Below are 288358 nucleotides of genomic sequence, written 5' to 3'. Positions count from 1 at the left end.
TTTGGGTGCCAGTTTTTGGGGTTTTTTTTGTGTGGTTCATCAAATGCAGCCTGGATTTCCCTTTACTTTTTGTTTTTAAACTTGGACTAGCCAATTGATTTTTTACCCCATTTTCTCCCCAATTTGAAATTCCAAATTTTAAGCCTGGCTCACAGCTGCAACCCCCTCGCTGACTTGGGAAAGACAAAGACGAACACACATGTCCTCTGAAACGTGTGTCATCAGTCGTCTGCTTCTTTTCACTCGGCAGGCTCGCCATGTAGCTGCCTCAGAGCTACAGCGTCAGACCTCGCAGCTCTGGGCCACTTGCAGGCAGGCCCGCAGGTGCCCGGCCAGTCTATAGGGGTCGCTAGTGCACGGTGAGCCGAGGACACCCTAGCAGACCAAAGCCCTCCCCACCCTGGGTGTCGCTCGGCCAATTGTGCGCCGCTCCCTGGGAACTCCTGTCTATGGCTATAGGAGGCATGCTATACAGGTGCTTAAGGTGGCTTCCTAAATTACATGAAGGATGTGGAATGATATTCCAGCATTTCACCCAGAACTGGCAGACATCCAGAGGTAGCAGACTAAGCCTCTGGCCTGGCACCAGGGTTTCCATGACAACAGTCACAGAAAACCGACAGGAATCCATAGCACTGTTTTCTCATGTTTTTTTTTTCCTTCCAATGTTCATACCATGAAACAAAGTGTGATTGAAAAAAGCCAGAAGCTGCTGCCTTGCGTATTGATCAGATGGTTTCCTTGCCCATATTATTCTCTATTAAAGAAATCCCAAACACATTAACTGGACAAGAGAAAGCTGTATAAATTGTACTAACATTTTTTTTCTTTAAAATGGTGACTGATTAATTTGTATAAAGAGTTTATCGTGTTCAGGGGATCCTAAAAAAGTGTCTATAGCCTCAGTACTTCATAACAAATATACCAGCTCTGTTCTTGTAAATACAGCTTGTTCAAGGCTTGCATTCAATGACTGGGTGTCACACCTCTACACCCATGCCTTCCCCTATCAGTGGGCAGACGTTTTCTTCTGGGGTCTTTTGGGTTACTAAGAGGAGCATTCTGATTGCAGTTTCAGTCTGGGATTCAGATTTAAATGGTTTGGTGGCCACTATCAGCTTCACTTGATCTCTGGTGAATCTTTGCTACACATGTTATGGTCAGCTAACTAGCACTCAGCTACTGAATGTCTTATATCTTGCAAGCAAGGGTCAGCACTGTTTCTGGTCCATGTATAATTAAACATGTCTAATTGAAGCCAGTGAAAAGAAAATACAACAACCCAGCTTTAATTAAGTGTCTGGGTTTCAGCGAGGCCGAGTTTTTAATAATTGTTTTCCTATTTTTACCTACTGTGAAGTTTCAGATGATAAGACAGTCAGTCTCTGAGCTACCTTTGAATACACACAGAGAGAGTGGGCCTGGTTGCCTTGGAATAGCAAGAATTCTTGGAAAATGTGGCTGTTCGTGATTAGACGTCTCTCCCAAATCCTCACCTGACACACACATACAAATACACTTACATTAATCACATCAACTTAAAATTCCTTCTGAATTTTTACATCAGATTGACATGATGGGCACTTGACATTCTGGAAGCAAGCTGTAGATAAACGGCTGGAATTCACTTATGCTTCCAAGACCCAGACAATACATATATACATATCATCAGTAGAGCATTATTTTATTCCTGCCTCAACAATCTGAAAGGCTGATGACGACGGAATACAGCAGCGAAATCACCTGTTATACCTAAAATTACAATTTAATCAAAGCAAACCATTTCCTTTGATCACGATCACAAGGAACACTTGGTATTGTGGTAAACATACCACACTAGTGAGGCTTATTAAACTGCTGTGTAATGCAGCTATGAAAACCAGCATCTCTAACAGTGCATGGAAGTCTCTTTTTGTGTTTCTCATGTTTTTTTAACCATGTAAACCACCTAAGAAGGATGGGTTGTTGTAAATGTGCTGTTGTCTCTCAGCACAATTGAAATACGGTAGGCATGTGTGAAGTGTTTTGTGATTATGGCACCACAATTCCCATGTAGATATTAGAGATCTAATTTACTGGTCTAAACAATGCATGATGTTTTTACTGCTGCCTTTAATTACAGTTTATATAATTCTACCGGATTAGTTTAAGACAATGAGCTATGGATTCTTTGAAGAAACGGTGTATTTGTGGACTGTTTTAAAATGTTTTTATTTTAATCATGTAATGTCTGGGGGTGCACAATGGCAACACTGGAGAGAAAAGGGGTTTCTGGGGGTATGGGGGATGGCTTTCCTGCTCGGACATCGTCGTCACCTGATACTCCTTCTGCTCATTTAAAAACTGATTATGTGCTAATTGAAGAGGATTTAACTTTAAGTCTCTCCTTGAAGCTTTTGAAGGCTGCTTTGAAACCAAGAAAACTCTCTGCTAAGTGGGGAGGCTTTTCTCTTATCACTGTAACCCCCCTCCTCCCCCCTTAGCGCCTCTTTCTAAATAGATTTTTGTTTTTTAAAGAAAAAAATGAAGATTACTTTTCAGTTTCAACTAAATCCAGGTTCTCCCGGAAACATTGGTCTAAGTGTCTGATAATAACCTGCAAACAAACCAAATGGTTCCCAGTATTCCAGACGCAGCGGAACAGACGAGAACAGGAAAGCCTGCTTTGAAAAACTAACAATCAGTGGATCTTATGTCAAAAGGTTTCAAGGCAGTAAAGTCTCTATATTCTTAGGCCTCCGCACAGCTTTGTAAAAGTAAGATGCCTCTGCAGCCGTATGTAAAGCCTCTATAATAGAGTCAGTGATTATATTTATACTTTAAGGGCAAGCTTCTAAAGAAAGCGCAACTAGATATTTGTAGAGGAACTTAGATAGAACCCCTATAAACTCTATTGTTTGTTTTTCCTTCAGATGTGTGTTTAGTGTAACCCATCTACTTTAATGAAAATAAATAAAGAATATTGTTTCACTGGAGCGAATGCTTACAATATGACAATAGAGCCTGTTTATGGAGTGTGCAGTAATTTGCTTTATTTTCATTGTCAGAAATGTACTGGAAAACAAACTCTTACTAGTTTCAAAACTTTACTGTTTTTTTACTGTAAAAAAGTTGGAAAAGTTGCAATGTTAAAACGGTTAAATATTTTAATTTTATTTTCTGAGAACATAAAAGTTACTTTCGGTCTAAATGAATACAAAGATTTTTAAGAATGTTTTTGAAAGGTTTTTTTTGACAGTATTAAAAGCCAACAGTTTCAGAAATACCACACTGTGTTTATTCATAAAAATAACTTATAAAGCTCTGTGAATCAGGTGCCTAATCTGTATCAGTTGTAAACAAATGGTCGAATATCTAAATTGAAAGTCAATATCCCTGTAGAGGCTCGTGGTACCATTAAATTTTTCCATATTGATCTGCGTTTAAGGATTATTAGATAAACAAGGCTTTGTACATTTCTTTACAGGTTTCCTTATCGTCAGATTGTTTTTCTTTATGGCATATGTTTCAAATACAAAACTATAGATTTCAGACATTTAAACCACTGCTTCCTTCCTGTGCTGTCTCACTCACATGACCTGAGCCTCTCTCATAGATCAGAGCAACTTTCTTAACCTATAGTGTTGTATATTATAGAAAGGAAAATGCAAAGGGGCTGTGTTAGCAATTCAGTGACAGTATTAGAAGATTCACTATAAATAACTTTTTTTTTTTTTATCTTTGCCGCGGATTATACAACAAAGTTCTTCAAAGTCCCTGCATAATTGCATACCCTAAAAATGTGAAGTAAGTTGAAATGCTGCTAAGACAAGATCTGCGCTTCATTGAGATGCATGCAGCACAGCACCCTGTCCCCTTCATCAAGGCTAGATTCGCTACGGAAGATTATATCACTTTTATTAGCTGCTTGTAACAGAAATCCACACGAGGGTACACTATAAGTTATTGTAAAACCGCAGGCTCTGAGAATTGTTTGCTTGTCAAATATAACACGCAGTTTAACCCTGGCCGGGTCAATAGTGCACCTTTAAAAGCAAGTGAGCCCTGTGTTTTTCCAAGCAGAGCTGCTGAGGAGGCTGCCGTAGCTCGATGGTCTGTAGTTGTGGGCCCCTCTGTTTACGTTTTCCCGGTCCAGACCTGTGTGTATTAAATTCCATTAGGAGCTCCTAATTCAACATAACCCCTCACGTCAAAACTCAGCTTCCTTAATCCTACTGAATAGGGTTCTCATTCGATGGAAATACTTAAGCAACAACACATGAAGACAGAGGACTTAAAATACTCAAACCAATTGGCTCGGCTTGATTTAGGTTGTTAGGTTTATACGGTAGCTTGCTAAGCCTCTAGCCTCTATGGCTTTAACTACTGTATAACTTTGAACTATTAGTGACAGTTTTGAATCAAAGGCAATAAATCCTTTCACTGTTCCACTCAGCCTTTTCTTTTCAGGAAAGTATGCATTAGCTTATGTATTTGTTAGCTGTGAGAAAGCTGGTAAAGTTATCTCATAGTGCTCAGATTGTACCAAAAGATGCCCGTGGGTTGTTTTGATCATTGCTAGCCTTGGGAAAAGCCTCTTTATTGTTGCTTATCTAACATGGCAGGGTTTCCCCATTGCTGCCTTTAGAGGCATAACATGAAAAAGGGATAAGATATTTTTTTCCTGGAGACTACGGTTCTTAATACACTGGCTAGCCAGCCAAGCAGTTTTTAGTCTAAAATTAAATACAAAACTCAATAACTGTACTTAAAGTAACCTGAACTGTTTATTTAAACTTATATACATGACAAAAACAAACTAAAATAATTGTTTTAACCATAAGTGATAATGGTCTCTGTTCTTTGAAAGTAAAAGCAATCCTAACTATTAAAAGTCTGTGTATTTTAAAAGGGGGTTCTAGTTTTTTTTTTTATAACATCCCCCCCACCTGTATTTCACACCCAGACATTAATGCTGCAATATAAATGAATAACAATCTTTTTTTTTTTTCAAAATGTTGTACAAATGCAATTTTGTTTTTCTCTCTCGCTTTTTTGGGGGTTTCTCTTCAGCCTGAAGTTCCGATTCTACTCTCTGTGACCTTTCTGGATACTGGGACCCTCCTGACAAATAATTGCATTACGTCTTAACACCATGCAAATGGAACCTTTTGTTGAGCAGGTTTTTGAGCTGGAGGGGAGCAGTGGTCTGTGGAGAAGGAGGAGGTGGAGGAGGAGGAGGAGAGGAGGAGGGGAGGAGGAGAGGTGGAGGGGTGGATGCAAGTGTGGGTTGCACGGGGGGGGGGGGGAATAAGAGCAAAGAGCTTCTTTTTTTCTTTATTCTTTAATGCATAGCCTTGCACACAAAGACCACTGAGGTAATTTAGGGAGTGAGGAAAAAAGAACAGATACACACACAGACAGGAACACAGAAATCGTTTTTTAAATGTGCACACAGGCACGCAGGGCACCTACTACTAAAGGTGCTAGATCAATGAGCTTGCTTGGTTTTAACTGGAGAGCAAGGTTGTGACTTTAATTGTGGGAAACTCAGATTCAGCAATGTTTCAGACATAAACCACATTTTTATCCCTGATTCTCATCTGGGTAAAAATACAGTGGATGTACTGGTCTCTCTGTTAAATCATATTTTTATTTTGTTGCTGAAAGTTTGTTTAAAGAAGTAAGTCACTGTGGTTTTATTCAAGTGCTGTTTTGTATTTTGACCCTCATTCTTGAATAGTTTTTGTTTTGAATGTTGATTTGTATTGGTCAACATTGAAAAAAGTGGTGCTTGTAAGGAAAAAAGTGTTTTCAGTAAATCAAACAGTAAATCTGTTACAATGTAATTGAATTACCTATTTAGACCCAGGATTACTGAAACCATTGTCCTCTCTTCTAGGAACACACGTTTTTGATGGCATGTCTCCCCTTATATCTAACTTTCCTATGTGTTACAGCCCTTAATTTTTAATCAAAATGCACTGCTTGTGACAACAAACCCTACAAATCATAAATGGTGGACTAATACTTTCTCTAAACAGAGACCATATTGGTTGTTCACAAAAGTCTAATTCTGAAATGTCCTCTATCGATATAGAGCAGCTTATGGTGTTTATTTTTGTATGTTTGTGAGAATTTCTCAGCACTTAGAACAGTGTCTGGTTATTTGCAACAGCCCGCTTGAACTAGTTTTCATTATTGAGTGGAATATTCAATATTTAATGACACAGTATTTTATCGTGCACACAATGTATGTGTTTGTAAACCTTTTCTTTTTTTAAGCTGATGTAGCGTAGAATGGTGCAATTTTTAAACTGTGCAACCTCTACTATAACTGACAACATTTGGTAGATTCAAGTCAACAGCAGAGTGTCTTTGAATGTTGCTGCCATGCATCTTCAGCAGGTCCCAACAGGGTTCTCCAACAATAAAACTGTAAATCACAGTCACTGTGTAAATCCTATAGTTGCAATAAATGTGCCAATTACTGCCATTCATATGTTGACTCTGTGACCAGCATTCTACTAGAAACTGAGTTGCACCGAATACAATTCATTTTGGCCTCCCTTTCCGAGTCAGCAAAGGCACCCAGTGTCAATTGTCCACTGTTGCCTGTTGTACTTTAACCCAAGCCTCTGTCAGTGAAAGGCTTGTGTATAAACCCACTTCACCGCCTAGCTCCCTGCATTTTTGACTTCTTAACTGAAACATTCACGAGTGGCTTGACTGTGTTCCAGGTGGGTGTTTTGAAGTTAGAATTGGACATTTGGACTGGTCCCTTTTCCTGGGGACGATCTTCCCCTTTAACACCCGAGGGTCAGATATAGGAAGACTCTGGGAACTAGAGAAGATGGAAATCACAAAGCAATCATGAGATACACAAGCTTTTGATGTCAATTTCAATTACGCGTCTAAAAACTGACAGCTAGCGACGTGCTGGATTTGGATTTTATTGAGACTTTTAAAGTGTGGCATCCTTTTTTCTTCCACCACATGACTTAAGAAAACAGGAAAGTGTCCTGCGATCAGCAGAGCGGGCTTGTTGTTTTATTTTTTCTATTTCCTCAGATTTTTCAGGAGGTCGATGGTGCATTTTGAGAGGCAGAGAACTGAACGACAGGGGTTACACACACAGATAGTGAACGTATTTTCCCACAGGTCAGGGCAGTAACAGAGGATTGTTAGCTACTTTGACTCTTATGGCCTTTTCGCGTAGGATTTGAACCAAACGTATGCCTGCAAATTGTGCCGAACCTTACCTGTATTCAGCAATAAATGTGCAAAACACACTATGGGTTTATTATTCTAATTTTCCAAAGAACTGTTTAACCCTAAGAGATTTTCCTCACAGTTGTGTGAACAGATCCCCATACATGAACTGCCCCTTACTGTAACTGCAACATATTTCTGTCTGGTGCCTGATTCTATTACGGCACACAGGAGCAGTCATATTAATAAAAAAACAATCTAGGTTATTATTTCACAAAGTAACACACTGCTTCAACTGAGCAGGGATGTCACTATGAATCTGTTTGGCATCTGTGGAATCGAGACAAGGGATAACAGTGTTTTAAGAAGGAGATTCAACGCTCATTTTTATATATCATTATTTTTGTGACAAGAACTAGTCGCTCAAGGCCTGATTTGTTTTCCAATGAAGGCTACCTTCATCTATTGGGATAGGAGGTGCCAGTAAACTATCTGAATTGGTTGGCTTTTGATGAGTCCTACTATAAGTGTAATCTTGTATAACCATCATTACCCTCAATCAACAGCTTTTGACACAACTGCAGGCAGGAAGCAAACCACAAAGGTGGATTTTGACAATAAAGGAAACTACATGTAGTTTGACATTTGCTGGTCCCAGAAAGCATATTTAGTATGCACAACACAGACACACAATACATAGATGGTGTAAGGCAGGTTTGATGAATCGTAACATTCAAATACTGATCTATGTTCACCTCTCAGCAGCTGTCAGAGTGGCTAGTTTTGTGTTTCGGGAGTTTGGCTGGAGTTTAATGAACGCTGTGTGAATTTGGTTGCATGCAAACTGATTCCACCTAAAATCTTTGCTCTGTGTCCCGGTGCTAATAACATTTAATAAAACTAGCCCGGTCACTTGTAAGGTTAACTAAGCTCACACAAATGCATTTTATCTTTTGCATTTAATGTGCTGTTGACTCCCTGTGGCAGGGTACCCCCACCCCTATGTATATTTTGTATTATTTTGTTGTATTATTATTTAAATGTTCAGTTTTGTGTTTATTTAGGAAAAAAAAAAAGTTTTATTGTTGTTATTGTTTTACAGCCTGGATGAGGTTAAGATGCCCCATGCAGATAAAATCGTGAGAATGTGTGGTGGCAGCGAGTGATTATTGACAAAGTGGCTGTGGACCACGTGTATGAGAAACTCCGTGCTGAATGTGGTCGAGGGATAAACTAGGTCATTGATAGCCAGTTAAACCCTCGGCCACAATATAAAAACAAGCAGCTTTGCTGAACGGGGTGGTTGGATGGGAGTGGAGAAAGAAACTGTGATGGTGTTTTGAGAGATCTATGAATGAAATACAGAGAGCAACTGCTACCTACCAGATCGCTGTACCAGCACGGCATTTGTTTTGTATTCTGTTTCTAGTGTTTCTTTATTTTGGCCCCAAGTGCCATTGTGTTTGTTTAGTTATTGAAAGTGTGTATTATTTAAATTAAGAAAACCCACATAAGCGCAATAGCATCTCATTCCCCCCAGTACTTGTGTTCATATCCACTCATCATGGTCTGACGTCACCTGCAAGCCATTCCTCTTCATGTAATTATATATTTTTGTTGGTTTTGTTTCCTGCAATGTACTGATAGCAGGAAGTGACTTAATTGAGTGACATCATGAACAGGTGTGCCATTCTTTTATATAAATGTATAAATAATATATTGATTTATTTATCCTGGGTTAGTACCTCGTTCACACAGATATAGATCAGCAGCACAAACATACTCTAACTTGCAAGACAAGCACAATGCAAACAGAAACCAAAAAGGTGAACAACAGTGATAAAATTTAAAAACAATGGCAAACAAGGCTGTATTGAGAAGGGCTTGTTAAAGACTCAAGTGTGTCTTTAGGTTGGGAGCACAATTCTTTCTAGGCAAATGAATGTTTACCAAAGTCCTTTTTCTTTTTTTTTTTTTTTGGCAGGCAATGTAAGGAAACAATGCTTAACATCTGACTCTTTAAACAATGCAGACCAACATAGGCCTAGTTAAGACAAATCAGAAAAACTGAGACAACTAAGGCAGAACTGTGAAGCCCAATTAAATTGTTTCTTACATGTTTTTTAACATTTTGTATTTTTTGGTGCAAATCACAGCCTCTAATAAAAAGGCATGTAACATTTTTTTCATCAGATCAATCTCTTTTTGGTTTTCATTTGACTTTTAGTCAGTGCTTTACACTAACCACGAAATACTTACTTACAGCCCCCACAGCCCAGCACAGTTCTTCTTTGCTGTGGTAACTGATACCGGGACTAGTATGCATGGGGCAGATCTTCTATTGAATCTGCCACACTGAAATGGAAACATACGAAAGTTCCCTGCACGTTCAGGGTATTTGATGCTGAGGAGTGTTTTGTGCTATTTTCAGAACCCAACCTGAACTACTTCAACTTGAATGTAGAATGCGCTGCAAGCGGCAAACCCTGTTTACAAGGGTACACTGCTGGCAGCATAACGGATATGCACACATTGTTAGAATGAACTCAAAGTAGCTCACAGATATTGCATCAACTGGGCAGTGTGGCCATCTCTGTTTTTACGGTTGTGTGTGAATGTTGCGTTTATAAGCCTTTTGGCACACTTGCTATAAAACAATTGGCAGGCTCAATGTGTTCAATACATCCCATCTCACATATTGATTTATTTAACGCATAGCAACCTGAATTTATTTGCTATGTGGTGGTCCCCATCCAGATATTTGTTATCAGAGACAAAGTTTGATACTTTTATTTGGTTTAGTTTACTGAGTTTTTCATCCTCTTGTTTCCGTGAACTGGACTGCCACACTTTGATGTTTAATTCTTATCAACAGAGGGATCCAGGCAGTTAATCCTCAAAAAAGCGGCAGCTGTATTTCCCAATCCCAACTCAAACAGGCGCGTGGGTGTTTTCCATCATTTCTCCTTGGCGCTCTGGTATGCAGGACTGTTGTTTATCTACCTTGTCTCAGCACCACCAGTTGAAAGTTGCAGAAATGGACCAAAAACATCAGAGGAGCAATTTAATAAATCTCCTCAAAACAAGTTTTCAAAGAAGTCGTATTTAAATAAACAAACAAAAAAAAGGGCTCCTGTAGGCTCTTGGAGTTACCTTTATAGAGCTTAAACAGGGCTGAGAGAGGGAGGAATCAGTGGGAAGATAATGAAAATTAAGCAGAAAGATAGTGAACAAAGAGCAAAGCCTGAGCAGGGATGATAAGATAAGAAGGAATGTTTGCAGTGTGGAGACTATCTTCCTCTCAGTTTAACTCCCAACCTCAGGCCTGGTGGGGCCAAGCTGAAGAAGGCCCAGCTCTATTCTTGTGGATTAGACTTTGGAACCATGATTATATCATAACACTCCCTCCATTAGTCAAATTCGCTGTCAATAACAGGCTACTGTGTTGTTAAGTTTTACTAAATTCATTTTTATGGGCCTCTTTTCTTACAAACAATGGTCGTAAATCTTTAAAGTGAGTTTCAAAATAGCGTCTTTACTTCAAAAGGTACCCTGACATCTAAGACTTGTATTTGGTCAGGGTTTCTGCACACTATTCTTGATCTTAGAAGTTTTAAATTAATTAATTTCAACTGAAGGCTTACTGGTTACTTACTCAAGATGAACCTTTTTGATGTTGCCAGGTAACCAGTAATGGTAACTTCCTACAAGCTGTAAGTTGACACAAAGATAAGACATTTGGCCTCCTGTAGATTGTTCTTTGCTTTAATTAAACATCAAATATCTGTTACTACTAAAGGGGATTATTTTTGTGGATGCATCTTTTTTTAAGTGAGATTGTAAATCACTAGACAAACATGATTAAATTCCACAGATAATCATGTATATTCTGGCTTTTTGTTGCATATCCTTCTAAATCATCTCTTAATGCATACTGTGGCTAATTCTACCCCTCATTGCTTGACTTACAAAACGACACAAGATTTAAGACACACGGAGATAATGCTTTTTATTTTATTAAAATTGTGGAACAGTTACTTGTTCTGTTACTTCTTACTTGTTAAAGAATATATGTGTTCTGATACCTCTCAGCCCATGTGTGGAGCTCTTAAAATGGTGAATGGGATAAACTGTCGCGTCTTTAAGGGAGAACGCCAGCTTGAGGTTGAGCATAAAACATGTATTTTCTCTGGAAATACCTGAATAGAAGAAAAACTAAAATAATGCAATCGAATATATCGAAACCCTGTTGTGCATATTGGATGTGCATAGGAGTATAGGGAACATTCAAATATTGCAATGTACATAAATATTACAAATTTAAATGGACTGATGTTTTCCTCGGGTATTCGACATCATGTTTGCATGCCTCTTTGTAAAGTAAACATCCTTTGATATCCTTTGGGATCCGGGTACACCTTGGATATTGAGTGCTGTTTTCTGCTTTCTTTTAAATCCTGTATAGAAAGATATTGTTTGAGAGGTTGGGGGCATCAGAAATGTATTGTTTTTAAGATTGGGGGCGTCATAATGGAAAAAGCATGGGGGAAAACATTATTTGAACCTGAACCACAATCTAAACAATGAAGCAATGTAACTGTCTGATCAATGCAAAACAAACACAGACTATTAAAGTCGAAGCTGACCGATTTCCAAATTCCTACTTTTTGTTTTTGACTGGTGCACCCTGGGCAATGTAGTCCACAATGTGAGTGGTTTCTGAGTGGTGTATCCGGTAAAGGTGCTCCGCGTGGAGTGCAGGATGTAGTCCAGGCTATTCCACTGCCGACCGTGGGTGGGAGCTCCCAGGGGGCGGTGCACAATTGGCCAAGCACCGCCCGGTGGGGGTGGGGGTGGGGTTAGGTTGACAAGAAACCTGAGTAAAAATAATTATTTTCATTGCAATCTTTATCCCAAGATGTTCAAATATATGAATAACCAAGAACAGTGACTCAAGTGCAGCTTTGGTGAATAGGTGCACAAACTGCCAAACATATTTAAGGTAGAGATCCCAAATAAAGATTAGGTGACATTTCCATATGTTTATAAAACAGTAATGCAATTGTGCCATTTTCAGTAAAGAAGCCCGTTGTGACATTGATCAGTATAGCTTTAGCTAGAGTGTGCAAATACTGTTATATTGAAAATGGCAATGGATTTCTAAAATATATACCAATGACACCATCCTTATCTTCATTGTGGACCTCTCTTTGCCAGTAGTTGCTGACAGTTAAGGTTAGGTCTACAATATGAAAGCTCTTCAAGGATGGATCACTGGTCCCAGGGTATCTATATAAACAGTTGCTGTAGTTGTATAAAGCTGTCTAGTGGCTTGTTGACCACACAAACTGGGGATTTCTTCTGAACCAATGGAGCTCAATTTCCCAATAGAGCTGTGCTCTGCTGCTTTGTAGCGCACTGGGTTTGTCACCACAGAGAAGGGCCATTGTTCCCAAGCATAACCATGCACTCCGATACCATCAAGCACTGTGGAAATGCAATCAAGGGCCTTAATTAAATGGAAAATAAAAACAATTTGGAATATCACACCTATCTGCCCAAAGAAAAATAATGGAATTTTAGGGTTTCAGTCATTTAAGTGAGCAAAAGAAAGGACTGAACTCATTCTTACACCCATTAACACCTCATTCAGGCCAGTTAGCATGATAAGATCTCATGGCACCCTGTGGCATGGTGGGATAGGTGTAACAATGCCCTCCTGCGGAACTGTATTTGGGAAGCACATTGGCTTGTGAAAAAATCTTAATCCTTGTTATTGGGTCATATATTGCATACATGCCTTGAAATCCAAATGGGAATAAATGTGTCAAAACAGAACTGAATCATGAAGGGCAGAGTTAGACATGGGGATAGCTTGGCAGTATTTATTCAAAGGAAGTAGTCATGTTACTTACTATTTACTTAACTATTTAAAAATATCTTTTGCGATTTTAATTTAGTATTTTAAACAGACATACTTAATAATAAACCTGAGTCCAATTCTGGACATGGATTTTCTGAAGCCATGTATACTTTTATTATTAGCTTTTATTTAATTTCACTGGCAGGTCTCTAAAGAAGACCAATGCCCTTACATATCACGTTCTTATTGTTCTTATTTAAAGGCATACTGTAATTTGAGGGGGTTTGCGTTCTAAGTGTAGTTAAATATTTATCCCCATAAATATGTTTATATCTACTAATGTCACGGACTGCAAAGCAAGTGAGGTGATGATGGCTAGCAATTCTGGCTCTGTGCTGTAATTTTGGAGCAATCTGTAGAATTCCTTTTAACAATATGTACATATCTGAGGTAATATTATCTGCATAGTAGCAATGAAATGTTTGTCAATTCAGTGGCTATATAGCTCTTTTATAGAACTGAAATAAGGAATGCAGGTTAGTAATGGCTTGCCATTCATATTCCTATGGAGAGGGGAAAGGAGCCAGGGGGGTGTTGCAGTTCAAGTTTATTGTGGTTGAATTGACTGTTGTTTTCAATTACTAACTACATTACAGATTTCAGGCCACCTGAAATACCAATGACTGACTCTCTTTATTTGGGGGATATGACTAATTTCAATAGGAGATCTCAACACAATGATAATGCTGTAACATCATGTGTATGATAGGGTTTCGTTTTAATAAATAATTTCCTGTTCTTAATTCAACAGATATGCTTGTTTATCTGATATTTTTGTTAGTAGTCATGGGACGCTGTGCATAATTATTGTCTATTTACTCCAAATGGAATGCTTGCTACATAATGTACTTCATGGTTGCACGCTCCGTGTTCGCATTTCAAAAAACTGAAAATCTAAACGCTTAAAGGTGCGTCAAAAGATGCAAGCAGCAATATCCCCCTGGAAATGATAGCTGAGCAAGTTTCACTTTGTTTGCAGACTCTCTAAATCATGTAAATGAAAAGGAAAGAGAAAAATCCCATTTGAAATGCTGACAACCCGTTAGAAAACCGAAAAATGCAAAGGCATCACTTTTCAGTTTATTAGAACTATTATAAACCTTTCTTTTCTTTACAACACTTTTAAGATTGATCCTTTCTAGATATCTCACTGCCTAGCAATGTTTTGAACAGTGATGCAACAACATTAGAACAGGTCTCACAGAGTTTTGCCAGGGGGAAAGAGACTCTTTTGTCTGCCCCCTTCCCCCCCACCACTCCTCCCCTTTTCAATTTAGCACTCTTTATTTCTTAGCATTTACTTGCAGTAATATATTCCTCCCCCTTCAAACCCACCTTGCATGAGAAAACAGCAACTCAGCACAAAAACAGAACTGTTCCAAATTCATAAATATTAATCAGTCAACACCCCTTTCCATTTTGAACCAGAGACTGATACTAAATTCCCCCCTTTTTTCAAAACCCAGACAGTCCCTCACGAGAAAACAGCAAAGCCCTGGGAACCCTATAAATTGAGCCTGCAGCCAGGGAGACCATGCAAGGCCGTGACCTCTGGAACAGCTGGGGTCATAGGTGACAGGGCAAAACTTTGGCTCAATTGTATATTGCTTTGAAAGAAAAGTTATTTTTTCCCTGCTTTTTTGGCCAAATTTTGAAAGTATTTAGGTTCTGAAACAAATGACTTGTTTCCTTTGTTGCTTCCCAGCTTACAGCCTCTGTGGGTTTAATGGACCTCCTTTGTTTTCAACGCATTTAGCTTTGCTTCTTTTGAAAGAGAAAATACCCCTTTAGTTTATGTGCAGGCCATAATTTGTTCTAAAAAACACACACACACACATATGTGTGTATATATATATATATATATATATATATATATATTATATATTATATATATATTTTATATATTAACAATTCGTACCATATCTTTTTACAGAGTTTAAAAATTCGTCATGTACAATGAGTTATTCGGTGTACTCATATGCACAGCCAGTACATAATACATTTATGATTACAAAAGAAGCTTTAAAAAATAACTAATAAAATATAATCAATTCATTATAAACAAATAAGCTGAAAATACTGAAAGCTTTATACCCTTCTGCATGTAGCACTCATATACAGTAATATAACACTTAAGTTAAACCTTAAATGAGAGAGAGTTTTGTTTCACGATATGATAAAAAAAAGGGGGGCTGTTAAACAAAATGTGTATGAAGAAAATAACTGTGCTATGAACAAATGTTACAAAAAGGTCCAAGGCTGAAATACCCCTCTGTTTTTTAATGTACTAGGCACTACTATTAACAAAATGATTTGGCCGTTTCAATCGTTGTATTATGACCATTGTATTCTCTGAAATCCTCTCTGTACTTTCCAAACCCTGGGTGCTCACCTACAATAGGACCTGGCCATGCTACATTGATAGTCTTGGAGTAGAACATATATCCTTGTTATTTATTTACTTATTTATTACTGATTACTTATCCTACAATATATTCTGTGTGCTTCTCTGTTGTGTTTCTGTGTAGGTGAATTATACCATAATTTATTCAAGAAAAAGATGAGTATATCTCAGATAGAAACAATATAAAAGTAGACAAATAACAAAAACACATAACAAATTGACAAATTACACATTTTTATAAAGTAATATCATTACTCATTTATGTATGCCTTTACATGCAAATGCAAACTCAAATTTAACTCAAATAAACTGTAGAAAAGGGGACATTGTACAAAGAAACAACATCTCATCTCATTTTCATTTACAATCCTCACAACAGAAAATACTAAGCTCACAACAAAACAAAACTTTGATCGCTGTGCTTAACATTTATCTTTCAAGTCGGGCAGGTGTTTGGAAAGTGTAAAAGCACACATGCTTCTGTATCCCGATTCTGAGTGGCTTGCCAAATCTGAAACTGCACTTTACTTTGTTGATCCTGTTTTTTTATGTTGATCCTGTTTTTTTATGTTGATCCCTACTGTCCCACACATCACTTTTGCTTTTTATAAATTTTCGCGCAAATTCTGGCAAGGAAATCAGTGCAAGACAAAACACGGTGTGATAATTATTATTAGTATTTATGAAGTGTGTAATCCATGGCTGACACTAACGTGAATTTTTGCCTTCAGATTCATGTGCAGCAATGGTCGTTCGAATATTCAGATAGTTTCTCCAAACTTAAGAAAATAATAATTACTCCATGCCACTGTTTTCATGTCTCACTGCTAAAGTCTTCTCTCGTTGATCAACGAATGAGTACTGACACAAAGCGAAATGAGCAGAGATTTGTGACGCATGCCAAAATGAAATCTAATCAAAATGAAAGCTTGGCCAATCAACATGCAGTAATTACACTGACTTTAATGGTGGCCAATAGCAACTAAGAGACAGAAGCAATATTAGGAAACAGAACGCAAGCAGCATGAACTGTGCTACGGTACCCACTACCGGCATTAAAATAAGACCCGGTACGGAGTACTGGCAGAATTTCACCCCTAGGTTTAAAGTATCACAGTCTATTGAAATGACCAAAACAGCAGCAGATCTAAATCTATATTATTCCTGCAAGTGGTTTTTTTTTTTCTCCAGGGGTGATTAAATGACCCTGTTATTAACATCACAAATATAATAAAAATATGATGGAAATGTCTATGGGCAGGTGTATTAACATTTATCTCTGTTCCTTAAGAAGAAAAAAACAAACAAACAAACAAACAAACACTCAGAAACCTATCCAAGTACAGACCAGAACACCGCAGCTGTTTGGCAGTGTTCCTTCAAGCTCCCAGTTGAGGAGTCAGCAGATTCTTTCTTCTAATCTCGGCTCACACACCTCTGCAGCCCCAGGCAGGTCATTTCTGACTTTCTGCACAGCAGTAAAACTGTATGCTCCCAAGAAGGACCCCACTTGGAGCAAGATGTGGCGTCCCAGTTCAGTTGCCTTGGGGGGGGGAATCATTTCTTAGAACAAGGCCTCTTCTTTGATTCTTTCTCTCACGGGTCTCTTCACTCTGCAAATCCAGGTAACCTACTACTGGACTTCATCCATAGCTTCCAGCTTCCTCAGAAAGCCTTGAGGAAAAGTAAAACACCTTTCAGCTTTACTTTTTCAGTATTCATGTTGGCAGACTAAAGTTCATTTGTGGGTAGATTCAATACGTAAGAAGTGATTAACTTTATGAATACGGTTAAATTGCTTTTATAAGTAGCCTGTTGCTTGTTAATATTTTTAGTGGAAGTGGGTTAAATTGGTTGCTCTGTGCTTGTTGTCCAGAAAGTTTTTTTTGTTTATTTTTTTAACCCTGGAAATAGGCTCATGGTACTTACTGGTTGGTCGGTGATGTGTCAATCTAGAGTAAATTAATCCAAACATACACTCTAAACTTCCAAATAACAGACCATGCTTCAGTAAGCACGCTGTCTATTATTAGCAGCCTATTAGAAATTTTACGGGTTACTTGTAAAAAAAGACAGCAACAATATATCCCCGCTGTGTTTCAAATAAAATTGTACAGATTTTGAAGGTGATTTGTTAAGGAGCAGGCAGCATCACAGCTGCAGCTTGTTAACACATTTAAAACTACAGGACTTTTACAAAAGTGTAAACCATCACTTGTTTTAGATCTTAGTACTGTTAGCTAAAAATGTGTAAATCTGTTTTCATGTCAAACTCATTTTGCTGTATCTTTATATTTTATATTCAGTAGGGTCAATCAATCACCACTGGTGGAAAACACAGGATTAATATAGAGTTAAAGGACAACCTATCGGATCTATCGGGTTTAGAATTGTACACTTGCAGTTACCCCACCCCCCACCATGTTACTTAAACACTTAAATTCTCCACATACAGCCTTCACCTCAGTGTAGATTACAAATATTACAAACCTGCATAATGTGTGTGGTTTATAATACTCTGTATTATTGGACCATTTAGACTACTTTGCAATTGACTAGAGCATACAAAACACAATGTCTAAAGCCTAAAATGTTATTGACACTAAAGACTCCGTGTTGTGCACTGTACAGTGTGGGAGTCCTCCAGAACAAGGAAAGGAGTACATTTTGATGACGGGCAACTCAGGTACTTAACACATGCATTGAATACAAGCAATGCGGGCTGTACTAATTCAGTGTACTCGTAGGGGTGTTCATTTTTATGAGTAGAACAGTTTGCTGATTGAGTCTGCTTGTTATTGCACGTGTGTATTTTAATAGTTTTTTTTTTTTTTTTTTTTTATGAATTTCTTGATCTGCGCCACAAGCCTGTTCACTGAGGGGCACAGCCATGTGTCAGACATTTGGTTCTAACTGTACTTCATCTTGGAGCATAGAAAGCCAGATGGGCTTATTCTGCAAATGAGTATATAGATAGATACATGAGTATATAGACATTTGATATAAAACAATATGTATCTGTTTCATATATGCAAACTATTCTATCTGATATGACATTCCCCTTATATTATGACCCCGGGTAAGCTTTGTTTTTGTTTACAAAAAGTCAAATTCGTAATTGAGTTTCTGATTGACTTACAGATGAACAAAAGCCTGTTTACATCATGCATAAACAAGATATGAAAACCTCCTAAGTGAATTTTCTTAAAATTTTTTTTCCATGAATAACTAAATACAAATCTCTTGATTTCACTAGAGTCCTGGGGGGTGGGACGTACACTGCAGAGATACAAAGCTTACATTCACACTGTAACAATACAGCCACTGAATCAAGACAGAGGAAGGCATGCAAAGGTTATCGCCTAAAGTGCTGTAGAAAACGTACTGAGTCAAGACATTGGTCTCCACAGTGATTGACGCTGGAGGTAGGACCTTGCCACACCGTGCTTCCAAAGACAGAACATGTGCAGCTAAAATAAATACAGTGAAGACACAGCTGGGAAAGAAAAGTGGCCTTCGGGCACTAAGTTTATATGAGGTCACTAGAATGGGATCCTTGTTTCCCCTGATACCAGCCTGCCCACCCCTTAATGGTAATCACTGTCTTTTCAGAGGAATGCACTTTTCAGTTTAATACCTGTCAATGGGCAGAACTGTTTTCCAGACAGCCCAGGAATCAATGAGCTGCCCACCAACACACTGTTTTGCTAAAGCTGTGTGTGACGCTGTCCAACTCCCCCCCCCCCATGCTCGTCAATGTCGACATGACACCTCAGGAATGTGAAAGAATGAAGGAAGGTAGACCGTTGTGAGTATCATTAACTGAGGCCCAAATTAGCTAGGAGACTGCTGGCCAAGGCTAACGACTGGGTGGGTCAGTGGGTTAGGTTCCTTCTCATAAAGAGCATTCCTTAATTATACCTTTACCATCTGGGACCTGGTTTCCTTGCTATCCCATCATCCAGAGACTGTTCTTGCTTACGTGGGGAATAGCAGAAGGGATTCTAGGTGAAGCTCATTTCTGTGTTGGATACAGTATCTCTATGCAATTCTTAATATGCAAATACACTGTATAAACCCTAACAAAAAGCATCCTGAAGTCAATGTAATGCACTGCTGGTTTTTAATGTGCCCCAAAATAATATCTCTCTCGTACTAAGATAGGGTTCCTTTATGTCATTTCCATTTTCCTAATCTTTAGTCTTACACGTTTTGTATATCCTATTCTATTCTGTCTGATTCATTGTTTTTGCTTATATCATTTTTTAACTAACCAAGGTTTTACAAACTGTACAATAACATAGCATTGGTTTATATGTTATACATCCTGTATCTACAAGCATATTAATACTAAAAATAGGCAGAGAGTTTAAAGGTACCAAAGAACAAGGCCAGAGACATAAGGGGTTACCTCAGATAAGCTGTGGACACAGTTTTGCAACCACTGGCAACATGTCCTTTGGCGTTTCTGTCTTCAAAAGGTTATGTATATTGTAAAGGTAGTGTTGTCATATGTCATTTTAATATATATATATATATATATATATATATATATATATATATATATATATATATATATATATATATATATATATATATATATACACATATAAATAATCAGGCTTCTGCATCAAACCATTCCTTACTGTTCAATTCAGTGATGTTCCTACTTTTGTCAAGATCTCTCGTATAACCTTCTATATTTACAAGAAAAAAAAAAAGTTTCTGTCCATGTTAAAATTTGAATATCAGATACACAACTGCACACACCGATGTATCTAGATCTATATATATATCTAGATATAGATATATATATATATCTATCTATATATATATAATATATATATATATCTATATTATTATATATATAGATATAGATATATATATATATACACATTATAGGTCACCCGTAGAGCAAAGTCAGAGATCTCTAGTTTCTGCCTCCACAGAGCCTTCCACTTGATTCGCTTGATTACCCAGGGGACTCTGCTATTGAAGATTTTCCCACCAGCCTGGTTGATTGGAATATAAAGTTTCTCCTTTCTGTGGCCCTCTTTAATGATCTCCTTCCAGCTGCACAGTCTCATAAATACAAATCTTATATGAGAATGCAATACATTTTGATCCAGAATTTGTTTTCAGACTTCATGTTGCAGGATAATCCCGTTTGTCTTGCTAGTTTGGAAACTATAAATGTACACATTTATTCACAGTGCTGTTGTTGAACCATTAAGAAAGTTTACTGGGGTGAATTTGCATCTTTCACCATGTGAATTTAGCTGACCTTTCTATGGTTTTAGCACGGTTTTACCATACTTAAGAATGGCTTTAGCATTTCTATTGATCTTGAAAACGATTTACTTTGCTTTCTTTCTATTAATGCAGTAATCTTTTTAAAAGCTGTTTTGAATACCATCATAACCAAATCAACAACATACTTTTATATATTTTGATGCTATAGACTTACCCTTATACTAGTTTACATCCTGTGAACACCAAGGACAGGTGGTTGATACAATCCAGGGTGAATCGTCAGTGCTGTTAAATGCTCTAAAACCCCATTTGTAACTTATCCCGGCAGGCTAGGTTGATCAAATCAATGTCTTAGTCCTTTAAAGGTATCCGGAAAACATGAATAAGAGGCTGGTATGTGTTGTAGGCCACTGGAGAGCAGGCTTACAGTGATTAACAGAATGGATTCAGGAGTCAGTCCAGTTTAACATCTCAAGATAACTTTGAAGCTAAACAACCAAATGTAATGAGGTTTGCTTGTGGCTCCATATTTCTTTTCTAAAACAAACCAACCTAGTAAGAAAAAAAAAAAGATTGCGTTGTTCATACAAGTTACTACCAGTGTGTGTTTTGGTGAAATGTGCTATCTTTTAGCAAATTTATATTGTTTTAGTCACTTCAGTTGATTGAAAGTGGCTGTGGCGAGCAAGAAAACAAAGACCCCATAGTGAATTTGTTCAAAGGAGACCCCACAAAAATATGATCTTCGAAGTATTTGTGAAGCCTCTGAAAATGTATGACACTAAGACTGAACAACTTTGTTAGAGGAACGAGTAGTTAAATCATTGCACAGACTTGTGTCTTGATCGGTTTATGATGTTAATATTATAGTTTTTTAGTCTCTGACAATTTGCTTTTGCACTCAGAAGAGTCTCCAATGAGTTGTTTAGATATATAGATTACTACTGTTTTTTCCCCCTACAGGCAAATTACAAGGAAAATGAGCCTTCTGTAGAAAATGCATTACTTGGGAAATGTGTCTTGCTTTGCTTTCCATCCACAAAAAAGTGTCACAAAAATGTTTGTATTGACTTTTATCTAGAAGTGTTGTTTTATTGTATTTGATCTGTCTACATGTTTTAGTTCACACCAAAACACCATACCAGTAGTTAGCCATTAATTAATACTTTATACCACAAATGTATATCAATTTAGGAGTCATGTTACACATGCCTTAGTTTTTAAAGAAAGTTTACTGTATATTCTATACATGTAAGGATGCTGAAATTACCACTTCAATTATAGGTCTGTGGTTCTACCTTTATATTTTTTCAAAATCATAACCCAGCTCTGAAAACCTTCTGGATTGTTGACAAGAACAGGCTTGAATGATTGTTGGCTGGTAAAGTCCAGCTTTCTAATTATTATCCCATTAGTGGTCAGTTATCAGATGATTTGCAAACAAGGGGCAATAAATTCTCCTTTCAGAGTGCTAACTGGTTGTGGCATTTTCTTGAGCTATTTATAGAGTAAAGCTATATTATGAGGTGTTTCACATGTTTGTACATATGCTTTCACTTTGATAAAAATTGTTATGCTTGAAAAGGTCACAACCACTTGACCTGTCACATGATCAACTATGCAATTTATAAGACTGAGAGCAGTTAGTTAGTTAGCAGTAAAATATTAAAAAATGCATCTGAGTTTTACAGTAAATGCCTGACTAGCTTGAACATCTGCAGCTGGCATATCAAGCCTCACTGCATCTACATGCAGTCTGGTTATCAGGGTCTCTTTGTTGATAAGGTGGCAAAGGTAAAGAATGACCCCCTTTCAATTTCTTACAAAACTGTTAACAATTGAAATTGAAAAATACAATTCTATTTAAAGTGCAGGTATTTGCGTAGCTGCTAAAACCAAGTTCCGCTCATGTCTGTGGTGACATTCTGTCCCTTATCACTTTAAAATGGAAGCATGCAAAAACCTATTCCTGCATTCCCATATCTTTGAGCATCTCTGTTCTGCAGACAGCGGCATTGCATCAGATTCCAACAGATTTCAACAAGGTTAGATTAAACAAACACCCAGTCAAGAAATGATCGGATACCATGCAGCCAATCAGTTTTAGTTCCAGTAATATTGGATCAGTCCAATTTGAAATTAGTTCGTTGAATTAACACTTTCTAAGTTAATTAGTTAATTATAAGTTCTGCAATATAGAGGATACTTTGAAAAAATATCATGTTTATTTTTTTAAAGCTGTATTAAAGTAGAAAAATTGTAGTTTTGTAAAATAATAATAATAAAAAAAAAAATTATATATATATATATATATTATACACACACATATATATATATATATATATATATATATATATATATATATATATATATATATATATATATATATATATGTGTGTGTGTGTGTGTGTGTGTGATTTCTATTTGATTCCTGAATGGTGCTGTATTAGCTAACTAGTGTTCGTTGAATATCTTTCACTTCTTAAAGAGCCTTCAAAAAAGTGTTAGTTTTTCCACTGATAATGATAAACACATGCATTTATAAGATACCTGATTATGACAGGCATTAGGGCAATTTGCAAACTGGTAATAGAGCTAGCCAGGCAGAGAGATACGTCAACACAGCTCCATTACTAGGACAGACATTAGATATAACTAGATCCACCTTGGATGGGGAAACACGCACACACACACACACACACACACACACACACACACACACACACACACACACACACAATTGAGCCCAGGAGATAGATTCAAAAGAAATAACCCTGATGTGGGTCTAATGTTATTTATTTATTTTATTTTAACATTCAGTTGCAGGTGACTCATAAAAAGAGGAGGAGGGTCACAGGTACTCTTAATCTTCAGTTCATGCAGCTGCAATAGCAAGACCACACTGAAACAAACTTATTGCACCCCAGTTGTGCTATCCTGACTAAACAACTGCCTCTGTTAATCCCCCACGGATTTAGAACCTGTGTGCTTACAAACGTCTCACTTTAAAGTTTTAATTAGATCTAGAAAACCACTTACCCAAATGTGATTAAATATGGTTACAATATCTATTACCAAAACCTTGGTAGATACTGAGGAACCCAGTACATCCTTATATACATACAATAAATGTGGGTGTACTTGTTTTACTCTTTGAAATTGCTGGTGCTCATGATTGCTAGCACTGGAGTATGACATCTCATTTAATTATTGGCAAAGCATCGGCATATTGGCAGAGTTGAGTCTGTCAAACTAATTTTACTAGTAACCTAAGGATTCCAGAGGTGTAAGGTTAGTTTATTACCCCAATGCCAAACCGACTTATGGAAACATCTTTTTCAGAGTCAATGTTAAAGGAGTAGTTTCTTTTTAATCAACTAAATTATCCAAATGTTTGCAGCAATCTGAAAACTAAACTGCTCAATTGTTTAGACACCTTAGTTGATTTACCTTGGTGGTCTACTGTACTATTTGAATCCAATAAACATTGGCTGCCTAGTGTTTAGGTGGGACTGAATTTACTGTATTTTCCTGTATGCATTCTGTTCCCTTCTCGCACCAGGTAGCCAGTGTGTAAACGAGGACTCGGTCTCAGTGGGGTCCCTGTTGGTCAATAAATAAAACATACAGGCTTGGACTAAATGAAAATAAGCTCCCTCAGGAGTTAGGAAGCCCAGCTGTTGAGGGGTGAGCTTTTGTATCCGACACCGATGGCCCCTTTTAATTCTCAGCAATGAGACCCATTACCTTTGTGAATACAGTGAAGTATAAGACCAGAGAGAGTCATAGATTTAAATGGAGAGCCTATTAAAGGCCTGGCGAGGCCTGCTTTGTACTGTGGCCTCACCCAATCTCAATTAGAATGGGGCTGAGGCAGGTGGTCTGCTGGTGGGCTATCAATAGATGTCATTATCCTAATGTGAAAGGGAAGCGGGAAGAAGCAGTTTATATGAATGTACCAGAAAAAAAAAGAATAACAGAGTGTATTTCATTAGAAGCTTAAAAAAAGGGTTGATAAACACCTGTCTGACTTCAGGAGCTGTGGCTTTGATACAGAAATAGTCTGTTAACCCTTTAAAGACCGGCCTTTGTTTTTACCAGCCTTTTGTCTTAAACAAATTGAGACATCTTTTGTGGCAAAACTGCTAGAGTTCAAGTTGTTGTTGCTTCCTGGTACATAATAATTTACTGCAGTTAAGCTGCAACCGGCCCATGTGACAGGATGTGATTAGTACCAAAAATAAGTAGTTTATTGTTTTGCTCTAGAGTGGTGGATTTGAATCATTAGAGCTAAAGAAAACAAAACAACAATAACATTGCAATGAAAGAGGAATCATTGATAAGGTTGCAAATTCATTTTAAAGGCTTGGTTATCACTCCTTTAAGCTTGTTATCTAAAAGATACACATCACAGTCCCAGGGTGTTTCTAAGAAAAGATAGGGTTAAAGTCAGTCACACTGTAACTTAGTCAACTGCGGTACCATAAAGAATATGAGGACAGTATCTCGACAGCCAGGCACCCTTTCTACGCTTCTAATGATTATACACATATCTTGGTAGAACACCCAGCCCATGTGACTGTATGGAAAGCTGTGTACTGTAAATAAAGAGAGACTCCCACAACTGTTGGGATTATTGAGAGACCCGGTGTGTTCTGGGGTGAGAAGAAGTCAAAATATGATTGGAGCTAACAAAGTACACTGGTGGGAGATAGGGAGTGAGTTTACTGGGGTTTCTGTGGTTTCTTTCTTCCTATATGACTATACAAGAGTTTGACAAATCATTTTAAACAACTGTCATAGCGTACTGCTGTCGTTTGGGTACAGGACTGATAACTGACCAGCCCTCTAGTTGGGGTTGGAAATCTACATTGAAAAATCAGTCAACTAATAAATGGGTTACTCTTGGGTTTTACAAAGTAAAATTTCAATGCTTGTGTCTTTTTTATATTTATTTTCATACCAATAAAACAGCAATGTTTTCAAGGCTTCCTGATGAAAAGTTTTCCAAATAAATGTACTTGCCCCTTAGCATTCCTATAGATTATTTTTTATTATATATGATTCTTATTTACGTTCTTGTAAAAAAAATACTAACATTACTATGAAACTGATTTGATAATTTGAATTCCTGTTTCACTTGTATTTTGACTAATGAAATTAATGTGGTGGTTTGAACTGTATTATTTAAATGTAGACAACACAGACAAATGCAGTATCTTGGCCCCATTTCCTGCAGTGAAAATGCAAATACCAGGAGCTCTGTAATTAAACTACATTGCTATTCAGTGTTTCACATTTAGAAAGCAGTAAGCAATATACTGAAAGTAACTATGCAAGTAATACGAAAGCCAATAAATAACTTAATCAATGCATTGAGTGGCTTTGGTCTCTGAGGACATGGCTCAACAATTGTGTAAATGAAACTGAAATGTGCACATGTGCTTGTATTGCAGATACAGTGAAATACAAAATTGTTCTACTGCCTGTCTCCATATCACATGGTGCGCTCTCTTCTGCCGACTCCCAGTAAACTTTGTGAGGCTGCGACTGTGCATGTTTTGGGCGTAACCCTTTTAAGCAGGGACTGTGAGAGGCTGCTGAGAGATTCATGGTGCAGAACTCCCAGTCTCCTCTGTTCAAATTGGGAGCCTTTCTCCACTTTCTGACCTCACCTCTCTTTCCCAGTTTAGTTTTGTGAAGCCTCACTGCTAACAAATAAAATTAAAAGGCAACCCTGTCTAAGTGGCACTAAACATTCCACAGATTAGCGTCTCAAAAGGCCCAGTGTATTAAGTCACCATTAGCTCCTGAACACATGATGTTTTTATCCTTAAAAACAGGGGAACTGGTTTCCCACATTCCTCTCTGTTCCAGCTGAACAAACTCAGGGCTTAGAGGGGCTTCCTTATGTGCTTTTAGCTCAGCTTAAGTAACGGGCCTGCAATAAAATACCCCCAAAGCATGCTGGTTTTAGTTTTTACAAGGCTTCTGCTCCCTTCCTTTTTTTATGGCTGCAAAAGTGTAGGGCTTCTAAATCTGTTTGAGCCAAAAAACTGGTCTAAAAATGGCACTCACATATTCTTAACGATCCCCAGTTCCTGTCCCTTTTGTTTGGCTCCTGCCCTGTCCTGCCCTGCCGGTAGTATATATATTATATATATATATATATATATATATATATATATATATATATATATATATATATCAGCTATAAACGTTTATCTGAAAAAATTCAAAGTTTTAAAAATGAAAGCTACTAAGTTAAGTTAAAATTGAAATAAATAAATAGAAGAGGTATTAGGGGGATGATAACTATTCTGTATTTGCAGACTTAATTAAAAGTCCAGATGTGAAGATCCAGCCTCGGGAACTTCTGTTTAATTGTTAAGTTCAGGCCCTCCCTTAGGCTTCACATGCTTTTACAGACATAAATAAAGTAAAGAGATGTGTGTCAAAACAAATGTACAAAGGAAGGCTCTATTCTAATGGTCTAAAAAGTGGCGTTATTTTGATACACCACCATTTAAATAATTAAGGTTGGACCTTTACTGTAAATGAAAATGATTTCTGTGGCGACATCTATAGAGACATGTTATTTAACTGCACCATAGTGCTGCTATATCTCTAGCTTTATTTAGTTAGATGAAAATTAGATAGATTCACAACCCTTTAATTCAAATTGCTAAAACCTTTATATTAAACTAAAATTCTAAAGAAGAAACATCTTTTGGATTGCTTATCAGCCGGTAAATTGAATGTCTGGGTTGACTGCTAATAGTGTGGTTACTTTATTGGGTGCTTTTTCCTTAATAAATACATTTGTGTTTAAGCACAGTACTAAACTAAAGAGTATTGATGACTTCTGATCTTTCTCTAGCCTCTTTATTCTGTCTATGAACCCGTTTGCTGCTCCTATATAGAAAACTAATATTTAACTAATATTTAAATGATGACAACACATTCAAAAATATGTGTAGTCTATTGATTGTTTGTATTATTAATGTAAAATGGAGGAATTTAAAGCATACCTTCTGTAGTTGTAGTTATACGTTCTGTGATTGGGCAGATTTATAATTGATGTGTGTTTGTGAATCACTCGTTCAGTCCCAGCAGAGAGACGAGTGCTGTTTATTTTGTAAGCCCCGTTAACTATCTCATTTACAGCCAAGCTACAGCACAGAGGAGGCTGGACATACAGCTTTATGTCACCACATAACGTCCGTGTGCCATGTGTAACTCAGAAGTATCTACACTATAATGTGCAAGTGCTGCTCATTTCATTCAAGTGTCTAGCCTTATGTAAATAAATACTGCACCTCCAGACTGTTACATGTGTACATAGTGACAGTACATAGACATCTGGAAAATATATTTTAAAAGGTACCTGTTGGCTAAAGGACTGAAGAATATGAAGGAACTGTATTTTCATGCAAAAGATTATCCTTGCTTGATAATCAATAATTGTTGGTTACAAAAAAATCAAACTTCTTGTATATGGGTAAGAATGAGTATATATAAAAAATGCACCTTTTGTTTTCAGAAATCCACTGAAAATCCCCTACCCGGCAATGTATTCTGTGTGCTCACTTCTGAAGTGTAATAGGAACCATAAGACCTAAGTAATGTGTATTGTGTGCAACTATCCAGCAACAATAATGGGAAGGGAAAAGAGTCTCCATGTCTGGGATGATAGTGACTGCATCTACCAATGCGTCTCCATTAAGACAGTCTCCCCGGTGTCCCTGGATCATGGTGATACTGGTGGAAGATTTAATATGGGTGCGTACTGTAATGAGCTTCATAAAGTTGGTACTAGGTTTTTAATTTTTTTCTTCATGTGTTAAACGGAATGGTAATACAGTCAGTTGTCAACTTAGTGCTGCTGTTGTAGAGCAGCAAGACTTTGCATGTGGAGGCAACAAATGATGGACAGCAATATTCGGGTCATAAAGATCCCTGTAGCTCACACCTAAGTGTTTTTGCATTTACTGCAATATGGGTACCATTTATCTCAAGGAAGGGTTTTAATGACCAACACTGGAAGGCATTAAGTATTGCTCTAAAATACATTATTACTGTAACTATAATTATAATCCCTGTGACTAGACACAGATTATTCCACTATCTAAAACTGGTGTTTGTACAGCAAAGAGCAATTCATTTTTTATGTTTTGCCAAGACTGCCAATATAAACTGCTGAACTAACTTAGCATATTAACTGATGATTTCAGCTGTATGTTTAAAGTGATGAAAACATAAATCCACAGACATAAGCTTTCAATGTGGGTACAGTTATGTACAATCCCTTGATCAGGTTACTATGCATTAGGCAGGGTAAGTTCATGATACTTGGGTATTATAAAATACAATAACTAGGAACTGACATGTGAAGCATTTAAACAGAAGGATAATTTTGATGGTTGGTTCAACAGATATGCTCTTTTTGTGATGAGATGCAACAATGGTAATAGCTTTTCAGGAACGAATCTTATCTTGATTCTAACCCGGCAACATAAGCCTCCATTATAACTCCTCAGATAGCGATGTGTTTATTTGACTCCCAGGGTGTTGCTCGTGTTTTCCCACACAAGCTTGAAGGGTTCTGCTTGGGTGCTCACCACAGCTGGACAAACAATCCCAAACTGTGGGCAACTCAGCTACCCAGCTGGGGGGTTTCGTGTAGCCTCCATCACCTCCAATTGCCCCCCCCCCCCCGCAGTTTAGACCTTGCCTGGGTTTCTGTTCTGTCTCCCTGAGGGTGATGGCCTAACTGCTGTCTATTGTGTGCCGCCTTTTTCATTTCCCAGAATTCTTCAGTAAGCTGTAGAATTACTGGTAGCAGGCGTCTGCCTTTCCACAGTTGGCACTTCACAAAATGTTACTAATTTTATTACAATTAAAGCAATGGTTTCTTTGGGTATTGGCTTTTTAGTTACATTTATTTTCAATAGGAGATGACTGTTGTACTTTATCACTTCATAAAAAATAGATCTCTCAATCTCAATAATAATGAATAGCAAACAAACAAACAAACAAAAACATGTTAGTTCATAAACTTTATTTTGTACATTTCAATGAAACCAGGATGCAGAGGTTAAGGGCTAAGGATTGGGGCCCCTCTCTGGTTTATTTGAAACCATCTACTTCGATTCAAACTTTTTTTTAAATGTGATTTGTGGAATAGTAGGTGTGATACACTTTTTCCATTTAATACTCTTTTGTAAACAGTAAATAGATTTCCCTTCTTACTAAACGTATCCTAGAGAGAAAAAAAAAAAGATTAATAATTGTTGATTTGATGGACACAGTACCTTTACGTTAAACCACCCAGGTTTCTTCATGGTGACATCCTCACTTCACACAGACAGGAGACTGTCTCAAACAAACATTTTGGCTCCTTCATTATAATTTGGAGCCAGGTGAATCCCATCCTGGTTCCCTCTGATGGCATTCTGGGGGATGTAGTTTGTTAGCCCCTCCTGAACTACACGTATTTCTCTTCCTCTCCCTAGTCTATCATAATATATATAATGCATTATATTGCTGTGTACATGGGTTTAAACTGTGAAAAAAGTTTCAGCCCCTTTTGCAGTGACACTTAGATGTGCTGCTTTGGTGTGGATGCACACAGCAAATTTCACCAACAAAGTCTGGTCAAATTGGACCATCATAAACAAGTTAAACCACAGATTGGGTGTTAAAGTAGTTTCCATTTTTTTTCTTTTCCTGGGGTTCATCCGCTAGGGAGAGGACCTCTTCATGGAAGCTCTGAAGGGATATAGTTACCAGCTGAAGACCCTTGTGAAACTGTCTCTATCAAAAGAGATTAACAATACCAGCAAGACAACACTTTCAATTTCTTATTGTTAGTATTTGGAAAATGTTGGGTTTTCTTGATCTGAACAACAGTATTTGCCTTAAAAAATATAATTAAGCTCTAGTCAGCGAAAGAGGGGTACTAGTCTTACAATATCTCTTCTGAAGCAAATTTGAGCTAAAAAAAGTTGAGATGGCACACCTTGTTTACAGTGGTATTCTCAAAGCTGGAAGACTATAAATCTCTCTTTTTCACCAGCTCACGAATTTGTTACAGACTCCACATTTTCAGTGTTGAAATTGCTTCTGCTATGGCAAAATGGCTTCACATTTGCCCACCGTTGAATAAAATCGTACTGTGCCCACAGTTTTTTCCACCTGTGTCTTTCACCTTTTCTGAATATACATTTTACATTTTACTTCATGTTTCAATCACAAACCATTCAATCAGAGGTATCATTCTCCTTATCCTTTGCCCCCGGGTATGCATTATTTTTGTTACAAGAGTCTCTTTGATTGTGCTATACTTTTGTTTAAATTACTCTAGTTTCCACTTTTAACTTGAGAGTAAATTAAAATAAGTGTTATGTGTTCGAAGAGGTATAAGACTCTTGTTACTTTCAAAGAACAGTAATTATTATTATTGTTATTATCATATACATTGTTTTAACTGTCTAGTTATTGAGGATTATGCTATAACTTTTCTTGATTGGCTGTTGGAAATATGTGCAGTTACATCACACTATGTGTTTAATACATACCGGTAATAGTTATCCAAATTGCATAGTACCAGAAGTAATCAAAGTAATAAGCACACAAAAGCAAAATGCTAAAAGGCGGTTTAAAAAACAAACAAAAAAGTTTTCCCCTTGAGCTTGCTTTAATTATAACCTGCAGCCTTCCACCATTCCCACCTTGCTTTCGTTTTACCATGACAGCAGTCTGCCTGAGGATTCTTCAATCCAGGAGTATTAAGCTTCTCACTTCAGGTATTTTATTTTTCAGTTGTCTTTGTGAGGATTTCCTCCACAAGGATAATAAGTCTAGCAAACTTGACATGAGGCAAGGCCTTAAGGAGCGTTATTCAAACCCCCTGTCGTAATGGAGCCACTCACTCTAATTCAATGTCCCCTGCAGGAGCTAAACCTGTATTTAATCAATATCCATTTCAATAGCAGCACACTGAAGAAGCGTTGCATGTCAACACACCCGTATCATTTCAGATAACAAATGTAAATTCATTAAAATGGGAGAAGAATTTGATTTCTGTTTACCAAAGACAATACAATTTAATGTATTTCTATATCACATAATTGAAGGGTGTTCAATATTTTTGCTAACTGAAATCCCACCTGTTATGGCAGCTACAAACAGTTTGCAGGCTATGAGGCTAAAGGTAAGAAGCACTCATTGGGACTGAGCATACCCTCCAAACCTTCCTTATCTTTAACTGTGAACACAAGAGTCGGCACCTAATTCACCTTCTGTCCTGGTTAGCCACTTCCAGTATGGTAAAGGCACTTGTTTACGACTGTCCTCAGAAATTTAGAGATACTGGCCTGTTCAGCAACATTACAACCACTTTTTTTCTATTTTCTTTTAGATTCTAATTTCGGAGTCCCTTGCTGGTCTAGATTTGAATGGTTCATTCTGTGTGCTGCTATTGTCTTACCACATGGCCCCACTATAGATAAGCTGGTGGTTAGGATGGGTATGGGACATCAGAGATGCTTCTAATCTCTTCTAAACAAAGACATTCATGAAACAATCTCCAGAGCACAGCAGTCTGAATCCTTCCCGAAGCCTGCAGGCTCACTGCACTGTCACAGTTGCTGTAGTCTTGCTACGAGAGAGGGTCTTGTGGTCAGTTTCACACCAAATTGGCTTACGAATTGTCTCATGCTTTGTCATCTGGTAGCCATTTACTACAGGGTTATCTATGGAGCAAGTAACTTGGCGGGGGGGGGTTACTGTAATCTATAGTAGGGCATTATATAATTAGGGAACAGATTTAAATTGAGTTTATTCTTTAACCAGAATAAATACAACTATTAACAGCCCATACTATAAATGAAGCAAGACAATTAACTCTCTTGTGTCTTTTGGTATTTGGTTGTCACTAAGGGGTTAATTTAGTAAAAGCAGCTTTATGAATGGCAGTATACCTACAATGGCAACATTCAGTCAAACTTCTAGACCTACAGTAGGGATGACAAGGTTTTTCAATTTATTTTTTATACAGAATTGTGTTAGAAGCGTGTCTGAAAGTTAGATAGGATTAAGCCAGGGAAATATTGCAGATCATAAAGCTGTAGTTTATGTTTGGATTTCACATCTATTAGACTATTTCTCTAGCATACAATAATGCTTTAATTGGTTACACATGTATTCAGGCTCTCTGGAAAACATGATTGAATTTACTATAGTATAGGGAAATAACGCAGGCCATAAAGCAGCACTTAACAGCACAGTGTTTCAGTCACAGTTCATTGTCTGCTGTGTTAATAGTACAGTCGTGGAAAAGCTGTGGGGCAAAAGAGACTAATTTCCTAGCAGGGTTTCTCTCCCCTACCATCTGGACGAGGAGGACTCTTTTACCTTCTATCTGTGCTGTGTAAACCGGCCGGCCAACCCACAGACATTCTTGCTGTCTGCTCTGCCATTTGGTCACCGGGGGGGGGGGGGGGGGGGGGTATCCTGCTGTCTTTCTTTTCCAGTATTCTTCAATAGGTTATTTGCTGTGTAACAACGATGCCTTTGGGTTTAGGTGTTGTGTGTGTATGTGTGTGAGTGGTATCACTTGCAAAATGGATGCCATTAGGAAAGACATCAAATTCTATGTGTTGAATCTCTTTAGCATAATAATACATCCGGGTGTATAATTGATTAAGGGTTGCAAATTGCAAGGCGCCTGGCAGAAGTTCAGGATTTTTTCATAGAAAGCTAGCTTACCATTTCGTCACAACCTTCTGAGATGCCATTGGTTGTGTTATGCAGTGGTTGTACAAACTGACCTATAGTATGAACCAAGCTTGAATGAACTGCATAGCAGCTGTAGAAATCAAACATTAGTATTATACTTCTGTAATAAGTATGTCAAACATTTACAGCTGTCTTGAAGAAATAAAAGCTGGCATCCATACTGTGTTACCATCATCTCCTACTAGTGTGACTACCCTGGATTCACCATGGTCCCTTTATACAGAGCCATTGCATTGCCCTGGTAGTGTAACCAATGCAATGCAAAGATCATCTGTCTTTACGATAAACCACTGATCCAGAATGACAGTATCAAAAGTATTTCAGTATTGTGAAAAATACAATAATTAACACATTAACCCCGCCACCCCCCTCTCCACCCCACTGAAATTCACAATTTAATTAAAATGTTTTGAATGCTTCAAAAAAATCTTGTGTGATATTCCAAGGAGTATATTCACATCAATTGAGTTACCAAAAATCAAACACCAGCAATAATAGCCCAATAATTTATTAGCTATTGCTATTGGACAGCTGGAAGAAATATTGACCTTAGTGTCAATGGTCAATTAGCATTGTGAGGCATGCAATAAATCTCTCTTCGCTTTTAATCAAAACCATTTCAGTTGAGAAGTCTTCTGTTTATGTGATCAGTGTTGAGATGCAGTCATCTTTGGGATACCTCTGTAGCTTGTATGCCATTTCATTACACTGAGCTAGTTAGTAGTTTTGGAAACATGCATAATGATAATGACATTTAATTGTTACTGTATGCTGTTGAAATGAATACAGACCTTCTCAGTAATAATTGTAATGGTATTACTAAATGCTTCATTGCTGGAGCTAATACAGGTTGTGTGTGTGACTGGTGTTATGTAGATTTTGTTTTTCATAGTGAACTTTGTTTTTTCACTGTGTTGAACATTAAAAACAAAAGGAATGGAATGGAATGGGCACTAGTGTTCTACTGGGCCAAGTTGGCCATGTAAGTCTTTAAATAAAGTCTTTAGATTGGCATTATTTATTTAGTTCTTTATTATTTTGCAGAATCGTCAGTATCATCAACTCTAAATACTGATCAGAGAGTGGAGAAACAAGCAGAGCTCTGGCTCGATCAGGAAGAGAGTTGAGCATTAGTTTGGGTTTGATTGGTAAATTGGAAGAAGAGGATTGGTGCAGGTCACTGTCAATGGGGTGAGGTTAAAAGCAGGTTCATTACATGGGGAGAAAAGCTTGTTGGAGATCAGTAGAAGAGAAAGGGTCAAGAATTGACAACAATATTCAAGCATGTCATGTCAAGACAGAGAAGTGAAGCCACTTTCACAAGCTGGGGCAATCTCCTAATGTAGGATCTCTAAGACTGAAGACCCTGCCAATATACTGTGTAACTTATATAGAAATGTTATATCATCTACTTTTTTATAGTACTGAATTCATACTGTTCCATATTCTTTAATGCATGTTTTCTATCATTCTTTATTGTTGTTTCTGCTTAGATCATTATTTACCACGCTTACTAACTATTCCAGCATACATTTCTAGCTCTGCTTCTAGGAATCTAAAGAATGAAACACTAAATTTCTCAATTTAACTCCTTCACCTTTGGTTTTGAAAGCTAAACTAAATGAAGAAAGAAAAAAAAAAGCCAAACAAAAAAAGTTCCAAACAAGAAGCCCTTAATCCCTTGTGCAAGCAGGGCGGCTGAATAGAGCCCCTCCAGATTTCTCGGCGGGATCTTTCAAATCCCTTCTCTTGGTCTCTGGAGGGGGCCGCACTGTGTCAAAACCACCTCATTAATATGATAATAGAGGAAACATTGGACTGCTTGTCTTGGCCAGTGGTATGCAAGGCAGAGAAGCTCTTTTCTTCCCACACCAGCTTGGCTGCCTTTCCTTTTCATTGTTGGAGGAATTAGCTCAGTGCGCATCTTAAAGGCCTCCCCCCGCTGTCTCTGAAGGAGGTCGGTGCACCTCTTAACATATTCCTCTTCTACCTTGAGGGCAAATGCATTAGCCTTGTGCACCTGCAGGAAGCTGCATGAAAAGATTCAAGAGGGAAACTCAACCTGCATGCCTGCTTGATCTCAAAAATGTCTTTATTTTTTGGAGAAAAGAAGGAAGTTTATTCTTACGCTGCATGTATGTAGTATTACTACCATAAACCCCTGTATAATGTAATGTATGCAGGGCACAGTGGGACATTTACTAATCCTTTCCCCCAGGTTAAACTTTGCACTACTTTACATGGAATAAAACACTTAATGTTTTCAAAAATAAAAATGAACAAGTGGTAGGAAAGTTATCTAAAGAGTATCTGCTGTATATGTGTCTTTCCAGTTCCAGTTTTTTAAAACATTTTTTTTAAATCTTTTTAAAAAATGTGGAGCTCTGTAAATCTGGCCCAGTAAATGTCCAGAATTCCAGACAGCAATATAAAATATATGAGTTCTAGTCTGTAGTTTCTAAAATAATAATGTTTTGTTGAAAGGCAGTAAACAATTACAGTGCAATCATGATGCATTTAAAGATTAAATGTGCCCTAAGGTAGATACATCTGCATATAAACAAACACCTCAAATTATTTTTGTATTGGGATGTTTGGGGGCAGAGGATTCTCCTGTAGCATTGGTGTCTTTTGAGTTAAGATGTGTAAAGCAGCTTAGTAAATGTGCATGAAGCCATTAAGTTTAAATTGGATACCATGGAACCTTTATTTTCAATACAAACCCTTTGCCCAAATTAACCAAGCTTTCTGTAGCACCACTGAAGATTAGATAAGGAAATATGCCTTATAATTAATTGCACACCAGTCATTGAGGTTTGGAAGGTTTGGAACACCACTTGCGTGTTAACTTTGGTTTGAAATAATATGAAGATGCTTTGTTCCCATGGTGATTTGCATACATCTTAATCACCCAGGGGTCATAGTTCCCCAGGACTAACAGCTAGCTGACTGCCACCCCGTGGTGGGGTGTTGATGGGTGGAAATGTCCAACCAAACCCTTAGGCAGGATTTAAACCGGTGACCTTACGGCCTAAAGGTGACTGACCGTGTAATCTGCTGAGCCACCAAAGAATGATATCTCCTGCATAGCTAAGGTACTGTGACATAGCAGCTCTTTCTTTAATATTACATTTCTTACCTGGTCAATATTGTGTTATGTGTTTGCTCTATTGTTCTTTCCGCTTAGTTCCTAAGTTATACACCATGCTTAAAACCTAGTCAAACAAAAATTTCCCTCAAAAGACTACTCGTGCTGAATAGAAGGTGTCATATTAGCATTGCACCGGCTTCACCGCACAAAATTAATTGAGATGCGCAAATCAATGCTTTGGGTGGTCAAGAGAAAGTTCTTCCATCTTACCATAATAGACAGGGTCAACCAAAGTTTTCATAATTCACTTTTTTGTTAAGAGACAACGCTTGTGACAAACTAAGATGTAAAGGAATGTCAGAGAACGTAGAGCTTGGAAAGGTGATAATAATTCCCTTTATTGTGTGTTCATACCTAATATATATATATATATATATATATATATATATATATATATATATATATATATATATATATATATATATATATACAGTTGTAGTGAAAAGTGTACATACCCCAATGACAATTTATAATTTCTACAAATTTCTCAAACAAATAATTATAGAAAAATCTTTTGTAGCGAAAGTTTTGCTTTTGTGGATGAAGAATTTTTTCAGCAATTTTTTTTGCAAAACTGCTAATTCAAAAGTATTCATACCCTGACAAAGAAAATTAAATTCGTGATTTTTAACCATTTTTCAGTGCAAAATTTTTCCAGTTCATTCAATTCCAAGGACTATTTTTGTGCAGAGCCTTCAACTCATACCAAAGAGCCTCAATCGGAACTTTGACTCGGCCATTCCAGAACCTTGATTTTATTCTTCTTTAACCATTTTGAAGTTGATTTTGATGTGTGCTTTGGATAGTTATGCTGGAACGTCCAGTTGTGCTTTAAACCAAGTTTTATAGTGGACGGTTTCAGATGATTGGCCAATATCTTTTGGTATGCTATGGAATCCATTTTACCATGTATTGGAACTAAATTTCCTGTCCCATTAGAGGAGCTTCATAGAAGAATATTACCACTTCCATGCTTGAAAGTAGTTATGGTGTTCTTTTCTTTGTACGCCTCACCATACTTTCTCCAAACGCAACGACTATCAGCATGACCAAATAGCTTGATTTTTATTTCATTACTCCACAAAACCTTTGACCAGACCTCATATCCATCATTCAAATGCCATTTTGCAAACTTTAAGGAATTGTCCTTGTTAAGTTTTCCTAAGAGTGGCTTTTTCTTTGGCTTGCGAACATTGAGTCCTTCACCATGCAATACTCGGCCTGTGGTTGAAATGGAAACCCCAGTCACACTTGCAGTCAATTCACTTTGAATATTTTTTGCAGTCAATCTCAGATTGTTATTCATCTTCCTCACAATTCTTAAACTTGTTCTTGGTGAAAGAACCTTCTTTCTTCCAGACCGAGGGAGCATTGTGACAGTACCATAAGTCAGGTACTTCTTCATAATAGAAACAATAGTTGAAATTGAGATACTCAAATGCTTGGAAATCTTCTTGTATCCTTCTCCAGCTTTATGACAATAAATAATGTTCTGCCTAAGGTCTTCAGATAGCTCTTACTTTTCCCATATTGACTTATTGGTAATGACATCAATCATCCTATGCCTAACCCTTTCATACTCTCTAGGAATGTTCACCTACAATCCAGCATTTTCTAGACTTTTCTAAATTTAGGTTCTGCATTATCATATTGAAATTTCTAGCACATTGTAGACAATACTATCATAGTATCAAAGAGTATGAATACTTTTGAATTAGCATTTTTGGAGTTTTGCAAGAATGCTGAAATAAATAATTGTAGACATCTATTTCTTGTAATTTTTTTACCTCATCCACAAAAGCAAAACTTCTGCTACAAAAGATTTTTCCTATAACTATTTGTTTTCGAGAAATTTCTAGAAATTATACATTTCCATTGGGGTATGTAAACTTTTGACTACAACTGATATACAGGTCAATACAGGTTAAATTTTTTTTGCAAAACACTATGAAAATGACATAGTAACTTCCATATATATATATATGAAAGTTAACATGTAATTTTCATACTGTGCTTTGCAAATTTCTTTTAACCAGTATTGAGCTTTTGAAGGTATCGCAGGCTGGCTATTTACAGTAGGTCGGCTATTCTATATGCTGTGGATGAAGCCCATGCTAACTTAGTTATATCTTGGCTATATCTTGGGAACAACTTCTGTGATTCTGACGAATCCGTGCATGGACATTTGTAATAGGGTTCTATTCCACATGATTTTGGTGTATGTCATGGGAATCTGCAATATACATACAGTATTTATCTTTGGCCATAGTATCTGAATGCACAAGCATAGGGGCTGGACACTTTATTAGGAAGTAAGAGAAAATAGAACTGCAATCAATTTGAACCAGTTGCCATGTGTCATTAACGACACAGCACATAAGACCCAGCGTAGTTAATCTGTTGACCATAAAATGAGCAGGAGCAAAGAAGCTGTAGAAGTGTGACTTTTAGAAGCGGCAGATGTTCTATGTTTTTGTCCAACCTCTTACAGTAGTTAACTATTAATATAGGTACAGCAGCTGGCTGTTTTCTGACAGACAGGCTGTAAGAATTTATCAGAGTTCATGCCAGTGAAGAAGCTGTACTTACTAGTTTGCTGGTTTGCTAAAGCTTTCTTCAAAAGCCAACCTAATTAGCTCGAGCGAGGGTAGCTGGAGTACCTGGTGGATTTGTCTGGTTGTCTCTCAAGCTCTTAATATGAAACATTAATTAAAGGATCAAATGTAATATTGAAGATCCGCAGTGGGACTTCTCTCCACTAATGAAATTCTGTAGGAGAGCAAAGAGTCTGCTGGGTGAAATGAAAGCGATTTACATTTTGCTACAAGCAAATTACCCAGAAAGACTTTTTTTTTTTTATATAATAAAAGGGCCATGCTTTATTTTAAGGGCTGTTTTTGTTTTCGTTTACTAATATTGTTAATTTTTAGCTAAGGGTTAGGGTTAATAAAAACCTGATTTAATTTGCTAAACATTACTACAGTAACAATTTGAACCGATTTCAAGCACATGATCGACTGGGTACTGATCATCCATAGGGCTCTGGTGCTTGATTGAACATCCATAGGGCTCTGGTGCTTGATTGATCATCCATAGGGCTCTGGTGTTTGCAGTTTTAGCTGGCCTATTATATATTTTGTATATCTATTATATAAACATGTTTATTTAACGAGTCAGTGTGGTCCAGTGGTTAAAGTCTAAGGCTTGTAACCTAAAGGTCAGCGGTTTAAGTCCACCTCTGATACTGATTGACTCACTGTGTGACTTTGAGCAAGTCACTCAACCTCCTTGTGCTCCATCCTGCGGATGAGATGTTAAATCAATGTCCTATTGTAAGTGACTCTGCATGTAATGCACAGTTCACAGCCTACCTCTGTAAAGTGTTTTGTGATAGTGGTCCACTATGAAAGGTGCTATATAAAAATAAAGATATTATTAGCTGTTTGTTAACTAACAAAACAGCCCTTAAAATAAAGCTTGACCAATAAAAGCTTAAAGTACGATGAATATCCAGGAAGTTTTTTATCACTGTGTTTCTATCCTGGCAGTTTTATATTAAAGTACAGAATATACTTGTAATATACACTGCTGTATGATGACTGCTGAATTTGTGAAAGATCTAGAGATTTTTCCCCAGCTCCAGTCTTGTTAGCTAGTATTTTTCTGGTACCAGCTGTGAAGTATATAAGGGCTAGACCACTTAGCTGTTAGTCAGTTAACCATAAAATGGGTATAAATGAAGCTTGTATCAGAGTTTGAAAGATGCATGACTAACTGGAGTGACTGTATCTGACTTTACAATTGTGTTGCATTTCTCTATGGGTTAGTATGTAGAAGATAACTATTTATAAGTTACTAGTTACTAGTTATTACTTGCTGTGGGAAGTGCCTGGCGACTGGCAGGGAAGTACAATAACCTACACGTTGAATGCAGGCAGTGAGCAAGCCGTATTGACGAGAACAGTGCTCAGGGAGCTACACAGCATGACGTGCTCCCTTATAAGATCAAAAATCCCTTTCCAATATCCTGTATTTTCAACATGCAGGTGCAGAAGGTAGGCAACTTCTCACTCACCCATTCATCATCTGAAAAGCAATTCAGTAATACAACACCCTAACATTGGACTGCTATTGAAGTTCATTAACGCAGCTGGATATTAAACTGTTACCCAGACATCAAAGCACTTTTCCCACCACAGCTCTTTTTAGTTTCCTCTCTCAGGGCCTTATTCATTAAGCATTAGGGTGCCATTAAAGCTTGAGTCCCTAATGTTTTCAAACTCATTTCCATGTGTTAATTTTAAGACTATTTTCCTCGTTCTGAGGAATTCTGAGATACACTTACACCAGTGAATTGTACAACACACTGTGGCAACAGTGTTATCAGAACTCCCTCCGCCCCCCTTGAAAGTTTAACATGCCCCTCCTTCCCGCCCCATCTGTAGAGAACAGCTGATTTAGAACAATGTTTTTCCTGCTGTTTCCTGCAACTAAGTTGTGTCTTGTTAGTTTTGTACCATTGCAATTGTTTTATTCTTTTGAGAATGTGTGTCTTTGCAATGGCTTCAAAATAGCGCCCAAACTCTCCTCCATTACATGCCGTGCTTTAATGTTCTTCAGATACTGGATCAGATGAATGACTTAAAGACTGGGACTCCATTTGAATTATGGTACTTTTATCCTTAAAGAAGCTTTAAAGAACAAAACCGACAAACACAAACTGTGATAAAGATTGGGTTGTGGCACCGTAATTCAAATCTAATCCCAGACAAGAGTTCAGTATTTCCTCAGAAAGGGACACAGGGGGTTATGTGGCTCTGAATAAGAACCCACTGATAGAATTATCAGAAGTGTAAAGGTTCAGCCACATGGCCTCCCCTCCTGTGCTCCATCTCTATGAAGTCCCTGAGCCCCTCTATAGCTGATGGGAGCCCTAGCCCGCTGAGCTGACATGCCCCCATTGCCCACAGTTTCTTTTCTGCAGACCACTAAAATAGATCAGAATCACGCACTCACAAAACAAACAAAAAAAATCTCGTTAGCAGTCAGATTACATCGATCTTAAAGAAAAAAAAAGGAAAATAATTCCTGAAAGCCTGGTAGATACAGCTGCTTGGAGCCCTAGTTCTAGATAACGAGCTTGGCTCTTCATTGTAAAGAAGCAATTAATTACAGTGTGAGGATAAGAACCCCAATTATTCCAGCACCATCAGCCATTTAATTGGTTACCAATCATTCTTATGTTTTACAAGCCTCAGTTAAACACAGATTCTAATAGCTTCACATTCAGAGCATCATAGGGTGTAATAAGTCACTATACTTAACTATTAATACATACATTATTATACACTATACATTAACTATACATATGCTGTGTGTGTATATATATGTATACGTGTATATATGTATACACACAGTAGTCCAATGCAATATATACAGGGTGATTTAAAAGTAAGTTTACCACATCAACGCACCGTATCACTGATGTGGTAAACTTACTTTCTAATCACCCTGGATATATAGCCATAAGGAGCAGATGTAGTAGATATATATAGATACAGTGCCTATAGAAAGTCTATACCCCCTTTCAAAATTTTCATCTTTTGTTGCCTTATAGCCTGGAATTAAAATACATTATTTTTTTTTTTCATTTATCTACACATCCTACCCCACAACTTTCAAGTGAAAAAAATATTCTAGAAATTTATAGAAAATTAATTTAAAAAAAAACTGAAATTGCCTGGTTGGATAAGTGTCCACCCCCCTTGTACTAACAATCCTAAATTAGCTCAGGTGTAACCAATTGCCTTCAAAATCACAGACCAAGTTAAGTGGTCTCCACCTGTGTTAAATTGTAGTGATTCACATGATTTCAGGATAAATTCAGCAGTTCCTGTAGGTTCCCTCTGCTGGGTAGTGCATTTAAAAGCAAAGACTCAACCATGAGCACCAAGGTGCTTTCAAAAAGACTGTGGGACAAAGTTGTTGAAAGGCACAGATCAGAGGATGGGTATAAAAAATATCAAGGGCCTTAAATATCCTTTGGAGCACGGTCAAAATTATTATTAAGAAGTGGAAGGTGTATGGAACCACCAAGACCATGCATAGATCAGGCTGTACCTCCAAACTGGATGACTGAGCAAGAAGGAGACTGATCAGAGACGCTACCAAGAGACCAATGCCAACTTTGCAAGAGCTACAGGCTTTTATGGCCAAGACTGGTCAAAGTGTGCATGTGACAACAATATCCCAAGCGCTCCACAGATCTGGACTATATGGTAGGGTGGCAAGAAGGAAGCCATTACTCAAGAAATCCCACCTTGAATCCTGTTTGAAGTATGCAAAAAAACACTCAGGAGATTCTGGAGTCATGTGGTAAAAAGTTTTGTGGTCTGACGTAACTAAAATGGAACTTTTTGGCCTAAATGCAAAGTGTTATGTTTGGCGCAAAACCCAACACAGCACATCACCCAAAGAACACCATCCCTACTGTGAAGCATGGTGGTGGCAGCATCATGTTATGGGGATGTTTCTTTGATCTTTCAGTTTTGTATTTTTAATATATAATATAAAAAAGTTCAAGGGGGTGTAGGCTTTCTATAGGCACTGTATATATATATACATATATATATATTTTAGGGATCAAATCTATACAGTGGGGGTGTTCATAAGTATTGACACGAGGCCTGTATATTTTCTTATCACAACAGGAAACAATCATTTAATTGGTGGAGCATAAACAAGCTTTTTGGCACAAATCTTATGGGAAATATTTTGCCAATCTTCTGTATTTGTCAACTGCAAAAAGACTTTCAATTATTCTCCCCTTGCACTTTGATCTGTTACAATGGAGTGCGTCAAGATTTCGAACGTGAGACTGATTGAATTAAAATCAACATTTATCGCATGGTACTTCCTGAAATAATATTTTCACTTTCACTTACACTGAAGAACGCATTACCTTTCAAAATGATCGTTAAATATGTAGAGGGTCTCAAGTTTAACCGGGTTGCTGTATGTGGGAGCGTTGTAGGAGGATCATTTCGTCTTAGAAAACAAAACAATCTCCCAAACAGACATGAAAACAACACTGACCTCTGTGTTGTTGTTTTTATCACGTCACAGTTTTTTTTCTATGTTGAATTAGCCTGTGTGTTTTATTTCTACTATTACTAAAGAGTTTGTGTACTATTTTATTATTGGTTTTAGTTTTTAATTATAATTGTTCACTTGTGTTTATATTTTTGTTTTGAACTTTGTGTTTTTCTGTGTTTTAATAAATATATTTCTTGCTATTGCATATAACTTTATTAACAACTATGTTTAGCCATCTGTAAACCTATCTGTTGTCAATAAAGTTAACCCTTGAAAGGTGCTTGAACCATAAAGGGGATCAGTGCAAGTAGTGACTGGGTGTTATATGTCTAATTTAGGTTTCCCTGGGCTTTGTAATGTTAAAATAAACTACACCATACAGTGCATAAAGTCCATACCTACAAGATGACATATGGTCCAGCATTCCTCTCTAGATGATCAGGAGCTAGAGGAAATACAAGCAAGCTTGCCCATGCATCTCCAATAAAAAGGGTCTTTGGTTTAATCCAGGCTGTCACACGTTCAAGCAGAAATCCTTGAATAGAGGCTTTTGGGCTTTAAAAGCATTCCTGAGAGGTTCAGTTTTCCAAGGCATTGGGGTGTGAGAGATGGAATGCTCTTCCACCTTCAAAGGAAGCACCGTCTTGCTGTTATGCAGATGGCGGCTGTTCGAAAGATTTCAGTATGCCACTATGAGCTAAACAGTGGGTTTAGATCGCTAAAACAGACCCCACCATACCAGAAAACAAACGAAGGCTGCAAAATTGAGAAAAAAGAGTAAGAGAAGGGTATTTATTGAATTAGGAGTAGGCTACGGCCTACTAAACCAAATGGGCGATCTCTCCCAATTAAAAAGCTGACTGAATAAAGCTTTGGGTTGAGTTCTAGTTCCTTTGAGCACTCCAGGCTTTCTCTCTCAGGTACAGTAGCAACCCTTACCATGTACCATGTAAGAGGGTGGGTTTACTGTTATCCCCAGTACGGTTGCCAACTGTCGTGGTTTTCCCTGGGTCATCCCAGTTTTGAGGCAGGTGTCTCAGGATTGGTTGAATGATGTTTGGAGAACACTAATCTCTTCAGGCAAGAGCACGAAGTGGCAGTGGAGAGTAGGCCACTGTCTTATAGAGCTGATTTATGGAATTTTCTGCACCACACTGTCAAAAACTCAGGAGGTCTTTTCCTCAGATTTTAGTATTTTTTTAAGCTGCTGTGTTTTGAATTAGCTCCTCTAATAGAGTACATTTTTGTTTTAGTGAACATCCAATTCAGGAGTTTAATTAATTGTAGCTAAAGAAATAGTTCCCTACATTTTCCATGTAGGTCTCAGACGTGTAGTAAGCAAACGTGTATTTTCATTGGAATACATTATACCTGGTACTATACTAGGGTAAGGAAATCTCTGTTTGCAAGCCATGATTTTAGATGTTCTTACACTTCCTGGTTCATTTCACCTGGAGGGTGAAATTATCCAGCCACTTCGTTGGCTTCCTTTCTCTTTATAGTAACACGTCTGTTTTAAAACGAAAATACATGTTAGTTATAACATGTGTTTCTTTAAAAACTGCACACCTGAGACCAGAGTAGCAAATGGAAGTGCAAAGGATAAGATTTATTTAAGTATTTTGTTGCCTGTAATTACTTTTAAAAAGCATTGGCCGGTATATGTAGTCAAGGTTATATGGAAACCTTTAAACATTGATATTTTACCAGAAAATATTACTTCTATAACTAGGAATATGAAGACAAGCTGTCTTCAAATGATTCTTTTTGAAGTTTTTAGTCCTTTAATCATGGCTCACAAATTAATCTGTGCATACACCTTCAGTAGAAAAAATATAGTACACTAGAAATCTTGCAAAAACACACGCACACATACCTTAAAAACAAACAAAATGCCTGGTCTACTACACTCTAAGTTTTAGCCAATTAGCTTGATCAGGGACTTGACCATCCATTAATGAATCTGCCTGTCACTGCCATTGAAGGCATTACAAAGCAGTCGACTAACACGGCCTCTGACATGATTTGCTGTTATGTAACTACAAGCTCCCACGACTTCCAAAGGGGGACTTTCTTTGTTCAGAACGAGGAAAGTGTTAAAAGGGTTTTAAAAAATGAAAACAAAGAGAACCAGGAAGGCCTTTCATCTCAGTATTACAGCCATCTTCTCTAAAGCAGGGGTGATTTTTCTCATTGCAAATACAGAAATCCACTGGACTACAATCCAACAGTGTTGGAAAATAATCCAACTTAAATTTTTAAGATCTCCAGTTATCTTCATGAGATTACGATTTATACCCCAATTATGGCTTGAGGAAATAGTCTCCCTTTAATCCATTTAACTGGGCAAGTCACTTTTTTCAGCCACACTTCCAGTGAAAATGATGACATTCTCATGATGGAACAAATCCATTGGCCCAATGGCACAATGTCACCAAATCTGAGCCATTTTGTGGATTTCTACCTTTTGGAGTTTGAAGCCCAATCTAAACCCTGTCTTGAGTTTTATGAAAAATAGCAGTTAATTGGGCTAACTCCCCTCTGCCTTATCCCATCCCTATAGATTGCCGCTACCGTAGATTTTTGCCTCAAAGGAAATAAATAAATAAATACATACATATGTGAACAGCTGAACAGCTTCTCCACTGTATGTTTAATTCCAGAGTGGGCTGTTTACAACAAAAATAATATGCCAACCAGGGCACCTCTCACAACTTATGTAATGCTTGTCTTTTTGACACTCATTTTTAACAGGCCATCTAAGTAGGTCTGTAATCTCCTTTCTGTGGATTTCACAACTTGGCAACTCCCAGCCGGAGTAAGGAGGATTTGTAGATCAGGAGGAAAACAGGCCATAGAGAGCTTGGCACAGCGAGAGCATGGAACCATTGCTAATCTCTTCAGGCATGAGAAGGCTCATATTAAACAAAACATATACCCAGATAAATCAGTTAGATATTATTGGTATTCAAAAAAATATTAGAAATGTATCAATATAAACTATAAATATAAACTGTGGACATACTTTTGCAGTTAAAACCATTAACTATAGTAAGGTGAAAGTATGAGAAACTAAGTAAAGTAGGCAAACATGCTGGTGAGTGCATTACTTAATTTTCTTGACTTAGTTTTTTATAGTTTTTGATTATTTTGAAGTTATGGAAAATACTAATGTTATAAACACAGTGAGCAAATGTTTCATCTATTGCCTTAATTAGTGTTGTGATGATTAGCACTGCAGAAGGCCTTAGCTACTTGAAATTCTACATACGAAATGCTGTAAGAAGTACACATTTCTGTCTCTTCCAAAACCAAGAACTGAATGCAGTACTAGGTCTTAGGTGGAGCCATTTCTGTGGAATGCATTGCCCTCTGATATTTGTCTCCAACCTTAATAGATTTAAATATAATCAGTTTAGATTGACATATCTTCTGTAAACTGGTGCTTCTTTGTAATGTGTTTAGTTATGTAGGTTGTAACTTGACTCTGTGTGCTCCGGGACATGAATGAAGATTATACTTTCTAGACTCCAGAACTACACCCTGATGTCAATGAATAAATAAATCCTCCAGGCCACCCCTTCACACATTCACCCCTTATAGCAATATCCATGTTTATTTCTTTGACGTCTCAATATAGTCTAGACAATTTCTGACAGGTATTTATATTTATAGTATCCATCTCACAGTAAATTTTTTTGTTTCAACCCAGGACCTAAATATTTATTTGAAATGCGCACTGCATTTCCATGCACATAAAACAATACTTCAGATAGACTGTGGCAATTAATCAGTGTTCATCATTAGACTACAATACAAAACTGTTAGTGTAGTTAACTGAGTAAGGGACGTTAGTTCAGTATTTTTCAATGGCCAATATTCATGTTGTAAACTTACTAAACATTTTTAATACCAATGATAAGAACAAGATGAATGCTTAGGAGAAACATATGCTCCAGCACAGCAATAGGAAGGAGACCAGGGATAGTTCACTCTTATCACTCGTATGTCTATCTTTAAAACAATGACCACAATCAGATCATTACAGTGGACATATGATTACCAGGTATTCTATGAAAATTAATATTTCAGAATTTTATTTCATATCCTTGTTATATAATGTCCCAACTTGGAACAATTTCACAGTTGGGTTTATATGGCCTTGAATTAGTCTAAAGGTCAAAGGTCAATGTCACGTGTCATTACAGTGAAAGACATTGACTGGAGTTGACAACTTGACGCAACTAGAAACAAATGGTAAAATAAGGCTTTCATTAATATATTGGGGTAAGCTTTGATAAAACTTTCAATTTGCTCTACAAGTATGTAACAGTATTTAATTATAATGGCCCATTTTTTGTGTGGAGGGAGACTTGAGATGAATACCAATCCTGGTTCTTGTAACCCGAAATATGACTCCAGCTCGTTAAATGACATAAATCCCACAGCTGGGGAGATAGACGCTATACTTTGTCAAATGTCTCTAAGGCTGAATTGGAGTGTAAACAGAGATTGATTTTAAAGATATGCTTTTCTATATAGAGGCATTCAATATTTGCAATTCATGAGAAAGCGAAGAAAAAAAAAACCTGTTAGTGCTCCCATACATTATGCCCTGTCAGAGAATGTGGGCAAACTCCTTTAGAATACGTAGTTCAGATCCTCAATCAGAGCCTTGCAGAAACTTTTGAAAAATATCATTAGAACACCACTAGGATTGCCCTATTAGAAACCCTAACAGAACTATTAGCAGAGCACAACACAACTGGTTTGGAACAAATACTGCACCCATATTTGTGCTGATATAGGACCAATGGTACTGTGTATTGGTTCAAAGCATTCATTGTGATAGCATTGGTATGTTCAAATCTGAAAATATAAATATTATGGTACCATTCTACCAATGGTTCATACTTCTGTAGCTGAACCTGAACTGTTGTAGTACCACTGTAAATTATAATGTGCCATGGTAGTAGTCAGCAAAAGTCAAACTATATTGAATTAATCAAAACAGACTTTAAAAATAATTCTCTAAATACTGTAACACTTGTTAGCTCTGAGAACTGTGGTCCACAATTTAATATTTTTGTTTAATATCACTTATTGAGGCTCACTTGTGGATTCTTATTATGTGTTGTCATTTTGACCTCACATTTTATAGTCGAGCTCGGGAGTTTTGGGATTGCTTCAGTTATCCAGACTTTTCGGTCAGTAAAGTTCCCAGGCTTTGACCTGCAAACAATAGTTTTGACACAAAAAAAACATGGTGGCCATGATAGTGTTCACCTTTGTCTCATCGCATTTCAGGTGTTCTCGAAGAATGCATTGCTTACAGCTTCTCTGTATATTGCTGCAATGTTTTCCTCAAACAGGTGATTCTGGTTACATGGGCGAGTCCCACTGGTGCACATCACAATGGCTCTGTTCAGGAGCTGACACCATGTGCTCCTGTATATCTGCTGAGGCTGACTGGTAAGAGCTTTACTGGATTCTTCAGATTTTTGTAGCCATGCAGCCCCCTGACAGACGATCCAAAATCAAGTCCTTGATGCAAGTTGCAGATTCGTCTAACGCCAGTAACATCCACTCCTCCAGGAGCACATAACCCTAAAGCTGAACTTCAGTCACAACATTACCCCAGAGCACTGTCAGATTTCAAAATTGCTATTTCTTAGGAGGATTTAAATGTTATTTCTCTATGCAGTAGAATCTGTTCAATGTTTTTCTCAGAGCATTTAGGATTGGACCAACCAACAACCTGCATCTCAGCATCTGTAGGCACCAATCTGCATGTGTTAGTGCAAAAATAACAATTTTAACATTTATTATTATTATTATTATTATTATTATTATTATTATTATTATTATTATTATTATTATTAGTCGTAGTAGCAAGCATTTTAAAATTCTATTTACAGTAGGTAATAAAGTATATGAAACAATATTAATAGCTGCTGTTATTTATCCTGAGTATTATAATAACGTAACATTTTTTGTTAGTGGATTTAATAAACAGCTCCCCAATAGGGAATAGCTTAATTTACAGTTGCCCCCCCCCCAAAAAATGTTCAGGGCTTTAATGGTGGGTTAAAAATGTCAACTAATACAGTAGATACCTGTAGTGTGTTGAGTAATCAATATGGGTTTAACAAAATTAATTTAAAAATAAATAAATAAATAAAATTTAAAAAAAAAAATTAAAAAAATTAATTTATATATATATATATATATATATATATATATATATATATATATATATATATATATATATATATATATAAATTTCAACTCTCAAGTGTTCTGTTAATGTAATATTTGTTAGAGGATTAAGATGAGTTATACAATGACAAAGATTATCTTTAGGTTTGTGGGAATTCATTCAGTTTGCTTTTTCTTTAAACATTTAATTTAAGATGAAGCCTGCATCACTCATCCTTAATCCTGAGGATTGACCTTTTTGTAATTCTATATACTAGTAGCTTTGAACAAATGCAATGTGTGACCAGGATGTGAGTGGTGAAATGAATGACTGTCCAAACAGCATTTTGGTTCCCAACAAAAACATTGGTGTTTATTTAATAATAACAAAATAATAAAGTTACCCTTTACCAACGATGGTATTGGGAGCGAAACACAGCGTGTTTTCAATCCTGAAATGATATGCACAACAATATCACAGTCCAGTTCTTTGTGCATGGAAAGTGCTTAGGTTTTCAAGTGAAGTACTGTGCTGTAGATTAGCGTTCTAAGTGGCTGTGCATGTTCATGGCTGCAGCTTCCTGGTTCCTAATCCTCTGCAATATATAATAACAAAAAAACAGTGCTCCGGCTTGTTAGTTAATCCATCATCAAGTTTAGGGGTAGGTATTCAAGGTTAGGTTAGGTTAGGTGGCTGGGGTTGCTTAAGGTTAGGGTTGGGGTTGGGTTAGGCAGGGTGGGTTGATTTCATAAAGTTGCCGAGCTCTGGAAGTGAAAGGTTGGAGTGCTTGGCAAATGCCCTTGATTCATCTGACGCCCTCATGACACTTTCTAGTGGATATTCCTTTATGTTGATCGCATGGGAATAGTTCTGCGTACTCACAGCTACATGCTTCCTCTAAGATAGCCTACTTCCTGTTTCTACCCACTGTCAAGCCGACCCGTCTATGGGTAAGTGTACCACCAACCTTACACAGCGCCTTTTGTGGTCGGGAGGGAGATTTACAGCTCTGATTCTTTCTCTCTTTATCACAAATGCTATCGACTGAGGAGATTGTTGCTTGCATAATTCATGTTTGGCAGACTAAAGTTTAGTTTCAAAAACATTGGCTTCAGTTTACAAATGCTACCATTCGACAAATAAAAATAATTATAATTAATTATAATTATATTAATAATAATAATAATTTTTTTTTTTTCTTTAATATGGGTGTCGACAATCACTGAAGAAAAAGTCTTCAAATAATTTATTTAGAACAGCACTACAGGAAAGGCTTATCTGTGGGATTTTTTTGTACAAGTGAAATGTTAGTACAAGTTTGCTGGTATGAAGATAATGTTTTCTTCTTTCTGTTTTAGGTTTCTGGAAAACTGCTGGGAGAACTGACTGTACACATTGTTTCTCTGATTGTTACAAAAACACGAGGAGAAAATACTCAAGTAAAGGCCTAAAAAATATTTGGGTAGGGGGTTAAAGTAATGGCGTTGCTGCAAACCAGTCAGATTTTTATTCTGAACTAAATTTATAAAAAAAAAAAAAAAAAAAAAAAAAGATTATTTCTATTGTATTTAAAATTGAATTCTCAGTCTTAAAAAATTGGAAAAGAGGATTTAACATCATTATTAAGTTTTTTAAGTACAATTATTACATATGTACATATGGTAAACATTGTTTGTTGAGGCATACACTTATTGTACTGTGAATGCATTCATCATGTCTTTGAAGACTACCCCTTTAGTTTTTATTGAAATGTCATGATCCTTTGTTTTCTGGGTCCTGTCATTCAGTCTTCTGTGGTGTACCTAATTTACGCACTCCAGGTCCTTGTCACAAAATCCTAGTTTTTGTAGAAATGGCAAATTTGTACACAAATTGGGGGTGTTTTCCCCACGAGACTTGCTCAATCATCCCTTTTCTAGGGGCTATCAATCTTTTCCAGCAATGGGAGTGCTTTACTTCCAATGAATCTGATTTCCCTTTGAATCTGACGAATCTGATGTGTTTGGACCACTGTGTTTATTTGAGGGATAGTCAAAACTAGGATAGTTGAAAATATGTAGTTATTATTTATACTTTTAGAGAATCCTGCACTCTCAGAACAAACAGATGAAAGGCTGTTAAAGAGGAACACAGTTTAAACGTTTATTTTTGTTTGTTTGCAATGTCTTATATTTGTTAAAGCTTCTTTACTTGTGACTCTCAACAAGCAACCTGTTTCCAGCTGCTCTACCTCTTCCTGCTAGGCATAACTTGAAGAAGAGTCACACTGTAGGTAGGTCCTGTAAGTCAGTGGCTGAACAATGATTTAAACCCCACAGTCTCCCAGTCCTCTTCTCCGACTAGTTGGCTGTAAAGCTGTGTTGCTTGTCCAGCTACTGTATCTGATTAAATCTGCTGCCGTTTGAAACTAGATCTTAAGTTAAGAGAGAAACACGCTCAAGTTTGAAACAACTCAATAATGCTGAATGCAGGGAATGTGCTAACTGTGTGTTGCTAGTGTGTTGAGTGGATTGATGGGCTAACATTGAGGTACTGTACAGTTTGGATTGGTTGAACTGGAAATGTGGGAAGATTCATGGAGTGAAGAAGTATTTAATACATGGCAGGCAATGTAACATATCCAAAGTGTGAGGCACAGCCAGGCCTGTGTCAATTCTAAACCCCAATTACATTCTACAGATCAATACAGCAAAATAGATTAATAGATTGTTAAGATTCCTAAGAACAATCTTATATATGAGTGATATTTCTTCTTCTTCTTCTTCTTCTTCTTCTTCTTCTTCTTGCTGTTGTTGTTGTTGTTTATTTCTTAGCAGATGCCTTATCTGGGGCGACTTACAGTTGTTACAAAGTATCACATTACACAATATCACCTTACAGAAAAGAGCAGTTATAAAGTAAAGTAAAATCAGTAGAAAATAAGATCAAATTCAAATAAGGGCAAATGAGAGTAAATAATTACATTTAAGAGTGAATTTGACTAAAGATATTTGCTTACATTCATTAAAAGCACGTAGTAAGTACGATAAATGGATAAGAGAGATTTGAAATAAAATCCAAAAAACATGGATATGGATATCTTTAACAGTAAAATCAACTTCAAGATACAGAAAATGGTTATAATTAAGATCAGTAGTAGAATACAGCAAACTGTGGGGCAGTTCAGTACAGGAAGATGCATGTTAGAGCAGAGTTTTTCTTAAATCAGTGCTACTGAACTCACAGGCATAATTGTTCTTAACTTTAGTTTAGGCCCTTAAAGATGCTCATAAATAATGAAGCTGCATTCGGTCTTTCTGAAAAATGGGCTGAATCTAAAGCTGTGTTTCAGAAATAAAAGGCAAGTGCAGTGTCAGGGGACAAATCCGTTGCACTAGTCAGCCCTCCAGGAGCTGGGTGTTGAGAGATTTGAAGGAGCTTTGGTAACAGCCCTTGATGGCCTACTCAGTCTATGAATGGCCCTGGTAATTAACACAGCAATGAGAAAGAGTACTTGTTAATTTCCATTTGAAATCAACTGAATGGATCGTATTTAAAAACACAATTGAGTGAAGGGGGGTGGGGGTGGGGGGTTACATTTCATTCATATTTATTGCCTTCACACCTAATAAAAAATCTGGCTGTTTAGTTTTAAATACGGGAGATGTACAAAAAGAGAGAATAAAAGATTTGGAATAATTAAAAAGCTTATTGCTTTCATTTTGAAAGATTTTTAGAATGAGAATCTTTCTTCTGAGGGTTGGATTTTTTTTTTTCAGTCAACAACGATTACTACTTAAAGCACATTAGCTGCTAAAACTATATTATTTTCATTTTATTTATCCAAGCTTGCTTCTGTTTGAGTCCTGTTTGTACCCATTTGTGCAGCTCAGTGAGACTGAAGCACAAAGAGGTCAGGTGACTTGTCTCAAGGTTTTCACATTGAGCACCAATGGCTATGCTAATATTTACAACTAATGTCCTGGCTCCCAGTCTTTATCTGTAACCAATAAGCAGAATAGACCACTGGGCTTAAACATAATGGAAATCTAAGATGCAGTGTCCCATTTGATATTCAATTTTACTCTGAAATATTGTTTACCACTCTTCCAAACTAAATATAATAATCATAGTATGCCATTCTATATGAAATGGCTGTTATTCAACCCTCACTGCTTTATCAAGGTACATAAAACAACTCAGGTGCTGTTCCTCATTAGTTCAAAGGCTTAAGAAAAAAAAAAAAAACCTTAGGAATGACTGATAACAGCCTGTGAGTGATTACATGAATAATTACAGGCTAATTGAAATGCACAGTGGCCACCTAAGCCCATACTGCAACAAACAAAAAAGAAATATGAATGGGTTGCTTATGTTTTTAGTTTTTTTGGCAGCCTGGATTTCTGTCACTGGAAGTCTTAAGACTCCACATCACAGTACACGCTGTTTAACCCTTGCCAGTCCAGGTGTGTTAAACCTTGTAAGTACCCCTAGAAACTGTTTGACACATCACCTTTAGATACTGCAACCGCATTAGAGCACTTTAAGATTCCTCTGGTATAATTTCATCTATGGTTGTGTAGCTGTCTGAACAATGGCATGGCATTTCTAAATATAATAGTTTATTTTTCAATCTAAATATTGTTCCCACTTATTGCAATGCATTGAACGTGCAACTTTCCAAGTTAAAAGTCAATTGTAATTGGATTTGTTATTGATTGTTTTTTTATTATATATATTCTTAAAACAACTTTGCAAAAAGTGAATCTCAGAGGAAGATTTTGATCATAAGTGCAGACTCAGATTTGAGTCAGATTATTTGATTATAGATTATAGTGAACTGCTACATCCTTTCAAAGTCCCCTGAAATGTGTAATATTAAAATATTAACCAAAACCATTCAGTGTTTGTATCAAGTGTTTTGAGTTGGTGGAACTGTGTTATGTTTGTTGTTCTTCTGCAGTTCAATGTATTTCTAAAGGCACTTTGTTGAAACAGCCACACTTTTTTAAACGTAAAAACAAGAAACAGCTCAAAACAATAATTGAACTGATTCAACCATGTTGCTGTTTCACAGTTTAAGAATGATTCTTCTTCTTCTTTTTTTTTTTGCATTTCATTCACTTCAAAATATGAGGACATGTTCTTTCTACTGGTCCTGGGAAATGATAAAGTGGGGATATTTCATCACATAACCCTCCCTTCAAGCACCCAGGCATCTAGCCATATGTCAGTGCTGGCAACTAAGTGTGTCATCTGGCCAGCCATTTACTTTTATTTTTGTGACACCCTACACACACACACACAAACACACACAAACACCAAAAAGAAGTCTTCACTTTGCTTAGGGTAAGCATTCCTTGATATTAAATAGATTTACTGAATATCAGCTTGTAAATGTCAAGGAGCAGAAGGTTCTACTTTACCTGCCCCTGGCTCAACATTCTCCCACATGTATTTACCCCTCCTTTTTTATAACAAAACATAGATCTTAAAGAGGAAGGGGGAATAAAACCACCACATCATATGATGATAAAACAATTTTACATTCCACCCGAAGAGCTGGAAACCAAGACATTTTTACATGGCCTCTATATACAAAATAGAAAAAACACTATTTTGTCCTGTGTGGTCTCACAAGCAGCTTATTTTCTTTATTTCTCTGTTTATTTAAATGTGTTTATTTACTGGCTAAGCAGATGCTCTCTGCATCTGTTGCGGTGACTTTTAGCATATAAGCCTCTATTTGAAATGGAGAGGCACTAGGCCCTGCACCCTGGGGCTTGAGTTTGAAACTCCCTGGGATGTCATGCAAATGTTTGGGTATTTCTCGAATTTCACCGAGCGGTCCTCCCACATTTCTCCCATCTGCTGAGGGTTTTAAGGAATGTTAGGGTGTGAAAGAAAAACAAAACACATTTAAGAAATAATCCAATTTCCTCCTAGTCTTTCTTAAACCAAAGTTAGATCCATATCAAAAGAATCCTTACAGGTTTAATTAAGTGCTTTGGATTTTTCTGCATAGTCACAAACAGGTGGGGTTTTCTCCATTACCACCCACAAAGTGCCTATGATATGTAGATTTAAAACAATAATGGTTTTTTTAATTAACCTTTTCTTCCCCCTGAATCTCCATCAAGATAAAATTGCCCACATTGGTGTAGTTTACATGACAATATGTGAAACCAAGTCATATTAATTATATAATAGCAATTAATGTAATTATTTTAAGAGCTATAATGTCAGTATTAAGGCACTATAAAATTCAATAGTTATTGGAAAAGTTTACCTATTGAAGGGGCTCTTTTATATGAAGATACACACCCATTAAGAAAATAATCTAATGTCCAAATCAAATTGAAAATGTCTGAAATCAAATTGGTTCATCCATAACATTAAACAAATTCAATCATAAGATACAACAGAGCAGTACTACCAAAAATAAACCCAATTATTCCCTTATCACTTTCTTTATATGCTACAACATAACAAAGCCATTGAAAAATGTATTTCAGTTTAAATATATTTCTGTTCGGGTTAAGTCCTGCTGAAATATAAATTGAACAAAGAGCCATTTAAAGCCAATTGCAAGCACGGTTACTCATCAAAATTGCCATGCTCTCTCTTTCTAGCCTGACCTCTCCAGATTCCATTCTAATCTTCCTATCAGTCACAGGTCCTAGCACCCCTCCTTCCTCTGATTCCAGTGCTCTATCTCCCCTCTACATTGTGTTCTCTGTGTTCATCTGTTTTCAGCTTGTCCTTTTGGTCATTTCTCTATGACAAGCCCCATCCATCACCGTGTCTGTTTTACTTCTAAGGTGTCTGGCCTATTTCCGTATGTCTCACTGTTCAACCATCCATATTTCTTTGGTACCCGCTGATTAAAATATCTCCTTCTGCAATTTGATGAGCTGTTTGTAGTTCTTTTCTTTTCTTGTGGTCAGTAGAAAACGTCAGTAGAAAGTTTTTAATTACTGTAACTTTATTCTATTTTAATAATAAACCAAGCTCATTAAGCCTTAGCGCTTTCTAAATGTTTCGCCCTTGTACACCATAGTGTAATAAAGTAGTATAGTGAAGTATGCCAAAGCATTCCCTCCAGACTCCTATTGCATAGCGGTTTAACCCATTCCAGGTTTTAATACAAGCTTGATTAGCCACAGTGTGTATGTAACAAACTGATGTGTGTCTCATTAAACTCATAGTAAAACTATGATGGATCAAACTACTATGCAATGGGAGTCTTATTTCCATCACTGGCACATCATAGTAATGCATTGTAAGTACCATAGTAATCTATCTATAAGCACCGGTATAAGCATGTAAGAAACAATTTAGATCTACTGAATTAACATTTAGCAGTCTAGCAATCTACTTTAGCAGTTTAACTGTGGGTTTATCTTTTTAAGAAATGTAATTCCTCTTTATCTCAGTGTTCATGTGTTTTAAACTAACCCTTTTTTTCTCATATTCTTGAAACAAATTCCTAAAGCTCTCCTTTGAAGATTATTTTACAGGGTCTAAAATTGCTGCAGGCTTTCTGTAATATCTTGAAATTCATATCCCCAGCAGCCCCTCCACCAGAGGCATTCAGATATTAACTGGGCTCCTGACATTTTACTCTTCCTAGCCAGAATGCCTCTGTGATTCCCTAAAAAAAAAAAAAATACCTCTAATACCCAGCACACTGTGTACAACAATGTATCTGTTTTTAAATTGTGAACTCTGCAAAAAAAGGACGTTTTTATGCTTTGAAACAAGCATTGGCTTCATCTTCTAATTGAATATATGACATGTTTCCATCTGAAACCAGTCTGTAAATCTCAATCTCATCTCATTCCAGTATCAAACTAAGGCTGCTACAGGTTACCTCTAAGGTAGATGATATAATTTGGGATCAATTTGAAGTCGCCATCAACTGAATCCCAGTGGCAGATGAAAACAAGAAACGACACAGTGCCTAGTCTCTCAAATCAAACACGCAAACAGCAAATTTAAGAATTGTTACTTTCCTATTTTTTAATGGTTTAACCTTTACAGGAGAACAGTGTCTTAAACTATGTGATCTATTCAATTGACCTAAAAGAATGACTGATCTTAATACCAACACCTTTAAAATCAATAAAAAAGCTACTCCTTGAAGTTGTATTTTACGAGAGAAAGAAATGCTCTAAAGAAGCTCACTTGCACTGTTAGATTTGAGGGTTTTTTTATTTTTAGATTTCATTATTGACAGTATTAAGATTCATCACTGTTTAGGTCAATTAATATGTGTATTTAGCAACAGTTATTTTCGAACTTATTTCAGACTATAAATCAAGTTTCAGCTTAATAACGCACTTTAAATAAATTGAATGTTGTTCATTCAACTGATTATACATCAAGTAAAATAGTCTAATCAGTCAGTAAGAAATGATTGAGAAAACATTAAAAAGACACCTGCATGTAAAAGTGTTAAAAAAAGGCATGTGATAAGAACCATCTGTCTGCGAGTCGCTGTGGTGCTGCCCCCTTTTTCAGTAACGTGAAAGAAAGGATGTTTGTGTCTCCTTTGCGCCGTAAACCCTGCGGAGAGTGTCAGTCTGCTGCACCAGCACAGCCTCTCACTGTGTACTGTTGTTTCAGGAGTGGGGGAAGTGACAAGGTGTAGGACATATGGTTGCCAGTTTTCTCACAATCCTGCGATCTCACAATTCATGTGATCTCCAGTTCAAGTTCAGATAGCAAACTACCTCCCCTCTCCAACCCCTTTTTTTCCCCTTGCTGGGACACCAGTTGATGCAGGCTGCATAAACATGGTGTATTTAGAGCTCATGTGCTTGCTGAGCAAACAAGTGGAATGTACAGCTCTGCCATCTGCAGAAGGCACCAGCATGGCCCTGGGGGCTCCCATTGTAGACTTCTACTAGTGTTGTACTCCAGGGTTCAGAAATAGAACAATGAATGTGCATTGGTCGACAACTTTATGCATAGAACAATATATAGGAGGTGAAGTGTCTTTGGGGAGTGGAAGCAAAACAAAGTTTAAAACTCATAAAGAAAAAAGAAGTAGACAAGCATGTAGGCTATAGTGCTTTCATTAGGGTAATGGTATTATCAGTGATACAGTAGATAATTCATCAGTAATTTCAAACACACCCATTCGTTAATTCTAATGTAAAAGAGATTTAAGTCAAGAGGACAACTGCCTTGGCTAGTGCCCTGATCAGCGTATCTGTTTTAGTCCGAACGGATTCCTTGTTAAAGACTGTGCTGAGTTTTGCTATATGCATGGATAGAACTGAGACTTATATGCATGCATAGGCCTAGTACATGATGCACTGTATCATTTGGTTTTCTGTCATGGCTAAATTAATTCTAATGTAAAAAAGAAAGGTAATTTACACCCTTGCAAATGTTCAGCTGTTTACTTTCAGAGAATTGGGGCGGGTGTTGGCCCTCGCACCTCACGTGGGTTCAGTGTGGTGTTAAGGACGGCAGGAGGCGAGTAGCACTTCAGTGCTCTTTAGTACATGCAGTACATAAATGTTTTGACTTTGGGGGCTGGGAGATGTGCCATGAGATCTGGTTTCAAATATGGGGATGGATTGGAGAGCAAGGCTCTGTCAGACAGCATGCTGTTTGTTTGTTTGTCTTACTTATTTATACAGGAAATATACCAGCTGAGACACAACAGCTGGAGCTTAGTTATACACACATACATCACACAGAACTAGAATATACAATCTTGACTTAACATGATCTGCACACCCCTCCATGCTTTATATATATTGAATGGGATTGAATTCACTGACTAGTAACTGTGATATACGGTTCCATACAAGTACAGTATAGTGTGGTATAACATAGTGAAATGGCATTGTAACTCTAAGGAACAAATACTCATATTAAAGCATGTTTAGGGAAAAGAGCTCACCTTATATGAAGTACAAAGCAACTAAATAATTGCCAAATCATTTAAATGTCATAGGGTTTTTGTCTAATACTGCTGCAGTGCTTATTTTATATCTTACAATTGTCTTTTCACTACTAGTCATAGAAGGTTGTGTTCTAAATTCTCATTCATGTGGGACCCTGAACTCAACCTCCTGAACATTATTAACATTGTAAAAATGAACAGCTATGCCATAGTGCCTGTCGCAGGTGTGAAATACGAAGATGTTCGATCTGCTGGTTCATGTACTGCAAACCCTGCAGAGGACAGGTCTCTTCGATTGTAGTTCTATTTTATTTCTTACATGGAAAGAAAGGTGTCCAAGTTAGCAGGCTTCCTGGTCACTACCTCACATCCTGGGTTTATGACGTCATGCTGTCACCACGTTGCCCCGGTCTGTGCTTTCTATGGACGGGCCTACGCAAAAATATTGTGAGTATGTTGAAAGTTCAACTGCCAAGGCATTAGACTCACTCACAGTAGCTAATGTCAATTGTGGGATTGTGGGAGTGTTCCTGTGCTGCCTCATTTGGAGATGACTGCAGGGCCACTGTAGCCTTCCATCTATCAACCACCCTCCATCAATACAATGTTCAAATGCTTGCTCTTTTGGTGTGGAAGGACTGATCTAACCTACAGCATTTAAGCAATGCATTCTCTGTTTAGTTATCTTTGAATGTTGTGTACAGTATATGTGTATTGCACACGACGGTTCACTGCTGTAAAAAGTCAAGATTGCCAGTCCAGTAGTTGAACAACTTAGCTTGTACAACTGTAAATATGATCTTGTAGTGTTTATGCATTACAAATTGGCTACATGCTGCACACTGTAATTGCATTGCTCATTTAGAGAGCAGCAGACTTGAAAGACAAAATGTAAAACACTGCCACTCAAATTGGTTAAAGACCATGTTGTGCGATATAGACTTAGTCTGGTATTATTAAGCACTGCACATTAAATAGGAACTGAAACCCCTTGGGAAGGATGTGAACATTAATGCGAAATATGTTTTAAGTAGAAAATCAATGGAACAGAGGTCCTAAGCCTTTCATACCCAGCTCAAGTGAACTGAGCACGGTGGACTGGTGAAACATCAGCCCTTTATATATCGCAGTATTCAAAACTCTTGTGACCTGAGCTGGATTTGAACCCAGGCCTCCAGAGGTGAGAACAGTAAAATTAACCTTCAGCGCCACCTAGCCCCTCTGAACTTTAATTCCATGTGCTGCCACCTCTTATGCACACAACTCGGGTTTTCCAAGGACCAGATCGACATGTTCTTTGTGACATCAATGTTCTTTGTCAAATCACTGAGTTGACTGGGCACATGTGTCACATCTGTAAAGCAGTGCAGCAAGACAATATTTAATACCTCACGTTAGCTGATTAAAAGCCTATTTACTTGATATGCCATTTCTTGTATGTTTCTTATTCGTCATATTGACTCACCTGACTTGATCTGCTTGCTTTAGCCGAGGGAAAAAAAAAAGCAGAATTAATTAATCAGCGGATAACAAATAGAATCCTCCATATCCATGCTAATTAGTGTTTAAATAGCTTGATTAGGTTTAAACGGCTTCTCGCTGTTGGAGAGAGAACTCGCTGGGTTGATGGAGACCCCTGCTGTGGAAATAATGAAGCTTTTTCACGTGACCATGCACTGAGGCGCTTTTATCTTTCCATACTGATCAAGCCCTGGAATGACACCCACCTGTCAATTAACTTTACTGGCCCAAACTGAGATCGCTCCTGCTAACCAAGCTGGCCAACAGAGGTAGAGAGACAGGAATGAAGCAGGTAAACACTGGCCTCCAGGGGTGACTGGCAATCCAGTACAGTAGATGCAGTCAACAGAAATCCTAAATGCTGGCCTATATAAGGCTAAAAAACAGCACACACTGAAAAGACTAAAAAGACTGAAAAGACCTGTTTTTGTGGGGGGGGGTGGGGGGGGGGGGGGGCTATACTGTATTTTACTGTTGAACTGCTGCTAATTTGATAAAAATTTTCACTCTAACTGGGACACCCCATGCTGCCTTCTTCATAGCAGCCTTCACAGTCTGATATTGCATTAGTGCACTGACTGTATGTCATTTTCCATGTCTTGTACACTACAGCATGTTATTTACAACCATACCTAAGAGATGCGGTTACCAACTACAGTTGAAGGTCTAATAACACAACTACGGAGTTTCCCTTAAAAAGCATAATAAATAAATAATTTATAATAGTTCTGTATTGTATATGTAGTTTTCTTGTTGTTTTTATGTTTTATTTCTATTTACTTTCCAACAGCTTGTCCTTTTTCATGTATTGAAGCCATGTAGAATAACATACATCATTTTGCACTATACTGTATTGCCATATATTTTGCACAATGTACATATATTTTGCACTATATCTGCAGATATCTGATAGTATATAGCCTAACAGTATCTGATTGTCATTGTATATATCTATATATATTATATATATATATATATATATATATATATAATATATATATATATATACACACACACACACATATACATACACAGTGGTTTGTAAAAGTATTCACCCCCCTGCAAAGTTTTCACATTCTGTTGGCATCTGAGCGTACTCCACAACGCTTCAAATTAGACTTTACATGTAGAATCTACACAAACTACTCCACATTGCTACAGTTAAAAAATGCATATAGAATATAAATAAATAAGATTTACAGAGAAAAACTGATCAATTTCAGTTGCATAAATATTCAACAAAACTGGCCTGCATGGACTGGTGGCAAGAAAGAAGCCATTATTCAAAAAGTCTCGTCTTAAAGCACGTAGATGATACTGCAGACATGTGGAAAAAGGTTTTGTGGTCACATGAGACAAAAATTGAACTTTTCGGTCTAAGTTCCAAGCTCAAGCCCAACACTGCACATCACCCAGTCAACACCATCCCAACTATCAAGCATGGTGGTGGCAGAATCATGTTATGGGGATGCTTCTCTTAAGTAGGGTCTGTGAAGCTTGTCAGGATAGATGGGCGAATAGATTGTGCAAAGTACGGATCCTTGAGGAAAACTTGTTTGAGTCAGCCAAGACTCTGAAACTAGGGAGGAAATACCGGATGTGACACTCGGGAGCCTATTGGATCCTATTTTGAGCACAGAAACCAGGCAAATTCCTCTGAGTGGTATAAAACATTTGTAACAGTATGCAGCTGTCACGAACTATGTTGATAATAATAATGATAATAATAATAATAATAATCTTGTGATACTCAATAGTAACATGATGGGATGAGTGACCACAAGACTAAGACACTTCTCATTAAAATATTTGATTCATTGTATCACAAATTTTTCTTTTTAATATTACCAAATAATAATGAAAATAAAAATAATGACAAGCTCTAACATTCAAGAACCCCACCGGTTTAGGCTTTCAAGCAATGTAATATATAATACAATACATCAGGGAAATGTTAGTTAAATTGCTATTACTGTATTTTCTGGTCATGTAATGCCTAATAAAAGTTTACCACAGTATTTCTGCAGTTTTCCCATGCTTTTCCCATGGTTATGGTGCAATGCTCACCTATTGTTTACTGTGCTTTCAGTGCGCTTTAATACAGTTTGCTATGCTTTTACAATCCTTTTTTCAGAGATGCGCAATGTCTTCACAAAAGGCTGTTTTTAAATTTACACTTCAAATCATTTCAATGATTTAAAGTTCCTCTGCTGGCTTCTCAATGCTGGAACAGTGCTGTTCCGAACCCTATGGGGACATCAAGGAGAGCAAACTCAAAGCTTCATAACCACAGTAAGAAAGAGTACAGCAGCAGTGCCCACAGTTTTGAATATATCTGTGGTGCTAAAAACACACACAGTATACAATATGGTATTTTGGCACTGGATCGCTGGGCATTTACATAGATTTCTTTATTTTCTTTTTAAGTTATATAGGATTTTGATTCCATAGCACATAATGCCACCCAGTGGGCAAATTATGTAATTACAGTTTCTTTCATGGTATTTTGTTTGCGTAGCATGCAGTGCCATCACTTGGACTAGTGTTGTTGCGTCATAAATGTTTGTTTGTCAGGTACAATCATTCAAAAAATTATTTAACCAGGTAGCTTGTGATTGAACAGGTTTGAAAGTGTTTTACTTTCAGTTCAAGTTGCATTAGTCACACTGTTTTGATTTATTCATTTACAATATTAAGCAAATACACTGTTCTATCTACTGGCAAACATGTGCAAAATGAAAGCCAAAAAATTAGTAACCCACTTGTCATTTTCAATTCTAATTATTCCATTATTTGATACATGTATTCTATATATAGTACACGGATTAGCCTCCTTGTTATCTAAAACAGGCCTTTGGCATGGAGTGCAGAGGTTCAGTTTTGCTCCCCCATTCTTCCTACAGTTTGTCTTTTAAGTCTGAAACTGATGTTGGGCGCCTCTTGTTAACTTTATCTGTAAGATCATTCCATAGACACTCAATGGTGTTGAGGTCTGGTGACTGGGGTGGCCATTCATGCACTTTGATGTTTCACTTTTTTGAAGCACCTTTGACATACAGTACATGGAATATGAGGAAATGATTACCCTGTCTGTAGGATCTGTTCCAGTGCTGCAGTGCTAGAAATTCTATACTGACACTTTAAGACACACTACAAAGGTGGTTAGTGGATCACATAGAGCAGGCCACTTTGTTACAATCTATTTTACTATACAGTGCTGTATTTAACTTATTTCCTTATAAACATTTCCATAGTAAAGGCATGGCAAAGTGTAATGAAGCGTGGTAAAGTATATGTTAGCAATGGGAAGCATATTTTTTAAAAAATGGCAACCATTATAAATTATGGTTTATGCATAGTATAACCACAGGGAAAGCATGGGAAACCTACAAAATGTCTCTGCCAATTTAATGGGATAACATTCTATAAGGGATAGTTCCCTGTCTCTGACAAGTCCCATGAGTTAGGTTAGATGGGTCATAGACTGTAGAGCTTCGCAAACAAACTACTTCTGTTGGTAGCCTCAGTTCTTTTCAACAATGACTTGATCCATTTGGTTGCATGTAGTAATTGTTATATTGCTGGGCTCTTCTCTTTAGTTTTACTCTTATTGGATAAGATCCTGGCCAGCATTTCTGTAGCAGACACTGCACTATGCAACAGAAAAGCAGAATATTCCACCCAGTAGGTGGCGCTAAAGACGATGTCCTTCTAAAAGGCACAGGAAGCATTTTGGTAGTGGATCATTACACAGGATCAGACATCAGCTGTCGTAGTTTTAACTCTTAATATTTTGGAAAGAAATATAAAAGCAGGAGTACAAGCACATGTCAAGGTAGCATTGAAAAATAGGACCTTTTGTGCAGAGAGTTGTGCAGTTTGACTGGCAATTTAAACTTTGCATATGTGCACCATTACCAAAATTCAGAGTGTGCAATTACACACTGGGGTGGTGTGTGAAACCCTTGCAGCTGTGGCTCTGCTCTGGTATTCGTGGACAATCCTTGTACAATGTCAGCTGTTCCAGGGTGTTCATTCTATAGTAACCTTTCAAACGGAGAGGCACTTGTAATCCAAGAATATGAATTCCATTCAGAACCCCAAAAGTAAGATCAGATATAATGACTGTTTTCTTGTCTAACATTTGTGGAATTTTCTCCTTTCAAAAAAAAGGAAAAGAAGAACTTAATTAAAGACTGGAGCATTGCGATTTTCACTGAGCTATCAGTTTCCACAGAGCGACAAGATCGGCTGTGTTGGTTCTACAAACACAATATAGTATAAGAAAAAAACAACACCCAACTGTAGATAATAAGGTTACAATTCCATCAGGGAGCTCTGATGATCAATAACGCATGAGATGCAGTGGTGTATCTTGCTCATTTGAATGTTGTATTATATTTGGTATAATATAATGAAAAGTTACATATGCAGTGGTAGTCTGTCTGGGAAGCCTCAGATCTGAGTTAGAAGCAGGAAGAGTTGGATTCAGAACATGCGTTAAAAAAAAAAAAAAAAAAAACTGGCTTTGAGAATACTGACAGTGTGCCCCACCCCTGTGTGTATTTGATGTTTTATGTTGCATGTGGTGTGTTAATGTTGGTGTATAAGTATTGGTGCATGGAATATAATTGGGCTATGGAGCACGAGTGATTTAAAATATATAGTTGCATTTATGCACAGGGATTGCACAATCACTTCACCTGCAGATAAAATGTGTATTAATAAGTGAGCACGGGGAGTGCACAGATTAGTTCACGTGCTGGGATTCAAGTGAATAATTAATTAGCAATTGAATCCCGGCACAATCGTGTATATAGATACACGAAACACTCATTTGGGGTTGAGTGTTCGGTGAGTGGAGAACGAGAGAGAGAGAGAGAGAGAGAGAGAGAGAGAGAGAGAGAGAGAGAGAGAGAGAGAGAGAATTGCTACGTGTGCTGGAGCACCAGCACGATACTTGTTTGTTTAATGCTCATCCACTGTGTGTTTGTCTGTTCATTTGGTCACCACGCTGTTTGTTTGTTCAGTCAGTGTTTGTTCTGTTTTGTTCAACCTTTTTATTTTGAAATAAACCGGCTCAACAGCACAATCCACCATATCACCGTGCAGTACTGTGTACACCGTAATTCGGAACAATTTGATTCACCTACTTTTTTGAATGAATGCAAGGTAAATTCCAGACTGAGATCTGTCACAAAAAAAGTAAGTGCAGTAGTCAAATGGAGCAGTTTTTATACACACAGTGATATTGTTAAATACAGCTGTGCATTTACATTTTGTCCACATTTTTATTTTAAATTTGATGTTTCTGTTATATACACAATTCACGTAGTCTGCCTACATCTAAAAACCTAAAAACAACAATCTAATTTAACTGGAAATTTTGATCTAGTTTGGAAAACAAACTGAAATCAAATAGAAGCAATTTCTTCTGCTGGTGGTACAATTGCGCATTCCACTAGTCAACTGTCAGAATGGCAGATGGCTCTGCAACTTAGAAACCTATGTTAGAAATGATTCCCAAAAAATGTTGCAGAGAATTGTCAGGCACTGCCAGATGGTGGAAGACAGTCACAAGTGAATGTTGCTGTCTGGTATTTTGCCACATCTGTCACTGCCGTTAAGGCCAGCAATACAAAGCATGTGAGCAACATTCCCCTAAGTATATTCTCGCTATGCTTTGAAGCTGGAGGATGTATGCGTCTTGAGTCTTTAAGTGTGTTCTTATCCTGGCATTGCCAGATTAAGGTGTGCTCTCTCCTTCTGTTAGCATTCCCTTTCCTCAGCTTTACTCAATCAGCAGTGCAGGTCAAGCAAGCAGCCCTTTCAGCTTTAAGTGGAACAACATACCGACTGTCAGCAAGCTTGCACTGCTAGAAGAGTCTCGTCTTGCTTCCAGCGGGAGGATTGAGGTGGAGGAGGGTTGAAAGGATTATTGTGTTTCTATTCCTTTGCCTTGTGGAAAAACAAACAGTGCACATTTACACTGCAGATGTGGAAAATAGATACAGTATATGTTTCCTTACAGTATAAGATCAAAGTGGAAGTTGCTTTTGCGTGTGAACTCAGCAAAGAGACAGCAGAGGCAGACAGATTCACTTGCAAATGTCATGGCTGGAGTGAGGTTGCTTTTGTAATGCATCACATATTTTTGTGATAACAATCAAGCCCACAGTTTATAATTTGTATTGTATGGCTGCTGTATCTATCCAGCAACAATAAACATATTTTCTAGAAATACACATAAACAAACTGTTATTGATCTTCAGAGAAGGTGCTATCATTCGATACATGCCGTGTACAACAGTAGTTTAACTGCTGCACTGTAGCTGAAGGTTAAATGTTGTTATACTGGCCAGAAACTGCAGACATCAGGGTGGGGTGCATGAAAGTTGCTGAGGGAAATGGGGAAGGTTTACTTGTTGAATTAGATGAGGTCTGCATGCTGAAAATAAATTAAACTGTTGAGTTTAACTACCTTCTACATAGTGTCTACGTGGACACAAAAGGTGCTTGAGAGATTGTGATACATAGATGAAAAATATATTAATACATTAACATGTGTTAATGTATTCATATGTCACATTCTATCAAATTTACTGTGGGGTAATACATTTTACTGCAGGGTTTTTTGACACCCATAGTCAGCCTTGGGCAATTGTGCTCACGGCTGGTTATTGTACCAGTTGATTTCCATTAGCTTTTCAAATAGGTTACTTTGCACTACAGACTGCTGTTTATTATTCTATTTAAAAATTGTGACTGCATTTCAGTAAAGGGAATACAGTAATGTATATTGTGTTGTTTATCTTTTTTTTCCCAAAAGTTCCCAAGAGATGTCAGGGCCGTCTTTACGATTGAAACCCCACAAAAGCGGTTTGTGTTGGGAGTGAAAGGGCTATTTTGTCTGGTTTAGAAGTGGCTCATGCTATTAAGTTGCCTCTGTTCAGCTGAGAAGTTCCTGCAGTTACTGGTCACTTCATCCTCCGCTGTGTTCAGCTGTGCCAGACCAGATGTCTCCTTTCTAACACCCATAATCCTTTTAGTGATGCCCTCTCCTCCTGCTGTGGTGAACAGAGCTGGGGGTCAGTAGGGAGGTTTGGAAGTGGTAAGGATGTTACAATGGTGCCAGCTCCTCTCTGATAAAGGCAGAACAACTTATGAACGCTGCAAATCAAATTTACTGTACTGTGCTGTTGTGGTGCAGTGACGAGGACATTGGATTTGAATTGACTGCAAAACAGAGCTGGACTTCATTGCAGTGAGCTAGCACTGTCTTACAGCCTAACTGCTGAGTTACTGTATGTGCTTGCACACCAGTTCCCCCTATTGGACTCATTGGCCCATAGTTGTCTTGTCTTGACCTTCCCAACATGGTCAACTACCAGATGGTAATGCCTGCTATATGGGGTTCTATTGCTGCCTTCAATACCACAAAGAGTCTTGTCTGCATAAAAGTACACCTCTTCCCCCCTTCCCTAAGCTAAACATTTAGAACATATCATAAGTAGGTTTCCTATATCTGTGCTACTTATGGTCATAAATCATTTCTGCTGACAAAGGGAACAAAGTGTTTCCTATATATGGACACCATTTCTGTATAACAAAAGACAGGCAATGTACACAAGGAAATGTTAAAAAGGGCTGAGGAACCTATAGAGACAAGGGTCCTGGTGGGTCTGTGTATTTTCAGCCTTATCTCGCTGCAAAATCACAAACTGCCCCAAATGGCTCTGTAGTCCAGTTGTTCATACATCAAAGCCTGGCTGCATTAAGCAAATAAAGAAAGCATGCATTTCGTTGTTGGTAATGTAAACTTTACCAATGTAAACTAACAACACTACATGGGTAGTTGAGGTCCTTGATTATGTTTGGGTCTCAACTTTAAAATTTGTGATTCAGATTGTAAAGAAATGATATCCAAATTTCAGGGTTGTCCATTAAAAACATATCTGCACCATGAAAAGCTCTCATAGCAATTGCCCTTAACAAAAACAAAAAACAACATATAGATTCTTGTAGGGTCTGTTTTATTCATATTGTTTTTTTCAACCATGTAGAGCTATTTACTTTTAGCGCCTGTTACTTCTATCTATACGTTTTCATAAAAATGAATGTGAGTCTGTCATTGATTATATAGTACAGTAACAATGAAGGAAATGAGGAAAAGCTTCCAAGTAAATGCCAGAAGAACTCTGGCTCAGTGCTTGCTGCCCCTGTTAAGTTCTAGTAGTTTGCAGGAAAACATAAAACTTCAAGCAGCTGATTTTCAGTAGTTTCTTTCTACTATTTACTACTACAAAAACTGACATTTTTTACCTACTGCATATAAACGAGTTAAATAAATGACAACACAATGGCACTCCCAAAAAGGGGTAACAACCAAAGCTGTTAAATCAGTTTTTATAGCTGCCTTATTATTTTTCTGTTAATCTTTTTTTCTTTCTAGTATTTATTTTCACTCAGGTGAAGACCACTTTTCCTGCTTTAGCACTATAAGTTCACTCCCCCAGCTGAGCCATTATACTTTGTTCAGCCCGTGAGAAGCTACAGTATGTGATGTCACGTGGGATCCTGTTACCTGTAAACTAAAGAAACAAAGTATGGTAAACTAAAAGTTCAGCAGCAAAACTTGTGAGAAATGGGAGGTGATTTGAAAGCCTTACTACAATTGCTATTATAAAGAAAAAACAATAGCAATTACAACTGAAAAAAAAACTAATAAGAAACAACTTGAGACTGCTTACTTGCTCCTAAATAGAGGAGCCTTTGGTTTGGTAGCTTTGCTGTGCTAACCGATATGAAAGTGTAAATTAGATAAATGCACAGTATAACAATGGGACAACTGCAAAATTACCATGTAGATTTGCTGGGATAAGGGAACAGCAATTTGGAGTAACCCACTGTGTTTATAACTTGGATTGTTTGCTTGTTTACTTTTCATCTAAATTGTATTTTTAATGATATCCGTTTTATTTCTGCTGGCACAAAAAAAAAAAAAAAAAAATACTTCTTGCCTGAAAATTAGAGTTATAGAAAAATATAATAATATGAGAAATCCGTGGAATGAGAAAAGGCCTTTTCAGATCCACTGAGACTCGTTCCTTAACAGCACGCTGCCAGCTCAAGGGCAGTCTCTAATTGTTTCCTGAATAACCTCAGAGTTGTAGCTGCTTCAGCATCACCTGGAACTTTTTAAACCCCAGATTATTTGCAATCGTAGAGCTACCTACCTAATTTCAAGATTAATTACTCTTTCATTTTTGTCTTGAATATGCAATTTCAAAGATCTATTAAATAATTATTTAGTATAAGTGACAGAACTGTGTTATATTGTATATGAAGTATGAATATGTCTGTCTCATGCTGTATTCTTAAAAACACTTTTCAGATCTTTGCAAAAGAAGAACAACAAAATAGAGAAAAACAGCAATTTGAAAACTCATTGCACTCTTAATCTCTTTCAACTGGAACCAACTGGACTAATAATCCTATTAGTTATGCTGGATTCTTTGTTCCCCCCTGAGGACAGGAGGACTCACTGGATTTAAAAAATCCCTCCTCTGTGTTGATAGATTCATTACCTGAGAGCAGGACCATGTAAATCAGTGAGAAACCTCCCCCCCGGGGGCCTTTACTAATCACCATTCTAATCCCATCCCCTGGAGTTCCATTGTTTAAGTTGCCATGGAGGATACTCAAAGGAGCAACACTAGGCCTTACTAGGCCTCAAAATAGCTCCTTGCCCCTATAACTCACTAGAAATAATTTATATGTATGGGAGAGCTTGTGGCTTTCTTCATCTCAAGAAACCCTAGCCTTTTTTTTTTTTTTTTTTTTGAAAGACATTTTTATATCTTCAGGATAAATGTTTATTTTTTAATTACATATTTATTTCATCTTTTAGAATCTGCTGCCAGAATTAGGAAAACAGCCCTATTTGGAAACCAGTTTTTTTCCCCCAGATGCATCCCAGCCAATAGTTCTCAGAAGCTATATGTGCTGAATCCATTGTAAAGCTGTCAGTCTCTGCAGTGTTTGAAGTGGGGTGATTTGTGTATTGTTAGAATTTGATTTGCTGCCAGCATTCAAAATCCATTGATCAGGGGCGAAGGGGTTAAGACCAGTGGCGTATCCAGGACTGCCATCTTTTGAAGAGGTAAAACCTGGACAGATGGTGAATATATAAAAGTGGAAGCCCTTTCTACAGTAAATGATTATTCCTGTCGCCATTTTACTTTTCAAAGCTTTTGCTTTAATGCACTATAAGTAAAAGCCAAAGTGTTGGAGAGTCTTATTTACCTTTTTTACTGTGAAATGTGTATACTATGAATAAAGTTGCTTTCCACCACATTGTATTTATTTTCGAATATTAGACATTTAAAATAAATATTTAGAAACAGATATATAAAGCTATGTAGTTTTATTTAACAATAAGTTGTTTATATAAGGGATCGAGTTTATCTTTCAATCTTTCAATGTTTTACCTTTAAGGCTATATTTGGTAGATTGGAGCAACTGTAACATTTTTATATAAACAAATAAAAAAAAGGGGGGGGGGGGCTGGGGTCACAACTGTTTATACAGGAAACATAAAACACCCTGTTCATCCCAAAAATGTATTTTTTGCTTTCAGTAATATTTTGTTTTCAGTTGGATGGTTTGTAACGATGCTTCTGGGCTGTGCAGAGTGAAGATGAAGCATGCAGTACTGAGATTTATATATGTGCGCTGCTAATTAATTGAGCATGTCTTTCGATGTCTCCAAACATCAAAAACTTCAGAAGAGTATATTCAGGGAGCATTGATAACAAAAATGACTTGGCCATTGTGATAGGGTAGTGTCACAACTCATGTTGGCTACTGGCAGGAATTAGATCCAGAGTCAGAAAGCTGCAGTGTGAAGTGCATAGGCGCATGTTTATTAACAAAATAACACATAAAACACAGAAACAAATAAACACAGCATGAGGGCCAAAACAAACGTTCAAACAAAACAATACAGGCTGGGCATTCACCTTCCCGATACATTTTTCAAAGTACTACAACACTCACTCCCTCACTCACTCACTCACTCACTCACTCACAAACAAATAAAATATTTCTGGCTCCTTTTTATACATGTGTCCACTCCCCAATTAGTACCAATGACCTAATTGGGAAATTGCTGGCAGGGGTATATTTAACCCTATCCCTGCCAACCTTACATTCCCACACACACTATTTACAGCACAGGGCTTCTGCCCTGCCACAGCCATGTCACAGGGAATGTCCAGGTACAGATACTAACAGCATCGGTATGGCTTTGGGGAATGCTCTATAAAGGTGGCAGTCTGACTTTAAATGATTCACAAACAGACATGAAATCAGATAATATTTTTACTTTGTAACTATTACTGGTCGCCTGCTGCAAACCAACAGTTGCTGATATTGCCCAACATTCTCTGTCTGTCCCTGTCTAGACAATCCATTGGTTATAATAAAGCAGCCATGACACATCTAAGGCAGGACAACAACCCCATCATTGATTTTCCAAAAGCTTGTCCTTTAACGTCGTTAACTTCAAGGTGCACTTTGGTAAAAATGTATTGCAAGATACCCAACTACTTCATTGCAGAGAGGTGAGGCATAATTTTTTTTTTTTAAGTTTCCATGATTGTATTACTTTGGGTTAGAATTACATTAGAGGGTTCTATAATAAAGATGTGACAGGTTGGACAAAAGACTCCACAGCTTAAACTCCCAGGATGTCAACTCTAGCTCATACAATGTACAGATAAAATGAAGGAAGGAAAGCACCTCTGTAATCTAATTGTAAGATAAGATCCAAAGCTGGGGATTATTTTTTGATTATCCCTTAGTTTACTGTGATGGGGAAGCATGGGTGAAAAAGGCTCTGAAAGGGTTTGGTATGGGTAGAAGGAGAAGCCAGACTGAACTAAGGACAGACGCCTGTGCTTTACAATGCAGTCTGCAGATATAAAGGAAAGAGGTCATCTTTAAAAGAATAGCATCACATGTGAGGACTTTTAATCTTGGTGTTTTCTTTAGCTCAATTAATCAGAGAATTAGATGGAGTGGATTGATTAATCACACAAGCTACAAGGCCCAGTGAGAGTTGTAGTAATATTTTTTTCACTTTGTGACTACTTCAGTGTATTTAGGGATTCTCATTTCCTTTATTTTTTTTTAAACTATTGTTTGGGTTAAAATCAGGTAAAACTTTTGTTTTAAAATGGATTTACTTGGCTAAAATAACAAATATTTGGGAATGAGAAGCGGCTGTTGGGCCCATCAAGACTCATCCCTTCCTAGCACATTATATTCATCTACCGAGAGGCTTTAATTTAATAGGGAAGAATGTAACATTGCTTGATATTCCCAGTGTTTTAGATGCCACTGCTTTACCTGCCTTTTGTCCTGAACTAACGTTTACCCAGTTTTTACTTCTACACTCTCATCCTATTCTCAGTGCTGGGTTTGAAGTAGTCTCTTGGGTTCAATTTATTTATAGCATTTAGGATTTCATAAACTTTATTCCCAATGTATCGTGTAGTTATAGCTTAAATCAATTGAAACCTGTTCATATTTTAGATAAATGTTACAAACACCAGTAAATAACAATCATTTATTTAATTTGTAGTAGTTCACATCACACATGCACTCATAAGCTTTTGCACGTCTATGAACCTGCTGATAATGTACAGATACTGGTGTTTGATAAGAAAAATACAACACTGCAATGTATGACTTGTTTCATCTGAGTAATGCATAAATAACATGATATAACATCGTATGTAAACAACAGTATCAACTCTACAAATAAAGTTTAAGATAGTTTTTTACAAAAACAGGAAATGAGGGGACATCTGGGAAAATATATGTGTGGCTACAGTATTTCCACAAGTTAAAAAAAAGAAGAAAAATATTGTGGATAATACTGAGAGCATCTTTAAGTTGACCTGTGTTAGTTGGTTCCTCTAATCTCTTCAGTGAGAGGAACGGGACCAGCAATGGTGTCCAGCAGTCTCTAGTTAACTTGAGATGGTATATTAGGCTGGTTTTCTTGAAAGAATGGGTGACATTTTTAAACAGGTTTTGCCCCTTAGTGATTGATAACAGCAGAAGATTACATACAAGTATCATGCATAAAAGATGAACTCTATCATATACAGTACCTAGCAAAATCCACACATACGGTATTGATCTGAAACCCTTTGTCTTAAATGATAAAGTAGAAAATTATTGTTGGGCTTTATGAGCTATTATATTGTCAATGGTGGTGAAACTTGCAAGTTGATTGGCTAAGAAATGACTAGTGACCTCATCACCGAATGATGGAAGTAATATCTTTATGTGCCCCAAAGAGTAAAAAATATATATTTTCAAGGAACCACTTTCCTTAAAATAAAGCAGAAATTCACATTCCCTCCACAAAGACAACTGGTTGGTAAAAGGAAAAGGTCAGTACATTTTTAGCTGTACCTGTATATAGAGGCAGGCACTGTTAAAAATGATCCCACAAATAAAGAAAGAAACATATACATTAACAGCTTCAATATTCTTCATTGGAACAGAACAGCAATACACTAATTACACTGTACAATAAATATGGTTATCAACTGTAAAAGTTAACACACGCATGACAGCTTTACTTACTGTACTTCATTCTAGCTGCCCTGACACTGCCAGTGAGACATGGCAAGTAGCAACGTGGGGAAAAGAATAGCACAGCTAGCTATGGGTGTTACAGGGGTGTGCTGCCATAGGTGCTCATTGTGTCCACAGCAGTGCTCCCTATGATCCAAGGTGTCACTACCATCCTTTTACCCAAGATCTACTGTTGATACCTAAACATGAATATGTGTTTTCTTTACTGGTATGTACTGTATATAGAGAAATGGAGTAGTGTGACTGTGACCACATTAAGGAATTGACTGTTTCTTAAAGTACCTATGCCATTCACTTGTTTTTTTTTTCCTTCCCTGGGGTTTATTACCAGCTTCAGTTGACCGCAAACGCAAGTTTTTCTGTGTTGTACTTAGACCATATGATGTCTGCATCTGAAAAGCATGTGTAATTCACTTTCATTTCAGCTGCTGCCCACCCCCTCAAAGCTTCTTATTCAAAAGTGTTTCCCTTGAAAGTCTCCTCTGGCTTTGTTTCTGAATGGATGTCTGTGTGCATGACAAAACTGGGCTTCCAATCCAGGCCTCTAGAGGTCCTCAGAGTCACCAGCGCTTGTTGAGGGGGACTGCAGTGGGGCTGCTCTTCCTGCTAGGGCTAAAAATATTTCGGACCTCAGGTTCCAGCTTCACCCCGGGAACCTTGAAGATGGAGGTAGCTGTAGATACAAAAACAATCACATTACACACTCCTAATGCTGCTGCTTATTTTTGGTGGTACATACCCATACTAAGACACTTTGACTGATTTAGCCTGTGTTACTAATGAATGTAGCTGACAACTGGCAAATTAAATGCCACCTTCTTGACCAGGTCTCTTTTTTCACATTTTCACATTTGGTTAGGGAGGTCACATTCTTGTTGCATTAGTTTGACATCATACACCAAATCTCCTTTCCCTGGAGTATCACTCTCCTACTGTAATAGTCTTTCCATCTGGAACTTGCATTCCAAAACTGTTACAATTGAACATAGCCTGTTATCTCAATAAGCAGAAATATAGCTGTTGCGATGCAAAATTTCTCTTAGTGGTCTCCCTTTCTCTCTATATACAACATTTGTATGCAAACTTCTAAAATAATTGTATTGTTTTAGTTTCTCTGAAGAAATGCACTCTATATTAAAACAATGTAATCATCTAAGGTTAATTCAGTAAGCATCCCCCCAGGACATTTGGCACTTTTCCAGAGCTCTTTATTCACAGGTGCTGAAGGGGTTTGCGGAGTGCGAAAAGATAGGATAAACTGCATATCTAGACAATGGTTAAAATGATACCGTTTCCTTTGTTATTGTAAGTTAAGTATAAACACATGACTTCACATGATTGAGAACAACTTTATAAAAGTAAAAATGTAAGACTAGTAAAACCAAGGTTTATTAGAAACCATGAAAGTTATAATGAAAACCATTGTTATAGGTGGTGTGTGCCATAGTTTATAATAGCAATAATTACAAGTAATACTGGAATAAATAGCATGTTCATTTATATGTAATTTCCTCTGTAATAACAGAATATTAATTATGTTATGTGTAGCCTAAAGGGTTAGTGTTATAAAAGGAAATGAATATAAATTGGTAATTTCTTAAAACAGTCATAATCACTGGTAATAATTATTAACATACAGTATTGCTGTGCACTAATGTGGTTCAAACATCTTTTCACAAGAAGCTTGTGGAAATATAGGCAGTAATCACTGAGAAATGGTCCCCTATCCCTCCAGAACAACTTAAACGCTTTGTAGTCGTGTCGTACATTATCAGCACCATCCTGTGGGTTTAAATGCTGCTGTTACAGTGGGAGGTTTCTATTATTTTTGACAGAACCTCTTTATATCTAGCGCTAAATGATGTGTGTGTATAATAAATGGTGAACTGACTTGAACTACACAAAATAGCAACAAGGTGCCAGAAACAGCATGAAACCTCTGAGGACACAGAGAGTTTCGCATGACAGGTACGGCAGACTTTCGCATGCCAGCTCCACTTAGATCCCTACAGCCTTTAACAAGTGCGAGAGAGAAGAAGAAAAAAAAAATCCAGCAGTCCAAAGCTAGCTGTTGCTAGACTGTTCTCGTTGAAATAAACAGCGGCTCTAATGAGGCCTCATTACTTTCTGGGTTTTTTGTTGTCTTTTTTATTATCATAATTATGCCCAAGTTTCACCTTCTGAATAATAATTAAAAAAAAAGCTGCAGTCATGCATTGGCAAAATTAAAATGAGTTTAGTCATCTTGTTTTTGTCACTGGTGAGACTTTTCATATCCTGGTCTTTTATACTTTTAAATATAATGAACTCCAGAGCCATAACAATCATTCATTATACAGATTTAATTGAGTCTCGGGCAATTGACAAGCACTGACACTGTCCTGTGACCTACTGATATGCATATAAACTGTATTTGCTACTTGATTTATCTAGCCACCGATGATGTTCTGGTTCTCAGGTTAGTTCTCTGTCAAGCATTATGAACCTCAGGTATCTTCTCAGACTCTGAGCAGAGCTGTCATTATCCCACAGGTAGATACTCTCTAAAAGTAAGCAGGACTTTAGAATCTTGAGACTTGAGGCTTAAAATGGCAACACGCATCAAAAGCAGTCAAAACACATTAAAAAAAATAAACACAGAAAACTTTTATTCAGTTTGAAAAAGTATTCAAATCCTCAACCATGTTCGTTTGGTGTAGATAACTGACTTTATCTTTCATTTAGGGTCGTTGTCTCCACAGCCATTTACAGTATCTAACAACAATGACCGATGGGTTGGACACTAATGTCTCGTATAGTTTTCCCATGTCATGGAACTATGACTTTTTAGTCCAAAGATAATGTTCCCAACGACATCACTGCATTAGCAGAAGAGTGAAATGCTTTAACATTCTCGAGGACTTAAAAAGGGAAATAGCACAGGCTCCACATCTTCCCCTGAATGAATAAAGCAAAAAACATTAAGAAGAGACTGAGGACATCAAGCCACCAGGAAACTATGTTCTGTCTTTCCTCAAGAATGGATTTATGTTTATCCTACTCGGAAATCAACACATGTGTTTTTAAACAGAACCTTGATCTTCTTAAATCTACTACAGCAGTTACAAAAAACATACTCGTTGATGCATTGCAATATTTTGACCCGAAACAGGTGAAACCTTGAGTTCAGGGTCTATTAAACCTCAATATCTAGAAGGGTTAAAAAAAAAAAGAAAAGAAAATTAATACATTAACAACCAACCAATATTCTTTTTTTTTTACCTCAAAAAATTTGGCCTAAAAACTCAAGCATGTTAAAATTGTGACTTATATAAAGATCTGAACATTCCGTAGCTATTTTTATGCAATTCATTATATTAGTTTTTGTCTCATTTTAAGATTTAGTTAGGCTGTCTGTTTGATGTACTGTAGTACTGATACAGGTTCACCAGCTGTACATCTAATATTCATCCTTCAATATAAAGAAACACGGTGGCTATAGATTCCTGGCAAATTTTATATAAAGAAAGAAATTAAAAGAAAGAGCCTTGGATAAAATCCATTATGGATCTTTTTGGCTGAGCAGATGTGAGCAGTCTAAAAAACCTTTTAGCTTCTAAGAAAATGGGCTTTTTTAACACAGATAATGCACTAGCAAAATGTTCTGCTTCCACAGGAGTTCTAATTCCGGAATTCATCAACTCCAAACTGTCACACCTCTAAACATTCTTCCATTAGCGTCTGGCTGGGATTTGCTTGATGAGAACCAAGGGGATCCTGTCTTTTCAAAGGAGTGTTGAATAACAGCCGGTGGGGATCGCCTGTTGACTTTAATCTCTGGCTTGTTTGGAAATTCGAGCCCTGGTGCCCTGGTGGAAAGCTCAAGCAGGAGCTTTGTAAGAGCTGCTCTCAGGCTTCCAGATGGGCGAGAGATCGGGAAATAAAAAACTAATATTTTGTGAATTACATTGCTCCACACACGGGAGCTGATTTTACAGGAGCTTTTAAAGGCCGTTTTTTCTGATCGAAAACTGACTATTTCAAACCGTGAATGCAGATCTGTGAACGGAAAGATGTTTCCATTAATGATCTTATGGCAGATGTATACAAAATATCTTTGTCGTACACTGATGGATTGCACTCTGAATAGTTTCCTAGCAGTATGCTACTGCTAAATTATTATTATTATTATTATTATTATTATTATTATTATTATTATTATTAAGCATACAGTACAGTGTCGTTATAGATATGCCACTAAATAAAATGATTCTTGTTGTAATAACATGGCTATAGCTATGCTATAATTGTATTCAGGCCATAAGGCTACTCAAGAATCATTTTAGCAAAGTACAGTAACAGTGTAGGAGATAGCTGTGTATTACAGCAATTTTCTTTTTTTTTTCTGAACTGCAAATTTTGGAGGTATTTTTATCCAGATAACCAATTGATGCCTCCTGAAGGAATTTTCCTCACCCACCACTCTATTTTTCAAAGGCACGGCTACATTTGTTATCCTGGAGCCTATGAACTGCACCTTGTTTTGTGGTCCCAGAGTTTCATATAACTTGTTCTGTTTAGTCTAGCTGTTCCATGTTTTACTAGCTGTAAAGAGCTCAGGAAAGCAGGGTAAAAAGAAACAGGAACCTTTGGATCATACAGTTAGTCATTTAATGGAAAGTCATATCCCAAAATAATTAACAAGAAAGAGATTATTTCCAAAAACAAGTACCTGGCTGGAGCTTAGATTTTTTGCTTATAAAAATGAACCAGCAATGATGGGAGTATTGCTTCAGTCATCCACATTGACAAGAGGTGATGCCATATATAGTGAATATCACTTGGTCAGTACATTCATGTGACTTAATGCCAAGTAATTATTGCTTGGGCCCTTTAGACAAGTTAAAACAATCTTGAAGGAGAAGGACAGGTCAATCTAGGTTCTTTCAAAGATCAAACAGCAAACATCAAAGGTGTTATCAACTAACTATCCGGTTTGCCCAAGTCAATGTGATCAAAGATGTTCAACCGTGTGCGCTTCCCCTAGCATGTATGTTGCTATGGCTCAGATTCTGTTATATTAAAATATAGATGGGCTTTGGGACTTATATTATTCACAAAAGGACTGACAAAAGTAAAGGGGGTAATGTAAGAGAATTTGCAATTGCATACAGTGTATGTTTCAATCAGACGTTTCAGAATCAGAAGAGAAAAGTATGGATGACTGTACTGAAGGAGAAAGTGCACCTAATTGCTGCCAGCAAACACTAAGCCAAATCAGGTTTGTAACTTGCGGGAAAGCAAATAAACTACTCAAGCTTGTGAAGAAACAAGATATGGCTGCAAAATGAAGTTACAATATAAATGTATATAATCATGACCTATTTAAAATTGAATAGGAAACCACAGTTAGCATCTCTGCCCAGTCTCTTTGCTGTAATCTTTCTACTTTGGGGTCTCAAGCCCCACAACTCCAATTCCCGTTCTCCTCCTTCTCTGTCCCACAGACCTACGGAGCATGAGTCACTCTACTGTATTAGACAGCCGACAGAGAGCAAAATAAATACAGACATACATACTTAAATAAATAAATCAATGAACCATCCGATACTCTGGCAGTTTTTTCTTCATGTAGTGCTCCAGCTTTCATCATCTCCCCAGAGAAGCATGCACTAACTACAGCATCCTCTTGTCATTATCTCAGGCAGCCAGTGAGGCCCCTGCTGCTTTGACAAATGTGATTTAACTGGACGGATGGTAGGTGGATTTGAGTATGAGGGGAGGATGAGTGGCAGGGAGACAGGCAGGGAATCTAGCAGGGAGGCAGGGGAACAGTACGTACTGTCAGGCAGTTGGAGCAGTGCAGGAGGCAGGCTGTTGAAATACTCATGGCGGAGGGCCTCGTCGGCAGATAGACGGTCTCGCGGGACACACTGCAGCAGCTTCTTTGCCAGGTCCTCAGCTTTATAGGGCAGCTGCCCGAGTCTGTGAAAAAAAAGGCGAGGAAAAAATGTTAAAGCGATGTTCCCAATCAATCATAAGTTTCAATTTTGCAATGTAAATGTGTAATCTTTTTTTTTTCATGTACAGTACTTATTTCCATTTTATTTTTATGATTGTGTGGATTTATTATATACACTGATGGAAATGTATGTGGTCACATTAGGTGTCACGTGATCCACTACATCTTTACATGTTGTGTGCAACTTTTCATCCTCAGTCATGGAAAAGCAGAAAGATCTCTGTTACTCTGTATTAAACGACAAGTCCATCAACAGTCTCCTGGGTCATCGGTGTGCCTAGTTTGCAGAAATCCACCACCGGAGAGCAGAACTCTGGGTTGCAAGTGGGTCACGTGTGCATCATATTGTGATAAGCTACAGAAATGCCGCAATGACCAAAACCACAGAAACCATCAACACTGGACCAGACTAACCTTCTTTTCATTTGAACAGGTACCTCTTTAAATCAGTAATGCCAGACACTGAGTAAATAAATAACCCTTTCTCCTGGGCTCTTAATTTCAGCTTCAGAAACTCACTGCAGACATCTTTTAATCATTTAAATTCCACAGCTCTCTGATGGCTGACACTTTATCTTTGCAGACATTTTTGCTTGGCGCTTACTGGTGCTAATCTTTAAGTGTTACCCCCTTAAAATTGCGTTAAGCTACAAAAATAGCATAGGATCAACAATGTATTTTTTAAGAAGTGTGGACTAGACTGTTGAATCTCAGTCATACATTTTCTTCCTCATTATGGATGCTAGCTTAAACCCAGTTATACAGTATAGAATTGGGGTAATACAGTAGTTCAGTCCTTTTATGAAGCTTCAGGATGTGCTGGCATATCCTTAATGCATTAAGTGCCATTGTCCTCATTTGAGGAAAGGCTACTTGTAATATTTTGGAGTGCTTTTCGATGACATCTACCTGTTGTTTAAATGTTCTCTTTAACTATATTGTTACAATAACTTACTCCAGTTTTATTAACCGCAAAAGTTAAGTCTGCAAATATAACTGTTCAGTGCTTTTATGATGCCTCAATATAACATACAAAACTGAAGCCTAAAAATGATCAATTTCTTGGTGTTTTCCTCCCCACAGTAATGATTAAAGTTACAATTATGTGTTGAGCTTCATACCCAGCCTGATATTTCACTGGTCTGATTACGGGCACGTCTAACTTGACTGTCCTCAAAATAGGACGCTGGGAATATATGTTGTAAACATGCCTGTCATTTTACACTTCGAAAAGGTTGAACACTTTTAGAATGTATCATATTACATAAGTACAGCTTGTGTTCTGATTTTTTCAAAGAAAAATGTGTTTGTTACTTAATGGGTTAAAAGTGTTTGTACTTTTGTATTGTGTTATTAATTTGCCAGAACTGGACTGATTTGCTAATGTTTTCACCAGTTAACAGGGATTTATAAACTAAGGCTTGTAAGCCTTTTGGAACTACGTATTGCCCTGACCTTGAAGCTCTTTACCTTGGCACGTGGCCCGAAATACACCCGTGTCGGCTTTTCATAGCTCAGAGCGCAGCTGTGACCTCGGGACGGATGATAACACTTTTGTTTTCATATATATTGTTTCTGCTTAATAAGCTTTTTTGAGCCTATGTACAAATCATAATTAAACCAATTAAACTGGTTCTGAAACCACTTATTTTTGTTCAAAGTGACATGCTACAGGTAAAGTGTAAGTAACATGTCACATAATGCCTAATAACACATTATACAAACGGAACACTATGTTTTTCCAGTTAAATTACACAAGTTCTTATTGCTTCATCAGCCATTTGTTCCTTTCCATTTTTTACCTTTAAATGGTAAAAAAAATAATTGAAACTGTAAACGTGTGATTTTTGTGTTTAATGTAAGTTTTGAATCAATGCAGGGTTAATGAACTCTTAAAATCAAGATGTACATCAAGCCTTGTTTTTAGACCTTGTCTAAATTCATAATTTTCATATCATATGAAATTGTTCTTAAGTGTAACTTCTTGTTATCTGGGTTTCTGCTGACCTCTGTGAAGTGAAGAAGAAACACAGATGTTAACTATTTTAATGTGCTTTGTCTCACATGTATCACGCTAGGGAAATAAGACCAAATTTGATCAAGGAAATTACATTCGCTAGCTGTATATCTGTGCTGTACAAAGTAATTTCTTTGCTCAGAAACTAACATCTCTGTGCCGTGCCTGCTCAGAAAAAGAACATCTCTGATGCCATGAAAGCTCAGACATAACGTCTCTGTACCAGGGCAGCTCAGAATACCATCACCTGAGGCCTGTGTGCGTGATCGCTGTTGTATCACATTTGATTTGCTTTGCTCCTGTTTGTGTTTTGATTCCTGAATATGAATAACTCATTTTGATTGACTTTATCTGAAGACGATTGATTGATTATTTTGAGAAGAAAGCAAACCTTCTAGGCTTTTACACCTCCAGATCTTTGTGGTGCGTTTGCTATCCCTGCAATTGTCTGCCCGCGGGTCTTGCATTGCAACATGAAGTATCTGATTGCTCGCTTTTAGCTATTCTGGGGCTGTCATAAGGCTTGACTGAACATCAGTACAAAGCCACCTGGCACAATACTTTAATGAAGTGACATGTGGTTAATGAGGTATAATACACTTAATGAAACAACAAAAAAGCACAGTTCAAGTGCACAATAGACTTATTATCCATAGGCAGCAGTTGTCTCACTGTTGTTTACTGAGAATGTATACAGACCCCTACCTTCATTTTGCTAAGAAACACAGGATTGATTTATGTTTGTGTAATGTATACTGTATAATGTAGAATAAAGTCAGCAACCTCCTTAAATTGGTCACTCCCATTTAAGTGAGTGCCATTGCTGGAACAGATTGCAGAAATCCATCACACTTTCTCACACATTATTATTAAAAAAAAATAAAATAATTGGCAACACTGCCACTGATTGTCATTTGCCCCACAGCCCATTTTATAGCACTGTTTTTTCCAAACTGGATTTCATTTTACCAAAACCAAAACCCTTTGTTACGTTTTTATGGGTTTATCCTGAATGTCATCTACTACTGTGATGGTGTGCGCATCTGTTAAATAGCTATTTGATACAACACTGTACGAAACGATCAGCCTTCCTAGAAACTGTAGAAAAATACCTCGGTATTGAAAAATATTAAATTAATAATTTGTTTATAGCTGTCAAAGTCATCTTCTTCTTCCTCAATTCTAGATTAAAAGTGCAATGTAGAAACCTCTCCATCTCTATCTACAGTATGTAAACACACACTGGCCACTTTATCCAGACTGCATGTCATAGACAAGATGCCAGATGGTTTTGTGCCAGATTGTGGCACGTTTCTTCAAGAGCATGGCCCGCAACTGGGTCAGTGAGGTGGATAGAGTATTGCAACTGTAGCGTTCAGCCCACTGTTCCTCAATTGGATTTAGATCAGGGGGTAAGCTCTCATTACTGAAGTCTTTCAACAGTCAGTCAAAAAAACTTTCAAATGACAAGGAGGTTTTCATTCATGACTTTTACAAATGCTATAAATCAAGCAATTTATCTGTCTGGTTGTCAATTAATCAACCCACCTTGTCTGTCTCCCTGCCATTATATTCAGATTATTATCCATCGATTTATCTTTATTGCAATTATCCCCTCTTTCCACAGCTAAGCACTCATATACATTTCCCTTCATTATACAGATTTATTTTTTGGACAAAAGCAGCATTTGGCTTTGTTGGTTTGAGAAGTTGAGATCTGCTCTCATGTGGAATTTCGAATTGCATGAGGCAGTCCCTGGAAGACAAGAATGAACCAACTGTGTTCTCTGAAGTGTTAATAAGAAACCTCAAATAGAGGACGGGCAAGGTCGGACTTCTCTTTCCTGGTGGCTCTGTCATTGAATCTCAAAAGAGAGTTAGCGAAACACTGGTTAAACAGTTTGCTGGTCCAGTAACTTAACCCAGTGCCAAATCTGCGAATGGAACGTGAGAGTTACATAGCTTTGCCAACAGAAGTAACTTTTTTTTTCTGGATGCGCTTAAAGGCGCCCCATTGTGAGGGGTTTGATGTCACTGCTATGGGCCTAAAGAACCAGCCGTTTTCACAAAGACCTCTCTGTTTCCATCTGCTTCTACTGCGGTTTGGGAGCTCTTCCGAAAACAGCGACTAAATGACAGATTTGTTCCATAGTAGGTCTGCGGTTTACCTTCTTGATCGCAGGACCTTTTAGAGTCTGTGATATCTGGGCACACAGACATGTTCTGCAAAGATGAAGTGGTTACTGATGGCTAGAAAGGCTCAATGTAAAGTACTGCAGTGTAGAGCTCCTTGCATATTTTAAAACAGTATAACAAAACACCATTGGGACAAATGGAAATCCCCTATTTGCATTTGCTTACTTTTTTGTTTTGCTTCTCTGAGTTAACGCTCTGCAGCTACAAGTAGTGGCAGGAACATGTCTGTTTAATCCCCAGAGAGACAGAGTGGCAAGAAGACTTCAAAGGAGGAAACGAGTTTAATGTAACCGCACTAAAAATTTTAACAGATTGGCAAGTCAGCAAGGTGTGGTTTATGATGAACCAGGGAGCACAGAAGGGTAATGATGTAGTAAATATCTGGTAAGGAATAATATTCTTCTATAATGCTGTACATTAGCATGGGACTCTGAGGCTTTACCCAGTATAATCCCATGCATCTACTGTATTAATAAGGTTATTGGTAATTAGTTATTGGTAAGGCTGTCTAGAACCCTGTATGCAAATGCTGGTGAGCTCTTATGGCACATGCAAATAGTTGGTTGATGATAACAATGAATCACATTATTGATTCACATTATCAAGCCTGCATTTCACATTGTTTGGGAAACACCAGGAAGAAATGAAGAATTAGAGGTGTTTTGCTGGACATACACGCACCGGGTCATTTTTATTAAATACTGTTCACCTACCTTTTCCAAACATTCCGAAGCATTCTAGGCTGACAGGGCAGAAACCATTCTAGAAAGAGAGAAAATAAAAAAAATATTTGAGACTTAAAAATGTCCAACCGGTTAGGCTGTCTGTCAGTTGCAGGTTGACACCCTATAGGCATGTCCTTCCTGACAGCAGAAGGCTGCTTTGTTACCATTTTGTCACAGAAGGAAAAAGGCGATGTCATTGAAATTCATACTTTTTAATGAAAGATAATTACTGTTTTCCATGTCTTTTTTTTTTTTTTTTTTTTTTTAATAACTTAAAGAAGCACACCTAGACTTGCTATGTTACAACGTTTCAAAGCGTAACTGTATTCCACAACGGACTTACTCATAAATGCCATGTACTGTAAATCTGTGGGCTGAAGATTGTCAAGCTCAAGCCCTGTGAAGTCTAAGTGAATTCTGGGGCTGAGTGTGAATGTTTAGATACTTGTCAAGTTGAGCTGCTACAGGTCTGGGAATGCCTCTTGGAGGTTATTTTCGCTCCAAGCCAAACAAACCAACCTTTAAAAAGGGGTCACTTCTTTAATCTAATATGGGCAATTTTATAATAAAGTCACTACAAGCCTAAACTTTTCTCTCTAATGCAGAGCATATTTGAAATGAATTATTTTCAAAGTATTTTTTTTTTTTTAGACATGGCACTCCAGTGAGGACCTCCCCATTTGATTCTTCTGACTTGTAACTAATGAAACTTCCCACCAGTGGAGGAAAACACCCTAAATTGCACCAGTATTTATGCGTGCAATGTATTTTATGACTGATAAATATGAAACTTTACAAGTTAAACAGTGTACTACATTCATGCTGTATTTAGTATATAGAACAAGAAATATATAGAGGTTGTTTAATGAATTGTCATTGTATACTGTGAATACATCCATGACTGAGCCGAGGAGATGGTATTGTGCTGCTTACGTTATTATTAAGAAAATAGCCTTGTGTGTTATACTGCCTAATTACTGACGCTGTTTTGTTCATCGACTGTTAAAATCAAGGAATAAGCCTCACAGCCTAGCAGTAAAACAAACTGGAATGATGTGATGAAACAGTTAAAAGCTGTTTTTTATTTTTTAGTTATGCCACGTTGCAGTACAGAGAATAATGCAATGTTTTTTTTAAATGGAAGAATTTCTCAATCCTGGTATAAGAAAAAGTTATTCAGTGCTAGAAATATCTACACTTGTATGATACCCTTACAAAAATGTACCATGTTTACTATTATGTATAATAGAATGATCCTGGTGACAAAAAAGGTGGTCTGCAACTTGTTGTAGGATTGTTAATGGTAGTACATGAATGGTATTTCTTGTTTTAATTATATACCATTAGAATAACACTTAGCACTTTCTTCCCATAGAAAATATACAGACCATTACTATGCCTAACTATTCAATGCTTACCATTCATGGTTCAGTGGTTTCCGTTGGAATATCTTTGTAACAGAGGAGACGGTCTCCATTAGCAGTATAAAATATACCACTTAGTTTGTGAAAAAGGTTATTGATCCCCTGTGTGGTCACTTCAGAGAAAACACCACGAGGGAATAATGTTGCATTAGCAAGGAATGTAGAGCTCCTTAGCAGAGGTGAGCCCAAATTGACTCAGGGAACACAGCAGAAACCAGAGGTAGGACTAAATACATGAGTGTAATTAAATAATCCAGTAACAACTTAGGGGTAGATTCAACCAAAAAAATACAACTCTTGCTTTATTTCAATATTCAATCAACCTTTCCACAGGCACAGTATATACTGTATGTGTTTTAAATTAAGGGCTAATCAAATATTGTTAACAAAGTGGTGTGTTCAGAGTATGTCTAGTTTTAAGTTTAATTGAACTGAGCCATGGAAACCATAGCATAGGTTAGCTTTCAGCTACACAGCACATTCTGATACAGTACATTGCCAAGCAGGCATGGTATCTTCTATTTACTACATTATAACACACGGTGAACAATCTAAGAATATAAATATATTATACAAATATAATGAATCAATGTATAATTAATAAAATATAAATAAAGCAACAACAATCTTTACACTAGAATTGCACTGTGTATAATCACTCTAAATGAAATCACTTTGATTTTACAACAAGGATCCTTCAGCGAAGTGATCCATTGGTTTAATAACTTCAGTTTTTGACATTTAATAACTAACTTTTAATAATTTCATTTTATGGATTATATATTAATTAACCAATTAAGTTATAAAGCTGGTTATTAACAGTTAATAATAAAAAAAATAATTACTGAAATTATATTTAGGGGGTGGAAATCATGTTATATCTGGTGAAACCTCTACAAATAAGAATGCCAACAAAACTATATAAACTGGGTCAATTAAATACCATATTCAATTGTAGAATTTCCAACACATTTTCCCTTAAATACTGCATGTCCTACCCTGTCCTGAAAAACCTCACTTCCATAAATTAAATCATGTTAAATATTTCAATAAAAGCACATCACGTTTAACTATGCTTTATGAAAAATGGACTGCAAGCTGTAATAGGCCCCTAAAGGCATTTGACTTGCTGAAGTGTTGATATGTAATATCAGTATTTAATTCTCTATGTTTGAGAGGATTCAGGCCCCTGTCTTCCACAGCCCTTCCACCCCCTTCATAATTATCTCACAGCATTTTTTCTCCCTAACATATTTCTGCTAGCTAGAATATTGCAGTTAAACTGCACTGTTGCACATTTCATACAGGCACTAACTAGATTCCAAAACTACAAAATGAAGGACGTTATGGACAAATCAGCCTTTAATTAACTTAATTACTAAGTCTTAAATCAGTAATGAGTGAAACTCTTGAGAATAGGGCTGGTATTGTGTTTACTACCTCGGTCTATGTGAAAGTTCTCTATTTACCCTACTGTAACCTATGCGGAATGTTCTGTTTACTGTGTTCCGTGTGGAATGTATTCTATTTATCCCACTGTGCTTTATGTGAAAGTGTTCTGTTTAGCCTACTGTCTCTGAGGAATCTCTTCTGTTTATCCCCAATACACATGACACTAGGCTCTGGTTCAATGCTTCTTTAAACAACTGCAATTTCCAAGGGAGGGCATCATTATGAAGCAGCAGCTTCTAATTGGAACGAGGTGCTAGGATTGACCCACCATGATCACTGGTTAACCCAGTGGTGGTGTCTCTGAACCTTATATTACAAACATGCACACACAAATTAATACACTGATCTGAAACATATGAAATGGATGACATCATATTATTTACAATAAAAAACTAAAGCACAGAATGTTGGCGCTAATCTAATGTTTGTGAACTTGTGAAGCACAGAGAATGTTTAGTGTTCTTTTCAAGTCCCTAAAAGTTTGGCTTTTCAAGTCAGTTTAGTCAAAGAAACAGTGACAGGATGACTACAGAACCACATCAGGCTGTACAGATAAAGCACTGTTACTACAGACTAACAGTAGAGGTATGATAACTAACCATTAACCGCTGGGATGGCTCAAAATGACCCACGCATGAGTTTAAAAAAATCTGTTATTTCCTTTTATTTTATTCCATAGATAGAGTTCTGTGCATTATTGATTCCGCTCTCTGTGATAACTTAAAAACTGCAAAATGCTTGTTTGTTACTGTTATTTACCTCATTTAACCCAGCTCTGAAGTTGAAGGTTGAATCAGTTTCATGTTGTGGTCAACCTGTTCAAGGAATATCTTAAAAAAATACTGCTATTGCACAGGAATTCATATGGGCTTTCTGGACATTATTTTTATAGTCTCAGTAACTGTAGAACTGATAACAAGCAGGACATTGCTGTTAATGAGCTGAAGAATCCCAGTTGTGCTCTTGAGGGAGTACAATTGTTACTGGATACTGTGCACTGGATTGGAGTAACTGTTTCAGCAGGTGTACACGTTTACAAAGAGGCCCGTTTCCTAGGCCTTGATCTGCTGGTTTAAGAGTTGTGACAAGCACCATCCGAGACACCCCTGCAAGCTCAGGCTATCATAATTATCCAAGTCACAACCACTTACATTATGCTTCGTATATACAGATGAAACTGGGTATTTTCAAAGAATCTAAACAGTCAGCAATGAAAACCCTGCTGTGGAATAGATCATTCAAATGGAAGCCTTTGTATTTCAAGACTCTTAACAGTCCACGGAAGTCTCTTTTGATGTGCCCGTTGCAGAAATATTCATCTCTGCTTATCTAATCATAGACAGCAGAACGTTAACTCAAGTTTCTGGCATTACGTTGTTCCTGAAGCTATCTATATGCAGGTGGATGCAGCTCATGACGATGTTGGCTCAGCCCTCATGAATTGTCTTGTCACACATTTTGTAATATTTAAACCCAGGATTTATTTTGTGCTATGGGAAGGCAGACCCCAGAACACCAACCCTGAAACAGTGCTAGCCAGGGAAGAACAGCTCCCTGTAGATGTGTCTCCATCACTGACATTCTGTATGGGGGAGCAGGAGGGAGCCCCAACTGGCAGTAAATAAACTGCATTGCTAACTGAGCAGGCTCTATGCTGGTCTGCCAGAAGTTTCTCCATTAGACGTCAAATATATAAACACCCACACACCCATATAAACAGGTGGATCACAAGCCCTGAATCTTACATCTTAAGTCCAGCAAGCCTTCACACGATGCCTGGGGTGTTAGCAGTTCTGGCATATCTAGAAATATTCTTAGTAAGATTCAGAGACCTGGGCTCTGGCCAAAGGTGACTGTATGCTACTTAAAAAGCCAAAACATTCCTTCCAAATGAGTTCTTCTCCATCTCAAAATGAGTTCCAGATTCCACTGCCCATAATGTCTCCTGTAAAAGTTACCTAAGCCCCTCTGTCACCCCCACCAAAAAAGATTTGACCACACCACACACTAAACAGTTATATAACCTTGCACATAGTATTGACCAACAGCCTGTTTTCCAAAAGTTTTGAAAATGTTACGCGCATTATTGAAAAGTGACAAAAAAAGGGTTTCTGTAACTCACACTAAAGATGATTAGTACTGTCTTTGTAGAGAGCTAATTTTGATTATAGGCCAGAATCACAAAGCTTTTGCTCCAACACAGGAAACAACTGCTTTTACATTCTAAAAAAGAAAAACAAACTGTTGGTGCTACAGACCTAAAAAAAACCCTTGTAGATTAATTAAAACATTTAACCTGCTCAACAATGGCTTGAAATAATTGTTTCTAGAGACAGTATAGGTAGTGGTGCTGTAATAGTTGCGACCCACTGGTATCGACACCTTGTATTAATTTCAATGTTATTTTCCCTTGAGTAGCACAAAACATTGTTTTGATTAAGACTGTTTGTGATGCATCACGTTCTTGGTCCATAGCCCAGAATGCTGGATCACGTTGAAGGGTTTGGTGAAAGCAGTATTGATCTAAGGGAGAGGAGGAGGCCAAAGAGTGCCAAAAGATATCCCCAGACTTACAAATGCTATGGCTTCTAGAAACTGGAGGTCATACCAAATTTTAATAAAGAAACACTGAACCATGAAATGCCCCACCCAGCCCATTCCAGACGGTTGCCATGGTGAGCCTCCAGGGAGGCCGTAAATAGGCTGATCCCTGGATCCAGCATTACTCTTCAGCCATCACTACAGGGCCAACAGCAAATCCACATTACATGGAGGAAAAGCAGTGAAGGTTCGTATATTACAGCAAAGCTACATCTCGGTGGTCCCCACCACTACTATCTAATTTTATCTTGGTGAAAGCCAAGTCCAATATCAGCATGATGTAAATTACAGCTGTTCTCATATAATAAAAATCATTAACTTTTTGTATTTACTGTATTATTGCTTATTTGTAATATAATTGAAAAAAGTATTTGTAATATAACTGAAAAAAAATTGGAAAAAAAAAAGTTTGTATTGTAGTTGAAAGCTAATTAAGTATTTAATTAGTACCAGTACATTTCGACAACTAAATGATTGATTGCGTATTTGAAACCATGGGATGCCAGTACAGGCGTTTTCAATTACGGGCTTATAGAATGTCGACATGGGAGTTTGGTAATGCAGAGGCAAGCTGTATTAATAGCACAGAGAAATAGAACAGGTCCTAACCACCACTACGTTTTTAGTTTGAATTCAACCCTTCGCTGCATGTAGGGACTCTTATCCCTCCAGTTGTGTTGTGAACTTGGCTACATCTGTCATACTGCCTCAAAACATAATGTTTGTGTACATAATCAGACCAAGGAAACACCAAACATGGCTGCATTCTGGTTGTCTGTGTTTATGTTCATGAAAAGTCCTAAAATGTCATGATGAAAAAATTATAATTAAAATATTTAGTAATAGGACCAAGTTAGTGGTTTATTTATCGCTAACACTGCACAGATGCAGAAGCTTTGTAAATTTGGCATGCACTTAAAAGATTCTAACTGAGTGTATTAAATGTGTCTGTTTCTCCCAATCAAGATATGTTTCATTTTGTTTTGTCTTGTGATGTCCAATAGAGTTTGGCAGAAACTGTACACTTTTTCCTTAAATATATTTTTCCGTCTGGATTGCAACTTGAACATCTTTATCCACAGCAATAAATTACACCATAAAGGTCATCATACAAACAGTGCAAGAATTCAGAGGGGATCTGTCTCTCTGTTGAAAACAGGCCAGGATTTCCAGAGATACTCAAAGCCTAGTTTACTTGCTTTAAGTATTCAATAGGGTGAATTAGCTGGTTTTCTTGTTTGCTGTTTTGTACTGGCAAGTCTCCTCATCTCCAGTATGTTTTGCTCAATCAGACCACCCACTCTCAACACTGAAACTGCAGTCCCAGTGCTTTCAAATGCAGGAGATTTCAAATCAGTATTCTCAGTCGACTTGAACCAGAACAAGACAGACTGCGAAACAGAACTAGTGTTGTTATGGGATGGCCCATGGCTTCCCTCTTTCCTAATTCTGACAAAACGTAACTGCTGCACATTGTTTTAAATAACCTGTCCTTCCTCCAGTCTGCACTAAACAATTTCACCCGTCACTGGAACAAGGCTAGACATGTTTTGACCTACGCTTCCCTGGACGACACATTTAATGACCTGAGCAGATTCGGAAACACCCAAAACATGTTTTTAATGACTTGTACAGACACATAACGGGCAGAGATGACAAGAGCTTCTGACATGGCAAGTCTCAGACAGTCCTAGGCAGTAAAAGTGCAGCATGACACTTCCCAGGAATAATGTGCCCGTCCTGGTCCATCTGAGGTTTGCACAGTATAATTCAGACATTAATGTGTGTTTACCACTGTTTACCCTTCTGTGTAGCGCTATGCATATAAACAATTACCAGGGCACAGTCATTCTGAAATTTTACCTCCCATGCATATACTATGTTTTTTGCCATGGCTTATCACAGTCAATTATTTTTAACAAACCATATTTCTCAGTTATTTATAACTCATTAACTATGCACAGGAATAAAACAGAAATCCCTGTGTTTTCTTTATACTGATAATATTTCATAGGAAACACATATGAACAAAAGATAATGCATTCCTTAAATATGGACTATTTGTAAACTTCGTAGGACAACACACCTTTGAGGTGACACATTGACGTTTGGATTTTATGGATATACTTACAGATACATTAACTAACTGTAGTTACACTGTATTTATTAATGTTTATTACATGTACTTCCCACACATGTGTGAGGATGGAATTCTGTATATTAACAACATGTATTTACAAAGTTATTTTCCTGATCACATAATTTTGCTGCAAGTAAATGTATTAAGTTAGGTAGTATACATTAAATAACAAAGGTGTAAGTACAGTTTAGCTACAGTGTAGTTATTGTACTTGCATTTCAAAGTGTATCAGGTTTTTTAAAATAATTATTTTGCTTTCTAAAACTAATATTTTGTTCATGACTATAATAAATATATTACATTGCTTGTTGCTGTACCAAAGACTTTTTGTATGAAGGTTCAAAGCGTACTAATAGTGTTCAGTCCAGAAAGGGTTACCAGCTTTTTCTTACACATTTAGGCTACCCTACCTTGTATGCACATCTGCATGCATAAACCTCTAAGCAGTGTTCTGGATGACATTGTTGTGTTTCATGCTATCATTTTCTGCCCTCTGCTGGCCAGAAATATAAAGCAAGGGAAATAAATTCCAAACTGCAGACAGAAGTAACTTGCACAAACGAACAGCTGTATTAAGTTTCAATTGTAAGTAAGGTACTACGACAGACATATGATGGATTATAGTCGCCCTAGGGATGTTTGCCATCCAGGCATTTGTTCATTTGTAAACTTTTGAAGTCCTGTTCAAATGAGTTCTGAAGCCTACAATTTTGTGAACTAAATTGTATGCCTTGTTTTAGACAGGTTGCATTTCCTTCTGCAAAGTGCCCTAGGGGTGAAAGGTTTTGGCCCTTCAAAATTTAGGAAAAGAAATAGGAATATTTGAATTGACATTATCAAGATTTTTTTGTGATATTTGTGTCTTACTGTGATGTAGATCTTCATTACTTCAGATCTGTTTTGTAGGATTGTATTAATGGTGGAATCCAAGGTAAGGCCATGGATGCTTTCGTTAGGAAAGCACAGATTTGCACAACAAGGTATTGTGTGATGTTTCTATACATTTTTTTGGAAGGGTGTTTGGAGGTTTCTTTCTATGACTCTCTTTCTATGACTCTTCTGAACAACTTGTTTGATTGATTTGAAAATGTATATCCACCTGAATAATGACTTTTGAGCAATTGTAGATTGCTATAACAAACCGTTCCCCCAAAACACTGTAGACAGCCATCCACTACGAGCACAGTATTTTGTAAGCGCACACTGGCATGGTTTGTGGTGTTAGGCAAACACACATAGTTTTAAAAACTGATTTTATTACATGGTGACCAAAATGGGTAACATTAATCGTCTCTAATTACTGTGTATGTACATGTAGTTACTTAGTAATTACATCTGTACTTCCACATAAAACAATGTTAGTATTCATGGTTACAATGTAGTTAATGTGTAAATCTTTTTGCAAGATACAGGTAAGTACACAATTGTATCAGAAAAGGGTTAGGGTTAGGGTTAGTACACATATATTTACTACATTACTACTATGTAAATACACAGTGGTTAGAGACCATGACAGTGCAGTTTCATTACTTGAGTCATACTTTTCTCCTCTGCATCCATGAACTGTTCAAGTGACTACAGTCTGTAAATTGATTTTATAGGTTTAAGATGGGGAAATCCAGCAAGTGTGAATGATGTTGAGAGACCTGATAAGCAGAGCTTTCCATGAACGGTCATGGAATATTCTTTTTATAGAATTTGTACAATGCATTTCAACCGAAATTAAACAGCTGAAACCGCAGAATTACTTTCCTTAGATCAGGCACTAAATCTGCTTAGCAACGCAGTGTTGTCGTGTACTGTTGGATTTTATGAATGCAAAAAGATTTAAAAAATAATCTATCAATATATTATTTAATGAACCATTGATTGAGTAAATCTACTCTAGATTACAACATACGATCCATTAAATGGAGAATTAACATTGAAAGATGGCAACAGTACCCTCATTCATCAATAGTCCACAAATCACCCCTGGCGTACACATCGAAAATAGATTCCAGAGAGTTATTTAAACGGTGTTATGCAAAAAGAGGATGCCAAAAACAGTATTTCTCGAATTTTTACAGGCAAGCCAACTGGCATTAGATGCTTTGAATAATGCTTGAAGGAGAAATATAAACTGCTATGTGAGTTTAAACTGAAGTCTCAGTGTCAAACTTTTTCTAAAAATAAAAGGCTATAACAAAACCTATACAGACTTTGCTGTAGCCAATAATGGTCTGTTACATTACAACCCACACTTCTCAGTCTCTGACCTGTTGGCAATATATTTCTAATGCAGCTTTCTGTGTTATTACTTCGCAAGTGTGATTTGCTGCAGTAGCATTCATGCTTTAAATCTATCATGTACTTTAGGAAGGACCATTTAGAGCAAGGAAATCAATGGCATTGCTAATTTTAGATGTTAGTAGAAACAGCCTCAGTGCAATTAAATCACACTTGGAACAAGGGGGCACTCAGCATATCTCAGTGGTCTTCAAAGCTGTGCCAGTGGACAACATTGCACCCTCGAAACGCATCGTAATTTACCAAACCAAAAATAAACAACTCACATATTTTGAGAAAATAGCTTTGAGGGGAGAGATTGAGAGAGAGAGAGAGAGAGAGAGAGAGAGAGAGAGAGAGAGAGAGAGAGAGAGGCGTTGGAATCAATTAATCAATTGATTGTTAAAGATTGGGGTTAGGGCCAATGGAGCAAAACTAGTCCATTTTTTTCAACACGCAATCAGTATGAAATAGAGTGACCAGTAAATGTGTGTATATTTAAAATAAAACAAAAATGAATACAAACGTAACTTTGACTGTTACACTTACTGTACAGGCCATTTGGAAAAGCAGCACACACTGCCAATGCTTGTGCTACTGACACTGATGAAGGCTTTAGCCACAGTGTTTATGTCTTATAGTTTGTCTCTTGTGCTATCCCAGCTCTAAAGAGAGAATACTTTAACCAGATCGCACTTTTCACAAGCACACAAAAAAAATGGTCACAAACAAAAACAGAGAAGAAAAAAAAATCTATGAAGTTCAGGACGAAAGGCGAAAGATTTGTCCTTGTCCCAAAGCTGATTTGTGACTATGGAAAATGCCTCCTTTGCTAATTGTCATCAGAAAAGGGGAGAACTGAATTGAAAACAGCTTGGCCATTGTGTCACAGACGCGGGGAACCCACATTTGCGTGTGAAAAGAGAGGGAGGGAGGAAGGGGGGCACCACTCTGATTCTGAATTGAAAAAGCTGCAGATTTAGCCTGGGTCAAAGACCAACACCCACATCTTTGCAGAGGCAGTTTAATATGTTCAGATAAACTGGAGCAGTCTTGTTGTACGATAGGGGATTTAATGGCCTTGTTCTCCTGTGCTGCATCCCTTCACAATATCTGATTTATTAAACATGAGACATAGACATTTGCCTTGGGGAGCTAGTTTAGTGGTTACAGACATGGATATGAGCCAGGAGACGCTGGCTTTGAATTTAAGACACCGGCTGTCACTGTGTGATATGGTCAATGACAACCTTAAGCTAAATCTGCAATATCTCTAAAACAAGGAATTTGCTGGAAATCAAATTCTGTCTTTTAAACAAACAAAATACAATGCCCATACTGTTCTCAAAAATATACATATACACGGCATTTGGTTTACTACCGTGTCAAGCTTGAAGATGTTATTATTTATAAACTCCCACTGCTGCAAGTGATAGCATTTGCCAGGTGTTCTGTTGTGTCAGAGCAACACAATAAACCTGCCCAAGATACTAATAGCTCTCATTATCTTTATTACCACTGCGGTCACTTTCTCATGACATTTGATGTGATTACTGGGAAAACATAACATATAAAATGCAGAACATTTAAAAAGGCAGGGAGTCTGATTGAATCTAGTAAAACCAGACTCGAGAGAGTCAACACCTGCAACTGAGATTTGAGAATCGTCGAAATAGAAAATTGAAAAAACTAACCCGGTTTGTAGTTTGGCAGTTGAGTAACTCCAGGCCAGGTTTCCTCAGTAGGAACCCCTAATACCTGCAGATGATAAACGCAACACTCAATTAAGATCCAGCAGACACAGTTTCTTCATATTAAATTGTTTAAATTCCTTTTTTTAAATGTAAATTTCTCAAATCCACCTTTACACTATGAGGGGACCTTGAAAGTTTATATATTAAAAAAAAAAAAAAAAAAAAAAAAAAAAAACACACACAACTTTAACTTTTTTTTTTTAAATTTCCGGACCAACGTAGCTAGCATTCCTCAGCTTCACCTGAAGGGACCGCCATTTTAGCGGATGACTCCTGTCTTTCTGAGACAGCCTGTTGATATGTCGAGCACGAATGTGCTGAACTGTGTGCTGGTTTTGTTATTCAGACAACTCTCTAGTGAGTTGCTAAGTTCAGACCACATATTTGATTAAGGTTTGAAACCATGATAATAATACAGTGTATTACTTTATTAGTTTGAGAAAACCTTTGCAGAACCATAATCTGAGCACAGCATCATCAGAATGTGTTGCACAGTGTTCCTTATACGGTAGCACACCTATATGGTACCATGGTAATGCAGTGGATTACCAGTGTATATTGCTACACATTATTGTGATGCCAGTGGAATGTCAAATTATGAAGCCACTACTGCTGTACCCGCCTACCAATTGCTTATTCTCTACATTCTGTATGACTTGTGCTTAAATGAGCCCTTACAAAACAAACCATTGCATTACCAAAGCTTGATTCAATCCCACACCTCCAGGCAAAAGTCCCACTACAGTATGTCAACACACACTGTCCTGCCTCCCACCGAAGTGGAGTCTGAGCACCCCTGTGCTCCAAAGAGCTGATTTTGACCGTCAATATAGATTAAGCAGTTACTGCAGTACAGCTTTGCTCTCTGGTTTGCAATTAGTTTTTTCAGTTGGGGGATTCGGGGGTCCCTATTTGAAATAATTTAGTGGACCTCTGTTTCTCTGTGCCCTGGAGGAATTTCCCTCCCGGGCCTCCCTGACAGGCTGCTAACAAAGGTACTCCCTACATTGGAATTGAACCAGCGACCTAGAAGTGAACAGCCTCCCCCCTGTCAATTCAATTACACTCCCAGCCTGTCCATTGTGGGTTTGGTTTTTGTTAAAGGGAAGGCTCTTTGCTAGAATTTTCAATTTAGGGGTTAGGACAACTAGACCGATAGTCTCCTCAGGGACTTGACCAACCTTGGCAGTCTTTAATAAAACTATAGGAAACACTTCAAAATGCCAGTACATTAGCAAAATGTATTTAGTTTCCACATGTATTGAGTAATGTACAGTATCCAACGCTATACTATACTGGACTATATGGCACCCAATTATACCAGTATTTGTATCAGATTGTACTTGCACTGAACTGCTCCATACCTTGCTGCATCCAACTACTACTCCTAACTACAACTACTTACTGTATCTTGTATTTGATTTTACTCCTATAGGTAACCACACACATTTTTTTGTATTTGCTCTTATTGGGAAATCATTCTCATCCATTTATCATACTGACTGCATGTTCTAACTGGACTTTACACATATAAGCAAATATTTACTCTAAGATATAACTACTCTTAGTCAAACTTACTCTAACTTATACCTTACTGTATTCTTTATTTTTCTCTTACTTAAATTTGATCTTATTGTACTTTCATATCTGCTCTTATCTGTATTATGATATTCTGTAATGTGATATTTTATCATGTGATAACTTGTAATGTGATATTTTATAAAACGATGCTTTGTACTGTCATATTTGTAACAACTTTAAGTCACCCTGGATAAGAAATAAATATTAATACTACTACTACTACTAACCCATAAGTGCAGTCACTGTACTTGTACAAACAATATTGTTTGTTCAACAATAGTTTTTTTTTATTAATTTTTTTATAGATGATGCATTGGTTAAAAATGTAAAATTAAAGCTTTGATAAATAATGTTCCATTGGGTCAGATTTTTTGTGCATTTTTATTTCCACCATTATATTTTGACAGAAAAACAACTACAACGACAACAGCAACACCATTATGTAATATATGCCTATCAAGGCAAGCCATGCTCCGACATGAGACCCATTACCAATACTGCACCTGCATCACCCCTGCCTCTGCTCATCACAAGGAAAGAGTGGGTGTACATATATTAAGAGGATGGTAAGTATGTTTAATAAAAGGCAAGGCTGTTTGTTACTATATTATAATAACCTAAAACAAGCCATATGCAATACCGCGAGACGATTTACATAGTCTTTTTATCTTTGCAGCTTTGCTTTAAAATCTAATTTGGTGGGTTTTGATACGGTAAAGATGTGTGTTCAACAGAACTCATTAGGCTGAGGATTTCTCATGGCTACTCAGGGACTGTCCAGTGCAGGATTTTTGGACGCCAACCCCTCTACCGTCTCATGGCCTGTATGCATATTATATAAAGAGGCTTTTTACATTGACATTCACTTGCTGAGATTTTGGGGGGTGTGCCAGAAATCCCCAGATCAGTATCTAGAACTGGTTTTGCTATGAAACTTCCTCTACAAGTCATCAAATACAGCCGTGCAAGTAATTAATAGTAATTAACCATTGATATAAAAAAAAGGCTAATTAATTATTAGTTAATTATAAAACAACACTGTATATACAAAATTAGTTAATTATAAAGAAAATCTAAAAATAACTAGGATGGATAGATGTACCAACCTAAGTAGTTTCTTTTTATTTATTTTTTTCTGGTTTTGTAACATGAACCATTTCCCCTTTTACAACGAGAAAAGCGAATTAACAACCTGAATACATCTTACCAAATTTTGTGTAGTTTGAACACCTATTTGAAATGGATACTGTATAGAGGTAGAGGCAAATCCTTTGAAGTCGCTTAGGGCCCACAATATGCCACACCTTTGCAGAATATTAATCAGACAATGCATGCTTTGCCACATCACAATCCCATGTCTGGGAGAACCTGTTGTTCAGCTTTTTCACTTACTGCCCAGATCTTCTGCAGTTGTTCAAAAATATCTGTGACACCAGGGAAAGCTGGGGATCCTTGTAGCATCTCGATAAATATACAGCCCACACCCCTGGGAATACAGTGACAAAGAAGATTGAAGCTGAAAAATTATATACAAAGTGATTCTGAAGAACAACTAGACAAAAATCTTACCATTCAACTAAAGAGCAAGCTCTGTAGTCGAGAGGTAAGTACGGGTCTATGCTGATGTCAGTATGGTGAACTCATTAGCTGCTAGGTGGAGATTCTTTACATTCTCCTCTTGCTTAATCAAATCTCATCCTCGATCTGAAACACAAGTGTGTGTCCACCTGGGCTCAAGGAGGGAGTTTCAATTTCAAGGTTGTAACCGTGACCACTCGCTGTCCCTAAGGATTCTGAGTGACTTTACAGAATCATGTGTGAAAACATACTACAGCTTTTAAAGAACACAGACATTTAAATACCTGTTTCAACCACAGGGGTCAACAGTGTTTCCCATAGGGCACCACTGTAATGAATTTGGCTTTTCAGCCCACTGAATTGAATGCAAAGGTTCAAAGACAAATGCCTTACCATTCAATAAAGAGCAAGTCAAGAGGTAAGTACATGTCTTCTGCTGATGTCAGAATTGTTAACTCATCAGCCGCTAACAGGAGATTCATTACAGTATGACTTGCTGACAGCGGTGGTGTACACAGCTATACCCTGCATGTGTCTCTTTCAAATTGTTTGAAGGATGGAGTGCAATGGCTCTCACCACATGTCCAGTCCGGTAGAGTAGTGTGTCGCTCCTAGTAGAACATCAGGGGGCCGGTACCACAGCGTCACCACCTTGGAGGAGTAGGTTTGACTGGGGATAGACTTGGCCCTTGCCAGACCTGCCAAAGAACAAATCGTTACAACGGAGGGCTCGCTATATTTTACTTGATTTAGAGGTTATGGGTCATTTCATTTTTAACATTTTACTCTTGTGCTAAGGTGTCTTGGTAGAAAAAACATTTTTGAAACCAAAGAAACCTTGATGGTTAATCACTTGCTCCAAACTTTCAGAGTTATTTTTGGTTCAAACTGTGCAATGAAGCAGAAGATTAAAAGTAAATGCAGTGGCTGGTTTCTGGTCCTGAAATCACCAAAATCTGCGAGCTTGAGCTCCCCCAGGTAGCTGATCAGCAGGTTCTGCGGTTTGAGGTCTCGGTGCAGAATCCTCTGGCGATGGATATACGACAGACCCCTCAGGAACTGAAACAGTAAGACCTGCGAGAGAGACATCAAGACTGTGAGTCACTTCACTTGACACACTCCTTGCTAAACACCAATTATCTGTAATGCAAGATCATATTGTGGACAACCATGTGTCATGTTTGCTATTTAACCTAACTGTGTTCCAGACTGGATATGTCATAGGTTGTATTTAATTAAGCCCCAGTGATTGGGTTATATGGAAACACTTTTAGAGTGATTGACGTTTCTGGGAATTAATTAACCTGCAATTATCGGCGATAACCAAAAAAATGCCAGTCATTTCCAATTTCCAAATTCCCACTTTCAGTTTTTACATGTGGTACTAATTTTCATACTTTTCTAATACCTTGCATTTGCTGCTAAAATGCTATCAATCAGACATTTTTTAGAAATCTGCTTTGTGATGCTGTAGTTTCCCATGCTTATACTATGCCCAACCGTGGTTACCTGTGTTATTTACCATGTACTGACTGCTCTGTGATTTACCATAGTATACCATATTGAACGTTTGATGGGAAACAGTAATATGAAACATGCAAGGGAGGCAGTTGAGAAACGTCCAGAATAGAGTAATATTTGTAACTGTTGCTGTCTCACTCAGTCAGAAAGTTAACTTTAAAGGTAGGGTCTTACTGTGACCTTTCCTCACACTTGGGATTCTCTAGACAAGGCAGATTTAGAGACTATTGATATTAACTCTGTTTTGGAGCAACACAACCATTGGGAATGATTGCAAACACAATGAGGACAATGTACTTTAACTAAAATACCAAAGAGGTATCATCACTCTCTCAGACTGAGTGCATATTATATATTCAATAACTGTTACCTTCACATTGTATGAATGCAGGCCCCCAGGGTGCTGAATCATATACTGTGCTAGATCAGTTTGCTAGAGAGAGAGAGAGAGAGGGGGGGAGGGGAGGGGGGGGAGGGGGGGGGGTGGGGATAGCATGGGGGGAGGGTGTTTACAAGAACAAGCTATTAACACATAATATACAGTGGACTCAGGGGCTTTTAACATTGCCCAATGTTATATCTGTTATTTTCCTAATGATTCCATACTGGGAGTGATAACCAAGGCTTAAGATCCAGTTTTTACTGCTATGGTATACGGTTTGTATGTGCTCCTTTCAAAACTGCACCTGTGAGACCTATATAGCGAATAGAAGTACATGACAGGTAGGAATTATGAAATTCACCTGTGAACTTTAACTCCCTTTAATCTGCAATTTTCAGTGGAGTTGTGCTTCTTAGACCTCTATACAGGCCTGCTGTGCCATGGGGTGGGAGTGGGCAAATAGTTTGTAAGCGTGGCAAACAATGATCTACACAGAACCAATGCTAGTGAACCATACATAACAACCTTACTGTTACAATAGGAATGTCAGGACAAATGTTGAACCAAGAATGGTATAACTCACCACATACTCAAAAACGAATGTCAAGGTCTCTCGTGTGTGAATGATGTCATGGAGAAGGACGATGTTGGCATGTTTCAGGCCCTTCAGCAATGAGGCTGAAATTTCATAAAAAAACTGATTGTTAAGCAACAGAACATAACCATGGTAAGAAGTCAGTTAGTAAAATTATCTCAAGATCTGAAGACTTCCCAGTTAATGTGTTATTTCCCAGAGGAAAGCAGCTAAATACCAAGCAAAATAGTTTTAGTTGGTAGCCTACTTGTCATTGGAGCAGGTTGCTGCAAGTATGGGTGAGCCACATGACCATCTCCCAGCAGCTATTGGCAAGTCTATTGCAATTGCTGTGTCTCCTAGTGCTTATGTATCCCATGCCAACAGCAGCTAGGAAACCATGCAGGCGGGAAAATCATAGTCACACCATAAGCAATTCACAAACCAGTCATTAATCATTAATTAGCTAACTGATCACTGTAATATCTAATTCATCACTGTAAAATATGCATTCATAAACTGAGGATTATAAAATATAATCTGTATATAATGTTTGAATAGTGATATTGCACTGTTTACAGTATATATATATTGAAGATACATTCAATAACAACAGTCTTCATTATCTTTATAGTGGAATACAGCCTCTAATACTTCCACAGATTTGAAATGTTTTGGTGTCACTGCATTGTTTTGCATGACTTGCCCTTTCCTCAGTTTTACAGCTTCTCTATTCAGACTTGCAGAAGAGAACTGTGTAAAAGGACCCCCTACCTTCTCTAATAGCTGTGAATGGCACTCCTTCTTCTATCTTCATCCTAATCACTTTTAAAGCAACAAGGTGTCCATTTATCCTACAATCAACCCATAAATAAAAGCATCACTGACTGAATCCATGCTCAGACAGTCTGGATTTAAGCAGGGGAATGCAATGACTGTCCAGCTGTATCATGCCCTTGCCTGAACTTCCTTAATTATTTGTAGCGCAAGCAGGGATTTTTGCTATTTCAGCTGTTAAACTTTGCCACAGTTCCACAATACAGATTAGCGTGTTTGGAAGCCTTAAATTATCAGCACTGTGACAACAGTTGTATAAAAGCTCAGCCAGAAAAAAGTCTTTATCATTTATTCATTTTGTATCACAAATTATTTGCAGTGTGGATTCCTGTTTCTGCTCAACTGTCCACACTCATATAGCATCCCAATTGTACTGCCAACTAACTAATAAGCAACCTGTTTAACTTTTAATTAAGAATAAATATACACCCTGACCTCATCCAAAGGGTGGGAGAGTCCAATTCCCCGTGGGACACACTTCCTAAAGCACTCCTCCAAGCACACACAAACACATGCACACACAGACACAGGAGTGTTTATTGTGCTGGATTGCAGGACCCAAACACCCCAGGGGCAGAGGCAAGCAAATCACCAAGATATGGTAACTTATGTTAAATTCCACGATTAAACAATTTAACCCATTATGTAACCTGCAAAATTACTGAGCAAATATACCATAGTAAACATATGCGGTATAAGGTTGATTTTGAGAAGTACTTCCCAATTTTTTTAGGTGTAAAATGTTCAGAAATCAGGGTCTGCATGCAAAGCCTACACTGACCGGCTGATTCCTTTATAAACAGTGGCGTAGGAACCCTCTCCCAGCTTCTCCAGGTTCAGGTAGGAGGTGGCTGTCCCAAACTGGAGGCTGGTTCTCTAAACACAATGATTGATTACAGTTAGCTCTGCATTTTATCAGGAAGAATAGAAAGCACCATCCAATTATGTTGTCATTATAAACTATCAATGGGAATTCACAGTGGTAGTACAGTTCCAACATTTTCAGATTTTGACATTATAATAGCAGGATATGTCAAAACACAATAGTAGTGTGCTATCATATACAGACCACAGTGCAATATTTGTTAGCGATTGTGTTTTTCATTACTGGTAATGATGATATCTGCAGTATAATAATGGTACCCCAATAGTGTTTTTTTGGGGGGGTAGATTCTTTCCTCCCTCCACCCAAATACGTGCCGGACAGAAAGCTGAATTAGTTAATAGTAGGAACTGCCTACTGCCATATATAATGTGGGCATACATCTTTGGTAGCAAACTCTGCCAATGGCTTTTTTGCTTCCTCAGCATAAATAAATATATAAATAGATGAAGCTCACATTCTCATCTTTCCTGTGGAAACAATTTCAACAGGTCCTCACCCACTGGAATCCTGCTTCAAAGCTCTTTCCTCCCAAGGGGTCACTGTTGCTCCTTGACCTTTGAACTGTCAACCTCCTGACCTGTAGGGTGTGGAACCAATGGGGCTGGATCTCCTCTGAAGGAAATGCAGAATCGGTGAGGTCAGTCAGCTGGAAAACATCAACATAGAAAAAGATGATTAAAATGACGGCAGAGTTTAGTAAGTTCATAAGTTATTTAAAACTATTCTTCTTAGTGGATTAAATTAAGTTTCATATTCATGCAATGTTTATAAACTGTTGTTGTCTTCTTTAAACTAGAGCAGGTTTTTGAGTACAACATTTTATTTAACATTTTTTTAAATGTTTTATTTTAAATATGCATGTATGCGTTGTAGGCCCAGAGGAACAGTGAGGTTTCTGTTTCTATGTATCTGTAATTATAACCACCAATACAAATAAAGATCCATGATTTCTGAACAACTGGGCTTGGGGCATTTGTTGCCAGTTTAAAAAATATTGGTATGCAAAAATCATCCCGTCTGTAAATACATACAAAATATTTAAATGAGCAATCTGTCCCATGGGCTCCTCAGTTCTCTGCAAAAAATGGGTTTGTGTCATGGTAACTGTCTTACCAGTCTCGGTAGCCAATCACCTCAGCAAAAGCACATTTTTTGGGGTTAAAATAAAGAATAAACTATGTTTCACCTGTTCCAGTATTTGTGGAATATAGTTGACTTTTAGACAAAACAACCTTCACAATATCAATTCAATTGTAAGGAAATCCCTTTGTCACCTAAGCTGGATTTGAACCTGATGTGAATGGTTGATGCGTTAATCCACCTAAACACCTAATTTCAATGATCTAGTAATGCTAGAGACTGAGGTTAGATACAGACACGGTTGTCCCACCAGTTGCAGAATTCTTGTTCCTTCAATGTGCCTCAGCTGCTGTGAATCCAGAAATTTAGTCAATCATACACAGCCTCTGAACTGCAGTGACATGAACTGTTGTGTCAAATTGTATGGCCTTTTAACAATAACAACAGTCGACAGGCCATTGATCCTGGGTCTCCACAGGACAAACCCAGGGCCTTTGACTACACTGCCAGGCAGCACCCGGACTGATGTTCTCGCTTAAACTCGTGACAGAGAGCTGGGAACAACATAACAAACTGTCTTCAGGCAATAATTAGACAGGCTGGAGAGTTCCTGGTGGAAAGGAGGGGGTAGTTCAGTACCTGTGGCATCAGAGATGTCAGCAACAAAGACTGCAGGAATACTCAGGAAGGAAAACTATAATCCTGGATGGTTGAATCAGGGCAATCATTCAAGGTTAAATCCATAATAAACATTTGTAGCAAGCAATATAGAGAGCAACCTGAGATGCTCTACATGTTTGTGCATGAAAAATAGACTATTGTATAGGGAGCTGCACAATACAAACTGATATCCAACTTTTATCTTACATAGAAACCTATTCGATATATGTTTACAAATATATAGTAAATAAGAATAATTAAATATTTTTTTTCAAAAAAAATAAAATTGTCAACTATGGTTTTTACACCAGTTTTCTCCCCAATTTGGAATACCCAATTATTATTTGTTTCCTGGTTCACTGCTGCAACCCCCTGTTGACTTGGGAAACAGAGGCTGGAACACGCATCCTCCAAAATGTGCTGCTGCCAATCCATCATTTTTCACACTGCAGATCCACAGCGAGACCACCAGACCTATACTGCAACACAGATTTGATGGCTCTATTGCAGAACCACAGGTGTTGCTGGTGCATGGTGAACTGTGGATTCTCCTGCCAACCTAAGCCCTCCCTACCCAGGTGTCACTCTGCTAATTGCGCATCACCCCCCTAGGAACTCCCTGTCATAGTCAGCAGTGATATAGCCTGGATTTGAACCTATAAGGTGCATCCTGCACTTGATGCAGAGCACCTTTCCTGGATGCGCCACTCGGCAGCCCTTTAAACAGTTATTTTAATGTGATGTCATTTCAAGCTGATAGATACTATAGGAAACAAGTCATCTAATAGAAATACTGATACAAATATATTTCAGATGGCTGAATCACATCAATATCAGTGTCTACTACATATAATATACATTACCTATAAAAAAATAAACAACAGTAATTTTGTTGTCAGAGCTTTAGAGACGAGCGATGAGATTTCTCTGTGGTCTAAACTACTACCATTTTAAAAATAGAACCCAGCTGAAAATATTAAGACCATCTCAAGAGAAGTATAGATACTTTGTAGGTGTAGCGGTCCTGGGATACTAGCTTATATCAGCACATTGTATCCCTACTTACTGTGAGTGCTCTTTTCCATTTAATCCTGTGAGAAATCACATTGGTTTGGTGACTGCTTAAGCCAAGGTTTATTGTATCACGAGTGGTCTCACAGATTATAGATGTGGCTATTAACTCAATCCCACAAAGCTGGATCTCAGAAGTAATATGTATGCTATTCCAACACACAGACAAGCAAGCAAGCAAGTCCAGTCTAAACCCAGGCGTTTCTCTACATCGATACAATACCTCCATGGCAGGGAGTTCATCTAGACTTTCGCTGTCCTCCTGAGTGCCCACCTCTGCTGTTTTATCTGGGAAACAGCAGCAGAAGCAACGTTCACAAACCTCCCTCAAAGAGCTGACACACAGGGCCCGGTCCTCCATACTCCTCGCTGTCTCTTTGTGAAACTCTTTCATTTGCTAGCAGCACAACCGAGTTTTCAAAAATGCTTCAATGCTCATATGACTTGCATGAGCCTTACTTCAAGTAAGGTCCCGTGACTTCATCTTTTTTCTATTTCTTTCCTACTGTGAAACAGGCACAGCTATTCAAACATAATGACAGTTCAAGAAATGTGGAGCTCTTGTGTTTTTTTGGTGAGAGCTGTGCTTTTGCTACTGCTCTGCTTGTAATGAGTGTTTGTTTTGCATGTCTCCAAAGAAGTTGGATTTTGTTCTGGCATTTACAGGTTACCTGTGCCTGTCTACCCTTTTTTTTAAAACAAAAAACAAAACTATTTTTCTGTCCAACTTGATATGCTCAATTTGAATTCTGCCTCAACCCAGTTACCAATCCTCAGGACTGAGGTTTCACACTTTTTTTTACCCAACAAACATAAGCAGTGTACGGTACCAAGTTAGTGAACCCTGGAGGCCTAGCCTAACCTGGGAAGTTTTCACTGGGGCTCTTTGGGTACCTGACCAGTAGGGGTCACTGAAATGTACAATATCCTGATGATTTTCATCTCTTACCACACTTAGGATTCAAACCTCACTTGTATGATACCCTTAACTCCAAGGGGCTATTCTTTTACAAGGTGAGCTACTTGGGGCACCTTCTATCCCTTTCTAAAGGTTTAATAAAATATACAGGTTCCATAATGAAAGTATGGTAAAGAACATGTTAAAAATACTAATAATACATACAATACAGTACATAGTATACACTAATGGAATATAATTCTAATATTGTCACAGTTCCCCTTGCAATATTTTACATTATTTACATGGCTCTTTCTCTCCTAAGCTCTGTGCTCACTGTGTGTCGATCTATGAACCTGCACCAGAAAAAAAAACAAAAAAAAAACAGGCCAACTGGGGGAAACTAATGAGTGATAATTTAGTGTTTTAAAAATGTAACATTGCAACCTGCTAAATTACTGTGCAAATGTACTATAAGGGAAAACAGGCTTAGAATTAGTACATGCATCAGGAAAAAAGCAAAGCTATTCTATTTCCCCTAGAACTCCAGGGAGAGATATTCGTTTTGACTTTTTTTTTGTCAGGTTAAAGCTAAAACAATAAATACTGGAATTTTAGGCTCATTTAGTTTTGTTTTTCTAAAGTAGAACATACGGATGCAACAGGATATTGAGAGTAATCTACATTCCCTGAATATTTAGTACCAATTCAATTAATTTAAGTGTTTGCTCCCCATCTGAGGTAAGTTTGCATGAGTATGTTGTGGGTAGGTACATGTTAGTTTTAAGTTCTGAATTTTGCCAGGATAACCTGCATGGGTGCCACAGAACACCTGTGGTGCAAGAGCCCACACAAAGACCTGGCCCAGCCACTAGGAGGACCCAAGTAGGTCACTTGCTCCAGTAACTCTATGACAAGTCCAATAGCAATGTTTATTGCAGTCATTCTGAATGGTAAATATTTAAACTTAGGCAAAAATGTGTTTCTGTTTGATCAACTAAATGACAATAGTTCACTTTTGCAAGGTGCAAATCTTGGGTTTGCCATGACAATATTTGTTTTTCTATTATGTTCTGACAGGACTACACTGAACTGTAAGGCTTCATTGGGTTTCACTCATAATTTACAGTATAACCCCAAAGCTCAACAATACTCCATCATGAAGATTCTATCTGCCAGCTTTTAAACAGACAGATGAATTATTTTTAGTGGGTTATACCCCAGCAGAGATTCCACAACAAAGAGAAACACTCAATGTGCTTCATGGCTTGCGGCTAATTTCCTGAACACCATTGATTTAATTGTATGCCTTTTGTTGATTTCTTTAGCTTGCAAAGCTTTTGAATTGAAATACCCTCCTCGAGCAGTCTTGCTATTAATTAATCTTTGTAACACCTAATTAAAATTCTTAACAATAGATTAAGCATATTATCAGAAAAATTCAGAAAAGCTACGTTTTGTATAAATTCTGTTTCCTTCTTAAGACCGCACTTTGAATCAGTTTAAGGAAGATCGCTACGATAAGAGGAATTCTGAGGAACAAAAAGAAATGGGTTTCTAAAGCTTTCTTCAAGGATATATGAAGCTAACACTGGTATTTTTGTAATGCCAGGCTCTCTGCATGGCGCCATTTGTTATCATCATGGCACCACATGGTGCTTGATGCACAACACAGTTTTTCAATGTGTCTGTAATCGTGCTGTATTTGAACAGCAGTTGTTTTACAGGTAACATGTGGTTAGAATAATCCCTTCTCAATCACCAGTATAGTGGTCATAATGGAACCTTTATAAAAGTTTACCACAGTATTTTTGTAGTTTTGCCATGCTTTTCCCATGATTTTCTTATGCATTTACCATAGTTTACCATGGATTGCCATGTTTATTAGTACCTCGCTAATCTTTACCATGCTGACCTAAGCTTTACCAAACCTTCACTGTGCTTTATTACACTTTGCTATTCTTTTACTAGGGTAAACTTTTATAAGGGAGAGTTGGAGGAAAATATTCAGAATCTGCACTGAAAGATACTGACCAACATTGAGTGATCTGAATGGTAAAGAGGTCTTTATATGGATCTGGTCATTTGGGATCTACTATGCTAGCGGTGACAGAAAAGAATGGTTCGTGACACACGTTATATTTGACAAAATGTTTCTGGTGAATTTGAAATATCAAACTCCTGAGAGATCACTTATCTTGTGATTTGGCATAGAAATTTAAATTAATCTCATCAGCTCGATCATGACACTGTGGTTCCACTTAAGTAAACAATTTTTTGTTTCTTCAGCCCTATAAAAACTACTTTATAATTCAATGGATACAAAGCATAAACATTTTGCTTTGTTGTGGTGTCAGCTGAAATGCTTGTGTTCCATAACTTCCTTTTATTTTATATATATATATATATATATATATATATATATATATATATATATATATATATATTGAGTTATGGCTGGATTATAAAACTGTAGAATCTGGGCAATACTTTTTCATACAGGCAGGCAGTACAATTGTGTTCACCACAAAATACTGTAACTGAAGTGTCATGCTGAGGTCCTTACCTCCTCATAGCCCACATGTCTGTGCTTTAGACCTGTTAAAAATGAAGGATGTTTACATGTTAATTCCACTGATAACACCTAGAGCCTGTAACACATGATGTCTGCTGTAATATCTCATTCTGTAATGTGCTGTTGTTACATTACACTATGTAACACAATTTTTGTTCCTGGGTAGTAAGTGTTATTTCCTAATTGCTTATGCCTCAAAAGTATACAAAATGGCTATTATTCCCCACAAACTTTGCTTTTGTGACCAGGACAGTGATATTTCAAAATATCACTATTTCCAATGGGAAAACGGGCAAATGTGTGTCTTTTCGTTCACATAAAGTCAGAAAAAAACAACATATGAATCCAAATTAACATGTATTTATACTAAAGTAATACAAAAATGACTACAAAAGATTTAGAAGTGAGTAGTTTTTCGAGATTTACGATTATACTATAAAATAAAAAATGACATAAATTATTGAAAAATGTAAAGATAAACACCAACATTTCTGTTTTATGTAATTAAAATATATCATGAATATGTATATGTGATTCTAAGGGATTGTACACATAGGCACAGAGTTATGAAGCCTTTATGAAGGTGTGATACATATCCAATTAGATTAATAATACCGAAACAGGCGTCTGTTGTACAAAGCTGTACAAAGCGGCGCTCAAAGGAGAACACCTTCCAGTTTGTTTGTGTCTGTGCAGGGGACTGTGTGCACATGAGGAATCAAACCCCACTCAAATGCTATCATTTGATCTGCTTGAATGAAGATATTCAGCCCAACCCAAAACGCTGAAAAAAATCGAACAACCTGTGCCTGTACCATGTTCAGTTATGAAAGCTGAAGTGTCCCAAAATCTTGTTAGATGAATTGCGTGTGGTAAATTTAAGTTTCCATATAACATAACTGCAATTTATCAGAGTTTTTGTTTATTATTTGGTACTTTAGGTTGCTATAATCCTAGCAGTGTCATTATTCAAATTCAATCTCAGCCAACTAAACAGGTATGCTGCTGCTATAAGGATATGGATGCCCAATGTATAGTGTAGATCAATGAAGCTAAACTAATATTAACACTGGAAAAAAAGGGTTTCAATTCACCTTAAAAGGTTCCTTGTTATGATTGTTGAATTGCAGTACAGTAAATGAATGATTTATATATGTCTTCACTGTATTATATAAACCAATGGCATTCACACAGAGTACAAGAACATTATTTTGACCAGATTTACTGTGGGATTTACAATTTTTACTGCTGTGTTTTTGGAAGCCTCAACTGTCCTCTAAAAATTCCCCAGGTTGAAACACACGTCTAAACCAGACCTCTGTAAGCATACGCACACATCCTGCCATCCTACATTATGATCTCTGATTATCATATGATAGAGCTGCATGATGAGATAATGCACTATTCATCATTACTATTAGGAATTTACAATGTATATAGTACCTCACTGATAGCAGTGCCCGTTGTGTGTTAAAATATAAGACAGTCAATGATAATCACTGTTGCATAACAATGCATCTAGGATAACAAATATTGATAACTGCCCCAGCATGTATGTAAGTATATCAGTAGCACCATGCAAAAATGCAACCACTGCAAAAAACTGCAAGACATTTACTGGTAATGGCACTTGCTGTACTACAGTACCGCCTTTGTTAAGTATTATAGCAGTCTTTCACTCACCTAAACGGTTGAAAGCCTCTGATGCAGCTTGCCTGAGGTTCTGCATTCTGTAGCTGTACAATCCTTTTTTTAACAGAGCTTGCTAGTACAGTCCTGTTGTCATGATCAGCAGTTCTGTTACATGTATTCACATAGCCAGCTGGTTAATCATTTGTACCATCTATTGAAACAGAAGCAACACATTTTCTTTAAGAATGGTTCAGCAGAGTCTTAATAATATCCTGAGCTACAAGGGGGGTGATCTTATATACTGCTGCCACTGCTGCTGCTGGAGAGCTGAAATCCAATCAGTGCTAACTGTAGGGGGCGCTGGCTGTTTCAAATGAGTTGTCCTCCAGTAGTTGGCACAGAGCGGATGTATTATGATCAAGAATGATATAATGCAAGTGGAGTCCTTTTGCTACTGTATTCAAAAACTTGCTTAGAAAATAATTGTAGTGGTTTATTTATTTATTTATTTTTGGATTTCATTAAAACACACACACGCACAAATAATTTCTCATCAATTCATTTTAGCTATATTATTAAAGTTGCCTTACAATCATGATCAATTTTATACACAAATATGATTCCCAGGTTATATTCTTCAATAGCTTAGACTTCTATGCACTCAACTTCATTAGAAACCAGACATGGATGACTTACCAGCTTGTTTACTTTTAGAACAATTTGCTTCAAATTAGTGTTTTTTACCCCCCCCCCCCCTTTACCTTTTTATCTCGTTTGCAATTATTTCAAAAAGTTTCTTATTACAATTACTTAAATATCTTTTTTTTTTTTTTTTTTTTTCTGTGTTAAGGTGACTCAGATTTGTTCTTAAGTTGCAGTTGCCTGCCATAGACAAACAGTACATAATACAGGTTGGATCAATCAAAGTGTCTTTTTATTAGTAAAGTCTGATTTATTTAGTGCTCAGAATATAACGTTTATAGTATTTTCCCTTTCCCCTTTTTTATCGCTAATGTAATATTGTTATATATATATATATATATATATATATATATATATATATGTATATAATATATATGTAAGGGAATTGATAAAATATTGGTTCCTTTTCAATTTGAAGACAACCATCAAAACATTATGTATGGGATATGCCTGCCTATTGGTAGGTATTCACTGAGCTCTCTATACCGACTACCTGTGCAGTATTGATTTAAAGGAGAGCGTGTGTACGCCTTTTCAGTCTACACTCTTGGGAGAACACAGTTCCTCCACCGGGGCTAGGCCTTGCTGCATCCCCGATGTCGGTGATTCCATCAGCTGCCGTCTGGGCAGCTGGACTGGGCTTTGCTTGTTTTGGTTGGTGCACACGGAGCCTGGTGCGAACGATGCTTGGTGCAGCCAGTGTGCACGATGGCCAACGCACATAGTGCTACTGCCTCGGTGCGCATAGCGCCCTCGTGCTCGTTACAACTGGTGCACACGGTGCAATGTGCACTCGATGCACGGTACTCGGTGCACGCGGTGCGCACAGGGTTAAACGCGCATGCGGTGCTTGGTGCACGCAGCGCTCGGTTCAGTCAGTGCACACGATACTCGGTAAACAAGATGCCTTAGGGATATCAGACGTGGTTGTGGGTACATTGCAGAACGCTAGGGCGGACTCCACTAGGTCATTGTACACCTGCAAGTGGAAGTATTTTCAGAATTGGTGTCTGACTAGAAGTCATGACCCAGTCTCTTGCCCCATGCCAGTTATCTTACAGTTTCTGCAAGAACTGCTTGATGTTGGTAGGCCATCTTCCACATTTAAAGTATATTTAGCGACTATTTCTGCATGCCATGCCCCGTAGACTCGTTTACTCCGGGTAGACATTTTTTTGGCTACCCGGTTTCTTAAAGACGCTCGTGGTTACACCCTCCCAGCAGGGCCGTTGCCCGCCTAATGGAGCCTTGATATTGTACTCCAGTCTCTCACGAAGGCCCTGTTTGAGCCCATGCACGCCATAGAGCTGAAATATGTCTATGAAGACAGCCTTCCTCTTGGTTATCACCTCCGCTAATTGGGTCAGTGAGCTATAGGCGTTGTCGGTGCACAGCTCCTGTATGTCTATTTGGGAAGATGGCAGCAAGGTGTCACTGCATACAAACCCTGCTTTCCTTCCCAAGGTGATCACAGCCTTCCACATGAATCAGTCTGTGGAACTGGAGTCATTCCATCCAACCCTGTTTTCTTCAGAGGAGCATGAGAGATTAAATTTCCTCTGCCAGGTGCGGGCATTGAAATGCTACGTGCATAGGACAGGAGCTCTGCCTCATACTGACCAGCTCTCTGTCTGTCACGGGTCTGTCACCTTCGGTTAGGTGGTTCTGACCCCATAAAGAATATAATTTTGGTCACCTAATTTACAGTTCAACTTGCTTTTGAACTTGGTGTCTCAAATACTGATAAAATATTTAAATGAATAAACATACGTGTGACAACGCAAAATAAAAGCAACACAAAGTGTGGTTGGAAAAAGTTATAGAAAGAGCTGGTTATATAATAAAGTTTATAGGTTCAACTTTGTATTGCTATTGAAGTAGGATGTCATATGTCTGTCACATGCTACCATTCCTTCTCCCTTGCAACGGCTCTGGTATACATTTCCCATACGTAACGTTTTGGTGGTCGTATTCAAATTGAAAGGGAACGTTACGTTACTTACTGTAACCCTGATTACCTGAAAGAGAAGACGAACACCAACCGCAAGGTCGCATCTCCCGCCCTCACGGGTTCTGTGCAAAAAGAGAAATGGCTTCCGTGGGGGTAACACTTTTAACCCCTCGGTAGGCGAGACCGAGGATGTCATCCAAGAAGGGACCTATCAGCAGCTGTGGTATAGAGAGCTCAGTGAATACCTAAATAGGCAGGCACATCCCATAAGTAATGGTTTGGTGGTCGTCTTCTCTTTCAGGGAACCAGAGTTACGGTAAGTACCCTAACATTAGCACTCCTTTAACTGAAAATATGTTAACAGACAGTCTTATGGTATAACCAGCAGGTGTCAGTATTTCGTTATTGAGATCGTTTGCACCAGCGTTAGACGTGTACTTATATGGCCCCTGTAAAATCAAGCTCTATATTAAGATGCAATTAAGTACTTGACTGTGCCCAATATGCAAGAAGGATCCTGATGTTTTCAATTAGTAGGAGTAGCGTAAACAATTACCAGTACTGCTTTCTTTTATTTAAAAGGAAAGCTGTTTTAGAGCGTCTCAAAATGCCATGTGATTAATAAATTAATCTTCAGTAACTGCCAGTAGGCCTAAATAAAATAGATTAATCTTTTCCATCATCATTTTTAAGCTTTAGTTTAGTTAAGGGTTGCAGAGTGTAGATTAATGACACATATTATTGTAATAATGTTATTTTATTTAATATAGTCATATTCTTTGCGTTATAATATATATGGATATCCCTTCAGTCTTCAAGTGTATAATTTAATAACACTGCTGATGTGATTGCACTGGTATTAAAATGGTCGTTAATGTTGCATTACTACCTCAGAAACCCTACCTACAGGTCAGTGGATTTAGAACAAATATTAGTCGTCTTGATAGCACGTACATAAAAGAAAACAAGAAATGCACACATTATTTTGGATTTTTTTTTTTTTTTATTAACAATAGCATGGGTCTAAAGACAGTTACAATAGACCATCAAGATAAGAGAGAGGGAAAAAAAAGCGTTTAAAAAGTCTTACGTTCAGCACTGAGTTTAGACATGAGTCGGCCCCCGTTGCCCTTCTGATCACAACAGAACTGTTTCTAGTAATATTCGTACTGTCCAGTCTTCAGTGACAGTTGATTGCAACACTGTAATGACATATTTTCAATTTCGATTCACTTTTATTCAGTTATTTTTTTCTCAAAAGCTTTTCTCATCGTTGTCAAGGGAGAAACAACCAAAGAACACAGAGATCTTGAAGAACCCGACAGCGTTAATGTAAGAAAACAGCAGGTACTGTACATTACTGCCTAAGCTACTCTTGTTGTACAATTTATATATCGAATGTGTTGCTAAAGAGATGAAATGCTGTTATTTGACATTTAGTACTATCTAACTATTTAAATGAGTTAATTATTAACGTAGTTATTTACTGTACGAAGGAAATCATATTAATTTAGATTAGTCAAGTGTAACTGTAGGTCATTGTTACTGGTATATTATTATTGCATGTTTGAATTGACATTGTGTACGGATGATGTTATTACCGCTGTCATTGTCTGACCATCGCAGTCTTTCCGCAATGAATGTCACGGTTGGCTGTTTTGCTTACACTGTATATGCTACTAGCAGTACACATTGCAATTCGATGTATTTATTGTTGGAAAGTTGTGCAACCAAATAATATTTAGACCTTATTAGACGAATGATACCGTGTGTTGGATGTTCGATTGCTTTACCTTATTTAACATCTGAAATACATATTTATCACAAACCGTAGCTTACCCCATAAACAATCAGCCGTATTATTCATGTTGTTATTTTAGGCAGAAATATTTGTTAAAAACTATGACGTTGTCAACTGGTTGGTGGTGATTTTTAAAGTTCATGCTGCAAGTACCTGGGTGTGTACAACAGTACTTAATACAAACATACAAAGTACGGTAAGATTTCTGATGATTGAATATTCCAGACACATCCCGGACCTTCACCCTAACACTTACTTATGCTGCATGCCGTTCATACGCAAAATAGCAATGTCGCCCATGCCAGCCGGCTAGCTACACAGCCAGCTACAATACCACCAGTTTGGTTTGGTTGGATTTAAGTAATTGCTCCCGTCTTGCTAGATTAGCTTAATTAATACAGTATTAGCTAGTAGATCATTTGAGTAAAGATAAAGGTGGAAACAAATACAAAAGTACAGCATTTATTTATTTGTTTTGGTCAGTTTATTTTGCCAATAGTCACCTCCTTGTTTTTGACCATGAAGTTTTAACTTTCCCTTAATCTCCACTGTGAATGCATATCCCAGGTGAAGGGGAGACAGTGCCACACATTAGAGCTTTACATATACTACAGAACCACTCCAATTGGGATGGAACTTGGTAAGGACATTCTTTACCATACCGTATGTTACTAGAATAACACATTAGCTACAAAATCATTATAACAAATTGAAACACAGCTGTACTATATATTAACAGACAACAGTAACAGTTTTATTCCTACAAAAAACCAGTATGTATAAACAAAGTGTCTATTAATTAGCACATGACATTGGTCTCGTTACAGTTTATCCCCAAATAACACGTCAGCCACCTGTCCACTGTCCAGTAAAGTCTTGTCTTTGTTTTAATAATTTGGAATCGCCAATTATTTTTTTTCTTGTTTTCTCCCTAATTTGGAAAGCCCAATTCTTTTTTTTATTTCAACCCGGCTCACCACTGCCATCCCTGCGCTGACTCGGTAGAGTCGAAGACAGACACACATGTATGGCAAGCCATTGGGGCCATAAACGTATAGAACCGATGCATAGAGATTTTGGGAACACGTTGGGAAAGTGACCAATGCCAACCGTTATCAACACGTAAAGACGATTGTGATAAGACTATGTGTCTTAAAAACAATGGTAAACGGCAAAAGGGCCACGATGTTCAAACCCAACACGTAGCATAACGAGCCAATGGGGGAATAGTATCATTTAGGGGGTGTAATGAGTCACGCTACAGCCAATCAAGGCTTGTTTTACTTTGTAGATAGATAAGGTCACAAACTCTTCTCATTTCATTGGCCTCATTCATAAAATAAGCCTAATTCACAAATTAATACATTATTGCAACCTAAGTAATATTTATTATTTAATAGCTGTGGCATAGTGGTTTGCAGTGCTCAGGTGTAGAGGTGATGTGATGGTAAAACAGAAGAATGACAACAAAGTTCACAATCCAAACAGGTTTTGTTTTTATAATCCTGGTCTGGCGACCACAAAGAGTAATCCCAGGCAATACACAGCAATGTGTATTGCACTGCTCCAAAACAATGGGTTGCAGTCCCGAAATAATAGGACAGTTTGTAAATAATAAACACAGTAGAACACATACAAAGACACATGTTCACAAGTCCAGAGTGAGTGCTATAGTGCTCGCGGTACAGTTTATCCATGTACAATGGTGCAGCGTTGTCCAGGTTTAGTGCTTGCCTTTAGCGATAGCTCTGGATCGTGTTAGCTGTCCAATAATAACAAACAAGTAGATTTTTAGACATGACAAAACAAACAAAAACTCATTGTAATTTACAGTACTGCTTCTGGTTCAGCTTAACCATACAAAGGACGAGATCACCTTGCTACAACTCCTTTTGTACTGTGAGTCATGCCCCCTTGGTTAGCGAGTGCAATTGTTTCTTCTCCAATCCATGGTTTCCACATCACTTCCCTTCTTTGTTGAAGGCTTGGTATACTGTAGCTCCACCCCCTTTCTAGATGGCCAACTTTCACCTAACCCTGGGAAGGGATTGTCAGGCCATCCAGTCTAGAGAACAGAGCCCTCAAAGGTCAGGAGGGAGATTTAAAACCAAGATTCATTCTTTCTCTGTCACAATTGCTCATTAGTGTAAATTCTGTATTTATCTGGGGTGGGGGAGTAGACACCCTAAGTGGAGATAGGAATGTACTGTAACAACACTATTTTCATAAGTGTATGTATTGTATAAACTGTATATAAATGTATATCCACTGTCGGTATTGGAATAGCCTGGACTCGAACCGGTGATCTCCTGGCATCCTGCACTCCACACGAGCACCTTTGCTGGATGTGCCACTCGGGAGCCCCCTGCTCTCTTGTTATACTATATTTCCAGTACAAACGCATACATGCTATATAGTACTGATTCCAGGCAACAGACAATGGATTACTGCAGCTCATTGAACTTTTTTTTGCCTTTGTTTTTTGGGGATTGTGGCAAAGTGGCTAGTGGAGGGGAACAGGTATAGCGGTGATGTGATGCAGGAGTGACAGGCAGACAACAGTTTCCAGTGAAAAGGTGCTTTTATTTATAATCCAGGTCTGGTGACCATTAAATAATAAATCCCCGGCTATACACAACAATGTGTAAAGCACGGGGATAGCAATAATTGGGCACAGTCCCGAACAAAACGAACACACGGTCACCAGTCCTGGGTGAGTGCAGACGTGCTTGTGGTGGGTGAAGACACTGTATTTTGTGACGGTTCCGTGCAGTGGTGATCTGGATTGTGCTGACCCTGGTCGACAGCTCCGGATAGGTGAGTTAACTGTCTGGTGGTGCAAAACGCAGACAATTACAAACAAACACAACACGTAATTCTCTGTAACAACGAGAGCTCCTCTCTCGCTCCTTCTCTCTCCGAACGTTTACCCAAACGAAGGAGAAGATCAGCGTTACCCTGGCCCCTATATGTAATCCCGCATGATATCGAGATAAACGGTTGCAGCTGCCTTATTACTTGCAGCTGCCTCTCGTTTACCTTTCAAATCAATACGGTCTTACAACAGAGTCGCGCTTCCCTCCAGGCTGACCCACTTCCCTGACCTGGAAACGAACTGTCAGGCCAGCCCTTCCAGATACTTCTCCTCCCGTTCTTTAGCGCCCTCACAGGTCGGGAGGAAGATTCATCACCAGAACCCATCTTTCCGTCACATATCCCACCGCTCAGAGTGGAGCCGAAGGAACACTCGGCTAAATCTACCTTCCCCATTACTCCCCCCTCCCGGGAAAAATAATCCGCATTTTGGTGGTGTTTCCCGGTACGGTGTACCATGTGGTACATGAAGGGCTGCAATGCCAGATACCACCGAGTTATCCGGGCATTGCTGTCCTTCATTGTGCTTAACCACTTGAGTGGGGCGTGGTCTGTGACCAGATCGAATGAGTGTCCCAGCAGGTAGTATCGTAAAGAGTGAGTAGCCCATTTAATGGCCAAACACTCTTTTTCGACTACGGAGTAGTTGCGTTCCCGAGGTAACATTTTTTTACTGAGGTATAATATCGGGTGTTCTACTCCAGCTACTTTTTGGGACAAGACTGCACCCAAACCTACATCCGATGCGTCGGTGTGGAGGATGAATCTCTTGGTGAAATCCGGTGTGATAAGAGTGGGGGCCTGGCAAAGTGTACGCTTAATAGTATCAAACGCTCCCTGACACTCAGCTGACCATTTAATTAAATTTGGAGCACTCTTTTTGGTGAGGTCGACTAACGGGTTAACCACTGTGGCGTACTCGGGGATGAAGCGGCGGTAATAACCGGCTAAGCCCAGTAGTGACCTCACCTGAGTCTTGGTTTTGGGGATCGCTGCATCAACCAAAGCCTGGATTTTGGTGACTACAGGTCTCACCCTTCCATTCCCCATTAAAAATCCCAAATATTGAGTCTCTGTTTTGGCAAACGCACATTTCCTCAAGTTAGCTGTCAGCCGGGCTGCCCTTAGAGACTGAAGAACGGCTGTAACCCTAGCCAAATGCTCTCGCCAGGTGGAGCTGTAAATCACCACATCATCAATATACGCTGCTGCATATTCATGATGTGGGCGTAAAACCTGGTCCATCAGCCTCTGAAAGGCAGCGGGCGCACCATGTAGCCCAAACGGCATGGTTTTAAAGTGGAACAGCCCTTCTGGTGTTGAAAATGCGGTTTTCTCTCTGGAGCTGCGGGTTAAAGGGATTTGCCAGTATCCCTTCGTCAGGTCCAGAGTGGAAATAAACCTCGCTTTTCCCAGTCTGTCTAAAAGTTCGTCGACCCGAGGCATAGGATATGCATCGAACTTAGCAATAGCGTTCACCTTTCTGAAATCCACACAGAAGCGGTTGGTGCCGTCTTTCTTAGCCACTATGACGATCGGACTGCACCACTCACTCCTGGAAGGCTAAATCACCCCAAGCTCGAGCATATCCCATACCTCTTTGCGAACGCCACTTCGTCGACTTTCTGGGATCCGGTACGGTCTCTCTCGCACTGTGACACCTGGTGGAGAGATAATGTCATATTCAACTAAGTTTGTCCTGCCGGGCACGTCAGAAAAAACATCGCTGAACTCCTCAATAAGCTTACGCAGCTCTCTTTGCTGATCCGGAACCAATTGTTCCCCCATAGAAATCGCTCTTGTGCTCGGGGTCTCTGGACAGGGACCCATCCTCCATATTGCCTGGGGCTATAAATAAGACCTCCCATGCCTGCCAGGGCTTTAACAAATTGACATGATAAATTTCACGTTCATTTCGGCGATCGGGCTGTCTAATTTCATAATTTACTTTCCCTATAGCCCGAATCACCTCATACGGCCCCTGCCATTTAGCACACAGTTTTCGGATGAGGGAAGTAGCAGCATTACCTTGTTCCCTGGTCGAAAGGTTCGAATCCGTACATTTTTGTTGTAATGCTGCTGTTGTCGGTGCTGAGCCGATCTGAGGTTGTCTTGGGCCAAACGACCGACCAAATCCAGCCAATCTCGTAGTAGGAGCACATACTTCACTACATTTTTAGACGAGCCTTTGTGCTCCTCCCACCCCTCTCTCAGCAGGTCGAGAATGCCGCGAGGCTGCCGGCCGTACAGGAGCTCAAAGGGGGAGAACCCCGTTGAACTCTGCGGCACTTCTCTCACCGCAAAAAGGAGGTAGGGAAGAAGCGATGCCCAATGTTTCTGCTCCTGTGTTACAAATCGCCTCAGCATCGACTTTAAGGTCTGATTAAAACGTTCAAACAAACCGTCCGATTGTGGATGATAAACGGACGTCCTGATGGGACGTATTTTTAATATTTTGTACACCTGCTGTAACGTATTGGACAAAAAATTGGTTCCGTGATCAGTCAAAATCTCCTTGGGGATCCCTACTCTAGCCATAATCTGCGCTAACTCGGTGGCTATTGCAGCTGCACTAGTGGACCTCAATGGAACTGCCTCTGGGTATCGCGTTGCATAATCCACCACTACTAATATATGCGTATACCCAGAGTCAGAAGGTAGCAAAGGGCCCACTTATGTCCATTGCAATGCGCTCAAACGGAGTGGAAATAATCGGCAGTGGGACCAAAGGGGCGGGGCGCACTCGACCTGGCGCTACTCGCTGGCAGTCTGGGCATGTGGCTACATATTTCGACACATCAGTATGAAGACCGAGCCAATAGAATCGAGCCAATATTCGCTCCCTCGTCTTCTCGGCTCCGAGGTGCCCCGCAAAAGGGATATCATGCGCCAGCCTCATGACCTCGGTCCGACAAGACGGGGGAACCAATAATTGTGTTACAGGCTGTCCTGTGCCCGCGGCTAGGTTTACCCTATATAGTAATTGCCCCTTTATACTGAAATGTGGATATACTAGCGGCCCAGCGCCATCAACATCCTTACCTTCAATGGACCGGACCTGCCCCCAAGCGTGCACCAGTGACGGGTCGTTCTTTTGGCCCCACACTAGGTCCGCGCTTGAGTACCACGGGTCCGGTATATTGAGAGGGGCTGGAATAACCTCTGCCCTAGTCGGCCCAGTAACCTCGCTCTCTCGGTCACACTGCGTTCCCACTCCCTTCGACTGGCGTTTGTTACCATTACAGCACTCTCCCACCAGACCCCAGCCTTGTCTCAAAGACGCTCCCTCCCATTTCGCGGTCCGTCTCTCCTTATTTGTTTTTCTAGGACGGAACAGAGGGGAAAACATTTCAGTATGAAAAGGAAACACATCACCAATCCGTTCCTTTTTCCCTTTTTCTGCCACGTTTACGTGTGTGGCTGAGACTGCCATTATTTGCACCAATTCTTTGAATTTTGGCCAGTCTCGGCCCAGAATAACTGGGTGCGGCAACCTTTCCGCCACCCCGACTACAAGGTGACGTTTTATCGGTCCTACCGATAAATATACTTTTAGGGTGGGGTATGCCGCCGTGTCTCCATGGATACAGGAGATGGCCACCTGACCTTGTGGCCGCCACGACATACCGCCCAAGAGAGCTGTCCTGATCAAGGTTTGCTCACACCCTGTGTCCACTAACGCGTGGGTTTTCACATTCCCTAAAACCACGTCAATCAGACAGGGCCCCTCCCAACCGTTTTCCCCCTGCTTACCCGTTCCAGGTGTCCAGTTGCATGCAGCCACGTCACACTCCATAGCAGCGGGGCATGACCTGGCCCTATGTCCTGGCTGGTTACACCTAAAACAGAGTGGAGGGACAGAGGGGGCATAGGTTAAATATCTGTCCCGCTGCTGGTAGGGCAACGGGGCAGGGGCAACACCTCTACCCCAGCTGGGGGCCATCCTCGGTCTCCATGGGGGGGAGGCAAGGGGGCCCAACGGGGTCGGCGGTCTGGGAGGTCTGGGTGCCGGGACCGAGGGTGATGGTGGTGGTGTTGGAGGAGAGGGAGGGAGAGGTTGGTTCCTGAGCAGGGCAGGGGCTGACAGGATCCCGACCCGGGCTGACGTCAAAGAGTCTTCAAAATCTTCGGCCAATTTGACCGCCTCCTCCAGGGTGTCAGGGTTGTGGCGCCGTACCCACGCCTGAGTTTCGGCGCCGACCACATGGCAGAATTGTTCCACCACAATGGCTTCCCCCATTTGTTGAGCGGTCTTCTTCTCTGGGGTCAGCCAATGGACCATGTGGTCGCACAACCGCTGTGCCACCACCCTGGGGCGTGTCTCCGGGGCTCTCCGGTACTCGCGGAACCGCGTCCGGTGGGTCTCCGCGGTGATGTTGAGACGACGGAGGATAGCCTGCTTGACTAGGTCATAGTCAGTGGCGTACTGGTCGCTCAGGGCTTGGTAAGCTGCCTGCGCTTCCCCGATCAGGCAAGGTCCTAGCTGGCTTGCCCAGAACTCCCGAGGCCATCCCGCCGCGGTTGCCAGCCGCTCGAACGCCACCAAAAATGCCTCCGGATCATCCTCCGCCGTCATTTTCATGGCCCGTGCCTTCGAGGCCGACATCAATGATGTTCCGGTAGGGGTCGCTCCTGCAGCAACGATCAGCCCTACCCGTTCAATGAGCGCCGTATAGCGCTCCTCCCTCCGTCTCTCCTCTGCATCCCGTCTGATCTCCAGTGCCTGCAGCAGCTCCGCCAGCGCGTTGCGGTCCATAGTCTCGTGTTCTGACACCACGTGTGGCAAAGTGGCTAGTGGAGGGGAACAGGTATAGCGGTGATGCGATGCAGGAGTGACAGGCAGACAACAGTTTCCAGTGAAAAGGTGCTTTTATTTATAATCCAGGTCTGGTGACCGTTAAATAATAAATCCCCGGCTATACACAACAATGTGTAAAGCACGGGGATAGCAATAATTGGGCACAGTCCCGAACAAAACGAACACACGGTCACCAGTCCTGGGTGAGTGCAGACGTGCTTGTGGTGGGTGAAGACACTGTATTTCGTGACGGTTCCGTGCAGTGGTGATCCGGATTGTGCTGACCCTGGTCGACAGCTCCGGATAGATGAGTTAACTGTCTGGTGGTGCAAAACACAGACAATTACAACAAACACAACACGTAATTCTCTGTAACAACGAGAGCTCCTCTCTCGCTCCTTCTCTCTCCGAACGTTTACCCAAACGAAGGAGAAGATCAGCGTTACCCTGGCCCCTATATGTAATCCCGCATGATATCGAGATAAACGGTTGCAGCTGCCTTATTACGTGCAGCTGCCTCTCGTTTACCTTTCAAATCAATACGGTCTTACAACAGAGTCGCGCTTCCCTCCAGGCTGACCCACTTCCCTGACCCGGAAACGAACTGTCAGGCCAGCCCTTCCAGATACTTCTCCTTCCGTTCTTTAGCGCCCTCACAGGTCGGGAGGAAGATTCATCACCAGAACTCATCTTTCCGTCACAGGGATACTCTGCTTTTAAGTGTCATCATCAATTTGACTTGGAAATTTTGTTTAGTTTTATGTCTTGTGATTTATGCAAAGCAGTACTTTTTTTGCTATGATAAAGTCAGCCTTAACTTAGACTTTTTTTTCTCAGCTTGAATTGCCTTTTAGAAGAGGGTGAAAGTGGATACTACTCTTATACAAAGAAAACATTATAATATACTTCCACAAATGCATTAATTTAAAAAGGACATTGCTTTTTGATTATTGGTAAAATACAGGAGCAACATTAATGAAAGAATCTGGTAACTCGGTTCTTCACACCAATTGGTTTACCCTAATTTTAATATTTCATTCATGGGATAGAGATTGGGTGTTATTGGGTTTAACAATAAAACACAACCCCTAATGTAAGTATATACAATTAAAATGTGAAATCGTTAAAATAAGGCCCTCCCTGGCATACAGTACTTTAAAGACACTGAATACAGTAAAGAGATTTGCCCATGCTCCGATTGTTGTTTTCACAGACCTGACTCTCTGAAGGGCATTGGCAGTATTTAGATTTAACACTGTTTACATCAGTTCAAAAGACCTCAGAATTTCAATTAAGTAAGACTACTTCCGAATGTTACTATGTTTTCAGCAGAGTCAGGTAGTTTGATATAATATTAATTGAACTGTGCATCCTCTGGTTCAGTTAACCAAATCTGTGGGTACAATTGGAGTTTTGTCTGGCAGGATGTGTGCTTATCAATGTTATAAGCAATAGAGAGCTTCATTATTTAGGTCACCACATCATGAGCCTATTGCCAGCCTACCACTATGCATTTTGAATGAATCTCTCATTCAGTGTTTTTGTTTTGTTTCCTAGAGTCCAGACTGTCAACTGACACGCTGTGGTAGTAATATGGAAAGCGCCTAATAATGGAACAACTTGAGAAGGTGTAAGTGATGAAGTACATGGACTAATTGAAACTACTTAAACTGCACACTAGTGACAGTAAAGGAGTGCTAACCAAGGTTTTACAACTCACTGCCTTACCTCTTGTCAGCACTAGTAGTATATACGGAAATGTTTACAGATCAGCTATTTATCTGCTAAATGCATTCATCGCTGACTCATAAAAAAAAAAAAAAAAGAACTACAGTAGGGGTCTATTTCATCATCTACTCATTTCCTATTTCATTATTTATTCTGTTTTATTATCTATATCTGTTTCTGTGTGACCAGTAAAAATTATGTAATAGTTGTGTCATGTTATGTTAATTTCTGATACTGATAGTACTGATCCAGTAGTATATAGGATAAAAAGCACACCATAAGATAGTTAGTTGGCATCCATGCTCTTTACACACTTAAGCAAAATTCATTATTTGATCTGCACATCTGTAAAGCTCATCTTGTTTGTTTACACACACTACTGAAGGGTCAAATTACTGTGGTAGTAATTTTAGCAGACTCAAAACGAGTTGAGTTAGTCCAGTCATCATTTGCACTTACAGACGCATTAAGGGAAGTGTGAACAGAACAGGTCGCAAGTCTTGCTTCAATACACTGGTCTAAAGAGCCAGTGTAAAAACAGTATTAGATTCCGACATGTTTGCACCCAGTTGATTGCTGAGGTTTCAAGAGGCGGTGTTGCACCTCTCTTTGCATCCATCCACTGTATGTTTCCCCCAATGGGTTCTTTTTATAAAGTAAGTCAACATAAAGTGTATAAAGTATTTTAGCACAGCATTACAGAATAATGTGCAGCATGTTTTATTTTGTTTCATGTCAGCCGCTGTTCTTACCTTCTCAAACTACAGCCACAGCATAATCTTCGGAAGTAGAGCTTTTCAAATGATTACATGTGGCACAGGAAACAATTACATGTCCTTGACGTTTATTCAAGGTTAATGGAGGTGCCTCGTACTGTACGTCTGACAGCATGGTTTTTATTATGCCCCATTATAGGTCTATCCCAGTGGCTTCCCATAAATTCACACAATAATCCAGTGGATGAGATTAATGTGAATCTTGTAGTTTCCAGGCCTCATCTCCAATCATTTGAGACATGTTGCTTCTCCCTCCCACCAATTTAGCCTTGCTTTGTCTACAGGATGGCCAAAGTGCCACCAGGTTGAGAGCATAATTCTTACACCCTACAGTGTGTGGAATGCATGAACTGCATTGCATACTGTATTCCAAACTGATACTCCTTTCTATACTATATACAGTGCCATGAAAAAGTATTTGCCCCCTGTCTGATTTTCTGCATTTGTGCACATTTTTCACATTGAATTTGGTCAAAGCTTTTTGTGGGTTGTAGTAGTATATAGAGAGAGTCTGAGAGAAAAAAATGACACCAAAGTTTGGTGCTTCTTTGATTTGTTTGGTTTGCAATCAAACATGAAATCTTCAGGTGTGAAAAAGTTATTGCCCCCCCTAGTTAACTCAACCCAATTAAAGGGATAGTTAGCGTCAGTGGTTTGAATACTTTGGTTAACAATCAGGCCTGATTTGACCAATATAATCTGCCCAATATAAATCTGACTTACTTTGGCCATTACCATCAGAGTGAAGTTTTCAGCACACAGGTTCAAGAGGCACATCATGACACGATTAAAATAAATTCCTGAAGACCTCCGGAAAAAGTTTTTGATGCCTATCAGTCTAGAAAGGGTTACAAAGCCATTTCTAAGGCTCTAGGGCTCCACCAAACCACAGTCAGAGCCATATTGTCCAAATGGAGAAAGTTTGGGACAGTAATATCTTCCCAGGAGTGGCCGTTGTGCCAAAATCTGTCCAAGAGCAAGGTGTAAAATCGTCCAGGAAGTCACAAAGAACCCTAGTACAACATCCAGGGATCTGCAGGCCTCTCTCATCTCGGCTAAGGTCAGTGTTCATGACTCCACCATCAGAAAGACACTGAGTTGAAGCAGTTCTGCATGAAGGAGTGGGCCAAAATTCTGCCGCGGCTCTGTAGGAGACTGATCAATAACTACAGGAAGCGTTTGGTTGCAGTTATTGCTGCTAAAGGTGGCTTAACCAGTTATTGAGTATAAGGGGGCGGTTACTTTTTCACACAAGGGCATTGGGTGTTGTATAACTTCCTTTAATAAATAAATGAAATAAATATTAAAATGTTGTTTTATTTGTTCACAGAGGGTCCCTTTTATCTAATATTAGATTTTGTTTCAAGATCTGATAACATTCGGTGTCATAAATATGCAAAAATGCAGAAAATCAGACAGGGGCCAAATACTTTTTCATGGCACTGTATAGTTTCATTGGCCCCTTAATACTGGAAGCAGTATACAGAGGTACTACAAATTAGAAACACTGTCAATAGGGTGTATGATTCACTGTAAAGATTATGCAAGGGATTTAAATAGTCATAGAAGGGATAAATGACCATTTCTTTGCTTACGACCATTTAATTCCTTTAGTTAAGTTACTGTAGGGTTGGTAGTCTGCGTCAGTCTAATCTTTAGAACGAATGACCTATAGAATCATCACTTTGGAGAGTGTTCACGGTGAACCATCAGTAATTGTGTAGTATGGGTACAGGAGCAGCATTTAAATTTGGTCTGTGAACAGTATTTAGCTATTGTTTTTTTTGTTTAGCTCGGTGGAGGAAGAGGGACCTGGGGAGAGAGGCTTGCTCCATACCTGGAAGGGCTACTCCTGTTCAGTAACACCACAAAGAGTGCTTGGACTTGGGTCAAAGACTGTCCTGCAAGCTGCTCTGGGTACACGACATGGAGTAATTCTTACTGAAGGTAAGGAATCTGTGGTATTATGAATTGTAGCCACTGATGACAGAGAGGCAAAATCCAGTTAGCTTGATCTTTCAAGTCCTCAAGTGTGGAGGATTTATAACACTCTAAAGCTAAGAAGAAACAATTTGTTGAGGGACAGAGCAGTTAGATTATGGGTATACAGTAAGTAGTTTCTTTATTCCTCTTTGAAATTGTAACATAACTATAAAAAGCTATTGTAAGTCAAGTTGGGCCTACTGAAACTACTGGACTAGTTTTAAATACAATAGCCCAACTGAGATTTGACAAACGCATTGATGCTTGGCTACTCTTGAGGAGTGTAAGTCTCTCGGGTAAGAGAGACTTGCCCAAAGTCATTTCATGAGTCAGTTGGTGAGCAGTGCACCTGGCTTCTAAGACCCAGACATGTATCAAAGTCGCATCATTAGAGAGCATAGAGTTGATGTTAAGAGTCATGAGGCATAATACATTGAGGCAGCAGGGCATGCTTTTTCTTCAAAGTACCAAATGTCTGGTTTTAACAGAACCTTCAAATTTGTCCAGATGGTCACATTCAGTGTCAATATTTGGGATCAGATTTACAAGTTTTTAAAATAACAGCGATGCCAGTTTTGCAAGAGCTTTGTAAATTGGGCCCTAAGGGAATTAAACCTGTTGAAAAGATTAATGAAATGTTGTTTATTATGTTAGCCATTCATTGCAGATTTTGGTGCTTTCCAAATGTAGGTAGTTACACTGCTCTGTATTGTTTGAAATTGTATTGACGCTGCACACAGGTCCCTCTGGTTTGACTAGTCCAGTGTTTGAATCACAACTGTGCTAAAAGGCCCTGTGTTCTGTAAAAGGAGTGTGGCTTTACAATGTCTGCTTAGTAATGTGTGAAAAGCCGAGCTGGTCCACATGCAAAATGAATGAACAAGCTTTCTTTGATACCTGTTTAATAGGAACTGCTAGAATATGTATACCAATATATACACTGCATACACTAGCTTTCAGGACCACACATCGTTTCTTTAGGTCAGAAGTGGATATTGAAGGCAAAGAAAATTCCTCTTGGCTAAAATATTATGTTTTCACTGAGAATGAACAACTTTGCAGTTTGTTCTGTATTTTCCTTTGTACTGCTAACCAGAAGAAATTGTTAATGCTGGACCAATCTGAAAGTTACTACACTGTATCACATAAATAGTATTGACCTGTGTAAGACTGGAACAAGTAGCTTACCAACAGACTAATTGACAATAAGTCATTATTTTTACATTTTGGGAAGAAGAACTTGGCACTAACCAAATTTCAAGATTTTTTTAAAATTAGAGATGTTTATTTTATACAAAAACTCACACCTGTAAATTAGTTTTAATTTTTTTTGTGTGTTTTTACACAGGAGGTGATGTGTACAGCTTTGGAGAGTTGCCATGGAGACAGGGTTCAGCCAATCCTGCTCCAGTTCCCATCCTGGAGCAGGCTCTGATTGGACAGCGGGTTGTTGCTGTCGCTGCTGGGAGCTTCCACAGCGGAGCAATCTCTGAAGATGGCACAGCGTATATGTGGGGTGAGAACTCCTCTGGCCAGTGCGGCGTGGCAAGTAAAAACGTGGTCCCAGACCCTATGGCGATCAGCATTGCAGACCCAGAGACAAGCCCGCCTCAACAGATCCGGATTAAACAGTTAGCATGTGGGGAGCAGCACACAATAGCTCTGTCTGTTCGCAGTGAGGTCTGGGCTTGGGGCAGTGGCTGCCAGCTAGGCCTTGTCACTAGTGTTTTCCCAGTGTCCAAGCCCCAAAAGGTGGAACATTTAGCAGGCCGGCGAGTGCTTCAAATAGCCTGTGGGGCCTTCCACAGCCTGGCACTTGTCCAGCGGCTCCCCCCACAGGAGGCCAAGCTTGTCCCAGACAAATGCAACCACTGTAATCAGCTGCTGATCACCATGACTGACAAGGAGGATCACGTCATCATCTCGGACAGCCACTACTGCCCGCTGGGCGTGGAGCTGACAGAGCAAAGACAGGGTTCTCCCGTACAGAAACTTAGACGGTCCCCCTCAGAACCTTCACTGGCATGCACTGTTACAGAGCCCAGCAGTAAAGACTCTCATACGGTGGTCCGCAGAGATGAGAAAGACCCGGGCACCACTGGACTTCCTCCTGAGGAGAAGGAGATGAGTGAACACTCAGATAGGGAGGATGTGAAAGAACCAGACCCCGAGGCCAACGGGGCAGTGGCCAACCAGCGGGTGAAGAATTCACCTTACCCTGACGAGCAGGCTGTCAAAGAGTACCTCAAGAGACTGTCAGACCATTCCCTGGCTGAGCAAACAGCCAAAAATGCGCAGGGTCTGCAGGTGAGAGGCTTCCATTTTCATCGGCCACATGTGAGGGGAGAAAAAAATAGTTTTTAAAGCTTAGAAGTTAGCTGAGATTTTGAAACGTCCACACAGCTTGGGGGTTGATTTAATCAACAAAGTTTTTGGTTTTGTCGTCAAGCTATTATCAGTAACAATATATGCTTATGTTTACTAGATACTGATACAAGAGACCACATCTCAAAATAAGGACTGCTACGCATCTTCTTCTAATAGAGTGTTATCTTACGCAGGGTGAGAGAACTGCAAAAGCAGGCTGCTGAAATTGTAAAATATTTTAGACAACTTATTAACTTACTATAAATCACAGAAATTAAGACCTTTTGAGGAATTTGTAAACATAACAAGTATGCTGCAGTGTGTGTGTGCGATAAGATTCATTGGAATTTTGATACTTATAAATTATTAATAGTCATTACCAATATCAGACTACTGGCAACAGCAGACTTTCTGATGATCAAACGTCTGTATATATTAGGAAAGACCCATTTGGAAAGACGTTAGACAAGTCATGTAACAACTGTACTGTGTAATCAGACAGAGTCAATTATTTGGCTGTTTTTCGTGCACATTTCTAGGGGAGATTTTTTTTTTCAGGCACTTTGCTTAACACATTTTTCTTCCTCAAAAAATTATTTATAGTCCTGCTTCGTATGCAATCTCTAGAATTATCTTGTGTGTGCATTTACCAAACCAATTTACTGTTAACGCAGCCTCAAAAGCTGTAAATAAATTTCTTAGAACTGTAAGTCATTGTGTGGCTTTCAAACTTAAATATTTAAAAAGATATGTAAAAAAAATCAATCAAAGTTGATAAACATTGAAAGAATTTCAAGAAAAAATAATGTCTAATGACTGTTGAGTTTGAAATGCTACCACTACCTTCTTGTTATATTAAAATAATAATTGTAGTTTTGTTTTTAACTTTATTTGACAGGCTCGGGATGAACCTGTAGATGATGACCCTGTGGCTCCACCGACTACAGTGTCCTCCACACTGAACAGTCTGGTGGTCTCATATGCCTCAGCCGTGGGGGTGAAGGTAGCCTCCACCTACGAGGCTCTGTCGCTGAAGAAGGTGATGAGCTATTACTACCCTCCCCCGGGGGGCTGCCCGGTCCCTGCAGAGGGGCTCAAGGAGACCCGCGAGGGGCAGGTCCGACTGGAGGAGTCCATGCAGGGCAAGAAGAGCTCCAGCCTCGGGGACATCCGAGAGGAGGAGGCCGAGGGGGTCAGCCGCAGACTCTCCCTGCCAGGCCTGCTTTCTCAAGGTAATCCACTTATGTTTTTTTTTTCCTGTTTTGCTTAGAGTTGTAACAGTTTAAAAGGCTGGCTGCATGACTGATAACTCTTACTGTACTCATATTCAGCTTGGTGGCTTGGATCTCATCTTTTTTTTTCTTCTTCAAATAAGCAAGAGAAGAGTTTATGCTTCTTGGCCCATTTTTCTGGGGTTTTCCATGGTTTCTCAGAAAGAGAGATGAGTTTTTTTTATAATGACTGCTTGCTGGCTCCAAATTGTTGGTCGTGTTCAGACTTGTTTCTGATTTCAGATTTATTTTAAGAATTTGATTACATATTTCACTCCAAATTGTGTTGCACATAAGTTGTTGCATTGTCCAAAGCCACAGCATTTTCTCTTCACTCACTGCCCCCTCACTCCTCACCAGCTGTTATCAAGGCAACTCAATTCAGTCAGTCCCATCAGTTAGCTTAATCCCCTAGCCCAGTATTACCGAGTCCAGTCTTTTGCCAACTTTTAAAACTGTCTCTGGTGGTATTGCAATTAAAATAAATTCGATTTTATGTCCAACAACAAGCCTGGCTGCATGATGTGCTGATTTTGGCAATGCTGCATAAGCCTCTCCTTTCAGAAATGACTAAAATTGATAAGGATGGTTAAAGTAAAGAATGTTACGTTAACGTATTGAATTGCATACCGCTGGGTAGTTTTCCATACATTTAATGAAAAACTGGCAAAAATTGAAAAATGTGACATTTCGAAATCTAATATGAAATACTGTAGTGGCTTCCGGTAGACTTTTGTGATATCATTTTGTAGTTTCTTTGATTACATGATGTTCAATAAAATATCTAAATTATATTCATTTAGTTTATTATTATTTTTGTTTTTTAAACAATGTCTCAATCCTAAAATTCTCAGTGATGCAAAACTTTTGACCACAGCTGTAGATACAGTGTTGTTTTAATGACCTCCAGTTATCCACTGTCTCAGAAGATGCTCTTATTCAAAACATCAAAATATGTGTCCCAGTATTATCGCTACTTTAGAACTTTCAGTTGTGGTAGTAGATGTATGTTACTATCACTATTATGTAAAAGTAGATCACCTTGAAATACAGTGTGATATACATACAGATGGATGGATGGATGGACAGACGTTTCCAAATATCCCTAGATTATGACACACAGAATAAAGGGCTATTCACACTATAGCGTTTATTGTCTGTGTTTGCTAGGGTAAAAAAATCAAACCTTTGGAATTGACCTTTCACAATTGAGCATAATCGCTGCGAAAAAAAAGCAAAATTCACTGTGAAAAGAAAATCGAAACAAGTTCGATTTTTGGACGAAAAACGCCGCGATCACCATCCTGTTCTGCTAAATGTGGATATAATCTGAAGGCAGTTTGGGTCGGGTGCACGCTGCTGTATGGCTGCTCCGAAGAAGAGGAGGAAGAAAGAGAAGAATGTGGATTGTCCCTATAATAATGAGCAAGGGGAAACTCTAGGGGAATACCAGCGTCTTGTGCAAGAGCTGAAATATACTGTATATATTTATATAATCTCAACGGTGTTATTGGCAACAAAATCATTGTTTAAACAAAATTAGAAGTACAGACAGGACCACCAAACAATCATTACGGTGCATCTTGATTTTGTTTTGTTTTTTTAATAAACAGTAAAGTAAACACAGGTAGATGGTACTGTCAATGCAGATGTAACGTCAGACAATGTTTTACATTATTGAGGAAAAAAATACATGTATACAAACATGTATGATCGACATAAAAACGTTTTGGATTTTGTTTTGTAGTTCAGTCTGTATTTAATAATGGGCTGCAGTATCTAATGGCATGAACTTTCTGGACCAATTGTGCTTACTTTCCGAGTTACTCATATGTTCCCATAATTTCTGTTTGTATTCTTCTTTTTTTTTTTCTTTTTTAAATTTAGTCATCGTCAATGGTTTTTACCCTGGTTTTCTTTCCAATTTGGAATGCCCAATTATTATTATTGTTATCCCAGCAATTCGGGAAACGGAGGCTGAAACCCACATCCTCCGAAACGTGTTCCTGCCAATCTGTAATTTTTTGCACTGCAGATCCACTGCGAAGCCACCTGACCCATAGTACCAGAGGACAACACAGATCTGAATGGCTCCACTGCAGACCCACAGGCGCCCTGTCAGCCACAGGGAGCGCTGGTATTAATAAAATAGTGAAATCAAGTCAAATAGTTGTTTATAAAACACCCAATATAAATGGAAACTCTGTAAACATGTTATTAAAGGCTGCTTCGGACCCTGTTGTTCTGCTATGGAATGAGTTTACTTCTCTCCTTCCCCTATTCCTACTCCCCCTGCAGTTAATTGAGCTGTAAATAATCAATATCTGCAGTCCATCTTCTTCTGACATATTGACACAGCAGCAGTCTGAGTTGTTTTTCGACAAGCAAGTATCCCGCTGCGTATATTCCTATTTATAGTCAGTGTGTGGTATCACTTTTACTACTGCTTCTGTCTAAGATTTTGCAAAAAATAAGTATTTTTATAGTCTTGTAAGCTGTCTCTTGACCAAAAACTCATTTCAGGTATATGCTAAGAGATAAAAGTTAAGATGTAGGTCACTGTTGAGGGACATTGATATACAGCTGGTGATCCAAAATACTACCTTTTTAAAAATAAGTCATATGATTTGGTAGTTAAGAAATGGCTGTAACAAGTCAGACACAAGGTCATGCGCGAAGACTAAGATGTTCTTTTAATGACAAGTCACTGCTGGAACTTCATGCATATTTTCCAGTTTCTCCAAGACTTCTTCGAAAGGCAAGCCGACCACGAATGCGGACTGTGGTACTAACCCCCCCATTTGGCAGCGAGTCTGACGCCTACCTCCCCTCCTTACAGACCGAGGTGTGGAGCTGGGGCAGAGGCAAGGAGGGGCAGCTGGGCCACGGGGACATTCTCCCCAGGTAAGGGCAGCTGGAGGTTTCTTAGAGCACATACACCGTGATAGGAACCTTGGTAGGCCCCTAGTTTTTTTTCTTTTCTTTATTACAAATTTAAAAGCCATAGCCATTAGACCTTTTCATACAAGCTGAAATATATGCATGTCAACTGTATGTGTTAAGACCACTATAGTTAAGCTTTGGTTAACGTGTTTTAAAAGGTTTGTTATATCTCATAAACCTTCTGAGAAACCTTTTATGTTCAGTGTTATTGAAACTCCTCAGGCAGAAAATAATGGTACCATTCACTTTAACCTGTGACTTACTGTAAATCCTTATAGAGACAGCAAACTGAGATATCCACTACGCTCTAACATGAGGTTGAAGAATATTTTATTCAACACAGTAACGAGCATTTTAGTGAATGTCAAACTTTTCATAAAAACATACTTTGATAGTGCCCATTGTCTTAATATTTAACACAACTATCAGCAGTATTCTACCTGTAAAACTCTATTACAGGTATTGTTATGTGCAAATTAATTATACATTGTTGAACACAAATGAGTGGTCTGAGTGGTTGTGTTGTATTGTAGGTTGCAGCCTTTGTGTATCAAGAGTTTGAGCAGCAAAGAGGTGATTCAGGTGGCTTCAGGGGCACATCATTCACTGGCTCTGACTGCCCAGTCACAGGTAGGTGGCAGTGATGTCCAGTCACTGAGATACATTTGCAATCCATTGTCTAATTAGGGTTAACAATTATTCATTCATCTATGCTTGGCTGTTATTCCGGTGTATTTGTATATATTTTGTATGTATCCGGGGAATGACTGTCCAAGAGAATTTTAGTTGCAAAGTAAATGATTCTTTCAATGACAACTGTGGCGTACTGTGTGTTTATTCCTACAGTGTTTTGATGTAACCTAGAAAAATGCTAAAACATTTTCTTTGTACTAACAGGTGTTTTCATGGGGTAGCAACAACTCTGGACAGCTTGGGCACATGGAGTTACCCAGCACAATGCCACGACTGGCCAAGGTATTTGTTTCTACAGTTCTGTCAGTATTGAGGGACAGTGTATCTAATTATGCATTGGATAGTTTGGCAAGTCTTGCAAATACATTTTACAAATACATTTTACCCCCAGAAATTGCTACAGGGGATATTACAAAGTGCAGCGACGTTATTAAGAGCATTGAGGAAATAAAATCCAATCTGAACATCTTAAGCAATTCTATGCAAAGGAGCTGAACCATGTGAAGCATAACATGCTCAGCAGTGTACTGTATAAGCCCTGGAGCAGTTAGCAAGCAGTAAAACAATTAGCAGACAAGTAAACACATCTGTATATTTCTTTCAAGAACAATATGTAAAAGGTGTAGACTTTTTATTAATATGAATTGCGGTGATCGGTCACTGTTTTATGATCAGTCTGAGTTTGTCTGGCTAAGTAGAAAGAGCTCCATTAATAGTTTACAGTGTAAAATGTGGGTGTTGGGTTCTCATGGCTGTTTCCATCCCCTCCCCCCCCTAGATGTCTGAGGGTATACGTGTGTGGGACATTGCTGCTGGACAGGAGCACACCCTCTTATTAGCAGATGGAGATTGCTTCCAGCCCATACTGTACTACAGCGGCAAGCAGGTTGCTCAGGAGGGAAGCAATCCACAGAAAAACGGGGTGTACACCCAGCAGCCTGTACTGCTGCCTTTCTGCATGAATGTGAGCACCCTTATGTATTAACCTGACCTGAAGCTTTCCCAGTCTTATGCTCACTTTCTTTCTGTGCTGCACATAAGACTGAAGGTAGGCTCCTGCTACCTGCTGCACAGGAAGAGAATGCGTAGTGTGGTATAAATCAGACCGCTCAAGATAAAGCCGTTTTAATATGCGTCTTCATTCACACACTACCCCAGGAGAAATGCATTTTTCTGGTCATCTTCCATCTACCATCTGGTGTAGCAAAGCTGTCTCAGCAAGAAAACCACAGTTGTTTTTTTATTTTTATTCTTTTTTATTGTTGGTACTGATACATGAGAGAAGTTTTGTGCTAAATATGTCAAACAATACCATATTTAGCTTATTATCCACTTTTCTGTCTTGAGAGGTAAGGGGAAAAAGTATGTTTTATGGTATGTGGGAGTAGAGTTTGAATTAGTACCCTGCCTTAAAAGAGCCCTAAACGTAAAAGAGTAACAGTTCAAAGTAGAATAAAAGAATGAAAATAACATGAATCTAAATTAAATCATGCACTTCCAAACCCCACAGAGAAAGGACATTGTTTTTCCTGTGTTGCAGCTGGGCTATGTCAGCAGTGTGTTTTCAGGGGGGCAGAGCTGCCTTGCGCTTGCAGACAGGAACGTCATGGGCTACATAGCCAGCCTTCATGAGCTGGCATCGGCAGAGAGGAAATTCTACTGCAGGCTGAGCAGCATTAAGTCTCAGATCCTGCGTCCACTGCTGGGGCTCGGTACGGTACACACTGCTTCAATAAACATTTGTGCAGGCTTGGATGCTGGACCACATTCAAATCTGATATCATGCTCCCCCTGCAACAATGCTAGTATTCTGATTTCAACTGTGTGGCTATTGTGGGAACAGAAGGAGCTTTGATCTAGATACACTAAGCTCATGTGTTGCTCTGTCTCCTGGTATATGGTCCTAGATATACTGATAATTTACACTCAGTCTCAGAAGAACTTCATTCTGATGTCTCGTCTGTTTATGCAAGACTGACATTTTATCATATCTCTTTTTAATGACTGATGTTAATGCATTTCAGTACATTCAGCATAATTAGAGCTTAAGAAAAGATAAATAACTTGAACTGAAATATATAAATAATAAATGACTTCTCTTCCTGTAAAAACAAACAAAGAGGAAATGGATCCAGACTTCATATCATAAACGATTAGTCTTTGAACTTTTGAAACACAAAAATACTAATATCATTACTTTTCCAGGCCTGTAGGAAGGGGGGGCCGAAATGTGATATTATTACACATGACTTAATTAAAAAGAATACGAGAGGTTTTTTTTTTTTTTTTTTTTTTTTTTGCTGTATTAAGCTAGGTAATTGGTAATGTATTTGAAAAGTTGTTATTATTGATTATATTAACTATAGTATATAAATGATATAGTGTAATTGATATATGTTTGTATATCATAGCTGTACAGTACTAGCATGTTTATAATCTCCTCTCCCTTATTTTTCTCCTAACAGAGAACCTGTGCACAGCTCTTGGTACCACCTCTAGCCTCCTGCTGCAGACCATGGCTGGCCGGTTCAGCAAACTCTGTTACTTGACTGGTCAGAATGTAGCCTCTCTCAACTTGTTTCTCCACAGTACCAAGGAGGTGAAGGGCCTGGGGATGCTGGAGCACTCTGTGATATTTGTGGACATTTACAAAGAGCAAGTACACAACATTGGAACCTTAGCTGGGAAGAGCTTACAAACAATGACATGGTTACATAACCGCACAGACACCTCACTCGTCACTACTACAGGATGTTTTGCGGTGGTGTCACATGTTCTAATTGAAGCCATCACTGCAAGTCCCATATTCTTAATAAATGTTAGACTTCTGTTTAAGCCACTTAAAGTCTAAGAAAAACCAAAATGCAAGTCAAATTTAAGAATAAGCATTACCTCAATACACAGGGTATTTATTATGTGCCATTCCCAGACCAATATAAAATTAAACATAATGCCATGAGGGGGAGATTTCATAAGACCGATGGTTTTATGTATTTGTTTATTCATTTATTTATTTATTGGTGAATATACTAGGATTCTAAATTATCAATAATGCTGGTTTTTCTTTTCCTTTAAGATATTTTTGTAGATGGAACTGATGGCTTCAGTTATTTTGTCTGTAGGTTTACCTTATTTTAGAAAACTTGATGAATCAATCATTCCAGAATGCCTGCTCACAGTGACAGAAATGGCATTGCATAGTAAGAAGCAGGTATTCAGAAGTGCTTACCAATATCATGCATTGGTGCCAGTGCCACAGTCGGTAATCAGTCTGAATCAACATGGCAAAGACCCGTCTTGTCGTAGAACTTATAGTACCACTCTCCGTTGCTTTGGTGGTAATCTGTCTGTTTCAAGGACTGCTCTTGCATATCTGTATATTGAAATGGATACACTGGGTGCGTTAAGTAAGTGAGCCGATCAGAGTGAGAATGCTCAGAAAGCACACTGGGCTCAGTTAAATGACTTAACGCTCTGCTCCATGTGAGAGCGCTGAGCACCATTTAAAAATGGAAAATAATAATTCTTTGCTTGTTTGTATTTCTGAGGTGATGATAGATGAAATGGCCTTGTGTGAAGTTACTGTCCTCTGCTGTACCTCACTGAGTTTGACGCTCTGTTTGGACTGAACCTCATATCTGGCTGTGTTTAATACCGACATTAATAATGAAAATTATGAATAATGTTAATGCTACAAGCCTAATAATAATACATTAATAACCGTAAAACAGCCATACACATTTTTAAAAATGAAATGAAATGATACAAATTCGAAAACAACAATTTTTACCATCTTATTTAGCCAATTAATACATAACTTCATAAATTGAAACCAGTTCATCGTTCTTGACAAACGTATCTGTCAATCCTGCCTGTCGTCTCCACTTGTTTCCTGCAGGTGGCCATTCCGTCCGCCCCCTCCAATCACTGATGAGAATTGTTCAGGAGCGGAACTGAGCAAGTCGTTAAGTAGATTCTTTTACTGAGCCACTCTGAACCGCTCACTTACTTAACACCCCCACTTATACACAGGTCATTCCTGTATCGAGTTAACGTTTTTGTTTAAATGTAGTAACCATTGTGCAATCAGTGATATGAAAGTGATCTGCAGTGCTGCTACGATTTGCTCTATGAGACTGCAGCTGCTAGCGAGTTGTTTCATTGATGGTTTTTTTCATCTGTTTCAGGTACTGGAAGACTGTGGGGGATTTTCTGGTGATGGGGGGATTCCAGGCCCTGGTTAAGCCCTCGCTGTGAGAAACAAAACAGCTTTTAACCAGCCATTCCAACTGTAGTTTTTTATTACCCCGCTGGCTTATTACCTCCACAAATTTAAATGTTTTTGTTGAGCAATTATTTAATCCTGTTTCTATGTTTACTGTTGATCTAGTATACTGGTGGAAGGTAGCGTTTACTGCAGTGGAATTTCTAATGCAATCTTAAGACGCAGCTCTACTTATGCTGAAATAGTGAGGCTCGACATTACCAAGTGGCTGCAAGTAAAAAGTCATGGACTCTGGGTTTCACATAATAGGTCTTACTTGACCTATTATGCTCCAAGTCACTTCTGATCTGCTGAGTTTAGATCTTATTAACTTTACAGAAATTCAACTGTATTATAACTAATTAAATAGTTTCTGTGTCTTTTATGGAACTGTTTGATGCTATGTCCCCCCCCCCCCCCTAGTGATTTCTTTGGCAAAAGCCCGGAACTCTTGCAGAGACTGGCAGAAACAAATGATGAAAGTGTGCCATTGTCGGACTTGCTGCTTGCCCTGTTCGACTTGCCAGTCAGACATCTGCACGAGTATGGCAAGGTGCTTCTCAAGCTGGCTACCTGCTTTGAAGTGGTAAGTTACTAAAGTGTGTATGTGCATATACAGTATCACAAGCTGAACTTGAGACCAAAATCAGATCTAAAATATTAGATCTAAAAGGTAACAGATAACACCGTTTTGAACATCATTACAACATATCTGATGCATTACAGCTCTGCACATTACATATTGTTAACCCTGAAAGTCAGTGATGGTCATATAGTCTGCCCTTGTTGACAGAAATGTGACAGTGTTTGAAATGTGTTATTCTCCAGGTCCGGAGTACAGTGATAAAAAGTGGTTTAACATTTCATCATGTCAGATGTCTATTCCAGCAGGGTTAGGGTTCTTCTAACATACCATGATTGCTGTGAAAGAGCTGAGCTGGTTTTACTTGCCTGTGAACAGGGAATCATAGACATCGCAGTATGAAAGGTCATGCTTTTGCAAAGAACCTTCATCTTTTCAAATCACTGTTTATTTTCCAGTTTCTGGTTCAGTCTACTCATATTCCTGTACCTCTCTGTGATCTAAAAGCAACACACTTTAGAAACAGCATGGTCCCTGTTTAAAAGCAGGAGAGGGGGTGAAAGGCCACACATTTGAGGAGATACGCAGTAATTTGGTGAATCCCAAAGAGAATATTTTCGGTGCACAGTCTCACTTGGGGATTAAGCATCTACACGAAAAAAGGCATTTGTGTTATCCATGGAGGACATCTTCAAATCTCACATTATTTTTCCCCCTTAGAACCACTTCTACAGACAAAGCTGTAGATTAATCATGAAGGATATATTGCCAACTATCAATTGGCACAAATCATTTGGTATGTAGCTCAATGAAGTCAATTAAACATTTGGCAGCAGTCATGTGACAGAGCCCACATTAACACCCTTTCAGCATCTTGAGTGTATAAAAAAAACTATTTGTGGTGCAGATATTTGCAAGGTTATATAAACCTCAGGTACCTAGACATGTAACCTAATAAGTGTTCCATGTTATGGTCATGTGACTGTTTGTTCTCTTGTATGTAGAAACAGTACTTTGAACTAACATTCAAATGACTCTATGCCACGGGGGAATGTTAAAACACAACTCCAGTAATTTAGTGCTTCCTTTTGTCCCAAGTCTAGTGCAGATTATCAGAAGCTTCAGGATGGCAGTTCAAAGTATGAAGCCCTTGCCATACATCTGAAGAGGAAAAGGAAAGAGGCGGAGTACACATACCACTTCTGGAAGACATTCCCTGGGAAAATGACGGTGTGTGAGTTTGTGAGAGAGAGGGAGAGATATCCTGTTTTGAATAATGATAAACTCAGTAAATTATAAATCATCGTCTCTTGGATGATTCATTTTCATCAACTTACCTCTATATTGGTTTTCATGTCTTCTAGTGCTTCAGCTATTAACTGGCAAAGATAACACTATGTAACACAATCTTTGTTCCTGGGTAGTAAGTGTTATTTCCTAATTGCTTATGCCTCAAAAGTATAGAAAATGGCTATTATTCTCCACAATATATACAGTATAATTGTAAATCTCGAAAAACTACTCGCTTCTAAATCTTTTGTAGTCATCTTTGTATTACTTTAGTATAAATACATGTTAATTTGGATTCATATGTTGTTTTTTTCTGACTTTATGTGAATGAAAAGACACACATTTTCCCATTTTCCCACTGGAAATAGTGATATTTTGAAATATCACTGTCCTGGTCACAAAAGCAAAGTTTGTGGGGAATAATAGCCATTTTCTATACTTTTGAGGCATAAGCAATTAGGAAATAACACTTACTACCCAGGAACAAAATTTTTTTTTTTTTTTGGTACACAGCATAATATAAAGAGACTTAGAATTGTTAACAAAATGATCGTTTTCTGTTTTTGTCTCTGATGATTTGTAATTATATGATAACTTGAAGTGTGCATGACGATAACAACGATTTTCCGAGTAGATAAAATTCAAAACGGTATTGTAGCGGCTCAGTACAGAGGTTGTAGAGAACGGTGTAAAATACTTTTCTTTGTTGCCATGTAAAGGATTCTTTGAGGAAGCCCTCTCGACGCCTCATCTGTGAGAGCAGTAACAAAGCACTGACACTGCAGAGCGCAGGGAGATTCTCTGTCAACTGGTTCATCCTTTTCAATGACGCTCTGGTTCACGCACAGGTAAGAATGAGACGTACATGAGAAATGTGGCTTAACAGGTCCAGAATGATGAATGGATGGAAAACAGAGAGGGGAGATGCAATAGACCTTTGATACAAGATGAAAAGAGGGAGTACACATATGCAGAGAATACTAGAGGAACCTGAAGGATTGTAATTTACAAGATTCTGCACAACTTGGTGCATAGTCAGAATGCCCCCTCAGAGAAATGCAGTGAAAATGATCTATGTGGACACAACGGTGGATCATTTGCAAGGCTGTGTAGAACTTATTTCACTGCAAGATAACCTCTAAATTATTGAAAGGTAAAGTTGGTAAAGTTAACCTAGGACCGTGGTGCACAAACTTTTTACATACATTTTGTTGCCCCCCACGCGTTAAAACGTTATTTTTCTATAAATTGTTTTTTTTTCCCCCGAATTCATGTAAATTGCATGTAAAAGCAACATTTTAAATCAGTCTAAATTTTTTTTTTTTTATTTTTTTTTTTGTACACTTAGCGACTGAACATTTAGCTGACATGTTAAATCTGTGTTTCTAATAAATAAATCTGTGAATTCAAATATTTTTTTTAATACTTGGCAAGTCAACATTTAGCTAACATTTCTAATAAATAAAAAATTTTTTTTTTTTTTTTTTTTTTTTTTTTTTTTTTTTTTTTAAACTTAGTGATTCAATCTAAAAACATAAATCTGGGTTTTCACCAATTATTTTTTTAATTTTGCCATCTAAATCTGAAGCTAAAGGGCTATGCACACTGAATGTGAACGACACGAGTACATAAAAAAAAAAAACGACAACTTTAGCTAGTCATCAGAAGTCCTTTTGCTCCTGTTGTGCTGACGAAATAAAATAAATAAAATGCTAAGAAACAGAATATGGGTACACCACACACTAAAACAAAGAAAACAGTTCGGGTAGTACCGCTGGCTTGTTAAGGAGCTAATGTGGTTATTATTGGTTAACATTATTAAAACAAACAAGCATTATTTTACAGAAATACGAAACCAGTCTGGTGCTCCCCGTCACTTTGACTACAATTAAGTTTAAATAAAGAGAGATAGACTTACCCTCAATTTCCAGTTGTTCTATTTCTTGCCATATTGCATCCTTCTTTTTATTGTCTTTATAACCACTGACACTGGCATGGTAAACAACATTGGATTTTTCGACTTTAATAATTAAATTCTCCATTTTTTTTTTTTATTTCTGGTAATCTCTGCGTGAGCGAGACAGTGTCTGACAGCCACTATCTTTGACCTTATTTCTGATTGGTCCATTGGGAGGTGAACAGCGCGTAGTGCGAATAGAAATAAAACAAATATTTCTATATTTGCTCGCTTCATTCGCGCTGCTCACTTCGCTTGCGGTGTGCATTGCTTCATTTAAATCAATAGTTTTAATAATGTTTTAATTGCTTGCCCGCTTCATTCGCGTCCGGTGTGCATAGCCCTTTAACATGCAAGCCCACGTCCATTGACGCCTTTGATTTGGCATTGTGTGGTCCAGAGCAGCGTTTGCACTCTGACTTTTAAGAATGTGTTTGTTAACATTTATGTTTTTGGCTAAATCTGGACTTTTTATTGGTTAAATTTAGGAAAAAATATGATTATGAAAAAATTAAAAAAATTAATGATTTACATTAAATCCGGTAAAAAAAGCAGCTGTTAAAACATTAGTGCTTTTTTTTTTTTACACTTGTTGCCCCATACGTGGAAGCTGCCATTTCGTCTCTTTTCACTGTAGTGTCACTGACACACTCGCCACTTAAAACATAATTTCTGCAGTTCTACAAGTCCTAGAGTGATCTATCCTTTTAAAAAAAAAAGTTTTACAGAACTGCCTCTTCGTCATAGTCGCGCCCCCCTTCCTGACTCTCCATGCCCCCTATTTTGCTCCCCAGTGGCCTAGGAGGCCATCCATTTCATTTGATTTGAATAGTTTGTTGAGGTCTGTAAGCGGAAAAAAGTTGTGTCACGTAGGCTTGTTTTTAAATGTTATTGTTTTCCCTGTCAGGGCTTGCGTCCGTTTAAGAATCTTGTAAGTATGCTCCAGTTGCAGGACAGATTCGAGCAGTAGTGCAGTGTGATGTATTTTTGCAGGGCTTGGCCTGGCACTGTCACAGGCAACGCAGTTTCTCACAGCTCATAATTTAATGTTTACCCGATAATGAAAAAAACACACTGCAGTATATCACTGTTCAGCAATAAACGTGTAATAACATAATAATGACTGGGTAGCAATGCCTCTTGTTTTTTCATGGTAAGTACTAGTGAATAAGTGTGTAGTTACATGGAAATACATTAGGCAACAAAATGTTGTTCATTTGTGTTTAAACAGCAGCAGTTACTATGTAAGAGCAGGAACCATTGGTAATTATCCAGTTATTATAATGTAATTACACTGTTATTTATGACATGTAATCTGAAGTGCTACCGAAACCTCCGTCATTGTAGAGTGAATTTACTAACGGCCATGTTCAGAAACAACACCTAAGTGTTAGTGATAACTTAAATGTGCTTTCTTATATGAACAACTGTAAACTTGGCACACTTGAGTGAGAACTAACACTTCTGTGATGTCTTTTATTCATAAAAACAGACTTAAATAACTAATTAGTTATGGCTTGCTTATCACTTAGAGGAAAAAAAAAAAAAATTCTCACTTGGGCAGTATAAGTATTTAGGTTTTTTTCAGCATATATTTTAACCATTGCACGCTATTGTGGGTGAGATTCCGGTTCTAATGATTTTCTTTTGATAAGATACCTTTATGTCTGGAATATCAGATTGACCATGACCAGATGGCTGTTTAGCACAGCATATAATGGACAGAGAAAAAAATACTTGTAGCACTGCAATAAAATAGTTTGCATTAATTTAATTGGCTCGCTGTTTGACATTCAAAGCACAACAAAGGCAAGGGCTAGAGGCAGATTGCTGCTGCTATAGAAACTCTGTGAAGAAGAGCTTGAGGGTACAGTGGCAGTACACTGAATGACATTGTAGCATAGCGACTGCCACAGCCATCCACAGCTTAATGAGCTCCACTGTTGTGACAAAACCCTTCTTTTAAGAATGGCCTCTACCAGGCCAAGCCCTACATACCCTGTTAGCGTGACGGCATGGTTTGTAACGTAAAGTTACAGTGAGTTTGTAGAACAGCTATAAATTCTACAAATTTCCAGCTTTAATTTAGTAACCCGTCTTCCCTGCAAAATGTTTGCGTTTTTTAAATTTTTTTTTTTACTTACCACTGAATGTATTTTCATCATTTTTTTTAACCCTTTATTAATACTTGTCTTCCTGATGTCTTTCTCATATATGTTCTGTTTCTAACTTTCTTTTCTTTATCCTTTTTTAAATCTGTTCTTTTCTTTATCCTGATATTCAACCAACAAAGAAGCATCCTGCACTAATAGAGTCAGTGTGGACTGAAGTGGAGTACTCTGGTCGTCTTATTCTAATGCCTGTGTTTTGTGTTTTTTTTTTTGTACTTAGTAAGAGTGGAGTAAGGTCCTGTATCACTGTGCTTGGTAGATGGCCAAGAGAAGGGGTTAGACTTCCAAAGTTAGTCAAAGCAGACAGTATTGATCCTGATAGAGATTTATTTAGAGTAATGTGTGTGCCAAATTTGCTGAGTCTTCCTATTTTTCATATCTGAATCTTTTCAAAATGGAACCTCAATGCTAAATAAAAAGTGTGAATTTTTTAAACTTGGAAAACGCCCTTCTGTGCAATCTGGCACATCCATGAACTTGTTGGGGCTATGAGGAATCACCCAGCTCCTTCTTGCATTTGAGCTGGAATTACAAAACAATTCTTCCAGTGTTTAGTTAATACATCCCCCTCATTGGCATCAGTTTGTTTTTAGAACTGTTTGTATTTTTGTATTTAATTAATAAGTGACCTAGTCCTAGCTAGCCTTTCGAATGTAATTGCATGAATGAGAAGAGTACCGACTGGCTCTGGTGTGATTTCATTAAGAGTGTCTCGATTCAGCGTGGTCTGAGGATGGGTATTTCATTCAGTTATGCTTTTTCCTTTTTTCCCCTTGCAGTTTTCAACCCACCATGTATTCCCTCTGTCCACCCTTTGGGTTGAACCCATCTCTGAAGAAACCAGTGGCGTGTGAGTATAAATTTATTTTTAATAAATGTATAAACTTTCAGTTTATCCACAGGGAATGAAAGCACAGACTGTGGCAATGTGATCCTCCCTGTGCCACAAGCCTGTCCTGGGTAGAACCTCCTCATAGGGGCTGAGGGAGTGGATTCAGTCTCCATAACCTTACAGTCCTTGGCACCCCTATCTGAGGCATTTAAAGGGTGAAATGATTCAATGTCAGCATCTGATGGTGCATTGAGAAGCTGTGCAGCTATAGGTTCTCTTTCAGTAGAACGGTTATAATCTGCTTTATTGATTCTCAAGGTCCCTTGGCAGTTGCCAGATGTCTAGAGTAGGGGAATTTGTTTAGTCATAGAAACCTTGCTTTGTGGCCCATTTGAAAGTATGCTTCTGTGTATAATACTGAAAAGTTAGGGGAAGTTTACGGGAATATGGCAGATGTGCAAGGAAATATCAATAGCTGTTTTATATGCAGTTAAAGTCATAGTGTCTTCGTGCTTTAGCAGGTGCCACACAAGTATTTGCTGAAGTCCCTTTGAACTTCCTTGTGAATTCTCCTTTGATCAATTTTAAGCCCAGGGAACTGTATTTTTACCATTTATATAAAGTAACCACAACAATCACATTATCAGATATGTCTGTGTAATATGTCATCACTTGGAACAATACCATTAATGGAAATGTTCTTAATTAATGTTTTGACTGACTGCACTAAAAAAAAAAACATTTTGCACACAAAAATGCAATCGGTACCATGTTTCTATAACCCACTATATCTGCTTGAAGTCCAAACCATGTTTCTCGATTTATGTGGAAGTGGAAGTGTGATGTACTTCAGTATGTACTGACAGACATACATGGGGACTCCATATACCCCCAGATCATGAAACTTGATCTAAAGAATGGCCTTTTCTTTTTTATCATAACTGAATAAGCAGTTAGCATCCTTATACTCCCAGATTAAGTGTGACATACAGACAGTCAATAATAAGAGACATCCTGCGCACAACGTATAATCATTTCTCCTTTGAATGATGTAGCAATTAAGTGTTTTTAGCCTTCCATCAAAGAACCTCCTTAATTTATCTTTTCAGAACTTTCAGAAGTCCACCTTTCTTGGTGGATTTATAGGTTGTTAACAGTCTTATTTTGGGTTTTTTACTTTGTCAGAAGTAATAAAAAAAAAAATGTAGATTTCAATCTCAGACAACGGCTTGTCAGTATTTGTCGACTTCAGTCACAAAAGTCAATGACTAACGGTGCATACAGTAAAGAAACGGAATATAAATGTAACTGGAACATTCAGACATCAGAGCTTCATAGGCAGACAGGCATTTCTTCTCTTCCTGTAAGAGAAAACATTTCTACATAAAAAATGTGAAGGTCAAACATCTTTTAGAATTTGATTTTCAGGGTTATTGCCCAGCTTTGACAGTCATAGCTGTGAAATGTCTGAATTTATTCAGACATGTCAAGGCTTTACATGTGATGTTGGGGTTGGCAGCAATATAATTACCTGTGTGTTTGAGTTATGAACAACAAATCCATAATTTCAACCTATTAGTTTGAGGTTGCTTTACAATCTTATTCTGAACATGACATGCTGTGTGTTCATCACTGTGAGGATGTCCAACTGCCAACACAAATCTGGGGCATTGGCATCAAGGAACATTTACTTACAGCTTGTGCTGTTTTATTTATAATGGGACATGGGTTATCTGCCATGCAACTAGATATGAAAAAATACACAACAAAAGTGCTTTTCCCAAACGTATGACAATGTTAAACAAAATATAGTATCTGTGTGTGACATAATTAACCCTTTTGATACCAGGACACTAGTGTAAGGAATCTTATTACCTATACTTTTTAGAAGCTGTTGTTTCAGAACTGTGTACCAAAACAGGATGGAGAAAATATATTACGTAATATTAGATAATAGAATATTGTATATGATGCTGTATGATGTAAGCTGATACTCACCCCTTGTGTCCTTTGCAATTTAGATAAAATAGAACCCGAGATCTATTTTGATACAGTAATTAGTATATTGGCAGTACTAGGCAATTTCACACAAAAGACGAGTCCATGAAAGTATGTTGAAAAAAGTGTAAAAGTTTCACTCTGTTTATTTATTTTCTTTCATTTCAACAGGTACGGGCTGAAAATCACCTCGCCAGAAGAACAGTTTTCTCTGTTGGCTTCGTCCCCTGTGGAAAAGGTAGGTAGCCTGCCAGCACTTCCAGTGCTTTAACAGATGGTCAAAGATGACTAAGAATAACAATGTCATGGCCACAGCTAAGGAGTCCCAAAGGGAATTGCTGTTATAACTATCTGGTATTAGCCCTTGTTATTCCAAAGTCTGCTTTTGAAGCCTGTACATGTTTTCTGAGAGAAATAAAACAAATTTAACAAGAGACTACTCATTCTGTACCTGCAACTGTCCTACTTTCCTGCTAATGTAGGCAGTTAATCATGACTTGACCCATAGTATTTTTTAACAGCTAAGCAAAATGACATTTTATAGATTGCATGGTATTGCATGTTGGGACACGAAAGACATTAAATGGGTAACAAAAGAGATGCTGTGTAGTATTCTTTACAAGAAGACTAGAGTCACCTGTGTTGATATGTTTTAATGAGTAGACTCACTTTGATCAAAACGACCCCTTTAGCAAGCAGCTCTCTAAGAAAGCATCTTCTGGCACCAACATTTTTATTATCTTCAGGCTAAGTGGCTGAGAGCAATCAACCAGGCAGTGGACCAGGATCTGAATGGTTGTCCAGATTTCCTGATGCCTGGCTCTGGGAGTGTTCAGAGACCGGAACCCCCAATCTCCAGGACAGCCAAATACACCTTTTACAAGGATAGTCGGCTCAAGGAGGCTACCTATGAAGGACGGTGGCTAGCTGGAAAGCCCAACGGGAAGTGAGTAAAAGCACTTCATTTGACAACGCGATTTTTTAAATAAAATACAATTCTTTTGTCCTTTTATGGTATAAATATGTATCCACGCTACAGGTAGCTGCTTGAACATATAGGCTGGTAACCAGGCTACAAAAGACTATACTTAAATATAAATATGCCCACCAACATTTGGAAGTATCCTAAAAAAATAGGTTAAGTAATGTTGCCATAACAACAGTTGCCATGGGAACCAATTGAATTGCGAGCAAATGTAGTGTGCTTCACACAGTGATAACTAGAAATACCACCAATGCTTCACATGCTTCTGTTAACTATTTTTGTAACTTGTGACACGTGGCAAATAATACAATTGTATATTTCTTTCTCTGAAGCATGGATTCACCGTCATAATCCCAGTCCATTACTAATGTCTACAGGGTAGTTCATGTAATAACCAGTATTTTCTCCTACTTCAGGGGTGTGCTAAAATGGCAGGATGGCAGGATGTACACTGGAACATTCAAGAATGGTTTAGAGGATGGGTAAGTGTATAACAAAATGCAGCCTTTTATAAATACAAAGAGAAAAAATATTGTATAGAGACAATAAATTTATATTATATTTAAAAAACAACAGTTTTTTTGCATGTGAGGAGGGCTGTAATAACAAATTTCTGTCCATTCGTCCTCACTTATGGAAATAATGTAGCATTCTGTATGTGTTATTTTTCAGGTTTAATAAACTACTGGACATCACTATAGTCCATACAACATTCTTTTAATATATATTTGTTTTACAGTTTTGGAGAGTATATTGTACCAAACAAGGCACTGGGTAAGGAAGATCATTACCAAGGCCACTGGAAAGAAGGAAAAATGTATGGTTATGGTACCTACAAGTAAGTGAGAGAACAGTGGAAATACACCCACCCTTCATTATATCGCCCCTCGCAATACTGCAGATTCAGGCATATCGCAGTCCTGGAGTTGGCTCCTCATTTTTACAGTCTAACAGTTTCACTAAGAATTACTGTTAATTTTATTTTGTACTGCACATGACAAACTAAAATATACAGAACAATTAAAAACAAAGCATTACTATCCTACTGTTATCATATACACACACACATTGCACAGTAACACAAAGCAAATTAAATATCTACTTGCTGAAATGTTTTTTTAAGCAATGCACAAGCAAAAGTCACAGGGCAGTGACATTGGCTCCGTAGCAACAAGCCTACTCTGTTGTGAATGAATTCTTTCAATGCAGCGGTCTGACCCTCTGATGCCGGGGATGCTTGAAAAGAAAATGGTGATGTTAGGGGCATTTCATTTACATAAAAGTGTGTGCTACATGTAACAGGAATTTATGATTTGATTATTTTACCAATCTTTTAGGTTTATTGGTGCTTTTTTTTTTTTTTTTGCACTTTGTGTGGAATGTAAAATTGTTCACTGCCAGCAGCAGGCCTTTATACAGAGAAGGGGAACTGAACTACTAAACAATAGAAAAATCTTTGACTCAAGTTCTTTTAAGTCAAGTGTTGAATTAACTTGCATTAATAATGTTTACTTTTTAGTTTGTGTGGCCTGTCTTGGCACAAATGCTTGACTGTAAGTTTGACTACGGTTTCAGTGTGGTTTGCAGTAAATCCTACTCTCCAGTAAGTGAACAAAGCGGCCTGCTGTTTATGTGTTTAGATACGCTTCAGGAGAGGTGTACGAGGGCTCGTTTCAGGACAACATGCGGCACGGCCATGGCATTCTCCGCAGTGGCAAGCTGACATCATCCTCCCCCAGCATGTTCATTGGGCAGTGGGTACAGGACAAGAAGACAGGCTACGGGGTGTTTGACGACATCACCAGGTAATAATAGTGATTTAAATGTGTAATACTATGTACTTCCTTACACAAAGTAGGCGTATGAATATCTAATTTCAACACAGTTGCCGTTCCACCCTAACTAATTCATTCATGACCTCTTCTTGCTATGGACGATTACCTGTAGTGAATCTGAATTTCAGGGGTGAGAAATACATGGGGATGTGGCAAGACGACCTCCGCCAGGGAAATGGAGTTATTGTCACCCAGTTTGGATTGTACTACGAAGGTGCCTTCAGCAGCAATAAAATGATTGTGAGTGCTGCTTTCATAATGGGTGTACTGAGTATTCCTTTGTGCATGATGTATAATTTGCATTACCTCTACCTGAATTACCATTACCAACTATGAAACACTGAATGGTAGAATATGTAGTAATACTAAAAGAAGCTTAAAAGTAAGATTAAACTATTTGTACTAAAGCTCCTTCTTTTTCCCCTTCAAATTCAATGTCCAACCAATTTACTTTCCTCACAGTGAACGGCAGACCTAACTTGGGTTTGTTCTTGATAGGGTTCTGGGATTCTCCTCTCCGAAGACGACACCCGCTACGAGGGAGAGTTTATAGATGACTGGACTCTCAACGGAAAGGTAGTAATGATGAATAATCTATGTACATCTACAGAATACATATATATAAAACTGACCAGCCTTGGGGGTATGGGTTGAGACTGTGTTTACACTATGGTAGTGTACTGTATTAGCATCCCAAGCTATCAACTGTTGCTATTATTGTGCCAGTTTCTTAGAACATTTGTAGCCTTGCATTTACAAAGCCTTGCCCCTCCAGGGAACTCTGACCATGCCCAACGGAGATTACTTTGAGGGAACCTTTAGCGGCGAGTGGGGCACGGGGCTGAAAGTGGCCGGCACTTACTTCAAGCCAAACTTGTATGATAGTGACAAGGAGAAGACAGAGACTCTGTAAGTATCTGATCTGAGGGAGAGATAGAAATTCAAACTGCATCTTAGCTTAATTTCCTGAACGGCGTGTTTACGGCAGTTCTGCTATTCTAATGCTGAGTCTGTGATTGCTGGAGCAGGAAGCTGGGTGTCCTTGCTGTGGCTCCAGATGAGAAGTGGAGGGCAGTGTTTGACGAATGCTGGAGTCACTTGGGCTGTGAGAGCCCTGGGCAGGGAGAGAACTGGAGAGCCTGGGAGAACATTGCAGTTGCCTTGACGACCAGCAGAAGACAACACAAGGACAGGTATAGCACATGTTTTTAGTTTCATTGATATTGATGTACTGCCCCTAATGTTCCAAGTGGTTATTTTAAGACTGCAGCTGTAACTAAGAAGTATTTAAGCTGCTAATGAATTGGTTGTTTTGCACTGAGCTCATGTTTGGTTCTGTACCAGGCCATCCTGGTTTTTAAAGGACATTCCAAACCACATTTAAGTTTGTCAATGCTTTAAACACTTGAAGTTGTTTAACTGTTTCTGCTCTGTTACTGACCTAATGATTCTGTGTTTAACAGCTACATGTACATGGATTCAAGAGCATGTCAGGGCCAGGGATAGCTTTTAACACTTTGATGACCCAGTACTTCTGCAATGACAGGAGAGTGCACAGATTGCAAAATGTAAACTCCATGCTAGTATTACATCAACTAAATATTACAGTTTTGTTGTAGTATAAATATGTAGTTTCTTGGCATGTGCATATGCATTAGAAAGCTAAAGTGTGCATGACTGAATGGTAGTGGAGTTCTTCTTTTAAAGCAAAATTCAAAGGGTTTATATCGAAGTTTTAATGTTGTCAACTCTATAATATTGAGATTTTGTTGCAGTCAACTCTACAAGCTATATTGGCTATATTGACAACAGCTGGGATATGTTATCAACTAACCTGATCTGTTTTGTTTTAGCCCTGAAATGATGAGTCGATCTCACAACAAAACACTGGAGAGCTTGGAAGTTATTCCTCAGCATGTTGGCCCTGTGACCCTGGAGAAATATGAAAACATCCGAAAATATTTAATAAAGGTACGTTTTTATTAATCTGATTTAACAAAGTCCAAGATCAGTGCTAATCGAGGGTCTGTGAAAGCAAATGTTGCTCTCTGACTATCTGTGGCTCTTTCAGGCTTGTGACACCCCCCTGCACCCCTTGGGGAAGCTGGTGGAGACGCTGGTGGCTGTCTACAGAATGACCTATGTGGGAGTGGGTGCCAACCGGCGCTTACTGGAGCAGGCAGTCAATGAGATCCAGTCCTACTTGAAACGGATCTTCCAGATAGTCAGGTAAGGCAATATTCTGACTCAGTTTCTCATAATTTTAAAAGGGGTCCTAGGGACACATTGTATACTCTTCCTGTTCTGCAGTTCATAATCCATTCGACCCCGTGCAATATATTACAGTGGTGATATCTTAAAGTGCAGAACAAGAGAAATCTATAGAAAGAAGACATTGCTATTGGCACTCAAGGAATATAGAGAGCAGTGAAATATGAGCATCTTTCTGTAAGAGACCACTGAGGAAAAACAAGAAAAACAAAAACATCACAGATGGGAAGACCTGTAACAACACCAGATAGTAAATTAAGCTGTTCTTGGCTTTAGGTTCCTTTTCTCAGATCTCCCAGAAGAGGGCAGTGTGATTCCAATCCCCAGTGCAGCTTCACATTGTGACGAGGAAACAGACTGCAGACCAGAATCAACACAACCTGGGTATGACTCTCTTTATAATTCTGGATAACATATCATCATTTCTGAAAGTTACTACATGTATATATTCACCACCCTTCCAAACATGCATTGGAACAGGTGAAAAAACACAGAATGTCTGGAGATGGGGATTTGTTGTTCATTTCACCCACTCGGACCCCATGATTACTAAATAGGTAATTACTAGGTAATAAGTAACCACTGAATAGGTAATCACCTCTTTTTCAACCATATGAAAAGTAGATTTTTGAGCACAGTGTCTCACAAATGCAGTGCTTCCCCAAAATGATATATATATATTTTTAAGCATTGCATGCCCCACTCAGCTCTCTTAGTATCGCCAAATCGATAATCACATTAAATGTGTTACCTGATACCAAGATATTTAAGTGAGGTGTCCGAGTCATTCTGCAAGAAGTATTTAAAAAAAAAAAAAAAGCTCAAAAACATGTTTCACAAGAAGGTTTATTAAGAGGAACTATATAACAGAAACAGACGGTATGAACATCTTGAAATATAACCGCTCAAAGAACTTATGCTTTGTATAATATTATTTGCCTGTATAAAATGTGGGAGCAGAGCCGTCTTTGTCAATTAAACTGTTCTGATCTTCTGTCGTCTTCCCCCTTAAAGCAGTGAATGGAGCATCTGATCATGTTCTTGTTAAAGAAAATAGCTATAGGCAAGAGAATGTGACCATGAATTAGAGCAAAGTCTTGAAGTAATAGATTGTTCTGCATCAGTGTAGGCTTATATAGAAGAGTAAACACAACACATAGCAATAACAAATTAGGCAGCTGAAACGTTTTTAATTTTGTTTACTGAGACATGACTATTTATTCATTGACCGATGTTACCTCTGTTTGCTGTGTTGTGTTTTTTCTGTGGAGGATCACAAATTGTATAACCACCTTTGTAAACACATCATGACAGATAGGACCCACTTGGCTGACATAGTGTCAGAATACATACAGTTAGCTGTATTCACTTAGACATCAGGAGAGGCATGTAGGGCTCTGCCAGTTTGAATCAACATTTAATGTGATACCAGTCTTGGCAGTCACTATTGTAGAAACCCATTTTGGGGATAAAATGAAGAACAAAAGTCCCACACGGTTGTTCTGCATTGGTAGTAAACGAATACCATTTAGGGGGCAACTGTGCTTGTGGAGCACCTTTCATAATAAAGTCCTTATCCTGTTCGTTGCTAAGGGAAGATTGTCCATTTAAGTATACAAAGATAGTAAGCAAGCAAAGGTAGTTTACTTTTTTGTTAGACCAGGGTAAGTACAATGTAATATTAATAGTCGTTATGAAGAATGTGATTTAAATTATATACAGGTTGTTCAGTTAAATTAGATGTTTGTTACGTTCACCCTGTGTAACTGGTGTCTCTATGCTATTCAGCCGCTTGGTGAGCAGCTCTGGCCTGCTCCTCCCGGTGCTGCTGCCCCGCCTGTACCCGCCGCTGTTCACCTTGTACGCACTGGAGAACGAGCGGGAGGAGGATGTGTACTGGGACTGCGTGCTGAGACTCAACAAGCAGCCCGACCTGGCACTGCTCAACTTCCTGGGAGTGCAACAGTATGAGCCCCTGTATTCCTGACTGTTAGCTACATTATCAACAGCACGCCTTTCATTGTGCTCAATATCTTTAGATTATTTGCTTGTTTTTTTAAAAAAAATGTAAGTAATAGTGGATATATTTCTAAATGCATCACGTCTGAACACTTCCTGTGCTGTAAGTCACATGGCCTGACTGCAGCTATTGATGAGAGCCTGATTTTACAGTGGACAGGAAGCAATTGGGTAGCAGGACTCAACAGTTTAAACATTTTGTCTATGGTGGTGTATAACAGTTTGAAAAATCTGCGGAAAGTCCTGGTTTTGGAAGTCTCGATCAAAGGGAAAATTCAGTTCTGTGGCCTCAGCAGACAGCAGTTTCCATTACAAAATTGCCACGCAATGTGGCACAATTGGCATTGGGCCTTTGTGGCAGGATGAGAGGCCAAGGACTGGATGTGCACGCACTCTATGCACTATACTAAAGATGCACAACCAAACTTTTATCACGGGCCGCATAACCAGAAAACTAGTTTAACCTAATTTATATTGGGCTGCACATTATTAAAGAATAATCTGAGTTTAACCCTTAGCTGCAATATACATAATACACATGCATACACATATAGGCAAATTCAGAATTACTGTCAATTTTAATTCGTACTGCACGATACACATCACAACCAGAAATATAGAAAACAATTAAAAACAAAGCATTAACATCGTACTGTTTTCATGTACAAACATTGCATAATAACAAAGCAAATTAAGTATCTACTTGCTGAAGTGGTTTTTATTTTGGCCAACAAGGTTGTTCAGTTGTAGCAGGCAGCAATGTAGCAAAAGGCACAGGGCAGTGATGTCGCCTCCCTAGCAACAAGCCTCCTATGTTGGGAATGGGTTCTTTCAATGCAGGGGGTTTGTGCAGTTGAGAAAGGATAGGAAAACTTGTGAAATTAGTTGGAGACCAGCTGATGAGAAGCAATTACTCTCCGCAGTACGAATTAAAATGGTGTGCTGCTTTTTATGCAAAAAATTTGAAAAAGCAAGTCAACAAAGTTAAAAATAAATATTTGCGACATATTCATAAGTGATGGAATTAATACACTGGGCCGCAGTCAGACGATAAACGGGCTGCAGGTTGCGTGTCCCTGCACTATACAGTACCTCACGCCCTAGAGGTTTGATACATAGAGTGGCAATGTGGGGGTCTATTTGCCACTGCCTGTGCAAGCAATTTTACAATGACTTAGGCCACCCAAGTCTGTAACCTTTTTTCTATCTTTTTGCAGGAAATTCTGGCCTGTTTGCATCTCTGATTTGGGAGAGAACAAAAAGGTATTGTTTTAGTTTTGTCTTTCTTTAAAGTCAGAAAATAAAAATGGATTTCTGTAACATTATTTGGCTAGAAGGACTTGGTAACATACTGCCGGTCACTGAATTAAGTATATATATATATATATATATAATATATATATATATATAGTAGTTTTTAATGTTTACAAAGGTCCAGTCATATATCATAGTATGTATTACATAATTTATTACCTAATAAAAAAAAAAAAAAAAAACATAATTAAATGCATTTCAGTGACCCAAGATCCAGAGGTTCACCAGAGCACTGGAGCAGTTACATGACTATTGGTGTCAACCGGCAATATGCCGTTTTCTATGGGTATAGAGGAGCCAGCAACAGCCACCGAAAGAAATGTCATAGGTATGGTGGGGGTGCTAATCTCAATGGATCAGCTGACTCCTCACTGCTACACACGTTCAAAAGAGCGGGTCTCATTATTAGGAGGAGGCAAGCCACTAATTTGTAAAGATTATTATTATCTTTCAACTTATCTGTTTCTATAGGTACTGCCAAGCACAAAGGACATCTGCTTTGCCTCAGCTGTGGAAAGTTTACAACAAATCAGGTAAGGTGTCTTTTGTAGGTGAGGTGGTAGTTTGTATGAATGATGCTGTTTTACTTGTTTTTTACCTCCAGAATCTCTTTAATCAAAACCTGCAATCAGCTCGCTGTTGTCTCTGTTAATTTAGGCATCACAGTGATTGCCAAGGGAAGGAAAGCTATGAGCTGGCAATTGCCTGAATACCTAGGGGAGCTATTTGTTTTTATTGCTTTGAGAGTGAACGCTAGAAGGGAACTTCAGTGTTGACCTGTGTTTTCATTCATGTAACCTCACTGTTAGTATGAGATTGATGAGAAACAGAAATAGTGTCCCTATATTGGCGTATGTTGCTTCCAGGCAATATAATATATAAACTGTAAAATGCATCAAGTTGTTTTCTGACTGCTCTCGAGAGGTGTAGCCTTGGAAATTTGTTTTTCTTCATGGACTTTGCAAGATACTAAAACATTAAAAGGAGAGCTAACCATGTATTACAGTTCATTTCTTTACTTCTAATTAAACAATCAACTTTCTTCGAACTATTATCACTAGTCCCGCTTTCTTCTGTTGAAGATCTTGCAGTTCTTTGCTTTATTTATTCGTCCTGTTATGCAGCTGAGTTTCACTTCAGTGGTTTAGCAATATATATATATATATATATATATATATATATATATATATATATATATATATATATATATATATACTGGTCCCACTTTTCTTGTGTTTAAGATTCAAGATCTTAAACACAAGAAAAGTGGGACAAGTGATAATTATGTTTCTCTTAATATTTTCTAATCCTTGGTTCTTCCTAAAGAATAAAGATACTAGTGTATGTTAAAAGTGATAAGTACTTGAACTAATGCAGTGCCGTTTCTTGTGTATTGTGCAGCACAACCTTTACCCCCACTGACAAACTGCATGTGATTCAGCAAACTTTTGAGGAGATCACGCAGGAAGTGCTTTCACTGCTGAAAAATGACTTCCTGTGGTCTATGGACGATCTGTTCCCTGTGTTCCTGTATGTGGTTCTACGAGCACGGTAAGCCACGGGATGCAGCTGAGCTCACAAATATTGACACCTGTGGATACAGAAACCTAAAACATAAATAAATAAAAGTCAATTATGTGCTGCTTCTGCTTAAATGGAATCAGTCATCCTGCGACAGGCTAGGCTGTGGATGGGAGCCTTGTTTTGTTACCGCAGAAGAAACTTCGAATCCCAATTAAAGTAAATGGCAGAGAGATTCTACATGTAGTATAAAATTGAATTAAATTACTAATTTAACTTTAAATCATAATACATTGTCCAAAATGAAAAGCAACAACAGTAGGTAGGTGTCAAAGATGGCACATGGTGTAACTGAATATCCCTTATTGATAACTTTTTTAGTTCATAACGCTCATTCATAGTAAAGGCTGGCTCTTGTGTCCTGCATTCTTTAAAACCAGAATAAGGAATCTGGGCTCCGAGGTGCACCTCATTGAAGATTTGATGGATCCCAGTGTTCAAAACGGGGAGCAGGGGATCATGTTTACAACACTAAAAGTGAGTATCAAAGTGACATTTTAGTTCTGCCACTTCATACAGTACATTGAAAAGTTCAGAAATAAAATGATATGCCTGAATACTAGAGCAATACATTGAATCAAGGCTCCTAATGGTCGTAATAAATTATTTGCTTTGGGTGGTGGGTACAACTGGATTGGATTTCAAGCATTTTGGTTACCATTGGCATTCATTACTCATGCATATGCAGCCGTATAAGAAACTGAAGCCCCATCTGATGTCCCTGCCTCCAACTGCACAGCCTGGTTTCTGGATGCAAGTCGATAATGTTAATATATGTTGTTCTTTCTCTGCAGGCTTCCTATTATCAGATTCAACATGAGAAGATCACATAAGAGACCAAGCTTCAGCCTCAGGAGGGCTATGAATCAGAGCAGTCAGATTACATGCTACCTGAAGAAACATAACAGGGTTCAGAATTGCATCGACATAAGGAAATGGGACAGTGAGACTTAACAAACGTTACCAGTGCTGTCAATGGATGCTGGATTGGTTATAAAGCTAAAATAGGAAGATGTGTTTTCAGTTACTGCAATACAAATAGAGTCTGTGTGTCTGCCAGTGCTGCACCCATGCTCAGTGACATTTTATTGACAGTTATATTCTTTACCTAAATAGGTTACCAGTTCAGTGACCCACTCAAAGAACGTTTTTAAATGTTAAATCACCAAGGCAACAGGCAGATTATGTTGTTGTACAGCAATTTGTTTGGCAATGTACAGCTCAGATTGAATAACACAGGTCATTTTCCTTTACATACTGGAGAACCCGCATGTATCTTTACAAAACACGCGTTTAGGTTTTCAAACCGACATTAAGCACGCCTGTGTTCCAGTCACGCACAGATTTTTCTAATTCCTTTCCACACTGCCTCACCTCTGCAAACAGTGTTTAATCATAACTTGAGTGGTGTGTTTGTGTTTTTTTTTTTTGTTTAATAAATTAATTACAAGTTTTCGATTTGTCTAAACATGTAAGCAGGATTTTTTTTTAAAATAAATTATCATTTAAAACCAAAAAGTACAGTGTCTAAGCATAAAATATTTCCAGAATTTAAAGTTCTTATCTGTTCAAAATTCTTCAATATTATTGCCGTACAGAGTTCAATAGACAGTGTTAAAAATGACATAATGTGGTCATCAAGAAATTCAAAAATGTGGTTAGATCAATCAAACGAAACAATTGCCTTTTACCAACCAGATATATTTGTTCCTATTAGGTGGTAGTGTTGCATTTGTGTTTTATTTTTATTGGCACAGCTTGCTAAATATATGATAGATTGAAGATACTGTAGCTAATGTCTGAGTGATTTACACACACAGTTCAAGGAGCATTTGCCGTGTGATTGGTACTGTGTACCTGATCATAAACTTGTCTTCTGTGGTGTTTCAGTTGCTATGTATATTTGTGTATAAGATCTGATGTTATTCAAACAGCTGTTAAGGTATGGTCTTACATTGTGGTGTGTTGCTGTGAGTATCAGTGAGTGTCCACTATTTAAACATTGCAATATTACACCATTATAAAGTTACTAATCACTGAATAGAACCGACATCTGATCTTTCTACAAAGCTCCCACATTAAACAGACATACTATAATAAAAGATGCCTGTTATAATCTTGAACCAGCCACTATTATTGTAAACTGTATACTATCACTTAACACTGCAGAACCTAAAAAAAATACTGTATTTAAATATGTGACCATGGTTATTTTTTTATTGAATTATTACAACAAGATCTTATATTCTTTTTTATAAATATAAGCACACATGGAAATGCATGTTTTATTGAAGAAGCTGCAAGGGATATGATAACCTTATGTGTTCAATGTCATGTCTCGGTATTGCTGGTCACAGGTCGGGTAACCCCAGAGTTATAATATTATCATTATTCCTCTGAAATTAAAACACAGATTGAATCCATCATATTATGACTCGTAAAGTAGTTAGTGTTATAAATATTTAAAAAACAAAATATTATTATGGTTATTTTAGTTGATGGCATACTGTAGCAAGCACAATTCATGGGCCGCAACAGTAGTATTAACTATTTGTACTGTTCAGATAATAGTAAATCTGTGTTCTGAGGGCTATGGTTTCCATAGTTTCCCTTTAAACAAATAAATCTGCAGTAGCCAGTGTTTTCCTATAATCGGTCAGTTTGTAAAGAAGATACAGGCAGGTTTTCTCAGTGGTCGTGTCCCACTGTTATTCCATATATATATTTTTTAAAACAGGAAATATATTAGTCTTTATAAAAAGTTGTTTTTGATCCACTGTGTTGAACAGGTTTAAATGATTTAGCTACATTGTATTGTTGATCTCATGGATTACGTTGGTTGGTTAGTTAAACATGTGTTTGCAGGGTGATCAAAAAATACTAACAAAGGAAAGTGCCATGTGAGTCAACAGAAATAATCTTCGAGTTGTGGAACACCTTTGGAATGCTAAGGTTACCACAGTAATGTAATTTGTGAGTGAGGTGAAGTCATAATGATAAAGGGTTGGTTACATTTTTTTATTCATTTTTTTTTTTTTTTTTATCAAGTCATCTTAAAAAATCAGAAATAGTCCATGGATAGCAGACATGGTTTAGTAGAGTTTTTTCAATGATGATTTTATCATTTTTAGGATGTTTAGTGGTTTTATAAAGTTCTGCAAGTTAACTGATAATTAGTTGTATGTCCCAGTGACAAGGATGATGATGATGATGAAGTATGTTTATGTAACATGTAAATGATCGGTTGTGCTAAATTAAGTATTTACATGGGATGTCTCAATACGATTTTAATGACCAGTTACTGCAAAAATATTATGCTCCAAGGCCTACACATCATTGGCAGTGCCATAAAAGAATAATGGTAACATGGTCTTTAAGAAAAATAAATAACCCTTTAAAGTGGTGTCAGTAATAAGTGCACATTAAAGACTTTTTCCTTTGTGGTTTTCAATGTATGTCTCAAAGTCTTAACTTTTTTACATTACCAGTTTACATAACTGCACTAAATCCCATTGAATTAAGCAGGCCATTTAGTCTTAACTGGTATTCAGAATTTACTTAAACGTGAAATCAAACAAGCACTGTTGTGAGTTCGTCTTTCCTCCCAGGCTTTGTGTGCTGCTTTGATTTTTGTTTAAAAGGGAGACTTGGCTACTTTTCTCAAATGTGACGATCCTGTTAACTGTTCTTACCTGAATGGTGCACTGCATTACTCTGCATACTGAAAGAAGCCCAGCTTTTTGTACAGTGTACATTGATACATGTTTTTACCCAGGTCTTCAGTGCAGGAAGTCCATCATCGATCCTGCAGGCATTCCTAATTACTGATTTAATACTGTGTTATATTGTGGCATCCTTCAAAAGCTATTAATTTATATTTTGTATTTTTTGTGGTGGAATGTGTTTTACAAGTAAAAACAATTGCCTATGGAGGAAAATGTATGTATTAAAACTAAAGTACTAACAGTCTTAATATGAACCAGGGTAAATAAATGCAATTTAAAAACAGTTGTGTTTATTATTATTATTATTATTATTATTATTATTATTATTATTATTATTAGTAGTAGTAGTAGTAGTATTACTATTATATATGTTGACATGCCACAATAGTTAAGTTTTATTTATCTTTGAAATGGTGCAAATTAATCTGATTTCATTGTGATTTTCTAAGAACTATATATTCGGTTGCTGTTGTATAATAGGGTTTATAGTGCCCAATGCACAGCAGACCATGTTGCACTGTACACAGGGCAATGCTCACGTGATGACACAATATACATACTGCAATGTATAAACTGTCCAACAAAAGCTGTCAAAAACAGAATGTATATTTTGTATCTGTGGGATACCTGTCAGAGACTGATGAATCTGAAACATCAAGACACGAAAAAGACTTCACGAAGCGAAGGGGGAGGAGGGGATTCAGAGGAGGGAGCACATAGTGACCCCTTTTTGCCTGATGTACAAAGATGTCCTAATATGGACACCATACTGTTGGGCGCTGACAGGGCGTGATCGGTTCATGTACTATACTAAATGTATTACTCATCAACAAAATGCCTCATCATGTTTCATTTCTAGGCTGGGTTTGTTAGATCTTCAGTTTTAGTGTTACCTTCAAGTGATGATATCACACACAAAGCATTTTAAAACTCATTTGTTGGAAAACAATCTGCAGTGCAAAAAATCACAACATTGTCAAATTCTTTCATTTGTTTCTTTTTTAAAAATACATATTTTATATAGTTATATTTATTAAGGAGAATATTTATATAGTGCATTAATATTATTGTAAATTGATACAAACCTACAATTACTATTAATGCAAATGAAACAGATGTTTAAGTTCACTTTGAACACAAAATCAAGCTTCCAGGTAAACATGTCTGTGTTGCACATACTCTGACAAATATCTGTCTATCTATCTATACACACTGTAACTAGATAGGTTTAAAATAAAAGGTTCATCTTTTGGGTCTTTGCTGTTTTTTTCTATTTTATTTTGAGCTACAGATCTAAAAAATCACCTTGTACCTAGTCACTTCCTGTGATGTAAATCACATGGTATGATTGCACTATGACCATTTGACAGCAAATGACTGACAGCACAGGAACTGACTAGGTACCATGATGCAACAGCAATTTCTAGTTCCATAGGGTTATATTTCAAATATCTGCATAGTGAATTACAGTATAATAAAAAAAACAAACAAACACGTGTTCAACATGAGAAAAAGCTGACCAGTAGCGAGTTGCTAGAGCTAATTTGAAAATGTAATTTAGGACCGGGTTTGTCTCGCCTTCATTAAGCCAATTACAACACTCTGGTACGCAAACTAGAAAGAGGACGCTGTGCAGCTCTGGCCTGTCAGTCGAGTGCTCTTGAGAAGAGGTTGTTAAGTGGGATGTATCAGGATTAAACTGACTGTCTGGGGCTGGAGTAAAACCACGTATGGTACTGGTGCCGGAGAAAGCCCAGCCTCTAAAAAGGAATCTCCATAATATCGAAGGAAAATTAGAGACCTTCCTTCACATTATTAAAGTAATATACCTACACTAGCTGGTGAGGTAAGAAACACTGGTTATTAGGCTTCTGTGTAAAATGAGTGAGAGAGGCTGGGACAGTATGGTCTGCCTTTTAAATGAATAAGCTGACTGACTGAGGTAGCATTGTAGTTCAGTGTAGTTCAATTCTGAAAAACTACCAACCGTTGTCAAAGGTAACTGCTGTAGACTTGTGTATTTGTTTATGTAATAATAATAATAATCTGTATAATAATAATAATAATAATAATACCACTGAGTGTGAATCACAGAATTATAATATGAGGGATTTCAGCCTGTGCACGTAACAAGAAAAATGATACTCGCTGAAAGACTGATTTAGTTTTTAGCAAAGGTAAAAAAAAAAAAAATTCAACCCCATTTTATTTCATAGATTTGACTGATAAAATAAGTAAGAAATGAAAACAACCTTTTTTGTAAGATTGAATTTAAGTAAGATGCTCAGCTCAGAACTCTGTTCCTAAGTACTGTATGGCATTCTGCCCATATAATAAGGTGACTATGCCTAATAGGACTAACTCCTGACAGATTAATCACTACACTGGAATAAACCCACCTGCACCCCCACCTCATACCATATAGATAAAGTCGTTCTGATACTGCGTTCTGCGCCATCGTGAAATGCATGTGTTAATTCCATATTCCGTAGTTTCTATTGTTGATTTTCAGCTTTTGCAGAATGGGTATTTTACTGTACAAAACTGTACCCCCCCCCCCATCTTTATTGAGTATGTGTGTGTATATGCATATATGCACAGAAAGATACATGGGCTGAAGTAAATTAGAAGAAAAACAATTACTCTGTAATTTGTTTATACAGCCACAGAAGCCCGAATTGAGATGATTTTCTTATAGTTCAGTACAAACCATTTATTGTTATTTTATTTTATACAGTACCTGGATTGTACTCTGTATGAACAAGAAAAATGATACTCGCTGAAAGACTGATATTATAGACAAATTATTACTATTTTATTTTGTGTTGTATTTTAAACATATATAATTGTTGCTTCCATCTCTCTCTCCCTCTTTCTTTTCTCTCTCCCTCTCTCTCTCTTCTCTCTCTCTCTCCCTCTCTCTCTCTCTCTCTCTCTCTCTCTCTCTCTCTCTCTCTCTCTCTCTCTCTCTCTCTCTCTCCAGGAATGACCATTCTTTATATTATTACAGACTTGGTTCCATTACAACAGCTCAACCAAAATTTATAGATCACTGCAAAGTATTGGATTTGTTTTTAAATATATTTTTTAAGTGTTCATGTATCAGTTACCATGTCTTTGCAATATTCAGAATGATACGGTCAATAGAGGTGGAGCGAACAGCACTGAATGAAAATGGTAAGGGGGCAACATCATTTCCACACCACGCTTAGTGCTCAATTAAATTAGCCTTTTAAAATTAGCTTGGAAAAAAGCTGCTATAAATAGATTATAATGTATTTGGAGGAGCTGTAATTATTTATTTATCATTGTGTTAATACAGCAAAAGTAAATATGTAGCCACATGATGTTTGTTGTTTTTTTTTTATTATTATTTTTTTTTTATTTAGTTGTCTCCAATTTTTTTAGCCCAGCTTTCTCCTGAATTTAGTGTGCCCAATTGTTGTCTGTATCCTTGGCCCACCACTAGCAACTGGTGAACGGAGGCTGGAGCACGCGTCCTCTGAAACGTGCTCCTGTAAATCTGTCATTTTTCACACTGTGGATCCACAGCAAGGCCACCAGACCTATAGTGCCAGAGGACAACACAGATCTGGAGGCTCCACTGCAGAACCACAGGCACCCTATCGGCCACAGGGGTTGCTGATGCGTGGTGAGCCGTGGATTCCCCTACTGACCTAAGCCCTCCCTACCTGGGCAGCGCTTGGCCAATTGTGGGCCACCCCCTGGGAGCTCCCAGTCACGGTTGGTTGTGACATAGCCTGGACTTGAACCTGTGATCCCCAAGCTATAGGGCACATCCACGTTGAGTGCCTTTGCTGAATGTGCCACTCGGGAGCCTGTTTATTGTTATTGTTCCAGTTAATTGAATTTGACTCTTATGTGCAAGTGTTTCTCGCCAAAGTGTGAATATAGCACTGTATTGTGTGCCTGTACTTTCCAGGTCTATCAACGATTTTGGCAATGGTGGTGGAGGAGGTCCGGTTATCGATAAGTCGGGACATAGACAGAACCTACCTGCTGTATAGCCTGCTCGATGCCCCCTGGTTACAGTCACTGCTGAAGGTAACTGAGAGATATCTCCACAAAGACAGCGGGCCCCAGTGGCTGTTCCTTGCTTAGAACTGCCTGAACAACATGGACCTTCAGGTGTGAAGAATATACTGCATTCTCTGACACCTAAAAATCACAGCTTAGGATGCTTTTCATCACAACTAATGACTTTGTTGTGTATTTTCCGAAGGAGCCTTGTTTTTCTCCTTCCACATTCTCACGTGAACATGTCACATCCCCTGGTAAACCCGATTTCAAAGCTGAGCACGATAAGATTAGCATACAGGGCTAAAGAAGAATCCAAGAGTCATTTAAATATCCCCTCCCACATTTTCATAGTGTTGTGAGAAATAACAACTGGAATATTGACATTGAACTGAACATCAACCTCATTATTATTATAAAAGTATAATAACATAGATGGTTAGCCTTTTGATCAGCAGTGAGCTACACAACCTCAGTACATTTCTGTGTTTCTCCAGGTATATTTGTGTCTGCAACAGTACCTGACAAGGACCCCCACACCTTTCCTACCTTCTGCATCTGCACTCTCACAAGAGGTACGATAGTGCAGGCAGTACCTGCTAAACATCTTTAGAATATAACCCTGAAATGACAAGGCTAAAAAGAGGTTTTATTCCAATGTAATGAATACTGTATAACTTCAAATAAATGAAATTACTGGGAGTATCTGCACAGCGCTGATTTTGATTATAATGTTCTCAAAACTAACACAAATGTAGATTAATGGTTGTAATCTTCTCCTTCACTCTCAGGTTATATCTGACCTTAGAACAGCCTCCCCGTCTCCTGAAGTGAAAGAACTCCACAGACTACTGAGAAACCCACACATGCAGGCAAGTGTCAAGTACAAGGCAAGCCTTCATTTTCCTCAATGTCGGCTTGAATGTAGAGAACTAAGAACTAAGTAATATTACCCAAGTTCTCTTCAGCACTTTTGAGGTGTTTGTTTCTCATTTAATAACATTTACATGATTTTTTTCTCTTTTTAAAAATAAGAGTTAATTAGAGACTGGAGGTAACGCTTTGAAAACATGGCCCATTATTTTTTAATGTAGGCTTTGCTTTTTGCTCATGATACAGTGGCCCAGAAGGACTATGAACCGATCCTGCTGCCCCTACCTGACAGCTTACCGGATGAGGAGGAGGCAGTGAAGATTGTGTGCCTGGTGAAGAACAAACAGATGCTGGTAAGGAGGAACACACCCTACATTCTCTTCACACCTCAGAGTACAAAGGCAATTCATTTTGTATTGTGCAGAATACTGCACTGAGGTTCTGAAGAGGATATTAAGACTCACTCTGTGATACTGGTCAAGAGGACGTGTTCCAGAGGGTTTTCACCACTCAGATCAGAAACTGCCAAAGAAGCTTCATCCCACTGTAAAATATTCAGTTAGCACTTCAGTTAGCATATCAGCAACATTATAGATTTGTCATAGTACTCAAAACTCGTAGTTTGTTTTTTGAAAAGTCCTGTTACGTCCGTTCAAAATATTTAGCTCTAATTATTTGTGTTGCTCTGCCCATTTTTTTTTTTAAATCCTTTTTTTCAGTGAGGATAAAAAATAACTTTCATATTACCATCTATAACTAGCAAGAAATAACTTATGTTCACATAAGAGCAGTTGTTTTTGGTTAGGTTTCAAATTCTAGCAAGTTTTTGTTCTGTCATTTTTGTGCATGTTTCCATATGTCACACCCCACCTACCAAGCAATTCTTATTTCCTGGTTACCGAGAGCTTGGAGTGTGAGTATGCATTATGTTACGTCAAGAAGGAAACGAGTATTGCATTGTTGTTACATGAATATAAATCTTAGGCAGGTTATAGTCCAGCTTCAGGGTAGAAGGCTTGCGCCAAATCTTCCTGCCATTATTGAATAATAGTTATTTACCTCGTGGCTGTTGGGGGGCCTGTGTTTGTCTCAGCCTGGTTCCCAATGGACAAATGTCATAATTGGTGCCAACAGGCACCTGTACAGACAGCTTCTTTGAAAGACTGAGGATTGGAGGGTATGGAGACTGCTCAGCACATGCAACTCCAAAGACAGTGGTCCCTTCAGGGCAGGGCTAAGGGACATTGCTGGGCGATGTAAGGAAGGTTGCATTGCTGCTGCCCATAGCAAACCTGCTCTGTGTATGGATAAACAGAGGACTTCATTTTAAAGAGTTAGCCATTCAGAACCATTTAAATGAAAGATTTTAATATAAGCTCAGAGGCAGACATGGGTTGGGCCTGGGGAAAACATTAATGCTGTCTCTCCTACAAAGAAAAACTTCAGGGGTATTAATAAGAGGTGGAATGACCTGAAAAGAAGGACCAAAGAGAAGATGGCCAGAAAGCAGGCAGGAAGGAGCAGCAAAGGGGCTGCATTCCTCTCCGACCCGACCATGAGCTCTCGAAGACAGGCGGCCGGATTGGGGGAGGACAGGGTGAACCTGTCAGCCCCTTTTCTTCACACTTCTGTTGTGATGGGTAAGACCTGGATTTCCCAATGCAGAATAAAGGAACATATCGACTTACAGAAAGTGTGATTGTTGCATAATTTGTTATGTCTTATCATATCAGCACACTTTATTGTTGCATAATTTGTTATGCCTCATCATATCAGCACACTTTAAAATAGAGGTTTTAGTATAGGTACGTGTCAATTGTATGTGTGTAATTTCTGAATTTCTGAATATATACATTACCATGTTGTTATTTCATGTAACTTACTGCACTACGTACATGTTAATGTTTTCTTGTCTGCTTTTCTTTTTAGATTACATAGCTGCAGCAAGTGACAGCAAAACAGAGGCAGGACCTTTCCACAGTCAACCCAGAGAGAAACTGGACATTTTGAGCTTTCCTTTCCCTTGCAGTTCCAGCCTCTTCATGCACACGGTTCTCTCAGAACACTGTCCCGACTGAGTTGCTTTACATTAGCCGACGCCCACAGTGGGTCCCTTCCAACCCTCTGCTCCATTCAAAGAGGGGTATGAAGTTGCTGGGGACTCACCGGATGCAGGCGCTATCAGACCAGGAGAGCCTTGAAGAGCTCAGGTCCACCATGAAGTATGTGGCCAGCACAGTGGACAAGACCTCGCGTGACGTTAAGCTGCATGGAGAGAAAGTCGTTGCTGCCACTGAGATGAGGTCAGAGACCATGCAGGAGAACACCCAGGCCTTGAACCTGTTGGTGGACGTGTTGGAGAGTATGCAGGGCCCCCTTTTGTCTCCGATATTGCCTCAGTCTGCAAGCTCCAACCTGTCTGCTAGGTCTTCTGCCACTGGTTCGTTCAGTGAATTCATGGAAGGGGTCTCGAGTCACCCAACAGCGCCACATCCCTCCTCATTGGTGGACCAGGTTGAGCAATGCTGTTCGGCAGTGGCTGGGACCACTTGTCCCAGCGGAACGCAGAGGTCTGCTGCAGAGCAGAGGAGGGCTGGCTTATTAGTAAAAAAAAAGTTCTTCCACAGGCAGACAGAATCATCAGCCTCTCTATTCAAACAGGTGGGGGCGTTGATCAACGTGATGGGCAATTTATTTTATTTATTTTTTTTTTTATACTATACAGTGCGTCCTCATTTTTTCACTGTTTTATCTTGAAGGCAGTGAATTAGTTAAGGGGCCTTATTCAGCACAGTACATATACAATTTACTTTCAACATAGCCCAACCAACATTTTTCCAAATTGGTGATTTTCTTTGAATCAGGGGAAAAAAAAGAGGAAGCACTGTCTCTACTGCCTTAATTTTTTAATTCTTTCATTTTACAATCTGGAATTTTGTGAGAGTCTGGAGTCTGTTCATTCCATGCTCCATCCCATAATATCACAGTGAAATCTTTCCCTTGAGTGTGTGGTGCAGTATGTGCATCCAAATAGCTAAAAGCTAAAAAAGCAGCCTTGTCTCCATGATTTCTCAAATATTCAGGATCCAATTCAATTCTAGGATGTCTTTCCCTGTGCACAAAGTTTTATAGTGTCGGACAAGGAAGTCCTCCAGGTTTTAAACAGATTATTAAATAATTAACTGGTTACATTTGTTCATTTAAGTAACTTAGGGGACCAAAATTACTGAGTAGTGCAATGGAGCAAAAGATTAGTTTTTCACAAGCATGGCCTCATTATTGTCCATCATTCGAAGATATTTTAAAACACAAAGTAAACATTGCTTAATTATTATGTAAACATTATTATTATTATTATTATTATTATTATTATTATTATTATTATTATTATTATTATTATTGGGTGTTATATTTACAAATACTAAAAGAAAAGTCCAGAGCTTTTTTAAAAACCTTGAAAAAATAATGTTTAATTTTTTAGCTAATAGCAGACTCAATGTATTCTACTTTTTTCCTTCCAAGAAGTCCTCAATCTTTGAGTTCATTAAGCGATTCGGCAGCTGCTGCACAGCAAAACTCCAAAGCCTTATGCAATGAAAGAGGAGTTCAGTACGAAAGTCTGCCTTAAGTGAAGTCTCTGAATGTGCACAGTACTCAAGTATTAACTGCACTATTAGAATCTATTCCTGAATATTGCAATATCAATAATATGAAAAAGCACTGCAGAACACCACAGCATTGCCAAAAAGTTGTGCAGTACGCATATATCTTGGTAATATATAACCAAAGCATTTTTGGCTCTTCTGTGGAATATAAAATACCTTGGTATGTTTCACATGGGGCTGCATTTTGTGTATAAATTGCAATATTGTCATATGATTCATCTATGCCATATTCCAAATTGTCAATTAAAGCCTACAGTTTGTGGGATCCCATTCATGTTAATGGATGGAAATATCAAGGATAAAAAAACACAATGAGGGTCACTTGTTATTTATTGCAAAAGAACAAATCACAACCACCCTGACCTGGACGGATGCATTTGCAGTCCATTTTACCCTTCTCAGAATACATACAGGTCAGACTAAATATGTTGGAATCCTTGTATAGCGGTGCCTCAGATTGTTTCTATGTACATGCATTAGGGGTGTGTGTTCAAAAACTCTTTAGAATCAAATGGAAATAATAACATCTGAGAGAATATTCATCACATCCCTAATATGCTTTCAAATGCTAGAAACTGAGAAGAGGCTGGATTTAATGGGTACAATCCATGCTTCTATGAGAATATTCATTACATCCCTAATATGCATTCAAATGTTTTCCCTTTTTGCAACAATGATCCCTGACTATGCATTGCAATATCAGTCAAACTAAGTTACATACTGTGGCATCTGTGCCTCAAGTTTTAACATCTACTCTCGTGTAATGGAAATCATTATTTTTGCCAAGTTTTACAGCAGAATAGGAGGGATCAAAATACAAATCAGAATATCTATATGTTCAACAGTCCAATCCTACTGTGGTGCCTTGGCTATTTTGCTACTATATTTTACATTGTAATGTGTATGTGCAGTCCTTACTGAAAGCTTTGTAAGGATTTCAATTTTAGAGGAATCATAACTGGCAGACGTTTTGCACTGATAAGTTTCTGAAATCAGAGCCCAACTATAAGTCACATGACTATACCAAAATGTGGCTAGATGATTATTTAGCTGACAAGCCCTCTTTATTGGCTTTTCAGAACTGTCAGTAGCCATCGTTGTTACTATTTCTAATGTTGGTTGAGTGGTTGGTTACATACATACTGCAGATAATAAAAGTAGAAGCACTGTACAGTCTCACAGGTCAAGAGTTTACTATTAGAAACACATACCAACTCAGACTGACTAACACCTGCCCTGAGTGGCTGGTAAATTGATCATCATGAGGTGAAATGTAAGATGGTTATATACCTGTAGTTAGGGTTCCTCACACCCTAGGGTGCACCTTTTACCTTTTTGCTTTATCACCTTATCACCTGTAATTGGACCAGTCAAGGCTCTCATTTCCTGTGATATTGCAATTCTTGTGTCCTTTTCAACAACTTTACATCCACTTGTTTCTGTGTGGACATAGTGATGGCTAAGAATTTTGACTCCACTTGAATGAGAAAAAAAGGCTTGGAATACTGTGAGTAAAAGGTGAGTAACTCAACGTTATAACAGAGTGCCTGAAAGTCCCTCTGCTCACCTGCATATGTAGAGGAATCATATACCAGAAGAGTGCTGGTCCTCCTCTGTAATGTAAAAATAAATCTGTGGTCACAGAAAGGTACTGCATTGGAAACACTAGAGATTGAAGTATCAATGAGCACATGTCTTGACTGCCTGAAAGGGTGCTGATAGCTAATTGTGTTGAATGATGTGCTGCAGTATAATTTTGAACGGATTGCTGCTTTGTAAGCCTCCATACTGTTTTCATGCATTTGATTTTCAGTTGAATATGTGCAGAAATTATCTTTGCAGCAATAAAGCATGTCAGTTTTCATTTTTTGTTGTAGGGTACAACAATAAAGAGGAATAAGGTAACTGGAGAGATCGTGGTTGCCCGGGTGATACATGGAGGCCACACGGATCACAGTGGTAAGTGCAAGCCTAATACGAGCCACCAAACCACGTGAAAGTATTTATATTCTTGTTTGTTTCAATGGTTAAAATTATTATTTTAGCCTCAGCTCACCGTTACCACCCCTGCACTGACTTGGGTGCAGTGAGAACGAACACGTGCTGTCCTCCGAAGCGCGTGACATCAGCCAACTGCTTCTTTTCACACTGCAGACTGACCATGCAGCCACCTCAGAGCTACAGCGTCAGAGGGCAACACAGCTCTGGGCAGCTAACAGGCAAGCCCTCAGGCACCCGGCCAGACTACAGGAGTCGCTGGTGCGCGGTGAGCCGAGGACACCCTGGTCATACCTGTGCCTACATTCCTGGCTTTACCACAAATTTAATAGTTAAGCCCACTTGAGTTAAATTAGGAAAACAGTAAAAGTAAACACAGTAAAACCTGGAATGACTTAAACTGCTATGCAATGGAAGCCTTACTGTATTTACTTTCCTGTGTTGTTTTATCATTGTAACATTGTAACATTTAATGTTAGGAATGGAGTTATTTTTAATACTCTGTTAGCATTTGCTGCTGGCTACAACAATGGTGGCAATGCTTTAGATTATGGATCAAACTCGAAATAACCATGTAACAACATGGTAATAACTGTGTAACTTCCACATTTCTGCTATTACAGTATGTGCTAACTTCTTTGTGTAAATACATGGAAATGTAATTTTCCATTTTATTCCATTAGATAACAAAAGGTTGTTTAAAAGACCATGTAATTACAAAGTACTTGCTGTACTCATTGGTATTTATCTAGTTATTACACTGTAATTACAGTACGACCAAATAGTTTTTGCTGTTGTAGGTTTTATAGTTTATCAGATAATGTGCAAAAGTTAAAAAACTATACAGTAAGTCCCTCCTCTTGTCTAAGCCATACTATATTTTGTTTTATAACTAATAGATTATATCCTAAAAACTCATTATTGTATTAAAAATGTTTAAATATATGTAATTTAGATGTTTTAAATAGAGTAGGTTAACAGAGTGAGTCAGTCATTCAATACAAATGGAGTGTATTCTGTTTAGCAGGGAAATTAATACCACAGGGCTTTGCAAAAATCAAACTGTAAAAATAGTCATTCAAATAAGATATGTAGAGGAAGCCAATTATACTGCATACTTAACCTTTTTTAAAATATATAGATGTTTTGTTTAATATGCATTACACTGATGAAGGCATTTGAAACCTTTGTTTACTTTATTGATTCAGTGATACAAGTTATGGATAAATGATACCACAATTAAACATTGTGTTATATTATATGTGTTACAAATAACACATTAGAAACACACAGGAATCTGTTACTGGTATAAAGTTGAACAGGATGGTGGTACAATGCAGTTTTAAAAGTGTAACAGTCAAAACTTTGATACACATTGTCTTACCTCTCAATAAATCTATATCTCCTTCTCAAATTAGTATTTACAGATTTTAGTATATAGTAATAGTAAAGTATATAGTATAGTTATTTCATTACCTGTTCAACAATTATAGAACGAGAAACCTCTGTGAGGACCAGGTGGGGTCCTACTACCTGCTCTGCAGGAAATTAATTTATAGTGGTATTGATTTAGATAAAGCAAAACTTTTCCAAGTCCCCTTAACAAGCTTGAGTTTATCTCATAATAAACTGTACCTATTCATAATTGTAGCTGAATTGCAGCTGGGCGAGCAGTAAGACAATTCAGACAATAAGTACTGTAGGTGCTGAGTTCAATCAATAAAACATGCGGCTCGGTTTCATCTTAAAAGCTTAATATGATACTGTAAATATTTTATGGCAATATCTTGTTTGCATCATGTAAACACTATCGATACTGAGTTCTGAACAAAAGACTTCCGAAGCCACAAAGTCATTTGGGATTTTAAAAAGAAAACAATTATCTTTACATATACTTTTCATGTCTTTTACATTGTTTTTCTTTTCCCCTTTTCTCCCAAACAGAGAAGAGGCTAGATTTAATGGGTACAATCCATGCTTCTATATAGGTATGTTAAGCTGGTTCTAAAATAAAAATGGAGACGTTATCATGTGGTTTTTTTGTAATATGCCAAATTTGTGGCACATCCATAAAATAAAACTGCAAAAAAGTTTAGCACATTGCTGGAACACAAGGTAATTGTTTTTTATAACCCAAGAAACATGACATGTGACATGTGCATCCTTTCAGCGCTGTCCCAATAGTTGTTGGGTATGTTATCATGAAAGAATAAATTCTGGTCAGTGATGACATTGTCCAGGCAAAATATAATCTATTAATCTTTCAGACAAGTCATTATTAATCCGACCCATTACAATAATTTCATACAGCAGTTTTCAAACTTTTTACTCTGTTGAATTTACTTTTACCACCTCAAGTCATGCTCAAGTCACTGTATATGTTATAAATTCAATTGTTAGCATGGACCCAATCAACGAGAAGAATTCCAATAATAAAAGTACTAAAGATTCCATTGCTCTATTCAGATCTAGAGGTAACAAGAGGAGTTAACGCAGAACCTGAATGCTTAGTGTAGTTATAGGTTCAGTCTACTTGATAGCTACAGTGGGAGTTGTATGTTGCACCAAATATCCTAAGATTGGTATTTCAGTCATCATGCGAGAGAGACTTTTAACTGTATGCACAGTAAATGTGTTCCAGCTGGTTTCCGCAGAAGCATGTGTCTGTCCCGCAGGAAGTCCCAGGGCTCCGAGCAGTCCTACTACACGTGCTGTGCCAGCAGCTGCTCCAGCTCTGTAGCCTCCCCCTACGAGGAAGTGGTGAGATACCAGTGCCACCCGAAGGATGGACACTGCCTCATTGTGCTCGTCGGTTAGGACTGGTTGCCGTTCAAACGCATTACAAGACTTTCGTTTACGTATTTAAACTGGATTCAAAGTGAAAGCATAAGATTCTTTTGACATTGAAAATGCTTCCAGGATAGAAAACTGTAAGTTTAATGGAGAATTAAAAAAAAAAAAAATAGCAGTGGTCCTTGTGCCTGTTGTAACTTTTCTGTGATTGCAGGACTGTGATTTTGATTTCATTGTTTCTTGTAGGTTCATCTGGTGTTGGGGTGAATGAGTTGCAGAAAAGACTTGAATTCAACCCCAAAACTGTCCAAGACCCAGTCCCACGTATGTAGAGCTTCTTTTTTAGCATGGAATTTAAGTGCTAGGAAAAGATGTACATTGCTGTACTTTTTTGTCTGTGTTAAACTGTTTTTTTTTCTGCAGATAAACTGTTTCTTGTTAGTTTTATACAGTTAGAGTTATTTTATTCCTCTCAGAGTAGGGCTCTAGGATTATATTTCTGGTCAGCAGCATGTACAAACAGCAAGTTTTCTTCCACAGATACTACTCATCCTTCTAAGAGCTATGAAGTGGCTGGGGGGGGACTATCACTTTGTATCCAAGGAAACATCTGAACACATGGTTTTCAATCACAGGTACCTTTGTACATTTCATAAGACTATACAATCCCATACAGCCCCCGTTCTACCACAAACCATATATGGTGCTATTTAAGCACTAATAGTTTCAAATAAATAATACTGTTTGGTTGATATTTGTAACCTTCTCTATAGCCAACATGGAGGATTCCTTGTGGTTGTTTAGGACTACCCATCATAACTTTTGTTGATGTCAATCTGTTCACATTTCTAATGTTTTTATGTGAAGGTGTGCACCAGACTACCCCAAACAGCCTGAAGATCTGCAGCAAAATCAACAACAAATTGTACTGTTGGCTTAGATGTTTATTAGTCAATTGTACCTACCAAAACGGTGTTGGGTTACTATGATATACTGATAAGCATGACAAGTCATATACAAATATTAGAATGATTAGGTTTTTAATATGCATGGGTTATTGCAATAGAGATGTGGTGTCTCTTTAACAACAGCTTCATAAATATAAAACAAAATTCCTAAAAACAAACCTTGAGGTAAAGCTTGGTGAATAAGGCCTAATGTTTCAGATTTGGCATACCCTGCAGTATTTTTCTTTTTTGTAGGTTAATAAAATATGTTGAATATAAGAGACATTTGTATGGTACCAGCACTGAATCGGTAAATGCAGTTCTACAGAGTGTGAAAATCTGTATCGTTGACATGGAACCATAAGTAAGGTTTCATAGTACATTATGTGCAGAAATATACAAAGCTGTCTAGATATTTGGTTCGCGTAGTTACCATATGAGCAATGTGACATGTGGATCAATCCTCTTTATTTAACAGGTTAGTCATGTTCAACACAGACAGTATGCTGACCTTTGAACAGAAAATAAGCCTCAGACACATTTATTATGCCAACAAGATCAGTGCTACTCCAGCTTTAAGAGCTTATGACCAGGAATCAGACATTCTACAAGTCCCTGGCAGTGATGATGCCCTAATTAGCTATTTACAACATCCTGCCGAGAATTGAAGTGACTAGAAACCACATTGAACCAAGTTATATATGCATTCCCCCAGTTCACATGGATTTACTTGTATTTATTTACTAGATTAGTTTCTTTTCACAGCACTCTCATTTCTAATAAAGTTGTCTACTTTAACAGGGAATCCAAGGTGTGATAACACATGAGCTCAAGCCATTTATTACATTCATCAAACCACCTAGCAGCAATTGAATGAGGGAGACTACAAAAAATTCACAAATCATCACATAATATATACTGCTTCTTTTCACACTGCAGACGTACCATGCAGCCAACTCAGAGCTACAGAGTCGGAGGACAACGCAGTTCTGGGCAGCTTACAGGCAAGCCCGCAGGAGCCCGGCCAGACTACAGGGGTCGCTAGTGCGCAGTGAGCCAAGGACATCCTGGCCGACCCAAACCCTGTTTGCCATGGTTATTAATATCCTTTACCATGCCTTGCTATTCTTCACAATGCTTACCTATGCTTTATCATGCTTTCACTAGGATTTATTACATTCGGCTATGCTTTTGCTATGGTAAACTTTTATAAGGTACCCTGTTGTCAGAACAACTCCTAGCGATCAATACCATGTGTTGGACCCCCCTCACCACTACGAGGATGAAGACTTCCAGGAGATGGAGGAGAACACAAAGAAGATGGAATCCCAGTACAGACAGTTTTTTGACCATGTGATAGTGAACGAGCATCTCCAGGACTCATGTGTGCAGCTGCTCAGGACAGTGAGGAGAGATCAGGTGGGTTCCAGCTACCTGGCTGAGGCCGGCCGCCCAGTCCTAGCAGCACCGGAGCGCCACAACACAGCCAGGAGATAGCAGGCAACCCCTCTCTGTACAGCAGCTTGAAGACCACTGTCTCGAGCTGAGAGATGTACGCATGTTCAGGGCTGTGCAAACAAAGTGTGTTCTCATGTAATCTGACGAAGCTGCACAGTAAATCTTTATTATTATTTTTTTTTTGAATGACACCATCAAATCATTAATGGGACATAACTTTTTCTGTAGTTTAATGTGGGCCAGTTTGCTCCATGAAAAAATAAATACACGTTTGAGTCCCTGAATTAAAATTAACCTTATGATATGTGTTTGTTACTAGTTTTGTAACAATGGGGACTATTTTAATGATCTAAACCATGGCAGATCTATTAGTGTGATTTCTTGACCCACCTATTAACATTACTACACACAATAAAATGGATTGTAAAGTATTATGATCTGCCACAGTTTAGATCATGAAAACAGATTTTCCTTTGTCTTGAAGCCCTTGATAAACCTTTCCCTCTGTGTTAGCCAGATGCTTAAAACCCATTAGACTGTGTTGGGATGTCATTGCATATGCTGGGACTTCACTTAGTGTTAAACATTTGTGAGAGAAGGAATAAAAAACCTTTTTTTACTCTTTTTTTTTGTCATATTTATTAGCTAGGTGTAATATATTAAACTGTTACATAGGCCCATAATAGTAGGCTATGCAAGGTAAACACCTTTTATTTTGAATACTGTTTTACATACATATAACATGTGTTGTTTGTGCGCTGGGTTTGTAATATTGGTAATGCATTTCAATTTGTTTTTCACTTGGTTACTCTGGCCCTTCAGCACACAGCTCTGCAATAATAAAACTTGCATTAGCAACCTGGCATTTAACAGTGACTGGAAGTTATTGTTTATTATTTTCTGGGAAGGAGATGGAAATGTTCATCATTCTAGAATTCAGCAGTCAAGAAAAAGTCAATCTTAAACTTGCCAATAAACTATGGAGAGATAGTTTTGTATTATGAAATACAGTGTTGACCTCAATACTTGCATTCTTGGTCATTCGGGTACTATATAACTCCATCTACACAATCCACACAGTTCAGGCTTTTCAATTCAGACCCCAATGCATTCTGGTAAGTGTAGTCCTGCTGTGAACGGTACCTGAGACGGGTCAAACGTACTAGAATGCAGAATGAACTGTCCCCAACTGTCCTAGTGTACATGTTGTCATATGGGAACCCTACATTCGGAACAACAGGGTCACAAACACTATGATGTTACTCGCCAGGTAGTCTTTAAAACCTTGAGACTGTTATGGCGGGTGTTTTTATTTTTTTTAGTACACCTGACGTATATCACAACAATCTAAAGTTTACACCAAATGCTGAAATAACAGTTCAATGGAAACACTCAATATTTCTTATTAGGAACATGTAAATGTCTACTTGAAAAGCATTGGTGGATTGCAAAAAGTGAAGTCAACCTGGTGTTTTCTCAAAACTGTATTTTTTGTAAATCTTTTGTTATTCAATTAATTTCAGTGTGCGTTACAATGGTGTCTTTTCCTTACAAAGATGGCTGACCAACAGCTACAGGAGCTACCACGGAAGTAAAACAATTATACCTGACCTCTCACCGCATCTGTAGTGACAACAAACGGCATCATGGAAACCAGTCTTGCCTAGTAACTATTGAGTCGTGTAACGTGATTATATTGATATATTAGTTTTTATAAATATTTAATATTGAAATATATGAAGTATGGATACAGAACTCAACAAACGGGTAAGTAAATGAGCAAGTATGTTGAATGAATTAAATTATGTGTATGTTTTACAATGTAAAAAACCAGGACGTTGCTGTACCCCAGTAAATGTGCAGTTTAATTGTGCAAATATATGTACTAAATTAACACGTTATGTAGCGAAAACTAATCCATGATTTAGCTCTCATACGTTTAAATGCAAAAAAAAAAAAAAAAAACAAACAAAAAAAAAACACTTGCATTTTAACCGCTGAGTTGAAGTGTCACATTTAGGGTTTCCAGTACAGTATTTTTTTTATATTTGGCGGGTGGATGAGATTGCCATTGGATTCGGTGCATCAAAACAAAAGTTGTTCTGTGCTATACAATACCAAGTAGATGTAATTGAACCCCGTGATGCTGCACGTACGATAGTACAGTAGCAGTCACAACATTTGTGTTTAGTTCAGTGATTCTGCAATAGAACTAGAACAGCTTTAAATACTTAATGACTTCTTAAATGTTCTTTTAAGGTTATATAGGCCTAGTGATTTAAAACCAAAGCATACAATACCAACTTGAAATATGTGTGGAGCAGTTTAATGAATACCAGTTTAACAAAACTCGGTGGTACAAAGTGTATTTACAGCCATATATATATATATACACACACACACACACATACAGCACGCAGGTAAAGGGAAATACACATTTTTGCTTTAAATAAAAGCAGTGCACTCCTCAGCAGGGTGAATTACTGTAATTCAGAGCTTTACTTTCCCATCTGTTTTAGAGGCTGATAGTGCTCAATGCAAGGATAATACAGTAGCTGTATACAGAAAATGGATAATGTAGAGGTGCCTTTACGTATGACTGTTTGTACATATCTGTCACTGGGTTGGGGCATCCTCATTTAGCTGAAAGTCAAAAAGGTTGGTGTTTTACACCTTTTCTTTATATCTTCTTGAATAACACTAATACATCTGTAGAAAAAAAGGACCATTAGCAAGCAAATATCCTTAACCCAAGAAGGGCTGCATATTTGTGACAACTTCTACAAGGTACCTTAGTTGTGTGTGTTTTTTTAATTATTTTTTTAATCACAGTTAATTCTGGTGTTTGCAAGAACAGGGTACTATTTTGTTTAAGCAGATATTAATGCAGCTTTACTGTATTGATTTACAACTGAGACATCAAGTAAAACATTTATGGAACAAACAAGCTAACATCATGGATGGTCTAATACATACATAGTGTGGTGTTACGTACTGGAAGTGGGTCACTAGCAGTGCGTTTTCTTCATCAACATAAGCACTGTGTGAAAAGGAGTTAGAGACAGCAGACACATCCGTCATTGTCAGATGTTGTGGTGATCAGTCCTTGATGAACTCATGAGATTCATGTCGCTGGTCTTGCCCTGTAAATTCCGCATACACTCTGGTCAGTGTCTGATATTATTTTCCCAGGATCCTGCTTGAATATAAACATGCCCTTTCTACATCCTGTATGACATATGCCATGATAATCCCAGGACTAGCAGATGTACTTTTGTACAGGTTTAGAATCCGATTAGGAGAACGTAGCTGCAACCAACTGCCTTGTAATTATAGACAGTCCATTCTATACATTCTGAGTCTTGATGCAATGGGGGGAAAAAAGGGGTAAATTTGTATGAAAACAGACATTTATGTACTGATTCTAGTTTTATGATGCATTTTTAGTAGTATAGAATAGTATGTTACTGCAATTTTACTATTTGTGTATATGTACAGTATACGCACATTTGTTTAATACAATTCAAGATTGTAATGAGTACACACATAGTATTCTTCTAAAATTAAAGTAGATTACAATTATTGTTGGGGCTGGTTAGTACTTGGATAGGGGACCTCGAAGGAGCATCAGGATCTGAGCTGCAGGGTGTTTGAGCTTGTCAAGTAGGGAGCACTCTTTCTTCTGTCTGAATTCAGCCAGTTCCCCAGAGTGGTGTTTGGAGCTTTGTGGTGCTACAGTAAATGGGTATCTTTTGAATACAGCAGTCAGGCATTAATCCCAATATCCAGTTAAAATTAAAAAATGAGTCTTCATTTCCTTGTTAAATTCCATTTGCCCTGTTAATTTACATTGGCCTATACCATAAACATATCTTTAATACACTTCATGTCCCTAAAATGTGGATGTTGCTTTGTAAAATGTAGTGTTCTATTGTTTTTCTTTTTAAATAGTTCCTTGTATTCTACAAAGTTATATCCATCAGTCTATGAATTCTGTAACTCTTTAGTTCCATAAGTAAAAGTTTATTTTTTATTTTATTTTTATTGTTTTTCAGCACCAGCATCGTGCCCTTCCACCAATGCCAAGGTACAGTATAGTAATAATATTTAGACAGCCTTTTTTTTGTACAATTGCATATTTAATTCAACAAAAAGAGATTCAAATGACTTTAGCTGGATAAAGTGTTTTAGGAAAATACTGACTTACACAATTAAAAAAAATATTGCACCACATTTTCTACATTTAGACCTATATTCAGCTTTTTCTAAATGAGGATAGGTCTATAGCGGGAGCATCTATGTCTTAACCCACTTCTCATAAGACTTACAGCCGTCTTGTTAACTTCAGATGGACAAGGTTGTACTTTCAGTGCAAGACTTCCACATCTCATGAACATATACAGCATTTACCAAGCTCCTTAAATACTGGATATTGTTGGATTGTACTGGTTATATCGGGAGGGCAAATAAATTTCTAGTATTTAATAATCAAATGAAACTCTGTTGTGGCCATTTTGTGAAAATGCTGCAGTCTTGAATGCGTTTACCTGCAACAGAATTCTTACCAAAGGTAACTTATTTACAGAGAGAGCAGTGCACTTACTGTATCTATGACATATTGGGTTTTTAAGAGATTGAATCCCATGCTTGTTAAGAAAGACTAGATGCATTTTATATTTATAAAACCTTCGTTAAGTTAAAGGCTGTGGACAAATGTGTAGTTTTAAATCAAGATCTTCATAGTAAGCAGTATTGTGGTGGCACTTGAGTCTGCTTAAAATTAAATTTAAATGTTTATGATTGCACTATTGTAATCCAGTCTGCTTATCAAGTGCCTTAATTGGCATTAATTGTATAGTGCCTTACTGTACAGACAGTACACTATTGTTGGATCTGGTTGTGTTTGTGATGACATACTGTTTTAAAGTTATAATATAGATGTTTGCATTCATGTAGGTTGTAAGGGCTGTTGCTTTTCAGATAAGAAAAAAACTAAATATCATCTTGATTGTATGTTTATGTCTTTTCTTTTCATGCACACTGTTGGCAAATAAAGCCAAGACACTGTAGGTAAGTCTACTTTTAGATTATGGATATTTGATCATGCGAATTTGGAGGTTAAATCTTACAAGAAAATAAATAAATAAATACAATAGCTATAACTTAAGGTCTTTCTTTGTCCAACAGGGAATCCAGATGCAATGTAACTTTTACTACTGGTGTACAATATAGGGTATAAGTCAAACTAGTCCCCCTTCACAATTCACTTTTTACAATGTGTATTATAAAATGTCTGTTCGATCTTTTAAAGTGTGTTTTTATTTAAAAAGCATATTTCTAATTGTGCTTTTTAAATATAAGTTAGCACCAGAGTTTGCATTTTTATTTTCAAATTGTTAATCCATATCTAAAAATATATTTTCAAACATGTTTATTTTAGTTTCAACAGATGAGATGCCACTTGGCAAGCCTAAAAAGAAAAAGTTCAAAACAAGCAATGGAATAGGTAAGACAGAAGGTGAGAAGCACGTTTTAATTCAAAGATATATCAATTTGATGTACCTGGGTCATTCAACTATCAATTGTGTATTGCCTGTGTGCTAGTGGTGGACATGGGTGTGATACAAACATCATCATACGATACAAATTATGATACATCAGATCTTTCCAGGGGACTAGTTTGTAGGATGTGTGTAAAAGTGATCATTGATATATCAACTACAAATCACATTTATCTTTCAAAGAGCATGCTGCAAGTACCTGTGCAGTGCTGTTTAATTAGATGGATATCAGTGATTAAGCTTTGATCAGCGAAATGGCCTTTCTTTTCCAGGATTTCTTTTGATCATAGGTAAATTGAAAATTAGAACCATGCAAACTGTAATAATAAACACCCTGAAGAAGCATGTTTATATCAGTAAATTATAAGTAATCTGCTATGGGCTTTGACATCAATATTTGCGCTTAAGGTTTTAGTTGTGAACACTTGGCTTATTTATACACTTGCAGTAGTTAAACTATTCAAATAATAGCTTGTGAGTCAGAAAATCTTTGAAATCACGAAATTCACCAATGGCTTACATATATTAGTATAATAGATACAATTCATTTTTTGTTCTCTGTTAAGAGTCTATAATGCAGCCTGGCAGCTGGCGACGTTCAGAAAGCAAAGAACCTCTGACTCCAGAACATCTCGACATGCCGCCACAGCGTAAGAGAAAGAAGGAAAAGTCATTGCAAACACCCGGTGAGTGAGCCAGACGGGTCCCTCACAAAATGAAAAGCAGCTTGCTGTTCAAGTCAGACCATATCTCCTCCAGTGCCTTCATAGTTAAGCTTATTAAGTCATGTCATTCATGTTCATATGTTGGTACAGAATAACATCCAGCTGGTTAGCACTGATGATTCATTTCAACATTTAGAGACATTCTGGATGACTTATTTTAGAAGCTTGAAGAAATCCAGCAAGTACCTTTTCATGATTGCTTACTTGTAAAATCTGACCCCAAACAGGGTTAATTAGTTTGCTTTAAAGAATAATCTCTGTTTGCTTTACAGGTAAGGCAGGTAAATGCACAGTTAATTTAACTTGTACACTTTTTTGTGATTTAACAAGATCCATTTATCAACCATAGTGCTTTTTTGTCATCGTAATTGAGATTTATATGCTATAGAAATACATAAAGGTAATAGGAAATGAGAGCATATGAAGCTTTTTTAATCATTAGCCTTGTGAGTAGCTATGTAGTGCTTAATAAAGGATGTTTAGAATTAATTTGTGCCTGTTAGCCTGCAAAGAGGAAATTGAATACAGAGCTCCATACAGGAAACATTCTTTTCAAATTTGTACAGAAATGTAATGCTTTCTCCAGATTCATTATAATACAGTCATCACTATAGGTAAAGATTCATCTATGCCGTTATGCCTGGTTCTTGTAATTACTGTGTTCAATCACTTCAGGGGACCTTGTGCCACTATGTGATTAAATGCAAAACACAATGATTAACCCCTGTGATGAGTCATCTCAGTTTAATTGTTTGGCTTGTAACAAATTCTCTGCACAGTGAACTAACGCTGTGTTTCTTTGGTTTGGTCATTTGTTTTCCTGTTTACCAGGATGATTTTAGCAAATCAGTGTTCCTGTTTTTACTGTCATAATTAGGGTTCATTATATATATATATATATATATGTGAAGATAATTAGAAAGCAAAGAGTTCTCTCAAGAGTCAGGTACCCATTAGGGTTATGGATATTGGGTAGTGAGTAGTAAAGGGGAAAAAAAGTGAAAGAGATAAATGTATTTCAGAATACATTTAAAAGGTAAATACCCATAAAACATTTAATTTATTCTCAGCTTTTTTAGAAATTGCTTAACAAAACCAAAGTGAATTGATTTCTGATAATACACTGTTAACTCAGCTAGTATAACCAACTGCAGCATTCACCTCTGTGGCTGGCTGTAGTCAGTGGATGTATTGCAAAACAAATACCACTTACTACAACCTTTCATTATCTCTCACTACAAATGTCTTGTTTGGTACTTTCAACAGCCAGATTCTATTGAAAGTCTTGCACTGTTTCCAAATCATGCACTTTGGGTTTCTGATATGAGCAAATAAATTGGATAGAGGAACCTTATATGTAGCTTATGCTTTTTATCGAAAACAGTGCCAATCCTCTAAGTAAATTACAAACAGCACTGTAATATTAGAAAATAATAATAATGTTGTTGGAGTAGAATGAACCAGTGATGTACATTATGTACAGTTATAACAGTCACACAAGAAGTTCTGTGTTATTAGACTAGCTTGATCACATAGATGTTTCCCTTTTAGATTGTGAAACATCCTTTATGCAGAACACCCCATCAGAACCCTCCATGCAGACGGAGATGGTGAATGACAATAGTGCAGACAATCAGGATGAGGAAGAAGTGATCCGCAAGCCACAGAAGAGAACCATGTGAGTACAGCCACTTCATAAAACAATCGGTACTGCTAGGTTTAACTGCTGAACTGCTGATCCTCCCCTATATACAATTTCCCTCTTTGAAACTGATGCAATAAAAATAGCCTCCTCTAACATAACTAACTGTACTACCTGCCTTGCCTCACCTTCAAGCAAACTTAATTAAGCTATAGAACCCTAATTGAAGAGCATTACCGTTTATAGTTGAACACATCGGGAACATTTGAAACAAGTTCAACACTACCATGGTTATGCCTGATAATCAGAATTAGTTTTGGAGTGGAGCTTCCTGATAGGTGGATATTTTTTTTTAACTCTTTATGTTCTTCTTAATGACAGCTTCCTGTTAGAAATCTCTACTTACCCCTTTGTGCAGTACAAATAAAACATTCCAGTCTTTCCTCAGGAAAACCCGTCCCTCTGATCTCCAGTACGCCAATGAGCTTGGAGTGGAAGAGGATGACATCATCACAGACGTCCAACCACCCATTTCACCGCACGTACTTTTCACAGCTCCCATCGGCAACAGCCAGCCAGTGGGAAAAGTGTTTGTGGAAAGAAACCGTGAGTGCTGTCATTTTCTTGTGATGGAAGAAAGGATTGATTTTTGTATTTCTGTCCTTTGGTAAATTTTGATGCATCTTTGCCTGAACAATCCTTATTGCTGTCCCTGTTTTGTTTCACAGCATATTGTTAAATAACATCTTCCACTTATTTTTCCCAACCTTTGCTGGATTGTAACCTGTTTCTGTTGGGGTTTTTTTGGCAGGGCGATTTCAAGCTGCGGACAGGTCAGAGCTGAGTAAACCTGCTGAACAAGCAGATGATTATATGGAGGTGAAATCCTTGTGGACAACAAGGGGTGTGGCAGTGTGCGTGCACCGGGGCTTCAGGTGAGTCCAGAGTCCTTTAAGAGATCTATTCAGTTGTTTATGTTGGTATGTCAAAGTTCTGAAAAGCTTATTGGATTAAACCTCGAATGATGAGCATAAGTTATTCATTTATCAGGTGCTCTTTTGGCGTTCTACTCCACATTTTCCCAACTTACAGTAATCCAACAAGTACATTTGCAAGGTAACTGATAATAATAGTAAGTAATAGACAGCCTTAATAGAGGTGAGGCAAAAACAGGGTTTTGTTTAGGTAAAAATCAACCACTCGTACAAAGGATGCAGGGCCTCGGTCAAAATAGAAACGGTTGTTAGGGTAATTATAATATTTTTAGCATGGTGGTTGCTTTTTACCTCTTGGGTTGAGCCAAAGTGTAATTTATAGTCCTTTATAGATATTTCAGGGATTTCCATTCATTTTTATGCACTCTGCCAAACTCTGAGTTTGGAGCAAATGTGTGCACTGACAGAGGCTGCTGCTGTGTGTTTTTCAGAGTGATAGGCCTGTTCTCTCACGGGTTCCTCACCGGATATGCTGTGTGGAATATCACTGTGGTGTACGTGCTGGCTGGAAACCAGCTCACTACCCTCCCAAACCTGTTACAACAATACAAGACTTTGGCCTATCCAGCACAGTCCCTCCTCTACCTTCTACTGGCTGTCAGCACAGTGTCTGCATTCGACAGGTATGGAGGTCATTCACAGAGTTCTACTATGAATAGATCACTCGTCTGTGAAATGGGAAGCTCATGTGAAATCAGTTCTGTTGGTTGCATGTGGCAACACTTCAGTTGCTGTACTGTGTTTGTAAAGTGCTTTTGGTTCATGTGGGAATAAAAGACTAATTACAACTTCAAGTACATTTCCATCCCATCTGTAAAAAAATATTGAGTAAAAATAGTTATATATCTTAACTTGTGTGGTCAATTCCAAAATAAATGTTTTGCTCTTGATAAGGACCAGGTGCAGTAATGCATAAGGCACTGCTTCCCATGTGTTGTCAGAGGTGAAACAGAACTACAGATTTAATGGCTTGCTAATGATTTCACAAATAAACAATTATGTAGTTTAGTGCTATAGTTCACTGAGCAACTTCAATATATAGGCTGTCCTGATTTCAAATTGCCAATACCGAAGTAATATGGAACTCTAGGTTGTGTGCTTCTCTTCCATTTCCTTTCAGCTTTGCTAGCATCCTGATTAAAGAATTCACTGAGCTTGTCCCAAAAGCCCTTCAATCTTTTCATGTAAATTTGACAGTTTCGTTGCCTGGAATTTTTTTATTGCTGTGTTCTGTTTTTTTTCTGCTGATAGGATTACTTTTTTTATTGCTCTGCCCCAGAGTTGAACTTGGGTCAGATGAAACCTGATGCATTTCGGTGTGTCTTAATGAACTGAGCTGTTTGTGTCACAGCTTACAACCCTGTAAACACAATCTAAATTGGTGCTGAAGAAAGAAATGCAGTGGTGGTTAGAGAAAAAAAAATGTTGGCACCAAAACAGGAAATATTGGGAAATATGAGATTTGTATATCTAATCTGAAAGGTTAAGATAAAAGTGCAAGTGGCTTAAATAGTAGTAAAATAAATAATATTTTTTGTTAACAGTGCATATGTCTGTGTAAAAAAAGAAACTATGGGGTGAATACAGTTAGCATACCTTTTTTCATATAGCAAACCTAACTAAACCTAACTTCAATCTAAATCGGTGAATAGTTACTGTGAAAGGAAATCGGCATTAAACACCTGGATTTAACCGTTTGTTAATTGGAACTTGCAAGCAGTCATTTCTCTTCTGTGGGAGAACCTGAAAGAATAAGGATTTCTTTTCATTTGCTTTGTTTACATTGTATCTGGGTGTTCTTGTAATTGTAGGGTTAACCTGGCCAGGATGTCTATGACACTGCGTGGCTTTCTGACACTGAACCCTGCAACTCTGGCCTCTTTCTGTAAGTAACAATTTAACTAATTTTAAATGGTATTATTATCTCCTTGAAATTCAGGGGAACCGCTCGGATGAATAGCCCGTCAACAGACACAGTTATATAGACAAAGTTTATTGTGCAAATTAGTTTTATTGCGCATATATAGCAAAACAGAAAGGGAACAGCAACTGTAGAAACTGCCTAACTATAATTTTTTTTTTGCTTTCTCTTTATAGTGTATTGTGTTGCTCTGATTCTGTCTTTAAGCCAACAAATGACCAGCGACAGGATAAACCTTTATACATCACAATCTGCCAATGACACCCTATGGTAAAAAAGAATTCAGCACTTCTTAAATTTATATTTTGTTCATCTGTTCTGCAAAATTCTTGTTAAATATAGTGTGGGGACTGACACTGCTCTCCTTGGACCAAGCACAGCCCAAAACATGTATTACAGTAACATGAGTGTATTTTCATATTAAGGGTACTTAAAATTAACAAAATTATTCTAATTGGGTGTCTTGAGGTTTGCATACTGCTAGGTTCTTGTGGCCAGGATCTATGTGTGATTTCTTCTAAACACAGTGGGTTGGTGTTCTTGACTCTTCAGCCTTTCACAAGCCCTAGGATTCAAGATAGCTAATGGGTTTTGGCATGTTTTGTAGCATTAGCGTTAAATAATCATACACAAGTTTTCATTTTTGTTATTTGGTAAATCTGTTATAAGAATAGCGACAACATAATTAAAATGCAATCCTAGGGATACTGTAACGGATGGATTTAAAATATATCCAATAAGAGACTATTTATTTCCTTACGAAATACATTTTTTGTGCCCAGTATTATTTTTTCATTTAGCACAGTTTAACTGTTTTCGTAGCATTCCCTCTGTTTTACTGTGATTACCCTTTCTTTCTTTCTTTCTTTCTTTCTTTCTTTCTTTCTTCCTAACCCAGGCCTTCCGGCTCTGAGCATCAGATCCTCCAGCCCTGGATTGCAGTCAATCTGGTGGTGGCCATCCTGGTTGGAATAGCCTGGGTTTTCCTCTCTGCCACACCAGAAATGGATTACACTGAAGGTAACTAATTTACTTGTTTGGTTCCTTTTAAATATCAACACACCCATATAATCAAATCATACTACCCATGTGTAACAGGGTGATGTGTTACATGTGTGGGTCGTCACTGAATAATACTGAGACAGGCACAGAGCATTGGTGTTGACATGACGCACAAGCACGCAGATTTATTTACAACACAAGTGCTGACACTAGGCTACCAACAGTGGTAGCCTTATTGTCACATTTATTAATTAAAAGTTTGCCACACAAAATGGTGAGCGCTAGTCCCACTACAAGGAATGTACCACTCCAGGAACCTGTTACACTACGTAACCCTCCCTATTCTATAGTGGGATCAAAATCCCCTAAACTGACCTACTTCTAGGCTCCCGGATTCCCGGCTTTCTCATGGAGACTCCTGCCTCTTCACACGGCCTCAGTTGGGCAATGCCTTCATGAGCACCGTCTTGGAATGGAAGGGTTTCGTAGTAGTCCTGCGGAGTGGACGCCCCGCTCCTTGATGCAAACAAAAGGTCTCGCTCAGCTCCAGTCTGTGTGCTAATGGCATTGCAGTAGCACCAAGCTGTAGTGGAGCTGTTTTTGAGCTCCGCGCCGCCAGCCAATCTGGGCCTCTCGATCAACTCAGTGCAGGGCGAGCCCACTGCTCAACTGGTCGCCTAGCAACGTGTCTCCTGTTGCACGTCGCAGCTGCTTTCTCAAAGGCACACACACACACACACACACTCCATGAACCAGTGACAGGGATCTGCCTGTCACACCATGTTTTTGATGATATCTTTAAAACCACTAGACAGACGCAGATTGTACACAAGGTGTCCATGAAGTCACTTTATGTACATATACCTCAGCGGTGAAAGAGATCTGTATTTCCACCATATAGTACAATCTGCCACCTTATCCCTCTGCACATGTTGCAGACAATTTGTGATTAAAAGGCAGCAAATGCTTCAAGAATTGATTGGTTCTCTTTGTTTGTCAGCTGTGTTGGTTTGTCTTCAGTTGTGCTTTGCCCATTTGACTATTTTATTCCTGGAAGTCAAGTTTTGTCTATCTTTTGTATATTGTCTACATTTTATGTTAAGATTATATATTATTGTAACTCTCTCAGTACAATTTGCTTTTTTTTGTTGTTTTTTTTTTTGCCCTCAATAGATCTCATATTTGCCATGGAAGTGGAAGAATACCCAAAACCAGAAAAAAAAAAGAAACTCAAGCCTGAAGTGTTTGTACACTAGTTTTTAAATTATGTATTCATTGTTATATTGTTGTGAAATGTTTTTCAGAAATATATTTTTGTATGTTGTTTTATCAGGTAGATAATATTTTTTATTTGAAAAACTTCTTTAAAACTGTCATATTGTTCCACATTTTTAAGGCAGGTCTTTCAAGGGAATATAGTTAGTATTACTGACTGGAAATTTGAAGAGACATTAAAGTCAATACAACACTACTGCTGCTGTCAGGATTTCTGATATTCCCAAAACACTAGGAACTTCTTAAGCACAATATCAGACTGCAGGCTTTAAAGCTTTGCTTTTGGGAATTTTGAACTGCAGTAATTTTAACTTGCAAATTTATTTTTGTTCACTGAAACAATACATTCTAGAGAAAATGAATGTTGTCAAACAGTCTGGTGACATGTACATTAATTACAAACCTGTAAAATGTGATTTGTATTGCTACACTCCACTGGTGGTAAAACTAGCTGAAAGATAAGCAAAGGAAGGAAGGTATAAAGTCAATTTGTTCTTAAGATGTATTAAAATAGGATCCCACTAGACCAGCTTGTCCTAATTCATATTTGGAAGGAAATTTGTCTTTAAAATATTCTTTGTTAGTCTAATGGGAGACAAGACATCATTGAAGCGTGTCTATGTGTCTGGCTACTGATCAGAAGGAGGGAAAAAATCTCTGTGACAGGCTAAATTTAACTAATGTTTATATTTTTAGTTCTCAGACAAATATTTGAATAGTAAAACAAACAAATTTAGCAGTAATTTAGCATTTATTTTTTGGCCTTTACAAAGTAAGAGAGCTCCATCAATAAAGAGAAAAAACCTAAGGCCAACAGAACAATGTTAGGTTCTGTCTTCATTTTGAAAAAGTTTTTCATGAGGTCCTGTTTTTGAAATACCTATTAAAGCAGACAGCTTATACTTCTAGTAACAGGCCTAACATCTTAAAATATTCTGTTAAAGACTACAATAGAGACTGTTAAAAACATAGATACATTGTCTACATTTCAGAAAATTATGTAAAAATGGTTTGGAACGATATAAATTGTTACCCTGGGGCTTATGTTTAAAGCATATTTTTTTCCCCCTGACAAATAGTATTGTTTATTTTATTATTATTATGTAAATGTATACAGTATTAATGTAAAATGTCCCATTGATTGGGGTTATGTCTCCAAGTACAGGGCAAAAACGTGCCAGGACGTTTGCTAGAGGAGTTTTATATACATGTATTTCCTTATACAGTATATCACGAAATTATTAAATATATGAGAAACAAATATTTTTTTAAAAATATATACATAAATACTTTGATTTACAGAGTTTAATTTAGAAAACCACCCTAAATGCATCTCATATAGCAGAGTTCCATAGTGGAGTGATGCTTTTAACAGATAACCTCAGATAAATTATTTATGGGTCAATCCATTAACACCTGTAGTAGCAGGTCTATGCATTATTGTTATATAATTCATGAAGCTGTGCAGTATTTGAGATACAGTTGAGATGTCTGAGCTTATCAATCCAATAGTCCACAAATGGAAGTTGTACTGCAAGTCAGCAGCTTTAAGTTAATGCATCGTTGTTCGTTTTCAACCAGGTGGTGCTTCTTGTTACACAATCTTGTTTGAGAAATCTCAAAGTTGAGCCTAAGTCAGTCATGAATTTACATCATAAAACCCAGTTAACACTGGAAAATCTCAATTCAAGAGATAGGAGGAATGAAAGCACTAAATATTTGAGTTGAAGTAAGTCCATCAGGGACAGCTTTACAATATATTAGGTTTCCTGTGCAGCGCAGGACTGTTCGGTATCTGCACAAAGTAGGAATACTTTGAATGTCAAAAAAATCATGTTGGTATATTTTCATAAACATGTTATCTTGAGTAAGTACTGGAGTCTAAATAATGCTGACTTGGATAACTGTTCATCCCAGTAAACAAGTGTATTACCTGCCTATCACTGTCAGAACAACACTGATTCAATGTGACAAGGTGGTCACACTGTTCTGTATATAGCCTGTTGTGTTAAAATAAGGTTTGATATTCATAAAACATTTCACGCTTGTCCTAAAAAGGGGTTAGAGTTTATCCTTGTGTTTCAACATGCCCTCTAACCTTAGAGAAAGTTTAACATTAAATTTACAATTGATATATTCCTACTGTCGTTACATTTGTCAGGAATAACCACGAAAATTCATGTGTATCTTTTATTTTTATTTCTGTGTAGTCTTGCTGTGGTTACTGAATCTATAGTATTCATAATCCATTCCACTATTTTGTGAAGCCCAAAGATCTACATAAAATAGATTGGGGCACCAACCAATAAAGTAAATGAAACCATTGCTTCATATATCCCAAGCATTCTAGCATTCATCACTTAATTGTCTTTTATTGAGTAAATTGCAGTTTCATTTCATAGACAGAACAAAAGGCAAATTGCTTAGTCTATGAAAAGCAGAAGTCAATGCTTCAATGCTTAATGCTTAATGCTTAAGAGCCTGGATGCGCTGTTTGTTTAAGATTTATTTGAAAATAAAGTTACATCATAACAGAATGTTATGCAAAATAGCAAACATTTGTCACATGATCAACTGTGAAGTAGATAAGTCCTTAAGCAGAACGCTTTTAGTTGGCAATAAAATCTGCAGAATCAGAGTCTGAATGAGGCATGATGGCAGGTGCTCTTCTGTAACCGATATATTACTGATGTTGTTGCAGATTTTCACCCCCAATTTGCTGATTGGATTAAATACGGTAATCCTTTAGAAATGATCAGGTATCCCTCCAGAATAATTTAAACACTTTGTAGATGTTGCATCTGAGCCATCCTGACAGAGTTTTGGCAGATATTTCAAACGTATTGTCTTGCTGATTTCAAGTACCCCGAGTCATATGTTCCCTGAGAATGCTATATCACAGTGCAGCTTGTTGTATGTCTGGCATTGTACCAACCCTCGATCTGTCAGGAGCTCAAGCTGCAGAACATTGGCAGTCTACAGCTATAACATTAGTGCATTGCCCTGAAGAAACCATGAAAGTACTGTTTGCAGACCACAGCAGTGCCAGAAAAATGGCACCACGACGAATCTGGAATTAGTAATGCACATTATACAGCAGCACAGTGGTGATACCATAGATGGATTTTTAGTGTACATTGGTTCATAATATGGTCATACAATGATATTTTTTCAAATCCCCCACATCTGTTTGCAACAGTGAACACTATACCAACGGAGGTGTCATAAGTCAGGCAACACTGGCAATACTGTATATTATACGATTAGGAAGTTTTCCGTTAAATCGGGCGGCCACATCCCGTTCAATATCTGCATCACACATCAAAATGAATTTCTTCCGCTTTACTTAAAGACATTTCACACCTAAAAGAAACAGAGACACTGGTACAATTTTCTACTAATCTCATACCACAATAGATTCCCTTGATCATTGCCCCTTAGTAATGAACCACTGCATTACCATTGAAAACCATTTGGTAAAGCGATTGCAAATGTGAATTTTGCAAAATAGGTCAGTAGATGTACTATCTCTATAATCCATATAATATACATGCACAAGCTCCTGGAGGAAAAAATCAAAAGTCAAAACTCTCTACCCTCTATGACAAGCAGACAAGCTCCTGCCACACATACTGTACCACAGAAGGAGGTTATTAGTTACATTGTAGCTGTTATAGCTGAAGCAAAACATAAACAAAAATGGGCATCGCCTTTTTCCATTTGGTGTACTTGTTGTGATGATATTGATGATATTAAATCATAAATCATATAAATCATGTTATTAATTGTTGTTATAAAGGGAAGAAACTGTATAACAAAATTAGAAGAAAAAACAAAAAACAAAATACTACATCTTTGAAAAGATTACTATTGTGCTGGTATAAAGGTGTCGGTATAAATAGCTTATTGAAACATTTATCAGCAGCCCGCTTAAGGTGAAGCAGCGCTACAAATGTGCAAATAACTTGTTTAATAGATATTTATTCATTGAACATTTTTTTCTTAAATGCAGTCGTTATATGAAACAATACTATCAAGATTATTCAAAATGCATATAGGAGCCAATAGGAGAGGTGTCAAATGAGTGTAAAATCGACCTATCGCATTTCATATCATACATAACATGAACAATCAAATGACATTCATATAATTTTGCATGTGTGTTCACAAATTATAAGGTTCCATCATATGACCCTATATGCAGTCACATGTGATCATATTTGAATTGTCATATACATTATATGAATATATGTTTCTTTAAATATATTGTTTGACAGTGCATTGTTTGTGCACCATTTGTGTGTGAGTTGCTTAGCTTCTGTCTACACATTCTAGAAAGGGATACAAAAAACAAACAAACAAAAAAAAGCTTTTCTCAAGTTGCATCAGTTGGTTAAGTTTCCTGCTGGTACTCTGCTCTTTGTGCTGCATCTAAGATTGATTAATATTGTCTGCTTCCTTTCAGTCTGGTTTGTCGATTTCGGAGGTGCTGATTTGTAGACGTGGTATTTGCTTCGGTACAAGTGAGGAACAGAACAATTCTTTACAGGGCAACAGTTTAATTGTTGCAACTGTTGCTTTAAAGCAGAAGTTATGCTGGACTTTGTAATATTTGCAGTTACTTTTCTAGTTAGCCTCGTCAGTGCTGTTCTGTATTTATACCCGGTGAGCAAATAAGAGTGACGTGTTTGTTATTCTACATTCAAAATTGACATTCTGTACTAGTACTGAAAACTTAGATGTCTGTATTTTGTCCATGCCAAAAACATTATTTAACCCAGTGTAAATAAAACATGCATGTCGTCGAGATTATTTTCATTATGTTATTTCCTGAGAAAATTATTTAGCCTACATACAAACTGCCAAAGTTACTTTACTGCGCCCACCAAATTTATTAAAATGTAGTTGCATATTTAAAACCTCTGCACCTGGAAGTATTAGTATTTCCACAACAGCTGCAGTTCAGTGTAATGGGCAGTGCTCCCCTTGTTCAGTGTAGTAAGGGCAGTGCACCCCTTGTTCAGTGTAGTTATGGGCAGGGCTCCCCTTGTTCAGTGTAGTAATGGGCAGTGCTTCCCTTGTCCAGATGCAGTTCAGTGTAATGGGCAGTGCTCCCCTTGTTCAGATGCAGTTCAGTGTAGTAATGGGCAGTGCTCCCCTTGTTCAGATGCAGTTCAGTGTAGTAATGGGCAGTGCTCCCCTTGTTCAGATGCAGTTCAGTGTAGTAATGGGCAGTGCTCCCCTTGTTCAGATGCAGTTCAGTGTAGTAATGGGCAGTGCTCCCCTTGTTCAGATGCAGTTCAGTGTAATGGGCAGTGCTCACCTTGTTCAGATGCAGTTCAGTGTAGTAATGGGCAGTGCTCCCCTTGTTCAGATGCAGTTCAGTGTAGTAATGGGCAGTGCTCCCCTTGTTCAGATGCAGTTCAGTGTAGTAATGGGCAGTGCTCCCCTTGTTCAGATGCAGTTCAGTGTAGTAATGGGCAGTGCTCCCCTTGTTCAGATGCAGTTCAGTGTAGTAATGGGCAGTGCTCCCCTTGTTCAGATGCAGTTCAGTGTAGTAATGGGCAGTGCTCCCCTTGTTCAGATGCAGTTCAGTGTAATGGGCAGTGCTCCCCTTGTTCAGATGCAGTTCAGTGTAGTAATGGGCAGTGCTCCCCTTGTTCAGATGCAGTTCAGTGTAATGGGCAGTGCTCCCCTTGTTCAGATGCAGTTCAGTGTAATGGGCAGTGCTCCCCTTGTTCAGATGCAGTTCAGTGTAATGGGCAGTGCTCCCCTTGTTCAGATGCAGTTCAGTGTAATGGGCAGTGCTCCCCTTGTTCAGATGCAGTTCAGTGTAGTAATGGGCAGTGCTCCCCTTGTTCAGATGCAGTTCAGTGTAATGGGCAGATGCAGTTCCAGTGCTCCCCTTGTTCAGCAGTTCAGTGTAATGGGCAGTGCTCCCCTTGTTCAGATGCAGTTCAGTGTAATGGGCAGTGCTCCCCTTGTTCAGATGCAGTTCTGTGTTGTTCAGTGTAGTAATGGGCAGTGCTCCCATTGTTCAGATGACTAACTAATTGTGTTTTTGCCCAAATGTACTTCACTTTAAAATGTCAGGTTTTTGCACGGTACCCACCATCACCTGTTTTTTTTTATTTTTTTTTAATGATTTAGAACTGCAGTATAGCAAAGTGACACATGAAACAAATATGATGAAGTCACTGCCATGACCCAGGAGTACAATAAATGTAACTGTTGTGCAGGGTCTTTTTTATGTTATATTTGTCTTAAATCTCCAATCGGTAGTAGAACAAGGCCAGTCACAATAAGTGGGGACATGGTCACTGGTAGTGTTCAGTTGGCTGAAATGAATTGCAGGTGTGACTGCAGTTAGGAAGGGAGACAGATGACATCAGTCCAATCAGCCTCTCTCTTTCTTAGGCTTCTAGACAAGCTTCTGGAATTCCTGGAATTACTCTAACAGATGAAAAGTAAGTATGAATTGCAGGGGTTATTTTAGCGTTATTGTTGCTTTTTTTGGGGGTGGGGGGTGGCTTTATACTGCAGCATACAGAAATGTGCAAAAACACAAATATTGGGGTTTAACTCTCACCCTTATTTTTTTTCTTTGCACCTGGCACAGCACATCCTAGTGTTGTAACTGTTATTCCTCTGAATTGGATTATTTTTTTAAAACACCTCCTTGGCTAGTGTTATAATTACTTCATCTATTTAACAGGGTTGGGGTCAATTCCTGTTTTTCAGTTCCATTTTCAATTCCTTTTTAAAATCAATTTACAATTCCATTTACAATTCCTTCCATGGAATTGGAATTCATATTTTAGAAACATAATAGTTGTTGTGATTGTTCAACTGTTTTCATTTGAAGCCAACTTAATTGACTAACAGTGACTTCAATTTAAGTAATTTGTTGCCACTGTGAGCTCATTTTAACAGAATACTGCTAATTGCAATTTTGATCAATGATGTATTTGGATTGTTAAAAGGGATTTGAAATTGGATTTGGAATTAGGAATTGATTATAAAAAGGAATTGGAATGGAAAAACATGAATTGACCCCAACCTTGCTATTTAACACATCACATATTGTCTAATGATAAACTGATCTGTGACCACATTATCTCAAGATTGATAAAAGGGTTGAAGACAATTTGAAATCTTAGTTTCTGCACACCCCTAAGAATGAAGTTGCATTATGTGCTTCTGTCTGTATAAATCCATCAATGTATCCCTCTACACATCCTGTATAAGTAATATCTGAATTCCTTCCCAATGCTTCACTTGTTTTAATGCGGCCTTGTATGTGTGTGCAGAGATGGAAACCTCCCGGACATTGTGAACAAAGGCAGTCTTCACGAGTTCTTGGTAAACCTCCATGAGCGATATGGGTCTGCTGCCTCCTTTTGGTTTGGAAGACGTCTGGTGGTCAGTCTTGGCTCGATAGACCTCCTCAAACAGCACATCAACCCCAATAGGACCTGCGAGTCAAATGATGATTAATAGATGATGGGCAGTGCATATTAATGCTGTTATATACGAATGAAAATGCTGATTTCATTTGTAAACTTTCAAGCACCATATAAATATGTATTTCATGTACACACACACACAACATTTAGCAAAAATGTTTTAGCCACTCTAATGTTGTATCATTCCACAGTGTTTTTAAAATATGCAGGATTAGTTTATTGATGCAGCAATATCAGCTAATGACTTAACCAGCTGTTTGTGCTCAAAGGAAAAGGTACGAGAGAGAGAGAGAGCTCTCCTGATTGAGGCTTTTCTTTTTCTCCACAGCCAATACCTTTGAAATGATGCTGAAGTCGTTGCTAGGATACCAATCTGGGCTTAGCAGGGATGCAGCAGAAAGTCACATGCGGAAGAAGCTGTATGAGATGGGAGTAAAGCGATCCAGAGCAACTTCTCCCTCACTCTGAAGGTACAGAGACAGGGAATACCACCCTGGCACAAATGTCTTGTTCTGCCAGAGCTATCACCACTCAACTCTGCTATACTGATAGAGAGGCAGGGGTCTAACCAGGTGGTGGTGGATTCAGCCAAAAAATAAGGGACCAGAGATTGATGGGCTTAATCACAAGCTTCTCATGTTTTTCATATCTGAAGGCCTGGGTTAAAATTCAAGTCAGGTCAGTGGTGAAATTAAATTGTTGGTTTCATCTTAAAATTTGTTCCCAGTACTGAATGGAAGGGGGCGTTTAAGTGAGCTGCATTCACAGAGCAGTTAGGGGAACACAGAATTTCACAGTTTTGTCATCACAGTGGTGTGTTTGGAGAGTGCTGACCTCACCTAATTCTGTCCTCAGCATCTCTGTTGCACAAAAAAACCCCCCAAAAAAACATAATATTTTGAACCTGGTATTTTTCATCCTTAACAATAAACACTTACGTGGCGCTACAAACTTTGATTAGCACTAATCTTAGACTACCTAATGTTACTTTAGGTAATGTATTGGGTTAGATTGGGGTCTGTGACTTAATATTTTCAAAACCTAATGCTAGGACTTCAGGATGAAATAAATAATATAATACTACCCTCACGTAAATCTAAAAACTGCAAAACGAATAACATTTCATCAATTTGCAAGGCTTTGATACATCTGACATACCAAGATGTGTACAGAATATTTATTTATATTTATGTATTTATTGCATTTATAGAGCGCTTTTTATACAGAAGTTGGGCAAAGCACTGTACAGTACATAGCAGAAAAAAGAACAACCCACAGTGCATTTGTATAGCATGTCACACATACAACTACCCCACTCAGACCATTTAAATAACAGTATACACATAATACAAAAGTAGCAATATTAGTTATATTAATATAATAATAATTTAATAATATTTTATTTTTATATAGTGCCTTTCATAGTGGACCACCATCACAAAGCACTTTACAGAGGTAGGCTGTGAATTGTGTATCATATGCAGTCATTTAAAATAGGACACTGATTTAATATCTCATCCACTGAATGGAGCATAAGGAGGTTAAGTGACTTGCTCAGGGTCACACTGTGAGTCAGTCAGTGGCAGGGGTGTGATTTGAGCTGGTGACCTTCTAGTTACAACTAGCAGCCCCGCATCCTGTGATAGAGTGTGGTTTGGATGATACAGGGTTAGTAACTTGTGCAAATAACTAGGTGCTAATCCATTCAGGGGATTGTAAGTTAGCAACAAAATCTTAAAATCAAATCTATACTGCACAGAGGGTCAACATAAAGATGCCAAACAGGGGTAATATGTTCACTTTTCCTGGTTTTAGTCAGAATTCTAGCGGTGGTATTCTGAACAAACTGCAAACGGGATACCACACGTTTTTAAACACTAGAAAAAAGTGCTTACAATAATCAATTCTACATGAAACAAAGGCATGCATTAGTCAAATACATAAACAATTGGTGTAAGTGTGTCTATATTTCTCAAATTGTAAAAGATACCTTAGTAAAATGATCAGGATCAAAGACCAAACTATTAATTTCTGGTTTAAGTTTTGATGAGAGACTGCAAGGGTCGAGCTCATGTAATCCCACATTTTCTTTTAGTTGGTTCTGTGATCCCACTAGCATAACCTGAATTCAACATTAGAAAATTCTGTGACATCCAATGCTTGATGTTCTTAAGGCAACACCCAGGCAGAAGAAATTCATGGCTTTAGGGACAAATACGGCTGATGATATATATATATGGGTATCATCAGCTGTGTCTACGGATAGTGTCACCTAACGGTAGCATATATAATTAAAACAGCAAGGGACCTAGAATGGAGCCCTGTGGAACACCACAGACAACTTCTGATAATGCTGATTTTACCCCAATAGAGATGATCTGAAACCTATCAGAAAGATAAGATTTGAACCAGGATAGGACAGACAGTCCTACTGTGCTTTGAAGACGATTCAGTAGGATGGAGTAGTCTACAGTTTCAAAGGCAGCATTTGGATCAAGAAAAATTAACACTGATGGAAAGCCTGAGTCTGCGCTTATCAGCAGGTCATTCACAACTCTGACAAGGGCCGTCTCGGTGCTATGTGCAGCAAGAAAACCAGACTGAAACTTCTCAAATATACCATTAAGAGTTAGACATTTTTGTAATTGAATTGCAATAAATCTCTCTAGAACCTTATCTAAGAATGATACGTTGGAGATTAGCCTATAGTTATTGAGAACTTTAGGGTCCAAATTTGTGTTTCTTAAGCATAGGCTTTACCACAGCTACCTTAAGAGCTGAGGAAACTGTACCAGAGGAAAGTGAACCATTTATCATTTTTAAAATGTGGGTATTAACAACACCAAGAACATCTTTTAATAGTTTTGTGGGAATAGGAGAGCATGCAGTAGCTCTCACATGTCAAAGTAGCTCTGTCAGTTCCTGTAAGGTAGTCAAAAAAAAAGCCCCCATAGTAGCCTTAATAGGTAAAATTGTGTTGGAGTCTTCCTTAATAGAAGGGGCCTGTGGAATGTCATTTCTAATGTCTAGTATTTTATTTTTAAAGAAATGTGGACGTCATTGCAGCTGTGAGAGGAGCCAATGTCAAAGGTAGGACTATTAGGGGAATGATTAATTAATCTGTCTATGGTAGCAAAAAAAAAATCTAGGATTATTTTTATTTGTTTAATTAAATTAGAAATAATATGATCTAGCCAATGCCAGAGCCTTCCTATATTTAACCAGGTGGCCCTTCCATGCGTTGTAATTAAACATACAATTTAGATTCCCTCCATCTCCATTCTATTTTAGAATATTCTCATATTCTCATATTTCATCTTGCGAGTTGTGTCATTGAACCACGGTGAGCTTTTCTTAGAAAACACCCTCCAAATTGATGGGTGCTACAGTATCTAAGATACCAGTCAAGGTGGTGTTGTAGGTATTAACCAGCTCATCAACTGATGAGGACTCAGAGAGTGGTAATGAGCTCAAGACATCAGAATGCTTAACAGCAGTTCAATAACTAATTACCCAGGATTTAATTGTACGGTCTACAGTCTTTGTAGATACTGGTAGATTCACCTCAACAAGAATGGCAAGATGATCAGAAATGATCTAGGGTTATGATGTTCTTAACAGCTAAACAACGAGGCATTACCAGATCTAAAGTATGACCACGATTATGCGTAGGACTGACATGCAGGATATAATCTAAGGAATCCAGTCGCCTCAAAAATTCCAAGGAGTTAGAATCAGAATCAATGTCAACATGGAGGTTAAAATAACCCAATAAAAGAATCCTATCATATTTGACTTTCAATATAGATAGCAGACCCCCAAATTCAGTCAGAAATAGTGGGTTTGGCTTAGGTGGTTGATAAATAGTTACAATAAGAACAGGTAATGGACTGTTTAATGTCAAGGTTAAAACTTTAAAAGATGAATAGCCTTCAACAATTTCCTGTTTAATTCTAAGTTCACTACGGAAAACAGTAGCAAGTCCACCTCAGATCCCAAAATGCATGCAAGTAGCGGACTCGCAGTTCCTGATCGAGGGGTGGGTTCTGGAAGTAGGCAGGATAAAAGTTCATAAAGCTGCAGCCAATTCATATTAAGGACAAACTGACCACTTTTATGCAGGTCATCTCTATTTATTGCCCATTATATTATGTAGCCTTCATGATCGTGGAGATTTAAGGTAAGGGAAGTGGATTAAAATACAGAAAAAATATAGAAGAAAACGACATGGAACTGCAGTGTGTAAAAGCAGTAGCAGTTTTAAAATCTGCCTGGAGGAGACAGCATACTGTTGTCTACTATATAAGGCTTCATTCCTACTCGACGGCTCCTAATGCTGATTCAATTTCTCACCCAGCTATCAGTCAGCCTGTGCACACTTGCTGTTCTGGTGTAATATATTCTCTGTGGTTTCCAATTAGTCCGTTAAGCTTGTGCTGTTCATGTCATTTCACAATCCAAGACAAACACCTGCTGAACCAATCTGGTTATTACACTGCTGCATTGCAGTATATATGCTAGCTACATTTATTGACCCCCAACAAATCAATAATCTTGTTATTGCTGATACTTAATCTGATATTGCTGTGCAGTATAATCACACAGTTAAAGAGCCAGGCATTAGCACTGTACTCTCATTTCCATTTCAATGCCTATTAGATGTCCTATTCATTCTGTTCAAATTAAGCGCATACAAAAGCCTGGAATATCTGAAACTGCTGTATAATGGTTTATATTCCCTTCCCTTCATTATGCAGTGTGTGTAATCTTCACTTTATAAAATTAGAATATTGCATGTAAAGATTTTCAAAAAACTGTCAGATTTAGTTAGGCAGATTAGTTTCTGTAATTTGCATTAAACATGACAGAAAAAGGAACCTTCAGCATATGGAGGGGAAAAATATATATTTTAAGGGTTTTTGAAACCGTGAAGATCTAAAAGCTTTAAATGCAAAATACAAAGGACATATTGAGGAATATATAAGGGCACTTTTTCTTTTTTATTGCATAAACCATAAACAGCGCAATGCCAGAAATAACCAGTTTTGTGTAGCATACAGCTTCCCTCATTAGCTACTCGAGTTGTTTGATTTGTGTTGAAAATCCCTATTTGAGCCCGCCGCTGTCAGAGACATTTCATCAGCAAGGCTGTTCAAGTCAGACCAGTGTTTTCATCCAAATACAGCGCCAGTCCATCCTTTCTGAGAGTGACATTTAAAGGCAACTGCAAATGTGTTGCTGCCTTGATCAACAGCTTGGTTTCTTTATTGTATGCCTTGTGGTTCTGATGATACTAATACTATGGTGGTATTGTCAGTATTCTGGAAGTGTACTTTAATAATTGAAATCATTTGCATTGGAGTTGAGGATGCTGAAATATATACTGTTGTGAATGCAAAAGATACACAACAAATGGGTGCTGAGGTTTGGTTAGAGTTGCAGTATGTTTACCATTGAATGTAATCTTTTATTCTCCTGAAACGTGTGTGTTATAGCTCTTAAGAATTGATGCTTTCAGACAGAGCCAGGCAGAAGCCTGAAGTTTTTAGTAGGGGTGTAACGATATGCAATATGCAGGTCGCTATACCAAATGTATCTCAGTACTTGTGATTGTCCTAATCGGCTACTTGTGTGATGCATAAGAAGATCAAATGGTAATTTAATGATGCACCATTTTGTTAAGACAAAAATTAAATGAGATAGAGAGAGTATGTGTCCATACCAACTATAAAACACTTATTCTGCATTCAAGAACTATTCATTGATCAGCGATAAGCTGTGTTGTGCCCTTGGTCTTGTATTTTCTGGTCTTGTATTCTGTCTGTTGCTCACTTGTTTATTTTTCTACCTAACACACACACACCGTGTCAGAGCACTTGATAAAATCTCATTTGTATTTTGTCCCTCTGTTTGGTCTTGTTTGACTTCCTTATTTTCACCAGTACAGTGCATTTCCCTGTAATGAGAGCTAATCGCAGTGTTCTGCATTCAAATTATCAACCCAGGTTGGACTCTCTGACTAATCATGCGATTAATCTAGTAGTTGGACAATTCAGCGTGCTGTCCCTTCCTCTTGCAGCTGGCTGATGAACTGCTGTCCAAGTGGGAATCCTACCCAGCCTCTCAGCACATTCCCCTGTGCCAGCACCTGCTGGGCCTCGCTATGAAGTCAGCTACCCAGACTGCGATGGGTAGCAGGTTCGAGGACGATCAAGAAGTGATCCAGTTTCGCAAAAACCACGATGCTGTAAGTCTGAAAACATGTTTGTGTGTACGTGCTTTCTGTATGTGCACTCGTCTATTGAAGCTTGTCTGCATCACGTGAAGTCTGAAATGCTGTTCAGTGCTTTTCTGCAAGGTGATTGTTTTATATGGGACACGTGACCGCATGGGAAAGTGAAATCTGTTCCACAGAACCATTACTTGTGAGCACTTTCTATTAGCCATCTGCCAAAGCATGTATTGCAGAATACTTGTCAGCGATGCCATCTGTGTGACAAATGAAACTACCATGTGAGAGAGAGCTGGAGTTTGAAGTATATTATAGTTCATTCAAAATTTCAATAAATGTTGTTATGGCACTACTGAAAAGAAAGCTGGTATTCAATTTAGACAAACGTTTCAACAATAAGTCTTTATCAGTGTCACGATGTTATAAAAACATTTGTCTAAAAGTATTATTACATTTCTATTTTTAGTATTAAGAGTAATTTGTTTACTACTAAGTATAATAGAACTACCAGAACAGGTTATCAAATTTGTGGAAAAATCAGTCTATGACAATTTTTTTTTTCATCCATAAAACAATACAGAAAAACAAAGCATTGTACTGTGTGTTGCACATCTACCAGTAATAACTGTTGTCTTGCTGTTTTTGATCTGCGAGTAATTTGCTTCTGTTTTCAATTGTTCCTAATAATGTGTATAAGATTTCTACCTATGGTTATACTGTGCAGAGCCTTTCATTTACTATGACAATGCAAGTCAACAAAGTACAATATGCAATATGTTCAAGAATATTAATGCAAAAGTCGATTGATTATTCAATTACTTATTAAAACTTACTTTTTTTATAGCACTAGATCACGAATTATAACAAAAGCTGAAAATCACTTTGCTCTTCAAAGCAGGGAAGGAAGTACGACATTTAGGTATTTCAGTCTCCACTGTGAACTGTTAAACACACTTGAGCTTGTTACCTGCACTGTTGTTCTAAAGTTATGTGACTAATCAGGCCTGTAGTGAAATCTAGAATGACTCAAACCATTGAGACTTATTGCTATCCCTGTGTGGTAGGGCTAAGGCCCTGATTGATTAATTGATTGTCAGTTAGACTCAGCCACATGGTATAAAAGAGAAGCCAGCCTTTGTTCTGGGGCTTAGCTAGTTTAGAGAAGGACTGAGAGCAGCAGGTTGTGCGCTCTGTCCTGCACCAGGATAGCTTTTGCTGGGGTGCTGTTTTGTTATCTGTTTGTTTTGTTTATTTAATTGTAAAATGCAATTGTGCAAAAAGCACTGAACTGCAATCTTCTGCATCTGTTGTTCCTGCTCTAGCCAGCCTTGACCATCCAGCTACCCGACCACACCCTGCAAATTGTTTGGTTTTGTTTTTCAACCTTATTTGAGATTTTTCTGTATTACAGCACTGGGGTATTTTACCAGAATCACTGATAGTTTACAATTCAGCCAGATTTCTCTTTACATTCAAAATCCCTGTGCTGTCAGTCTCATCCTTGCTGTCGGCTTTCATTAGCATTTCTGTCAGGGCTGCCTACTAGTTGACTCTCTGACTTTTGTCTCTCCACTGGTAGACATTAATTGGTCTGTCTATCAGCTGCTCGCATTGGATCTGTTAGAAGCTGTAGGAGCTAATTTGATATTGCCTGATTGCCTTAAAAATTTTAACATGTGCTAATAAGCAATAATATTGCTCATTCCCTAATTTGATCAAAATGACAGAGTAATCATCAACACACAGACCACTTATTAACTAGAAATGCCCGCTACAGCACAAACACCTAACAAAGTTATAACAAGAGTATTTTATTGCATTTATTTATTTATTTAAATTTATTTATTTATTTATTTTTACTTAAAACAGCTTAGAATGACATCACCAGATCCCCAGGAAATTATTATTATTATTATTATTATTATTATTTTTGACTGGGAACGTTATGAGTTACAGTATACTTCCAGTTCAGTTGCGTTTACTCTTAAGCCTAGTGTTAAACCTTTTTCGTTGCAGATTTGGTCAGAGATTGGGAAGGGCTTTTTGGACGGATCCCTTGAGAAAAGCTTTACCAGGAAAAAGCACTACGAGGATGGTAGGATAAAGCTTTATAAACTGTAGTGAAGCTTTTCCACCATGGCATGACTGGGCAAGACCAGGCAGTACCTGAACATTGTTGCCTGTACACCATGTTCTTACCATGTCAGGCAAAGAGTTCCATGGAAACAGACATGTTTCTGTGGAATGGATGTAATCAGTGCAACATAGCGACATCAAGTGACTAGAATGAAGCATTGTGTTTTTGTGTTCTTTAGAGTAAAGGGTTCCAACACAATGCTATTATGGATGTTTTTTTTTTTCTCAGCACTCGCAGAAATGGAATCATTGCTGAAGAAAGTTGCGAAAGAATGGCGAGGCAAGAGCTTCAGCCAGCATGTATTCATGGATACATTACTTCAGGGAAATCTGAGTGAGAAACAGGTACAAATCTTCTTTAAATATTGGTTCATGTGCTTGGGGCTTTTTTTTTTTTTTACTGGGTTTAATACTGTCAGCACAATAGCATTGCCCTGTGAACATGTATAAAACAATGTTCTGATTGGATGGGTTGCAGTGTTTTACACAAACTTTGTGCGTGTGTTTGGTGCAGTATGACATTTCTCCAGGCTCTTTACTGATGCGGATGAATATTCAGCATTCTTTGGTTGGTTCATGGAGTGTCCCATAACAAAAAGCCAGAGTGCCAGGTCACAGGAGAAATCTCACACCAAGCTTCCACAGTTGCAGTAACACTAAAGGCTGAAGAGAACACAGGTGGTCGTGGTTGGAACTAGAAAAACAATAATGCCCACAGCCTAGGAAGCAGATGGTTCAACGATAATTGTGCCAGTTGGGAAGATGTATAGTTTTGAAACAACTTCTGAGCTAGTTTTCAGTTCAAGTTTTTCTTTTTGTAGTTAAGGGTCAGCTGCAAGTTTGGGGGCCCTGCCAGGGGTTGAAATTGCAGAGAAAATCCTTCCAATTTTAAAGATACTGTTTATAAATGAATCCGATCTCAGTTCAATGCAGTGCTATTCACCAAGTCTCATACTTGAATACTGAAGAGCTGCAAGTCATGTAAAAGGTGTACAGTAACAGTTGTTCTTTAAGTAATATTATTTTAGATACTTTTGTGCCCTATTGATTTAATCTGAATGTATGATTCCTTGGAATAATGGGAACTCCCATTTCTATAAAATTGTCAGTAATAATAGGGCACCAGAATAGTATAACACTACTTGATTTTCTTTTTTCTAGACACAAAGGGGAAAAATCTCCCTTCAAAGGACTCTTAATAAGTTCTTTATTCTAGGAGTTTGTGGAAGCGCCATCATCTTTACTGTTCTTTGACTGGCAGGTTGAGCTATAGGAGTAGGGAAGAACTTCTGAAGGTTTCCCCACTGGAAGCGAGGCCCTGCTTCATACTCATAGTCGAGTAATCTATAGCCTGGTGAAAAAAAAAGCAAAACCAAATTCAAAGGAAATGTAGATTTTTGGTTCAAATTTTTTTTTTTTTTATCTACAAGGATCTGATTGAGGGTTCAAATGCATTTTAAAAACCTTCATGAATTAATTTTTTATTAAGCCAAATTAAATATTTATTTAGTTAAAAGCCAAGCTTCGTCTGCGTAAAATGTAGAAAAGAATAAAAATACCTTTATCTTGTTATCACATTTCTGACAGAACTCAGGGTGCTTGTTGGAGACAGAAAAGTGGTGATGGACTAAATTGGTGCTCAGCTATGTTAATTGGATTTTTGCACAATAGGAGCTTTTAAATATAGTCACTGAAGATCTGCTGGTTGTGTTTTCTAATTAGTCCTTTCTGTCCTAATATTACATATTGCAGATATATATCTTGTAGAAAGCTTCCTGTTTTGGCTAGCGTTCTGTGTCCACAGCATTAATGACTGACTGAACATCAATCCACTATGGCGTTACGACCCTTCCCTGACTTTTCCCCCGGACCTATCTAACTCACAATCTGTGTCTAGTGCACCAAAACCCGGCTCCCCAGAAGGAGAAGAACACTGATATGAATATATCCTCTGGCCCTTGATGGTGAAGACCAAAATAAAAAAAATCATATTGTATTTCTAAAGGAGGCAGGAACAGTGGGTTGAATCTATTGCGCCATAATGTCTGTTAGATTCAGCATCATCCCTGCTTGATGGCTTTCTCCTGTTATGCACAGAAGATGGCTGTCAAAGCTAATCGTTTTGATGAAAACTGGTGTGGAGTTGCTATGTGTTTTCAGGCAAAATATCATGTACCTGTACCTTGAGTGGATCTCCCCAGGTTTTACTCATGTGCTCTCGCAGTCAGCCCATCCATAGGCACCTTTGGTGAGTCTCCCTCCCCAATGCTTCAGACCCCCAGCACTTCTTAGGCCTTGATTATGGAACAATTTTCTAATATTATGATTTCTGTCAACATTTGTTTGTCAATCCAAAGTGGAGAGAGTGGTACAGCTGCAGAATTAAGTATGGATGTGACACCAAGTTCAGTTGAAGTGCTTAGAGCTAGTGTATCTTAAGTCAAGGCAGCTGATGGTATTTTTTGAGGGGTGTGGGGCAAGATTACCAGGCTAAGAAACATCACAAATCGGGGTTCAGGGGAAAAGAAGCTAAAAATGAATAAAAAATATATATTCATGTTTTGCATCATTTCTGGCTTAGGTGTTGGAGGACAGTATGATTTTCTCCCTGGCTGGCTGTGTGATAGCTGCCAATTGTGAGTATACTGTTTAACAGCTAGCTTTTGGTACTATTCAGTTTCACAGGGCTCCTGATAGTGCTTTTCTGTTGAACATATGATACTGCTACATCTACCGCAGATGTTATTTCACGCAATTTAAAAATCTCCATCTTAAAGTTAGTCACATATCAAACTGAAAACTACCATTCCGTGACGTTCTTAGATTTTTTTATTGGTTTTTGTAGAAACGGATTTTGATGTTAAGAAATCAAGCATCAAGCTGTCAGAACAAACAACACAGTGTAATGCAGGGACAACACAATACAAAAATGTAAAAAAGCACAACTTAGGTACATTTAATTGAAAATACAGGTGTGGTTTATTCAGGCAGATCAGAAGACCTCTTAGTTTCCTATAAGTTTTACCCTAAGCCAGAAAAAAAAACAAACAACTACAAAATCTGAATGTCTGGAGAACAGAAGTACATCTGACTATCGTGAGTCTTATGAAGCAATCCGCTCTCCCATAAATAGACTAGTTAATTGGTTTGCATTTATTCAATGGCCTTTTCAGATTAGACATCAGGTTGCCTTGCCCGGCAGCGAGAGAGCTACATCAAGTATCTCCTTCCCAAAACCTCTCTCAAGTTCTTACCACTGCCCTTTCCTCTTCATTTGCCAGTGTGCAGCTGGGCAGTTTATTTCCTGTCAACTTCAGAAGACGTGCAAGAGAAGCTTTACAGAGAGTTCAACCAGGTGCTCGGAAAGAGTCCCATTTCTTTTGACAAGATAGAACAATTAAAGTAAGTTAGCCAGTTCTACTATTCATATTGCAGCTAATGAATGCTGAAGAGTAGGCTGCTACAACTTGAATTATTATTATACTCATTGTATATAGTAATTGTTAAGTGAGTGGTTTAACCGTGTTTTAATTTGTCCTGTGAAATCATGCTTTCCTCCTGTATGAGGATGTGCTGTTTTACTCCTCTGTTTACTCCTCTGTTTATCTGAATACACCGCTCTGAGCTTTTCTTATGAAATTCTGCTTTTAGAAAATTGAGTTGTTTAATTTCATATGAAGCCATGCACTGCTTGCTATAATTCCTTGACAATTTGTGTTTCATGCCAGCTAGGGAAACAAGGTAGAAAAGAATGCTTGAAATCCTCAGCTGTTATGCAAGCTGCATCAGTCTCAAATGAGAGCTGGTATTTTCTTGAATTTAGGTAGTTTTGTGCTCCAGCAAACACTCTCACTTATTCAGGTAATATGCCAAAATCTAGCTAGATAACTCTGATGGAGTCCCCGGAGTTAGACAGTAAGGGGAGCACAGGTTTGCATCCCGACTGTGCCAAGTTGCTGCTATCTGCTGGGGATTACACAGAGAGCATTGGCACTAGCAGTTTTCAGAAGATCTTTTTGCTGGAAAAGTTAGAAAGCATAACATTCTAAGCAGAAACATCAAAAGACAATCGTACAGAACACACATATTAGGTAAGTGTAGATGAAGTGTCCCTTGAAGGTGTGATGGGCAATGCCGCTGTCTTGACTAAGCTTAGGAAACATCCAAACGCTTATTGTCTCCATGCTAGGAGAGTTGCAGGCAATGACCATTGTCCGAAATGATCCACAAAAGTCATGTGTATTTAGAAAATGTGAATGTTTTTGGGGGAGCGTTTTCTTTTTACATTTTATGGCAAATTATTTGTACATATTGAAAAAAGTTAGATTTGTTATGAAGTATATCTTGATGATTAGACAAAAAATGTGAAGTGATATTAACTGAAATGATATACTGTATAGATAAATTCATTTGACTATTTTCAGAGGGTAAAATGCAACATTACCTCAAAGTCTTAAGTAATCTTGATAAATACTATACAATTTTTAATGGTAATGGAGTAGGTGTTAAATAAACAGCCTTCCATTTTAACTACAATGTTACTTTGAACTACTGTACGACAACATGTGTGCTCTACCAGGTTCTTTACCATCTCAGAGCATTTTTTTCAAAGTATCACACTGACTCTGCAAATTAATTACATTACTTATATTTTATCATTAAATTCTTAAACTCTGTGAACATGTTACAACTTCAGTATAAAGCCATACCAATAAATAAAATAAGGACATGCATTAATAAGTTGTAAAACAGTTTGTTTAATATTACAGGCACCTTTTTTTAGCAGTTGCCCCTGGCGATGGTCTAGGGATTTGCAGCTGGACTGGGGTGTTCATGCTTCAACCTGTATACCTTTAAATTTTTCTTATTCTTACTGTGATTGGCTGCAAAGACAACAGGACTAGCCAGAGATTGGATAATGTTTGTTGCGTTGGCTTTTCTTGTGTACAGTTTCCTAGTAACTGAAGACATTGTATTCTGAGAGATGTAGTTGTTAGTTGAAGTTTTAGAGGAGGCAGACAAGCTGTGCAGCAAAATTGCTGTGCATATTTTTATGCATTAAATTTAAAATTTTTAATGAGTAAACATGGCAGGTAAGCAGCATATTTGGACTGCTGTTTGGAATAACTGAGAGCTGGTTCCAGCAAATCACCTTCAGATAACAATGTCACAGAAACTTTCCCTTTTTGCGTGTGATCTTTTGGACATGCTTTGTATAAAGAACTGTGCTTTAGAGGAGAAGCAGCTCTGTGGGTGTACCTGTGAGAGTGATTACAGTGAGGCCGTCACTGTTAGATTTAATGGATTAACTTGATTGAGTCTTGTTTTTTCAAACCCACAGAACAGCTGTCTATAATTTGCTATAGCGTGAATATGTGGTCTATTTATTCCACCCTAGGGGAATATTTCAACTTTAATTAGTTCTATTCCATGAGTTGTAAATTAAATTATACAGGGACTCAGTTCGTTGATCTGGGGGTAAGTTAGTTAATATTACATTTTAATTGCTGCTGTTTGTTCTGAGTTTGTAATATCGATCTCAACTCAGGTCATCGTGATCCCTTAACATTTTTGCTTAAATTAGGTTTAAACTACAGTGTCACTAAAATTCTGCATTTCTTTTTATTCTGCTAAATGTATTTGGAAAAACATTTCCATTTCTTTTCCATCTTCCCATTGCGCAAACTGAAATCCTGCTGTGTTATGAGTTTTTGTGGTCATAATTTTGGATCAACTTCCAGCCTATGAAATGGCAAATCACAGAACAGTTTGATCCAAAATGACAGCGAAGGAAAGAGTAGAACGAATGTTCAGGATGAAATCTTCCATTTACTTTAAATATTGGATACTGCTGGTCAGTCTGGTAAGTAAGTGTTCTTTGCTTTGTGGGGTAGCCTAAATGTGGAATTGATGTTTTGATAGATTCTTCAGAGAAAAGTATATTTTTTTTTACACAGTCTAAGCAAAAATAGAAAGTGAAACTTATCATGCACGACACATCCATTTTTAATAACTAGCCACTGTTGCCAGTTGTAGCTGTGGTTTTCTGGCCTGGAGTAGATTCCCCACAGAGCTGGTTTCAGTCAGTGCTTGAATTACACTGTTGGTTCTTTTTCAGACGCTGGTTATATATGCCCTTGGTGTGGTTCTTCAGGACAGCACAGCATGGCCCTTACCGTACAGGTTTGTGAGATGCAATACTTTGTTTTCTAACTTTATTATTAAAATTATGTGTACAAGCAAATTTGAAAAATAACCAAAAGAAATAGGACTACAGAATGTTCTCTTTCTATATGCTTGAACAGGATTATTTTATCACCTGTTCCATGCCTTTTCATTTTATTTTGTATCTGAAAATGTATCTAATTTACCCCCCCCCCCCCCCCCCCATGGCTTTTTTTTTATTATAGTAGTTTTGTGACACCCACAGTCTTGATTGACACTCTACCGGTAACAGTCAATGCAACTGAATTCAAGCTAAAGCACTAACTGTGAAACACCAGGAGCCAAACCCCCACAATGTCCTAACCCTAAAGATAAGAAGATGGACTATTTTCAATCAACTTTAATTTAGAACTTGTGATGATGAGCTGTAATAGAATGACAGTGAGTCAAGCATTTTGATTAGCTGCGAGGAACTCCATGTACTCTTCTTTGGCAAAAATGTCAGTAGAAGGTCAGTAAGGCGTTTAAAAAGAACTTTAAGTTGTTGTGACACATCAGAACCTCTGTGCCAGGTCCCAGTTGTCCAAAACTCAAAGCTCAATTGCACAGGCTAGCTGCTGATTCAGCCTTCAGGACATCAAGCCTTCTGCATCAGCTCCAGCCCTCAGAGTGAGAGCCCTGCTGGCTCAGGGTGGCTTTGTGAAGTGCATATCATGCCTAACCTTGTCCACAATTGAAGAGAAGCACATCGGCATCTCTTGTTATCACTGGCATTCAGATTGGTTCTTTATCTCTGTTTTGCAGGTTTGATCCGGACAGATTTAATGAAGAATCTGCCAGGAGAAATCTGTCACTGCTCGGGGTCTCAGGAAGTCAGGAGTGTCCTGAGCTGAGGTAAAGGCAGCTTTGTATCACCTGCAGATACCAGCCTAGCATGGATTGATTCTGAGCTTTTTGTGGGATGATCTGTTAAATGTGCTGAAGAAGAAGACTAGATTAGTTTAAAGTGCTAGTGAAAAAAAACAAAAAAAAACCCACTAGGAGGAATTCAGTAGGAATGAGAGAGCTGTGCTATTAATAAAAGTAGCTACAGTGTGTGTCATGAATACTGTATTAGATTTTCAGCCATTTGTGTTTCTACATTTCCAGGAGATCAAACAAACCAAATGGCAGAAGCATGAATTAGTATATATTCGTTACCTGCATTATAGGAGTACCAATATTTTGCAGTGGAAATAAGAGAGTAAAATATTAAAGTAGATGAAAGTAATTGAAACGCAGAGACAGCATCTCACGCTGCTACTTACTGATGCCTGCGTATAAATATCAGATGTAAGCAAACCTTTTGTCAAGGAGGGGACATCTCTTCTGCCTTTTCTAATAATTGGTTCCCTTTTAAAATCGCAGCTGCCCGCTGGAAATATCAGCAGGTATAAGTTCAAAAGCCAAGCTTATGAGAAGTGTTTTATAGTGATACTGGTGTAGTTGTTATAAAAGCGTTCAGAAGAATACTGCTCATTGCCTACCTCAATTGAGCATAAGTTGAGATATATATATATATATATATATATATATATATATATATATATATATATATATATAGACTATATCATTGCCTTCTCAGAAGCCACTCTTATCTGTCACCGAACAGTAGCCTGCAGCATGCTTCATTTAAACTGCATTAGAGGGAGCATGCTCATAACAGCAATTTGGTGGCTTCGTAACCATGGTAGCAAAATCATATAAATAGGATACCTGAAAGCAAATGAAAATAAAAGCAAAGTGAGCTGCGAAAGTCAGTGGGAGAAATCCAGTGACTGTGATACTGAATGAATTTATTAATTTTTTCTAAGCTGCAGTGAAACATCTCGTCATGATGATGTGCTAACAAAAACCTTATTTAGCGTCTGAGTTCAGTTCATTAGCTGTGTTAAAATTGAAGAAAAAAATCAAACCCAACAGTTGTACAACACTCAGTAAGGACAGGAGTTGAGAAATAAAATGTTTTCCATGCCCTTGGTTCATCACAAAGGCTCAATTTACAGGTGTAAGCAAAAAAAAAAAAAAAAAAAAAAACATTTTGTTACCTCTTTCTTCATTTAACCTGCAGCTCACTGTGTTTCTGGTAACCACACATGGTTTCCAATGTACCACAGAAAGTAAAGATAATGTGGAAAATAAATCAATGTAGAAAATAAATACCCTCTTCACACTACCTAAACAATTCCATTAATCCATTCACAATCCTTTTTTCAAAACATGATGATTGTGCATTATTTAGGTAGCGTGAATGAGGTAAACAAAAAGATCAACAATAAAGCCAATACCTGTGTGAAGATTGATGTGCTTATAATATTAATTATTTTTATATGCTTTATATTATTCCTCCTTTTAATGATCTAAATGGCAGTATTGCAGTTTTTAGAGCCCCTTGTGGTCAGCTGAATCAATCCTGTATCTGGAATGGTTTCTCTGTCTTCACTTCTCAGGTTTGCCTACACTGTAGCCACAGTCCTGCTCAGCTCCCTTGTGAGGGAACTGAAGCTCCACCACGTCCAGAACCAAGCTCTGGAGACCAAATATGAGCTTGTCTCGTCACCCAAGGAGGAAACATGGGTAACAGTGAGCAAGAGGACCTAGAGTCTGTACAGCTGACCAATGTGGGGTTATTAGTGCAGGAGATCTCTTTGTGATGTTGGTCTGATTCGAAAGGCACCTTTGTGGTACATTGCTGGAGTCTAGTCTAATGATCTAAACAGTTGCTAATTTTAATACTGGCACCCTAGTATTTTCCCTTTTAATGTATTCTTATTGTATGTACTGCAGTAATGTTTGTAAGCAGGTGGGAGGCACTAGAAAAACTCATGTAGTGTTAAAGAGTGGCAGATATTTATATTTGCCATGGTTTATATTATTAAATTATACCCTGGTGTGTTAGTGACAATGAAGCATTTCTTTGAACAGATTTCAAAGAGCGAGATTAAACCCTGCCAGGTTTTTAAAATGCACCCTCTCATTCCATTTGAATGATGGATTTCAATATATATTTTACCAAATGAATCAAACTGTTCAAGTAGTATGGTGTTACGCACTTTAAAATCATGGACCATCATTACTGAAAATAAAATAATAAAAAGAATGTTTTCTCTTGCATTTGTTAAAAATGAACATTTTACTTTTTTTTCTTTTTTTTTTTTTTTTTTTTATGTTTTAAAGCAAAAAATACCGTTTTATTTGCCTGTAGTGGTGTTGGCTGTTTAAATGTACATAGCAGTTCCAGGTTCTACTGTGAGCTTAATTAGCCCCATGCCACAACTTATTTAGACATTGAAAGGAAAAGCAGCAATGTGCGCTTGATTTTTACCACTTGTCCAATGGAATTAACACAGAATCATCACCCTCAAGATAAAACATTTTTCCAGAACGATCTTCTTTTTAAATAATAAAAAAAAAGAAAGTTATTGTCAATCCAAGAAAGATTTATATAAAATTTAAAAAATCTTGTGATTTTTAAAATTTTAATATTTGTGAATAGGCTCAGTAAACCCCCCACTGTATTGTAAATGGCTTGCTAAAGGACTTCCTGCAGGTCTAATAGCAGCCTCCACTATCCTGAAATCATTTCAATGCACTTGACTGCTACCACTCTGAACATTTGTGTAAATGATTCCCTTTGTTTCTTTGGGGGATTTTGTCTCCATGGGAAGCAGTGGAGTGGTCTATGAGCTTAAGCATAATAATGTGTTCCTACATATCCCACTGGACACCTTCCTGGTCAGTCCTGTCAATCAAAGCACCAAAAGCATGTGGAGACCACACGTTTTAAAAGACCAATTGCCTTCAGAGCAACAAAATAATTCAGTAGGACTTTGCATTGATATAAACCATGTGTTTTGCCTGTAGAAAGAAAGTGCATTGGAGTAGTGAATGAAAAGGACCAATCCCATGTATTTTATGTGGTTCTGTGTTGCTGAATATCAGATAGCAGAATATTCTGTTTGATTGCAATGTGGTTTCGCCCAATGGTACACAATTATGCCACTATCCATTGCAGCATTTAGTTGTAAACCCCACAACAGAAAAGGATGTACACCATTGGACATCTACTACAGCAGACTACTTATTAAAGTCTGTAATTTTATGTTTGAATATTTTGAATACTTTAGCGGAGTCCAAATTTCTGGTGAATCCACTAATTGTGAGTGAACATGATACTACTATATCTACTAAAAAGGGCCAAGTTGCAAAACAAAGCACCATGCCCTTGAAGATATGGTATCTGTTGACCAACATATTGGCAACATTTGTAGGTGACATCGACAAACAGAAACTTAGTTACCATTTTAAACTGTGTTCATTATGTTTTTATTCTATAGATTTTAAAGGATGCTTTTTCTTGTAAAACTGTTTTCCACTGGGACAAGGATAGTCTCGTTGTAAGCTAAACCTTTGAAACATCATCGAATATGTATGTACATGGCGGACTGCCATCGTTGACTTTTAGAAAACATAGACAAAGAACGACTGCAAACAAAGTGTCGTGACCAAAAGCACATTGCAATCCTGGCACTGAGCAACCAGGTGTTTACATGTAAAATCTGGGAGTTGAGTCTTCTGGGAGGCTTATTCTGTAGTTCAGATGATGTCAGTTTTAAAGTCTTTGGATGATTTGTAAGTCAGAGGATCCTGGCTGTTCAAATCCTAGCCTAGTCTCCGTTATACCTGACTTATATTGTTTTACCAACACTGCCTTGTACCTAGACGATGCATTTTGACATTACTCAAATCGACACCTACAGCAAAGTGACATGGAAAATTCTCCTACTGAGCATCGTGTTTTCTGTGGTCATTGCAGTCCAAGAAATAAGAACAGATTGCAGTTTAACATCTCCTTTGTTTTTGCATAGATGCAGTACCAGAGCTCCACTGACTGACATTTCCATCCCTTTGTTGATATTGTTAGGAAACATGGATGAAATGTTAACCTAGGATGTAATTGGAGAAAGTTCAAATTAAAACCTCAAATTGACTTTTCTGTTGCAAAGGGGGGGTCAGTCTTCTATATATGGACACAGCAAATGGTGCAGTGACACCTTTCTGCCTGCAGTGGGCGTTGTGACATGAAATATGGCTTGCCCAGCCTGCCATATACTGTAAGGTGCCTGCCACTGGGGGAGGCACCGGAAAAAAAAAAGTCCTTGCTGAGCCTGTCATAGTTTGCTCCAGTACAGGTGGTTGGGTGATAAGCTGTATTTGCATTTATATGAAATATATAAGCAAATATTCAGAAACTAGAATGCAGGTAAGGCTGGGGCGATGCCTAATTTTTCACTGTCGATATATCATTCTCCAAATAAGCTGATGTTAAATCTTGTTAAGAGATTTAAGATTTAGTTAAATATTTAGCTAAATGCTAAATCTTATAACTAGATTTATAAATTATATCTGAATGTACCCATTAAAAAAAAAATGTTCACAACATTTATAAATTTGGGGAAAAAATACAAGATTTAAGTTAAATTGGAAAAAAAAAACAAGATTTAAGTTAAATCTGGGAAAAGAATATTAATAATCATCTAAAACACGACCATTTAATTGGAAGCTCCTGAGAATTATTAAGGCCTTTATTTGGAAAGAGCAGGAGTCATGTTTTGACTTGGGAGCTAAGGAAAATTTAAAGAACTTTTAAACAGAAAAACTGTAAATAGTTATGATGTTGACAGTTACCCACAGAGACATTGGTACATGTTCTACAACACTGATTTTCAAAAGAAAACGTTTCATGGTAAGCTTGTCTTTGTCTACTTCTACTACCATTATTTATACTGTGTAATGTTTTGCATGCTAACTTCGTTAATCTGAAGTAGTCACACTGGAAAATAATATAACTATGTTGATACAATATGTAAAAACGCTGATGTTATGTTTGAAAACGCAGACTTTAAGATGGTATACTTTTTACAAATGCACATTTTTAAAGGCTAGCGCGACATGTGCATCTCTAAATTGTCACGCAAATTAGTTGTGTTATCAGTGTAGCCCAAACATTACTTTTACTTTTCATTCTTACCGTCTTACTTTAAAAAACAATTGTCAAAAATCGAAAGCCACTGTAGCTCGGCCTCGTTCGATACAGTATTTGTAATTCTAGCACAAGATGTTCACTCCTGCACAGATCAAATCCCATCAGTAAACACTCACAGGGGGCGGGGCAGGGGAGAGAAGGTGAGATCAATCGCACGCAGCTTCAGTGAGTTAGACCTGAGGGGAGCAGAGAAGCTCAGCGCTTAGCGCAAAAGATAATGTCAGATTTTAAATTTATTAAAAAATAAAAGCTTAAAATAAATACAGTATAATCGTAAATCTCGAAAAACTACTCACTTCTAAATCTTTTGTAGTCATTTTTGTATTACTTTAGTATAAATACATGTTAATTTGGATTCATATGTTGTTTTTTTCTGACTTTATGTGAACGAAAAGACACACACTTGCCCGTTTTCCCATTGGAAATAGTGATATTTTGAAATATCACTGTCCTGGTCACAAAAGCAAAGTTTGTGGGGAATAATAGTCATTTTCTATACTTTTGAGGCATAAGCAATTAAGAAATAACAATTACTACCCAGGAGCAAAAAAAAAAATTGTTACACGGTGAAATCATCTGAAATGATACTTTTTTAGGGGATAGGCAGGTTTAGTCGTAAGGGCTATGCACACCAGACACGAACAAGCGAAATCGAGGCGAAGCGAACAAGAATACAGCACGAGTACATAAAAAAGACGACAACTGTAACTAGTCATGAAAAGTAAATACTGTATCATTTTGTGGAGACGAAATAAAATAAATAAAACAAAGAAATAGAGTATGGGTACACAACACACTAAAAAATGAATATAAATCTCTGTAGGAGCGAGAGTGTCAGTCTGACAGCCATTACCTTTTACCTTATTTCTGATTGGTCCATTGCGAAGCGAATCGCTCCTGGTGTGAATAGAATTAAAATAAATGTATTTCTAAATTTGCTCGTTTCGTTCGCGCCTCTCACTATGGCTGTGGTGTGCATTGCTCCATTAAAATCAATAGGTTTAATTATTTTGTATTCGCTTGCTCGTGTCATCCGCGTTCGGCGTGCAAAGCCCTAAAAAAGTATTTAAAAAATATTACTGGTATTAAAGCTTTACATGTAAAGAGGCTGGTATGACTTTCAGAGGTGTCAGAACTGTAACCTAGAAAGAATATTACTGTTTCGCAACGATTAACATTTTCTCCTGCCAACAGAGCGGCTTTCAATTTTTTTTTGTCCAGTCGCAGAAGACGACATTATAAGCCTGTTTCAGTAGACACCAAATTGCAGCCCCTGTGTTTGGTGTTGTCATTAAAGAAATATGGTGCAGTGATTTTAGCTTGCACTAAAGATATGGTTTCCTGCAAAAACTTGACAGATGCTTTGTAATTCTTTAGGCAGTGGCAGAGAGAAAATAACAGTTCAAATTTCACTCGGACAATGGACAATGTGGTTAGGGTTAGGGTTAGGGTTAGGACAATGTATATTTAAATTATGCTGTCTTTTAAAACATGCTGGTTTGTAGGATTGCTGCTCATTTCCTAGTCTCATTTTTGGAAGTTGGTGTCAAGCCATGGTCAGTTCATCCCCCTGGCTTTCCATCTTATAGATTCCTGAACCTGAATACTTTTCTATGACATGTAGTTTTTATTGTTACTATAGAAAACAATAAGGGTCCTTGCAGGCATTTTAGGAATTGACAAGACTGGTGTCCAGTGGTATTTCAGATAGACAGGTTTCTTGGTTCTAAACTACTTTGATAGGATTATAGGCTGGCTGGAAATTGTTATAGAGGAAGTGACCCAGTGAATAGGAGATGATGAGTGTCCATCCTCCAGCTGCAGTAACAAACCCACAACAAAACAAAATAAAAACTCATCATGCTAACCCTTTACCAGAAGCAATGCGGGACCCCTGCTGTAAATTAGGCTTCTGTCTCTCCTGGTTAAATAACAAAAAACAACCAACTGATGATCACAAAGATATCAGTGATATACATTTTGGTTCCAGTTAACAAGAAGGCCTGCAGAAAGTCACCTGAGTGGACTTAGTGTTCATATTCATGCACATCTCGGCCAAATAACACAACAGTGTCTTGTGTAGTTACAAAATGCCAGGTGCCAGGCCAACAACAGAGCTCAGTTCCAGCAACTTCTGTAATAATGTTTTTATTCATAGGGTGAGTTTGTTTATAAACCACGCTGTATAAGCAATCTTTTAACCTTAACATCCCGTGTATAGATGACAAATTGAAGACGATGAGATCTGCTTAACAATTTTAAATGACAGATGGAATTGTAACTTTTTTTTTCCATCTCTAATGCATTTAACCAACCAATCTAAGTGGCTCAAGATGGATTTTGTAACTGCTGCTGCTTCTCTGTGTTGTGTCTGTACTTTCAGAAGACTTTTTCGTTCTTTAAGTGCTTCTGTTTCTGCTTTTTAGACCAGCTCCTTTTAAAGAATAAAGGAGAATAAATTGACAAAAAAGAAATCCAAAACAAAGCAGGTCAACTAATGTTCAAATTGAGCAACCAATATCCGCTGAATGACTGCCATGAGAATCCATATGAGAGGCAGATGACACATGCTTACTATTTCAAAGACGTAATTTATGGTTCTCTCAAACTTAAAAAAACAAAAACAAACGAATCACTGAATTATAAATGCTCTATGCACAATGCAGTCTACACAGCTTCATCTTAAACATCAATTTGAGAATTTACAGTTAAATATGGTTCACTGTGACAAGACTGTCTTTGTTAGGTAATTAGTTTTTCCCCCTTTTTCCCTTTGCTTAACAAATTACAACACACAAGTTAAGGTGGATAACCTTTTCAACCAGATGTCTTTATAAATATCTGCCTAACACTTTTATTAGGTGGTCCTTGAGTGGCTATCCTTAGCTGGTGATTCTACAGGTAGCATCACATTTGTTCTGCTGCCCCCGCTAGTTCGGGAGGCAAAATTGACACGTACTGTTACTCCTCCATCCTACAGTGACCTTAGCGGACCTTAACTGTAGAGCTTATGGGTGTAAAGGAGAAACTGGCTTGGTTGTGGGATTGGCGGACTGGCCTTTAGTTCTTCTGAGTTACTGTGTGGTGGGAAAACACTTACACATTCTAAAGTGTGAAGAATCACAGGGCACACTAAATAAAATTTAAAAAAAAAATAGAAAATGTAAGTTTTAGTATTACTAAATATCTGGACTGTTTGAAATTTCAGATGAATTGAGAGTTTACATGAATAAAGCTTTTTTAAGTTTTCTTCTATAAAAAAAAACATGTTAATCTGCCTTATTAACACCATGTTACTTTGACAATTACCTCATAATAACATTAATTACACTGTAATTACTAAACAATCATGTGCTAACTGCTTTATGTACAGTAGCAATACAATAGCCTATTCGGTCAAATACATCACATTATTTTCAAAACAAATAATTTCAAAGAAAGACTGAATGCAATGGTAACTAGGAGACATTTGGCCTCAGTGATCTATAGCATGACAAGCTTCATATACAATGGCGCCAGTGGCATTTTAAGAAGTGATTCAACGTGAAGGTTAATTACTAATAAATCACATGACCGGTGCATTTTGTCTTTGACATTATGTGACACGACTTTTACTGTTTAATTTTTTCCTGCATATGAGTTACGGTTCTGTGGAATGATTTAGCATCACTCTGTTTCCTAACATTTTTTGACATGGCCCTAATTTAAAAACATAGTCGCCTTAAGCTCTGCAGCTCCAATGGGTATAAAAATCACACTTCTGCTAGTTAAACTGCCTGCCTCTTATGTAAATACTTTACCATTTCCTGACCATGGCTATGGTAACCCCATTTGTTGTTGGCATTTAAATACATGAGTGGCGGCTGTGCATATTTTTTAATCTTGTTCTAAGGTTGTAGTGTGTGATTTTCTGAGTTGTCAGCACAGGAGAAGTTATAATTTGTAGAGCATATAGAGATTTTTCCTCTTTCCCTTATTTAGCTCTGTTTAAAATGACCTTTCATTTTATTTATTTATTTAAAATGTTCAGTCCAGTCCAGACCCTTGAAATGGAACATTCTCTTTTTTCAAGGGTAACCCAGAGGACTAAGGTAGGCTACAATTCATATAATATTTTTAAGTTAAATATACCAGTTTAAGGGACATACACATATTTTAAGGGTGAAAGGAGAATATGAAACAGGTGTAATTATGGAAAGTGTGTTTGTAGCGTAATTTTTTGACCCTGTCTTGCCTCCAACAGAAAATGCTTCCCCGTACTTCTACTGTAATCACTGCCCACCCATCCCTGGCCCTCAGTATTTTTTTTCACTTTTTTTCAGCACATTGAAATAAAAGGTTATCTCATTGTAAAATATATTTGTTCTTTAGTGATACAATTTATAATATTTATAATGTTTAATTTACACCTGTAAGTTGCCTTGGATAAAGAGAGCTGCCAAATAAATCAATAAACAAATACATCAATAATAATAATAATAATAATAATAATAATAATAATAATAATGTACAGACATATGTAGACAGTTTTAGATAAAAAAACTGCACTCAAAACGAATATTTTAAGTAACCATTGAGTTTTCACAATAGCCATATAACAGAAAGAGTGCAAACAACAACATTTTCTCTCACACGTGGAGGGCAAATCGTTGGGAATGCTGGAATAATTGTAAGACAACTGTGACATGACGTGACTAATATTAACTAAAATCCTTTCAATATTCAACATTTGATAAGGGGTGGTGTCTCTTTTTGGGACTGCTTACAAAGGTTTGGTGATTATCCTGGGGGAATGCAAGGATTTGTTGGTTGTATAAATAAACATAATATTATACCCTGACTTTTCTGCGTCTGGTATGCTTGTAGGGAGGATGTGATTATGAAAGAAATGTTTTAAGATATGCAGCCGCAGGGAAGCTTCTTGACCTCCGTACACTTACAGAAACATTCCTCCTGTAATTCCCTTGGGTGGTTATTTTTAACTTTCCCTGCTTCTACAGGAAATCAGCTTGTATTTAACACTGATCATCAGAAGTCCATTGGAATAGATTTATCAATGTCTTCAGTTCCCTTCAAAGTGCAATTCGAAACTGTTAACACTATAAAAGTAGTAAATAGCCACTCATACAGTGGATGATCACTGAGGATAGGAAAGATATTTACCTTTCCATAATAATTTTACATCCTCCTCGTCTCACTGACTCCAGCCCTTTCCTGGCTTCATGTCGTGGTCTTAAGGTCATTTGACAGGTTTATGTTTGGTGTTCTGTAATTTCTTATCCGTCCCACTTTATATTGTGAGCTGAGAAACAGTTGTTGTAAACAATTACCTATCAATTTAGCGGGACACCGTGGTTGTGATTTTTGCGTTTACTCCATGGTGTTGCTGATTGCAGTCTGCAGTAATGGTCTATTTGATTTGTTTTGGCTGAAATTGTAAAACTAAACATTTAAAATGTATCTAATAAATAAATAAATAAATAATAAAAAATACACACACACACCTCTGCAGATAATAATATAATATGTGCTGCATATGGCCACGTGTAAGTGGTTTGCATGTTTGTGTTCAAATATTTTTTATATAGTATATTTTCTAGTTTTATAATATGTCCATTTTGAGAATGTTTTAAAAAGTGAAACCTTTATACAACAGAACAATGTGTTGTCTGAATGTACCATTTTTAATTACCTGTATGGTTAGCAAGATTGACTACAACAGCATTTACTGTCACTTAAGGGGATTTTAACCTGTGAAATATGATCCTCTCCGTTTAAGCATAAACGCCACAAAGCCATATGTAGAAAACATTCATTACTGATACAATCATCTTTTACTTAATGTTAATTATGGTTGCAGTTACTATGTAATAACATGAGTATTAATGTCACTTTAAATATTTCATAATATTTAAGTGTTCAGTGAAGAAGAATAACGGCATGTTGATTTTTTTTTTCATGTGTTAACACAGACCTATTTCAGGAATGGACTTGTTTTCTTTGAAAAGTTATCAGAATGCACTGTTCGGTAATTGTAATTTTTTTTTTGTAACTAATGTGGTCTCTAAAAGCTGATTTATGTGATACTGGTATAACTTTCAGTACCTAAGTGAATCATTTATGTCAGAGGCAGAGGCATAAATAAGGCACTTCAGAGATTTCTTTTCTTTTAAAAAAGTGTAGAATTTAAATACATAGAATCTAATTCTCTTTCACAAAGGAAGGTGCTGTCTTACTGTTTAAAGCTAACAAGGTGCATTATTTATAAATCATTGGCGTTCACCTGGAAGAGGTCAAGTGAGATAAAAGGTTTTATATCATACAGGGTCAGGAAGCAAGCTCACATGTCATGCTGCAGTGATTGGGAATGATACCCTTGCTTTCATTCCACTGGAACCATTAGATGACAATGCGTTGACCCCCAACTCTTCACCCCCACCTACAAGAAAAAGCCTCAGCAGCAGTCTCCTGAATGAAGAGCTTGTAACAGATCTGAAAGACCTTACACAGAATCTACTCAGTTTATAGAGAATAATAGATGGCATTGGGTGTATTATAATGCTGCAGTTTCATCCAGGTGATGTGATAGAGAAATAAAAAGTGAGTGAAGCTTGAAACCCATCAGAACCCTGAGATAGAATTACAGTGTTAAACACTTCCTGTTATTTGTTATTTTTATCATATACATATATACTGTTCTTTAGTGGTGCCATCTTTTAAATGTTGATTCTGTATATGAAAGACCCTTTGTTACACATTAAATTTAGAAATACAAACAGGAAATTTGTAAATCAGACAAATGTTTTGACTATCAGAGAAAGATTTATGGGTAAAATGTTTGTGATTTAATTTACAAAGTGTATGTTAGTATTTCTAAAGTGAACACAATTTCATGTTTTATATTATTGGATGTCAGGTAGGAGAGAGTGACATCTGTTACATACAGTATGCAGTTGAGATCCAAGTAGAAATGTGAAATTCCTAGTAGCTAAATAAAAGGGTGCATTTTTTGTTTATATTGTTTTTACCAGTTATAGTTTTGGTTTTGATTTTAGGCTTTTATGCTGCTAAGGAGACATTATCCAGTAAATATTTTTACCTGTGTCTTGGTATATTGCTGCAAAATTAATCTAATCTCATGCCCCTCACAACGACTGTGAAGCAGGTATTTGAACCTAAAACACTAAGCCTACAGACAGTACTGGAAGAAATAAACAGCACGCTCATGCTAATTAAGGCTAAAACAAGGCGAGAAAGAACTTTTATTGCAATGCAGTACCACCAATGGGATTAGCACCAACAATTTTCACATCCAGTTTCATTCTTGATTAAAAATTAAAATTAACTTTAATAAGGAATGGTACAATTCTGCTTCAGTGATGCACATTATAGAATGTGGGGTGAGTCTACACCCTATTGACAGTGTTATGGCATGGTTTTTCTTCTTCTGAGAGCAATTCTTTTGACATCCAATATGCATTTCAGAAGATTAATATACACACACACAGTACATCATTTTTATAGCATTATTTTACTGTGATACAAAACCATGTTTTTATTTATTGATTTTAATTAATGATTAAAAAACGCCTGTCATCTATTTAAGTGTAAGTAATTTCTTGTAATGTGCATTCCCTACGGTGTGCACTCAGTTACAAAACGGGAATCACCTTTCTTGAATATCATGGGTCAGAGGGTATCGCGCCACCTGTTCTGTTTACTGTGGTCTGCTTATACAAGTGCACACAGAATATACACCTGAAATACCAGCCTTCCCTGTTTCAAAACTACGCCCCTTTCTGTTGAGTGGTCCCTAACACCTTTCCACCGTGGTAGCAGAGGAAGTGGTGTTTATCCCTGCTTCCTGTGCTGTGTTTGGCTGTGTGTGGAAAGATGTAAAGATGGCGGAGCTACAGATGCTGTTGGAAGAGGAGATCCCGGCTGGACGGAGAGCTTTGCTCGACAGTTACACCAATCTTGAAAGAGTCGCAGATTATTGTGAGAACAGCTACATACAGGTAAGGTAACGGGGAACGCTAATGATCTACTAGTTGCTAAGAACTCTAATTAAGAGTTGTAAACGGTTCTCATACAAGAGGATGAGATGGGATACAGCAGCAGTTACTACTGACAGTAACGCTATACAGGTTCTGGATAGCCGCTGTACTGCATTCCTGTTTGATTTCAAAAGTGCAGTGTTTTGATCCTAGATATTCTATGTATGTGTACTGTAAATCTTACTTTTATGATTTGTTACACATAATGAATACAGGGTTTTAATATGTAACCAAGCACATAGGAAACGGTTTAATTCCCGAATTCACATAGCATCGTCAATGGTAATATTCTTGGGATGACTGCAAACCTGTAAGTTTTTGATTGAACAAAACCGTTAATACATTTTCCCAGTCAGCTGTTTAGTGTTTCATGGTGTTATAATTTTTTCAATAGCCAAAAACGGATTTGTTTTTTTCTTCTAGCGCGTACAGCTCAAGCAGCAAAAGGGAATGTAGCCTCTAGCATTGTAGAAACTGAAGAATATTAATTCCAGAACTTAACGAATGCTCTTTGAAAGCTGTTTGTTATAAATAGCAGTTTTTCGTTGAGAAAATGAAGATTAGGAATTTGACCAAAGCACCTTGGACTGATTTTTGTTCAGTCCTGTTATGATGATTTGCTGTATTGGGTGTGTGGATTATTTCCTTTAAAATGTCATTGATGTAGACATTCTGTAACCAATTTAATCATAGTAAATAAGCGTGGGTATTTGATAAACGCACAAAAATGCACTTTGAAAAAAAAAAAATATATATATATATTTTTAAATTTAGGTAGGTTACCGATGCACTCAAATCTTGAGACCTCCGTCAAATTGAGATGGAAACGAAGATCACATTTAGACAAACCTTGAGATCTTGTCTGTATTCAGAATAGCAGACCATTTCCAGTATTTAATTGTGATGTAATTCTGTATTAATTAAAATGATGCCGTTAGGCATTGAGTAGATCTGGGATTTCTCCTGAAATTCATTTTACAGCTTTTCTTTAAGTATGAATTGGGGAGTCTCATGTTCCTTGCAGTGACCACACATTCAGAGTGGCAGGCGTAATTTGTCTCTGTTCACTGCATAGGTCACTACTGTAGATGAGGTCCCTGTCGCAGGGCAGTGTTATTATATTCAAGTCATATCATGTTGTGATCGCAGCCATTTGTTCTTTGTACGTGTTCATTGCTTCTCTTTAGATTTACTTGAATGTTTATCTTGGGGCTACATGATAAAAATCTAGACTAAGTACAATTCCCATTAGGTCATGCTGCTGTTAACTACATTGGATCACAAGACATCAAAGGAGCACTCTTATTAATTATGAGCAGCGTCTTGTATTTAAAAATGCTGTTGGGAATTAATACCTAGCTTTAGGATAGCTGTCAAGGCAGGGGATATATTTTTTGTCTTTCACTTCCATGGCATGAGAAACAAATACACTAGTCTTGCATGTAAATTTAGTTTTCAAAGATGATTTGGTGATTATTCAAATAGATAAGAAACTGATGATTATTCTGATCCGAACTATGTACTGTAGTTGTACAGTGAGTGGTAGGTCCCTTAGGTGGCTGAAGGTGTATCGCTATAGTTGCCCTGCACTACAGGTTTCAGGTGCCAATGCCACCCAAGTGTGAGAATAGAATAGTTCTCTTGTATATGTAATTGGTCAGGCTGGTAGAGAAGCACTTCAGCCTGTTGTGCCTTTCCTGTTCTTTAGTAGTGCCACTGGACTTTCAATATGCCCCCATCTCTCTTTGTTTGCAAGCAGCATAGGAGTTGCATGTTAATGCTTGGCTGAGACAAACATGTTTTAAGGGTATGACTGGGTTGGAGTGGCTAAATGGTTTTAAAACCATTTTTCCCCCCAAACCAGAATTGTGTTACCAGAGTACAGTGCTTAAGCTTGATGGGTGAATAAACCCTAACTGGGAATTGAACTCTAGCCTTGGCATATCTGTAATGCACTTTTGTGAGTGCAGTGGTTGGCACTGCAGAAATGAATGGTCTTGTTTCAAATTCTGTTAATCTCAGAGTACTGTTGGAAGAAATAGGTCTCCTGTATGCAGTGTATTCGCTGGAATTACTTTGTTTGTTCATTTACATTTGGGTATCGTGCTGCTTTCCTTTGTGAGCTAGCTTGTAAGCTTTTATGGCTAAAAACAAAGAATGAATGTAACAAAAGAAATAAGCTGTAACACCAGTATATTAGAAGACATTGAAAACAGACTTGAAAAGTTTCATTTTATTTCTCAGTTTCTTTGGTAAGTCTGTCGAACTGTAAATGCCAAGGTCTTAAGACATGCTTTGTTAGATGAAGTGGTGAACAGTGATGATGATTCAAGGTAATGTTGCTTGCCTACAGCAGGAAGCTGTTACTGGATATAGAAATCGGCTTGACCTGAAGGTCTGCGTTATGAAGCATTTTTTCGGGGATGGATGGAGTTATGGCATGTACAATGATTGATTGGTTTATGGGGGGGAAAAAAGCCAGAATGCAAGGTTTTGCTTTCAGTACTTTTTGTTTGGTAAAGATCATATCTGACATGATCAATTTGGCTTATATTTGTTTCTCCAGCTTCAAGGTTTTTGTGAATAATCAAATAATAAACTATATTTCTAATTCACCTACAGTGTTAGACCTTGCTGCCTATGTGATCTTGTTTGGCTTTTTTGCTTGCTTGTAAAGTAGTATAATGCAAATGTCATCCTACCCAGCAGTTAGAGTGCCAGCCATGATTTTGAAATCCATTCATTGCTGATCCTTGTTTTTTTCCTCTGTTGAACTTTTGGTTCTTTACATGTACTTTACATTTTAATTTGTAATATGCCGATAGATAGACAACACTACAGATTGTTGCTGCTCCTCGGTAGAAGTGGAATGTTATATTAGTGTTAAGATATACATGTCGCAATATGTATCCACTGGTCTGATTGTCTTCTTGTATGATGTTCAATAAGATCAAATAACGATGGACTATTTTGTTAAACACAAATTAAATGAGGCTGGGAGAGTATGTATTCATCATGCCAACTATAAAACACATTTGTTCTTAATGCAGGAACCATTTAGTAAGTACAATAAGGTATGTTGTGCTTTTGGTCATGGATCGCAATACAAATGATAGCCCGCAGACTTTTTTTTTATTATACTTTGTAATTAGCGGATCAATGAATCGTCGTACATTAATTACGTACTGTATCATAAAGGTATGTAGGCTGTTCACTCCAGTGGTGAAGCTGCAATCAGATATTGTGACTTGGAGCAAAGATACCAGGATGCAGCCATTTACAGTATTTATAGTGTTGCTTTTGCAACATTTGCATAATGAATTGATCTGAAAAAAGGAAAAGATTCTCAGTACATTAAATGGGGGGGGGGGGGGGGGGGATTATAAAATTATGATAATAAGATGAAAATGGATTTTAAAATATTGGTTAGCACTCCTTGAACTGTACTGAACAGTATTTTTGAATTTTCAGGTTTTTTCTTTTTAGGTTTGAGTGTTGGATGTCTTCCGTGTACTTTTGTTTAAGTATATCCAGTAGACCATAGTTTGATATTGCAGTAGTGAAGAAACCAGCAGAATCAACTTCATCCTTTTTTTAGAGCCGGCTTAGCAAGCTGCCATGGTTGGTCTGCCTGCTTGTTTGTTTTCGTTATTACCCAGTTCTCCTCCTTTCAGCTCGCCTCACTCTGGAGTTTGAATTTCCATATCTCAGGAGTTGTGTTGGTGGCTGCTTTCCTATTTTTGATTCCGGTGTTATTTCAGGAGTCCTTGCCTCAGATGACTTGTCAGTATCTATGCTCCCTTCCTCCTCTATTTTATTTCACCGTCAAGACAAAAAGACAGTTGATACACTACATTCCTGGCTCTGACAATGCACTCTTTCCTTCAATAATTGGCTTTTGACATCACTAGGAAGAAAGGCAATCCTATTAGTCAGTCTGGGTTCTGTTACCTGCATTCATTTATATTTTCAGTATCTCCAGGAAAAAAGGGTCTATGAGCTTGAAGTTCCTGACTCCTGGCTCTGCAGCTGACTCGCTGTAGTAGTCTCACCCCGGGCAAATCTCATTTCAGCTCCACATGCATCCCCGGTGGGTAGACACTGGGATCCCAGTGGAGAAGATGATGTGGCTCAATTGGGCTGAGATGGTCATAATTGAATGCAGTACACTTGTGCAGATTGTTTGTAATGGGGGGCCGGGTTGCATAACTCCCAATACTGTAGGTAAACAGTTTATAATCCATAATTATAAAGCTCCTTTTACTTGTGCTACAGTTACGTGTGTTTGGACAAGATTCAAACTTTTGAATGCACTGTACATTAAGTTAAAATAGTACACTTTTGCAACAGGCATGCAGTTTAAACTTTTTTTTTTCTCTCCAGATGTAATTGTCAATCATCTGCCAAAAAGACGCATGTCTTCTCAATTTAAAAGTTTTAGTTTAACCTGCAACCCGGATAAATGTGTGATCAATTCAGAGCAGTTTCTGTACAGTTAGCAGGGTCCAGGCACATTGCTCAAATTCCTGGCAACTGGTTATTTTTAATTAAGTATATGTGACACACCATCACTATACAAAATTAGTATAAAGAACAAAGTCATGATCAATCGATCTTTATTTTATATGACACCTTTCATAATGGACCACCATCACAAAGCGCTTTAGAAGATGCAGTAACAAGAAGAAAATCCATAATACTTTAAATACAGAAAAATGCATAATACATGATATACAGTACAAAAAAAAAGACCTATAAATGCACGGACAATATCCCTGTTATTGGGGATATGCATCCCTATCTGGAGATAAAAAGGGCAGTGCTGGACCACTGCTAAATTCTTAACTTGACATTTGTAACCTATTTATTTATTTATTTAGGCAGATATCCCTCCTGGTTCTGTAGGAGGCTCTCTACTTTGTTGCATTCATGGCTCAGGATTAAAGTAGCAGGGATGTTAAGTGGCTCAACCTATGTTACTGTGAGCCCTTTACGCACTGTAATTGTGAGGCACCAACTGGGGAGAGGGATTGGTGGATGGCTGGCTAGCTTGAATGCTGGCTGACTGAAACAGGGCTCTGTTGATGTGGGATACATTCCAGACATCCTGTGGTGGCTTGTGTTCAAACCTTTCCATTACTTGCTCTAAGATTTCTTCTTTTTGCCAGTTTGTTCGACTTATTCTTGTTGCGTGGGTGGGGGCTGTTATGGTCACATGGCAACAAGAAGATATCTGCTTACAGTACTTCATAATATGGTTTTGTTTTTCATTCAGATGTACAATAGGCAGGGAGGCTATATTGCTGCAATAGCCAAAAGCAGCGAAGCAGGCACTATTCTGAGGCCCCTGATGTGGCCGGTGGCCTGCCTGATTCCTTTAGACTGCCCTTATATAGTTACCTGTTCAGCAGGTCAGGCATGCATAAGCAATGATGTCTTTGGCTTTTCCTATTCCATTCTGCACTGAAGTTAGATGCAGAACTACTTGCTGCTCTGCACCAAAATTGGCAACTGTGAATGATTGCTAGTCACAGGAAAACATGTGTCTGCTGTCTTGCTTTAACTGTAAGCTTGCCTTCTTTGTGCTGCAGTCTGTATTTCTTTAATAAGGAACAACTGTTGGTTAATCAAGCTGAAGTACTTAAAGGTGTCTGCTAATCCATATTGAATTGTGCTGATGAAGACCAGCTTATTCAAATATCTTTTAATTTGTCTCCTAAAGTGTAATGCAGCATCCAAACAAGCCCTAGCTGCTGTGTGATAATGGGGTTCCTTGAGCCTCTTGTTGAACTTGGTTTTGAATGTGGGAAAGCTACAGTATATCAAAGATCCAGAATATTGGAGAGCCATATTCTAGATGGCACACGTTTAATGATCCTGTTTAATGGTCATACACATGCTGGTGTTTGACCTTGTGCGTTTTAGATCATTTAAAATGCAGCATTGTATTTTAGCTGTGAAAAAATGGGCCCCCAAATAGCATTTAGTGTGTTAAATGACCTACAATATGACCTGCTGTAGTGTGGTCTTTTGTTACCATTATGATTGGAAAATATAGAGCCATTATACTCAAGTCAAGGCTGACTGATAAAAGGTTGTGCCCACATGAAAAGTAGCGTAGGTAAACGTTAGGATTAGCATAACAATTTTCTACCCAAATGTCTAACATTGCAAATCAGTTTTGAATGAACAGTCAAATAATTTGCATAATACCATGAATTTAATTACATAATTTGCTAATGAACAGCAAGGACATGAATCTCTCATTGCAGATACTGTGATACAGTAGGCTATTTTATTTGGTGAAAAATGGCTTGAAGTTATACGAAATGAATTGCGAGGATTTCTTGGCTTGCAGGGGCCCACTAGCATTAGCATCTTGCATCTCACCCATGTAATACATTGAAATGTCTGTGTGTAATAGTACGTACTGTTAGCAAACCGTTTGTTTGTTTTTTCTCTCCAGTATGATTTAAGTCTTATAGTACATATATAATTCTGTTTATAAGGTGCTCTTGGTTAGATAGAAATGTAGCACTGCAAAAGTGCCTATCTTATACTAACATCCCCTTTCTGCCACAAACAAAAAGGGTTTAAAGTTTTCTGTGTATCCTATACTGCTGTGATTTTTCAGCTGTGGTACACTGTGAAGCCTAATCTCGCAGAAACAGCAAAACTATAAAAAGTGTTACATGTAGTTCACCTGTTAACAGTGCTTTTCATCCATTGTTTTTAATAATAATACTAATACAAAAATAATCTTTATTTATAGTGCCTTTCATGCTAAAAACAGCTCAAAGTGCTTTACTAGGAAAATACATTTAAAATACAGAGAAAATGAACATGTATAATAGAGAGAATTTAAAAAAATATTTAATTAGTGCAAAATTGATTAAAAAGAAAAACCCAAAAACACAATGTAATACAAGCTAAAAGAAAACATTTATTTATTTTTATAAATTTAGTCATTGCCAATTATTTTAATATTATTTTCTCCCCAATTTACTGGTGTCCAATTATTTTTAGGCTGCGCTCACCGCTACCACCCCTGCGCTGACTCGGGAGCGGTGCAGACGAACACACGCTGTCCTCCTGAAGTGTGTGCCGTCAGCCGACCGCTTCTTTACACACTGCAGACTAACCATGCAGCCACCTCAGAGCTACAGTGTTGGAGCACAACGCAGCCGTCGGCAGCTTACAGGCAAGCCTGCAGGAGCCCGGCCAAACCACAGGGGTCACTGGTGTGCGGTGTGCTGAGGACACCGGGGCCTCGGCCAATTGAGCGCCACCCCCTCAGAACTCCCGGTCACTGTCGGCAGTGACATAGCCTGGATTTGAACTTGCGATCTCCAGGCTATAGGGCACATCCGCGTGGAGCGCTTTTACTGGATAAGCCACTCGTGAGCCTGAAAACATTAATTTTTAAGAAAATATTCCTGTAAGGCCGACCTAACAAACGATAACGAGCTGAGCATTTTGAATGTTGCAGGCGATGCTACAGATCCACTTTGTTTAAAAGGAAAAAGTCAATTACGCTGTTAATTTAAATAAACTATCAGATTTTTTTTTTTTTTTTTTTACGAAACACAATGCATACAGATGTTGGTCAAAAAGTACAATATGTGGGGAAATTACACCACAGTCACCGCACTGGTATTGTACCTCAACTATTTTGAAACGCCCAAGTTATGAAGCACTCTCAATGTGCAGGTCATTCAACAGAAAGTGCCATGTACCGCTGTAGAGCTCTCTGCCTATTGAACGCACCCCTGGTGTTTAATAGAGGGACACGCTCATTTATAACATCTTAACAGGTAGAGTAGAAGTATGATATTATTTTTTATCATATACAGTAAATTTGTTTTAAACAAATAGTACAGTAGGTTTGTTAATATCAAACAGAGCATCAGTTATTGGCTGAGCTGTGTTTGTGTATTCTTTCTTCAACTGCTGCAGATTACTGTAGCAAAGTTCTATTCATGACCTCTTCTCAGTGCTGTTAAGTGAACTAAATGTAATGAAAAACTTTAAGCAAATTGTTTTCAGATATCGGCCACATTAGTTCTATCAATCAACTCAGTTTCCAAAAGCTTATGCGTTTTAAATCTGAAACCTGTTTCTTTGTTGAATAAATATTGAAGCTGTTCGTCCTCGATTCCACCTTTTAGCCGCTGAAGGTAGGAATTCGTAGGCTGGTCTGTGGTTTAAGCAGTGATGGGGATCCTCTTTGGTTTATGAGTGAATAAAAGATGTCTGTAAAACTTACAACAAGTGTGGCCAGATGAGATGTAGATTTGAGTGTACTTCTTAACGTCCACTCTACTACAAGGTCTTGGGTGTACAGCAGATCCTGGCTCTGCCTTTCAAGCTAGAGTCACGACTAATCCAAGCTGAGGACTGTCAAGTGAGTATTAGAAAGGTGGTTGTCGTAGAGAAGAAATGCATTATGTGTAAGTTTCGTTCTCTTGTCAGACAGCCTGGTGTCAGTCTTCTAATCTGTCAGGCAGCTGCAAATATTAAATAACTTTATATTGAAGGTGACACCCACCCACTCAAAATATTTTGCAAGAATTGAAGCTGAGATTGTTTGTTTGTTTTTTTCAACATTGTCCCAGTATACCTTGGATTACAAAAAATATCCAAAGGCTATGTGCAGTACACTGGCGCACACACAGACAAACACACTGTACAGTTTTTCTTTCAACCTAAACACTCTTTTGGAGGAATTATAGATTTGATCCTCATTTGGCATTCATTTTGTGCAGCAGAACAGTTTTGCTAATGCAGTAGTGTCTCTTCATTACTTCAGTAGCTTGTCAGTATGCAGATAAGTGAGATCCATGCCCAGGGAGACAGGAGAGATCAGACAGGCAGATTAGCCTAATTAGCTTCCATCTGGACCAATCCCTGTGATCTGGTCTCTTCCCCTCTGTCCCGGAGCGGGTTACACAGCATTGTCTTTCTTTAATCCAAACCTGGAACTACAGTAGAGGCTATGTGCTGGCGTGAGATGTGAGGTAGATCTGTAAAACCTGTTAAACTGTATGCTGTGTTTCTGCAGGCGGACTGGATCCCAGCTGGAGGTGAATCTCTCCAGTAAAAGGGATATACAATAGTGGAGTCTCCCATTTGCATATCTGTACTGTAAGTGTACAGTACAAGTCACACTTTAGAGCTATTCAATGTAGAGAACGGCTTAATCCAATTGTGATGAAACTTGGTCAGGACAATCTTCAGCACAAGTTAGGAAGGATCTGGGAATACTGTGAAATGAGTTACCTGTCTGTCCAATGGAAATTTAAAAGTAGAATGCCTTAATTTGCTTTAGAAATTATTTTTATGGTTTTATGCTTGTCATAAGTAATGTATTTAGTACCTTGACAGACTGAACAATTTGAACAAAGCACTGGAATTATAGGTTGGTCTTCTGATAATGGTCCACTGTTCATCATTCCCAGTACAGTGTACAGTACAGAGGCCCTTTCTGCTTTCCTAATAAGACTCACTGAATTTAGTTTGACTACTGACACTACAGAAGTTTGTGGGACCACACTACGCTGGCAAGAGCTCCCTGTTAAGTGAAAGCTGCTCTTTTAGGGATGGGTGCACACACTTTATTGAAATCTTGGTGTTTGATATATTTTGGAAAGTGCAGTTTCTGTGATATGCTTTGTGTAGTTGAGTATAAACATATGTCCATGGATATTTGCTGTATTTTTATATAGTACATTTGGCTGTGAATTGTAAGTGGGAATTGACAAACCTGTCCTATAAAGGGCAGTCTACACACTTCTAATGGGGAGAAACAGGGAATTTATGGAAAGATCAAGTCAAGTCCTTTGTGCTGAGAGCTTCCACGTGCCAAAGATTGATTGTATTTATTATAATATAATCGTTCTTCCAGTTTTCTTAAGACTTGCACGACTTTTAGTATTCATAGCATGGTCACTATCCAATGCGTTGTTGTGGTTAATATGCTTCAGTGTGAGTAGCACTTTGCCTTTGGGAAAACTCTTACATTTGCACTATTAATAGATGTCAACATTAAATATTCTAGCTGGAAGGTTTTGTTGGTGAGTCTCCAATTTTTTGCATGCTCTGAATACATGGGGATATTTAAGGTTAGCCATCATAAAAAAAAAAAAAAAAAAAAAAAAAAATATACAATTTTTATTTAACTAATAACCCAGTGAGGCAAAAAGTTAAGCTTCATGCGTCATACAGTACTTGCAATAGTCTTTACTTTTCTTTTAGTATTCTTTGCTGGCAGTTGCTTTACAAGCATGCAATTAATACAAAATGTTACTTTCCCAAACACATTACTGGGCAATGTTATGAGTATATTAACAGTTTCACCAGTTTTTTTTTTTTTTTCTATATAACTTTAATTCAGACCCAGTAATTAAATAAACATGTTGATCAATCCTTTTTTTTTATTGTACGGCTGAAGGTGTGAAATAAGACAGATCTGGTCTGTGCGTGAATTGCGTTTTACTGTTTGACCATCCTCTTGTTAAGAATCTTTAACACACATAAAAATAAAAACAAATTGCCCCTATACACTATAATTTCAGTGAAAACATTTCTCGTATAAATGCAAGGACCTCTCTGTAATATCCTTGGCGGCATATCCCAGGGTTAAAAGTTGTGATTTTGTTGTTGGTACAGTGTAAATATAATTGTGTATTTATTCAATTTTCTTTTGATGCAAGAATTCCTGGTCAGGTGTCTGTTCCTCCACCCCCCACCATGACAAAGAGTCACTGTAAAGAATAGAGTGATGTGGAGGACTCTTTCAGTCACTGGGGATGGAAAGAAATCTCTCGCATTGTTCCGCCTGACATGACTTCAGAATAAAGACGGCATCAGATAGCAGTGGGATACTGCCTAATAAAACCTGTTCAGAGAATGTGCTTGCTTTCCATCACAGATCTCAAACACATCCTTGATCTCTCATGCTTTGTGACAACGCTTTAACCCTTTAGGCTGCATTCTCAAATGCTATAGTGCATTCTTGCTCTGTTGCATTACTGTTTTATTTAAGTAAATTTAAGTATTAATGTTCAAAACAAACCGAAGAAGAGAGGAACTGTATTGAGAGGAAGAAAACTTGAATATATGGTACAATACAGTAATGTAATTTACCTTAAATTTAATCTGCAGTACCTAACAATGTTTTGTGCTAATGTTGTAATGTGAGAACTTGCATGTACTGTAAATCTCCATTGAGCTTGTGGACAAGAGAATGGAAAATGAACTACTATAGGCTCCCTTTTTGATTTTGTTTTATAATGGAAAGGGGTCACAATTCAGTGGGATGGCGAATGGTTTAATACTGTAAAGGCATATTGCATTAAAATAGCTGAATGTGTCTAGAAAAGAAGGTTACATGTGGCTTCTCTGAAATACCTGTCCCCCCCCAGGTCCAGAGGGGAGTAAAAATAGCATAACATAACGTACCAACAAGCTATTGCCAGGAATGGAAAAGGAACATGTTTTTTGCAGAACTTTGTACTAAAGTATGGTATTGGGCACTTTTGAAACCTGACAATTCAGACCCATTTTCTAGACAAATTGTTAACCCTTTGCTCCAAAGTATAGTAGATGTACCCATATGGAACTGACACATGTTACATTTGCAATGGGATATTAAATACATTAACCTAACAAAGCAGACTTGATTAGGTTAAGACAGTCCGTTACTGATTTGTGAACAAATAAATAAAACTATGGCATGTTCATTGTATGAAAGTGTTGTAACGATTTACTCAAGTACAGCACAATGACTCCAGTAAAAATGTGTAAGCTAATGCTGGGTTTCCCACTCCTGGTCCTAGTGGACCCCTGTGTCTGCTGGTTTTCATTCCAACTGAGTTCCCAATTACTTACTTAAACCCTTAATTGAACTAATGTGCTTAATTATACCTTTTTAATTGTTCTCGTCTCCTAAAAAGTTGCTGATTTTCAACTTGTAAAATTGTACAGTTAACGTAATCTCCAACTGTTTTAAAAGCTGAAAACAATTAAAAAAAACTCTTAAGCTAATGAATAGTTCAGTTAAGGGTTCAATTAATTGAGAACTGAATTGGAATGAAAATCAGCAGACACAGGGTTCCCGAGGACCAGGATTGGGGAAACCCTGGGCTAATGTGCAAAACTCTCCCAAAATCAGCAAGAATAGGCTAGTTTAATGTCAGGGAAATGCTACAGTATCTTTATAATAGCTTTCTACTATATGCCATCAGTAATGGATTCTTTTAACAGGCTTAAATTTTCTGCTTTTTTGTTGTTGTTGTTAAAGCATTGAAACGTGTTGAGCTGAACTTTTGATGTTCTGCAGTAAACCTGATTCGTTTCTACTTTTGTCCAAATGCATTAAACTTCTCCCACTTTCAACTCTACTGTCATATTACAGGCAAAAATGTAAATGGGTCACAATTTTAATAAGTCTTAAACTACACATATAAAATACTTTGGATAAGAGTAACAATTAAAGAAGACAAGAAGTCAGTGTTAATTATAGGCTTGATGCAGCAAATCGGTGCAAGAGTGCTAGAGCAAATCAATTTAGTTTATATGCATTCTCATATTTTATCTTTAACGCATCAAAAAATAAAAAGAACAACAAACTGCCCCCGTACACTCATTTCGGTGAAAACATTTCTCGTATAGATGCGAGGACCTCTGTAATATCCTTGGTGGCATATCCCAAGGTTTAAATTCTGACTTTATTGTTGGTACAGAGTAAATATAATTGTGTATTCAATTTTCTTTTGATGCAAGAATTTCTGGTCAGGTGTCTGTCCCCCCACCATGACAAACAGTCAATGTAAAGAGTAATGTGGAGGACTGTGTCACTGGGGAAAGAAATCTCTCACATTGTTCTGCCTGACATGACTTATAACGGTATAAATGGAAAACTTTACAACATTTCTGTTCATTTTAAAGCAGCCTTCACTGTGCTCTGAATACAAGTGAAGAAAATGGAATAGTGTGAATAGGAGAAAGCTTTTCTTTCTAAAGGCCAGTAATGGTCAGAGCTAGTACTGTTCTGTCACGTCCCTATCCCAAACAGATGTTGTTCAATAACGTGGAACAGTGCAATAGAGATACTTTAGTACTGTAAGTTCCAGAGATGATGCGGTACTGTACAGCCTTGTTCTGGAGAACTGTCTGTGTAACTCTGTTATCTGATAAATAAGCCTATTTTGTCAGGATTAGCTACAGTGTACAGTATAATCTTACATAAAAGATTAGTTGTGGATATGCATCATATCAGTTGGTACCTTACAAATAGTAAACCTTCAAAAGAGTGACACTTCTGTACCATATTCTTGTTGTTACTGACCAAGTCACTGCCTAATCCTCAGTGTGTACACACCCCTCTGGGCCTTGGAAGTTCACCGTTTTAAGGTACTGCATCATTCAACAGAGGATTGTGCGCCCTTTACAGACGTGCTTCGTCACCTGGGCGTCAGTGGATCAGCAAAGACCACAATCCAAAATTTGATAAAATCTAAAGCCCCTCCAGTAGTTGGAAAAGAAGGAAACCACAATTGTAGAGATACATGTGATGATGCCACTGTAGGTAAAAACAGCTCAGCTGATCTGCTCTGTGACAAGAACAGGAATGTACAGTAAATCCAGTGTTTCTGAACAGTGGACAGAGTTAGTGAAGTTTGGCTGTGCAGTGGTGCAGGTCTTCACTGAGGATTCCACAGGAAACTCCACATTGGGGCGCTGGCGTTCCCATGGGTTCGAGAGGAAAAAGCGACGTGGACAGTTTCTCCCTTTTAACTGCGCTACAGCTTACTCTGCTGGCCAGACGCGAGGTGAGCTAAACGCTGACACTTGCAAGGCTGGCCTTTGTCCTCCAGAGGCCAGCCTCTTCTGTCCTTCACTCCCGAGCTCCTGGATGTGAGGCCATGATTCGTTCATGGAATTGGAGGATACTCCGTTGTGTGGAATTGCTCTGATGCTGTTGTGTAATATGTAGTGCTTGTCATGTCATGAAATGGTAATCAGTGGGTATGTTGCATAATATGGAAGAAGAGAAACAGTTAGGGGTGCTACTTGAAGCCAGATCTACGTGCCAAATTATGTGCAAATAATTGTCTGTCTAAATTCACTTTTTTTCCTCTACTGCTTGAAAGGCTGTAATCTAAAAATGTGTTTCTGTAGCACTTTAGAGAGCTTATCGACAAGCTATGCTTGCGAGATTTGAATATTCAGACAAACCTTGCTTGAAATGCCAGTACATCAAATGTAATTTATTAATTTATAAGAACTTGCCTTTTTTTATTTTTGTAGGCCTAATGATGTCTGAAATAAATGACATGCATTATTCTGAACTGTATGATGGAGTAAGTAATTAGGTGGGTTGCAATGTTTAATATGCCTCTTGAGATTTCACTACTTTTCTACTGCACTTTTTCCCCCCTCCAGCTAATAAGAAAGAATACCTGAATATTTAAACAAATGAATGTTTGTCCCAGACTCCCAGGACCACTAATACTGACTACTCAGTCAATTGCTGTATCTACAGTAATCTGTTCCACTTTGTCTCCTTTATATATAAAACAAACGCATCATTTTTATAACTAACATTTTCAGCAGTCTTTCTCAGTGCCTTCATTTGCCCTTCTGCATTAAGGAAATACACTTGCTACTTAGTGTACATTAAAACTCAATTACAGATGCAGTATGTGCCAGCCAGTACAAGTTAAACCATTGTATGCCGGGTCCATGCAAAAATGCATGTTTTGTATTACTGCTTTGAGTGCTGAAGAGCATGTCAGATATACAATCAAATATTTTATAACCTGCCATCTGCAAGGTTGAGATTACATTATTGAATCATAATTAACAATACAGATCGGCTATTAATGTGCGATGTAATTATTACAGGCCTTCTATGTTCCTTATATAGAGCCATGAAAGAAATGGTGAGCAGGTACAGTACTGTACATGGAAGGAATGTTGCATGCAGTAGACTGAATGTACACCCAGTACTGCAATCATTTACAGTATTCCATAGAGAACTCTCAAATAACGCTTTTATAGTAGAAAGGGCTTGCCGTAAACACTAAGGACCTTGTCTGTTGTTTCTTGGTATACTGTATGTGCAGGCAGGACTTTTCTTCTCTTGCTCTTAGGGCAAACTAATAGAATGCCATTTGGTTTGAGGTGCCTCTGTCAATATTGCTGGGAGATACACAAGGATAACAATCCATGTGTCGTGCTAAGCCTTCCAAATGCAGGCAATATACCATCAAATTGGATTCAGAAATTAGAATTTCAGCACTTCTTTCCTTGCTGCTTAGCCCCTGCTGGGCATGGAAGTTGCACGTCTGTATGTCACAGCTGCAGTATGCTGTACGGTTTTACATCTATCTAGAGAATTAGTTCTGATGAAACTTGCAGAGGACGTGCTTGACAGCAGCATAGTGTTCTTGACTATCAGAATCTGGGGGTATACAAAACTTCTGTACAGTGTCAAACTTAACATTTTTTCATATGGATGCAGTGGGTGTGAGTCATGGTTTTTACTTTTTTAATCATCTTGTGATGGGGGTGTAAGTTATTTGTCATTGACATCTTTTCTAAAAACTAGAAGCGCTAGTTTTCAGTTCTCGAGGCAATAAAGATGCACTCTCAGCTTCTAATCTTTCAGCAAGACAGGTTATTTTCAGTTTGATTGTTTTCTTTCTGATTTCAGTGTTTTATGAGTTTAGTTTTCTTTCTGAACTTCAAAAGCTCAGTTGGTGATAGGTATCCTTTTATCATGGAACAAGTGGAGGAGCTGCAGTTGGAACGGCACCGTGACGTGACCAGCTGGCTCCAGTCAGATCTTGTTTTAAAACGCAAATGATTGCAAGCTGAAGGCTTGGCCTGCAACACTATCAAGAAAAATAAACCGTATTTTATATTGGTTTTAAGTTTTTAATGGCTTTGTTTCAACTCCACACCATGCCTTGTACAGTACTGATGAGAGGAATTGTAGATGTCTGTGTACTTTACAGTACAAGACAAAGGCAAGGCATCAGCAGTGATGGCTTCCCTGCACTGCCCAGCTACAAGATGCCTTAGAGTAAGTAGCAGGGTTTAGAAAAATACAGCGTTCCCCATGTGTTGCTACAACTGCTTTAAATATTGTACCTGTAATTTTATTTTCATTGTTAACATCCTGACAGCTTTTTACACTTAAACGTTAAAGCTTTTTTCAAAATGTCCTCTCATTTTCTTTCTTCTATGAGTCACGTATGGAGGCAGTTTGCATCCATCTGCTGTCTTACAGAGCATTACAGTTATGCGCTGCTTCTCATTTCCAGTCTGTTTCTTTCTTTTTTTGTGAACTGTAGTATTGTTTGGCAAGTAAAAAAAAATTTGAGGGTATAATTAGAACTGAGCCCAAAAAACTAAACGCTGAAATTGTAAAAGGTTCTCTTCAAATTCCTCAAGAAGCTAATGCCGCTTTGACAGGGAGGACCGTGTCGCAGGTTCAGCTGCAGTGCTGCTGTGGTAAACAGGAAGGCTTGCCTGCTGAGCTGATCGGGAGGTCCTGATTGGCTGGGGTGTGTGCCTTGGGAGCCTACGCCTTTTAAGAACACAGCACCGCCAGTTCGAGGCTACTGCAAGGCCATAGCTGAGCAGGGGGGCGCTGAGCGCAAGCTTGTTTTGTTTACATCGAGCAGGAAGAGAGCGTCCGCTCCGCAGGATAACTACCATGGAATCCTTCAGCTGCCAGGCAGTCACGTCTTTTGTTGCCGTTTTTTAATAAATGCAGCAGTATACAGTACTCAAATTTAAGACGCAGGCCATATTTGAGAAGAGAAAATTGGTTTAAAAAGTGCATCTTAAATTCAGAGGAATACAAAGCGCTGTTTAAACTGCTCTAGGTATGTGAGCTAATGTACATTAAAACATTGCTAAATTATTCTAACAGCTTCTGCCTGAGAGCCACCAACAGGTTTAAATTTAAGCAGGATGACTGACATTTACCTGGATTGTCCCTTATGACACCCACTGAACTGTGCCTTGTGTTGTAGGGTTAGGGAAACAAAAGGCTTGATAATGGAGATGTCAGCTTAAACTGCATTGTTAAACTAGCTGCAGTAGACTTGGGTTTACCATACCTTCTGTAGTTTTGAATTTTGGGTTGTCAAATTAGATAATTACACTTTTCTTGTACTGTAGTGTTCAGCACATTAATAGTCACTGGAGAGCGGAGAGGCGTGTTGCCTGTTGAGTGCAGTAAACCACAAAGAGAACCAAAATTGCACATTGAAGCCGCGGTCAAAGTCTTCCTTGTAGTTAGTATACCAATTTACTGCCTCACATTTCCATTCCTTTGCAAATGTAACATTTTTACGTACACATTATAATCTCTAAATAGCCCTCTTGCATACTGCATGATTGCAGTATGGAGGCTGGATGAGTGGTTTTGTTCATTGTGGATTTTTTACTTTTTGTTTGTGTCTGTTGGCTTCTATTTAATTTTGAAACCTAAATTGGAGTGGAAACATCAAAATACAGTAAAGAGGCTTTTTGATATAAACCCCAGGAAGTTGAGTATTTACCTCATGATTCATAAATAACTTGCCTTTACATTTGGAGGGTCTTATTAACTACAGTACATTAGTTATTCTGTGAGTGTATTTTAAAGTAGAAGACTAATTAAATATTATATAAATAACACCACAAACTTCTGCTGTGGGCACAAGCGAACCTCCTCTCACTCCGGGAAGTTCACCTGGCAGGGGTGATCAACTGGGCTGCGGACCTCATCTCAAGGGCGACCCCCAGCGGCGCAGAATGGAGACTCCATACCGAGGTTGTGAGCCTCATTTGGGAGAGATTTGAGAGGGCAGGAGTAGATGTATTTGCCTCTCAGGAGTTGACACACTGCCCCCTGTGGTTCTCCATAAATTGAGAAGAGGGACCTGTGGGTATAGATGCACTGGCATACCTGTGGCCAGCACGTCTACTGTACATGTTTCCACCACTTGCGCTGCTCCGTTGTGACTGTAGAAGATCAGACAAGACTGGGCCAGGGTGCTCTTAATAGCCCCTGACTGGCCCAGGAGAGTCTGGTTCTCCTCCCTGAAGCAGCTGCTGAACGGCCAGTCGTGGGAACTGCCAATGCGACGCAAACTCCTCTGTCAGACGCAGGGCACTCTATGGCACTCCAGCCCATCGAGCCTGCAGCTCTGGGTTGGGCCCTGACTGCTACATTTGAGCCATCTGGGGCTGTCGAACAGGGTGATTGACACCCTGCAAAACGCCAGGGCAGCCTCCACCCATTCTTGATATGGGTACAAGTTGGGCATGTTCCAGGCGTGGTGCTTGTCTCATGGGAGTTATACTGCAGTTTTTACAAGACCTTTCTGATGAAGGGAAATGTCCTTCTACTTTTTAAAGGTCTATTTGGCAGCTATTTGGGTATGCCATGCAAAAATAGATTGTCTCCCCAGGAGCTCATTTCCTGGCAGGGCAATTTTTGAAAGGCACCCGGCGGATTAGGCCACTGGTGAAGGATTTAGTTCATCGGAGGTTAAATGTATTGAGTGCACTAACAAAACCTCCATTTGAGCCCATGCATTCAGCTGAGCTCAAATTCCTGTCTTTCAAGACAGCGTTCTTGCTTTCCATCACCTGCTAAGCGGGTGAGTGAAATGCAAGCATTTTCAACCTCAAAAGCTTGTCTAATTTTTTTCAAAGGCCATAACAAAGGTTGCCCTTCTTACTAACCCAGCTTGCCTGCCAAAGGCCATCTCTGTTTTCCACGTTAACCAGTGGAATTGGAGGCTTTTCATCCCCGTCCTTTCCAACCTGACAATGTGCGCCAGCTCCAAATGCTTCGCCCAGTGCGGGCGTTAGCATACTATGTGGAGAGGACTAAAATCTGGAGGCAGTCGGAGCAGCTGTTTGCTACGAGGCTATGTCCCAGGGACAAGCTCTGTCTAAGCAGTGTCTGTCCAAATGATTAACAGGCACAGTACAGACTGCATATGAACTGGCCAATCTGCCCCCACCCGAGAAGCTTACCAGGCATTCCACTAGAGGTCAGGCGACTTCAAGGGCATTGTTCCATGGTGCTCTATTCAGGGCATATGCAGTGCAGCGGTGTGGGCTTTCTCCCATATGTTTGCCAGGTTCTACTGGCTGAATGACGTGGACCCGCAGAATCCTGGTTTTTGGTGTAAGACTACTGAGGGCGGCTTCACAGTATTAGAGGTGAGTCCATCTTAATGTTATGTTGAATATTACTGTCACACAAGCGATTACTAGCTTGTAAATTGGGTTGTATGCCATGACCTTGCGACAGCTTTGGTGTACTCGCCCATTTTGTAATTGTTACTATGCCCTACTTGAAAGGGAAAATTAGGTTATTATCATTAACTTCGGGGTCGCGGTGTTCATGGTTGTAATCTTGAAGAAAATGGCGATGATTGTAGAGGTCTCTGCTGCTTTGTGGTTGCTGGGCGGAGCCTCAGCAGCGCCGCCCTGCTCTAGCGATAATCTTTGGTATAGCCTTTTCAGTTTTGGTGTCTTAAAGAGAACCACCACGTTTCGGAATTGTTAATATTCCTATTTCAGGGAACCAGGGTTATGATGATAACCGAATGTTGTGGTTGGTTTTGGAATCCTGGCTTCTAATGATATCTGGTAATGGCATAGGTAGATTTTTGACTGAAGTCTGGACTGCCAGAGCTGTTCAAATGCTGCAATCTGGGGATTCACAAAAATGTACTGTAGCTGGTTCCAGTTTGCTATTAATGTGCTGATTGTGGACAAATTGTCAAACCACAGGTTGGTACAATAAATGTTGTGGGAGGTCAACTTTTGATTTGTTATGCTACGCACATAGTACAATTAATCTTAATTTCAGTGTGTAAATACTCAAATTTGATTCTAGTCATTACTGTGTTCTGGAAACGGTTCAAGCTCCTTTTTAATTTGAGTAGTGGTCAGTGAAGTAAATTAAAAAAAAATGTTAAGTAGATTCAAGAAAATGCAGAGTCCTTTTCTTCAATCAGTTGTTAGGTTTATTGAAATATGCAGGGAGTCTGGTCCCAGGTACAGGACAAACAGAATACTCGTCCTTACAATGTTTGCATGACATTAAATACCCTTCTGTATAGGTGGTCCACCTCCTCTTTCTTTGACACTTAACCAATAGCAAAGGTACAACACATTATTCTGTTACCATATATTTAATTTATTGTGTGTGTGTGTGTGTGTGTGTGTGTGTGTGTGTGTGTGTCTGTGTGTGCAGTCTAGCGTGACGACCTCTGACGACCCATTCTTCAGATCCCTGGTGCCCGAAAGGTCCATACATCTGGTTTTTGTTAGCTTCTTGAGACCCTTTGATTCCAGTGGCATTATCTCTTTGGATCTCTCTGTGAACCTTTGGGTCCAACGCCAATTTCTGGGAGCCTTTTATCCCCTTTATGCTTTGTTTTTCAAAAGTCTTAGAGCCTGGCTTATAACAGCATTGTTATCTTGTTGGCTTGCAGTCAATGCTGGGCAAGAAGCTTGTAGACACAACGTCTCTATCAATTGTTAGCAGTACATGCAATTTGAACCAAACAGTCTGCTATCTGCAATATTAGTCTCTTTTCAGAAAAGAACACCAGTATAGCTCTGCCAGTCCACATGCGTAGCAAACTGCTAATTAATTCTCGATCCATGTTTTCCAACAGTCAGTATATATTTTGAATGTTGAATTTGGAACAAACATTTTGTTTGTTCCACACTGCGTTCACTTAGTTCCTTTATGAATCTGTTTCCACTCCACTGTTGAACATTGCAGCTTGATAGTAACCTAAATGGTACACACTTATGAAACAATGCTGAAAAAGGTTACTGTTCATGTTCAATGACTTTACAGCAGCCTCATCATTTCAGAAGTCAAGAAATGCTTCTGGCACTCTGCTTATATCTGTGCAAAGAAGAACATCGACTTTGAGATCAATGTGATTAGGTGCACCTGAGGTTAGTAGTGACCCGTTCTCCACATGGCTAGAGTCCAGTAGGATATAAAACCTTATGCAAGTCTACATTCCAGTGCCGATTTGTACAAAAAACACTTTGTTTTACCGGTGGAATCAGAAGCAAGTGGTCTTGGAGCTGGCACTTAAGGGAGGTCTGCAATATTGAAAGAAATTGACTGAGATCTTGGTCCTCATAGAATAGTCACATGAAAGAAGTTTACTGTAGTGTGTAATTGCAATTTAAGTAGACAAATAACCTTGAGCGAATCTACAAAACAAGAAAATCAGCATGAAGATAGATTGAAGAGCGCATGAAGCATTGCAGTTTTGTTTTTTCTGTTTGAGTCAAAAGACTGCTGCTCCTTGAATTAAACAAGTTCAACAAAAACATTTATTTACATATAATTATTCCATTATTCACTGTTGCTCTCCCTATTGTAAATGCAGAGTCCTGAGACCACTAAACAAGGAAACCTGTTTTTGTTCATAATGTTATAACCTGAACAGCATTCCAAGTTTTTCAAGAGAGTATCACTCATCGGCCTGCATTTTTTTTTTTTTTTTTTTTTTTTTTTTTTACAATTTGATTTTTATTCACACAGTACAGCAGCATTCCCTGGACCAACAGGTCTATGGAACCACATTCATCCAGAAGATCTCTTGCATCATTCTGCTGTACAAAATCAAATCATTATTTTTATAGCGATGTGAAATTAGTTACAATCCATTGGGTATAATGTTTATTTTGTTTATTTCATGAAAGGTGAAGGATCATATAGTCAGACACAGTTCAGACAGGAGCCCTGTGAGGTTCTCTTCCCAGCTATATAATAGCACCTGAGTCCTGAGCTGAACATCCTAATCTGTTCCATGCGGGACACGGCCTGAGACGGGAAGTGTATGCTGTGTTGTGGACTGTCGAGGGGCTACTGTAATTTGACTATGTGATAAACGAATGATTGGGGGAATGTTGTTACCATGATAATGGTGGACAGCAACGAATTAAAAACACGCCTGACACGATTCAAATCTATATAAACCAAGACGGAATGAATAACTGTGAAAGGTATAGGCCTAAATCATGTACAACACAAATTGCAGAAGACCCCTGAGAAGATCCCAACTTTGCCTTGGACTTTAGAGATGGTTAAACAAATGCCACTGCTGCTGAAGCTAACAGATCACTTCCCAAACTTTTAAACATTTTGGTGACTATAAATGAAAAATGAGACTGTTTAACTGCATTGGATAATTTGTTAAAAACTGTATACCATTGAGTGGTATTTCACTGGTCAGGATTTGCGGTAACATTTAGCTGTGGCTACAGATGGCAATTTGACATTCAACCGTAAAAAGTTAACTCCTAATGTACTGTAATTTCCCCTCAGATGCACCTTTCTCATCATCCCTCTCTTATTTCACACATACTCTGTGATGAGGATTATAATGTTTATAGCATTGCGATTACAGTAGAAGTAGTTACTTTCAAAGAAAGGTCACCAAGTCAACAAATAATAGTATTTTTTCATGATCAAGGTTAAAGCTTCAAAGGAATCCTCAAAGGTCATCATCATCAATCATCATCATCAAAGAATGACATGTGGCAGTGCAGGTCTCCTCAGATGCTATTTTTCAAAATGGACCACCATGGCCAGGTTTGTGATAAACAAATTCCGTAATGTGCTAGAGAGATAGATTAGGATACAGGTTCTCAGTGGGTAATGCAAAAATTATCAGTGAGAGGGGGACGTTCCTGAGTCGTCGTTGTCTTTACTCATGAATTGAATATTTGAGTTATTAGTTACCCACGGAGGACCATGAACACTGCATTTGCTGTGGGTAGCTCTGAATTCAAAGCTTGCAAAATCCATATAACTCCTATAAGCTGGGCATTGAAGTATGAAAAATGTATATGCTTTGGAACACCCACACGCAAAATTAGTGATGGTACGGGATTAAAATTTTCATTAAAATATGACAGTGTTTTACAAAGAATTGCAAATAAAATTGCATCTTGCACATTTCTGATGTGCCTTGCTATCCACACTGCAGGGAGCTGTGGGAAATAAAACACTTAACTAATTTAGCTGGTTTTCTGTTTAGAATTAAGTTACAGTAATTGATTATTTCTGTTTAAGTGCTGAAGAGTTAAAAACAATACTGGCATTCAGGTCGAGCCTTGGGTTAATCCAACAACACTGATTCGATTTGCTTATCCCAAAATGAATTTGGCTTTTATCATGTGTTGACAGAAGACTAAAACAGAAACTAAATATAATACAGAGCTCACATAGCTAGGTAAGCTAGATAATTTGATTTTAGGGATGGCTGTGCTTCGTCTTAAGCAGTTCCAGTGCAGCTCCACTATACTGCTCCAACCCCAGCTGCTTTTAGCACCTCTAATCAGTAATGTATGTTCTTGACTATCATAGTAACATCCTATTTACGTTTTTTTTTTTTATTTAATGTATTGTTCAAGCAGGTTAAGGTAAGGAAGGCTTTAAAAATAATTGATACATTTTTCCATATTCTCACTGTTCATTATTTAAAACGTCTAAAGTAAATTGCCAGCGATGAAAGGGTGGGTAATTTTATATGCATTCTGGGACCAAAAAAAGGTCAGAGGTCAAAATTCAGGGCAATACATTTTAACAAGACCAATACATATTAAAATATGGGGTGTTCAGAAGTATTTTTGGTCTGAAAAAAGACTACATTGAAATTTGTGAACTTTTGCACTTTTTTTTTTTTTTTTATAGCCTTGTATTCCGTACAGACAAAGTAATATTGGGACCTTTCAATTTTCTAGTTTTAAAACTATTCTTTGAAACAAACCAAACAGTACATCTATTCTTTGAAACAAACCAAAAAAAATAGCATGTTTTGTGAAAAAAATATTGATATAACGAGTTATATGCAGTAAAAAGCATGGATTAGTAAGGGTCAGTCAGCCCAATGATTTTTCCTACAAGAAATAGTTTTTTTAGTCCCTTGTAGTTACACTTGCATGCAGCACATTTTGTGTTGACAGCTTAGCAGGATTTCTGAGAACTGCCTGCTGTGGAGAGGTTTCTATTTTTGCATGTATATGATTGCTTGTTGTGATCATTTCATCTTCCTCCGCTGGCACATGTGTGATTTGAGAGTTTTTCTAAACTGAATGAGGGATGAGGGTAGTGTATGATTTGACATTTTTATTTGATTCCCATGTGTATAAATCGCACTGGTGTATGTGTTGCCCAACCCCACCGCCACCTTTTTTTGAGACAACAATTTCAGAAAAAAAGCCTATAGGTCACATCGGTGTATAAGTTCCCCCCCACCCCCCTTTTTAGGACCCCCTAAAAATGCCTTGAAAATAGTCTGTCACACAGGTAGACTAAGGCATATACAATGTGGGAAACCTTACTTTTGAAATTCCAGGTTAAGGTCATAGAATACCAAGCTGAGTCTCTCTTTGAGAGTAGAACTGATCTGATTTTTGGATTTTATTTTTTTTTAGAATAAAATTTTACATATATTGGACATTGTGTGAACACTATTTCTATTTGGTAGATGGGGGGTGGGGTTGGGGCGTGGTTATATGCAACTTTTATCAAAATATAATCACTTATCTTTTGCTTGCTGTCCTTTTTACTGTGTGATGCATGAGGATCCCTCTCTGTATGCCTGCACTGGTTTTCATAAAAGGTAATGTCTGCAGATACCGAAATACACGATTCTAGTTTATCATTTTGGACGGCCGCTTATATCAACCGAAATATTATTTACATTAAAGTACTTCTGAATTTACATTAGGTATTTTATGTACCTATTTATTTTATTCATTCAAGTGTTTAAACTGAATAATTTAGGAAGGATATTTAAAATGTGAAAGGCAGGAAATAGTGGAGCTGCACTGGAACCTCAGCTCTGGCCTCATGCTCCGGAGCGCCCCAGTGACCCGGCTCCGGAGGTCAGCTCAGAAAACTGGCACGCTCCCCCCAGTCTCCAGACCATGGAGCTGGCTCCAGGGCTCCTCCAGAGCCGAAGCATGGCCAACCCTAATTCGATTTGCCTTTTCTCCATCCGTCTCTCTCAAAATATATTGTATTAGTGAATCCACAATGGTGTTCCACATCTCATGCATATTGATAATGAGGACCATGCTTGGGCAGAAGCCAGGAGGTAAAACCACAAGTCACCCATTCAAAGAAGGAATTCAAGCCTTTATCCACTCTTGGTTCCCAAATTTCATCTCCCCACTATAGGCCCATGCTCTGTTTGTGGGCACTGGAATATAAATGTCACTCTTGACAGGACAATCTCCAGCCGTGCTAATTATTTATTGAACTTTAGGCCCTTGTGACAAACCTAGTGAGCCAGAAAGAGAGGTTTGTCCTTGAAGAGTGGAGGAGCTGAAATGGTTGCTGGAGGAGAAAGAGGGTGGCTGGTGCTAATGAATAACTCTGTGGGTCATGGCTGAGTGATCATGAGCAACTGGGCTTCATTTTAGCAGCATCATCAGTAGAGAACAAGCAGCCTTTTCTGTTAGAGATCGAAGCTGCATGTTTTCGGGTGCCTAACGCATGGTGTCCGTTCTTTAAGGAAGGTTAGTAAGAACCACACATTTTGTGTGTGGCTGGGTCTTGTCTTAGGGCAGATCGTAAGGGGTCATTTGTCTTCTGGAGAGTTGGAATAGTGTCCCTGAAGGATTTTTTAAAGCAGTAGAGCTGCAGACTAATGGATATTGCTGTGTGTACTGCGATTGCTGCCTGCTTCTGGGCTGCCAGTTTTTGAGCCAGTAAGAAACCCAACTGAAAACAGAGCAGACCCTCTCATTGCTCACTGGTTTAAGAAACCTTGTGAAAAATGTAGCGTGGAACTTTAAAGTACCTTTTGTGTGTGATACTGTGGTGTTTTCCAGCATGTGTGTATGCATATATGATGCTGTTGTATCAGAATTTAGTGAAGATTGATGAATAAAATAAAGAATCATACACAGGTTTCCAAATTAATGCGTTTTATTCACTTCTGAACCGCACTCCAATAATTGCAGAATGCGGTCTGGAAACTCTGTTATATTCTTAAACCTGTCTTCTTGTATTACCCTGGAGATCTGAAAGCACTTTGCTTTTGTGCAGTGCTGACATTTTAAAATGTACAATCTGCCACCTGAGAAAAATGTGACTAGCTTTCAGATGCATCCCTTTGACACGGAAATGGCTCTGAAAGTTGTACAGCATCTCCCTTGTGCTGGTAGCAGCTGTCCACAGACCCACAGTCTACCTGCTTCTATGTCATTGGGGTTATCTCCAGGTCTGGGATTCCTCCACATCAACCCCTCCTTTTTGTCGGTCTACAATGATTTAAATCTCATACATTTTGTTTTTGATCAAAGCTAAAATCCCTGCTAAGGAGATACTGATGGCACTAGAAATACAGTACAGGAGGATGACCTGCTAAACTGTACTGTTGTACATATTGCCTGTCCAGTGCAGGATTTGGAACACCTGCTTCTGTTGAATCCCCATTGAAATTAAAAGGTTGTTGAGCTACAATGAGGGCATCGTTTGACATAAATCTGCAAGGTGGTAGAATTCTTCTGGAGGAAAATGTGACTATTCCTCAGTCATTTCTGTCTCTGTTTCCTTAAGGGAAGTTGTGGATGGAAATCTGCAGCACAGTCATAACTCCAGAATTGCCCATGCCCCACAGTGTCATCACTTTTGATACTGTGCAACTGTACTGCTAAATACATGTCAGGAATGCTATTTGCATAAACAGTTAATCAATAAAAAGGGTGTTCTGCATGTTGCCGATGTGTTTCAAATTTGATATCCAACACCAGTTACAGAATCCACAATATAAAACCACTTCCAAGCAGGTTTGAGTTTGTTTTACAAGCGGAAGATAATTGTTTTTGGAAGAATTCCTCATTCCAGACATTTTAGGGTAAAATGTAGCCAGGAAATACATGTTACTTTAAGTAATCTACATGTGTGTGTATATGTGTGATTATATATATATATATATATATATATATATATATATATATATATATAATATATATATATATATATATATATATATATATATATATATATATATATATATAAACACACACACACACACACTCTAAGTGTACAAAACATTAGGAACACGTGCTCTTTCCATGAAATAGACTAACGAGGTGAATCCAGGTGAAAGCTATGATCCCTTAATGATATAACCAGTTGAATCTACTTCAATCAGTGTAGATGAAGGGGAGACGGGTTAAAAAATGATTTTTAAGCCTTGACACAATTGAGACATGGAGTGTGTATGTGTGCCATTCAGAGGGCAAGTGGGCAAGACAAAAGATTCAAGTTCCTTTGAATGGGGTATGGTAGTAGGTGCCAGGTGCGCTGGTTTGAGTGTGTCAAGAACTGCAATGCTGCTGGGTTTTTCACGATTAACAGTTTCCTTTGTGTATCGTGCCAGGTGCCAGTGGAGAGTCGGTGTGAAAGGAAAAATGTGGTAATCCAGGTCCACCACCAAAAGGACATCCAGCCAACAGCAGGCCAGTGGTTGAAAATGCTGTTTCACGCTGATGGGAGGACTAGGGAATGGAAAAAACCACATGAGTACATGCATCCATCATGCCGCGTGTCAAAACTGCAGGCTGGTGGTGGTGATGGTGTGGGGTATGTTTTCATGGCACACATTAGGGCCCTTGATAAAAGGGGAGCAATGTTTGAATGCCACAGGATATCTGAACATCATTGCCATTCAGGTGTATCCCTTCATGGTAGCAGTATATCCATCTGCTAATGCCCCATGCCTCAAGGCTAGGATTGTCCAGGAATGGTTCCACGAACATGACAGTGAATTCAGCCAGTGGCCTGCCCAACACCAGATTCAATCAACGAGTACGTCAAAACTGGGATTGTTCAATGCTTTTGTAAGCTGGGAGGATGAACTGGTGGTGAGTACATTCAGGTGTATGTTTGGAGTTCATGGTACCACTAATGTTCTGCTCCATCTGCTAACGTAGCACCCATGCCGGTCAAGGCTTAGGATGAATGTCTCGGGAATGAAGTTTCCGCAACCATACCTGCGTGTTGTGACATAGCATTGTACATTACGGTTTGTCCCATCAGTGGAGTCATATCTCATCTGTATCTGTACCAGGGTTTCTCCAGAAGGCTAGGATTGTCCAGGAATGGTTCCACGAACATGACTGCGAATTCAGCTTACTGCAGTGGCCTGCCCAGTCACCAGATCTCAATCCAGTGGAGCATCTGTGGGATGATATGGAACGAGCTATTTGGAGTAGAGATCCACTCCAACTGTGGGAAGCATTGGAGTCAACATGGGCCAACATCCCTGTGGAATGCTTTCGACACCATGTAGAGTCCATGCCCCGATGAATTGAGGCTGTTCTGAGGGTAAAAGGGGGTGCAACTCAGTATTAGGAAGGAAGGTGTTCCTAATGTTTTGTGTGTGTGAATGTATATGTATGTATATATGTGTGTGTGTGTGTGTGTGTGTGTGTGTGTGTGTGTGTGTGTGTATATATATATATATATATGTGTGTCACATACATACACACACACACACACACACAGTACCAGTCGAAAGTTTGAGTACACTTGCTGGAAACTAGGTTTTTTTCGTAATTGACAATGTTGTTTTACGTCGTATACGTTTCTGTAAATACTTGAAAATGAAAATACATGTTACAGTATACAAAACATGAGTATCAAAGCAATGTTCAAGAAAATTGAAAATTGTCTCAAACTTGGATTCCTCAAAATAGCAATACCCTTTGCCTTAATAACAGCCTCACAAACACGAGGCATTCGGTTAACAAGTTTTAGCAGGAAATCACCCGACATGTCTTCCCAGCTCTTCTGCAGCAATTCCCAGAAATGTAGGGCACTTATGGGTAGCTTTGCTTTATCTCTTCTGTCCAGTTTGTCCCATACAAGTTCAATGGGATTGAGGTCTGGAGACTGGGCAGGCCAGGTCATTAGATTGAGTTGTCCTTCAATTTTCTCCTTCGCCGGATAGTTCTTGCACAACTATGAGGTGTGTTTTGGGTCATTATCTTGCTGAAGAATGAAGGACTGCCCAACTAGCCATAATCCTGATGGAATGGCATGCCTCGGAAGCATGCTATGATTGCCATGCTGGTTGAGCTTGCCATGGACTTGGTAAAGATCACCAACTCTGTCACCAGCAAAGCAACCCCAGACCATGACACTGTCTCTTCCATGCTTGACAGTGGGAACCACACATGCAGAACTCATGCGCTCACCCTCTCTGCATCTTACAAATACTCGGCGGTTGGACCTAGATATTTTACATTTTGACTCATCGGTCCGTAAGACCAACTTCCGCTCCTCAAACGTCCAGTTTCTGTGTTTTTTGGCCCCGGCAAGTCTCTTCCTCTTATTCTGCACTCTTAACAATGGCTTCTTTGCAGTAATTCTTCCATTTAGACCAGCTTCACGCAATCTCCTCTGAACAGTTGATGTTGAAACATCTGTACTTCTAGTAGCATTTAGCTGAGCTTGTATTTCAGGGGCAGTTAATCGCCGGTTTCGCAAACTTGTGACTCGAATGAACTTGTTCTCTGATTCTGAGGTCACCCTTGGGCTGCTTGACCTTGTTCGGTCCTCATGAGTGCCAGTTTCTTCAAATCGTTTGATTGTCTTGACCACAGCAGTTACAGACACTTGCAAAGTTCTTGTGATTTGTCTTAAAGATTGACCTTCATTTCTTAAAGTAATTACAGACTGTCTTTTTTCTTTGCTTAACTGAGCGTATTTTGCCATCTTCTGCTCCCTTACATTCAGGAATGACAACCTTGTGCCTATGCTACCTATATTTATAGTAATCATGGACCCTCACCTGTTAACAGTAATTGGTGACAAAAGGTTAATTGGGTAACATGCTAGTTAACTCGGAGAACATCTAACAAAGACACTTTTATCCTTAGGCCAGTGTTCTAACACTGTGATATACACATTTCAGATGTTTAACTGATTTGGGCTTCAGACTGAAATCCCCTTGCTTTGGGTGACCATTTCTTTGAAATTGACAAGATTTACATTTGCATTTAAAAATGTAATTTTTGAATGCAATTCACTTATGATTATCAGCTTATATAAGTACATGTGTTATATAATGAAATATTAAGTTTTTATAATCAAGTTTATATAGTTAAAAGCATAGATAGTCATGAAAAACTTGGTTTCAAGCAGGTGTACTCAAACTTTTGACTGGTACTGTATATGCACACATTTACTGTAAATGGTAAAATATACAGCTATCTATTCAATTTTAGACGAGTTTGTGGTTGATGGTAAGTTTTTCAGATTGTATATTTTTGTAGCTTTTTTGTAGTAGTAGTTTTGGAGTGAGAAACCAAATCACTAGACAGCATTGCTGATAGCCTGGGCAAATCCCTGCCTGTTACTGGTGGACAAAGGCTGCTGTTTAAAACTGCAGTGCTCCGGGGTCATGTGGCTTCCTCACACTACAATGCAGCTTAAGAACAACTGCTGACTTGCTGAAATACCAGTTGGTGAAAATCTTTTCACACCCAAAGTAAGCGTGTCTCCTTTTGTTTCTAATTCAACTACAGTAGGCTTTCAAATTTGAGAAATGAGCGAGCTGTGGACAGGGAGCCACTGCCAAGGAGTGTGACCCCCGAGTGTGATTCTGTATCTTCTGTAATCTATCGCCCTGAAGTTTCCCCCCTATAGAACCCCCAATTCATTTTGAATAATTGCTTGCCCACAGTTTCAGTCTAGGTACTTGTACCTTGTGGGCATGTATTTTACTGTGATTTTTGGATGTAATGTAAAGATCTCCACCCCTGCTTCAGGGCTATTACCTGCTTCAAAGTCGAAAAAATACCTTCCGGCAGCAATGCCTTAATGGCTGTATGTTGTAGCATGTGAGTAATGCTACCTAATGTTGTTTTTATTGGGAACTCTTGTCAACTTTACCACTCTGAATGGTTGAACAGTGTTTCTAAAAATGAAATAATACATGAAAACATCAAATCCACTTTGTTGCACTCCTGTCCATTATAGTAGATTATTATTAACCTGATTGTACACTGGAGTTCAAGCTACAATGCCTGCATCCTGAAACAGATTTCATTTTCATCTTTTTAATATACTGGTGTTCTTCCAAATTCAGCTCCTTGAATTTCAGTGCTGTAATGTGTCATTCTGCATAGGGTTGTTATGTTAATGAAATAATTTGAGAACATAAATAACATTGTGGTACTGAGCGGTTTAAGGTTTTAAATAATTTGCAGTTATATTTGCCTGAGATTCACAAAGCAAGCACTCTTGGTTGGAATTACAGCAAGGTAGAACATAAAATTATTTAGGGTTTCATTGTACAATACTTTGCTTGGAATCTGTGAAGGAGACCATGTTTAATTGAAAATTTAAAAAAGCATTGTTCTAAATTTGGGGATAATGTTTTTTGTTCTGTTTGTGTGACAGGACTTGCTTTGACCAGCATGGTCAGATTTGCATTGTGAGAACTTGGACTCTGAAGTAAAATCTCTCAATTATTGTTTTGTAAATTCTGCTCTTAATGGCTTAGTATTTTATTGGTCATCAGTTCTAGCCTACAGTTGATACAGTGATTTGCAATTAAATTGCGCTTGTTCTTTGAAGTGGGGCTATTGAATCCCAATGGGATTTCTTTTGCTGGTCTGCCATGTGAGAAATGAATGTCACAAGCAGCAGAACTGGAGAAAGGAATTTGAATTGCCTATTGGTATGATTCATCAACATTCTTGTTTTTGTAGAGAACAGATGGCTTTTGCTTTCACAAGCTCTACATTTATAATAGCCTACATATTCACACTCTCCATTTGAGTAGACCATGTTTGGTAGCAGTCTGCCTCGAGATGCAACATTGGTTATTTTTTTTTGCCCAGAAACTTGAATTGGTGCTTCCTGTAGGAACTGGACTATTGCCTAACTGCACTTCAGGCTTTTTGTAAAATTATTATGAAATCATGCTTTTTTTTTTTTTTTTTTACAATGTTGCCTATCTGACTAGTTTTAAGGGTCATTTGATTACTATACGTTTAGCTATTCCTTACACTTTCAAGGTCTTGTCATTTACAGTACCATTGAACATGCACGTTCCAATTGTAATTGAGCCCAAGCAAACCTACAAAAATAAAAACTGAACCTGGCTTGAATTTTTCCTGTCGGTTTTGCCTAGATTTTTCTGGACCAATAAATATACAGATGTATATTAAATTAGCATGTTCATTTGATTTGTTTTGTTTTGTATTGGTGGAGCAAGGTTTTAGAAATACAGTTTTAATACACATTCTCAGATTTAATTGCACTTTCAATGTGTGAGTTGACCCCTAGATATTGTTATTTATAAAAATTGGTTCAATATGAACAAAACAGTTTACTAATTATAATAAAAATGGAAACCATACTATACATTTTAAGAGAGATCTCCGTTGCCTGATGTATGAAATAGATTTAGTTTGACAGTTCCCTGTTTCCTCTCTGTTTCCACAGTCTGTAGATAAACACAGAGCCCTAGAAGAAACCAAAAATTACACAACCCAGTCTTTGGCGAGTGTTGCCTACCTGATCAACACCTTAGCCAACAATGTCCTCCAGATGCTGGATATCCAGGCGTCCCAGCTGCGCCGCATGGAGTCCTCCATCAACCACATCTCTCAGGTAAGTGTCTGTATTATTATAGGGTTCCTCTGCAGGCTTCATCACCTGGTCTAGATATACTAAAATGGCCTTGGGCAATGTTTTACCACTTCTTTTGGGACCTAGAATTGTGATTTCATGCTATATTGTGTGGTGTCCAAACCAGCTGCATCAGTGCATCACCAGGATTGACAAAAGTACTATTTTGGCACTTCACTGCCCTGAGCAATCTCGAAATATAATTATCAAGCATTTGCTTGTGATGTATAAACTAATATTAGGTAAGCGATATTGGAACATTTCTGTAATATCCTTCTGAAATCTTAATATCATTGTAAACTCCCTTTTTAAAGCAATGCACATTTAATTTATTGCACAGAACTTATTGTGCTTGATATCCAAAGTATTAGCATAGCTCCTCCTAATATATCAAAATGACACCAACTCGCATGGTACTTTGAAGTTGTAAACCTATGTCATGGTAAATAAAAGGACAAATTGATCCCCCCCCACCCCCCCCACCCCCCCTACCCAGAATAATAACGCTTTTATGTGTGCCATTTTGGGGCCAGGAGGAGTATTGGAATTATGGAAGAATGTTCAGGGCAGTGTGACAAAGCCATGGATATTTCCTTGCATGCTAGAAGTGTATATCTAATGATCTTCTGACAACAGCGAGACAGCTGTCGGCACCAGTGACTTGTTTGAGAAATACAAACCTGATGGTAGATCTTTTATTCAGAGTAATAAGCTTGAGCCTTATGAATTAAAGCATGCATCTGTGTGCAGGACCTGTCACCCTGTTAGCTTGACTTGTGATAATGGATTGACCTCTGGGGCTTGGGTACAAATGAAACACAGAAGAGAGTGACTGAAATTGATTTTCCACATTCTTAAAGTGAACAGGAGTATACACACTACCGTACATGGTCCCATATTTCAAAGATTTAAGTACAGGGAAAAGTAATTTTTACTTGGAAATATACTGTTCAATTTTTATTAGGAATACGCTGAATACTTCAGAATTAGATATTTCACTCATGTAAACTTTACGGAACAAGGAATATAGAATACCACAGAATAAGCCAGTAAAAGCTACTGGGCTCTTGGAGTTTATGAAACGTAAATTACTACTTTAGCTGGCAGGTTAGAAGTTATCAGCGATATATATAATTGAGAAATATTGCATGCAGTAGCAGATAAATACAAATAAAAAGGTCAATAGCACAGTCTGGCCCTCTTAAATGTATATCTGCAGTGCTTTGCCCTAAGGACCTTTATTATTTAGTGTTTGGCTTATTAATGTATTTTCCCGTTAAAAATGTGTCAGGACATTGCAGCAATAGCTTATCAGACTGTCATTAAGGAAAATAGCAGGGGTGTTGATTCAAATGTAATATTTAGGAAATGGCACATCTGGTAATTTGTAGGTATCCAAGATTAACTTTTTGTTTATTATTTAAATAGGCTCACACAGCCAATACTTGGCCAAATGGCTGCTTGTTTGTAATAAAAATGTGTTATTTCTGTGCATTTAAATATCTATTTACTTTCAACAAATTGTTCTGTATATAAATGACGAATTACGACCTACAATATGAATACAATCTCCATGTGATTTTTGTGAGTGTTGTAAATCAGGCTTTGGAATTTCTGATAGGTAATCTCTAACAGACTACTGACTGCGAAGAAGCTTTAGCCCATCAGTATGACTATGGTACAAATGGCATGAAATCAGCTCGCATGTTCAAACGGCTGCTGATATTTGATGAAAACATCTTCCAATCGAGTTGAAAGCAATGCCTCTTCCTGTGGATAGCGAAAGAAATTGTGCAATTAATTTGTAGTCTCACCTACCGGAAGCCTTTTACAAACGAAGGCAGCAATGCAGTAGCTCATTCTCCATCGCGAAAGTTGGTACACCATTAATCCTCGCAAGAAATTGAAATCTACTGCGGACGGGTTCAGAATGAGAATTTGAGCTGGGGATTCCTGTCGCTGTCTGAATCCCTGTTCTGTGTCTAACACAATGCTGTTCCACTGTAGGAAATGAGAGATAATGTCTTATCTTGTTGAATGCAGTTTGGTGTGCTGTGCAATCCTTCCCCCACCCCTTCCTCTGCCTTCAGGTTCTTCAGTTTTAAATAGGGAACCTTCTGTGCAGTGGGAGTATCTGTCTTGCGTTAAATGTCAATTTTATTCATTTGATATTGCCATCTTCAGTGTGACTGGGTCTAAAATGACAATGCACACTTTAGATTTCTGTTCTGTTTGTTGAAATTCTGTACACTAGCAGTTTATTATGGCACAGTAGTGTGCCAATGTATGTAGCAATAAGGTTTGCTGTTTTCTGTCAGAATACACAACGTTCTTTCAGATGTTTTAATATGCAAGCTATGGCAGGCGACACAATGTATACTAATACACTTGTAAAAGGTGTTTCAGTAATAATCATTGCAGTGCCTTAGTATGATACAGTATTTCTCTCATTGCAGATGCATTATCATAGATGGAGTGTGTTTGATATAAGCTAGCATTTATGTACTGACACATTAGGCACAAACTCATCTGCATCTCAGTGCTTGGATACAAGGGGTGATTGGAAGAGAAACCTACACTATTGTAGGTGTGAGATGAGATGTAGGTGTTTTTTTTTTTTTTTTTAATCAAATTATTAGTAAACTAGCATTGATTGAAGCTGAAATGAGTGGGAGAAGTAAATTGTGCTGTTAGCTAGCAGATCATTTTCAATCATTGTTTTTCACCAAATGCATCATAGACACCTGCAAAAATAATGAACCGTTATTTTAGTAACCATTTAAAATCAAGTTTGAATTCAAAATAATGGAATACAGAGTCAGCTTCAGCTGCTTCTTTTTGGATGAGTAAATGTTAATTGACAGTGTCCGTTAATACAGTTAGCATGACCAGGTGCGTTGAGGAGGTCTGAGTCCAGCATCACAGTGTGCTGTTGGTTCGTACCTGGCATCATTGCAGGTATGTTGCCGTGTCCATGGGAGACGACCTGCCTGCCTTCTGTTGTGTGCTGTGAAGGACTCTTCGCAACATTGTGCTTTTGGTGCTCACTTCAAAATAAATAAATACATTTCAGGCTACACCGATTTAACATTATGGACAGGACTGTCTGGCTGACTTCTGTTTAAAATTGTTTGCTAAAAGATGTTTTGAATAGAGATAATTTTATGTAAAGAAATGTGGAGACTATAGGGATGACCTGACCATCTGCTTTGCCTTTTAGACGGTAGACATCCACAAAGAGAAAGTGGCCAGGAGGGAGATTGGCATCCTGACGACCAACAAGAACACCTCGAGAACTCACAAAATCATTGCACCCGCCAACCCGGAGAGACCTGTGCGCTACATCCGGAAGCCCATCGATTACACAATGCTTGATGATATTGGCCATGGAGTGAAGGTAGGGATCGACTCACTAGGGAGCCAGGGTGGGGGTAGCTGTATCCTTGCCATGATTGTGATATACAGTATCAGTGTAACATAGCTAGCCTTGTTAGTCCTTTCTACATTTAACCATTTCCCTTTGTCACTATTGACATTTAACGTCAGCAGGTAGCACATCAAACTGTTGACTCTACAGTACCTGGTTTAAGATCCATTTGACAACGATACACAATTGTACTGCAGTGACGTCTGATGGATCGGCCACAGCATTGTTGGCTTTATTTATTTATTTATTGGAATTGCCCTTTTTTTTTTTTTTTATCCCATTTTCTCCCCAATTTTAAATTCCCGGTTTTAAGTCTGGCTCACCCCCCCACGCTGACTCGGGAGAGACGAAGACGAGCACACTCATCCTCCGAAACGTGTGTCGTCAGCCATCTGCTTCTTTTCACTCTGCAGGCCCGCCATGCAGCTGCCTCAGAGCTACGGCGTCGGAGGACCACGCAGCTCTGGCCCGCTTGCAGGCAAGACACCCTGGCTGACCTAAGCCCTCCCCACCTCGGGCAGTGCTCGGCCAATTGTGTGCCATCCCCTGGGAACTCCCATCCATGGCCAGCAGTGGAATAGCTTGGACCCCAATCGGTGACCTCCACGCTATAGGGCGCACCCTGCACTCTACGCAGAGTGCCATTGTTGGCTATTTTTTGTAGCTTATGGAAATTCCTTAAATCCTGCTGAAGTTTACATTTGACTGCTTTCAGTGAATGCACTTCAATGCTTTTTTCATAGAAATAAATTGAACGGATGGAATGAATTCTTTATAACAGGCTGTAACCTCCATTGATGATTATTTTTAAAAACAGATTGCTGGTTTACCCAGTAATAGGGTTGTGTGATTTTTTTTGTTTTTATTTACATACACTGTACTTCACTAGTATTTTTACAGCATAAGATTTTAGTACAGTCTTTTTGCAGCATCCGCTATATATACAGGTACACATGTAAAGTGAAGATGTGACATCCTCAGAGGCTGAATTCCTGTCTGATGAATCATGTTCAGGACAAAGGTGTGCAGGTTTTTGCTTACATTGCTTTGAATTAATGTTAAAACATGAGTCGTGAATGGAATCTTGAAATTGAACTGCATATTGATTAGACGTAGTGGTGGCCCTTTCTCGTAAATGCAGAACATTTAAAAATATATATTTTATATAATATAAGAAATAAACAAGTAGATGCCAGTGCCATGTTGTCCTGTTCTGTGGTCATCCTGCTGTGTGAAGCTTTATAGAATATTATTATTATTATTATTATTATTATCTTTTTTTTTTTTTTTTTAAAGGTGCTGCATTTCTTTTCTGATTTTATATTGACCATTAGCTGTTGAGCTATACACCTCAAGGCGCTGTACAAAACAATAAATTATTAATTTAAAGAAATTCTATAAATGGATAAATATAAAAATAAAATCAATCATATGACTAATTTAAGACCAGTTGCTTTCCTTCAACAGCAGTCAGAGAGGCAGAAATTCAGTCTCAATTCTTTTGATTAAGAAGTGGCTCAACAGGGGATTGTCGCTTTTGGGCCTTCTGGTATAATGTCTAGTAGCAGATGAAATCTGTGCCAATACCAATTTCATCTTGCTTTTATGTTCAGATAGAAATAAACTTTATGAAGTATAAACTTTTGCACTGAGTTAGATCTTTCCATATCATCTGACTATTGATCCACATGTCATATGACATCATACAAGGGAAACTGCATTTTGTTTGTGAATAAACTCTGATGCTGTTTTTTTTTTTTAATTGACTTCATCCTAAAATGTCTTTCTGATCATAATGCATTCTGCTTTTCCCACTTCTCTCTCTCTCTCTCTCTGGTATCAGACTGAAAACATTGTTTGTTGAATGCTGGATGCTTTCAACTTTTAATTTTTTCTCTTCATATCTTTATAAATTTCCAACTAACCTACCAATGCTGTTTTTTTCTTTACCTCTTTCATTTGCTTCATTTATGCATTAAGTGGTTGCTTAGATTTAAGGTAAGAGATTCCAGGGCTCATCATTCTGATAATAACTGAGAATATCACACGAGGGGAGGGAAACAACAATGATATCTCAAAAGCTTTTACACTTTTTTTTTTTTTTTTATAAACATGTCCAATACACTGCAGTTCACATTTATATCAGAAATAAATACACCCACCCCTCGTTATATGGCCTCTTGCTATACTGCTGATTCAGATATATCGCAGTCCTGGAGTTGGCTCCCCATTTGTACAGTCTAACTGAGCACGCCTTAGCTGCAATATACATAGGCAATTTCACTAAGAATTACTGTTTGTTTTTTATTTTGTACTGCACACTACAAACAAAAATATACAAAACAATTAAAAACAAAGCATCAATATCATACTGTTATCATTGCACACGCATTGCGTGATAACACAAAGCAAATTAAATGTCTACTTGCTGAAGTGGGTTTTGTTTTGGCCAATGAGGTGTTCACTTAAGGCCACAGCAGTGCACCAGCAAAAGTCACAGGGCAGTGACATCAGCTCCCTAGCAACAAGCCTTCTATGTTGGGAATGGGGATTCTTTCAATGCAGTGGGTTTGTTCATTTGAGAAAGGAGAGGAATTGGATTGGAGACTTTAAGTTGATGAGAAGCAGTTACCATCTACAGTATGAATTAAAATGCTGTGCAGGATTTATATTGGACCCTGACGCACCTGATAAAACGAGGAAGTGGTTGAAGAGTATTTGTTAACCTATTTGTTTTTCTAGGGGTGTCTCGCTATATCGTGGCCCTCGATATGTAGTGGATTTATATTGGACCCTGACACCCACGATATATCGAGTGGGTGGTCTGTAACTCTTGCCTGGGAATTTTAATCATTTACTTTGTGGTCTTCTGGCTTCTACAGCACTCAAGCACTACTAAAATGCAGGCTTCAGTTCTCCAACTAGCCACACAATATGGTGTCACTATTAATAGTGATCTGGATTTGTATTATTTTTCAACACATTGATCCAAACTTGCAGTGTGCTACAGTGCTTGTGTTATCTAGCAGCTGGAATTGGGTTATTTTGTAAAATGCGCCCATTTAAATAAAATCCACTTTTAAAAGGCTCATTTATTATAATGCTGCTTTCCATAACTAATGGTGCTTTAATTGTAATTTGGCAGTCACAATGAAGGCCTTATGGACACTCAGTGTTTACATGTGAGCTCATCTGCATTCCTTCTCGGGGTGGGTGGGGTATGTACATCTTCTAATCTAAGGATAGTACACCTATTAGATCATTTCTGGATTATCTAGCAGTTTTTATAGATTTCAACCTTAACAGTTTATATAGTGTTAAACATATTATTAACACAGCGATTTCACATTATCTTGCTTATTTTTATGTATGAGTAATATGGTATATATTGAGATATCATCCAAGTTTCCTTCCCTGGTTTGTCATATTCTGTTTATTCTATATACATATTTCAATAGTTAGACTGTATCAGTGATGTTCTCTTGTGGTGTGTTTTTATTTATTAATTTTTAACCCCAACATATCTTAATAGTTTAGAACCGTAAAAAGATTTAACCTCCAATCCTGCTTGCGTTTTTATTTTATAAATTTTTTCGATGTACACAGAAATATTCAAATACTGACATTTTTGCCAAAATATGCTGTCTCCATACCTAAAGTGGAAGAATGCAGGTCCCTTCTACAGAAGAGAGGTGAATACTAAACGTGCTGTCAGAGTTCAAGGCAAAATGCCAACCCATCCCTGAGCCCTTGTTGAGAAACCATTAGCAGATCGTAGCCTGTGTGTAGAATAAATTTTACATTTCTCCAGCTTCTTAGTGCTATTGTAATGTAGTTGGTGCAAATCTCCCTGCTGAAGTGAAACCTGTTGAACCTGTTACTGTTGAACCTTTGCTTATATAAAAAAGCAAAGGATCTGTTGGGATCGATTTTGTAATTGATCTAAATGGTGGTGGGTCTAAAAGCTGCCACTGTTCCACATTGACAGATTGTTTGTCATAACTTTTGTACTCCACTGCTTTTTTAGATCAGTTGAATAGAGCCCCTTAAAACCCTCTGTCCCCTGGGTAAGCTCTAAACAGGTTTCACTTTTTGTTTTTTGTTACCTTCATGGAGTTTTGCTTTCTGGTTCTTGTTCAATACCAGGACATTATTTACCTGACCTCTCCTCCTCTAGCATCTGTTGTGTGTGTTCAATTTAACACGGCTGTCTAGACTTGATAATCTAACTGTCTCTGGCGCAGTACAACAATACTGTACTCTGCATTGATCCACTGCATTTACCAAACCATAGACATACGTTTTTAATAATGTATTAAACTACTTGTATTAAATCTGATACGGTAGCTTAAATGCGTTTTGACCGTTCGGCATGTTGTTGCAAACTGACTTGCCGATTACTTCAAGTTGCGATGAGAATGAGGTACGATGTCTTGATTTGTGATTGTGTATTATGATAGGTATTCCAGTCATTGCTCCAGATTTTGTTTGCCAAAATAGTGGAGGAAGTGGTTTTATATTTAAATAATTTCTCCATAGACTCCATGAAGTGGAATGTTCCACTTGCTGTTTGTTAACACACTCCTATCAATTGGACTATTCTTGTAAATGAGTATAGTATACTTTTTACTTTTTAGACAGGTTAGCAACATGATTATTTTAGTATCCTAGCAACAGCCTTGTATTTGTCAGATGGAAAAATATATATTAAATAAAGCTACGCTAATTTAAGTTTTGGGCCTGTTCATTGCAGCTGATATCCTATTGGCCTCTTCGTGTTTGCTCAGCTTGAATTTATTTCAGTTGGTTCCGTTCGTACTGACTTCATAAGATTTATTTGATTGTACAACTTTTAACACATAATTTAAGAACTTGGTGGTCATGGCTCCATAGCATGTATGAAATTCTTCAGAATCTGCATTGTATAAATGAACTGTGGTCCGCTTTTACTCTGTGAAGGTAACAATATAATTCAGAGTAGTTTTATAGCAAAGCGCATGGCTCTTTCCTGATCTGCATTTCTTTTGTTTTCCTCTACCCTCGTTCTGTAGTGGTTTGCTGTAGGCACCTCTTTCATGTCGCACTAAATGCATTGTTGCACAGCGAAAGGTAACTAAGTAAGAACTTCTGCCAATGTCCTTGCAGGTCAGCACACAGAACATGAAGATGGGTGGTCTCCCGAGAACCACCCCACCCACCCAAAAACCTCCAAGCCCACCAGTGTCAGGGAAAGGAACGATTGGGTAGGTACCACCACACCGGTTCAGGGTGATGAGTGGGGCCAATTGCAATCTGATCCACTTTCACGCCTTATCAAGTTTAATTTCTGCTGGCCCTGCAGGGCTCAATGTAAAGCTGTTCAGATTCCATCCATCTGTGCCTGATGGTACGTGAGCACAGAGGACCGCAGCCCCCACATTGGATAGGCTGTTAATTAAAAAGAACAGAAATTAATCAACTGAGTTTTGGTCTGGTTCCAGCTGCTTGCCCTACATAACTTCATTCGCACATATTTTGTATAATGTAGGTCATGTTATTTCTGCCAGATGTAAATGCATGTAAATTGATTTGTATCATTTGAAACTAAATTTATAAATCGTGTGGTTCTCTAGCGGCCCGCACTTAAATAAACACTGACCTTCAAAAGCTTGCCCTTATTGAGACCAAACTGTGCTATCGTCCTACACATGGATTGATCATGTCTATAGAAGTCCTCAGGTTTTGTTATTCCAACCTGATGATTTTTTAAAATTTATTTATTTATTTATTTATTTGATTTAATTTATCGTAATGCCTAGAAGAGACTTGCTGTGAATTTAAACAAGACTTCTTTGGAGGAAACCAGTCGGGGGGGGGGGGGGGGGGTGGGGAGCGTATGCCTACAGTAAACAAGGCCCAGATAGATTATTGCTCACTGCTGGAAGACTATAAGCAAACTGTCCCCTGCCTCCTCTTATTAGATCACCAATGTCTGGCACTGACACAAAGCAAGAGGGACATTTTTTTTTTCTAATTAATACACATAGCAAGGGTTCCTCCTGTAAATCAAACCAGCCTTGGTGTGTATCTGCTTGTACTGCAGCATACCATTTCACAGCTTGGAATCCAACTGCAAAGTAAATCTGAGACCAACATTTGCTCGCCATAAGCAGCTCTGTTGTATGTTGGAAAGCCTGTTGCTTCTAGTTATCCATCTGGAAGCCATGTGGAGTTTTGTTTTGTCTTTTGCTTATGAAAAGCTTGTCTTTTTGCAACTTGAAAATGGTATTGTGCCACTGCAGATTTTTTATTTTTTTATTTTATTTTTTTTTAAGTAGGTGGGTATAATTTTAAACCCGTAATTGGAAATATCCCATTTAAGAAAATTCCAAGGTAAAGAAAGCAAGAAGTTTCAATAACATTTACATTACAAACTGGTTTTGAATTTTCCAGTAAGTTGGTTTTGTGTGCGATGCAGAATAACAGGAAAGACTTTAAAAAGATTTAAATGTTCCTTGGTGAAATCTTTAATTATATTACAGGCAAGAGTATTCATTTTAGTATTTACTTTAGATGTCGCCTTTACATCAACCCTCAGTTATGTATTTTAAAAAATTATTTGTTTATTTTATATGGCTTTAAATCATTCAGAATTTTAAAACTGGGACTTATAGTATTTAAATGAGAGCTGGAGTCATCTAAGATATGACCCACTGAATTCATTCATATTCACACAACAAAACATTATCAACTGCCACCTCCCAACCCTCCCACAGGCAGACATTATTTCTCATTTAAGCAGTTCCAGTATCCCTTGGTGGCATTAGTCCCAGAGTTGAGTTCCATTACCCAGTTACTCATAATTTCAACATTTAATGTTTTATTACAGTTATGGCCATGCCCAGTATCTTAAGGAAGAAAAAAAAAATTCACTACTCTTATCAGGGCTGTAAAAGTGTTCTCTATTCTCCTAAAGATGCTCTGTTTTCAGTCCTCCCCATCTTCCTAATTTCTACAGCATTCTGACTATACCCAAATAGTTTTGGTGTTTTGCTGGCATTTGGTGACTTCATGTTTTGTGAAATGTTTTATATCATTGTAAGAGTACATATGCACTGTGGTAGAAATATGTGGCAAAATAATTTCACATTCGTGTAATTTTAGATCAAAGATAAATTAAATATGTCTACCTTTCTGTGTCTTCCTCAAAAAAGGTTATTCTGCAGGTCCTGATTGGGACTAGCTGGATCCCCTTACTCTAATCTGTAGGTACAGAGAATGACTGGGAAAAAAAATTTAAACCGTTTTGAGTATACCAAGTATATTTGTGTCCACATCTCCTTCATAAGGTCACAAACTTGCATCCCTGTACCGGTAGTTGGATTGTTACTTCATCTTTCTAATAATCTACCAAGTCTTCTGTATTTCTAAATGAAAATGTCCACATTGGTTATGTTTATCAATTAAAATAAATGAATCCTTCAAAGGTGGAAGTCTCACTAGAGTATATGGGCCAGAATGTAATGTGTTTTAAAGCCGGAAACTATGTATCCACCAAATCGAAACCTGCTGCGTAGAGGTGAACTACTTCAGCAATTTCACACTGTGTTAGTGGATGGTAAAGATATAATGGGAACTTCAGGAGGTTTATGCCTGTTACACATCCCCACATCTTCAGCAAGGTGCTCCTGTCCAGGAGGGAGGGGCCTCTCTCTCCCCAAGCGAGTGCACACAAAAGATCTTTTCTCTCTAAATAGATCTGCAATCAACAGTAGTATGGCGTGCAGCACTCAATCAACACATCCTGCTTTGGACCGGAAGATGTTTTGTTTAGTCTGACTAGGATCGGCAGTTCTCCGGTTTCCAGTTCTGATCATTAATTTGAAGCCTCAGGACTTGCTGTAGAATGGCAGGATTACGTGGGCATCTGCATTTCAGTAAGAGGTTGTGGGTTAACCTAATCCTGTTTACAGCTTAACGTGAAGGATGAACAAAAAAAAAAACAATTGCACATTTTTGGCGCATATTTTTTGTTTTTTACATTTTTTCTTTTTTAATAATTAAACAAACAAATTTTTTATGAATCCTAAAATACTTTCATACCCTGCAGGCGACACTCTCCTTATCGAACCCTAGAGCCTGTTCGCCCTCCCGTGGTTCCCAACGACTACGTGCCGAGTCCGACACGCAACATGGTGCCCACTCAGCAACAGAGCCCGGTCCGAACTGCTTCTGTAAACCAGAGGAACCGCACATACAGGTACCTCCCGCTTCTGTGCTTACTGTACTTTGAACAAGCTCAGGTTGCCAGTAAAATGTACAGCCTGTCAGAACAGTGAGGAAAAGTGGGACACAGCCCCGTTCCCACATCTGCTTTTTGGACTGAAGACTTTACCGCTTCATAACTGCTGCTACTAAAACTCATACTCTGCTGTCTGCAAGTAAAACTCACACACAAAAAACACAAAAAAACAATAAGCTATATTACCATCATCATTATTTCCTTTTCAACTGACTTGTTTCGTAATTCACGGGGTTAACCATTTTATTGATTTTTTTTTCTTTTTTTCTGGTCAAGTATCCTCTAATTACATGATGTTGAGACACTACAAAGTTCTTAAGTTTTCCGAAGAGCTTTTTTTTTTTCTGGTTTCTGCTTGGAATTGCTTCATTTAACTAGAAATAATGAGATTATAAATTTTGGGGCGAACCAGATACTGTGGCGAGCGGTACAATCTGATATTAAACTGCATAGTGCAACACTCCATCCAATTTGTAGCACTAAGTGCTGGGCACTGTTTGAGAGAGGCAGAAAAAGCTCAATTGTTATAGCGAGATCAGTTAAGGTTTTAAGCTAAACTTATAAATGTCCATGCTTTGCATTGATGGGACTGCATTGCCTACAGCAACTTGCCTTGAGTAGCTTCAAGCTCCCTAAAAGACTTTGAATTCAACGTGTGGTCATGGAAGCACAGAAATGTTAGAAATGTGTGCAAAGCGAACCAGTCCAAAAAGTTGGGAAATGAATCCTGATCCTTAGTTTCGTGTTACAGATGCAAAGTGTCAACACATACACAAGACATAGTAGATACCCAAGCCCACCAATTCAAGCCAATGTTAACGTAAAAATCACTTTTATAAAAAACTGATCCACAATAACAGATTCTGGACCATTTTCTGCGATCTGCAAAACTGGCTGCATCCTGCCTTAACAGAATCACTGCTACTCTGAGCCCAACTGTGTCGATACAATCGGGGCTTCTTCAGGGCTGCCAGTTTTGAACAAAACAGCACTGCCTTTGCCAACAAAAATACATAAATTACTTAAAAATACCACACAGAAGAGTAGCTAGTGATCGTGGCCTAAGAATCCCTTCTCACTTCATCACATCCCATATAGGATGTTGCTAATGTATCTAAAGTCACATTGTATGCTCTACTTCATGAAATGCCAACATGTCAGAAGACACTTCAGAAGAAATGGAATTTTTCAATTACAGCTCAAGTAATAGTAGCCTTGCATTTCCAGCAACTATTCTAATTAAAACTCAAGTCCCAGGATGTTTGTTTAATTATTTACTATTTATTATTTAATTACTTATGTATTCATTCATTTATTTTCAATACATCAATTGATTTTCTGATTACCCCCATCTACCATGTGTCATTAAGCTTACTGCTACTGCTGTAACATGCTTGGTTGTTTTTAGGGTAGGTCTGTTCTGTACATGCTGAAGCCAGAAAATACAGCTATTTACCAATACATAATGTGTCTCACTTTGAATCCACTGTTCCTACACTACATCAGATGAATTGTTTTAATTGAAACTATGAAGAAGTCTGCTAGAATTGAGATCCCACATTATCTGAGGGTTTTAAAATGACTGATATATTTCTAGCTGGACTGTTAACCCTTATGAAAGTGTACCGTGATATTTAAGTTTTCCCATGCTTATACTATGCATGTATCAGTTTACCCTGATTTTTTACTCCATTGTTTTAATATTCTTTACTATACCTCCCTATTCTTTACAGTGCTTACCTATGCTTCACCATACTTTCAATATACCTTATTACACTTGGCTATACTTTTACAATGGGAAACTTTTTTATAAAGTGGTCTACAGTGCATATTTAATAGTTGCTTTTGTATTCCTATCTTGCATTCCCCAATTTAAACAATTATTTTCATAACTGTTGAATTGGCTGTATTCAAGCATATTGTGTATTGCAGCTGCACAATTTTAAAATAGAATTTGAAATGAAAAGGCTTTTCATGCAAGCCTACTCTTTCTAGCTCAGGCCCTCCTGCAGTATTCCAAAACGTCTACAGTGTCCTCTGGTATTCCATTTGATTTAGTTCTGCAATTCAGATTAAAACTGCGAAAGATTTTTTTTCACAGATTCAAAACTATAGGATAGATTATTAAAGATTATTAAAGCCATCTACTTCAAAACATCACTGGCATATTTTTGTTTATTTTGAATTAAGTAACTGCTTTAATCTGTTCTAATACAAAACTTGTCTTTTGAAGTTGATTTTCAGTGACTTGTTTTGGATATTTTGTAACCCCCTGCCTTCCCTCTGAACAGCAGCAGTGGGAGCAGTGGAGGCAGCCACCCGAGCAGCCGGAGCAGCAGTCGAGAGAACAGCGGCAGTGGCAGTGTAGGCATCCCCATCCCCATCGCTGTGCCCACCCCCTCCCCACCCAGCGTCTATCCAGGTAAGGAGCCGTGGGGACCCCCTCCCCTCCCTCAGTCTTTGCATGACCACGATCTTTCACTTTTGATCTGATACAGCAAGTGGTAAAGTCAATACGTTTTTGACCCAGATTTTAATGGCTATTTGAAACTGGTAGAGCCAAACTTGGATGTCTTCTATTGGTTTGCATAGTTTCTTCTCAAGAACGTGAAAAAAATCAGATAAGCGTTGTGATTGATGTTGCTGCACATATCGATATATCTATTTTTTATTTGATTAACTTATTCATAATGTGCTTACTAATTGACATGATCTCACTCTTTGCTTTACCTCTTTCTGAATTATGCTCCCAAAATTTAATTGTTCAAACCATATTAAAAGAAAAGATCTAGGTTCCCAGGTGGCTCGCCTGGTAAAATCACAGGTTGTGGTGTGCAGTCTGCGTGTGTCAGTCAGGTTCCTGTCCTAGCTGTGCAAAGTTCTCCATTATCTGAATTAAAATTCTGTTTCACATTTTAATTCAGATTGTGTTTTTCTCAACATCAAGCTAGCAACTGAATCAATTCAAATTAACAGCTCAGACACTTTTACTTTTTATTTATAGAAGTGTTTTTCTAGCCCTTAAATCAAATTAAGTCCCTGTAATTTGATTTAAGGGCTAGAAAAACACTTCTATAAATATTCAAATGAGGCTTTCACCCTTGTGAAGGAGAGCAGAATTCACTATGTAACGAATTAGGCCAGTCATTTCTGTGGGAACGCTGTGTTCTCCTTTAAGATAATTATGTTCTGATTGAAGGCAGATTTCTGGTTTTGTTGAAGCCAAGAGACTCCCACTCTGCCTTAGACAGCAACTGAAGACAGCTGTTCAGTGTGGCAATGTTTAACTAAGGAAAGTTGACTGCTTAAGTGTAGGACTTGACTAATAAAAGAAAAAACTGACTAGACTCGGTTACCAAACTATCAATTGTTGAGGACATTGTGCTTTATTGGATATAAAGTAAACGTTGGTATTTGTATGAGCAGATGTGCGTTCTGAGGTTGAGGCAGACGAATGAAGAGTAAGCTTTAGTCCCAAACTACTGTTTCCACCTCTGGTAACTCGATCCTGCTTGGTTTCGTTGATTCGGCGCTTCGGTTTGAACTGAAGTATTTTAAGTGTCTTCTAACGGTTGTTATTGCATTCAAATAATAATTTGAAATACAATATTTGCTGCTGTCTTTAGTATAAAATGTTGATTTAAACAGAGTGGGTAAACTCTCGTCTAATAGTACCTTTTATATGTGATTCCCTTCCGTTAAATAATTCTATATTCAATTTATTAAATACTGGTGCTGTTTCCATAATGAATAGACCCCATTTTGGTGGTTCCAGTCTATAACGGTCTGTTTTATATAAATTTTTTTATATATATATTTTATATTGTGCACTGACGAATTCTGTATAATATCAAAAAGATGGTAGAAACGGCAGATTCAGAGAAACAAAACCTGTTGTGGAAATCCCTGTTGACGCTCCTTGCCTAGTGCTTGCTTTAACATTGCAGGAGTGCTTTACTAGAAAAGTAGCCAGCTACTAACTGCACTAAAAGGCTTTCTAATCCCAACTAACACTTTCCTTTTATTAAAACCTTTTCTTCTGATTCTCCTCTTCTACCCACCTCAACTCCCTCTCCCAAAGCCCCTGCTGGCTCAGCTGGTACAGCACCTGCCCCTACTGCCCCATCTGCGCCCCCCAACCCTCTCCCTCCTGCCCCTGCCCCCTCTCCCACCCCTCCCTCGGAGGTGACTGCAGGAGCTCAGCAGTCTACTGCTGACTGCTTCACCTCTCCAACTCCCCCTGCTGCTGCTGCTGCTGTAACTACTGCTCCTGCTGTGACAGGTGAGTCTGCCCCCCCCCCCCCACGCTCTTTTCAGGCTGGCAGTTGAAACATCAGCAGTGTCTTAAACGAAAAACAAGCACGCTTCACCTGTGAATCCATTCCCGTTCCAGATATGTCACCAGAAATGATGGTTGTGATCCACCACTCCACCCATACGCATTCTCACATAGCTTCATCCTGCACTGAGGCCGTGGTTTTTGAGGAGATTCAGGAGGGAGCTTGTGCACATCAGTTTGCTTCTAGCTAAGGCTTCAAAATACCATTGCAATGCAGACTCGAACTGGTCATGTCAACTGAAATTAACAGCACGTTTTCTTTTGCCCCCAGTAAATCACTTATTTAAGAATAAAGGAAAAATTTCTCACAAATAAGGGATGGAAATAAGACTCCTATTGCATAGCAGTTTCCCCCAATTAGTTCTTTGTAGCCACAGTGTATAGGTAATAAGCTCAAGTATGTCTGATCCAGGAATGGATCCAGGTGCTATGCAATGGGAGTTTTATTGCCATCCATGTACAAAAAAAAATTATAATTTTGAACAAGCAACAATGATGTGGTGGTTTTTTTTTTTTGCCTTCTAGTGCAAAGCGATTGTATATGCACACTTTAAACAAATTTTAAGTAAGCCTGGTGGTGTGTATCAGTTCTAGCTGCTTGCTTTCTTTATTTGATGGTAATTTGGTAATCTGTACTCCCTTTCCTGACCGCTGGCTTTTTGTGCAGGGTGATCTTTCTACCATCCCATGTGTTTGTCTGTTAAGGGATGGTGAGTAGATGGTATAACCAGCCCAATGTGGGCCCTTTCTGTGGTAGCTGCCTGAAAACCTGTGAAACACCCGCAACATTATTTAGCTGTCTCTTAATTTGCAGATTTTTTATTTATTTTTTTAATTCCTTGTGATGCATGAAAGCATGATGTCTGTTTTTTATAGGGTTTGGGGTGTAAAGTGTTAGAAAGAATGATTAGCAGTCTAGGTAATGCATGTTAATATTTATAACAGCCCTTTCCTTATCACTTTGCTGTAGCTCCACCAATCATCATTGAAGGTTTAAGGTCAGGGCTGAGAAAAGGTTAAGCATTGTTTGTAGAGTCTATAATGAGCTAATCAGTAAGAAAGCTGCTGGCATAAATTGAGTGGGCCCAAACATCTGACAGGCTTAAAGTTAAACTGAGAGAATTGAAAATGTCTTTCTGACATTAATGGAAGCTCTGGCAAATATTTAAATAAGACGAGATAAGCCTTGGATCAATCAGTTGCAGGTTGAAGAAATCATTATATTTAAAGTTGTTTTCAGATTTGTGATTTACTCACTATGACTTTAGCTGCTTGGTGTGATGTTTTCGGGCTCAAGTTGGACCAAACAGGTGTGAGAGCGATACTGTATGTTACATTCTTTTAACAAGGTGACTGCAGTTCAGGATTTGGGACCACCTGAGACATTTAGTTTGTCTTCATATCTCGTCCGTATTTCCTTCTGCTTGTTCCAGGTCAAACTCCCCAGTTCTACAGTATGAATAGACCAGTGTCCCGACATGTAGCGCCAACAGCGGGGGGCTCTCTACCCTACAGGCGCCCTCCTTCAGTCCTGTCCCAGACCAGCCTGCAGAACCACATCAATGGAGGCCCCTATTGCAACCAGAGTCAAGGTAAGGATGCCGAAGCTAGTCTGACATTGGTAATCTTGCACTGCAGGGTACATCAGCAGGCTCATGATTGCCGCCTCATGCACTAGAAAAAACATTAAGAATACAGTCTGTGTTCAAAAAGTTTATTATTTTACTAGTAGTAGAGGCTTATTGCTATGATATATTGTTTGCCTATTGTAATAACTATTTGATAACAATATGTTTTTGATTAGTGCAAATTAGTTTTTATTGCAGCAAGGTATTTGACTCCCAAGATGATAAATGCTGTATTTTAATCCACAATAACACCTTTGCAGAATCCTACATAATGAGAACTATACAGAACATTAGCAGGTCAATGTTTTGAAGCTGAGGTTTTTTTCTTTTCCTCCAAACTCCTCCTGCTCCGGTTAAGAGGGTGTTTGTCTTACTAACAGGAACCTGCTGCCTCCTGGTCAAGCAGTGTTCTGCTTTAAGCAATCGGCTTCTTTCATGTCAGCGTTTGTCTGTAGCTTGGACTAACCTGCTGCTTTTGTTTTTTGTTTTCTTCTCCCTCTTTTGCCTCTATCTGTCTCTCTCTTCTCTCCTTTTGCTCTTTCTCTCTCTATCTGGAGCAGCCTCCCTTGCTCCCCCACCCCCCTCTATCCTACAGATCACTCCACAGCTCCCGCTGATGGGCTTCGTGGCGCGGGTCCAAGAGAACAGTAAGTGGTTCACCTCGGTACTCCTGCGCTATTGGGCAGCACAGACATGTCAGATGACCTTGAGTGTGCTGGGCAGATCATATGTATCCGATAAACTTTGTCTGGTCACTGGTATACATCCAGCACCATATAACATAAATACACAATACTTAATACTGTCTGAATAATCTGGAAGCATTTGAAAAGCTGGTACTGTACAATGGACACACTAGGCCATTTAAAAAATAAAAATAAAAAAAATTAGGCTGTTTACTTTCAGACCTACCTTCCAAGAACTCCTAAACTTGGTAGGACTTGTGTTACTCTTGAACTATCACAGTTTCCATATATTTTAGTTTTACAGTCTAAACGCATGAATTGATATACTGGTCGGTCCCTCTTGTTCACAATTGAACTGTTTATTTGGAAATCCTTTACTGTAAATAGTTTGTCAAAATTCCAGTGCATTTAATCCTATGTGCGGATGAAAAATAACATGCGGCACAATTATAAAGTAAAAAAAAGACAACCTACACAGGCTTTCCGGTCCTCTTTCCCATACTGTATGAGATTTACCTTTCTCTTTTTCAATACAGGGATAGAAATAAGATTCCTATTGCATAGCAGTTTCACCCATTCCAGGTTTTAGTATGTGCTTGATTATCCCCAGTATATATGTAGCAAGGTCTGGTGTGTTTTATTAAACTCGTAGTAAAACTAGGAATGGGTCAAACTGCTATGCAATTATTTCCTAATATATATTACACTTATTTCCATCCCTGTAATAAGAGGCAACCCTCATGTGATGTATTAATCTAGAAAATTAAGTCTTAAACCATGAGAAATGTCAATAGTAATAAAACAGTAATTCAGTAAAGGATTTTAGAAGGTAGTTTAACTGTTATAAAATGATTAAAATAGGACCCTTCCACGCCTAGGCAAGTACAAGCTGCATATGACCTAAATAACGTTTTAGTGTGTTTATTACAGAGCTGGGTGCATATCAATCTGTCAAGTGTAGCCTACCGTGACCAAACTCTTATTTCCATTATGGCCTTATAAAGACTGTTAATGTCCTCATCCAGGCCAGTTCAGACCTTGAGGCTGATTTAAGGGCAGTCCTTTTGTTTTTGTCCGGTCATATGGAATGAAATAAGTACAAATTCACCCCAATTATTTATTTATTTATTTATAAGCAGACATTTGTAGCCTAAACCTGCCAAATTAGAGATGTCACTGATATGCTGTTTAACAGTCAAGTGGAACGAATGGCACACAGTTGTCTTCAGCTGACAGCTGAATTATAAATGTGGCTTTCCAGCTTTTTCAGGTAGTGGGATTGTACCTGTAGTAGCTGTCTAAAGGAGAATTACTGTACCTTTTTAATATATCGCAAGGACTCAGTATTTTTCAGCTCCCTATAAAATGTACTGATTGGAAAGTAATATAAATGAGCAATGTAATAAAGGCATAGTTGGCTAGAAAACATGCCAATTATAATAAGTGTAGCTGTAACAGCAAGGGTTGTTAGTGTCAGTATCCAGCTCTGATCTGCTGCTGTGAAAACTGATCTAGAACCCAGATGTCCGTAGACTTCAATCTTGATATTATAAAATTGTCAATGTTGAAACATTATTCTACTATGACAGAGCCGTTACTTGTAAAAAAAAAAAAAAAAAAAAAGAATACATTACTAAGCAAGCACTTAATTTATTTGTAAAGCAATTGGCAGAATTGCTACAACCAAGAAATATTGAAGAGGTGGGTATTTCTTTGGGGAGCAGGGGAAATGTGGTTTTCTGAGTTCAGAGTCCAGCCGTCAATCATCCCCTCTCTACCTCTCGTACTTTTTTCCATTGATTGGCTTTCAACTGTATTTTGACATATTTGATATGTATTTCATTACTGTATGTATTGAATTGAAGGCAACCATTCACAACAGCATAGTTACAAAAAGGAAACCCATAACCCACAAGTTTTACACTGCCTGTCCATGGACTAGCACTGGAGTACTTTAGAACTCAAAATGAGTTGAGCTCATGTACTTGAATGTATTTATTTGCAATTCCCACCTGTGTGGCTGGTGAGATACATATATCTTTAGACTGCTGTGGGGAATTTACATCTGTAGAAGTGTTTTACACAGAGTTTAAACAGGATTCATTTGCTGCCTGTGGAGCACCTACTTTAGTAGTGTGTCAAGTTTAAATGGCTACTTGGTTTTGAGAGCTTAGATAACAAAGTGCCCATGTTGTTTATTTACATAATAATTAAAAAAAGCTTAATTACAATGTTTGTTTATAACCCTTCGAAATGCAATTTAGTGTTAAGATTGTTAATTCTGTGTTTTGGGTTAATGTTCAAGGGCTAGTCATAATTCTGTTTAAGTGATGATGTACACAGTTTTAAACATGGAGTGTAAACACTTACCCAGGCATGATGTACAGGATGGTGTTGAGTTCGGATTTTTTTAATAATCAAATCACATTTTTGAAAGGGTTATGTTATGAGGTTAAAAACCCCACATTCACACAGTGGTATTCCTAAACTGGCTTAAGGGCTTTGTCTTGGCTTCTATCAAAATGCCTTTGAAAAGCACTGTGATTCATATTTTCATCCCACGTACCCTAAAAATAAGGTGTTTGTGTGTTTTATTTGTTGTCTTTTTATGTAGAAGAATGACTTAATAGATTTATATTATGTTAAGATTATGCTTCCTAAAAAGGGAAGGTATTCAGATAAACAGCAAGTATATTGTACCCTTGAAAAAAGCCCTTGTTAACGCAGCCTTTTCCTCCTGGTTTTTTAATTTTAATTTATTTATTTTTTTTTACTGTATTGGTCTTTGCTGTAGCAGTTGGTTCTGAAGGCCGTGCGAAGCAGCTCTGTGTTAAGCGACGTGACGGTGTGTTTGATTCCTCAGTTTCAGACGCTCCCCCGCCCCCTCCCCCTGCGGACGAGCCTGTGTTGACGAGTCCCGCCCCCGTGACGAGTCCCCTCCCCCGCCCCCTCCCCCAGAGGACTATGAAGAGGAGGAGTCTGCAGTGGTGGAGTACAGTGACCCCTATGCCGAGGAGGATCCTCCTTGGGCTCCCAGGACCTACCAAGAAAAAGGTATGCATGTCTGCATTTTCATAGGCATGGCTAGCTCTGTTATAATAACTAGGGGTGGGCAACGAAGATTGTATATCAATGTTGTGAACGTATTTTGATATTGGTAGTATCAAAGACTTCCAAAACACAGACATATAATAACACGATTGCAATGAGTGAGAGAGAGAGAGAGAGAGATTAACTGATATTTACATATGGAAAGTAATAACTTACTTTAACTTAGTGGTGCTTTGCTTCACAATATCGTTGGAGAAAAACAAGGTCTTGTTATATTTTATGATTCCATCATCAGCCACCTCAAAACCAAAATATTTCTATACTTCACTGCACACAGACATTCCAGAAATAATTGAATCACCTGCTTTGTGTGTAAATGCTGACTCAGAGTATTAACTACGGCGGGTTTTGCATTATTTTGAAATGTGTTTTCATGTTTTCTTTATAATACTGAAGGTTCACATTTTCAAAAATGCATTAGTAGCGTATGCAATGAATCGCTGACACATGCGCATATCTCTAAATAATGCAAAACGGATGGTGAATGGTGCTTATGCAGCATGCAAATAACAGCGCTACCTCTGTGACTTTGAAGGGCAGTTATTACATTTGTCAATTTTATTTATTTAAATGTTACCTGTCTTTTAAAAAAATTGTAATTTGCTGTTTTTGTGTCATTTACTGATTTTAGTGTTTGTGTGTCATTATAATTACATTGTGCATAGTCTGTTTTTATAAAAGTACTCTCCAAACTAATCAAATTAATTTTTTTCTACTATGTGTTTGTAGTGTCAAATAGACAAGGTGACAGCAGAAATAAGCATAAGGGCATGCTGTTTTTAGATTCTTGAAGAATGAGAAGCTGCATAGTTTGAGTAGGGTGTAAAATTCAGAGTTCCAGTTGTTTTTATTATTGTTCAGTTCATTGCATTACCTTTAGTATGCCTAACACATCTACTAATACATTTAACAGTACACAACACTAAACCATTTTGTTTTACTTTCACAAAACTGTTTAAGTACTAATGTGTTATACGCAAGTGTGTGTGTGTGTGTGTGTGTGTGTGTATATATATATATATATATATATATATATATATATATATATATATATATATATATATATATGTATATATATATATATAGTGTATATATATATATATATATATATATATATATATATATATATATATATATATATATATATAATATATAATTCCACACACTTTACGTTGTAACCTGACAACATCTCTTTTTTTATTGATAAAGGAAATGATCTATCATTATATTGATATTGGTGCCCATAACCACGGGTAATAATAAAACTTTTTTTTTTTTGTTTTTTTGTTTTTGTTCCTGGGTAGTAAGTGTTATTTCCTAATTGCTTATGCCTCAAAAGTATAGAAAATGGCTATTATTCCCCACAAACTTTGCTTTTGTGACCAGGACAGTGATATTTTGAAATATCACTATTTCCAATGAGAAAACGGGTGCTTTTGTGTCTTTACAGTATAATCGTAAATCTCGAAAAACTACTTACTTCTAAATCTTTTGTAGTCATTTTTGTATTACTTTAGTATAAATACATGTTAATTTGGATTCATATGTTGTTTTTTTCTGACTTTGTGAACGAAGACACAAAAGCGGCCGTTTTCCCATTGGAAATAGTGATATTTCAAAATATCACTGTCCTGGTCACAAAAGCAAAGTCTGTGGGGAATAATAGCCATTTTCTATACTTTTGAGGCATAAGCAATTAGGAAATAACACTTACTACCCAGGAACAAAAATTGTGTTATATAGTGTAATAATTCAAAATCTGAAATCCTGTAACCAGTTTCCCAGGTGGTTGCTTGTGTTTTGGTTAACTGGTTGGTAAGGCCAGTGGTAACCTGCTAACTTTATCCTGGTGACCATTTCTTCCTATTATGGGAGACTGTCTCAAGGCATTTAATGCCAAGCTGGATTTGCTTCAGTGCTCTTTACAGTTGTCTTCATCTGCGTTTGATAAATGAATGAATTCATTAAAAGTGTTTATTTTACTGTGATTTGAGAGCTGTAATAAGCAAAAAAAAAAAAAAAAAAAAAGGACTTGGTGATTGTCCTGGAGTGTTGCGTATTACATAAATGTCACCGTTCATTAAAAGTGTCACCTGTTTGTTTGTTTTTTTTGTGCAAATGTAGCAATGTTTACACATTTTGCATATTTTTAGCCTTTGGGGATGTCGGGCATTCAAACAACTGACATGTTTTCTCAATGTCCCACGACGCACACTCAAGGATAGTTTTGCTATGAAGGCACTTTTTTTTTATCATTGTGGTTACATCCAGTGCACAATTGAAAGGGTGGATAGAGGAAAAATGGTTACCATTACCTTTCTTGATAAAAGTAAATTATATATATAAAACAATTACACTAACTACTTCAAAGTTTGTTTGTTCAGCATACCCCTTTAATTTATTAGTTGTTTTCCTTGTTTTAATTTTAATGTCTTCCTCATGTACAAAACCCCATACCTCCTATATAAATACACACACACACGTTTTGATTAAATATTTCCCTTCAAACTGGGTTGCTTCTGCTGCAGTATACTGCTAATACCAACAACTGGAGGGTAGATACATGTCTGTGCATAAAGATGCTGAACACTTGTGTATCCCAATTTCTCAGCACATTCAGTTTTTGTTCCTTAATTAATATTCTTGTATTTTTAGTTCGAGAGAGAGAAATATATTCTTTCACATATTTGCTATACCACACAGGCGCAGATGTTTCTTACTGCAGTGGTAGGTGGTTGCCATTCGGGTACCAGCAATGGTAGTCCTAGTGCGGGAGTGCATACACAAACACAGTGTAATAAATACAGTCAAAATGGCTAGAAATTAAGTTTGCCATCAAGCTGCTCCCACTAAAAGGGGAGGCCCAGCCATAGAAACCTTCTCCCTGATACACACAGATACACTAGGAATGATTTAAACACAGTGCTGACAACCCCAGTTAGACACATGATGGTTGCATATTTGGTTCACTCCCCCTGGATGTACACACAGTCAAACTGGTAAACCAGGAACAAAGGACTGGCTTTCCAGCTATGTAGCCAGGGTTAATTGATAATCAATTGCTCATTTAACACCTGGCCACATCCCACTCTTGTCCTAATGTAAAAAGATTCCCTAACCCCAGCCCTGTCGTATCAAGCATAAACTACAATTTTAAACGGAATTCATTTCACAAGAAAACAAAAAAACCCTATTTAGATGTGCAGGAGCTCAGCCCTGCCACAGTGGCCTTAGTAATGCAACTTTATATTGCCGTCAATAGGAGCAACTCAGGGCTGTGAAAAAGAAGCCTTAATTGTGAGGTAGTCTTTATACTAAGGTGACCTTAAAGGGAGCTCTTACTGCTCTGTCTGTTAGAACAGTGTGTGTATTTTATATTTCTAAACGTTCCTTTTCTCACCTCAGTTGTGGCGATCTACGACTACTCGAGGGACAAGGAGGATGAGCTGTCTTTCCAGGAGGGCTCCATCATCTACGTGATCAAGAAGAACGACGACGGCTGGTACGAAGGGGTCATGAATGGCACAACGGGCCTCTTCCCTGGGAACTATGTGGAGTCCATCATGCATTACGCCGAATGAGCCCGGCAGTGTTACTTTGGACAAGGGAGGAACGGGGGGGGGGAGGCAGTCCTTCAAGATCCAAAAGGCTTGAGGAGATCCAAAGTAAATCACGCACACTCTGAAAAAACAAGCAAAATAGAAAATTACAGAATAAAATGAAGGGTACTATTGTAATAAAGCCACTGTCTTTTCTTTATTGTATGAAGAAATGGATTGAAATGGTGTGATGTGTTTGAACAGAGCTCTTCCTGCAGCCGGGAACAACCCAAGAGGGGTTTTATTTTTTGGTCGAGCAAGCCGACACTTTTACATCTGGAAACTGTGTGTGGGGGTTGACCGATATACACTTATTTTAAAAGGGTCCACTAATCTGAAATTGCACATCTGTCCTCAATGTCAATCAACAGTTAAGGAAAGGACATTATCAGATTCTTAAATTTAGACTATTTGTATGTAGCAGTATCCAAATGGTAGATCTTGATTTAAAAGGGATTGTAACCATCCTGGGTGACAGTTTCACTAGTGTTTTTTTTATTTTATTTTGCTTAGGTTGCATTGTCAGGAGTGCATACTGTACACTGCAAACAGTTGGCTTGAAACTGTCTCAAATGCCTAAAGGATTAAAAGAAGGCGCTGGCATGTCTTTTCACTGCCATTTGATTAAAAGGTGTCCTTTTGTAGGTTGTAGTCGTGTTAAGCTTTAGTCATGGTTTTCCTCTCATCAGGTCTTGAGGTATGTAGTACAAGGGTAAGGGAGACCTATTTCACATGTACAGATTTCCAAAAACAAGGTTAAAAAAATACTTGAATGATGAAGTTTGTAGAACATTCATTAAGAAGCAAAGATCAGGATTGAAAAGGTGGAAAGTCGCATTGTTCAGATCTGAAACCTACATTGAAAATCTGAGAGCTCTTGGCCTTCCTTCCTGGCTTGCAGTCTACTCTAATTAGCTCCACTCTAATTTGTACCTATTTTAAAGGATACTGGAGAACAAAGTGCAAAGAAATCTGCAAGAGGTTGTTGAAGGAATGGGAAGAAATACTATTTTTAGTTATGGGTTCCACCCCAAGCTAATGATTTAGATAATAGTCATAATTGTAGTGGTCCTTTTATTGCTATAATTGTTTAGTCTTTATTAATTTGCTTTACAGAAGTTGTGTTCCTATATTTTGCTGAACTGTGCCGATTTATATATATATATATATATATATAATATATATTATATATATATTATATATATGGATATATATATATATATATATAATATCATTTAAACCAGTGGGTGGTGTCCCACACAGTTATGCAGAACTAATTGTGTAGATAGTTTACCCAAAAAATGTCATTTTTTTTATATATATATATATATATTTTGTATTATGATTTCTTTTGACTGGTTAGAAAGCTATTGTGTACTGGATCTGAACTACAGCACAATTCATTTGAAACATTGTGTATGTAGAGCTCTATAGACTGCATGCTATAATAAAGCAACATTTCAAATTCCTGCTTTACATTTCACCCCCAAGCATTTTTTTTCTTTCTAGTTTTCTAATTTGGTTTTTCTGATTTGATTTGAAAGCCAAGATGATGACTCACTGGGGATCTGTTATTTTCTGGTCCTTTCTTGGTGGCAAACTGTTCTTTTCATAGTCGGGAACAAATGGGAACTGTGTTCAAAGCAACATGTTTCTGAACCCTACAATTTAAAAAATAAATCAATCAATCAAAAACGTTTTACTGACTGATGCTGTTGGTTTTATCATAGTCTGAATCTAGTCTAATTTTGTTGATGTTCACACCATCTTTCCTATCACAATCTATGCCATCCTTCATGGAAATTTCAGCAGTGACCAGCACTGGTTTTCGGCTAGTAGTGCTGGCTCTGTAG

The 288358-nt window shown here is 38.1% G+C and overlaps 5 protein-coding genes and 1 pseudogene across 9 annotated transcripts; 5 read left to right on the top strand and 1 right to left on the bottom strand.

Moving 5' to 3' along the window:
• Nucleotides 1-75414: 75414 nt before the first annotated feature.
• LOC121322658 (cyclin-dependent kinase 15-like) lies at nt 75415-113257 on the bottom strand. 2 transcript variants are annotated; one of them, XM_041262850.1, is made up of 14 exons: nt 113018-113255; nt 111326-111357; nt 105547-105696; nt 104946-105040; nt 104102-104181; nt 103337-103431; nt 102742-102804; nt 101801-101924; nt 101428-101548; nt 100665-100758; nt 97632-97695; nt 86041-86089; nt 80935-81077; nt 75415-75786 (listed from the first exon to the last, which is right to left on the bottom strand). In XM_041262850.1, the coding sequence occupies exons 1-14, from the start codon at nt 113061-113063 to the stop codon at nt 75674-75676; spliced, it is 1269 nt and encodes a 422-aa protein (XP_041118784.1). In that variant the 5' UTR covers nt 113064-113255; the 3' UTR covers nt 75415-75673. The 2 variants fall into 2 exon arrangements, with proteins under 2 accessions (XP_041118784.1, XP_041118785.1); XM_041262851.1 differs by lacking the exon at nt 97632-97695 and having other exon boundaries at nt 75662-75786; nt 113018-113257.
• A 3505-nt stretch (nt 113258-116762) lies between these two features.
• Nucleotides 116763-163670, top strand: LOC121323105 (alsin-like). 3 transcript variants are annotated; one of them, XM_041263893.1, is made up of 34 exons: nt 116763-116951; nt 126650-126722; nt 129389-129543; nt 130928-131886; nt 132845-133178; nt 135953-136121; nt 136694-136790; nt 137058-137135; nt 137632-137817; nt 138394-138565; nt 139319-139508; nt 141041-141106; nt 141541-141703; nt 142799-142930; nt 143710-143838; nt 147898-147968; nt 150120-150186; nt 150695-150894; nt 151350-151415; nt 151673-151771; nt 152574-152738; nt 152897-153008; nt 153267-153344; nt 153544-153677; nt 153794-153961; nt 154622-154739; nt 154840-154997; nt 155316-155423; nt 156828-157004; nt 158276-158321; nt 158844-158905; nt 159774-159923; nt 160334-160430; nt 160748-163670. In XM_041263893.1, exons 2-34 carry the CDS (start codon nt 126703-126705, stop codon nt 160784-160786), a joined length of 4965 nt encoding a protein of 1654 aa, XP_041119827.1. In that variant the 5' UTR covers nt 116763-116951; nt 126650-126702; the 3' UTR covers nt 160787-163670. The 3 variants fall into 3 exon arrangements, with proteins under 3 accessions (XP_041119827.1, XP_041119828.1, XP_041119826.1); XM_041263894.1 differs by having other exon boundaries at nt 116763-116966; nt 153797-153961; XM_041263892.1 differs by having other exon boundaries at nt 116763-116966.
• A 3139-nt stretch (nt 163671-166809) lies between these two features.
• On the top strand, nt 166810-178356 carry LOC121323059 (annotated as a pseudogene).
• A 2711-nt stretch (nt 178357-181067) lies between these two features.
• On the top strand, nt 181068-194993 carry LOC121322705 (transmembrane protein 237-like). 2 transcript variants are annotated; one of them, XM_041262913.1, is made up of 13 exons: nt 181068-181217; nt 183506-183537; nt 184507-184520; nt 184891-184956; nt 185578-185697; nt 187288-187414; nt 187827-187984; nt 188190-188313; nt 188805-188996; nt 190185-190258; nt 190471-190564; nt 191193-191314; nt 192470-194993. In XM_041262913.1, exons 1-13 carry the CDS (start codon nt 181194-181196, stop codon nt 192550-192552), a joined length of 1230 nt encoding a protein of 409 aa, XP_041118847.1. In that variant the 5' UTR covers nt 181068-181193; the 3' UTR covers nt 192553-194993. The 2 variants fall into 2 exon arrangements, with proteins under 2 accessions (XP_041118847.1, XP_041118846.1); XM_041262912.1 differs by having other exon boundaries at nt 184891-184968; nt 192470-194992.
• Nucleotides 194994-205727: 10734 nt separating this feature from the next.
• Nucleotides 205728-217676, top strand: LOC121323058 (cytochrome P450 20A1-like). The gene is made up of 9 exons (XM_041263784.1): nt 205728-206284; nt 208286-208364; nt 208635-208750; nt 210987-211041; nt 211687-211807; nt 214178-214268; nt 214524-214588; nt 215375-215464; nt 217060-217676. Exons 1-9 carry the CDS (start codon nt 206201-206203, stop codon nt 217208-217210), a joined length of 852 nt encoding a protein of 283 aa, XP_041119718.1. The 5' UTR covers nt 205728-206200; the 3' UTR covers nt 217211-217676.
• Nucleotides 217677-228513: 10837 nt separating this feature from the next.
• Nucleotides 228514-286647, top strand: LOC121323196 (abl interactor 2-like). Its single transcript, XM_041264092.1, is given in 13 exon segments — nt 228514-228673; nt 261249-261416; nt 264655-264831; nt 266842-266859; nt 270007-270104; nt 272951-273100; nt 275434-275564; nt 277224-277424; nt 278915-279073; nt 279670-279756; nt 282659-282720; nt 282723-282849; nt 286312-286647. Coding segments are annotated over 13 exon segments (1671 nt in total). The 5' UTR covers nt 228514-228556; the 3' UTR covers nt 286488-286647.
• Nucleotides 286648-288358: the final 1711 nt, after the last annotated feature.

The sequence above is a fragment of the Polyodon spathula genome, chromosome 11 (assembly GCF_017654505.1).
Source record: "Polyodon spathula isolate WHYD16114869_AA chromosome 11, ASM1765450v1, whole genome shotgun sequence".
Classification (NCBI taxonomy): Eukaryota; Metazoa; Chordata; class Actinopteri; order Acipenseriformes; family Polyodontidae; genus Polyodon; species Polyodon spathula.
Note: the sequence above shows the minus strand (reverse complement) of the source record. Positions and strands in the feature narration are given on the sequence as shown.

Bases quoted from the DNA above. Each gene is read 5' to 3' on its own strand.
- LOC121322658 (XM_041262850.1), bottom strand. From the start codon at position 113,063: ATGCAGAACCTCAGGCAAGCTGCATCAGAGGCTTTCAACCGTTTAG. The intron at 103,432-104,101 runs GTAGGGGGTCCT...ATGAAATTTCAG, and splicing joins ATTCACAGCTATTAGAGAAG to CCTCATTGCTGAAGGGCCTG. The intron at 97,696-100,664 runs GTAAGTGAAAAA...TATCATCTGCAG, and splicing joins AACTGCAGAAGATCTGGGCA to GTATTAGGGGTTCCTACTGA.
- LOC121323105 (XM_041263893.1), top strand. From the start codon at position 126,703: ATGGAACAACTTGAGAAGGT. The intron at 138,566-139,318 runs GTACGGTACACA...TTCTCCTAACAG, and splicing joins GCGTCCACTGCTGGGGCTCG to AGAACCTGTGCACAGCTCTT. The intron at 142,931-143,709 runs GTGTGTGAGTTT...TGCCATGTAAAG, and splicing joins CATTCCCTGGGAAAATGACG to GATTCTTTGAGGAAGCCCTC.
- LOC121323058 (XM_041263784.1), top strand. From the start codon at position 206,201: ATGAAGTCAGCTACCCAGACTGCGATGGGTAGCAGGTTCGAGGACGAT. The intron at 208,365-208,634 runs GTAGGATAAAGC...TTTTTTTCTCAG, and splicing joins GAAAAAGCACTACGAGGATG to CACTCGCAGAAATGGAATCA. The intron at 211,808-214,177 runs GTAAGTTAGCCA...CAGAACAGTTTG, and splicing joins GACAAGATAGAACAATTAAA to ATCCAAAATGACAGCGAAGG.
- LOC121322705 (XM_041262912.1), top strand. From the start codon at position 181,194: ATGGATACAGAACTCAACAAACGG. The intron at 184,969-185,577 runs GTGAGAAGCACG...TTCTCTGTTAAG, and splicing joins TGGAATAGGTAAGACAGAAG to AGTCTATAATGCAGCCTGGC. The intron at 188,314-188,804 runs GTGAGTCCAGAG...TGTGTTTTTCAG, and splicing joins TGCGTGCACCGGGGCTTCAG to AGTGATAGGCCTGTTCTCTC.